The sequence below is a fragment of the Anolis carolinensis genome, chromosome 5 (assembly GCF_035594765.1).
Source record: "Anolis carolinensis isolate JA03-04 chromosome 5, rAnoCar3.1.pri, whole genome shotgun sequence".
Classification (NCBI taxonomy): domain Eukaryota; kingdom Metazoa; phylum Chordata; class Lepidosauria; order Squamata; family Dactyloidae; genus Anolis; species Anolis carolinensis.
In genome coordinates, this window is record NC_085845.1 from 102,929,079 (window position 1) to 103,217,436 (window position 288,358).

The 288,358-nt window shown below is 39.8% G+C and overlaps 4 protein-coding genes and 2 long non-coding RNA genes across 17 annotated transcripts; 3 read left to right on the top strand and 3 right to left on the bottom strand.

Annotated features, from left to right (window-relative positions):
- Positions 1 to 14,026: 14,026 nt before the first annotated feature.
- Positions 14,027 to 36,485, top strand: msantd1 (Myb/SANT DNA binding domain containing 1). Its single transcript, XM_003224149.3, has 3 exons — positions 14,027 to 14,627; positions 30,552 to 30,836; positions 36,042 to 36,485. Exons 1-3 carry the CDS (start codon positions 14,374 to 14,376, stop codon positions 36,280 to 36,282), a joined length of 780 nt encoding a protein of 259 aa, XP_003224197.1. The 5' UTR covers positions 14,027 to 14,373; the 3' UTR covers positions 36,283 to 36,485.
- On the bottom strand, positions 30,830 to 38,831 carry LOC134299358 (uncharacterized). 2 transcript variants are annotated; one of them, XR_010006551.1, is made up of 3 exons: positions 38,209 to 38,831; positions 38,029 to 38,121; positions 30,830 to 32,773 (listed from the first exon to the last, which is right to left on the bottom strand). It is a non-coding gene; the product is annotated as an uncharacterized LOC134299358 (long non-coding RNA). The 2 variants fall into 2 exon arrangements; XR_010006550.1 differs by lacking the exon at positions 30,830 to 32,773 and having other exon boundaries at positions 37,417 to 38,121.
- A 3,536-nt stretch (positions 38,832 to 42,367) lies between these two features.
- On the bottom strand, positions 42,368 to 90,497 carry hgfac (HGF activator). 2 transcript variants are annotated; one of them, XM_008115928.3, is made up of 12 exons: positions 90,310 to 90,497; positions 84,482 to 84,545; positions 75,367 to 75,489; positions 74,603 to 74,734; positions 68,194 to 68,304; positions 63,086 to 63,248; positions 58,363 to 58,448; positions 55,403 to 55,661; positions 49,802 to 49,941; positions 49,071 to 49,211; positions 46,475 to 46,623; positions 42,368 to 42,648 (listed from the first exon to the last, which is right to left on the bottom strand). In XM_008115928.3, exons 1-12 carry the CDS (start codon positions 90,376 to 90,378, stop codon positions 42,466 to 42,468), a joined length of 1,620 nt encoding a protein of 539 aa, XP_008114135.2. In that variant the 5' UTR covers positions 90,379 to 90,497; the 3' UTR covers positions 42,368 to 42,465. The 2 variants fall into 2 exon arrangements, with proteins under 2 accessions (XP_008114135.2, XP_008114136.2); XM_008115929.3 differs by lacking the exons at positions 55,403 to 55,661; positions 58,363 to 58,448.
- Positions 54,119 to 141,737, top strand: LOC103279664 (uncharacterized). 3 transcript variants are annotated; one of them, XR_010006549.1, is made up of 4 exons: positions 54,119 to 54,191; positions 87,235 to 87,334; positions 136,940 to 137,025; positions 141,603 to 141,737. It is a non-coding gene; the product is annotated as an uncharacterized LOC103279664 (long non-coding RNA). The 3 variants fall into 3 exon arrangements; XR_010006547.1 differs by lacking the exon at positions 54,119 to 54,191 and adding an exon at positions 70,074 to 70,329; XR_010006548.1 differs by lacking the exon at positions 54,119 to 54,191 and adding an exon at positions 71,524 to 71,842.
- Positions 94,271 to 197,257, bottom strand: rgs12 (regulator of G protein signaling 12). 7 transcript variants are annotated; one of them, XM_062982052.1, is made up of 18 exons: positions 197,059 to 197,253; positions 190,265 to 192,173; positions 172,842 to 172,955; positions 154,391 to 154,412; positions 141,601 to 141,770; positions 140,789 to 140,881; positions 138,702 to 138,845; positions 136,148 to 136,327; positions 131,555 to 131,708; positions 131,173 to 131,249; positions 127,307 to 127,507; positions 125,424 to 125,497; positions 124,245 to 124,371; positions 123,744 to 123,840; positions 121,990 to 122,060; positions 120,031 to 120,184; positions 112,321 to 112,950; positions 94,271 to 95,379 (listed from the first exon to the last, which is right to left on the bottom strand). In XM_062982052.1, exons 2-18 carry the CDS (start codon positions 192,113 to 192,115, stop codon positions 95,018 to 95,020), a joined length of 4,521 nt encoding a protein of 1,506 aa, XP_062838122.1. In that variant the 5' UTR covers positions 192,116 to 192,173; positions 197,059 to 197,253; the 3' UTR covers positions 94,271 to 95,017. The 7 variants fall into 7 exon arrangements, with proteins under 7 accessions (XP_062838122.1, XP_062838123.1, XP_062838126.1 ...); XM_062982053.1 differs by lacking the exon at positions 172,842 to 172,955; XM_062982056.1 differs by lacking the exon at positions 190,265 to 192,173 and having other exon boundaries at positions 197,059 to 197,242.
- A 3,096-nt stretch (positions 197,258 to 200,353) lies between these two features.
- On the top strand, positions 200,354 to 258,719 carry dok7 (docking protein 7). Of its 2 annotated transcripts, XM_008115923.3 has the most exons (12): positions 200,355 to 200,506; positions 200,624 to 200,669; positions 205,767 to 205,803; positions 209,268 to 209,498; positions 212,415 to 212,615; positions 226,341 to 226,460; positions 231,483 to 231,590; positions 233,661 to 234,529; positions 248,297 to 248,339; positions 250,326 to 250,397; positions 251,459 to 251,608; positions 252,986 to 258,719. In XM_008115923.3, exons 1-12 carry the CDS (start codon positions 200,496 to 200,498, stop codon positions 253,129 to 253,131), a joined length of 2,034 nt encoding a protein of 677 aa, XP_008114130.2. In that variant the 5' UTR covers positions 200,355 to 200,495; the 3' UTR covers positions 253,132 to 258,719. The 2 variants fall into 2 exon arrangements, with proteins under 2 accessions (XP_008114129.2, XP_008114130.2); XM_008115922.3 differs by lacking the exon at positions 205,767 to 205,803 and having other exon boundaries at positions 200,354 to 200,506.
- Positions 258,720 to 288,358: the final 29,639 nt, after the last annotated feature.

A 288,358-nucleotide genomic window follows, 5' to 3' on the forward strand; every position in this document is an offset into this window, starting at 1 on the left:
CATCAATGACAATCCATTGAGATACATCCGAGAGCCCATTACTCTCCCAAGGATGTTCCTGTTGCTCCTGGTCTATGATTGGGGATGGAGCATTTGCATGATTACATAAGTGTGACTGTGGTGATGCACTGTCCCCGTCAGGGCTATCCCCTGCGCATTGATCCAGGGTGGTCCACTGAGTGGTATCTAAGAAACTGTGGTCCTCCACAAGATGTGTTTCCTGATTGTATGTTAATGATGTAAGAATTTCAAATCTGTTGTGTAAATGCAGCTGAGCAGAGGAGTTCTGCGGAGGCTGCCTGGTCCTGCGTCTCCTTCTATGGGTGACCTCCTTCCAAGCCTGAGGGTTGTCTACCTTTGAGTTGATCTCCCCATAAGGTTCCTGATCATGGTCTTGGTGGTGTTGGTGTGATGCAGGCTGCTGATCTACAGCAGCGTGTTGTGCAGTGTCCAAGAAGAGCTCGAGTGCCTGAATGTCCTTAAGGGTCTTAATACGGTGCTCGAGCTGTTGGATCCTCTGCTCCATCAGAGTCATCTGTTTGCATTTGGAGCAGATGTAGTTGTCTAGTTTTTGTGTGAAAAAGCGGAACATGCCACAGCTGGTGCATGTGATGGGAATGTTTTGCTTTTGTTGCATCTCTTGGTGAGCGTGGTGGCCAAGTGGGATCTTTGTACAGTTAAGTAATATGCACGCACTTTATGTGCAAACTGCAACAAACCACCTCTTTGTGTATTTGTTTATGTTGCTTTGTTTCCTGTATGTACTGCAAAGGATAGTTAGTAAAGGCAAATAAAGCTTTCCCAGAAACTCAATTAACAGGGGACAATGCCTGCTGTCAATCAACTTAAGTACCTGGCTCTCTTTCAACACAACAGTCACACAACAGTTAGACTTTGACCACAGGAGCCAAGCCCACACTCAGTTTAAAATCTTAGCCAAATCTTAGCCAAATCCTACCTGAAGCCAGGGAGCAAAAATGTCCTCCTGCTGCCTCTGCTTCTGCGAGAATCAACTGCCCTTCTGGGATCAGGCTCTGGCAGAAACTCACACTGGCAAATAAAGCTTTCCCAGAAACTCAATTAACAGGGGACAATGCCTGCTGTCAATCAACTTAAGTACCTGGCTCTCTTTCAACACAACAGTCACACAACAGTTAGACTTTGACCACAGGAGCCAAGCCCACACTCAGTTTAAAATCTTAGCCAAATCTTAGCCAAATCCTACCTGAAGCCAGGGAGCAAAAATGTCCTCCTGCTGCCTCTGCTTCTGCGAGAATCAACTGCCCTTCTGGGATCAGGCTCTGGCAGAAACTCACACTGGCAAATAAAGCTTTCCCAGAAACTCAATTAACAGGGGACAATGCCTGCTGTCAATCAACTTAAGTACCTGGCTCTCTTTCAACACAACAGTCACACAACAGTTAGACTTTGACCACAGGAGCCAAGCCCACACTCAGTTTAAAATCTTAGCCAAATCTTAGCCAAATCCTACCTGAAGCCAGGGAGCAAAAATGTCCTCCTGCTGCCTCTGCTTCTGCGAGAATCAACTCATTTCAATTTTTTCTGCGGAAGTGAAGTATCTTGCATTAAAGTATCTTAATTGAAGAAATATATAATCAGAACAATAAACTTGGATTTGAAGAAAAAGAAACATTTTGGGGTAAAATAATGAAAATGGATAGGAAAGTTATAACCAATATCTATAAAAAGATATTGGAATGGGCAACAGAGACAGAAACTATTGAAGACTGTATGGTAAAGTGGGCAAGTAACATAGGAAGACCTATAACAATTGATGAATGGGAAAAAGCGTGGAATTATAGATTGAAATTAACCTATGCCGCAGATATAAAAGAAAACTGGTTCAAAATATTCTATAGAATCTACCTGACTTCCCAAAAACTATCCAAATACAGTAGAGTCTCGCTTATCCAACGTAAACGGGCCGGCAGAACGTTGGATAAGAGAATATGTTGGATAATAAGGAGGGATTAAAGAAAAGCCTATTAAACATCAAATTAGGTTATGATTTTACAAATTAAGCCCCAAAACATCATGTTATACAACAAATTTGACAGAAAAAGTTATTCAACACGCAGTAATGCTATGTAGTAATTACTGTATTTACGAATTTAGCACCAAAATATCACAATGTATTGAGAACATTGACTACAAAAATGCTTTGGATAATCCAGAATGTTGGTTAAGTGAGCGTTGGATAAGTGAGACTCTACTGTACTATAAAAACGTATCCAATAAATGTTGGAAATGTGGGGACAAAGATGGTACTTTCTTCCACTGCTGGTCGTCATGTAAAAAAGCAAAGGTTTATTGGTCCAAGATACATTAAAAAATTCAAAAAATGCTACAAATCAATATAAAAATGGACCCAAAATATTATTTATTAGGATTACTAGATATCAAGGTAGATAAAAATAAAGAAACTCTATTTAATCACTTGACTACAGCCGCAAGAATGGTGTATGCTAAGTTATGGGAAAAACAAAGACACCCCAGAAATCAACAGGTGGTACACCAAAATTCTAGAGATTATGAATATGGATAGGCTAACATATTTACTAGCAAATAATTATGGCAAGCCAAAAAAACCCAAACAAACTGGGACTCTATCAAGGACTACTTAAAGAGTGTGAATGTTAAAATTCTGATTTAAAATACAAATCTAGAAAACACATATAAAGGTGGAGGTTGGGTGTAATGTATAAGACAAATTACTATTTAAGATATAAATCGGTAAGGTCAGCAGGCTTTAGATGGAAGTCGATATATATCTACACTGGGGGGGATAAGGTGTATGGTAGAGTAGAGTCTCACTTATCCAACATAAACGGGCCGGCAGAACGTTGGATAAGCAAATAGGTTGGATAATAAGGAGAGATTAAGAAAAAGCCTATTAAACATCAAAATAGGTTATGATTTTACAAATTAAGCACCAAAATGTCATGTTATACAACAAATTTGACAGAAAAAGTAGTTCATTATACATTAATGCTATGTGGTAATTACTGTATTTACGAATTTAGCACCAAAATATCACAATGTATTGAAAACACTGACTACGAAAATGCGTTGGATAATCCAGAATGTTGGATAAGCGAGTGTTGGATAAGTGAGACTCTACTGTATATATATGTGTGTGTGTATATATATATATATATATATATATATATATATATATATAAGTCTCACTTATCCAACATAAACGAGCCGGCAGAACGTTGCATAAGTGAATATGTTGGATAATAAGGAGGGATTAAGGAAAAGCCTATTACACCTCAAATTATGTTATGATTTTACAAATTAAGTACCAAAACATCATGTATTGGAAACATTGGCTACAAAAATGCGTTGGATAATCCAGAACGTTGGATAAGCGAGTGTTGATAAGTGAGACTCTACTGTGTGTGTGTGTGTGTGTGTGTGTGTGTGTGTATATATATATATATATATATATATATACACTAGCTGTGCCCGGCCACGTGTTGCTGTGGCGAAGTCTGGTGGTCTGGGAAATAAAGTATTGAGGAATTGGTGGTAGTTAAGGTCAAGGGTAAAGGTTTTCCCCAGACATTAAGTCCAGTCGTGTCTGACTCTGGAGGTTGGTGCTCATCTCCATTTCTAAGCCGAAGAGCCGGCGTTGTCCGTAGACTCCTCCAAGGTCATGTGGGATGACTACATGGAGCAGCGTTACCTTCCCGCCGGAGCAGTACCTATTGATGCACTCACATTTGCATGTTTTCGAACTTCTGGGTTGGCAGAAGCTGGGGCTAACAGTGGGGGCTCTCTCCGCTCCCCCAATTCAAACCTGCGGCCTTTCAGTCCAGAAGTTCAGCAGCTCAGCGCTTTAACACGCTGCGCCATCAGGGGATATTATTTCCTAAAGTTTGTGAATATACAATATTTCTGATTGGTTTTTTTTGTTTGTTGGAGGCAAGTATGGATGCTGCAATTAGGAAAAATGATTAGGATGTAATGGCCTGGCTGTTTCCTCCCTGAGTGAATTTTTTGTTGGGAGGTGTTAGCTGGCCCTGATTGTTTCCTGTCTGGAATTCCCTTGTTTTCAGAGTGGTGTTGTTTGCGATATTTTATGTGCTTCTACTGTCTGTGGCCCTGAGAAAACAGGATTTGCCAGACTTTGATGATGGGAATACTTTGTTGGGAGGTGTTAGCTGGCCCTGAATGTTTCCTGTGTGGAATTCCCCTGTTTATTTACTGTCCTGGTTTTAGAGATTATATTGTTCTGCATTATTCTATCCCAGTAATTATTTCATATTAAAGAAGAATCTCACTTATCCAACATTCGCTTATACAATGTTCTGGATTATCCAACGCAATCTGCCTTTTCATAATCAATGTTTTTGTAGTCAGTGTTTTAAATTCATTGTGATATTTTAGTGGTAAATTTGTAAATACAGTACAGTAGAGTCTCACTTATCCAACATAAACGGGCCGGCAGAATGTTGGATAAGCGAATATGCTGGATAATGAGGAATTAAGGATAACCCTATTAAACATCAAATTAAGTTATGATTTTACAAATTAAGCACCAAAACATCATGTTAGACAACAAATTTGTCAGAAAAAGTAGTTCAGTACACAGTAATGCTATATAGTAATTACTGTATTTATGAATTTAGCACCAAAATATCACGATATATTGAAAGCATTGACTACAAAAATGCGTTGGATAATCCAGAACGTTGGATAAGCGAGTGTTGGATAAGTGAGACTCTTCTGTAAATACTACATAGCATTACTGCGCATGGAACTACTTTTTCTGTCAAATTTGTTGTATAATATGATGTTTTGGTGCTTAATTTGTATAACGATTACCTAATTTGATGTTTAATTGGCTTTTCCTGAATCCCTTCTTATTATCCAACATATTCACTTATCCTGCTGGCCTGTTTACGTTGGATAAGTGAGACTCTACTGTATATTGATAATCTTATATTATCTGCTCAGAACTGGATTATCTGAGGCCCCTTCTTCACAGCTGTATAAAATGCACACTGAAGTGGATTATATGGCAGTGTGGAGTCAAGATAATCCAGTGCAAAGCAGATAATATAAGATTATAAATGGGTTATATAGCTGTGTGGAAGGGCCTTGAGTCTACACTGCCATATAATCCAGTGCAAATATGATAATCTGTGGAAGAAGTCTAAGTGAGGCCTAAATCTGCCTGTCCCCTAACTGAAACCTGGCTGTCCCTTGGTTGCTAGGCAACCAAGTGGGCAGAGATTAGCCCTCTAAACTGGCAGCAATTGGATAAAAAAAATTATTGCTCTCCCTCTAATTAGGACTTTATTTTTCTTTTCTTTTTGTTGTATCAACCTTGAGGCGTGGATGATGGGTTGTGTTGTCAAATTTTGAGGTTGGGGGGCCTGTACTTTTGTTGTTTTGTGAATTGCCGTGATGCCATCACTCTTTTATATATATAGATATATATTCACACATTGTCCATATATGTAGTCTTGTGTTTCCATCCACTGTCTTGTTTTTCCTTATTTTTATTTTTATTTTTTTCTCTTTTTTCTCCTTGGTTTGCTTCTTTTTGTTTTGTTTTTCTATGGTTTAATTCACTGTGGAGAGCACGAAGTCTATGTCTGTTATTGTTTTTATATGTATTCTTTATATTTTCAATTTTATTCGTGTGTCAACTTTCCTGGAAAATCACTAATTAAAAAAAAACTGCACTCTGGCAAGCATGAAAAGCCATATTTATGTCTAATGGTCAAGCACGTGTTTACTTGCCATATGGCTACTGACCCACATTTCTCTGCATTTTTATAATACATTATTTCCAAATCGTGAATTTTGTTGCAAGGGTGTTCTCTTGGCAAATAGGATGGTGGAGGAAAATGGGCAGCGTTCTTGTTTGCTAAACAGCATTCTGGATATTTCCCCAAACCTTTCCAAAGCAGCCACAGTTAAATTTGTTTTTGTTTTTTCTTGGTGCAGCCGGAGGCGATGGCAGGGCAACGCATGCACAGAGAGACTGAAAGGGAGAACCTGCTGTCAGATAATCCTCCCCTTGATTGCCATCTGTCTCTTAGTCGCATGATTCTCCCAACTGAGTTTTTGTAAGATCCTGCCCCCCCCCCCCCCCAAAGCTTACTTTATCAGCCTTAAAAGGGATCATTGTACACAACACAGCACAGTAGCTGTTCAAAGCGGATCTTTATGGTGAGACTTGGGATGCCAGATTCCTCAGTAGAAGGTTGTGACTCCACAAGAGAGATTGTCGCTGCTGCTAATGATGCTGAATGGTGGTTAAGTGCTTTAAGTAGGAAATTTTAATTCCAACTTTCTTGTACTAAAACCTTTCAGTAAGAGGAGGGAACATTATAAAGGAATGGACACCAACCAAGAGGAGATGCGTGTGTTGCTAACTCTGAAGAAGCTTTTCGTCAACTTACTTACAAGAGCTTCTATTTGTCTTTTTCTCTCATAGCAGCCTGCGCCGGGCTGTGGCGCAGGCTGGTAAACAGCTGCTGCAATAAATCACTCTGACCATGAGGTCATGAGTTCGAGGCCAGCCCGTGGCGGGGTGAGCACCCGTCAATTAAAAATAAAAAATAGCCCCTGCTCGTTGCTGACCTAGCAACCCGAAAGATAGTTGCATCTATCAAATAGGAAATAAGGTACCACTTATAAAAGTGGGTAGGCAAGTTTAACTGATTTACAACGTTGGAATGAGGAAGTGCCATCAGAGTGGATGATGAAGCAGCTGCTCTCCCCTGTGGCCAGAATCGAACATCCCCTCAGGAGAAGGTTAAATTGCCTCTGCGTCTGTCTGTCTGTCTTTGTCTTGGTTCGATGTGTTATGGGCATTGAATGTTTGCCCTATATGTACATAATGTGATCCACCCTGAGTCCCCTTCGGGGTGAGAAGGGCGGAATATAAATACTATAAATAAATAAATGAAATAAATAGTCCTTATTGGATCTGCTAACCTCTTATTTTTAATAAAACCATATCGGTCCTCTCTTATTAACTTTGGGATTATATCTTTGAGTCTATTAGTTAGAATTTTTTAAAACATTTTATAATCTATATTGCATAATGTGATTGGTCTGTATGAGTTGAAGTTGATTTTGAAATTGTCATTATTTCTGACCCTTTCCATGTCTCTGTAATGGTTCTATTTGTCAGTATTTCATTGAATAAATTTGCTAGATTAGGAATAATTTTAGACTGGAATATTTTATAAAAATTTGAGGTAAATCCATTTGGATCAGGGGATGAATTTGGTTTGAGATTCCTAATAACTTTTATAAATTGGATGTTTACAATAAATTTTAGGCCATATTACAATACCTTAGGCCATATCACAATACCAAACCAAACAACAAGGCTTGATAAGACTTGATTGCACTCAGTGTTGTAAGTTAAAATAACAATATAGCAAATAAATATGATAAAACTGAATATAGTAAAGGCAAAGGTTTTCCCTGACGTTAAGTCCAGTCGTGTCCGACTCTGGGGGTTGGTTCTCATCTCCATTTCTAAGCTGAAGAGCCGGCATTGTCCGTAGACACCTCCAAGGTCATGTGGCCGGCATGACTGCATGGAATGTCGTTACCTTCCCGCTGGAGCGGTACCTATTGATCTACTCACGTTTGCATGTTTTCGAACTGCTAGGTTGGCAGAAGCTGGAGCTAACAGCGGGCGCTCACTCCGCTCCCCGGATTTGAACCTGGGACCTTTCGGTCAGGAAGTTCAGCAGCTCAGTGCTTTAACACACCGAGCCTCATCTCATTTCCTTACCACCCATACAATTTCTCCTGATCAGCCCCACATATGTGGTTCTCAAACGTATTGTTTTGCTTAAATACAGAGCTGTTTTATACGTTAATTTTGGGTCTTGTCCACACATAAAATATGTTGCTCTGATGTGAGATTCCCAATATATTGTTTGTTTGATATATGGACCAAGGTACAAGTCTCTTGCTGTGAGTTTTCTGGGCTGCAGAACATTGTGGTTCTGGATGTTTACAAATCTTTTGACACAGTAAACTAACAGTACTTGTCCGAAGTTTGTGAAGACTCTAACTTGGGTGGAGAATTTTGTGAAGTAATTAAGAAACTATACAAAGACAACTAGGTAGAAATACTTATTAACGGGTCTAGATCAAAAACAATTAAGATCTTATATTTGTTTTAAGGATTCTTTGGTAATTTGTGCCCAGCATGGGCACAAATGGACTAAATATGGACTAAAATTCATGAAGACCATTCTTGAGGATTAATGACTGCATAGACACATTAAATTGTGCTTAAGCCCATGGGATGGCAGGGGACAAGTACAGGTAAACTTATTGATGTGAGAACGTTCTACATGAAACTACATACAAAGTACAAAGTGTTTTGACCTTTAAAGCTCTACATGATTTGGGTCCAGGTTACTACAGGATCGCCTTCTCTCATACAATCTTCCCTGAGCACTGAGGTCCTCTGGGGGGCAGTTACTCCAACGAGTCAAAATCCAACTAGCAACCACCACCCAGAGGACCTTTTCATTGGCCGCTCCATGACTGTGGAATGACCTGCCAGTAGAGCTTTGACAGCTGGATCAGTTGTCGGAATTTAAGATACAAGTGAAGACCTTAAGTTAAATAAGTTAAAAACAATACGTTAAAAACTTGGCATTATACTAGACTGGAAGCTGACCACTTGGAGTGCCTCTGGTGTCACTGTGAGAAGGTCCTCCATTGTGCATGTGACAGGGCTCAGGTTGCATTGTAGTAAGTGGTCTGTGGTTTGCTCTTCTCCACACTTGCATGTCATGGACTCCACTTTGTAGCCCTATTTCCTAAGATTGGTTCTGCATCTTGTGGTGCCAGAGCACAGTCTGTTCAGTGACTTCAAAGTTGCCCAGTTTCAAAGTTGCCCAGGAGCGAGTTTCTCATCTGGTATCAGTCATGGATTGAGGTTCTGGGTTTTAGCCTGCCACTTTCGGAAGCTGTTGCTGAGGTGGTCCTGCAAGTATCTCTGTGGATTTTAGGAAGCTTTTTCTTGATTGAAGTCACTGACATGTTGGCTGATATCTGAACAGAGGATGGGCCGGAGATGCCAATGCCTTGGTCCTTTCATTGCTGGTTGCTACTTCCTGACGGATGTTAGGTGGTGCAATACCGCGTAACAGTATGATTTCTCCAGTGGTGTAGGGCGTTGACATTCTGTGATAATGTGGAATGTTTCATTAAGAGCCACATCCACTGTTTTAACATGGTGAGATGTATTCCAGACTGGGCATGCGTATTCAGCAGTGGAGTACCAAAGCACAAGGGCAGATGTCTTCACTGTATTGTTGTTGTTGTTATTGTTATTGTTGTTGTTGTTATTATTATTATTATTATTTGAAACACAACAAGATGAGTCCACAGCAGATACTCTGCTGGCTGTTGTATCGGATAACACGTCGGACACTTCCCAAGTGTCTAGGACTGTGTGATGTATCGGTGAACAATTCATGCAGATCCCAGTAAAGTGGCCTTCTGCAGCTGGCAGGTGGTAATTTTGTCAGCACCGGTTGTGTTTAAGTGCAGGCCATGGTCTTTAGGCACTGTACCCAGTGTGCCGATCACCACGGTGACCACCTTGACTGGCTTGTGCCAGAGTCTTGGTAGTTCGATCTTTAAATCCTCATATCATGTTAGCTTTTCCAGTTGTTTCTCCTCAATCCTGCCATCACCTGGGATTGCAACATCGACAATCCATACTTTGTTTTTTAACACGATTGTGAGGTCAGGAGTATTGTGCTCCAAAACCCTGTCTGTCTGAATTCGGAAGTCCCAGAGTAGCTTGATATGTTCATTCTTTGTAACGTTTTCTGGCTTGTGATCCCACTAGTTCTTTGTTGCAGGCAGATGGTATTTGTGGCACAAGTTCCAATGAATCATCTGAGCAACCGTGTTATGCCTCTGCTTGTAGTCTGTCTGTGCAATCTTCTTGCAGCAGCTGAGGATGTGATCTATTGTTTCATCTGCTTCCTTGCAGAGTCTACATTTGGGATCTGTCATCGACTTTTCAATTTTGGCTTCGATAGCATTGGTTCTAATGGCTTATTATTATTATTATTATTATTATTATTATTATTATTATTACAGTAAAGTAGAGTCTTGCTTATCCAACATAACCAGTCTGGCAGAATATTGGATAAGTGAAAATGTTGGATAATAAGGGGGGATTAAGGACAAGCCTATTAAACATCAAATTAGGTTATGATCTTACAAATTAAGCACCAAAACATCATGCTTTACAACACATTGACAGAAAAACCAGTTCAATACACTGTCACGTTATGTAGTAATTACTGTATTTAGGAATTTAGCACCAAAACATCACAATGTATTGAAAACATTGACTACAAAAACACTGACTACTAAAAGGCAGACTGTGTTGGATAATACAGAACGTGGATGAGCGGAGGCTGGATAAGCGAGACTCTACTGTATTATTATTATTACATATACACACTGCCTTCTGTGTATACATCTTGAAATATGTGTAGTGGTTGCCTTTCAAATACAGGCTGAATCTCTCCTCCACCATTAGCCACGAGCATTGCTTAAAAGGATATACTGTATATACTCGAGTATAAGCCCTTTTTTAAGACTGAAAAAGCCCCCCTTGGCTTATACTCGGGTGAGGGTCCTGGTTGGCTTATATTTGGGTCAGCTTATACTCGAGAATATATGGTACATTTATTATTTTTCTCTATTATTATTGGTATTATTACATTTATTATTTTTCTCTATTATTGTTGCTACTATTACATTTATTTTACTCTATTTTTGTTATTATTATTAATACATTTATTATTTCACTCTGATCTTATTATTATATTTATTATTTTACTCTATTTATTACTACATTTATTATTTCCTGTATTTATTATTATTATTATTATTATTATTATTATTATTATTATTATTATTATATGTATTATTTTACTCTATTATTATTAAAAGGATACATAAGCACATTTACATTGAAGAAGATGAGAATAATGATTTAATCAGAGCTGGACAATCTTATCTTAAATTAGAGCTTTATGTAAATATTCAAAAACATTTAACCTACCAATGCCTCAATTAATGTAATTTTATTGGTACAGTATAGTCTCACTTATCCAACGTTCTGGATTATCCAATGCATTTTTGTGGTCAATGTTTTCAATACATCGTGATATTTTGGTGCTAAATTCGTAAATACAGTAATTACTACATAGCATTACTGCATATAGAACTCCTTTTTCTGCCAAATTTGTTGTATAACCTGATGTTTTGGTGCTTAATTTGTAAAAACATAACCTAATTTGATGTTTAATATGCTTCTCCTTAATTCCTCCTTATTATCCAAGATATTCGCTTATCCAACATTCTGCCGGCCCATTTAGCTTGGATAAGTGAGACTCTACTGTATGTAGTAATGATTGTATTTAGGAATTTAGCACCAAAACATTGCAATGTATTGAAAACATTGACTACAAAAACACTGACTACTAAAAGGCAGACTGTGTTGGATAATACAGAACGTGGATGAGCGGAGGTTGGATAAGCAAGACTCTACTGTATTATTATTATTACATATACAGTAGAGTCTCACTTATCCAAGCCTCTGGATTATCCAAGCCATTTTTGTAGTCCATGTTTTCAATATATTGTGATATTTTGGGGCTAAATTCGTAAATACTGTAATTACAACATAACATTGCTGTGTATTGAACTACTTTTTCTGTCAAATTTGTTGTATAACATGATGTTTTGGTGCTTAATTTGTAAAATCATAGCCTAATTTGATGTTTAATAGGCTTTTCCTTAATCCCTCCTTATTATCCAAGATATTCGCTTATTCAAGCTTCTGTCGGCCCATTAAGCTTGGATAAGTGAGACTCTACTGTATGTAGTAATTATTGTATTTAGGAATTTAGCACCAAAACATCGCAATGTATTGAAAACATTGACTACAAAAACACTGACTACTAAAAGGCAGACTGTGTTGGATAATACAGAACGTGGATGAGCGGAGGTTGGATAAGCGAGACTCTACTGTATTATTATTATTATTACATATACACACTGCCTTCTGTGTAGCATCCATCTTGAAATATATGTAGTGGTTGCCTTTCAAGAACAGGCTGAATCTCTCTTCCGCCATTAGCCACGAGCATTGCTTAAAAGGATATACTGTATATACTCGAGTATAAGCCTAGTTTTTCAGCCCTTTTTTAAGACTGAAAAAGCCCCCCTCGGCTTATACTCGGGTGAGGGTCCTGGTTGGCTTATATTTGGGGCAGCTTATACTCGAGAATATATGGTACATTTATTATTTTACTCTATTATTATTAAAAGGATACATAAGCACATTTACATTGAAGAAGATGAGAATAATGATTTAATCAGAGCTGGACAATTTTATCTTAAATTAGAGCTTTATGTAAATATTCAAAAACATTTAACCTACCAATGCCTCAATTAATGTAATTTTATTGGTACAGTATAGTCTCACTTATCCAACACTCACTTATCCAACGCTCTGGATTATCCAATGCATTTTTGTAGTCAATGTTTTCAATACATCGTGATATTTTGGTGCTAAATTCGTAAATACAGTAATTACTACATAGCATTACTGCGTATTGAACTCCTTTTTCTGCCAAATTTGTTGTATAACATGATGTTTTGGTGCTTAATTTGTAAAAACATAACCTAATTTGATGTTTAATACGCTTCTCCTTAATTCCTCCTTATTATCCAAGATATTTGCTTATCCAACGTTCTGCCGGCCCGTTTATGTTGGATAAGTGAGACTGTACTGTATTACATTTATTACTCTACTGTATTACTATTTTTGTTATTATTATTAATGCATTTATTATTTCACTCTGATCTCATTATTAGTATTACATTTATTATTCTACTCTATTTATTATTACATGTATTATTTTCCTGTATTTATTATTATTATTATTATTATTATTATTATTATTATTATTATTACATGTATTATTTTACTCTATTATTATTAAAAGGATACATAAGCACATTTACATTGAAGAAGATGATAATAATGATTTAATCAGAGTTGGACAATCTTATCTTAAATTAGAGCTTTATGTAAATATTCAAAAATATTCTGAAATTTACTGCTCTCGGCTTATACTTGAGTCAATGTTTTCCCAGTTTTTTGTGGTAACATTAGGTGCCTCGGCTTATATTCGGGTCGGTTTATACTCAAGTATATACGGTACATTTCATGGGTCTTAAGCACAGGACCGAGCCCATCATGTTTGGGAGAACATGTTGGATAGGCTTTTGGGGAAATTAATCCAACAGTGAGTGGGATTTAGCCTTCTATGAAGAATACTGCCATGGAAAGACAGCAATGTATTTACAGTGTTGTGCCATTTCCCCCTTTTCCACCTCCAATGCAATAAATAATGTCTCAGATGGAGTCTGAAGGCAGCAGCAGGCGCGTGAATAAAAGGCTCCAAGCAGCATTCACACTGCCCAGGGCAAATATATATATATGTGGGAATATGAACCCACAAAAGGCAAACCTATGCCTCCGGGGAACTTGCTTAGCAGCACTAAAGCTCAAATCTCTCGCATCCACCCTAGTGTAGATAGATCCATGCTCCAGGAACAGGAACATGGCACCATTTTAGGGTGTTCACTGTTTTCTGCTCTGCCAGCTGTCCTTCAGAGGTTAACAATGCTTCCACAAAGACTTTTTTAGTGACAATTGTTGCAGGAGGGCCTTTGTGTGTGCTGGGCCGGAGCCTTTGCCACCTCCTCCCGGGGAATCTGTCAAGGCGCCACTTAAAAGCCCATTCAGGCTGCACCCCCTTGCTTTGCCTCTCCCCCCTTTTTGCAGCAGATTGCCTACAAGGTAAGGAAACAGCTCAAAAGGAGCAAAAAAACTTAAAAGCGGCTTCTCAAAGGCGGCATAGATCATTTTTGTTGTTGTTTTTGTTCAACCTAAAGTGTTTAAAAGCTTTAATATTGATGGCCTGTCAACTTTGTCCTGATTCTTTTTGCTTTCAGTTAAAAGGTTTTTGTTGTTGTAGCTTATGCAGTTGCTCTGTTGCCATGGCAACGTGACATCCAAATGACGTTTCTCTGTTTAAAAGCTTTTAACTAAATTCCTGCCTGTCAGATGTAGGCCCCATTTTGTGCACTCAGGCTTCAAGCTGTTGCAAAGAGGTTTCATGTGTTCTGTTGTCATTCAAATCCCGGGGCTTCCCGTGCCTGCCTGGCACCGCAGAACCCTAAAACCCCAAGTAAAATCGACATTAAGTGTTCTCTCTGAGCCAGGAAACCCTTTCAGGTCAAGCAGCCATGGCTGCAGCAGAAATCCCCAACTATCTGGTTTCTGCTCAGACTGAGAAGCACAGGAGGGCCAGGAACTGGACTGATGCAGAAATGAGGGGCTTAATGCTGGTTTGGGAAGAATTTTTTGATGAGCTGAAAAAAACTAAAAGGAATGCCAAAGTTTATGAGAAAATGGCCAACAAACTCTTTGAAATGACGGGAGAAATTCGCCACGGAGAAGAAATTAAGATTAAAATCACAAACATGACTTTCCAGTACAGGTAAGCGCCGGTTAATTCCTTTTATTTGGAAAGAGATGTCTTGAAACTGCTCAGGCTCTTCTTGCCTTGTCTGAAACGGCTGTGCAAAGGGAAGCCATAGATGAAAGACTGAAGGCTGTTTGTGAGGCTCTTAAAAATCCCTCTCAGCACTCTCAGCATGTTGTCGTTCTTCTTCGTGTTTACCATCCTGATTTAAAATGCTAGCATAACCTTTGCGATGATTAATCCTTCTGTGTCGTATGAAAGTGTGTTTTGTGTGCATATAGAAATGTATATATACAGATATGATATATAAAAATCTTATTTGATTTGCACTTGCAAGGAAAGCTCACTGCAGTACAGGTTAATCTTCAACTAGTCCTTTCTGTGTGAAAACTACATACGTGAAAATGAAATAATTTTCAATGCAATGTCTACATTTTTGCCTTTGCAGAGTGAGGGAGTTACACTTCAGAGGACTAAAATAACTGTGTGCATCACCACTGAGTGACACACATTGCTATAATTGTGCCCAGCGTTAGCAAACGAACAACTGCATTTCCAGAAGGAAAAAACTGCACAGGGTAAATAATGCTGCTCTAACTGGTGGAGGAAACAAAGGTATCCAAAGATGGGTTAATAGATGATAGTTAGTGTCCATCAAAACTGAAAGTTGGCTTAGGAAACTGAAATATTTGCGGCTATAGCATGATGGTGTTGAAAGCAGTTTCTTTGTGAGACATGAGCTAATAGGTCTGCTTTTAGCTGTTTGTTGTCCTGAAACATGCAGTACGTAATATGAATCTATCATTCATGTGTCTCAAATGTGTGATCCTGATTTTTAGTTTTTATTGCACAAATTAGTAATGACAAAACACATTTGGATCTGTGTGAGTCTGTTATTTTATTTTATTTTAGATCATCATCCCTGCATGTAAATCTCAGGATATTTATTAAAGCGAAATGTCGATACAGCTCTGCAAGCCTTTTAAAATCCTATTTTTCATTTTCTTTTCTGGTTTGATCTTTTCAAGATGTCCTTTTAAGTTGGGAGTCGTATTTTGAATGGAACAGCTAATACTCTCAGAATGATGCAATTGCACTTAATTTTCATCTTGGTGGAAAGCACTCGTTTGTTTTACATATGTGCACAGTGAAATAGAAAAAAGATATGTACAGTACTTACAAGACGGGTAATGAGAATATTTAATCCGAAGGCCTTGGAATGGTTTCAAATACACACACAGAGAGATACACATACATACACTTTTAAAAAGGAATATGCAAACTTCTATGGCGAACTTCTATGGGGTGATGGCGACAGGGGACAGGGAAAAGGCAGAACTACTTAATGCCTTCTTTGCCTCGGTCTTCTCAGAAAAAGAAAGCCATCTTCAACCTCAGCAACACGGAATGGACGAAGGATTGGGGGAAATCCAACCCCAAATAGGGAAACAAGTTGTCCAGGAACACTTGGCCTCTCTAAACGAATTCAAGTCCCCAGGGCCAGATCAGCTACACCCAAGAGTACTGAAGGAACTAGCGGAAGTTATTTCAGAACCACTGGCAATTATCTTCGAGAGTTCTTGGAGAACTGGAGAAGTCCCAGCAGATTGGAGGAGGGCTATTGTGGTCCCTATCTTCAAGAAGGGAAAAAAGAACGACCCAAACAATTACCGTCCGGTCAGCCTCACATCAATACCAGGCAAAATTCTGGAAAAGATCATTAAGGAAGTGGTCTGCGAACACTTAGAAACAAATGCGGTCATTGCTAATAGTCAACACGGATTTACCAAAAACAAGTCATGCCAGACTAATCTGATCTCTTTTTTCGATAGAGTTACAAGTTGGGTCGATACAGGGAATGCTGTGGATGTAGCGTACCTGGATTTCAGTAAGGCCTTCGACAAAGTCCCCCACGACCTTCTGGCAAACAAACTAGTAAAATGTGGGCTAGACAAAACTATGGTTAGGTGGATCTGTAATTGGCTAAGCGAACGAACCCAAAGGGTGCTCACCAATGCGTCGTCTTCATCATGGAAAGAAGTGACAAGTGGAGTGCCGCAGGGCTCCGTCCTGGGCCCGGTTCTGTTCAACATCTTTATTAACGACTTAGACGAAGGGTTAGAAGGCACGATCATCAAGTTTGCAGACGACACAAAACTGGGAGGGATAGCTAACACTCCAGAAGACAGGAGCAGAATTCAAAACGATCTTGACAGACTAGAGAGATGGGCCAAAACTAACAAAATGAAGTTCAACAGGGACAAATGCAAGATACTTCACTTCGGCAGAAAAAATGGAAATCAAAGATACAGAATGGGGGACGCCTGGCTTGACAGCAGTGTGTGCGAAAAAGACCTTGGAGTCCTCGTGGACAACAAGTTAAACATGAGCCAACAATGTGATGCGGCTGCTAAAAAAGCCAATGGGATTCTGGCCTGCATCAATAGGGGAATAGCGTCTAGATCCAGGGAAGTTATGCTCCCCCTCTATTCTGCCTTGGTCAAACCACACCTGGAATACTGTGTCCAATTTTGGGCACCACAGTTGAAGGGAGATGTTGACAAGCTGGAAAGTGTCCAGAGGAGGGCGACTAAAATGATTAAGGGTCTGGAGAACAAGCCCTATGAGGAGCGGCTTAAAGAGCTGGGCATGTTTAGCCTGCAGAAGAGAAGGCTGAGAGGAGACATGATAGCCATGTACAAATACGTGAAGGGAAGTCATAGGGAAGAGGGAGCAAGCTTGTTTTCTGCTGCCCTGCAGACTAGGACACGGAACAATGGCTTCAAACTACAGGAAAGGAGATTCCACCTGAACATCAGGAAGAACTTCCTCACTGTGAGAGCTGTTCGACAGTGGAACTCTCTCCCCGGGGCCATGGTGGAGGCTCCTTCCTTGGAGGCTTTTAAGCAGAGGCTGGATGGCCATCTGTCGGGGGTGCTTTGAATGCGATTTCCTGCTTCTTAGCAGGGGGTTGGACTAGATGGCCCATGTGGTCTCTTCCAACTCTACTATTCTATGATTCTATGATTCTATGATTCTACTACGTCCAACAGCTTGAAAATACAATTGAGGCAGGTTCAAGATCTATGCTAAGAATGTCACTGATTCTGTAGTTTGAAACTTACAAATTGATTCCTGGTGCTTTTACTTCTCTGTCTTAATTCCCTCCATGTATCCACTCCCTGTGTTTGGGACATGACCTCCCCCTTAGAGACATCCCCTGTGTATTTTGCCTGCATGTTCACATATTCCAAGACGGCAATCAGTTTACACTTGATGCACATATAACTACTCACATCCTCGGGCAAGAACACAAACATAGCATATCTCTTGCAGGTGACTACATGAGCTCCCTCACTATCCATTTTTAGCAATTTTAAATCAAGAACAGAACTCTGAGCCCTCTCAAACTCTCCCTCTAAATACCCACATAAAACACCCCTGTTTGCTGAATTCTTAGATGATGATGATGATGATGATAAAAAATATTTATTTGTATCCTGCTTTTCTCCCTAAATGGGACTCAAAGTGACTTACAACATGATATAAAAAACAATACAATACAACATACATATGTAAAACAATAATCCATAAAATGAGAAATAAATAAACATATTTAAAAACATTTATCTAATACAGTTAATACAGGCAACTCAACAAGACAAATGATAAACTTAGCACGACTCAATAAAAGTTAGTCTTCCTGTCATTACAGCTAAGTGTCTTCTTTAAAAGATCAGGAAAGTTTTTAGCTGCTTTTAAAAAGATGTCAGGGAAGGGGCTGTTTTAACCTCCTTGGGGAGGGAGTTCCAGGGGGTTGGGGCGGCCACTGAGAAGTCCTTCTCTCTCGTCGCTGCCAACCATATTTGCGATGGTGGTAGCAACGAAAGAAGGGCCTCACTAGAAGATCTTAATGTTCAGGCAGGCTGGTATGAGGAGATGCAGTCAGATAGATAAGTAGGACCTAAACAGTTTAGGGCTTTAAAGGTCAAAACCAGCACCTTGAATGAGACCTGGAAAGGAATTGGCAGCCAGTGCAGGTGCTTTAGCAGGGGGGAAATATGCTACCTGGGCCCAGTACCTGTCAATAAATTGGCTGCAGATCTCTGAACTACTGTAATGGGTCCCATGTAGAGCCTGTTACAGTAGTCTAAATGGGATAGAACCAAGGCATGGACCACCATGGCCAAGTCCGGTTTCTCAAGGTACAGTCACAGCTGGTGCACAAGTTTAATTGTGCAAAGGCCCTCCTGGCCACCACCAACACCTGGGCCTCCAGGCTTAGTAATTAGTCCAGAAGGACCTCCAAACTGTGGACTTGAGTTTTCAGGGGGAGTGTAACCCTGTCCAACTCAGGTGTTACAATCCAGGCAGCGAGAGCACTGAAAACCAACACTGAGACCAATAATCTTTTAATATCTTTATTAAAGCTAATAGTAATCCAAAAATGAATTGGTGGAAAAGTTGAGCAAGCAATAGCCCTTTAAGAAAAGGTATAAGATAGTCCAGAAATGTCAAGTAATATGTCCCGTATTAGAGTCCAAAGCCCAGATACCGAAACACACTCAAACCGAATCAGTGTTTGAGTGGGGAATCAATTCGACAAGCAAGGAACACAAACAGGGTTCAAATGTTCATGAATAGTTCTTAGAAGTAAGGCAGGAACTTGAGAACGCAGAAATAAAACTTGGTTCAGGAAACAACAGGGAAGTAGACTCAATCCGGGTCTACTCGTGAGTAACAGCGGTTGCTGGCTGCCCGAGTCAAGAGGCTGGGAACTTGAGGCGATGAATCTTCTTACAGTTGAGCAACGTTGACACCGCAGGGAAACTACTGTGAGCAAAGCTTTTATTGAAGTGCAGAGTCTTCCCCCCAAGGGGGCCTTCCTCTCCAAAGTTCCCAAGGGAAAGGCTTCTATCAAGAGTCTCCACGCTCAGCCAAGCAGGCGCTTCTCCTCAGCGATTGTTTCTGAGATCTTTGCTCGTTTAGATACCGTCTCCTGTTGAAGGAGTGAGCTTAGGACATCTGGTGAGCTTAGGACATCTGACGAGGGAGTAGAGTTATCCTCCGCACTTTCCCTTTCAATTAGAGCTGGCTGTGTACTGTCAACAATCGGCAGCTGCAAATTCATCGGGTCAAGCTGACTCGGAGAAATATCAACATGTTCTTCATCCTGGTCAAAGGCAAACCCAGGATCAGGTACAGGGGCCAAAGGTAGCTGGGATCTAACATCAGGTTGCTACCCTATGCCCTGATCTGCCTTACAACTTATCAGGAGGACCTCCATCTTGTCTGGATTCAATTTCAATTTCCTTAATTTCCATAATTTCCTTCTTGGGAGGAAGGTGGGACATGTGACCCAATCCACATTCCCATCTTCCTCCCCTGATCCCCTGAGCTCTCCTCTTGACATTATGCTGGGAGGAGGGTGAGAGAGACGGTGGCTGAGTGTGCTCCGGAGGACTCTCAGCTGCCGCGTAATTTCCTCAAGCCATCCTCTTGGCATAAGGATGGGGTCGGTCATACTGTCCTTATGCTGGGAGGAGGGTGAGACAAATGGTGGCATTAGGATGTGGCAGGACACCGTATCCTTATGCCAAGAGGGCCTGGGGTAAGCTGTGGTGCAGACTGGTGAGCAACCTGCTGCAATAAATCACTCTGGCCATGAGGTCATGAGTTCGAGGCCAGCCCGTGGTGGGGTGAGCACCTGTCAATTAAAAAAAAAGCCCCTGCTCGTTGCTGACCTAGCAACCCGAAAGATAGTTGCATCTATCAAGTAGGGAATAAGGTACCACTTATAAAGTGGGGAGGCAAATTTAACTAATTTACAATGTGGAATGAGGAAGTACCGTCACAGTGGATGATGAAGTCGCTGCTCCCCCCTGTGGCCAGAATCAAACATCCCCTCAGGAGAAGGTTAAATTGCCTCTGCGTTTGTGTCTGTCTTGGTTCTATGTGTATATGGGCATTGAATGTTTGCCCTATATGTATATAATGTGATCCTCCCTGAGTCCCCTTCGGGGTGAGAAGGGCGGAATATAATACTGTAAATAAATAAATAAATAAATAAATTAAAAAGCGCCCGGGGGGAACATCCAGCCCCCGGGCCTTAGTTTGCCCATGCCTGCACTACACTCATTCAAAACACCCGTTTGCCTCATTCCTGTACGCCAAGCTCCAAGAACTCGTACTGCATCTATTGCTATGTATAAATTATCACACCTCTGTATAAATTATCTTACTTTTGTTCATAGCAATAAATTAGGCTAAAACAAATAACTTACAATATTTTCAGGCCACACTGTCAGGTATAAACACCGTGTGCTGTTTGCAGATGATTATCTAGAGAAGTACCAGTTTGGAGAAGGATGGCCAATGAAGTCCCATAAAGCCTTTAATGTTTGAAACTAAAGACTTCCACACAGCTGAATAAAATCCCACCTTTTCTGGTTTGACCTGGAATATATGGCAGTGCGGATACAGATAACCCAGTTCAAAACAGATATTGTGGATTTTTTCCCTTGATATTCTGGGATATAGGGATGTGTGGAAGGGCCCTGAGAAGAGTAGTTACAGAATATCCATCACATTTAGATTCAAATATGGATGAGGTGGTTCTAATTTTAATTTGCCCAAGGCTAATTAACATTTGGAAAGTGATTTGGCAGGAAGTGTGACTTGCCCAAGGTCACCCAGAGGGTTTCCATTGCTGAACAGTACTTTGAACCTTGGTCTCTATTATTATTTATTTATTTTATTTACAGCATTTATATTCCGCCCTTCTCACCCCGAAGGGGACTCAGGGCGGATCACATTACACATATAGGCAAACATTCAATGCCTTTTAACATAGAACAAAGACAGACAAACATAGGCTCCGAGCAGGCCTTGAACTCATGACCTCCTGGTCAGAGTGATTCATTGCAGCTGCTCTCCAGCCTGCGCCACAGCCCGAGCCCAGGACGCAAATCACTGTGTCACACTTTCATTCATAAATAGGATCATAACTTTATTACAGGAACCTCAGTGGCCTAGGGGATAAAAGCCTTGTGACTTGAAGGTTGGGTTGCTGACCTGAAGGCTGCCAGGTTCGAATCCAACCCGGGGAGAGTGCGGATGAGCTCCCTCTATCAGCTCCAGCTCCATGCGGGGACATGAGAGAAGCCTCCCATAAGGATGGTAAAACATCAAAAAAAATCCGGGCATCCCCTGGGCAACGTCCTTGCCAGACGGCCAATTCTCTCACTCCAGAAGCAACTCCAGTTGCTCCTGACACGAAAAAAACTTTATTAATTATACAAGTATCTACACTACACAATTACAATGCAATGTCATGCATTTGCCATGGCTGCTTTCTATGGGATCTGTGAATGTATAATTAGGGATCCCTGGCAAAGACTTTTCAGAACCGCGTGCAGTTACAAATAGCAGGACGGAAACTTAACAGTTAAAATAGTATCACCATTCTATAATTTTGTATCAAAGAGGCACCCATTCTTCACACAATGTATAATGCTTGAAAAGGGAAGTAGATCAAGTCAATGAATCTAGAAAGATCTATTCCTTGGAAGAGATTGAATACCAGTAACACGTACCCGAGGGTTGAAATGGATCTTATAGCACATTTGTGATTAACTTAGGGCCCTTCCACACAGCCATATAACCCAGAATATCAAGGCAGAAAATCCCACAATGCCTGCTTTGAACTGGATTATTTGAGTCAACACTGCCATATATTCTAGTTCAAAGCAGATAATGTGGGACTTTATTCAGCTGTGTGGAAGGGGCCTTAGAGGACAAAGTTGGTAGCATTAGCTATCATAGAGTAAGTTTATTTTCCCATATACAGACAAAATCCCTGTTCTCCCTAAGCATGCTTCTTTTTTTCTTTTCACTTATAAATGTTAGCTATAAACACTATTAAGCATGCATATTTTTTAAAAAAGTAGATGATAACCTGGACCTTTTGTAATGCTTTTTAAGATTTGTTCTGTTTAATTTTCCAACTAAAATGTGTTAATAATTGAAAACGGAAGCAATGAATGCAAAAGAAGAAAAGCAATTAGTATGGAGAACCATCAAGCAACTATGACTGAAAGCTCTTTCAGATTTATGTTCTTTAATCTGTTTTAAAAATAGAACTAAAAAATGAACATGAGTACATGCATAAAAGATCTCCAGATGTTTTCACGGTTCATTTTTAGACACTGGAATCTTTTAGTTAAAACCTACCGGTAATTTTGAATGGGTAGCCTGAATTTTTGTATGTTTGTGCGATGGCTAGGAAGGAGGCTCTGGGTCAGGTTCTGCTGGAATTTGTGGAGAACAAGGGAGAATGGTGGTCCAGTTTCAGGGTTAAATTTGATTCTTTAGAATCATAGGCTGATAATAATAATAATAATAATAATAATAATAATAATAATAATAATAATAATAATGCTGCAATTAAGGCCAAGATCGAAAAATCAGCTGATGACCCAAAATGCAGACTGTGCAAGGAAACCGACAAAACCATTGATCATATCCTCAGCTGCTGTAAGAAAATCGCACAGACAGACTACAAACAGAGGCACAACTATGTGGCCCAAATGATTCATTGGAACTTATGCCCCAAGTACCGCCTCCCAGCAGTAAAGAACTGGTGAGATAACAAACCTGCAAAAGTACTGGAAAATGAGCACACAAAGATACTGTGGGACTTCCGAATCCAGACTGACAAAGTTCTGGAACACAACACACCAGACATCACAGTTGTGGAAAAGAAAAAGGTTTGGATCATTGATGTTGCCATTCCAGGTGACAGTCGCATTGACGAAAAACAACAGGAAAAATTCAGCTGTTATCAGGACCTCAAGATTGAACTTCAAAGACTCTGGCAGAAACCAGTGCAGGTGGTCCCGGTGGTGATGGGCACACTGGGTGCTGTGCCAAAAGATCTCAGCCGGCATTTGGAAACAATAGACATTGACAAAATTATGATCTGTCAACTGCAAAAGCCCATCCTACTGGGATCTGCACGCATCATCCGAAAATACATCACACAGTCCTAGACACTTGGGAAGTGTTCGACTTGTGATTTTGTGAAACGAAATCCAGCATATCTATCTTGTTTGCTGTGTCATACAATAAAATAATAATAATAATAATAATAATAATAATAATAATAATAATAATTCTTTATGCGTAGCCCGCCCTATCCCCCCGAGGGGACTTAGGGTGGCTTCCAACTTAATAAAGGCAAACATTCAATGCCTGAATAAAACAGACATAAAAATATAAACAACAAACAATAAAATACATTACACAAGTTAAAACAAGTAATGTAAATAATAACAATTAATTCACAATTAAAAGCCAGGTAAGATAGCATATCAAATCTGTTTCCTCTTCCATTCCATTTAACAATGTTATAAGCTCTATTCCTTCTTCTCGTCATATTTATTTATCATCATCATCATCATCATCATCATTTAATTACTTATTAATCGCCCTCCATCCAAGATGCTCTAGGCGATTTACAAGATAAAATTGTAAAGGATAAAAATACATGCATACAAATATTGATAAAATTAACATAGATTAAAAGCTCTAGTAAAGAGCCAGGTCTTAAGTGCTAGGGTAAAAGGTCCTAACTTTATTTATTTACTACATTTATATCCCGCCTTTCTCACCCCGAAGGGGACACAGAGTGGCTTACAAATAATATTTACATACAGTGTCATATGCTTGAGAGCATAGAAATGTTTTAAGTTGCTTTTTAAAAGCAAGTAAGGAGGGGGCCATTTTGATCTCCTTGGGGAGCGCATTCCAAAGATGGGGGATGACCACTGAGAAGGCCCCCTCTCCCATTCCCACCTGCCGTACTTGAGACGGGGATGGGACTGAGAATAGGGCCACCTTGGCAGATTATAGAGCTCATGCAGGTTTGTACGAGGAGATGCAGTTTTCTAGATAGCCTGGGCATTTAGGGCTTTATAGGTAATAATCTGCACATTGTATTTAGCCCGGAAGCAGACCAGCCATTGGAGCTGGCGTAACATGGGAGTTGTTCACTCCCTGAATGGCACTCCAGTTAGTAGTCTGGATGCCAATCTCTGGACCAGTTGAAGCTTCCAAACTATATTCAAAGACAGCCCCATGCAGAGAGCATTATAGTAGTCCAAGCAGAATGTGACTGCCCCGTGAATAACCATGGCCAGATCTGGCATCTCAAGGCACGGGCCCAGTTGGCACACAAGTTTTAATTGTGCTCCTGGCCACTGCCAACACCTGGGGCTCCAGGGTCAACAATGAGTCCAGGATCACCCCCAGACTGCACACCTGAGTCTTCAAGGGGAGTATGACCCTATCCAACACAGGCTGAAATCCCATACCCTGATCTGCCTTTCCTCTGACCAGGAGTACCTCTGTCTTGTCTGGATTGTTTCAACTTATTAGCCCTCATCCAGTCCATTACTGATGACAGGCTGAATGAGGACCAGGACGGCATCCTTGGCATTGGGTGGAAAGTAATAGAGTTGGGTGTCGTCCACATAAATCTGATACCAAACCCCAAAACTCCAGATGATCTCTGCCAGAGGTTTAATGTAAACGTTAAACAGCATGGGGGACAGAATTGAACCCTCAGGGACCCCACAGGCCACTGGCCAGAGAGCTGAACAGGAGTCCCCCAGCACCACCATCTGGGTCCAATCCTCCAGGAAGGACTGGAGCCACTGTAGTACAGTGCCCCCTAATCCCATCCCAGAGAGCCGGCACAGAAGAATACCATGGCTGATGGTATTGAAAGCCATTGAGAGGTCCAGAAGAACCAACACACACACTGTCTAGTTCTCTTCGTAGATCATCCACCAAGGCGACCAATGCCATCTCAGTTCCATAGCCAGGCCTGAAACCAAATTGAAATGGATCTAGATAATTGGTTTCATCTAAGAAAATTTGGAGTTGTGAGGCCACCACTTTCTCTAGAACCTTGTCCAGAAAAGGGAAATTTGATACTGGCTGAAATTTGTTCAGTTGAGTGGGGTTCAGTGCTGGTTTTTTTAAATAACGGTCTTACTACTGCCTCCTTGAAAATATTTGGCATTATGCCTTGACTCAAGGAAGTGTTTACCAGCACCTTCATCCACCCTGCCAGCCCCCCCCTCCCCCGGCCAGTTTAATAAGCCAGGATGGGCAAGGATCCAGAGAACAAGCTCTGCTATCACAAACCTGTCTTGCTTGAGGCTGGAGTACGCACTCTTTTTATCACACCAAGCCTAGTGAAAGAGCTTTGAGAAAGCACAATGTACATGGGCTTTATTGCAGCTGCAGGGATGTAACTCATCATAATCTGTGCTTCTTTCCTCTTTTGTTTCTGTTTTGGAGCTCTGAAAGTTCAGAGGTGTTCAACTGTGCACCATTTATACACACATTGAAATTATTAATTAAAACGTACAATTTAAATACTTTCCTTTTGTGTTTAGTCTGCAAGTGGGAGGTGTAATGAGGCAAAACCATGCATGAGTGGGAAGTTCTGCAAAAAGTTATTGCTTTGTCAGAAAAGGAAACATTACATCAAGAGGGAAAATTTATATTAGAAACTTGGTGCGGCAAACTTTCTTCATTTTTAATTTTTTTTAAAAAGGAAACAATCAAGGAAAATTCAGAAGAAAAGTTAACATTTTGCTTTGAAGCCAGCAGAAGGACAGCCAACATCACACCCAGAATAGATGTCACAGCCCACCAAACTCACTGCTGCCATGGGTTCATAGTACTGTGTCTGAATGTGTTTGAAAAAGTCTGAAGATGGAAAAATGTCATTTTCATAAAAGTACATCTTGAAGCCTGGTATTTGATGGGTTCAGAAGGATATCATGCAGTGGCTTGTTTTTCATTTATGTCTAAGGATCCTGCAACATAGTTTACAGCTTAGAATCAGAGAATTGGAAGAGACTACAAGGCCCATCCAGTCCAACCTTCCACCATGATTGCAAGGTGCATTCTAGAACAGCTTGAGTCCACTGAAAGCTAATTTTTGCACATATATACACAAATAAAGCACAGTATATAATAAATTATTCTGCTTTAATATAAGGTGCTTAAATAAATTAGCTGCCATACAGTTGGCCCTTCATATCCACAGATTCTGTATTCACAGATTGATTCCATCATCCGCTGCTTAAAAAATCTGAAAAGCAAATCTTGATTTTAGTTTTATTTAATGGATAGTGGATACCATTTTATTGTACATGATGTACATGAACATCCATGGTGCATATGGCTCTTAGAAGCCATTTTTTCAGCCCTGTAGATTCCCTAGACTAATTCAGGATATATATATATATATACACACACACAATATATATATATACACTGCTTAACATCAAAATACAGTTTCAATTTTTCAGATTTGATTATTCTCTCTAGGAATTTTTTATGTCCTCTAGTGTGACTCTATTGCCAACATCTGCTGTAGAATGGTGCTGTAAGACCTAGAGCAGTGGTTCTCAACCTGTGCGTCCCCAGGTGTTTTGGCCTACAACTCCCATAAATTCCAGCCAGTTTACCAGCTGTTAGGATTTCTGGGAATTGAAGGCCAAAATATCTGGAGACCCACAGGTTGAGAACCACTGGCCTAGAGATTCCTAAAAAGGGGTTATCCCAGGTGAAAAAAAGGATGATATTATTTGCAGTTTTCTCACTTTTGTGGGGATCCAGTGCCCCTAATTTTTCAAAACAAGAGGTAGACTCATAATTATTCTGACACTGTTCAGGACAATACGAGCTTGCGTATTGTTTGAATGCTAGGACCAATAGTTCTTAAAATTTGTTTCACATCAATGCAATCCAATTGGTCCTATATTTGCAAAAAAAAAATTAAATTGGAAAGTCAACCTCCAGTTTTATGTATTGTTTTTCTCAGAACAGTATCATAAGTATGTGTTCTAAAGCCAAAAAATCCAAACATACAAAATCATAAAATTGGAAGTTTTTGTTTAGAAAAAGTACCCTGAGTAGTTAGTTGATGAAAATGTAACTTTATTTTGTTCCCAGTAGATAACATACCATAGAAGTAGCATGGTCTAATTGTTTGAGCATTGGACTACGAATCTGGAGATCAGGGTTCAAATCCCTACTCAGTCATGGAATCCATTGGGAGTCAGGCTCTCTCAGCCTCAGAGTAAAGCAAAGGCATCTATCTCTGAACAAATTATGCCCCGAAAAATCTAATGATATGTTTATTACAAGTCAATGGGTTTATTATAAGTCAATGGCAAAAAAAACCCATTATTTCAGAAGATATATATCAGTGTGAGTCACTACTTGCCCATGGCATTTTGTGTAGCCTCCAGAGCTCCCACTAGCACCACCAAATTTAACAGTGGCACTGCAGTAAGAAGAGCTTTTTTACTTTTGAAACCACACCTTCCAACATCTGAAAACTAAGGGTTTATCACACAAAGCAGGCAAATCACAATTACAGCAGGACAACAGTGTTTTTGCCATGTATGTACCACATGGCTTTGCTTCTTTCTCACCACTCTCCCAATGAGAAACATCCATTAATCACCTCCTTTTGTAAAAGACAAGCCTTCCCATTGTCTCCAACTTGTAGGAAAGGAACAATTCAGGATAATCTTTTGCTTGGCTCCAGTCCTCTGGCACCTCAACTGTTCTCTAAGAGTTATCAAAATTGATAGCAGGTTGATGTTCTGTGATTATATCTATGCCGTCACACCCAGGCACCTTTTAAAGCTTTAAGATGTGCTTCTTCCTTTGCCTAGGTGAACTGCGGGGGCCTTACTTAGAAGCTCTGGAAATCCCAGTAACCAAAGGCACTTCAAGTTGAACAATCAAACAAAATTTTATTTTCACAAAGTCCATGGCAGACTTGGCACACATAGTTAAGGTTGCAAATATAAACAGTAAACTTATAAAACCTTGCAGATGCTCCTTTCTTGCTTTTCCCCTTTAGTTGCTGGTTTAACTTCCTCTAAAGGCAAAGAGATCCTGAGATCCTCTTTACCCTAGCCCTGAGCTATCAGAAAGAGCAGGTCTTTAACTATCTAACCTCAAAGCTAGTTTTTGAGGGGAAGTAGGTAGAACAACTTCCAGTGGCAGAGAAATCCTGAGATATTCTCTGCCCCAGTGCTAAGCTACTATTTTTAGAAAGAGCAAGTCTTTCCCTATTTATGCTCAGCACTGGTTTTAAAGGCAGGTCAGTACTTACGATGGCTTTGTCAGAGTTGGCCTGGCTTGGCCACACAAGCACATCTAAGTTCTTTCTTCTTCAGTCTAGAAGGCAAGAGGCTTCTCAAAATGGAGCCTTCTTTCCCCAGGAAAAGGGGCGGTCTCCAGAACAATAAGATACATTTGCAGGCTGCAAGCTGCAAAGCTTTGCAAACAGGCTACAAACTCTGCTAATGGTTGACTATCAGAGTGCTGCAGAATCTGCAGCAACCCTGGAACAAATGCAAACAGGTGCTATTTTCTGCAACTATGAAAAAATGCAAACCAAACCTCTGGGGAATGGAACAATGTCATCAAGTTCCTTACATTTATGTTGACTATGGACCTTATACACACCTTGGAAAACAGCTGTAAATTAGTCAACCCTTAGTTTAAGAAAGCTGGTTGAGGACTTGATACATACTAGATTCATACCCTCCCTATCAGATGCCTTTTCTCTCCTTCCTGTATTTAAAAAAAATATACTTTGACTCATCACATGCCAGAGGGATGACTCCTCCCAATCTGCCTGATATCCCCTTACATGACTGTCTTCCCTTTTTTGGGGTGATCGTGCACGACCATGCAAGTTTGTAATCTTTGTTGAAATGGCGAACGGTAAAAACATCTTTTTTGTACTTTCAGAGCTGATCAGTTCCCTGTGATCTGTTTGACCACTTCTGGCAAAATGCACATTCCATAATCTGTATTATTATTATTATTATTATTATTATTATTATTATTATTATTATCATCATCGTCATCATCATCACCACCACCAGAAATTACATCACTTCTGGCAAGGCAAACCTCACAATCTGTTAAACCACTTCTTTCAAAAGCAAACCCCACAATTTGTTCAACCACTTCTGTCAAGGCAAACTCCACAATCTGTTAACTTAGGGTTAATACTGCTGAAGATGTACCATCATGTGTGAAAAACTGTGCCTCTGACATGTGCAGCATGAAGACAAGTGAAGATAATATCCAAACTATTTTACAAAAGATACTGTCTGAAGATCATTTGCCTATGAGTGCCTATGGGTTACTTTCCAAAGGGACCTTGTGTCATATGATGGGACCTTTAGGCACCAGTAAGCTAAGGGTGTCAGACAGAATGATGAACTCCAAACTGTTTTCCTTCTTATTTTAGAAGTTTCCTTTATTTTTATATACTCTGTGCAGGTTGAGCATCCCTTTTCCAGAATTCCTAAATTTGAAATACTTCAACTACTCCAAAATCCAAAATTGTCCACATGAGTGCTGAGATGGCAACATCTTTGCTTGCTGAAGGTTCAGTGTACGCACATTTTGTTTCATGCACAAAATTATTACATATATTGCGTATTAAATTACCTCCAGGCTATGTGTATAACATACATATGAAACATGATATCTTGTTATGTATATGCAAGTACTCCAAAATCTGGGGGGAAATACAACTGAAAGACAGAAGATTTCAGGTCCCAAAGAGACATTAAATCTGTAGCAGGATTTTTGAAAACTGTTTGAAATGATTGAAATTAGTACAGCATATATAAAAAGACCAATATTTTATTGGTCAATCAAAATGCACAAAACATACCAAGATTTTCAAGCTCCAGTAAAGGTATAGCCCTTTTGTGATTTTTAAATTTTGCTTTATTTTTGTGTATGGTCAACACGCCTGTTCCTGAATATGTTTACTGAATATCTGTTTTCATATATGATTTGTTTCTTTTATCGCAGGAAATTAAAATGCATGACCGATAGTGAAACCCTTGCACCTGATTGGCCTTATTTTAAAACAATTGACAGAATACTATCTAAAGTATCAGAGCACAATGATGTGAAAATGCATGATACTCAGCAACCTGGTCCTTCAGCATCACAAACTGAGGCATCACAGTCACCATCTGCCAAGTCTACGCCTCTCTATTTGCCATATAACCAGTTCACATATGAAGGGAGAGAAGAATTTTTCGAAGATGAGCATTCGGAGAGCTCATCCAGCTTGCTCTCATATAAGTTAAGGTAACATTATATTTTACTATACTAGCTTGTGTTAGTGTATGCATTTGGCCCTTTATAGTGTATAATATAAACTACAAATGTCTCATTGTTGAAGAATCAATTAATTTAGGGACTTCAGGGAATCCTTTCTATTTTCTTCAGCTGTGAATAACTTACATCAAAAGTTAAAGTGCAATTATCAGTATAAATAAAAAGTTGCAATCTGAACAATTATACATTTTCTGAGCTTCTAGAACTGTTTCCATTTACAGCAGGTTCCCAACCTCTTTTTTACCAGGGACCATTTTGACAAGGGACCACTCTCCAACATTAATACCAAGAGGATTACGAAAACGTTTTTGGTCAACTTTAGATTTGGTTTGGTTATTTGGGGTGCTGATGCCGAAAATTGCATTGAATAGACCACATCACTTCTAGTATCTAATACAGAACATATGCCATTCAGTAGTTGCCATCTGCTCGCTCACAGAAAATCATGTAATAATCATGTAATAATCTATCCAACACAATTTTCCGAATCAGCACCCCAAATAACCCAGGAACAGGGCTAAAAACAAAGAAACCAAGAAAAAAATATTTTTGGTTGGGCTGTGTTATTATCCGTAGTAGTAACGGTGAGGTCACAGACCATATTTTAGTTCTTGCAGACCACTGGTGGTCCATGGACCACAGGTTGGGAACCACTGATTTACAGGGAGACGTAAGGCCGAGTTCCTATTCTTTGGTTTGGCTAAGTATTTGAATCCACAAAGAAGTGCCTCAGACTTATTTTTAAGTCTGCTCTCTCATCCATTTTGTATTGTATCCATTACATTATATGGTGATGAATTGTCTTCAATAAATCCACAGAAATATCCTTGGTGTTATCGAGCCATGGTAAACCTTTGCCCAAAGATTTATAGTCAATCAAGGGCTTAGGAATAAATATATGACTTTTCCCTTTTTAAAAGAAGACCCTTTCCTGATTTGTACAAGTTCAAAACATCAGAAGATCAAGATTAAACTAGCAGCAGCCATTTATTTATTTATTACAATATTTATATCCCGCCCTTCTCACCCAATAAGGGACTCAGGGCGGCTTACAATAAAACACATATATAAAATTGTACAATACATTGTGAATCAATTAAAAAGTTATTAAACCCATGAACCCCTAAAGTATATACAGTAGAGTCCCACTTAGCCAAGCCTCGCTTATCCAAGCCTCTGGATTATCCAAGCCATTTTTGTAGTCAATGTTTTCAATATATCGTGATGTTTTGGTGCTAAATTCGTAAATACAGTAATTACAACATAACATTACTGCGCATTGAACTACTTTTTCTGTCAAAGTTGTTGTACAACAGGATGTTTTGGTCCTTAATTTGTAAAATCATAACCTAATTTGATGTTTAATAGGCTTTTCCTTAATCCCTCCTTATTATCCAAGATATTCACTTATCCAAGCTTCTGCCGGCCCGTTTAGCTTGGATAAGTGAGACTCTACTGTAATATCCAACCCTTCAATAAATTGTATCTATTCTTCATGACTGTCTATATAACTTGTATCTTTCTGTATATTGTATCTATTTCATATATATATAATGTATAAACTTATTTACTAAAATATAACCAGATAAGCCCAAAGACATTCACCTCCCCATTGAGAGACTTTCTGGACAGGAAGGGTCAAATTCATAGGGTAAACATAGGAACCCCCGGTGGCACTATGGATTAAAACCTTGTGCTGGCAGGACTGCTGGCCAAAAGGTCAGCAGCTTGAATCCGGGGAGAGGGGCGAGCTCTCATCTGCCAGCCCCAGCTTGCCATGCAAGGACATGAGAGAAGCCTCCTGCATGATAGTAAAACATCAAACATCCGCGCGTCTCCTGAGCAGCATCCTTGCAAACGGCCAATTCTCTCGCACCAGAAGCGACTTGCAGTTTTTCAAGTCGTTCCTGACATGAAAAAAATGGGATCACCATAAGTAAACAGGCAGCTTGAATGCATGCACAAATGCACACAAACACACAATGAAATTTCTTGGAGATGGAACTCAAGTCTAAACTCTGAATTCATTAATGTTTTGTATACACTTTATATACATAGCCTGAAAATAATTTATACTTAACAGTTTAAAAATAATTTTGGGCATGAAACAAGGTGTGTGTACATTAAACTCTAAAGAAAGAAAGATGTCAGTATCTCAGCCACTGATGTGGGCAATTTTGGATTTTTGAGTATTTTAGAGTATGTCAGTTCTTTGACAATTTGGAGATTTTAGTGATGGCACTATCAGCCAGTCCTTGCGTAGCTGGATGACAAGTCAATTTGTAATAAGATTTTACTTATTTTTTATCACACATCCACGTCTAGAAAGTCAATTTGGAATGTATACCATAAGCTGTGTGAGTGAACAAGGAGTACTGTATATACCGTGTTTCCCCGAAAATAAGGCAGTGTCTTATATTAATTTTTGCTCCCAAAGATGTGCTAGGTCTTATTTTCAGGGGATGTCTTATTTTTCCATGAAGAAGAATTCACATTTATTGTTGAACAAAAAAAATGAACATTTATTATATACTGTGCAGTAGTTGTCATCACAAACCAGCATAACCAGACAAACTGTGAATACTATCAAGAATTTGTTACTAGCAATATTTCCATATACAACACTCTATGGTATATACATATACCGATCCTGCATGCTCTGGTGTTCTGTTCATTGGGCATGCTTCCAAACAAAAACTTTGCTAGGTCTTACTTTCAGGGGAGGCCTTATATTTAGCAATTCAGCAAAACCTCTACTAGGTCTTATTTTCTGGGGATGTCTTATTTTAGGGGAAACAGGGTATCAGGCATGGGCAAACTTTTTTGTCTTGGGTTGTTGTATGTTTTCCGGGCTGTATGGCCATGTTCTAGAAGTATTCTCTCCTGACATTTCGCCCACATCTATGGCAGGCATCCTCAGAGGTTGTGAGGTATGGAAAAACTAAGCAAGGAATGTTTATATATATATCTGTGGGAAGTCCAGGGTGAGGGAAGAACTCTTGCCAGCGTAAATGTTAGGGTGATTAACTGGAGCATTTACGCTGGAATAGCATTGAACTATGATCAAAGGAGGGGCAGATAATCTCTATCGTCCTTTCCTTGCCCAAATGGCTATGATGAGGTCTCCATTCTGGCAGGACCTTTTGGAGTAGTTCTAGGAGCTTCAGGTTCATTCAGATGCTTTTGGGAGCTTTGAGTCAGGGATCTATTTTAAAGGCCAATGAGTGGCTGGAGGGTCAACTAGGGATCTCAGTTTCTTTTAATTGTTTCCATTTTGGTGGCAATTGTGCTATGTTGTTAGGTCTATGTCGGGTTCTCTTTTCCCAGTTGTGCTATGGGTCAGTCTTCCACCAGAAAAAGCACCAAGACACATGCTGGTAGATTCCAACAGGTTTTATTGTACAGAACACCAGAACCTTCTCTTTGGCCCATTTATATAGGGTAATTGAGGTTTTATGGCTGGCCCGTTTTATGGCTGGCATCTGTTCTTTGTCAGCCAACAAGAGATGTCAAAGATTGGAGATCATGACAGTCTACCAATTTATTTATGCATTCTGTATCAAAAGCATTGCATAAATTAGTATGAAACTGATAAAAATAGAAGGAGCACAAGCGGCTAAATATCTTTTGACCAAAAACGGGCAACAGCGACCGCATCTGTAGCCTCAAACAATTCTTCCTCTGTACATGAGGCAGGACATTGCAGACAAGCACATAGATGAAGAGTTGTCTGTTCTGCTCCATGGTCTACCAATATGAAGGTATGCTTTTGGTGCACTAAAACCAGAGGTTAGAAGGGTCAATAGGAAAATGTCCAAGGTGGAGCAAGTCATATGTCTAGTGCATATGTTGGTATTGAATGCCTATAATTTCACATGTATTATTATTATTATTATTATTATTATTATTATTATATTGTATGACACAGAAAACAAGATAGATATGCTGGATTTCGTATCACAAAATCACAAGTCGAACACTTCCCAAGCGTCTAGGATTATGTGATGTATTTTCGGATGATGCGCGCAGATCCCAGTAGGGTGGCCTTTTGCAGTTATAATTATTATTTATTTATGCAATTATTATTGCAATTATTATTATTATTATTATTATTACTACTACTACTACTACTACTATGCTTATTTATAACCTGCTTTCTCTCTCTACAAAAGAGACTCAAAGTGGCTTACAGAAACATATCCTCAGCATCTCATGTTCCACATTTGGAAAACAATATTGCATATATAATTATTGCTGAAATACAATAATATGCCATATGAGATAACAAGATCAGTTTAAATTGAATAGGAAAATATTTTGGGGAAATATCAAGGTAATGATTAAAGATAAAATGACAGCAAATTGAACTTTAATAAAAAATGATCAAATTGTGGTTATGTGTTAATTTAAAATAAATTTGCTTATTTTTACCAGAAATTGAAATGTGAAATGCAATTATGTAGAAACAAGAAGTATAACACAGTAGTTTGATAGTTGCCTTTGCTTGAAGGGGGGTGAAGTCAGTTGTGCTTTTAATTTTATTAATATTTTTTGAAAAGGAAGCTAGTATTTGTTAATTTCAGTTGGCAGGTGAGGGAAAGGTTTTTTTTTTATCGTGTCAGAAGTGACTTGAGAACATACTGCAAGTTGCTTCTGGTGTGAGAAAATTGGCCGTCTACAGAGACGTTGCCCAGGGGATGCCTGGATGTATTACTGGGAGGCTTCTCTGATGTCCCCACAAGCTAGAGCTGATAGACGGCACCCCGTCTCACGGATTTGAACTGGCAGTCTTCAGGTCAGCAATCCAACCTTCAGGTCAGCAATTCACAAGGGTTTAACTCATTGCTCCACCACAGCTCCCAGGGAAAAGGAATGGAGTGAGAATAATACAGGGCCATTTTGTGTTTTATTCTTTTGTTTTGCTCTTTTTTAGTGTCTCTGTCTTTTATTTATTTGATTTAAGTTACTTGTTTGAAAATCTAATAAAATTATTTTTAAAAACCAGAGTTTGGCATCTGGGCCAAACCATGACCTAAGAGGGCAATGGGTGACATGCACAGAATTTTGATAAAACCTTGTTATCCAGGTGATTTGAAAACCCTACCCAAGACATGCTTTGCCTTCTGAAAATAGCATCCAAACCCATGATTTAATACTGAAATATTTACATTTCAGAACTGAAGAGAGACCAGTAAAGAAAAGGAAAATGCAAAGCTGTAGCTTTCAAAAAAAGAAGCTAAAGTTAATGGAAGCCATGCTAGAGGAACAAAAGAAGCTGAGCAGGGCTATGGAAGAAACCTGCCGAGAAGTGAGAAGGATTCTGGATCAACAGAACATTATCCAAGTCCAGAGTCTTCAGTTACAAGAGAGAATGATGAATTTATTGGAGAAAATGATCTCTAAAGCCAATGTTTAATTGCTTTCGAAATGCTCCTGAAGAAACTACATTTATCTATTTTACAGAAAATACTGCATACCTATGTTTGCCAGTTCCTTCTAGTTAAATTAAAATTGTATTGTGAATATATTTAAATGAAAAATCTAATCAATATAGGATGTGAGCCATCTAGACAATTGGTTATTTGTCGAAATAAAATCTAGGCTTACTTTGTGAATTTATTTCCCAGGTTCTGGTCAGCTGAAAAATCAATTCTGTTTGTGTGCTTAAAGATGAGCACATGATTATTCTGGGATTTAGTCAAGGAAGAAAGACTTTTCACCCAACCCCAAGCAGGACATGCTGTTTTAAAATGTGTATTTCATGTTATAGCTGTCATTCAGAAATTTAAAGAAAACATTGGGGTTGTCTACACAGATAAAAAAACTTCCATTCATTTCCTTTCCAGTGTTGTAGGAACTCAAGACGTATGACTGGCTTCACAGTGAAAGATCATCCAACAAATGACTCCCTCAGGCAGGAATCAGCCAGGCTTTGGAGCTGCAAGGCTTTTCAGTGTTAATCGAGGTGATTAATTGCAACGTTCACACTTGCCTCCAATAGACAAGAGTTCTTTCTCCCACCCTGGACCTTCCACAGATATATAAACCTGCCTAGTTTCCAATAGACCTCACAACCTCTTGAGGATGCCTGTCATAGATGTTGGTGAAACGTCAGGAAAGATTGCTTCTGAAACATGGCCATACAGCCTGGAAAATTCACAGCAACCCAGATCATCTTAGAATTTTTAAATATTACCTTTTCTTCCACAGTTTCAGGAAAACCTGGATCTGAGTAGCCTAACTGGAAGACCTTACAGTTTGGTAGGTGGCTACTAGCTTAGTGAGCTTGGTGTGTGCCATTTTTATTTTATTTTTTATATTCAGTGCATATTACCAAAGACAAACGGGGCATCTGCGTGGGATCTTCCATGCCTAACTTCAGAACTAACCTGGTATGGAAGATCTCAAATGAGTGTACCTTGTGCCCACATTCCTTTACTTCAGTGAATTCCTGCTGTGAACTTTGCCCACCTCCCACTTCTTAAGGTCTGAGATTTTTTGCTCACCAGAGTGTACATTACAATTTATTAAATACTAAAATATACACCAGTCATTGCTAATGCTTTTTATTAAAAATACCAATTGTTGGCTTTATGATTTGAGGAGTGGTCCAATTAGATAGGGGAAGAAAAATATCCACAATTTTTTTTGTTGACAATTCAGTGTTAATGTTTTTTTTACAGTATTATTTTCTGATGCATAGGCAACCCATCAGCACAAGTGCCTTGTGGAGTTGTAAACTTTAAATCAGTACAGGCATCGAATTCCATTTGTGTGACTGGGGCCCTGGCGAAGATGCTTTGGAAGCCAGAAAATAGGTGGGGGTGTCAGAGTCCTCTCCTTTTTTCTCTCCCCCCCCCCCCCCACATAGTATAGTGTCTAAGGACCTCATCAGATGGCGGTCCATAAACTTGGGCACAGCTAGCATTGGGGCAGCTAGCATTGGCCCAGCCCAAAACAAGACAAAATATGACAGTTAAAACCAATATAAGTAAGTAAAAACAATATCAGCATAACATTCAGATATAATAGACAAATTAAAAACACAAAATACAAAAACACCGTAATGACCAGATAGGGAAGGTAGTAAAAACGAACATAACCATCTATGGATAAAATGGGGGCAATCAGGTCAAAAAGTGCATGATTTCAAGAACGTTACCCAGATGGAGCCAGGAAGAAGCCTGTCAGAAGTAGCCCTACATCTTGTGATGGGCTCTGTCGGACTCTGTCCTGGCTGCGTCTCAGGAGCATCCTAGAATGGAGGAAAAGCCCCATGTGACGAGGTCATAAATTGAGGAAAGTCATAGTACCACTCTATTCTGTTATGATCAGACCTCACCTGGAATACTGTATCCAATCCTGGTCAGAACAATTCAAGAAGGATATTGACAAGCTGGAACATGTCCAGAGAAGGACGACCAAAACGATCAAAGGTTTGGACGTCTAACCCTATGAAGTGTGTATCCTGGAGAAATAAAAGCTGAGAGGAGACATGTCAGCCATGTTCAAATATTGGAAAGGATGTCACATTGAGAGGGTGGGTCAAAATGTTTTTTCTACTATTCTAGAGACTAGGACATGGAGCAATATATACACATTACAAGAAAAGAGATTCCACTTAAACATTAGAAAGAACTTCCTGATTGTAAGAGCTGTTTGGCAGTAGAATATACAGCTTCAAAGGGCTTTAGAGTGTCCTTCTCTGGATGCTTTTGTTGTGTTTTCCTGCTTGTGTTTTTCTTGTGTTTCCACTTGGAAACTAATGTCCTCACTGCGGGAGAATATGCGGGTCAAGAATCGGTCTCTTCAGCCACATAAGAACCCACCCCCAAGATGGAAGACAATCGTCCTCGAGCTACGAGGGATCGCCTAAGTAAGTAAGCTTGGTGGGGGTTGGATTTCTGCCATTTTGAAAGTTTTCAAAACCCAGTTCTCTTTCTTTTGGAAGATCAAATCCCCCCCCCCCCCTGCCCATTTCTGAGTGCACAGAAGCTTTCCTGACAAAACCATATGATCTACACAGATAATGGAATAGTAGCATATGATGAAATATGTTCTACTTCACAGTCTTTAGTTGCTCTTTTGGAAGCTTCAGTAAAAATAACTCAATTTCAAATGTATTCTAATCTTAAAACATATTGCATCAACAACTGAATCAGCTTGCAGTATTTCTTGTCTTTATTACATATGACAAAAATTTCCAGCTTGTGTTTCAAATTCCCAAATGTATTTTGGCACTTTTAGACATTTTAGCTAATCTTGTTAAAATACAATTTTCCCATTCCAGAGGTTAGCTAGAGCTTGAAGAGAATTGCCTGTCAAAGTGACAGGATCCCCAAGAGCTATCAAGAATAAACAGATCAGTGCGAAATACATAGTTGCAATTCACAATGCATATCTGTGTTAAGGTAAAGGTAAAGGTTTCCCCTGATGTTAAGCCAGTTGTGTCTGACTCTGGGGGCTGGTGCTCATCTCCATTTCTAAGCCGAAGAGCTTAGGTCCTAGGTCATGTGGCCGGCATTGACTGCATGGAGCGCTGTTACCTTCCCGCCGGAGCGGTACCTATTGATCTACTCACATTTGCATGTTTTCGAACAGCTAGGTTGGCAGGAGCTGGGGCTAACAGCGGGCGCTCATTCCACTCCCGGGATTTGAACCTGGGACCTTTCGATCTGCAAGTTCAGCAGCTCAGCACTTTAACACACTCTGCCACCACCTATCTGTGTTAGGCTTATGCAATCCTGGTAAACCTTGGCCCATTTCGTGTCCCAGCTTTCAGTGGGGGTCCCGATCCAGTTTTTGGGAGCCTCCCAAGATAGAGAGGGCAGATATTTTCACTCTGGGGGGGCTGAAAGATTAGTTTTCTATAGCCCCATTATGGGGGGGGGGGCTTCTCAGGTTTCCCTTCCTGTCATTTTAGGCATTTAACCTGTTTACTCTAGAGGAGTGGCACTCAGCTGCAGGCAGGCATGCATTTTAAGGAGGCTTCTTACCTGCTTATATGCTCTAGAGGAGAGGCGCTTGGATGCAGGCAGCCACACACGTTTTCTGGGCCTGCATGCTACACACGGACTCTCCAAGGCAAGGAGGCAAGTTCTGTTTCTTACTCTAGATGAAGTGCTTAGCTGCAGGCAGGCGCGTGCACTTTCTGGACTTACATACCAAACACGAACTCTTTCAAAAGCAAGGAGGCTGCTCACGAAAAGCAGGCAAGGAGCCGGGATCAGCTCCGCTTGCTTTTGTGTTGAGCTGATTTTCGTACTGGGAGGAGACTTCCCGTTATGTGTTCCCGAAGGTAACAAAAGTAATAAAAGAATGAATGTAACTAAAATGGATCTGTGCACAACTCTAATGCGGTTTTCTATGGGCAATGTCCCTGCATGTAGAACTCTGCTTCTACATTCCTCACCTGAATATGGACTTACGCATGGAACAAAAATGTGGAAGACATACAGTTGGAAGACAAAATGGATGCTCTCAAGGAAATCACATGCGAAAACGAAGCCATATTTTTTTAAAGTAAAGGCGAAAAGGCTCTCTGAGAAGACTCCCCCTTCTCATCAGTTACATCGTTACTGCGATAAGATGCACTTGTCTCCAGATAACAATTAATTTCAGCTAACAGTTAATAATAATAATAATAAAACTTTATTTATACCCCGCCACCATCTCCCCGTGGGGACTCGGGGCGGCTTACATGGGGCAGAGGCCCAAACAACATAAGGACAAAATATAAGCAACATAATACAATCACAATATAAAACAGATAAAACAGTAATGCAATATATCAATTAAAACAATAATACAGGATAAAAAATTACATTAAAAACACATAAAAGGTAAGTTATCAAACACTACTCCAATTCCAATCCACTTTGAAAATTCAGATACCTCATGATGTGAAATACTTATTACTTACAGTGAATAACACCAGTAAGGCATAATTGCATGAACATATTATAATCTCCAATAATAATCTCAAACATTGGACCATGGTAGCGCAGTGGTTAACACTACTAGCTGCAGAATTTCTACTGACCAGAGGGTTAGTGTGAAGGCACGCTGGGGGAAATGGCTGTCTATAGGTCTGGCTACCCAAGCGGTGTTCGGTTTACCCTTTAATTATACTTCAAACCCCAAAGTAAACACTCTTGCAGCTGGTTAAAGATAACCAAAAATATGTTTATTAAACACAAGAAATAGTCCTTTTACTGTATTAGAAATAATATGAGGTAAAATCGCTGAAATTATAAAGAAATAAAACTATATTGATAGAGAATGAAGACTATAAACACTATAAAGGATAAGCACACAAGCTATGAGGAAACTATAAGGTAAGGACTATAGGGTACGTACAAGGCTATGATAAGCACTATCTATAATGCTATGAGGTAAACTATGAGGTAAGTACAAGGCTATGATGAGCACTGTCTATAATGACTATGAGGTGAACTATAAGCTATGCTCTTGGTAAGTACTTATGTACTTGAAGTATGCTATCGAAGCTATAGGTAAATACTTGCTATGAAATAACTATAAGGTGATAAGCTATAAGGTAAGTACATATATGAGGTAAACTATCAGCTTTCCTATCTTTGAGGTAAATACCTAAACAATGACCTATGTGGTAAGTACCAGCTATGGTGAACTATCTATAATGACTATGAGGTGAACTATATATAAGGTAAGTACATAAGCTATGAGGTAAACTATCAACTTTGCTATCTTTGAGGTAAGTACCTAAACTATGACCTATGTGGTAAGTACGTGATTTATGTTGCCTATTTGAATTTGCCAGGTCAAAGAACCCAGACCAAATTATAAGACCTACCTCTAAGAGGTTTTTCTCTGGAATGCCAAATGGAGGGAAAAGGGCCTCTAGAGATTAGCTCCCAGGCTGAACCATCTCATCCAAACCTACAGGGGAGTTCCAAGCTCCACCCCCAAAATGAGAGCCAATGGAACAGTCCTCCCAAGAACAGCAACCAGGAAGCAAGAGAGGGAAAGCCAAGTAGGACAGCATAGTCAGCATTTGAAGCTGCAAGTCGGGGTGAGCTCCCGGCTGTCAGCCTAGCTTCTGCCTACCTAGCAGTTTGAAAGCATGTAATGTGATTAGATCAATAGGTACCGCCTCGGCAGGGAGGTAAAAGGGTGCCCCATGCAGACATAACAGCAACAGTGAGAGAAAGTCTATGGACAACAGGCTCCTCGGCATAGAAAAACGGAACAAGAGCACCTCCCCGTGGCTGGAGTTGAGCATCGCCTTCACCTCTGTCTTTGCATCGTATATTGTTTGTTCACTGTGTAAAAGGGCATTGAATGTTTGCCTTATATATGTAAACTGTATTCCGCTCCCCTATGGGGAGATAAAGCAGAGTTATTTATATATTAAGTGTATTATTAACATGGCAGGTCCTAAACATAGAATCCTGACACAGGATGAACATTGGCATCAGGTAAACACATCAAATGTGAAATTAACAGCAAGACATAGATGATATTTTTAAAGAGCATGTTGCTTTTTAATAAGAACTTTTAGCATTATAAACAGTGATTGTTGACATTACTTTATAGTGTTAGCAAAACATAAAATCAGTCAAGAGCTACTTGTCTTCCTTAGAGCAGGGCTTATCTTCTCATTTATCCAGTCCACATAATTGGTGACTTTTGTATAAACCCCAGGCTTTCCAGCTTTGCCACAGCCATCACCCCAACTAATAATACCATACAGGTAAGAAATTCCATCCTTTGCACAAGCAAGTGGTCCTCCAGAATCTCCCTGTTCCAAAAATATAGAAACAATGTGAAATTTAGCAGCAATTATTGTATTTGAGATTTTCAATAAAATTGTGAAAAAATTGCTTGGTTACATATATCCTGCACATAAGGGATTTTGCAGGGTGGAAATTCAGCCATCTTCCACTAGGTGGAGACTTCCCACTTAAAGGTATCTTGTCAATAAAATAAATTTTCGCAGTGGGGTTTGATTTTTTATTAAATTTACAAAAAAATACAATTAAATCCCCCAATTAGAAATTAAAAGACAAAATAATACACATGCTAAAATAGCCAGAACAATACTAAAACAATGCCCAAGACAATTAAATATACAATTGACATCTCTCCATCCTCCACGCAAGGCAAGGCTGCCTGTATTTTCATTTTTTACATTCCATCTAAATATTCACCTCCAGGTTTGCCTTTCATGGTAATCTAGATTGATTTTACTGTATTTCAACAAACTCCGAGTTATAAACATCTGACTTACAAACAATTCACATTTACAAACAGGGGTGAGACAACAGGAAGTGAGAGAAATCTACTCCTAGAATGGGAAATTCACTCCTGGAAGAATTATCATGGGGAAAAGGTGTCTCAATTCAAGCTTTATCCAATCCTTGTTTCCACAACAAGCCAAATCTTTCAAAATCCAATTCTCACAGGGATAGAAAGTGAAATGAAATCTTTTGAAGAGGAACACAGACAGTAAAATAAACACCACAGAGGTGTTAACCCTTCCCTATGCTATCCAATGCCAAGAAATATATATATATATTTCATCAATCTGTTATCAAAAATTATACACCCAAATTATGAATTATGACATTTTATATGACGCTATATGTCCCCATTGGGGATTTTTGCCTTTTCTGCAAAAAGAACTAAGAGGTGGTGATTTCAAAAATGTTGTAAGCTCAAGAGTTCATTTATAAACAAAGTAATCAAATTTAGCACATAAATAAAAAACTGGAAAAAAACTTGCCTGAAAATAAAGAGGTTCCTAATCTTAGACTTCCACCTACCCATCCTCTTAATCAATCCCATTGGCAAGCCTCAATAATAACAACAACAACAACAACAACAACAACAACTTTATTTTTGTACCCCACCTCCATCTTCCCCAAGGGACTTGGAGCGGCTTACATATGGCACAAGGTGCCTAAAACAAAGCATAAAATAAACACACAGTACCATACAAAATAAAACCACGAACTTGTATAGCGCCAATTTGAACTCAGAACAGTGCCCAATAACCTATAGTGTCATCTCCTTCAGCTGCCTTAGCAGCTGTTTCCATTCCAGATGAATGCCCCCAAACTCCTCTGTAGGTAAGCCCAATGCAAATCTGAATACTGCCATGAATTGGGTGAGTGGTGCAAAATGGTAGTAGTAGTAGTAGTAGTAATAATAACAACAACAACTTTATTTCTAGATCGCCCTCTCTCCCCAGAGGACTCAGCGTGGTTAACATACATACATATAAACAGTATGTATTCAGTGCCACAACTGCTTCACTAATATCAAAAGTATAAAATGACAATGACATACGGTACTAATTATAATAAAAATTCCAAATTAGAAAAAACAAATTTAAACGTGACACTCAGTAAAAACATTATTGCACAGAGCGAATGTATACCTAGACCAATTTAAATGACCAAGTTGCTGAGAATATTCAGTATTTCTTGTAGTTTCACTTAAACCATAGCTGCTATGGGGTGGCAGTTATATCCTCCTTCTCTCTGTAGGAGGATAGATGTAGGTGCATAGATGTGCCTTTAGCTGTTTCTTAAAGGAGAGGAGGGTGACGGCCATTTTTTTAGGTAGTGAATTCCAGAGGCGGGGGGGGGGATCACGGAGATGACCCGCTCTCTCGTTCCCACCAGCTGCGCTTGTGATGGGGGTGGGACTGAGAGAAGAGCCTCCTCTGCTGACTGAAGTGCCCGAGATGGTCTATACAGGGAGATGTGATTTGACAAATAGTCTGGGCCTGAGCAGTAAGGCTGTGTCTGGTCCCATGCAATCCAAAAACTTAACAGTTCTGACATGGCATGATTCCCTCTTTTTTTGTCTTGCCACTTGCACAAATGCATCACAGCCCTCATGTTCCCTTTTCGCATACTTGATCCTTATAGTGAATTATCAGGGCAAGTCTGAATCTGGAGCTCTGCCACCTGGCCAATTATATCACTGTGATCGAGGTGACCCCTCTCAGGACTTTGTAAAAGATAATTCAAAAATCAAGGCTCTATGTCCTATATTTCATATATTTATAGCAGAAGGTAACTGAGAAATTTTACTGGAGTTTACTGTGATTTACTAAAATCCAGGGACAAAGGGTGTTTGACCTTTTAGCTTGAGGCAAGAGATAACAATTCTCCTAATCCTTTCCTGAACCAGTGACTCACAAACAAAAGGACTCCCTTTTTGTTTAGAGTTGAGGCATATATCCAGGCAAAAGGGTTAGCAAAGGAAAAAAGCCAATTTTAAACCACACGCTTTACAATATTGCCCTTATTTCTCAAAATTTTGAAATGTATTTTTCGGCTTCTCTGTATCACCTTTGACACACATTTTCATTATTGTTTCTTATTGCCAATGTTATTTCCTTGTGCAATGTATTTCCCTCCATGTATGTATATATCAAATTGAAGCAAAGTGACCTCGCTGTGAACTCTGGCCAAACATGCCTCGACCTGGGTCACTAGCTTGCCCCAAGCTCATGCTAATAGAACTGTCTCAAACCAATGCCATCTTCCTCTCCTTGGATTCTGAATATCATTATCTACAGTGCACAATGGATTTCCCCAGACCTCGGAGGACATTAATGTCAGGCCACCTGGGAGAAAACCCTTTGGACGTTTTGAAAACTATTCATCTTAAAAAGACTCATCTTCCTGGAAGGCAGAGGCGAGGCTTGACAAAGCCACCCTTTTCCTCGGACCTTGAGTCACAGATATAATCCCATCACGGATCCTGTTTCCACAAGAGATACAAACCAGCAGGGGTCAGACTCCCATTCATGGAACTGGCCAAATCAATCAATGGATCCACAAGCATTGTTGAGTCACCTATAATCTTGTGTACTTTTTTTCTATACTGTTGCCACACCTCCACCCCCCCATTGGACAGCGAGGGAGTGAGGTCACAGATGGGGCTCATGCCCTCATTGGAGGAGGCTCCTAGTGGCTCCCCCTCTGCTCTAACGTCAGAGCCAATCAACACAGAGCTGGCCGGTGGGCAGGAGGCAGGAAGTTCAAAACTAGAACTGTATAAAAGTGCATGCTTTGCTATGTTATGGATCTCAGTCTATTTTTGGCGAACTATCGTAGGCTGGTATCACTTTCAGCTGAAACTAAATAAAATTCTTCGGTGGCTTCTGCTTCAACCTGGTGAGTTATATTCTGGAAATTATTGGCTTCTATTCTCACCAGGTGCAACCCACAGCTTGGATCTCACTCTTCAATGCTGCTCTAAATTGCTCTATAACATCACCAGAGATCCTGGCTAGTTAGTTATCACCCCCAGGTCTTGCTGGATGAAAGAGAGTTGGGGGGGGGGGGTGATCCTACAGACTCAGCCTCCAGTATGGATGTTGACGCTACCCTCATCCCCTTCCAAAGAGATGATAGCTTAGCCCTGCCTATAACAAGGTGATTATATGTCAACTTTAGCCCTTGAAGGGGGTGCAGTGGTTTCTGCTCCCCATTCCCAGAGGAGAAGTGAGGGTGACTGTCACTGGCCTCCTCTTGGTTGCTGCCTGGTCTTCTCACCCCCCTCCCCACCACCACCTATGGTGCTGGCTCCCACTGTCCCTCAGTTACCTGGCAGGCATCTGTTTTGCCCTCAAGGAAACCAGCACAGAACATATTTTCACTAATATCAGCTCCATAAACTTCATAATTTTGACACTTGTAATCGGGGATTATTTGGACAGAGGTTTCTTGAAGTACATGAGAGTAGCTAGATGAATCTGTTGAAACAAAACATGTAATAAAAAAAAATCAGTTTGGTTATAACAGGATTGATTTACCTGACAACCAAAGAGTATAATATGAAAAGCCCAGCCTGTCCACTTTTCTAAAAACGTGGTTGTCCCACTGTGCTTTTGATTAATCAGTTCCCCAGTTAATTTTGGCCCCAGCTTTGACCCAAGATCTATTCCCTGCACTTTCCTATACTATGTTTACTATATCAGGCTAGTGGTTGTTTGGTCAATGGTTGGTTTATACTGTGTTATGATGTCGTTTGTTTTGTATTGCTTTATGATGTTTTACAAATTTTATTGTGCTATTTTTAACTATGCGGATTGGGCTTGTCCCCATGTAAGCCGCCCCGAGTCCCTTTGGGGAGATGTAAGTGGGATTTTAAAATAAAGTTGTTATTATTATTATTATTTGAAACACAACAAGGTGAGTCCACAGCAGACACTGCTGGCTGTTAAATTGGATCACACGTCGGACACTTCCCAAGTGTCTAGGACTATGTGATGTATCGGTGAATAATGCGAGCAGATCCCAGTAAGGTGGCCTTCTGCAGCTGGCAGATGGTAATTTTGTCAGCACCAATTGTGTTTAAGTGCAGGCCAAGGCCTTTAGGCACTGCACCCAGTGTGCCGCTCACCATTGGGACCACCTTGACTGGCTTGTGCCAGAGTCTTTGTAGTTCGATCTTTAAATCCTCATATCGTGTCAACTTTTCCAGTTGTTTCTCCTCAATCCTGCCGTCACCTGGGATTGCGACATCGACAATCCATACTTTGTCTTTTACCACAATCGTGAAGTCTGGAGTATTGTGCTCCAAAACCCTGTCTGTCTGAATTCGGAAGTCCCAGAGTAGCTTGACATGCTCATTCTCTGTAACCTTTTTCCGGCTTGTGATCCCACCAGTTCTTTGTCGCAGGCAGATGGCATTTGTGGCACAAGTTCCAATGAATCATTTGAGCAACGGTGTTATGCCTCTGCTTGTAGTCTGTGCGATCTTCTTGCAACAGCTGAAGACATGATCTATTGTTTCATCTGCTTCCTTGTTGAGCCTACATTTGGGATCTGTTGTCGACTTTTCAATTTTGGCTTTAATGGCATTGGTTCTAATGGCTTGTTCTTGGGCTGCCAGAATCAGGCCCTCCGTCTCCTTTTTCAAAGTTCCATTTGTGAGCCACAGCCATGTTTTTTCTTTGTCAATTTGACTCTCAATTTTTCCTAGGAACTGTCCGTGGAGAGCCTTCTTTTGCCAATTTTCTCTTCTGCTCTGGGTTGTGTTTTTACGGTATTTACTCTTTGTGATAATAATAATAATAATAATAATAATAATAATAATAATAATAATAATAATAATAATAATAATAATCCCTTTCACACAGCCATTTAATCCAGATCAGAATGTGGATTTAAGTGGATTTAACCTACACAGGCAACACACAAAAGGGGTAAAAGTTGTCAGATCTCTAAAATCACATACTGATATGGATTAAGTGCCTCCCTCAAAACTCATGAGTTTATTTTGCTTTTGGGCTTACCTCCTGGCAAACAGTGTGAAAAGACATGTATGCCTTAATGGGTCTCTAGCTAAGACTTTCAGTTGAATTTGAGATCACAACCAACTAATGCTTTTGCCTTATTAGACATTTTACTTACTAGCCACTTTATCTCATTCCTTTCTTTGTTCTTTACTGGATTTCCTTTTTATATTTGCTATGCCTATTTGTATTTTTGTCTCATATATTCCAATAAGTTACTTGTGGTATCCAAAACAAAACAAATAATTAAAAAGTCACACTGAATGTCTGTTATACACTGTTTGGCACTCCTCTTTTTAAAAATCATACAACATTTTTAGTCTCAATCATCCCAAGTGAAAGCAGCATAAAAAGAAGTGGTTTTACTCTGTAGATGATTACATTGGAAGTCCTGGAATTGAATCAGGGACCAGATGGCTTGTCTTGAACTTGTTCTAGGACAGTGGTTCTCAACCTGGGGTCCCCAGATGTTTTTGTCCTACAATTACTAGAAATTCCAGCCAGTTTACCAGCTGCTAGGAGTTCTGGGAGCTGAAGGCCAAAAACATCTAGGGATCCCAGGTTGAGAACCATTGTTCTAGGAACTGCAGTATCTATAGCTTGACAACTGCAAAGACGGCAGTTTTTTTTCCTCCAACTGTCCCAGCAGGAATGTGCATGCATTGATCAGTGGAGAGCTTTGAGTGTGTGCATTAAAGGGTTACTGTAGATGTGCCCCGAGAAGTGATAGACATATTACCTCTCCCTTAGCAGGAGATACAATGGAGATTTAAGATATTAATCAGCAATATAAAGACACAATAGCTCATTATGATTGCTCGAATGTCCAGTTAGACTATATGTTTATGTCTCTCATTAGTTTCACAATAACAAATATAACAAAAAAACATTGTCTAACTTACTTTCATGCAAGTGTCCCCATCCAGCAATTTGACATTTATAATGATCTGGGAATGACATTCCTTTTTCCGGGAGGCAGATCGGTTGGACAAATTGGGACTTAACTGCACAACGCTGTTTGGACTTCTTTAGTTTAATTAAAGCTGAGAGATTGAGAGACAGAGACAGAAAGACAGCTATATCAGGACTGGGGAAATTCCAGTGGCAAATCATACAAACCCTTGGACCCTTCTTTTGTGAGTACTGATGTCATAAATACTTTTTAAACATTAACATTTCTTTTATTCCATTCACAATGAGACAGGGTATATCAGACTCTTTACAGAGAAATAAGTAGACTTGCAGACTCTATAGAACTACATTGGTTACATAAACAAAGGGGATATTACGTTGTACTAAACACTGACACAAATATACACTTTCATCTATCATGCGTACATTGCCATCCCTTCTTCCTTATCTTGGAGAAGAGAAACAAACTTATGACAGATTGCTTTCCCTGCAAATCTGCCATTCTGCGATACACCATCTTCTCCATCTCCTAGAGCAGTGATGGCGAATCTATGACACACATGTCAGCACTGACACATCTAGCCATTTTTGCTGACACACGGTGGTCACCTCTTGGGTTGTTAAGTGTTTTCTGGCCAAATTTGGTGCCAGAAAGGTGCTGTAGTGTAAAGTCCATAACCGACAATTCCCAGTTTGAATAAGAAATAAGAAAAATGCTCACCAATATCATTTTCAGTTGGCTTGTACACTGTGTAGTCAGGATGCATGATATATCTCTCCACATCAAATTCTTGAGTGACATCTGTTGTTTTATTTAAAAAATGTTGTCCCAAAACAACTCGAATGGTTGATTTCAGTGGGCTGAGAAAAAAGAAAAGCAACATTCTCTTATCTTCTCATTAATACTTAACTAGTAGTCAGCAACAGCTAGGAATTCTATGCTACTGTGTATGTATACATGTGTACAATTCCTCCAGCTGGGTGAGCAAACTAGTGTAGGAGGGACAGAGCATACTTGCTTGACTTTATAACCTCCCCAAATACAGTAGAGTCTCATTTATCCAAGCTAAACGGGCCGGCAGAAGCTTGGATAAGCGAATATCTTGGATAATAAGGAAGGATTAAGGAAAAGCCTATTAAACATCAAATTAGGTTATGGTTTTACAAATTAAGCACCAAAACATCATGTTTTACAACAAATTTGACAGAAAAAGCAGTTCAATATGCAGTAATGTTATGTTGTAATTACTGTATTTACGAATTTAGCACCAAAATATCACGATATCTTGAACACATTGACTACAAAAATGGCTTGGACAATCCAGAAACTTGGATAAGCGAGGCTTGGATAAGTGAGACTCTACTGTACTTTACCAGCAGACACAAAACACCCTCTGCAAAGTCAGCTTAGTGGTGTAATGCTAGAAAAAACGTTGACCATTTCCACTACCTAGGCAGCCACCTCGCCACAAAAGTTCCACAAAATGCCAAAATATACCATCTGAGCTCTGCAAGTGCAGCATTTTGTCAAATGATGCAGAGTGTGTTCGAGGACTGCGACATTTGTAAGGATGCCAAGATGCTTATTCTTCAAACTCTATTGTATGTCTGTGAAATATAGACTACCTACAAAGGGGAATCTGTTGGGAATCTATGAACGGTTAGACTCAAAAATAACCCTCTCTTGGGGTGATTCCACCAAAATATAGCAAAGTGCCAGAAGTATATTTCACAAGCAGCAGAAACTTACGTGTGGTGAGTTGGGATAAGCTTCTGTTGCTCAGGATGGCATAGGATTGCAGAGCCAAAAATATAATTTCAAAAGTATTTATTGAAGTAAAAGAAATGCATTCTGGATAGGAAAATTCTTGGAGCTAACTAACTTTCCAAATCTCATGTTATTAGGAAGGCAAAAGGTAAAGATATCAAAAAAAATTATATGCATGCAGCTACATCTTGCCTGGAGAATGCCAAGATGCGTCCTCACAGAAGGAGACAAAAGGAAGAAGGGAAGAGAAAATGGAGGCCAACCATATGGTCGTAGCCTAGGCCCAATCAAAATGGCAATAGAGAGGAAGTTACAGCATACCTCAAAGAGGACCATTATATCTTAGGGACCGCCTCATTCCTTTTTTCCATCAGTGGTCACCTCGATCCTCCCAGGAAAATCTCCTATATGTACCCGGCCCTAGGGAGGTACACCTGGAAGCTACAAGGCGTAGAGCCTTTTCGATCTATGCTCCAATTCTGTGGAACTCAATGCCTCCATATGTTAGAGCAATGTCAGAGATGCGACCTTTTGTAAAAGCACTCAAGACTTGGCTGTTTGGTTGTGCATTTAAGTAAATCAGATCTAATTTGCCAAATAGTCACTGTTGAATGTTTTTAGGCTGAATGTTTTTTGTGTTGAATGTTTTTTATATTGTGGAATGATATTTTAAATTGTAAGTTGCTCGGAGCACTCTGGTGGAGAGGGACTAATTAAGAAATAAAGTGAAGTGAAGTGAAGTGAAGTGAAGTGAAGATCGGGGAAGAGATAGTAGCAACCAGAAAGAGAGGAGTAGAGACAGAAAGCTCCTTCTAGGAAGGCATCCATAGGAATAGAGTAAGGAATCCCTCATTCTAATCTTGCTTTCTTAGTCTAGCTACTCATTGGGGATTGGAGACTTGTGGAGTCCAGGATGACACCCAACACTCTCGACTTCTGGAAAGATTCCATCAGAGTTGCCATTGACAAATCCTGCAAATCTCTTGGGAAGACAAACTGACAAACATCAGTGTTCTAAGAAAAGCAAAGACCACCAGCACTGAAGTGATGATTCTCTGCCATCAGCTTCGCTGGACTGGCTACTTTGGCCAAACGTCTGATCACCTCCTTCCAAAGTAGTTACTTTATTCTCAACTTAAGAATGGAAAACAGAATGTCGATGGACAGCAAAAGAGATTTAAAGATGGGCCTAAAGCTAATCTTAAAAAATCGGGTATAACTGGGAAGCCCTGGTCTCCAAGCACTCTATTGGAGATCAGCTGTTATCAACAGTGCTATGGATTTTGAAGAGGCATGAATAGAGGGTGTAAGGGAGAAATATGCCAAGAGGAAAGCACACCAAGCAAACCCTTGTTATGACCACTTTCTGTCTGGAAATCTATGTCCTCATTATGAAAGACTATGGTGATCCAGAATAGGCCTTTACAGTCACTTATGGACCCATTGCAAAGATCCATCCTTGGAAGACAATCGAACTTGGCCACAATGGTCACCTATGATGATGACTAAGGAAGTTGAGCAAACAGGCTACATATTTGCCCAGCCTGCTTGGCATTCCTCTTGTCCATGGAAGGAGAAGAACCTCTTCCTCAACAGTGGGGAAGGGGGCAACTGTGATGGAACCAGGATCCTGTTCTTGGGTGTTCTGTCATATGCTGGGCCTATAACTGTTGTCTTTTTGTATAGGACGTATACTTTAAGCCCAGCGGGAAGCCAGGGTGCCTAAAGAGAGATTGTTGAGGATTTCCCTGAAAAATATGGCCTTTTGAGTCTTTAATGAAATAACAAAGTCTTTACTGATGAACAAATAATGAATCTTCAAGGAGTCAAATAACAATTCAAGGTTTCCTTAATAAACTGTTGGCCCTTTCAGTCTTGTCCCCAGGGGACAGGCAATTGGCTTTGGATAACCTCTCCCAGGCTGTCTAATATCTGGGCTTAGCTGATGTGGGACCCACTACCGACTCCAAATGCGTCTGGGTATCGAGTGGACCTACCAGCCAAGGCTTGCAGATGTTTCAGCTGGGATTCCGTGGATCTGTGATGCTGTTCTCTCTTTCAGTCTTTAGAAACTTAGGGCTGTTTCCCTCAGCAGCTGAGAGGCTGTAAGCTCTCAGTCAGAGCTTTTGGGACTTTCCCCTGGAATTTCTGTTTCCTCAAATGTTCTATATTCCCGGATGTTCTATATCCCCGGATGTTCTTTATCCCTGGATGTTCTTGGGATATGAAGCTTTTCTATGGGACGAGCTGGTCTACATCCTATAGCTTAGCTTCCTTAAGAGAGACTGACTTAAAAATGCCTCCTTCCCTCCCAGAGCCCTGAACAAGGGGCGGAACCAAACTGATGATGACAGGCGGCCTGTCCTATGATTGCAAACATTTGCAGCAAGAAAATAAAGTCAGAGCTTCTGGTACAGCCGTACCAACACATTGGGACTCCCTGAAAACCTTGTGGACCACCAAACGTGCCACCAAACAAACTACAAAGACAAGTATCCACTGTTATTGTAATGCAGATTTTTTTTGAATATCATTAAACCTATATTTATTATGTTTAGATAAATTGGTCAGTGTAAGAAGCCATGTAATAAAAACTGAGAAAATACTGGAATTTGGTAAGTGACATACCAGGTTGTGAACATCCCACTCTCATCACCCACAGGAGAACACAAAACATCAGAGACATCTTGATTAATTCAGATTTAGATTCCAAACAATACATTACGAAATCCAACTTGATAGGTAATTTCGCTTGTCACAATTGCTCCCTATGTCCACAATTCATACGAGCAAAGTTCTTTTAAGAATCACCACACTACATTTTAATATAAAATGAACCATTTTGTTACTTGCTTCACTTGGGGGGTAATTTATGCCATTATGTGTCCCTGCTCACTAATGTACATAGGCCAAATGGGCAAGGAAGCCAAACTCTGCATTATATAAAAGCAAGATCAGGAAACATTCTATTGATTCGATTTTCTATAAGCATTTTGAAGATTTAAATCACTTTCCTAAATCACTCCGGGTCCAGATTTTAGAAGTCGTCACACCTTCCAAGTGCTCTGAGTTCCAGAGGAAGCTCCTACAATGTGAATCGTTTTGGATTTTCACGCTCCAAACAGAACATCCGAAAGGGTTGAACAATACTAACTCTAATGATTGTTTCTTGTAAAAATTGGAAGTACTCCTTTAAATGTGATTCATGAGTAACAGCAATTACATTACTTTGCAACCACCTGACCAATGTGCTTCCCATATTAACAGTGAGTTTACTCAGCTTCATACGCGCATTGGAATAAAACTGCTTGTAGAGTATGAATGTTAAGAAATAGATCTTTCTGTGAGTATAATTTTTACATTATCTTTACTATGTATCTTGTATGTGTCATGCAACTATGTGTATTTTAAATAACCTTTAGCCGCTATATATGTTCCCTATAAGATCCATATAAAAAAAAACTCAGAAAAACAACACAGATAATAGTTTTAATTCCACCTGATACAGACTCTCTTGAGTTGAAACCGGTTGTGGTTTTGGAGTCTACCATTCATAGTAAAGAAATAAGAACAATTATATAAGAAGAGGAGTCAATTTGTGTATTTGGAGCTTACTATTTCCCAGTTAAGAACAATTATTGTCTACCAAAAGAGAAGTCAATTAATCTTTTGAGAGAAAAATATTCTTTTACTGTGAATGTAACAGTCCTTTGTTTTACTGTATAGCAATGTTTTTTGTTTTTGTATTCATATTGATACATTGAACTAAATACAGTAGAGTCTCACTTATCCAACATAAACGGGCCGGCAGAATGTTGGATAAGCGAATATGTTGGATAATAAGGAGGGATTAAGGAAAAGCCTATTAAACATCAAATGAGGTTATGATTTTACAAATTAAGCACCAAAATATCGTGTTAGACAACAAATTTGGCAGAAAAAGTAGTTCAATACGCAGTAATGCTATGTAGTAATTACTGTACAGTATTTATGAATTTAGCACCAAAATATCATGATGTATTGAAAACATTGACTACAAAAATGCGTTGGATAATCCAGAATGTTGGATAAGCAAGTGTTGGATAAGTGAGACCCTACTGTATAGGTTTAATGACATTCAAAAAAATCTGAATTACTATAATAGTGGATAATTGTCTTTGTAGTTTGAGGCAACCCATTTTCTTTTATGATGCCAACAAGCTCCCAAACTTTTTTTTCTCAGAAAAGGGTGCTCAGGAAAAACTGGAGGGGTCAAGGCCTGCAAAAAACAAAACAAACCCCCCCAAAACCCAGGCTTGGAGACAGTACACTATGCCAACTTCTGCTCTACAATCAGGATGGGGATGTGGTGCAAATGAAAAACAGCGCATGGCATTTTCCTTTTATTAGCCCATCAGATTTTGTATTTTAAAAATCTAGTCTACTTTTGTAAGAGAACAGTGGCAAGGAGTACTTTTGCATAATTTCGTTCAGTGCTCCATCTTTCCTAAGCGACAAAAACAAAATCTTGAGGCACCCCAAGTTGATTTCATACAGTACCAAACATGGCTTTACCTACTAGCGAAACAATGTGCAGATGTCAGCACCCAGCAAGAACGAATAAGGCTTCCAGCGCAGAACTCTTGGCCAATATATATAGCAGCCAGCCATGGATGGGAGCCTGGCAGAGCAGAAGAACCGCCTACAATCCTAGGTCTTAGGAAACTTCGCTTCTTATGTCTCTTTCCACATGAATTCCTGACAACAGCAAACTCCTCTAATATTTCTGGTGATGGTGGTGGTGCTGGTGCTGGTGGCCGTCTTCCCCACCTCTCTAGATGAGAAAGAGAAATTTACTCTCTGGTCTACCATATTTCCCCTCCTTACTTGCTGCATGTTTACTCTGTTTACTTTAAATTGCATAGAACATTACTGCAAAATGAAGAGCTCTTTTCTGATTGTGGCATCATCAGGGGACAGATCATGGCTTAGATCCTGGATTGGGAGACATATCACAATTGGATAGCAATGTTATTTCTTTTGTCGAACTCCCCCCTTTCCTTTGCTGCAGCCCCCATTTTCCCTAGAATCATAGAATCGTAGAGTTGGAAGAAACCTCACGGGCCATCCAGTCCAACCCCATGCAAGAAGCAGGAAAATCTCATTCAAAGCACCCCCGACAGATGGCCATCCAGCCTCTGCTTGAAGCCATTGTTCCGCGTCCTAGTCTCCAGGGCAGCAGAAAACAAACTTGCTCCCTCCTCCCTATGACTTCCCCTCACATATTTGTATATGGCTATCATGTCTCTTCTCAGCCTTCTCTTCTGCAGGCTAAACATACCCAGCTCTTTAATTTGTTTGTTCTCCAGACCCTTGATCATTTTAGTTGCCCTCCTCTGGACGCTTTCCAACTTGTCAACATCTCCCTTCAATTGCGGTGCCCAGAATTGGACACAGTATTCAGGTGTGGCCTGACCAAGGCTACACCTAGCCATTTCCTTGTTGGTACAGAGTGACGGTGGTGGTCATAGGGGAATGTCAGAGAAGCTTTCAGCTACTTCTGCAGAAATGGACCTTCAGTAGTGGCCTAATCCCAATGGATCTCTGTACTCTGGGTGGTCCTACATGGATGATGTTTTTTCATTGTGTGTCCAACTATAGCAGTAGTTTTCAGCCTGTGGGTCCCCAGATTTTTTGGCCTTCAACTCTGAGAAATCTTAACAGCTGGTAAACTAGCTGAGAGTTGTAGGCCAAAACTCCTGGGGATTCACAGGTTGAGAACCACTGAACTACAGGAAGATGGATGGCCAGTTTTCTGCCTTGACCCATGAATTACACTGGCAAGTTTTTTGCAGCAGAGAAATTGGATGTGGCCTTCTGTTGACTAATGTAGTGACTTCTGTTGACTAATGTAGTGAGCTATTACAGCACAGGAAAAAATAACACAGTATATCATAGTTTCAGGCCAGTTTTCATTGTTTGTTCCATCTGGTGGCATTAAAGCACAGTGGACTGGTGGGAGCAATCTGTCCCAGGTGCAAACAAGGATATTTAAAAACAAACACTACATTCCTTTCTTCAAAGCCCCCCAGTGTGCCTACGATTGGCATTGCCATATGCCTTAGTGAGATCAACTACTACGGCTGTTGTTGGCTGTGAAATGGTCAGGAATGGCCTTGCCCATTTTTTTTTCGTGTCAGGAGCGACTTGAGAAATTGCAAGTCGCTTCTGGAGTGAGAGAATTGGCCGTCTTCAAGGACGTTGCCCAGGGGACGCCCGGATGTTTTTGATATTTTACCATCCTTGTGGGAAGCTTCTCTCATGTCCCCGCATGGAACTGGAGCTGATAGAGGGAGCTCATCCGCGCTCTCCCTGGGTGGGATTCGAACCTGGCAGCCTTCAGGTCAGCAACCCAACCTTCAAGTCACAAGGCTTTAACCCACTACGCTACCAGGGGCTCCGCTGAGCAAACCCATGAGAGGCTCTGAGCAAAGAAGGTGACGTGGCAGTGGCAATAATATGGACAAATGGCCTGGCCTGAGGAGGATCTGGCTCACATGGGCCTTTTAGCTACAGCCACAAGGAAACTCAAATAGACCTGTCAGCCATGCTCTAATCACTACTCCCATCATTATTGTTGGTCCACCACTGATTGTCCTGCCCCTGTGCATTGAACAAAGTTTATATACTCTAAACCAGGGGTTCTTAAGCTGGGGTCCCTAGATGCTTTTGGCCTTCAACTCCCAGAAATCCCAAGAGCTGGTAAAGTGGCTAGGATTTTTGGGAGTTGTAGGCCAAAAACATCTGGGAACCCAGGTTGAGAACCACTGCTCTAAACCATCAGAAAGCAAAGGTGTCACATCTCAGCCACTTATATGGGAGTATTTCGAATTTGAGAATTTTGGATAAGGAATGGTAAATCTGTATTATTTTCAACTTCTCACTGATCCAAGACTGAAGCCACATTACAAAGTCAAAACAGACACAAATATAAATAAAACATACAAGAAATTAGTATTACAATGTGAGCAATCATTGATGTTTAACAAAACATCTGTTAAAAATTAATAAGACAAAATTAGATAAAAGCCAGAGCAGTACATTATTTAAAATTCTTCTATTAACAACAGTTAGTTCGCCAAAGCCTGTATCCCTAAAATATTTGCCCAGGACACCAAAGCAGTGCCACCCCCTCCATAGAATTGCCACTTCCCTCTGAAGATTTTTTGGCCAGAGCAGACGGCGGAAAACTCAACTTTTATGTGATAAGACACAGTATAGAGGGCACCTTTGCTCCTATAAGGTGGCAATGCATGCAGTGAAGAAAATGTTTTTCTCTGCATGCATTGTGTCTGCAGATTCATGGCCAGCTGAACAACTCTTTCACTTCACATTGAGGGGCCAATTCTTCATAACCTCGTGTTTTTTTTAAACTTGTGCTTCTTCTTGACACTTGCTGACCCCCTTCCTTTCCTCCTGTTAATGCCAATAGGATAGTTTAAATTGAAATTCCACAGGCAAGAAGTATTACTTACCACATGATGTGATGTTGCAGTATTCCCAAGATACTGTGTTGTCTTTGATGAAATAACACCAAGGTTTCTCATCATCATCTAGATTTCTAAAGCAATGAAGATGACATAGCTTCTTAAAATAGACAAAAACTCATCGTTGTTACTAAAATACTTATCTTATTTGTCCTATGGTAAGCAGTGCACTGTTTGGGTTTTCTTCACTTTTAAACAACAGTATTGGCAAAAGTCTTTTTGTGGAAGACCTCTTCATTTTGTCTGTTTCTCAGTGTGTGTAAGAATCACAGAATCAGAGAGTTGGAAAGGGTCCCATAGGCCATTTGGTTCAACTCCCGGCCCAATGCAGAGCATCCCTTGTAGGTAGCTGTCCAGCCTTTTAAAAGGGATACCTAGAGAAGGAGACCCCACTAGCTCTCTAGACAAGGGGCCCCATTGTTAAATGGCTCTCACGGACAAGACGTTACTTTTAATATTCAGTCAAAATCAACCTTCCTGTGACTCAAATTCATTTGACCTGTTCTCACCTTCTGGGACAACAGAGAATAAGTTAGGACACTCATCTCTGTAACAGCTCTTTAGATATTTAAATAAGGGCAATAATATCATCCTTTAGACCAGTGGTTCCCAACCTTTTTTTGACCAAGGAGCACTTTGACAAGGGATCACTCTCCAACATTAGTATCAAAAGGGTTATGAATCAATTTTTGGTTAACTTTAGATTGGGTTTGGTTATCTGGGGGGCTGATTCAGAAAATTGCATTGGATAGACCACATTAGCTCTAGTTTCTGATACAGAACATATGCCACACAGTAGTCACCATCTGCTCACCCACAGAAAATGATATTTACAGTAATAATCTATAACTGATGTGGTTATCCAATGTAATTTTCTGAATCAGCACCCCAAATAACCCCAGGAACAGGCCTAAAAACGAATACACCAAGGCGCCTCTGCTTCCAGGCTCCACATGGAACGGCTCCGCTCAGTGGGAGGGAGGGAGGAGGAGAAGCAGCAGTCAGGAGGTTTGTTGTCAGGCATTTTGTGGGTAGTCAGCCTATCCCCTTCCGACATCCCCATTGCCTTGGCACTATAAGAGGGTTTCACAAGACCAGTCATTCTTGTTGCAACAGTGTGGTGAGGCTGCGGACCATATTTTAGTTCTGGAGGACCACTGGTGGTCCACGGACCACAGGTTGGGGACCATTGCTTTAGGCTTTTCTTCCACAGGTTTTTTTTTTTCGTGTCAGGAGCAACCGGAGTTGCTTCTGGAGTGAGAGAATTGGCCGTCTGCAAGGACGTAGCCCAGGGGATGCCCGGGTGTTTTGATGTTTTACCATCCTTGTGGGAGACTTCTCTCATGTCACTGCATGGAGCTGGAGCTGATAGAGGGAGCTCATCTGCGCTCTCCCTCGGTGGGATTCAAACCTGGCAGCCTTCAGGTCAGCAACCCAACCTTCAAGTCACAAGGCTTTTATCCCCTAGGCCACCGGAGGCATAGGTTGAACGTATGCCACTCTCTCAAACTTTCCTCAATGTTTTGTTTTCCAAACCTTAAATCATTCTTCTTGCACTTCTCTGAACCTACTTCTGAACCTGTCTTCTTACACAGTCAGTCAAAGAGAATTGAATGCCTTTGAAGGACCAACTTTCCCTTCCCAATATACAAAAGACTTCCAAATTAGAGTACATTTTGCTTTTCTTTCTTTCCTTTGGCTGTTTGAAGTTTATTAAACTGGGTTGTCACAGATGCCCCTTTAAATCTTCTCAAAACCCTGTAATGTCCAGCTGGGGCAGCTACTAATCAATTAAAAATTTCTGAGATGCCTTTCTCTTGTTTCCTTGGAAAAAAGCCCAGGAAGGCTATTTCTGGAGTCTTTGTAAAGTGCTTGTTAGTGATATTATTTATTACAGAAAAGACTGTATCCCAGAATTGAGATGCATTACTACAATGCCACCATAAATGTTGAAAGGAGTCTTTAATTTTAGAGTCTTGTCAACAAAGAGGGGAAAAGTTGGGTGTAAGCATGACAGGTGCACCATGGTAAAGTGCCATTTATGTAAAGTTTCTAATATATTTCTCCCTTTTTGCAGCAAGCACACTTTGAAAAGAGAACTTCCCCAGCATATGCTCCCATTTTTCCTTATCTAGGCAGATAACTCTGGGTTCTTCCACACAGCCATATAATCCAGAATATCAAGGCAGAAAATCCCACAATATCTGCTTTGAACAGGATTATCTGACTCCACACTGCTATATATACCAATTCAAAGCAGATAATGTGGGATTTTATTCAGCTGTGTGGAAGGAGCCTCAGGCCCCTTCTACGCTGCCATATAAAATCCAGATTATCTGCTTTGAACTAGATTATCTAGACTCATATAATCCAATTCAAAGCAGATAATGTGGATTATCTGTTTTGATAATCTGGGTTATATAGCAGTTTAGAAGGGGCCTCTGTCTCCCATGTCCTTCTGAGATCATCTAGGGGGCCCATATCAAAATAAACTAAGCTAATACTAAAGACTGGAGCCAAATTCCTTAGCCATTGTGACTAAAAACATTTCTATTTGACTATTGGATTATGACCTGTTGGGATCACAATTTAATGGGGATTATGCTCTGTTAGGATCATAACCTATTGAGTAGCAGAGTTTCAGAGGTGTTCCTTTAGTTATTGGGTTATGGAAGATCACTGGGCACATAAATATCTTGTTCCTATTTGACGCTCTCAGTAGACAAAGATTCAAGAAGACTTGTTAAAATGATTGTTTTATTCATAGCTTTAAATATACAGGTACATTTCTTGTCAGGTTAAATGTTTCAGTTTGTAACTTTAACTTGTAGTCTTTAACAGCCTCTTCAAAACTATATTGCTCTGTACAGCTCTCTTTCATAACAGTCTACTTCCAAGGGACTCATGCCTCAACTGTCTTCTAACTCCTAACACTGGCTTCTGCACTCAAACAGACTCAAGCCTCAACTGTCATTCTTCAACTGTCATCCTTTTAAAACTGAATTCTAATCAGTCACTGAACTAATCACATGGTCTGCCTCCCACTTCAAGTACATAGAGCGAAGAAAACTGCAAACCAAAGAACCCTATACTTCAGGAAAAAACCATATACTTCAGGAAATAAACCAACATATTATAAAAGCAAACAAAACATATAGAGGAGACTTGAGATGGTTGCTATTTCCAACAATTTCATTTGAATAGACTTCTACAAAGCCTGTTTTTAATACAGTAGAATCTCACTTATCCAAGCCTCGCTTATCCAAGTTTCTGGATCATCCAAGCCATTTTTGTAGTCAATGTTTTCAATATATCGTGATATTTTGGTGCTAAATTCGTAAATACAGTAATTACAACATAACATTACCGCGTATTGAACTGCTTTTTCTGTAAAAAATTGTTGTAAAACATGATGTTTGGGTGCTTAATTTGTAAAATCATAACCTAATTTGATGTTTAATAGGCTTTTCCTTAATCCCTCCTTATTATCCAAGATATTCACTTATCCAAGCTTCTGCCAGCCCGTTTAGCTTGGATAAGTGAGACTCTACTGTATGTGATTACTTGATTAAATTTCCAGCCCAATACCACATAATTCAATTTATATCTGAACCCTTAAGCTGATTCTTCCCCAGATCTCATGGAAGTGGTTGGCCATTGATATAAAAATTTCCCAATTTACGCAATCATACTCTAGAAAATATTTTTACACCGAATTGTTTTTGTTCTCCGAATGACAACATAATGGAATTTCTTTTGAAACACCAGGCAGTAGAGGATTCCATCTGAACAATCCTCCGCCACATAAAGCCCCATTTGTTTCTTTAAATGTTGTGATTTTTATTATCCAGGAATTTAATTAATGTGTCAATTTCACTTATACGTCTGTGTGTATGGTAGCATTGCCAAGTCAAAGGGTTCTGTTGTTTTGTTATGCCAGGTAGTACAATGTGTCCCTCCATCAAAAACGTAAGATCTCGCTCATTTTTAAAAAAGGAATCTACCATATTTCCATATTTCATTTCAATCTAGGAAAAAGATTCAAACTTCAAACCTCATAACACCAAATTTCAAATACTGTAGTAAGACTTTTATAAATCATGTAACTGTGGCTGTGCACTCAGTCCTGACAATAAGAAGTGTGTTCCTTGCTTTTGCTGTCTATACCAACTACTTGCAAGTGAGACTTTGATTTGGAGAGACAGGCTAGGCATTGCACCTGAAAGGATAATTTGGAGCAGTCTCAGAGAAAGGCAATGACGATTATATGCGACATGGAAGCCAAAACATATGAAGAAATGTTGAAGGAGATGGGCATATTCAGCTTGTTGAAGAGATGACTGAGGAGTGATTGCTCTCTTTAAATATGTTAAGGGTTTTTACAGAGGGGAGGAAGCAGGCCTACTGTCTGCTGCCCCAGAGGATTGATCGGGACTAATGGTTTGAAGTTAGTTTTGATTGAACAAAACATCCAGCACTATGATTCTATGAAGCTGGCTTCCTTTTCTGGCCCAAACAGGATGAACTGGACAAAACGGGATTTCAAATCTTGCATAACATATTTATTTTCTTTGAAATGTAATATAGAATAGATGTCAAAAACACTGAACAAATAATGATACTACCAGCAGAACATATTTCTTACGCTACTCTATGAACACATTTAGCAACATCTACTATCCCCTGGTTATTCTGCCAGGCTTTTTCTTACCGGCAATATGAATGTGCTCCCAGTCCCAGCTGCACAGGATTGTCAGCAAAGTCAGCATTAAGCAAATCTGAATTCCATGGCAGACAATTATTTCCAGAAACTGTCTTCTTCACAATGCCCCTGTAATTTAATCCATTGCCTGATTGGCAGTGTTGGCTAGGAACTAGATACAAACACAAGAGAGTTAAATGCCAAAGAAACATCGGTCAGTGTACAATCAATCACATTTTATTGATTACCCATCGGCCGTATCAAAACATTTAGCACATAGACATACATATAACATACAACCTGCGGTACAAAAGAAGTTAAAATAAACAAGCTGTTAACAAGATCCCGTTCAGGATTTTTTTTTTTTGGCATTAAGATATAATGAAGTTTATTTCCCAAAAAAAGAAAAAGAAACCCAGAATTGAAGTACAGTAGAGTCTCACTTATCCAACATAAACAGGCCGGCAGAACGTTAGATAAGCGAATATGTTGGATAATAAGGACAGATTAAGGACAAGCCTATTAAACATCAAATTAGGTTATGATTTCACAAATTAAGCACCAAAACATCATGTTATACAACAAATTTGACAGAAAAAGTAGTTCAATATGCAGTAATGCTATGTAGTAATTACTGTATTTACGAATTTAGCACCAAAATATCACGATGTATTGAAAACATTGACTACAAAAATGTGTTGGATAATCCAGAACGTTGGATAAGTGAGACTCTACTGTACATCGGTCAGTGGTTCCCAACCTCTTTTATCCAGGGCCCACTTGATCAGGGCACACTTTGACCAGGGACCACTCTCCAACATCTGTACCACAAAGGTTATGAATCAGTTTTTGGTCAACTTTAAATTCGGTTTGGTTATTTGGGGTGCTGATGCAGAAAATTGCATTGGATAGACCACATCAGCTCTAGTTTCTGATATAGAACAAATGCCATCCAGTAGTCGCCATCTGCTCACCCACAGAAAACTATATTTAATAATCTAGAGCTGATGTGGTTTATCCAATGCAACGGTCAGCTCTGTGGAAAGGAGTGGAAATAAATAAACAAATAAAGAGGAAGGAGGTTCGTGGCCCGAATTTTAGTTCTCGTGGCTCACTGTTGCCCACAGGTTACGAACCATTGCTTTATGGACATGTAAAGGGTGTCTTCACAAAATTGTCCAGTAGCAGTATGTTTTCTGTGTTGTCGAAGGCTTTCATGGCCGGGATCACAGGGTTGTTGTATGTCTTTCGGGCTGTGTGGCCATGTTCCAGAAGTATTCTCTCCATACCTCACAACCTCTGAGGATGCCTGCCATAGATGTGGGTGAAACGTCAGGAGAGAATACTTCTGGAACATGGCCACACAGCCCGAAAGACATACAACAACAGTATGTTTTCTGTTGATATTTCTGCTTAAGTGGACATCCATGAGGGGAGAGTCCACTTATTACTGATCTGTGTTGAAAGGCCTCAGAAAGAAACCAAGCTGCTTCCTTGGAAACAATTGAAGTTCTCTTATGGGCAGCTTCTCCACATCCCAATGAGATCCTACTCCCATTCTCATCCGCCTACCCAGCTTCCTGTCTTGCTTCAATTCTCACCGTTACTTTCCCTTCTACCTTTAACATTCATTTACTAGACTTCATGCAGTACATTTACTAAACCTGATGCTATTGAGGGGATCCCATCACATGTTTATTGGGTTCTTTCCCTTCCTGGCTCATATAATGTAAAGTATATGTGTGTGTGGTCAATTGAGCAAAAAAGGAAAGTTCCAAATGCATCTTTACAGCAAGTGATTTCTGCTGAAAAAATTGTCCCTGCACCCCACTGTACTGGATGATTATCAGCCTTCTCATTTTCATACAAGCTAAGGGAGAGTGGTTCCTGGATTAAATTGGATTATCTAGATCCATTTCAGTCTGGCTTCCAGACATGTTTATGGGACAGAAATAACTTTGATTGCCTGGATGGGTGATCTGTGTTGAAGCTGGATGGAGAAAAGTTTCCCTGGGTCTAGGCTGAAAAGACTTATCTTCCTATATCTCTGCCTGTCTTTTAAGATGTTCAGATTTTCTTGGTCCTACCATATTTACCGCCATATCTGGTGACTATGCAAAACCAGGGTTTCTCAATGCTTCCTCCCAACCTGTGAAATTCTCTCATGCGGGAGGCTAACCTACAACCTCATCAAATTGGGCTATTTTTGGTGACATATGCCGGTTCAGCCGTAGTTTAGCCACGGAGCCAGAGCAACTAAAATTTTGGAAATACACAGTTTAATGTGATGGATTCAGCTTTCACTATGAAATGCAAATGGTTATTCATAGAATCATAGAATAGTAGAGTTGGAAGAGACCTCATGGGCCATCCAGTCCAACCCCCTGCCAAGAAGCAGGAAATGGCATTCAAAGCACCCCCGACAGATGGCCATCCAGCCTCTGCTTAAAAGCCTCCAAAGAAGGAACCTCCACCACAGTTATTTCCACTGCTATTTTATTCATGAGAATGGATAAACTAGAATGTTCTTCTTCACCAGTTATATGTACAGTGACTTAGTCTTTCTATATGTCTTAATAGACCACAAGCTGAAGATAAGTTAACAGTGTGACACAGCAGCTAAAACAGCCAATGCCATTCTGGGTAGCATCAACAGGATTATAGTGTCTAGACCAGTGGTTCTCAACCTGGGGTCCCCAGATGTTTTTGGCCTTCAACTTCCAGAAATCCTAACAGCTGGTAAACTGGCTGGGATTTCTGGGAGTTGTAGGCCAAAAATATCTGGGGACCCCAGGCTGAGAATCACTAGTCTAGACTGAAGGTAACATTAATCACATTCTGTTCTGCTTTGGTCGGACTTCCTCTAGTACATTGTGTCCAGTTTTGGGCACCACAATTCAAACAGGCTATTGATGATCTGGAACGTATCCAGAGAAGGGTGATCAAATTGATGAAATGTCTGGAAGCCAAGCCCTGTGAGGATCAGCTTCAGGGATTGGGTATATTTAGCTTGAAGAAGCGATAATTGAGAGGGGACATGACAGCCATACTTATATACAGTAGAGTCTCACTTATCCAACACTCGCTTATCCAACATTCTGGACTATCCAATGCATTTTTGTAGTCAATGTTTTCAATACATCATGATATTTTGGTGCTAAATTCGTAAATACAGTAATTACAACATAGCATTACTATGTATTGAACTACTTTTTCTGTCAAATTTGTTGTATAACATGATGTTTTGGTGTTTAATTTGTAAAATCATAACCTAATTTGATGTTTAATAGGCTTTTCTTTAATCTCTTCTTATTATCCAACATATTCGCTTATCCAACATTCTGCCCGCCCATTTACGTTGGATAAGCGAGACTCTACTGTATTTGAAAGGATGTCACATTGAGGAAGGAACAAGCTTGTTTTCTGAACTTCCTGATGGTAAGAGCTGTTCGGCAGTTGAATATGCTGGAGTGTGGTGACGCAATGGCTGGATAGCCATCTATGAGAGTACTTTCCCTGCATTGTTTATGCATGGCTTGGGACTGGATTAGATCAGTGGTTTCCAACTTTTATTTGACCAGGGATCACTTGACTGGGGACCACTTTGATCAGGGACCACTCTCCAACATTAGTACCAAAAGGGTTATGAATCAGTTTTTGGTCAACTTTAGATCACAAGTGGTGGACTTGCAAAGAAGCAACAAAGTTTTGGATGAAGATTCATGAAGAATCACAAAAGATTTTAAAAAGAACATTTATAAGAAAACCAGAGTATTATCTATTAGGATTTACAGATTTAGACTTACAATTGACGGAACAAGAAGATAAACTTTTTACTTATATTACAACTTCCGCTAGAATTGTTTTCGCTAGAGAATGGAAACAGCAATCAGCCCCACCAATTGAGAAGTGGGTGGAAAAGAGAAATAAAGGACATGGACGAATTGACTTTTTTGTTGAAGAAAAATACAGGCAAGATAATGAAAAGAACAAATTGGGATGATCTTCAAGACTATCTGGATAATTTGAGAAAATGAAGATTACGGGAGACAATTTTGCTATTTTTTTTCTTAGCAAGAAAAAATATTACTGAATAATAAGAAAATATTATCCAAGAAGATGGAATGGAAGTCTTTTTTTCTCCTCTTTTTTTTTTTAGTGTGTGTCGGTATATTTTTGTAGAATGTAACCTTTTACCTTTCTCTCTTTTCCCTGCTTTTCTATACCTTGGTTGTTCTCACTCTTTCGGTGTAATATAAAAAATTTAATAAATTTCTTTTTAAAAAAACCCTTTAGATTCAGTTTGGTTATTTGGGGTGCTGATTCAGAAAACTGCATTGGATAGACCACATCAGCTCTAGTTTCTGATACAGAACATATGCCATCCAGCAAACACCATCTGCTTGCCCACAGAAAACCACATTTCATAATCTAGAGCTGATGTGGTCTATCCAACTCAATTTTCTGAATCAGCACCCCAAATAACCCCAGGAACAGGCCCTGGCACCAATTTCCTCCGTATGTCTCACAGACCTTATTTTAGGTCTCAGGGCCCACCAGTGGGCCATGGCCCACAGGTTGGGAACCATTGGATTAGTTGGACCTTGTGATCTCTTCAGATTCTTTGATTCTATGATTGTATGCGAAACTGCCGTGCCTGCATACGATTCCCTCTGGCCATGAGTACCCAACAGAATTTAAATAATTAGGACCTAATGTGGTGTAGTGGTTTAAGAACCAGACCCAACTCTGGAAGACCTGGATTTGAATCCCTGCCATGTTATGGCAACCCTTGAATTACTCACACACTTTCAGCCTCAGAGAATAGCAATAGCAAACTCTTTCTGACCACATCCTTCCTAGGAAACCCATTTTAGATTTGCCTTAGGATTACCATATGTTGGAAACAAATTTTAAAGCACACAACACCAATGATAACGTTAATGAATTCAAAAACAACAACAGAAAGTTATACTCCTTCACAAATAATCACAGAAGGGAGATGGATGCAATTGTGCCCTTAGCTAAAAAAGAACAAGAACAATAATTTCACAAGAGATAACACATCAACCAGTCTTCTTTCTTTAAACCGTATGCAAAGAACTTGATGTACTCACTAATATTGCAGTATTTTCCCACAAAAGGATCTCTGCACCCACAGACAGTCCTGTTAGTGAAGGCAGTTCTCCTGCAAGAGCCCCCCTGGAGGCATGGGTTGATGGCACAATCTAGATGGACAAATCCAAACACATCAATGTAATGGATAGCTAAGGAGGCATGTATGTTTCTGGTAAATATTTAGATTACAGATAAAAGGATAATTCATGCAGGTTTTTGTTTCAAGAGTTGATAGCATCAATATGTTTTTATTTTTTCATGCCAATTGTCATACTGAGCTGTTTATTTCTAAATATGTACAAAATACTTGTCTTGCATACTTGTACAAAGTAATACTCATATTATTATCAGCATAAGAGCAGGAGAACCACAGAGTGTCTCCTACATCATGGACCTTATTGCACACCCAGAGGCAGTCCACCGGCGAGGCCACTTAAGCAGCCGCTGGTGGCGCAATCATTCCGGGGGTGCAGTGAGGCCCCCCGGGAAGATGGTGCCACCCCCTGCCTCCTTCTGCGGGCCTTGTGGGCCTTCTTTGGGCCGCCCGGCCCACCAGAAGGGCCGACACGGGCTCCAGAAGGCCCACCCGGCACACCGGAAGGGCCCACGTGGGCTCCAGAAGGCCCGCGTGGCCCATCGGAAGGGCCGACGCGGGCTCCGGAAGGCCCAGCACAGGCTCCGGAAGCCCGTGTCAGCCCTTCCAGTGGGCCGAGCGGGCCTTCCGGAGCCCATGCTGGGCCTTCTGGAGCCCTTATCAGACACTCTGGAGCCCGCGTCGGCCCTTCCGGTAGGCCGGGCGGGCCTTCTGGAGCCCGCGTCGGCCATTCCAGTGGGCCGGACAGGCCTTCTGGAAGCCGTCATTGGAAGCAAGGCAAGTGGGGTTTATTTGTCTGTGGAATAATGTCCAGGGTGGGAGAAAGAGCTCTTGTCTGTTGGGGGGCAGGTGTGGATGTTGTAATTAATCACCTTGATTAGCATTTAATGACCCCATGGCTCCAAGGCCTGGCTTCCTCTTGCCTGGGAGAATCTTTTTTTGGGAAGTGTTAGCTGTCCCTGATTGCTTCCTGTCTGGATTTATTTAGGATTTTCCTTAATCCCTCCTTATTGTTCAACATTTTTGCTTATCCAATGCTTTTATTTTTGGGTTTTTTTTGGGGGGGGGGGGGCGCCAAAATTTCTGTTCGCCTATACTTGAAAATTACCTTGGACCTGCTCTGTGCACACCCCACCCCGGTGCCATTTCACCATCATACTGGGAAAGTGTTGCTCAACCAGGGCAGAGCCTTCAAGTGTTGATGAGGAAGTGTCGTAGAATGCTTCTATGGTGGTTGGAAGTTGAGGGACATCATGTGATAGGTCAGTGATTCTCAACCTGTGGTCCCCAGATGTTTTTGACCTACAACTCCCAGAAATCCCAGCCAGTTTACCAGCTGTTAGACTTTCTGGGAGGTGAAGGCCAAAAATGTCTAGGGACCACAGGTTGAGAACCACTGTGATAGGCTGTGTGCCCATCCATCTCTCAACTGGCTGGCAAGCATCCTAGGGTGCTTAATTTGGTACGTATACTGAGGTTCATAGTCTAGATAGCCTTGGAACAGGCCTCAAGGCTGGAAATGCTGGTAATGATATGAAAAACCTAGTTCCAGGACTTGATGAACGTATTAAACTGTCTTGTATTATGGATACCTGGCAACATCAACATCATTAGTAACAACTTAATTTATACTTTATTTATCTGTCCCATAACCAGGCCTGAAACCAGACTTAAATGGATCTAGATCAGTGTTTCTCAAACTCTGCTGCTCCAGGTGTTTTGGACTTCAGCTCTCAGAAATCCCAGCCAGTTTACCAGCTGTTAGGAATTGTGGGAAGTCACCTGGAGGAGCTGAGTTTTTTTTTTTTTTGAGAAACACTAATCTAGATAATCCACTTCACCCAGGAACCCTTGGAGTTGAGAAGACACCGCATGCTCCAGTAACTTGCCTGGAAATTTGAGATTGGTCTGTAGTTGTCAAGTACAGTTGGGTCTAGGGAAGGTTTCTTTAAAAGAGGTCTTATCACAGCCCCCAGATGAAGCAGGACTGCAGGGACTGAGCCTTTCTCAGCTCTTTCTGCCTGGGATTGTGAAATAGCAGGTAAGGCCTGGGGTGGTGAGGGGGTAGAGCTATTGTAGCTTATTATAATTCAATCCACCATTTAGGTGATTCTAAATGAGACAGATTCTCTAGATCCAATTCAATCTGACTTTAGACCGGATTATGGGACAGAGACAGCTTTGGTCACCTTGGTGGGTGACTTATGTCAACAATGGACTGTCCAATGTTCCAGTTAGCAAGTGACCCAGGAACAAGGTGGTTTGAGACCCAAAGCTGTTAAATAGCCAGTTCGGTCTACGTCAGTAACAGATTTTCAATGAGATGATGGTAAAACAAGAGGGTGATCATCAGCCAGACCAGGAGTTGCTCCTGGGTCTGTGATTCAGATAAACAAAACCAGCAAGGAGCAAAAACAGAGTTGTAAATCATAGCCAATTCAAGTTCAACAAAATCCGTGCCACAGTCTCTGGCTCCTCAGATGCAGAGAAACCACTATCAAAAGCTGCAGATTCCTGGTAATCTGTCTCTTCCTCTCTCTCTGAATCTACAGTCAGGACACATATTAGAGGAGTATGCTGGTTTTGCTACACCTCTCAGAAGCCTTCAATACCTGTTGTATCCTTCTGAGCCATCTCTCTGGGATGCTACCTGCAGGCACTGTTTTAAAGGGACTCTGGTGCTTTTTGGAGATGAAAGCTCAGAAGGTGGGGCATGGAGATTTTTTAAAATTCCAAAGCAGGTCTACAGTATTCCAGAGGTCTCTGTTTTGACCCCCATGAGATTCAACATCTACATAAAACCACTGTTTTATCCAAAGTATGCTGATGATCCCCGGTGGCGAAGTGTGTTAAAGCGCTGAGCTGCTGAACTTGCGGACCGAAAGGTCCCAGGTTCAAATCCCGGGAGCGGAATGAGCGCCCGCTGTTAGCCCCAGCTCCTGCCAACCTAGCAGTTCAAAAACATGCAAATGTGAGTAGATCAATAGGTACCGCTCCGTCAGGAAGGTAACGGCGCTCCATGTAGTCATACCGGCCACATGACCTAGAGATGTCTGTGGACAACTCCGGCTCTTCGGCTTAGAAATGGAGATGAGCACCAACCCCTAGAGTCGGTCACGACTGGACTTAACGTCAGGGGAAACCTTTACCTTTACTATGCTGATGATACTTGATTCTATCTTTCTTTGTCATCTAATTCTGAGGAAGGTGTCTCATTACTAAATTAGTGTCTTCTGTGAACAGAGGATTTTTTATCGTGTCAGAAGTGACTTGAGAACATACTACAAGTCTCTTCTGATGTAAGAGAATTGGCCGTCTACAGAGATGTTGACCAGGGGATGGCTGGATGTGTTAGCTGGGAGGTTTCTCTCATGTCTCCACAAGCTATAGCTGACAGATGGGAGCTCACCCTGTCTCACGGATTCAAACCTGCAACCTTTAGGTCAGCAACCCAACCTTCAGATCAGCAGTCAGCCAGCACAAGAATTTGATGAGGGAAAACCTTAATCCAGATAAGACAGAGGTGCTTGGTGCTTCTGGTCCGTCGAAGGCAGGTCAGTAATATGAATTCAATTTTTTTGGACAGGGTACGCTCTCCCTGAAATATCAGGTTTGTAGTTTGAGCATATTCTTGGACACAGTTTGAGCATATTCTTGGACACGGATCTGAGCCTGGAGGCCCAGGACTTGGCTGCAGCCAGGAGTGAATGAGTACAGTTAAAGCTAGTGTGCCAGCTGTACTAATTCCTTGAGATGTCAGATTTGTCCATGTGACACATGCCTTGATTGCATCCATTAGGATTACTGTAACGCATTCTATGTGGGGCTGCTTCAGAAACCGCTGTAGGATCAAATTACTGCAACGAGACTACTGACCAGATCTGGTTCCAGGGAACAAATAATTTCCCTGTTGAAACAGCTTTACCAGTTTATTTACAGCCACAATTAACTGTGCTCATTATGACCTATACAGTCCTATATGGCTTGGGTCCAGACTATCTGAAAGACCACATTTCCTAATATGAGCCTGCCTGCGTTTTTAAGATCCGCAGGGGAATATCTTAGTCCCATAACCCTAAGAAGCATCTTAGTGAGGACATGGAAGAGAGCCTTCTTCATAGTTACATCCAGACCATGGAATACCCTTTCATAGAAGGCTAGGCTGGTAACTCTTCTCCTCTCTTTCTGCCAGCAGATGAAGACCTTGTTGTTAACCCAAGTGTATGATTGTTTATTATCCACGGCAAAAAGTATTTTAGTGTGATGTGCTGTATTTTTTTCCCACAATTACTGCTGTATTTCAACTGCTTTTTGAAATTGTTTCAAGTTATTTTAATATGATTATTTAATCATTTTAAAACTATGATTTGCTTTAACTTATATTGTGAGCTGGAGCTCCCGGTGGTGTAGCAGATTAAACCACTGAGCGGCTGAACTTGCTGACTGAAACGTCGGTGGTTCAAATTTGGGGAGCGGGGTGAGCTCCCGCTGTTAGCCCCAGCTTCTGCCAACCTAGCAGTTCAAAAACATGCAAATGTGAGTAGATCAATAGGTACTGCTCTGGTGGGACAGTAATGGCGCTGCATGCAGTCATGCCAGTCACATGACCTTGGAGGTGTCTACGGACAACACCGGCTCTTCGGCTTAGAAATGAAGATGAGCACCAACCTCCAGAGTCGAACACTACTGCACTTACCACTTCATCACATTTACTAAATTCCACCGAGTCTGACACTTAAAATCCAGTAACCCACTGTGTTCATCACATTAGGTTGGGTTCAAGTATAGGACAGAACATGCTTTCCATATTTTAAGCGTGAAGGCCAGCATTCTTTTCAAACGTTTCAGTAGGTGGTAGGGAAGTGGATTTTTGGGGAATGATCCAGATGAATGGCCAATTCAGTAAATGAGACGTTTCCCCAATTTGTGGGAGGAGCCAAGATATCCGTGTTAGGGAAAGTTAGGGAAAGTTTATTATGCCATGTCTCCATGCTGTGCAGTCCTGGAAGTTATAGTTTCCCAAGGTCCATGCCTTTCTCTGGGTGCATTTACATTATGGAATGAATGCTCTTGGACCTCACTTTAAATAACCATAGTTCCATACTACGTGGTCCTGGGAGTTATACCCTGTTTCCCCTAAAATACGACATCCTCAGAAAATAAGACCTAGTAGAGGTTTTGCTGAATTGCTAAATATAAGGCCTCCCCCGAAAGTAAGACCTAGCACCGTTTGTGTTTGGAAGCATGCCTGCCAAACAGAACACCAGAGCATGCAGGTTTGGTAAATGTACATACCATATATTGTTGTACATGGAAATAATGGTAGTAACAAGAAATTCTTGATAGGATTCACAGTTTGTCTGGTTATGCTGGTTTGTGATGACAACTACTGTACAGTATATAATAAATGTTCATTTTTTTGTTCAACAATAAATGTGAATTCTTCTTCATGGAAAACTAAGACATCCCCTGAAAATAAGACCTAGAGCATCTTTGGGAGCAAAAATTAATATAAGACACTGTCTTATTTTCGGGGAAACATGGTAGTTTCCCAAGGTCCATACCCTTCTCTGGATGCATCTGTACTGGAGAATACATGCCGATCCATTTTAAATGCCATTGTTGTTGTTGTTATGCCATGTCTCCATGTGGTGCAGTCCTGGAAGTCATAGTTTTCCAAGGTCCATACCCTTCTCTTGGAGCATTTATAATGTGGAATAAATGCCCTTGCACCCAACTTTAAATGCCATGGCTCCATATGATGGAGTCCTCCTGGGAGTTACAGTTTCCCAAGGTCCATATCCTTCTCCTGGTGCTTCTACACTGTGGAATGAATGCAGTTGTACCTTACTTTAAATGCCATGTCTCCATGAGATGGTCCTGGGAACTGCCGTTTCCCAAGGTCCACACCCTTCTCTGTGGGGGAGTGGAGAGAGTGAGAGAGTCCATCTCTGCTTTCCCTCCCTCTTTCCTTCCTTGATGCAGAGGCTAGGAATTGAAGACACCTAACAGCGGACATTTCAAAGACAGGAAGTTTGGGGGAGGGATGGTGGGCTGGGCCAAATCTCTACAGTGTGATGGCAAATGAACTGAAAGAATACTGAGTACAATTGAGTCACACTGTTTAGATTTAACAGTGTGATGAAGGTAGGGAGTATGACTGAGCTCTACTCTGCCAAACACTTCCCTGCTTCAATGTGATGAAGTGGTTAATGTCAGGGGGAAACCTTTAACTTTACCTATATTGTGAATCAGCTTGGATTCCACAGGCAGCATAGAAATTGAATTGCATAAAACAAAATAAATATACATACCTGTGTACTGTTCACGTTGGCACTCAACTAGGCTGTTAATGCAAGTGCAGTGTTGCACTGTCCCTTGATAGATCCTTGCCCAGGTTTTCCCGCTCTCAAAATATTCATAGAGAGTTTCATCAAAACATTTGGCTGAAATTCCAAGAAGCATAAAAACACATTATTCCTTATTCTGAAACTATTCTGGATTTTTTGGGGTGTGTGTGTGTGCAAATGGCCTGCCTTCACCTGCTGCTTAAATTTAGTGATAACCACCAAGTTTCCAATGGTTCATGGCCAGAATTCAGTGACAACAACAATTCACCCAGGTGTCAGAGTGGAAAATGGCACATTCCCAACCCAGAGAGATCTGATGGGCAGTGGATCATCTCCCTTTGAGAAGCGATCTTCGAGCTCTGCTACTACCATTGTTCTTCCAGGAAAAATATATAGGCTTCATAATTCTACACAATTTGGGAAATTGGGAGTGCAACACAGTCACATTTTGATTTCGAAGATAAAAATTTTAAAACTGGGCGAATACAACAGGCAGTGAAAAAGGCAGCCAAAAGTTATTTCCAAAACTCATGTTTAAAAAGTCTGAGTGCTCTTCCCACGGCCTACAAAGCTGTTGGCATACTAAGGCTGTGATAGATGGTTTTGAAGAGTGGTTTTGGCAGTGTCTTCCCCGAGTGAGTGGCAGGCTTTGTTTGCCCACACAGTCTCAGACAGCAGTTGTGTTCGTTTTTCTTCATGTCAAATTTACTAAAAAGAATAGCACTTACCCACTTCACAGTTTCCCCCCGTGAATGCTGCAGGGCAAATGCAAGTAGGAGAACATCTGTCGCATGGAGTCAAACATGTTCCTCCATTTCTGCAAGGGTGACTTCGGCAAAGATCTGAAAAATCTAAAGAACGCATTATTTTAGCATCACATCCCAACATTGTCATTTCCAGGGTCTGAGGTCTTCCCCATGATGAAGACGCCAGTCCCAGAAGACCAGGCACTAAATATGTCCAGATACAATTTTGGGGTTCGTCTAGTTTAGGACTATCATGCAGGGTTGGATGCAAGTTTGAGGGCTTTGAACTACCACATCAAATAATAGGTGAGCCTTAAGAGCTTGAACTTATGAGCTAGGATTACAATGGAGCCAGAAAAGAATCCCAAGATTTTCTCTTCTGCCCACTTGGCTTAAAAACTCCTTCCCTTCTATCATCTAACATCCACATCTAAAAATAACTTTCATCCTTCTCTTTAAACTACAGACAGTCTGCATTACTAGATCCCTGCCTCATTCACTGACACTAGCCTGAACAAGGACCGTATCACATTAGGGTGAATTGGGCAGCATGTGCTGGTTTGTCTATCCTTTTACAGTGGTGCCCGCTAACTCCCATCCTGGAAGCACTGCAACTTCCAGCAGGGCTCCATCATAAAAGGGAAGCCGAAGTGGCACATACTGCCATGGTGGCAACACCGGAAGCTTCCTGTGTAGCCTTTGATCAATGGGTGTTGCACCCCAAGGCAGCGTGAACACTCGAAACTAGACAGAGACCAATAAACAGATAATATCTTTATTAAAGCAAATATAAATTCAGGAATGCATAAGCAGAAAGGATGAGTGGGAAATAGTCCTTTGTGATGAAGTATGAATAAGTCCAAAAAGATGAAGGAAAATGTCCAATATTATAGTCCAAAGTCCAAAACCGAAACACGCTCAAACTGTTGGGAAGTTTGAGCGGGGAACAACAAGAAAGCAAGGCTGAATAACAAAGTCTCCAGTCATTAGGAGATCGTGGATAACAAAGCAGAAACAAGATGAAGCGAAGATCAAACTTGATTCAAAATCAAGGCAAGTGAATTTACTCCGGTTTAAATTGGGAGTCGCGGCTCGTCTTGGCCGCCAGAAACAGGAGGGTTAGCTTGGTGAAATCAGGGAACTGGAGTCGGTGAAGTGTTCTCAAGAAAACGCTACGTTGACACCGCAAATTGTCTGTAGTACAAGGCACTTTTATGGAATGAAGATCAGATCCCAATGAAGGGAGACCAAACTCCCCAAAAGTTCCCAAGGGAATCTTCTTATCCACAATCCCCTCAAGATGCCAAGTGGTTACTCCTTCTAATCAATTGTTTTTCTGATCTCTGCCGATGCAAAAACTCCTTTCGGTTGAAGGGCACATTCTCTGGGGAAGTCTGAACATCTGGATCAACCACGGGAGTAACATCTCCAGTATCTCTCCCAATTACTATCAACAGTCGGCAGCTGTAACTGAAAGGAGCTGGGAGAACTGGGCAAAAGGTCAGAATAAGCTTCATCCTGGTCAAAGTTAATTTCTGGATCAGGTTCAGAAGCCAAAGGTGGCTGGGGTATGACAATGGGTGGAAGTCAGGTGGTGCACGCATCCCCTCATAGGATGGGGAAACCAGTGAACTAGGCAATGTAGGGCATGGGGCGATGGGTTCCCCACGTTCCCAGGTGGGCACCGCCAGAATTGCCTTGATCCATGGCAACTCCGGCGACACATTTGATGAGGTTGTTGCATTTCTATTTAAAGAAAACAGGGATGAGACTGCTGGGATCTGAGCAAGGTATAAATGTGAGTGTGGGGCAAAGTGCCACATTTAATGCAATGTGGAGATAATGGGAATATCTAGCTGGAAGGAGCTTTGCCTGGAAAGAAAACATAGCTGAAGACATGTGAAGGCATTGTAGGGGTTGGAAAGGATAAAGGACCACCAAACAAGGGTTGGGACTTCCTGTGGCCTTTGGGTTACATTTTCCCAATTCTTGATTTAAGATGCATCTACTTTGTAGAATAAATGCAGTTTGACACAACTTTTAACTGCTGTGGCTCTATGCTATGGAATTATGGGAGCTGTACTCTTATAAGGTCTTTGACCTTCTCCTACAAATACTGCTGGTGCTTCACCAAACTACAAATCCCAGGATTCTGTAGCATTGAGCCATGGCAGTTAAAATGATGTCAAATTGTCTCCTTGTGGAGAGAAAGCAGGGTATAAACATAGTAATAGTAATAATAATAATAATAATAATAATAATAATAATAATAATAATAATAATATAAAAATTAAAAACCAATACAATACAAACTAGAGCTGACAGCTGGCACAACAAAACATTGCCTGGAAAGTTCATTGACAAAATTGAAGGAAAAGCTGATAAGGAGAAGACCTGGCTATGGCTCACGAATGGGACACGGAAGAAGGAGACAGAATGCCTGATCCTTGCAGCCCAGGAGCAAGCCATCAGAACAAATGCAATTAAGGCCAAGATTGAAAAATCAGCTGATGACCCAAAATGCAGACTCTGCAAGGAAGCTGACGAAACCATTGATCATATCCTCAGCTGCTGTAAGAAAATCGCACAGACAGACTACAAACAGAGGCACAACTATGTGGCCCAAATGATTCATTGGAACTTATGCCTCAAGTACCAGCTCCCAGCAGAAAAGAACTGGTGGGATCACAAACCTGCAAAAGTATTGGAAAATAAGCATGCAAAGATACTGTGGGACTTCCAAATCCAGACTAACAAAGTTCAGACATCACAGTTGTGGAAAAGAAAAAGGTTTGGATCATTGATGTTGCCATCCCAGATGACAGTCGCATTGACGAAAAACAACGGGGAAAACTCAGCCGCTATCAGGACCTCAAGATTGAACTTCAAAGACTCTGACAGAAACCAGTACAGGTGGTCCCGGTGGTGATTGGCACATTGGGTGCCGTGCCAGAAGATCTCAGCCGGCATTTGGAAACAATAGACATTGACAAAATCACGATCTGCCAACTGCAAAAGGCCACCCTACTGGGATCTGCGCGCATCATCCGAAAATACATCACACAGTCCTAGACACTTGGGAAGTGTTCGACTTGTGATTTTGTGATACGAAATCCAGCATATCTCTCTTGTTTGCTGTGTCATACAATAAAATAATAATAATAATAATAATAATAATAATAATAATAATAATAATAATAATAATAAACTTTAGTTATACCCCGCCACCATCTTCCATAGGGACTCGGGGTGGCTTACAAAATAACAGACCGTGGTGCCAAATAACACATAAAATGTGATGCAACAACATATAAAATCAATATCACATTAGATAAAACCGAACACATAAAATTAACTAAAGCAACCTCTATTAAATAGAGTCAGTAAAATATACTAGCCATTATTAAAAGATCCATACAACGATTTAGTATCTCAACTGTATTCCCCTTAGAATAGAAAATGTGCTAAAATAATTGGCAATTAGTCTGGCAACTTTCTTAAACATTGTTAAAAGCCTGCTGAAAAAAAACAAGTTTTTAGCTCTTTTCTAAAGTAGTGCAATGTGGGGGATTGCCTAAGTTCCCAGAGGAGGGAGTTCCAGTGCCGGGGAGCCACTATCGAAAAGGCCCTCTCCCTCAGCCCCGAAGAAGGGCTGGACCAGATCTTAGAGCCCGCACTGGCTCATAGGAGGAGATGCAGTCACAAAGGTAGGCTGGATCCCAACCATATAGGGCTTTGTAGGCAATAACCTGTACTTTGAATTGTGACCGAAAACTTATCAGAAGCCAGTGAAGCGGTTTCAATAAGAGCATCTCCTAGGATGGAAAGGATTTGTAGAGAGATCACATAACTCCACTTCAATGTTCCATTTTTTGAAACAAGATACAATGAGTTAGGATTTCCAGTGGTATAAGAGTCAGATAACAGAATTCATATCTCGTCTCTTTCAGTCTTGTATCCTTATGCATTATTTTCTTACTTGCATCTGAAATATGAATTGATTTGTTGTTTTCTTCAGTATTCTCTTTTTGTTGCTTCCTATTTTCCTGAATTTGGAGATACTTAATTAATGTTTGCTACATCCATTAATTGCTAGAAAAGCCTATGCCTATTATGTCATTTGTGTTATTTGCCTCATTTGAGAAAACACATTGGGTAAGCAATTCAGTAGCTACGACAAAGTGAGTGACCATGTGGAATAAAAGGAGGAGTTATCGAGTTTGGCTTATTGGGGATTTTCATCTGTTCCTCACAAAAACAGCCTCAGAAAATGAGTGTTGTTAATTGCAAATACTGAAATTTGGAATCCCCTCTTAAATCTATTTCAAATTTTTACAATTGTTCTTTAGGAAAAAGCCCATGTCTTGAAGCAGAGATCTGTACGTGACAGTTCCTAATATACACTCACCCCCAAAATCAATATTGTCTGATTCATTCCAAAATTGTGCCAAAGTTTTGTCATTGTTTCGTAATGGTTTTCCAACCCATTCTGCCCATTTTCCAACAGCTTCCCCAGCTAAGTAATGGATGTCTCAAACCAAGTTTATGAGTGTCTCAAAATGTTGGAGTTCTAGTGTGAGACACTCATTAGTCAGTTGTGAGGCTATTGCAAAACATAGCGTTTTTGTTGTTGGTTTTTTTTGTAAACAAAACTGCAAAATTCTGAAACAGGTTAGGAACAAATAATACACTGTTGATCTTTCAGAGTTTGATAGAAGCCATGGTTCGAGACACTCATTATCCAGTTTTGAGTCTATTGCAAAACTTGCTTGCTTTTGCTGCGAGATATGCAAAACAGTTGCAAAACTCAGGAGGAGATTCCAAATTTCCAGAAATAGAAACAACTAAGTGGGAGAAAAGGCAGAGAAACTGCTGGAGAACCCATGGAGAGGTTTTTTGTTTTTTTTTTTTTTTTGCATTGGAACAACAAATGTCTCTGAAGGAAAAGACCATGATGAACTTGAACAGGTCTATAGATATGTCTTTATTGATGCTTTTATGGATGAGACAATCAAGATCACATGTAAACTGTAAAATGTGTCTTCATTTTGTTTTGCAAAGTACTCTTTTGTTATGGCTACCGAAGTAGCTTTAATACATATAAAGGATTTTCTACTCATCTATATATATAAAAGGGTAATGAAATTTCGGCCTAGGACAAAACAACAAAACTACACATCCCAGAAACACTAAACTTGGCAGTACAACCCCTCATCCATGCCTCTACATTCATACAACAAAAAGAAAAGAAAAATACAGTCCTAATTAGAGGGAGAGGAATAATTGCTTTCATCCAATTGCTGCCAGTTAGAAGGCTAAGCTCCGCCCACTTGGTCTCCTAGCAACCCACTCACCCCAGGGGACAGGCAGAGTTAGGCCTCACGTAGGCCTCTTCCACACTACCTATAAAATATAGATTATCTGATTTCCCATACCACCATACTTCGCCACAGCAACGCGTGGCTGGGCACAGCTAGTTGTTCTATATTTATTTATGAAATATTTTTATCCCTTTGTCACAGGTATCAGGGTAGTGCACAATATGTATACAGTGAAGTGAAAATATGTATATATGTGTGTGACTGGGGTGTCCACTTACACAGACAGGCTCCCACTTCCACAAATACAGTAAAGTCTCACTTATCCAACATTCGCTTATCCAACGCTCTGGATTATCCAACGCAGTCTGCCTTTTAGTAGTCAATGTTTTTGTAGTCAATGTTTTCAATACATTGTGATGTTTTGGTACTAAATTCGTAAATACAGTAATTACTACGTAGCATTACTGCGTATTGAACTACCTTTTCTGTCAAATTTGTTGTAAAACATGATGTTTTGGTGCTTAATTTGTAAAATCATAACCTAATTTGATGTTTAATAGGCTTTTCCTTAACCCCTCCATATTATACAACATATTTGCTTATCCAACATTCTGCCGACCCGTTTATGTTGGATAAGTGAGACTCTAATGTAGCTATAGCTCCCACTACTCAGGAGACACCAATGGCTCTCCCTCCAATGACATTACAGGTTATGTCCAAGAGCCTGCCAATGTCATCCACAAACACCCTACTGCCCACCACCCAAGTGAAGGCTTTCATACGGGAACAATTTCATTCTATATTTTCTGTTTTTCCTCCACCACAGACATCCCAGTGTTTCTTACTCCCTCCATTGGTGTAGAATTTGCATGACCCTGGCCACTGCCTCTCCCATAACCCTTTCCTATTATTTTCTATGGCATACAGCAAACAGAGGAATTGATCAGCAACCGAACATACTAGAGAGGTTTGGGGAGAATTCACCATGATGTATAGGAGTTGTAGGTACTGCGATGTATAGTCCACCTGCAATCTAAGAGGACTCTGAACTCCACCATTGACGGACCTGGAACTAACATGGCACACAAAACCCCCTTGACTAACAAAAAATACTGCAGGTCTTTGGAGGGATTTATAGGAGTTGTAGTTCACCTACATCCAGAGAGCACTGTGAACCCAAACAATGATGGATCTGGACCACATTTGGCATGCATACCCGATATGCCAAAATTTAAATACTGGTGGGTTTTGAGGGGAATTGGCCTGGACATTTTGCAGTTGTAGGTACTGGGATTTGTAGTTCACCTGCAATCAATAAGCATTCTGAACTCCACCAAAGATGTAATTGGACCAAACTTGGCACCGAGCTCCCATGACCAGCAAAAAATAATGGAGGTCTTTGGAGGAAATTCACCTTGATTTGGGGGAGCGCACTGTGAACCCAAACACCCATGGATCTGGAGCAAACTTGACACACATACCTGATATGCTGAAATTTGATTACTGGAGGGGTCTGGGGGCAACTGACCTTCCTTACTGGGAGCTGTAGTTCATCCACAACCAGAGAAACTGTGACCTCCACCAATGATCGACCTGGACCAAACTTTGCACACAGAACCCCCGTGACTAACTCAGCCTACTGGAGGGGTTTGAGGTGACTGACTCACTATAGTGGGAGTTGTAGTTCATCTTACAGTCAAAGAGCTCAATGAACCCCACCGATGATGCATCTAGCGTAAACTTGCCCAACATAACAAACTTTAAGTACTGATGGAGTCCAACTGGCATGATGTCAGTTGTAGTTAATCCACAACCGTATGCATTTCGTACAATTAAAATATTGACTTTTTCAGATAACCCAGGCAACGCTGGGTGACCCAAGCTAGTAAAATATATACATATCAGCATCATCTGATCAATGGTGCAAACAAGTATCTTTTTTTTTTTTGCAGAAAACTTCTTTCTAAAATGTTAAGAATTGTAAATAAGGGAATAATGGAAAAATTACCCCTATTTATATACTTCTACTTAGTGGGAAAATTGGATTGAGCCCTTTGTTTGATTATATTTAATTCTTTCTTATGCACTGTTTTTTCTCTGTTATTGGCCCCACATCTCATATGCTCATCCGAAGAAACCTATAGCATTTATGTTAAATGTATTATAATGATACTATTTAAATTAATGTTAACAGATACATCAGTATGATAGGACAAAAGAAGCTGAAAACAGTCTTTTTCTATAAGTCCATTAAAAATCCCAGATAAATTATCAAAATTGCATTTTTAAAGATAACTAAACATCTAAGGCATTCAACACTTCAGAAAGGAAGCATTCAAATATAATTTGAAACTGCTTTTTCCCAGATCATCCATCTCATAGCAATAGAATGAGTCTATAGATTAAATGAACAATAACGTCATGAGGGGATAGGATTACTGGATTATTTTGAAAGCTAAAGGCATCTTCACATAAGGCAAATATGCCAAGGGGATGCATTATTTGTTGATGTAGTTCTCAGGTTTTCAAGACAAAATGCAAACAATGCATTAGTTGCCTCAGACTATTTTTTAGCAATTTTTGGCACCAGACACAATATTTTATTCTTTCAACCCACAGAAACAGCTAACAACAATAACAAAAACTGGAGTGAGCGGATATATTGAGCGGAGAATGATCAACAATATTCCAGTAAAACCAAAACTATATTTCTACATTTTTATAACTCATATTTTTTCAGACGAGTCTCAAAGCACCCTAAGAAATGGAAGAGAAGCAGGGAACAAAATCATTTGGTGGGATTAATAATTTACTTTTTTGATTGCTGCAAAATGTGGAATCCTTTATTGAGCATACAATGACCCAAATATCTGCAAACTCCATCTTTTACGTGATGCGGCTCTCCTTCAACATGTCCTTTTGCATATTGTTGGAGAGCAGCAGGATTAAAGCAAACGGCATTAGCTCTGTGCTCTGAAGCTCTATGCTTTGCAAGGCCTGTGCTGAGGTGTCATGGCTCCTTTAGAAGTTTTGCCATAATTGCCAACATGGAGCATACGGATGTTGCGTATGGGACATAGAGATACAGAGTTTCAAAGACAGACCATTTGTCCAGACATCTTGGAAGTGGAGATTCGGCAGTGGAGGAAGTTATAAAGGACTGCTTATACCCGAGACTGATAACATTGGGGAAATTAGGCCTTTTCCAGGATAGGCATGAAAACAAAGAATTGTAATGTCATGATTAATGAAGAAATGAACCTTCAGGATGTTTACTGGAGTGCAGCCTGATATTGGTCAATGAATGCTGAAAACGTTTCCAATTCCAAAACCTTTATAAATCTTGGAACTATGGTCAATAGGGGTGTACGAATCTGTTCTGTTTTCGTTTCGAATTTTGCGTGCCCTCCGTTCTGTTTTCAGGAAGATTCTGGGAGATTAGGAGGAAAAGAACGTTCGGATTCCTAATTCGGAACCCCGAGTTCCATTTCTGTTTCAGATTATAAATTATAACAAGAAAACTCCCTACTAGGTTTGTCTTAAGGTAAGTCAGAAATGGCTCATAGGTGCACGATAACAACAATCCACAGCTTCCTTTTGCAGCCCTGTCATACTCTTCTCATATATTTTTTCATCTTTTTTTCTTACCGGAGGAGGGGGGAGTATTAATTTTAAAAAGGGATTGAAAAGCCACAAAATGCTTTTTGACTGTGGGCAGTAGGAACACTCCACCTTGAAGCCTCCATAGTTGTCACATATTAAAGTATCTTTGGTACCTCTGGAATGATGAGTGTTATTCTTGGCTTCTCTTGTTTCCTGTCCAAACCTTCTGCTCTCCTCCTTTAAAAACAATAAAGAGAATGTTCACATTTTACGAAGTATTTCGCAAAGGCAAAATTCATATTTGGAGAAGACAGCTAGAGCTGACTTTGCTAGTGGGCATAACGACAACAACGACAGCAACAACTTTATTTCTTAGACCCTTCTCCTTGTTACTCGAGGTATAATTATATACAGTACTAGCTGTGCCTGGCCACGCGTTGCTGTGGCGAAGTCTGGTGGTATGGGAAATAAAGTATTGAGGAATTGGTGGTAGTTAAGGTAAAGGGTAAACGTTTTCCCCTGACATTAAGTCCAGTCATGTCTGACTCAGGGGGGTTGGTGCTCATCTCCATTTCTAAGCCGAAGAGCCAGCGTTGTCCGTAGACTCCTCCAAGGTCATGTGGGATGACTGCATGGAGCAGCGTTACCTTCCCACCGGAGCAGTACCTATTGATGTATTCACATTTGCATGTTTTTGAACTTCTGGGTTGGCAGAAGCTGGGGCTAACAGTGGGGGCTCTCTCCGCTCCCCCAATTCAAACCTGCGGCCTTTTGGTCCAGAAGTTCAGCAGCTCAGTGCTTTAACACGCTGCGCCATCAGGGGATATTATTTCCACCTGAACATCAGGAAGAACTTCCTCACTGTGAGAGCTGTTCGACAGTGGAACTCTCTCCCCGGGGCCGTGGTGGAGGCTCCTTCCTTGGAGGCTTTTAAGCAGAGGCTGGATGGCCATCTGTCGGGGGTGCTTTGAATGCGATTTCCTGCTTCTTGGCAGGGGGTTGGACTAGATGGCCCATGTGGTCTCTTCCAACTCTACTATTCTATGATTCTATGATTCTATGATTCCTAAAGGTTGTGAATATACAATATTTCTGATTGTTTTTTTTTTTTTGTCTGTTGGAGGCAAGTATGAATGCTGCAATTAGGAAAAATGATTAGGATGTAATGGCCTTGCAGCTTTAAAGCCTAGCTGTTTCCTCCCTGAGTGAATTTTTTGTTGGGAGGTGTTAGCTGGCCCTGATTGTTTCCTGTCTGGAATTCCCTTGTTTTCAGAGTGGTGTTGTTTACGATATTTTATGTGCTTCTACTGTCTGTGGCCCTGAGAAAACAGAGGATTTGCCAGACTTTGATGATGGGAATACTTTGTTGGGAGGTGTTAGCTGGCCCTGATTGTTTCCTGTGTTGAATTCCCCTGTTTTCAGAGTGTTGTTCTTTATTTAGTGTTCTGATTTTAGAGATTGTATTGTTCTGCATTATTCTTTCCCAGTAATTATTTCATATTAAAGTAGAATCTCACTTATCCAACATTCGCTTATACAATGTTCTGGATTATCCAATGCAGCCTGCCTTTTCATAATCAATGTTTTTGTAGTCAGTGTTTTAAATTCATTGTGATATTTTAGTGGTAAATTTGTAAATACAGTACAGTAGAGTCTCACTTATCCAACATAAACGGGCTGGCAGAATGTTGGATAAGCGAATATGTTGGATAATAAGGAGGCATTAAGGAAAAGCCTATTAAACATCAAATTAGGTTATGATTTTACAAATGAAGCACCAAAACATCATGTTAGACAACAAATTTGGCAGAAAAAGTAGTTCTATACGCAGTAATGCTATGTAGTAATTACTGTATTTATGAATTTAGCACAAAAATATCACGATATATTGAAAACATTGACTCCAAGAATGAGTTGGATAATCCAGAATGTTGGATAAGCGAGTGTTGGATAAGTGAGAGACTACTGTAATTACTACATAGCATTACTGCGCATGGAACTACTTCTGTCAAATTTATTGTATAATATGATGTTTTCGTGCTTAATTTGTATAACGATTACCTAATTTGATGTTTAATCAGCTTTTCCTGAATCCCTTCTTATTATCCAACATATTCACTTATCCTGCCGGCCTGTTTATGTTGAATAAGTGAGACTCTACTGTATATTGATAATTTTATATTATCTGCTTAGAACTGGATTATATGATGCCCCTTCTTCACAGCTGTATAAAATGCACATTGAAGTGGATTATATGGTAGTGTGGAGTCAAGATAATCCAGTACAAAGCAGATAATATAAGATTATAAATGGGTTATATAGCTGTGTGGAAGGGCCTTGAGTCTATACTGCCATATAATCCAGTGCAAATTAGATAATCTGCGGAAGAAGCCTAAGTGAGGCCTAAGTCTGCCTGTCCCCTAACTGAACCCTGGCTGTCCCTTGGCTGAGTTGGTTGCTAGGAGACAAAGTGGACAGAGATTAGCTCTCTAAACTGGCAGCAATTGGATAAAAACAATTATTGCTCTCCCTCTAATTAGGACTTAATTTTTCTTTTCTTTTTGTTGTATCAACCTAGAGGCATGGATGATGGGTTGTGTTGTCAAATTTCGAGGTTGGGGGGCCTATAGTTTTGTTGTGTTGTGGGTCGCCGTGATGCCATCACTCATTTATATATATAGATATATAATTATATATAAAGTATATACACAGTATAATTAACTTAGTATTAATCCTTCTCTTTGTGGAACACATACAATATAATTTAACAAAGAGAGAGAGTGAGAACGAGTGAGAGAGTGCACACACTTGTCTACATGAGTCGCAAACTCCAGAATCGCTGTGTAATGGACTTCTGTCTCTCCTCTTAATGTCCTAATGCACAGCACACTCTTATCAGTATCCTGGCCTTTTGTTTGTTTGACAGATCTTTTGTATGCTGATGATGCAATGCTCTGGTCTTTGACAAGTGCTGGTCTCAAAACAACTCTTGCTACCGAAATGATTTGTTCTCGATTACTTCTTAGGTAAGTCAAAGCTAAATTCATTGTACTATCTAATAACAAATTTGGGATATATCATTGCACAATCACTTCACTTTGACCACATTTCACTTTGATTTCAGGGGCAATGGAAGGGCATTTTTGCTTTAAAATGGCTGAGAAAATTTTTTATTATTCTTAAATTTAAAAACCCACCGGCATTCTCCGATTAAATATTCTGACATTTGCAGTCCTAGAAGAAAGATTCAGGATAATCTCTAATAGTCATATGTATTCGGGGTAAACCTTGATCCGTTTTGTATCCTGGCTTTTGGTGGGGGCCCCAATCCATTTCAACTGGGCCTCCCGAAATTGGGAGGGCAGATATTTGTTCTTCGGCATCAGTGCCAAAAGTTCAGTTTTTTTCGGCCCATTATTGGGCGGGGGGCTTCACCTGTAGGCCCCAAACACCCAGGCCTATTGGGGCAGGCTTTAGGCCTACGTGCCCGGGCCTTACAGACTCTGCAGCCAAGTGCCGAGTAAGGAGCTCTCCTTACTCGGCGCTTGGCTGCAGAGTCTGCAGCAGACCTTGCAAGGCCCTAGCGCATAGGCCCAAAGCCTGCACCCATAGGCCCAAAGCATCTGAGCTTATGGGTGCAGGCTTTGGTCCTATGGGCCTAGGCCTCACAGGGTCTGCTGCAGACTCTGCAGCCGGGCACCAAGGAAGGAGCACTCCTTACTCTGCGCTCAGCTGCAGAGTCTGCAGCAGACCCTACGAGGCCTACGAGTGCAGGCTTTGGGCCTACGCCTGGGCCTTGCAGGGCCTGCAGCCGAGTGTCAAATAAGGAGTGTTCCTTACTCAGTGGTCCTTACAATGTGCCCTGCAAGGTTTGGGCACATAGGCCCAAAGCCTGAACCCATAAGCCCAAAGCGCCAGGTTGCCTGCAGCCGAGCACCGAGTAAGGAGAGCTCCTTACTTGTTGCTCGGCTGCAGGCCCTGCCAAACCCCATGCTTTGCGCCTACGTCAATCCGAAAAGCAGGCTTGGAGCCTGTACCCACTCCCACCTGCCTTTCATATCAAGTTGATTTTTGTTCCAGGAGGGGCCTTCCCTTTCCCATGCCATCTGAATGGACAGTATGAAAGGGAAACACGAGTCAAACAGATGAGACAAATTTCAGGCCCATGTACCTGTTATGTATTGGAAGTGGAAACATTTGGACATATTTTACTAAGCTTTTGTTGAGACACCCAGGGGTGGTTTGAACTGGAAACTAGTGCCATCTCAATCACTACATTTAATATTACCTTAAGTCATAGTTTACACATAGATCATACACTCAGCAGAAAACAGGCTTCTTTTGCCAAACAAACGGCAGCTATTTTACTTATTGACACAAAGACATAGTATGACACAGCAAACGAGATCTATATGCTGGATTTCGTATCACAAAATCACAAGTCGAACACTTTCCAAGTTTTTAGGACTGTGTGATGTATTTTCGGATGATGCGTGCAGATCCCAGTAGGGTGGCCTTTTGCAGCTGGCAGATCGTTATATTACATTATTATTATTATTATTATTATTATTATTATTATTATTATTATTATTATTATTGTATGACACAGCAAACAAGAAAGATATGCTGGATTTCGTATCACAAAATCTCAAGTCGAACACTTCCCAAGCGTTTAGGACTGTGTGATGTATTTTCGGATGATGCGTGCAGATCCCAATAGGGTGGCCTTTTGCAGTTGGCAGATTGTAATTTTGTCAATGTCTATTGTTTCCTATTATTATTATTATTATTATTATTATTATTATTATTATTATTATTATTATTATTATTATTCAATATACCCTGTTTTTTCTCTCCACAAAGGAGACACAAAACGGCTGAAAGAGACTGAATTGCTAAGAGCTGCTATTAGAGTCACAGCAACAATCTTCAGATTTTAGAGCACTCATGTTTTTAAAAGCCTCCTTGTACAGCTCCGGCTGTTTTCCCATTACATATAATTTTTTAATGCAAAAAGGCCATGCTGATGTGAAGGCTGGCAGCCTTAAAGCTGTGTGTGTGCGTAGGGGGTAGGGGCGGGGAGCTGCCATGTTATATCCATAACACTACTTACTATATGCTTGGATTAAATTAGAATCTTGAGATTCTAATGACAAGGAAAGTATTCAGATCTATAGGAGGAAGAAAGCATGCCACTTAACATATTAGGTTGCTATTTTAATAAGGCAGTGTCTTTGTTTTCAACATACAATTAACTTCCCTTGTTCTTGAAATGAAAATATTTTTCAGTTAGCTGCTCAAAATCATAGAATAGTAGTGTTGGAAGGGACTCTATTTCCTTTCTAGTTTGTTTATTTATTTTATTTACAGCAACTGGATTGCATGAGGCAGCAACTGGATTGCATGTCAGATATAGGTCTCATGAAAGGCATCAAGTGTTAGCTGTTTAGTATGTTGTTACGATATTTGTGCTACTGGGAAAAGAAAGAGCTGCTTGTGGGATTTTCTGTCTCAAGCATCAAAATAATTTGACTGACTTTAGCTGCTGTGTCCCTTTGGAGATGAGGTATAATGTGTTGCTTTGTCTGAGATAGGCCGCGGTAGCGCAGTGGGTTAAACCCTTGTGCCGGCTGAACTGCTGATCTGAAGGTTGGTGGTTCAAATCTGCGAGATGGAGTGAGCTCCTGTCTGTCAGCCCTAGCTTCCCATGTGAGGACATGAGAGAAGCCTCTCTCATGTCATGGTAACATATCCGGGCATCCCCTGGACTACCTTTCTGTAGAAGGCAGGCAACAGAGTATTATGGTCATTTCCAACTAGACTATTCACCTTCCTTTAATAGTTTTTGAATCTATGATCTGTTCCTTGCCAGACTTTTTTCTAGGTTTTAGTAAGTCACTGCCAAAATATTTTTAGAGTCCAACACTAAATACATTTGTTAGAACCTATTACCCCTGAACTCAGTGGAACAAATAACAAGAAAATGAAAAGTCACACTTACCGCTCTACTAGTAGCAAAGCTCGAAGCCAAAATAAGAGCAACAATCATGGAACAAGTGCACAGTTTCATCCTTTTCCCTTTTATTTCTTTTCCCTTTTTTCTCTTAGTATCCTACCCCACTCTGTAATTATTCTGGAACCTTAGCTGTTCTGGTATCTATAGCAGAAGTAGAACTTTAAATCAATATTGGCTTTAAGCTAACTCCCTTAATTTCAGAGTATATTTAACCTTTTGAAGTAATCATTACTTCTACCAACGTTAATAATTAACATGTTCACATGTTTAGTAAATGCTAGTTTCAGGCATATTATGGGCAAAATGTTAGACAATCCAGTGCAGGATGTATGTAATGTATATCACTTACTTGAAAGCATGCCCCATTAAACATACGAGTAAACACAGAATCATAAAATCATAGAGTTATAAGAGACCATATAAGCCATCCAGTCCAACATCTTGCCATGCAGAAAAAGCACAATCAAAATATTCCCAACATATGGCCATCCAGCTTGTTTAAAAGCCTCAGAAGAAGGAGCTTCCACCAAATTCAAAGGCAGAGAGTTCCACTGCTGAACAGCTCTAACAGTCAGGAAGTTCTTCTTAATGTTCAGGTGAAATCTCCTTTCCTGTAATTTGAACCCATAGCTCTGAGTCCTAGTCTCCAGGGCAGTAGAAAACAAGTCTGTTCCCTCTTAAACATTGTGTGTGTGTGTGTGTGTGTGTGTGTTATGCATAGTTAAGAGTAGGCTAAAAAATACCCTATCCAGGCATTATTGAAATTTTTACTTTGTTCTTATTCGAGTTAATATTTGGTCAGATTTTCATTTGTGTTTATGTGTTGTTCAACTCCAAGATAAATACAATCCCACATATCTAGTACGTTGAAAGAAAATAAAAACATATCCCGCCAACTACTTGTAAGGAATCTAGATTGGCATTTAGACACCCAGATCTTTCAATAGAATTCACAACTGATTTGAAGACAGTGTTGCTCTCATTGCTACCACTACCATTACCAGAAATGGAGCCCCCGATGGCATAGTGGACTAAAGCAGGTTGGGTTGCTGACCTGAAAGCTGCCAGGTTCGAATCCCACCCGAGGAGAGTGCGGATGAGCTCCCTCTATCAGCTCCAGCTCCATGAGGGGACATGAGAGAAGCCTCCCACAAGGATGGTAAAAACATCAAAACATTGAGGCGTCCCCTGGGTAATGTCCTTGCAGACGGCCAATTCTCTCACTCCAGAAGTGACTCAAGTTACCAGAAAGCAAACCATCCAGTAACCAACGGATTTCTACATTTGATAGGACTCTTCAAAAGTTTTCTGCATATCTCAGAGGATTTTGTGAGATTAACCCACCACGGGGTTTCCGTGTCTTCGTTATCCTCTGAGCCTGAGAGAGCATGACTTGCCCAAAGATCACCCGGTGGGTTTCCACGGCTGGGCATGAATTTGAACTCCAGAGCAAGAATCCACTTCTCAAACCATTATACCAGGCTTGCTTTCTCAGTAAAGAATCTTTACGTCTTGTGTCCACTATATTTTAATCATTGTTCTGTGTATTTTAATCGTAGGTATTTTGTAGAAATACGTTTTAATATGTATATTTTATATAATGATTATGTGTTTTTAACTATGTTGTAACCCACCTTGAGCCATGAGGAGAGGCATGTAAAATAACAACAACAACAGGAAAAACTCAGCCGCTATCAGAACCTCAAGATTGAACTTCAAAGACTGGCAGAAACCAGTACAGGTGGTCCCGGTAGTGATCGGCACATTGGGTGCCGTGCCAAAAGATCTCAGCCGGCATTTGGAAACCCTAGACATTGACAAAATTACAATCTGTCAACTGCAAAAGGCCACCCTACTGGGATCTGCACGCATCATCCGAAAATGCATCACACAGTCCTAAACGCTTGGGAAGTGTTCGACTTGTGATTTTGTGATACGAAATCCAGCATATCTATCTTGTTTGCTGTGTCATACTATGTCGTTGTGTCAATAATAATAATAATAATAATAATAATAATAATAATAATAATAATAATAATAATTTCTACATCTTGTCTGGGTATTTTACTTACTGATAAGGAAAATGGACCAAACTTTACTGTACTAAGCTCACTGATCTATACAGCCACTTGTCTAGGATAATGTTCCCATTGCACGGCAGTTATTCTGAACAGGGGTCACGGGGTCCATTGATCTTATGCCAATTCCACAATCATCGTATTCTGTGGAGATGTGGTTTTCCTCTCACACTTGTCTTCCATAACTCTTCAATCCCACAAACAACATCTCTTCTAAGGCATCCTAAGGTAGCCTTAGGTTTAGGCCCTTTTGGGTGCCGTGCCAAAAGATCTCAGCCGGCATTTGGAAACCCTAGACATTGACAAAATTACGATCTGTCAACTGCAAAAGGCCACCCTACTGAGATCTGTGCGCATCATCCGAAAATGCATCACACAGTCCCAAACGCTTGGGAAGTGTTCGACTTGTGATTTTGTGATACGAAATCCAGCATATCTATCTTGTTTGCTGTGTCATACTATGTCGTTGTGTCAATAATAATAATAATAATAAATAATAATAATTTTCTACATCTTGTCTGGGTATTTTACTTACTGATAAGGAAAATGGACCAAACTTTACTGTACTAAGCTCACTGATCTATACAGCCACTTGTCTAGGATAATGTTCCCATTGCACGGCAGTTATTCTGAACAGGGGTCACGGGGTCCATTGATCTTATGCCAATTCCACAATTATCTTATTCTGTGGAGATGTGGTTTTCCTCTCACACTTGTGTTCCATAACTCTTCAATCCCACAAACAACATCTCTTCTAAGGCATCCTAAGGTAGCCTTAGGTTTAGGCCCTGAAATCTTGATAACAAGAGGTGGAAGTATAAGGCACCATATTTTATCATAGGAAAGGCATGAGCGACATGATCTTGCTGGTGGTATTTATAGACTGAAAATATATCTCAGAAAAGGTCTAGGTGTTTCTCAACAGCCGAGTTCCAAGTCAGCTGCAGAAGGAACATAATGCTGTCAACACGTAAGCAGTATATCTGCTGTTGCCATGTACTGGTGTGTGTATTTGTGTTCGAAAATGGGGGAAGAGAAGAACCTAGGGTGCATAAACAGATGAAGCCTCCTTTTCCTTCCCCTTGGAGCTAAGAGTAGCTGCATGTTCATCATCTAAACAGCCATCCCCTCCATCAACTTCAATAAGCAGTGGGAACAGCCCTTCCTGGGGCATGACATTTTCTGGGAGAGATTTTGGATGGTGCACACTGCACAGAGGTGAAATGTACCTTATATGCCCTATTGAAACAGAAATACTGGCAGTCCCCGAGTTACAAACATCTGACTTACAAATGACTCCTAGTTACAAACAACAGCAAGTGCTCCACCGCTAGGAAAGGGAAATTCACTCCTGGAAGAATTATCATGGGAAAAGGTGTCTTAATTGAAGATTCATCCCCAATCCAATCCTCGTTTCTACAACAAGCCACATTTCTCAAAATCCAATTTTCACAGGGACAGAAAGTGGGGTGAAATCTTCTGAACAGGTACACAGATGGCAAAACAAATGTCACAGGTGTGTTAACTCTTCCCAATGCTATCCAAAGCTTGGAATTACACTGAAAAAATGTACCTGTTCCGACTTACAAAAAAATCAACTTAAGAACAAACCTAAAGAACCTATCTTGTTCATAACCTAGGAGCTGCCTGTATACATGTAAGCCACATTTACATTTGAGGACGACATTAAGAAGATGCTGCTGGTGGGCCAACATGGACATACTGGCTATTGTCTGAAACAAATCAGATAGCTACATATGTAAAGAGGGCAAACAATGGGAAGTAAAAGTAATAGACACCAAAGACCTTTTCAAAACAACACAAGATTTGTTTGTAGCCTGGCTGAAGTAATACACCGACCAAGGAAATAAATGAATAAGCAAGGGTTTTAATGTGCAAAATTGTGTCAGTGGAAAATGAGGATTAAAAAGAGATGCTATTTCCTCCCCAAAAAGATAATCAGATAACACGTGAATTAGGGTAGTTATAATCCATTACAGTAAACATCAAAAACATCAGTTGGATATCATTTTTATTAGGCTCCACGGAACTGTTAGAAAATAGCTTTGTATGATTCTTGTTGAAGACGTATGTTATTTTAAACAAAAATTCAGGCTGTTAACAAGAAACTGCAGAACAGGGTAGCAATGACTGAGGCACAACAGAAAGATCATCAGGATAGGCCACATGGTAATGTCTGAAATGTGAGTGTAATTTCAAAACTACAGTAGAGATTTGGCTGTCACAATTCATGTATGGTTTGTCTATTAGAAGGGCTTTGTGTTACAAGTTTGTATTGGCCCCACAATGACACTTGGTTTCTTGATAGAAGTCTGCTATGGAGGAAACAACCAGAATTGTTCTGCTGTTGTGGCAAGAGAAATTTTCTGTTGCTTATTCACACCAAGATCACCAACTATAAAAGTGTAAGATGTGCAAATCATGTCAGATACATTTTGTAATTTTCCCTTCAATAATTTCAAATAAGCCAAATGCTGAAGCCTTCAACCAGCCTTGAACTGAAGCTGCTTGAAGGTAATGGATGTGGCAAGTGCTCCAGTGTTTATTATATGCTGAAGAAAAAGAAAACTGTAGGAATCAGCCACAGAAAACCTTCAAACAAATGTTGCTTTACATTGGTTGTCATCATCCTTATTCTTCTCACTCTTAACACCAACGAGAGACGGAAGATCCGATGACCTGCAAACTCCTGTCCGCAATCTTCCCTGACAAGATTTCAGCTCTGTGATGCATCCTTCAAAGCTGAGATTGACCTTGGATTCATTACAAGTCCCTCCCAGGCCATCCTCTCTCCCAACATCATCCACATCTATTATGTGATTTGCAGGGAGTTCATTTCTGAAAATTTTCTTCTTAACTCCACCAGGATTAAAGTCACTACTATTGTTTTTAGAGCTTTGCTCATAAATGTTTCCTCCAGTTACTTGCACATCTCTTTTTTGTTTGAGGATCACACCTAGAATGAACAGAAAACAGAAGGGTAGGGCGAATAATGTGCATTATGTTTTGGTTGATGTACATCCAGTTCCACAATTAGGCTAGATCAATTTGTGTAACAAATAATAGATTCATATATTTAAGATTATTCTTTAGAACTTTAACACCATAATTGTATTTTTCATTGTATTTATGTACATACTGCCTTATGTACAACTCCTGGGTACATTTACATGCATTACTAACCCCCCCTTTTTATAGTCGCAATAGTACAAAATTCTTGCTCAAAAATATACCATTACTATAATTAAAATCAAACATTACAGTAGGAAGTTATCAGTAGTTAAATACACATTTCACAATAACCATAAGGACTTCATCACACGGGGAGATACACACTCACTTCTGGTGGGGCTCTGTTGATCAACTGAGGCACAAGTATCCTATGAAGCTGTGCCCACAACATGGAAGACTTCCCATGTTCCATAATGAATAAAGGGGCCAGTGCGGGCAGAAGCCATGTGGCAATGCTTCTCCCCATATGATGGGGGAAGCGTTGCTGTGGGAGAGGCAGGGTGCAGGGCTCCTGGATTGCCCCGCTGCTCTACTGATTTGTGTGACTTCATCAATGCAATAAGGTCATAAGTCTCATTCAAGGTTGCTTTCAACAGCAAGACAATGGTGATGGTAGGTTAAATACTCAAACCCCTCTATAATAAAAACTGCCCAATCGAAGATGCTTCATTGCAAGGTAAATTTAAGGATGAAAGGTTCTGGAATTCCTTAATTATTATTGCATTCCTCTTAATTATTATTGCATTCCTCTGTGTAATTGTGAAAAAATCCCCAAATCACAACTCTACCTAATTCTGTGTAAACATGCTTGAGGGTGTATTAGAACAGGTCTCCACCTTTGCTCAACCAGATTTCTGATGCCAAACACTTTTGACCCAAGGCACATATAAATTGTTGTAGGTGTTATAAGCATTCAGTTCTCTGAAATGTCAGGGCTAATATCTGAGGCCAGGTGGTTCTCTGCAACGTTGCATGGCGTGGATGGCAAAGAACAAGAGGAAGACCAAATTGGTTTCACTCAACTGGTTCTGGTAATGTGGGTGAGGACACTCTAGTTAAAGAGGCATAGAATTAACGGAAAACCCAGCTAGCAAGATAATATGACAACTTAGAAGCATGGGGCAAAACCAAAAACAAAACATGATTGGCTGGCCAGTGCCAAAATGTGTCTAGTACCCTGTTTCCCCGAAAATAAGACATCCCCAAAAAATAAGACCTAGTAGAGGTTTTGCTAAATTGCTAAATATAAGACCTCCCCCGAAAGTAAGACCTAGCAAAGTTTGTGTTTGGAAACATGCCCGCCAAACAGAACACCAGCGCATGCAGGATTGGTAAATGTACGAACCATAGATTGTTGTACATGTAAATAATGGTAGCAACAAGAAATTCTTGATAGGATTCACAGTTTGTCTGGTTATGCTGGTTTGTGATGACAACTACTGGCCAGTATATAATAAATGTTATTTTTTTGTTCAACCATAAATGTGAATTCTTCTTCATGGAAAAATAAGACATCCCCTGAAAATAAGACCTAGCGCATCTTTGGGAACAAAAATTAATATAAGACACTGTCATATTTTTGGGGAAACAGGGTAGCTGCATCACTTGCTGGCATTTCTGATAGGTTTCAGACCTCATAAAGACCTGGCAACAGTCCTCATGATCTCCAACTTGTGGAAAGCTCATTACTTACCCTTCGAGTAATCTCTCCCACCCCAAGTAACCACTTCTTTGGCTCCAAATGGTTCAGCTGGTTCAACCGTATGTGCCTACCACCTTTTCCTCCAAGCCCCTGCTTTTGCTCCTGGTTGCTTCATGCACCCTCTTTGTACAGGAATAGCACACAAACGTATTTTTGCATCAAAATTAGTGAGATGGGTGCCCTCCTTTTAAAGATACCTCTCATACAAAATGAAACTTTCTTCTCTTTCAGTGCTGCTCACGCTGAAATATCTCTCTCCATTTTGAGGCCTAGAGATGCCTGAGATTCTTTGAAACTTGGCAAAACTGATAAATACAACATTGACAAACTGTTGGGAGTCAGAATAAAGACAGTCCTTTGAATGGACATTTCTGGTTGAATAGAATGCCTTTTTTCCTTAAAAGAAACCACTTCTCCAAATAGTTTACCCCTAAACCGGGACGATTACCTGCAAATATAATTCTCCTCCCCCAACACACATCATCAACACATACCTAACTCCCAACTAACACATAAAAACATTTCTTCGATTTCCAGATTTTCCAAACCTCACACATTCTACATGTCTGGATTGCTTCTAATATGTGCATTCACTGCATACAGCTGTATATTTCATTGCACACATTGCAATTTAGCCCCAACTTTGCCCCCTCAGCGGCTCCCCCATCTTCCTGCCTTTCCCAGCCCTTTCTCGCTTAGTTTTGTATAACTTCTCTATTACCCTCCTACTCCCAGCTCTGCCCTTGTGCCTTATTAAGCTTGCCAAGCTTCCTCCTAGTGGCTTTGTTCTTCTTTTTCTTTTATTTCACTTTTGGGCTGGTTCATTGGAAAGCAGCAGAGGTCTAAACACAGCAAGGACCAAGTACAGAGAGCACAATAATCCCAAATAAACAGTTCGAGGGGAGGTCACAGGGGCTTACATGTCTTTACACTAATGCTCAGAGCATGGGAAATAAGCAAGACGAACTCCAACTCCTAGCACAGCACCACACATACGATGTCATAGGCATCACTGAAACCTGGTGGGATGACTCCCATCACTGGAATTTAACCATTGAGGGCTATAACCTCTTTCACAGAAATAGAACAAAGGGGAGAGGAGGGGGAGTAGCTTTATATGTCAAAAACAGTTACGTTGCAGAAGAAATGCAAGACTGTAATCCGGGAAACCAGCTTGAAAGCATCTGGATAAGAATCAAGGGAACCGGGACTCAAAAAGATCTTGTCGTGGGTGTCTACTACAGACCTCCGAGTCAGGATGAAGGACTTGATGAAGCCTTCTGTCAACAGCTGACCAAACAGGCACAAAGAAGAGATATAGTAGTCATGGGCGATTTCAATTATCCCGATATCTGCTGGAAAACAAACTCAGCCAAGAGTACAAAGTCCAACAAATTCATCACTTGCCTTGCAGATAATTTTATGGTCCAGAAGGTAGAAGAGGCAACAAGGGGATCAGCAACTCTTGATCTAATCTTAACAAATGTGGAAGACCTGATCAATACAGTTGAAGTGGTTGGATCCTTAGGGGCAAGTGACCATGTGCTCCTGCAGTTTGCAATACAAAGGAATGCTGAAACTAAGACAAGTCAAACACGCATTCTGGACTTTAAGAAAGCTGACTTCCAAAAAATGAAGGAATTACTGAGCGGCATTCCATGGACGCCGATATTAAAAAACAAGGGAGTTAAGGATGGATGGGAGTTTTTCAAAAGTGAAATACTCAAGGCGCAAATGCAAACAGTGCCAACAAAGAAGAAAAATAAGACAAGTGCAAAGAAGCCAGAATGGATGTCCAAAGAACTTCTAACTGAGCTAAAGCTCAAAAGTGACATGCACAAGAAGTGGAAAAGGGGAGAAATCACCAAAGAAGAATTCAAACGTATAGCCAACACCTGTAGGGAAAAGGTTCGCAAGGCTAAAGTGCAAAATGAGCTCAGGCTTGCCAGGGACATAAAAAACAACAAAAAAGGCTTTTTTGCTTACGTTGGTAGAAAAAGGAAGAAAAAGGAGGCGATAGGGCCATTGCAAGGAGAAGATGGGGTGATGGCGACAGGGGACAGGGAAAAGGCAGAACTACTTAATGCCTTCTTTGCCTCGGTCTTCTCACAAAAAGAAAGCCATCTTCAACCTCAGCAACACGGAATGGACGAAGGATTGGGGGAAATCCAACCCCAAATAGGGAAACAAGTTGTCCAGGAACACTTGGCCTCTCTAAACGAATTCAAGTCCCCAGGGCCAGATCAGCTACACCCAAGAGTACTGAAGGAACTAGCGGAAGTTATTTCAGAACCACTGGCAATTATCTTCGAGAGTTCTTGGAGAACGGGAGAAGTCCCAACAGATTGGAGGAGGGCGAATGTGGTCCCTATCTTCAAGAAGGGAAAAAAGAACGACCCAAACAATTACCGTCCGGTCAGCCTCACATCAATACCAGGCAAGATTCTGGAAAAGATCATTAAGGAAGTGGTCTGCAAACACTTAGAAACAAATGCGGTCATTGCTAATAGTCAACACGGATTTACCAAAAACAAGTCATGCCAGACTAATCTGATCTCTTTTTTCGATAGAGTTACGAGTTGGGTCGATACAGGGAATGCTGTGGATGTAGCGTACCTGAATTTCAGTAAGGCCTTCGACAAAGTCCCCCACGACCTTCTGGCAAACAAACTAGTAAAATGTGGGCTAGACAAAACTACGGTTAGGTGGATCTGTAATTGGCTAAGCGAACGAACCCAAAGGGTGCTCACCAATGCATCGTCTTCATCATGGAAAGAAGTGACAAGTGGAGTGCTGCAGGGCTCCGTCCTGGGCCCGGTTCTGTTCAACATCTTTATTAACGACTTAGACGAAGGGTTAGAAGGCACGATCATCAAGTTTGCAGACGACACAAAACTGGGAGGGAGAGCCAACACTCCAGAAGACAGGAGCAGAATTCAAAACGATCTTGACAGACTAGAGAGATGGGCCAAAACTAACAAAATGAAGTTCAACAGGGACAAATGCAAGATACTTCACTTTGGCAGAAAAAATGGAAATCAAAGATACAGAATGGGGGACGCCTGGTTTGACAGCAGTGTGTGCGAAAAAGACCTTGGAGTCCTCGTGGACAACAAGTTAAACATGAGCCAACAATGTGATGCGGCTGCTAAAAAAGCCAATGGGATTCTGTCCTGCATCAATAGGGGAATAGCGTCTAGATCCAGGGAAGTTATGCTCCCCCTCTATTCTGCCTTGGTCAGACCACACCTGGAATACTGTGTCCAATTTTGGGCACCACAGTTGAAGGGAGATGTTGACAAGCTGGAAAGCGTCCAGAGGAGGGCGACTAAAATGATTAAGGGTCTGGAGAACAAGCCCTATGAGGAGCGTCTTAAAGAACTGGGCATGTTTAGCCTGCAGAAGAGAAGGCTGAGAGGAGACATGATAGCCATGTACAAATACGTGAAGGGAAGTCATAGGGAAGAGGGAGCAAGCTTGTTTTCTGCTGCCCTGCAGACTAGGACACGGAACAATGGCTTCAAACTACAGGAAAGGAGATTCCACCTGAACATCAGGAAGAACTTCCTCACTGTGAGGGCTGTTCGGCAGTGGAACTCTCTCCCCGGGGCCGTGGTGGAGGCTCCTTCTTTGGAGGCTTTTAAGCAGAGGCTGGATGGCCATCTGTCGGGGGTGCTTTGAATGCGATTTCCTGCTTCTTAGCAGGGGGTTGGACTGGATGGCCCATGTGGTCTCTTCCAACTCTACTATTCTATGATTCTATGATTCTATGATTCTGACCCACAGAGGCATTTTGGCAAGTTTTCACATAGGCTGGAGATGTGCTGCTTTCCAGACACCCATGTGGATTACAATTAAAATTTTAAAAACAGTCATTTGGGGGAAGAGGCAGTGAGCTTTGCTGAGCATCATGTGAACCCACTGCAGTACCAATAAGGTGGAAAACCAAGTAATTGAAATCTTCCCTTACTGCACTATGTAGCACCATTTTAGTTCCTGGGTTATAAATGGCATTTCTTAATTGGTTTTATCATAAAAACACAGATTTTTTTTTTATTAAACTGAAAAACTTTGTTTTTGTGGGACATCCTGCAGCACATTTTGCTATGGTTTTTCAATGAACATCTCATCGAATATCAACCAATTCAACATTGTTTGTAGCAGCCACAAAAACGAAGTTTCTGGAGTATAACAACTACAGTAGAGTGTCACTTATCCAAGCTAAACGGGCCAGAAGAAGCTTGGATAAGCGAATATCTTGGATAATAAGGACGGATTAAGGAAAAGCCTATTAAACATCAAATTAGGTTATGATTTTACAAATTAAACACCAAAGCATCATGTTATACAACAAATTTGACAGAAAAAGCAGTTCAATACGCAGTAATGTTATGTTGTAATTACTGTATTTACGAAGTTAGCACCAAAATATCACGATATATTGAAAACATTGACTACAAAAATGGCTTGGATAATCCAGGAACTTGGATAAACGAGGCTTGGATAAGTGAGACTCTACTGTACTTTCAAAGTAACTATCCTACAATTAAACAGGAAATAATACTTTCAAGCCAGGAATTTTTTTTCAAATTTTGTTACATAGTGTTATAGAAATTTAGCAAACTAAAAAAAAGGTTCGGGTCTCACAGGCTCTTGTCTGATGTGCTCATTTTTATATATAGGAATGTGCATAGGAATCCAGTTGATCTACTAAAGTGCTGCTTTTCCCAAGAGTATAAATTCACTATTTTATGCCATGCAAACAGCTGCATCAATCCTGCTAGCGGTTTGTAGCAAATTATAATCTGAATTAATGGAAGTATAGACTAACCAGTTTTCATTCTAGACATAATGTTACAGTATATTTTGTACCATATACAAAATACGCCCCTGGTGGCACAGTGGTTTAAACCTTTGTGCCGGCAGGACTGATGACTTGAAGGTTGGGTTGCTGGCCTAAAGGTTGCTGGTTCAAATCCAACCCAGGGAGAGCGCAGATGAGCTCCCTCTATCAGCTCCAGCTTCATGCAGGGACATGAGAGAAGCCTTCCACAAGGATGGTAACCAAAAACATCTGGGTCTCCCCTGGGCAACATCTTTGCAGACAGCCAATTCTCTCACCAGAAGCGACTTGCAGTTTAAGTCGCTCCTGACACACAAAAAAATCATCACCCACATCATAACTTCCTCTCAAAAATTGGGGCTCCATACGGGGACGCGAGAGAAGCCCCCCACAAGGATGGTAAAACATCAAACATCTGGGCATCCCCTGGGCAACGTCCAATTCCCTCACACCAGAAGCGACTTGCAGTTTAAGTTGCTCCTGACACAAAAAAACCCATAGAAATTCAAAGGTATATGCTCTTCTTCCTCTTCAGTTCTGTCTTGATTATTTCAGTTCTGCATAAGGTCATTCTTTAGTTTAGGACTCATTATCAGAACATACAACATTCTAGTTGTCAAAGTGTATGAGAGGTAATTTTGGTCATTTATGTATATATAAGGGCAGTAAATGAATCACCATCTTCAGTCAAAAACTATTTTAGCCTGGGCATAATTTAATCCACAGCAGGTGCAACATGGACACATAGAAGATTTTTATAGGATCTTTACAGCTTGTCCTTACTTCTCCACCTACATACATGTAGGCAGTGTGAAATGAGCCTAGGACTCTGGAGCATATACTATGTATATATATATAAATATAGAGGGGGGGGGGGGGGAAGAGAGGAAGAGAGAAAAGTGAGAGGTAAGAAGGGAGTAGATGAGAACAGTGGAAATATAGGCAGGCCGCACACACTGCTTGTAAAGGCAGTGGGGACAATAAGCAGACTCTCTTGAAGTTATTGACATTCTGCATAAATGGGCTCTGCTCTTGCAGAGAACTAGATTGCGCTCGGTATAGTTTGGCAAAAATGGTGCCGTAATCAATTTTACATTAGTTACAACAACTACTAACTAAAGTTCTAAGATCATATCATCCACTCATGTTTATGTGCTATGATGAGTATTAACAGATAAATGTTAATATAACAACAACAATAATATTCTTTTATTCATTACTTTGATAAGCATGACATCTATCCCATAGTCCGCATCATCAATAGCACCCAGCCCAGGTCAAAACCTTACAGCATCCGACTAGTTACTTTTCTCCCGGATGAAGAGGAGCCATTGGTCCTTTGAATTTTTTTCATCTTGGATTCTAAAATGCTAGAACAAGTAAAGCCCTGTCCTGTTCAAAGCAAAGCATAATAGAAATTGGGTGAGGGTCTAACTTTCCTGCTCATGGTGGTAACATTTGACTGACAGAATTTTTTAAGCCTTTCCTCAAAGATGCATGGCAGCAACAAGATCCAGCAAAAGGATTATCTCCCTACCCTGCAGGAAAATTGGGAGTATAATTTAAGTGGTTAATAGATCATACAATGTGCTATAGAAGAGATTAAGAAATGATTGTTTAAAATGTGGAAAGGGATATTAGAGGTTTCTGGGAAATATTTTATATAAGGGATTTAAATATAATGGTGTTGGACCCAATCTTTGTTGTGTATATGTATTTCAATAGTGTTGTGTTTTATCTATATGTTTTAACTGTCTTGTACCCCTCCTCAAGCCATGAAAAGAGGCAGGCAACAATTATTATTATTATTATTATTATTATTATTATTATTATTATTATTATTATTATTATTATTATTATTATTATTGAGAGATTGTATAGCTGGAAGAGACGTGTAAAAGGATATAAATAAGAGAATAACTTACTATTACCCAAGAAGAAATAAACATTGAAGTTTAAATTAAATGGTGAATGGGGAGTTCTTTTTCAAACACCCTATATATCCCACTTTCCCCCAGTCTGCAAGAACTGTAGAAGTAAAAGTATCTGTAGACATGTACTACAACAGCATCTGTCAGCATTCTGTACATGTAGCCTCTGGGGTACTCCTCTGTTATGCTGTTCCTGTTTATGATGGAGTAATAGATTTAAGTGTACAACTCCCATTTCAAAAAGAAATGCAAAAAAGTAAACTTTTTTGCATCAGTTATTAACTCTAGTTCAAGATATATTTTAATGACAGCTTATAAAAAGAGAGATGAAGTACAGGTTTTGCTGGGAACCCTTAATTATCCTCAATTATCGTGAGAACTACGATAAGCAGGTATAAGTTTCGAATGTAGAGCTAAGATTGACAGTTTTCTCCTTGTAATATCAACATTAGGGATGGGGTCAAATTCAAGGTGCAGGTACTTGAGCAATTAAAAAAAAGGGAAATGAGATTAATGTAGTCCACCATATGGTAGTCCATCCCTTCCATATCTTTGCACCATACTCCTCTCCTCTACCAGCTATTGTCTCCTACTCCTTGCCACCAAAACATTATCTTGCGGAAGTTGGAGCAAACAGAAAATGGAGGAGAGTTCTAGCAGTGAACCCTGTGGGCTTTTTTCCTGATAGGAAATGACAGTCTGAGATGGCATTAATAACATTTGTAGCTCCAGAAGAAAACAATGCTTAGTATGTCAGCACTTACCTCCTCTGTAGGGTAGCTGTAGGATTGCACCCACACATAAATCTCCAAGTCCTCCACTATGCTCTCTTGAACATGAAACTGTTCATGTTATGGCTAGTATAAGAATTCGTCATGCCATCTCTGGTTGGTCACTTGCTTTTTCTAAAACTTTTTTCTGACATAAAACAAACTTCTGTAGGCATGCTTTCTCATTGTTATGGAATGTGGGATAGGTTGAATCATAAAGTTGGGACAGACCACAAGGGCCTGCAATGCCAACCCCCCTGCCATGCAGGAAAATATTAAAGCACTCCCAATAGAACCCGTCTATTCCCTGTTTCAAAACTTCAAGAGAAGGATAATAATAATATAATAATATATTTAATAATATATTTAATAATATAATAATATATTATATTATTAAAACTGATATACAAATATTATATTATAAAACTGAGGGCGGGGGCCAGGTAAATGACCTTGGAGGGCTGCATCCGGCCCCCGGGCCTTAGTTTGGGGACCCCTGCTTTAGAGCATCAGAAAGCAAGTTTTTGCCCTCCTCAATGTAACATCCTTTCAAATATTTATAAACGGCTATGAGGTCCCCTTTCAGTCTTTCTTTCTCCAAGCTAAGTACATCCTAAGGCACTCCTCATAAGACTCGGATTCCAGACCTATTACCATTTTGGTTGCCTTTCTCTGGACATATTAGAGTTTGTCAATATCCTTCTTGAGACTGCCTAGGTAGTCGTTGCTTGGGTTCTCTTTTCCCCCCATATGTGAAGATGTGGATTTATTTTCCTCTGATCTGCAGGAACTTCTTCTGTTCTCCAGGAATTCTCAAAGATGATTGTCAGTGGTTCTGAAATTAGTTCTGCCAATGCTTTTAATACCCTTGGATGAAATTCATTTGGCCCTGGAGACTTGAATTCATTTGGATTAGCCAGGTATTTCTGTACTGTGATGCATTTCCCCCTACTGCATCCTCTGCTTCCTCCCCAAATTGGGCACTATTAACCTATTGAGAAAAAACTGAGGCAAAGAAAGTGTTGAGTATTTTTGCCTTTTCTCTGTCCTGTTAGCATTTTGCCTTCATCTGTATGCAGTGCCCCTGCTATTTCCTTGTTCTTGCTTTAGCTATGACCGTAACAAAAGGGGGGGGGGGGCTTTTATGGGTTTTAATCTCTCCAGCAAGACTGATCTTATTCTGTATTTTGGTTTTTCTAACTTTCTTTGTATCTATGATGGTTATTTGTTTAAATTTCCCTTTGATAATTTCTCCAGTTTTCCATTTCTTGTACATATTCCTTTTAAATCTGAGCTCAGTTGAAAGGTCCTTAGACATTCATTCCAGTTTCTTTAGATATCTCCTATTTTTCCTCCTCACTGGAATTGCACCTCCAATACCTCCCTTTTCAGAAACTCATCCATCATAAAGTTCTTTCTCTTTTTAGTATTCCTAGTCATGGGGTCACACTGTTTTTCTGTAAGTTTACTGAAATCAACTTTCTTAAAGTCTAGAATACATATCTGATTATGCTTGACTTCTCCTTTCTGCTGTATAACAAACTCTAGAAGAACATGGTCGCACCTGCCTTAAGGAACCCATCATTTCCATCCCATGTTATATGAACTCTACTTTAATGGCCTTCAAACAACCAAAAATCCACCCCCCCCCCCAAGTCTCTGGAATGAACAGCCAAAATTCTTCCATGAGCCATGTACATGCACACAACTTAATACTTATTCTCTGTAGGCCATGATCTGACCCTCCCAGTGATATGTCTTCTCAAACTTTCTTATAGAACTCTGCACCCAAGATTACATGTACTGGTAATCAAGTACAGAGTAAGAATTCCATGTGTAGAATGAAAGAGTTTCCCTAGAAGCACTCTCAGGATTCACAGTTACATTAGCTAACTATTACAAGAGTGTTAGGATAAGGATTTGTGTTTATTGTGTCTTTGTATACTTGTCTTTTGTCTTTTACTGTTAATATGGTCAGAGGACTAATCAATAAATCTATCTAGTGCTACAGTGTGGGGATAAAAGCAAAGTCTGGCTATGGAAACACAGTAAAACAAAGACCGAGGACATCTTCCACAGAGATCCACTGGAGTTCTCCCAAGATCTCGAGATGATGCCACTGGCTGCCCTTTTTGATAAATATACAAATTTAAAAGTAAAAATGTAGGGAAAAAAGAAGTGTAGATGAGTCCTCTATACTACTTTAAAAAATCAAAATGAGTTGCAGATCTGGACATTATCTGCGTATTGATATTAATCTGCTTGAAATCATCTCATTCCACATTCATTAAGCAATTTGGGAGACAGCATAGACTTAAGCAAATCCTACAAGTGAGCTTCCACACAGAAAGATACTGTTAAAGCTTTCAAGCAAGGTAGGAGCATAGAAGTGAAGAAATCTTGCTAAGTTACTTGTTCCCAACTAGATAATTTATGAACCCATGCGAGAGTTCTCACCTACATAACAAAATAAGACAAATGCTTGTTATTTGCTCAGAATGTCTCTTCGCAGAAGTAGACTTTTTTCTTAGAAAGCAAACCACAAAGCACACAGGATCACATGCTGATCAATTATAACTAAAACAACCCAGTGATTGCCTCTGTTTTTTCAAGGTCCAGCCAGTAAGGCAGAAATTCCTACAGTTGTGTAACTAATTTCTACAAAAACATTACTCTTGCAAATATGAAAACTGTCTCAGAAGTAACAAACTATCTTAAATGTGAAAAAAAATGCCCGTTTTTCCCCCTTTCCTGTCAGGAGCAACTTGAGAAACTGCAAGACGTTTCTGGTGTGAGAGAATTGGCCGTCTGCAAAGATGCTGCCCAGGGGACGCCCGGATGTTTGATGTTTTGCCATACTTGTGGGAGGCTTCTCTCATGTCCCCGTATGGAGCTGGAGCTGACAGAGAGAGCTCATCCACACTCTCCCCGGGCTGTGATAGAACTTGTTTGAAATCACATTCAAAGAGTTTCAGAAACTTATATCCCAATTTATTATTTCCGATATTTCTACCCCGCCCTTCTCCCCAAGGGGACTCAGGCTTGTCCCTACTGTCTTGGTATTCCTTTGAAGAGAAGTGCCAAAGAACACCACCACTACCATTTTCCTACCATAAATGGTCAGAATTTGGCTTTTTAGAATCGGTAGTAATAACTCACAGTACATCTATCCATGTGCAGAGTTCATCCCAATGTACGGCCTATAAAATACAATAGCTCTGTATCTTGAATTTGTGCTCCAGTTGGTGGAATTTGGAATTCCTGCCTAAAATAATGTACATTCCACAAGTCTGAAATCATTCCTTTCCTGATATAAATGTTAGGAACCTTAAAAATCTTATATGTGATTTCATGACAAAACAGAGAAAGCTTTCAGTAGAGATAAAAGGAGAAACAAAATTACATGGGAATGGGTTGTGCAGATTAACAGAATCAATCACTACTGATCATGAATTTTACATTTCTTTCATGAGCAATGATCCAGTGTAAAGAAACTAACAGAAACTGTTTTCACTGAAATTAATGTGGATGCTATTTTAGCCAAGGGAGCACTCTGTGTATTCATAGTATGTGTGTTATAGATTAAAAATTATGTAGAACTATTAAGAAGTATAGAATGAAAGTACAGGCAGTCCCCAAGTTACAAACATATGACGAACATATAACTTTTAGTTATATGTAATTATATGTAACAACAGGAAATGAGAGAAATCTACCTCTATTTAGGAAGAGAAATTCACTCCTGAAAGAGTTATCATGGGAGAATGGTGTCTCAACTGAAGCTTTCTCTCCAATCCTTGTTTCCACAAAAAGCCTGTTTTTTCAAAATCCAATGATCACAGGGACAGAAAATGAGATGAAATCTTCTAAATAGACAGTAAAACAAACACCATGGGGTGTTAATCCTTCCCTATGCTATCCAATATGTGTGTGTGTGTGTGTGTATGGCTGGAGTTACAGTGAAAAAATGTACCTGTTCTGACGAACACACAAAGTCAACTTCAGAACCAACCTACAGAACCCATCTTGTTCTAACTTGGGGACTGCCTGTATTACATTAATTACTGCACATAAAAACTTTCAGATAAAAAGAGAAAGCTCTATAAGAAAAGAATTTATTACCTAGGGCAGGAGAAGCTGGGATACAAAACATAAGCACAAACTATATTAAGTTAGCTAATTGAACAAATGTAAAAGATAGAAATAACAAAAGCTTCAGAGCAGTCTATGAAGGAGGTACAGCATGCACTAAATGCAAGTCAGTTTGAAGATTTAAGTGCAAATAGTCACATATGGATTCCCGTTTAAAACAAAACAGAGCTAATTTGTTATTAACTCTCATTAACTACTCTCACTCCCCTCCACACCCCTTTTCTCTTCAATATAGATACATACAAATGTACATAGGTGTGGCTACAAAAATACACTTCATTTTTCATCATCCAGGCATTATTAATTACAATATAATTTAAAGTTTGATTTCAATATTTTTCATAGTGGCAGCTATCAAACATTTTAAAAAGCAAAATCCTTTCCTGGTATTTCAGAGTAGCAGGACAGAAGAGTTTGGCAACTGTTTATCATCATGGAACAATTAGGCATGTGCAAATAATTATGTACAGGTAAGAAACTGGAAAAAATAACAGTTAAATATCGTGTGCTTGCATCATAATGTAATTTATGACAGCACTTGATACCGGAATAATAAAAGATAATCCAGTCCTTGGGATGCATGTCATTGCACAGGTGCCCCCAAATGCACAAATGTCTTCAGGGAATGAGAATATAGATTTGTCTACATACACCAATTCATGAAGGCACAGCTTTGCAGGCAACTGAACTCACAAGTTAAGAATGAAGATAAATCAGACAATATTTGGATTTGAGGCTGGAATCCTGTTTGTTCTACCAGTGTGGTTGTGCCAATTGCAGAAGCAAATGTAGCAGTGGCATATAAAGAAGATGTGGATGAAAGAAGAACAGGTTGTTATGTAACTGTGTTTCTTTGAATGATCATCTATGAAATTTGCACATATGGGTCTTCTGTGCATGCACAGACAGTTTGGAATTCTCTAGAACAGTGGTTCCCAACCTTTTTTTCACCAGGGTCTACTTAACCAGGGACCACTTTGTCCAGGGACCACTCTTCAACATTAGTACCAAAAGGGTTACGAATCAGTTTTTGGTCAACTTTAGATTCAGTTTGGTTATTTGGGGTGCTCATTCAGAAAATTGCCTGGATAGATCACATCAGCTCTAGTTTCAGATACAGAACATATGCCATCCAGTAGTCGCCATCTGCTCCCCCACAGAAAGATAAAGGTTTCCCCTGACTTTCAGTCCAGTCATGTCTGATTCTGGGGGTTGGTGCTCATCTCCATTTCTAAGCCGAAGAGCTGGCGTTGTCCGTAGACACCTCCAAGGTCATGTGGCCAGCATGACTGCATGGAGCGCCCCCACAGAAAACCATATGTAATAATCTAGAGCTGATGTGGTCTATCCAATGCAATTTTCTGAATCAGCAACCGAAATAACCCTAGGAACAGGCCTAAAACAAAGACACCAAGGCGCCCCTGCTTTCAGGCACCACATGGAACAACTCCACTCATGGGGAGGGAAGAAAAGAAGCAGCAGCAGTCAGGATTCTTGTTGTCACACCTTTCATGGGTAGTCATCCTCTCTCCTCCCGGCATTCCCATTGCCTTGGCACTATAAGAGGGTTTCGCGAGACCAGTTGCTCTCATTGCAACAGTATAGTAATGGACCATACAGTGTTCCCTCACTTATCACTGGGGTTAGGTTCCAGGACCACCCGCAATAAGTGAAAATCTGCGAAGTAGGGGCACTATATTTATTGTAATATTTATACATTATTTTAGTAGTTATACACTATTTTAAGTCTTTATCAACCAATTTTGTATTGATAAATCGCCTCCTTCTCCTCCTGTTGCCACTTGGGCACATTTTCTCTCCCTTTGGCTTCTCCTTCCTCCCTTCCTTAGGCTGTAAATTATAATTTTTTATTATTTATAATAGTATTTTAGAGTTTATTGAAAAACTGCGAATCCGCGAAAAGTGAACCGCAAAGTAGTGAGAGAACACTGTATTTTAGTTCTTCGGGAACATTGGTGGTCCACGGACCACAGGTTGGGAACCATTGCTTTAGAAACTCTAAAATGAAACATTCCCTGAGATGATATATAGCCAGTGGGACAGGCTAGCACCTCAGTTCCTTTTGTTGCTGCATTAGCAGCAGCAGCTTAGGAATCTCTCTTAGCTCTTTTCACTATTGCTGTTTTTCTGACTCTTGGATTATTTTTTAACTACCACTTTGCCTGCTATTTGGACTTGTTTATTTCTCCTTCTGACTGGACTGCCCTGTCTATTCTTCTGCATGATGTCTTGGACTTGGTTACCGCTCGGCTTACTGGCTTGACTCTTCTTCTGTTTCACCGTACAGTAACTGTACAGGCTAGTAAAAAATCAAAACATCCGGGCGTCCCCTGGGCAACGTCCTTGCAGACGGCCAATTCTCTCACTCCAGAAGCGACTCAAGTTGCTCCTGACATGAACTTACCATGTCAGTTTGCCCTCACCACTTTCTTTTAAAAAGTGTGCATCTTGTGGTGGGAAGCTCCCAGATATGGATGGCCATTCAATATGCTTACTGTCTCTTGTTGTTAAGTCCTACCTGTTGTTAAGTTCACCCACCCAGCCCAAAAAGCGACAAACCTCCTATCCCCACCCTGGAGGGTCAGGTGTGCTTGAGGTGAGAGAGCCCACAGCCCTTAACGCTGCTGCCACCATCAGCTGCTGTCGAGAGCATGCTCCCTACACGTAGAGACTTGAGACCGAGGTCCCAGGGGCAATCCCACTTGCAGAGATCTCCCTCCTCCAAGCACCAATACACTACAGACAACCTTCACCATAAGGGAGATCTTGGAGTTCTCGCTCTCGAAGTCCATCTCAAACTTCCTCCTGTTTCCTCTGCAGGAGCCCTGACCGGGTTAGTGTGCTCTCTGTCACGGTACTACAGCCGCTGTCTAAAGCTGACCAGATCATGCTTCCAACGGCCACCACCTCTACATGTGACGAAGTGGCACATTGCTACCCAACACCTCTCAATTGTGTCAGTATCCATATGTGCGATTTCACAGATACTATGAAGAAGAAAAAAGACCAATATTTTCTAAGCCATCTCTCCTACAGTGCTTTGATCTGAAGATATCCCTTGGTGGTCAATCATTTGGAATAAGCAGGCCAGTGCTCACAGTTGCCACCTCTCTGTGTGAATGGAGAGGAAAGTTCAAGTGCATCATTACATGAGTATATTGTACACCTTTAATACTGGCAGCATAGCCTGACAAGCAATATCTCATATCTCCAATTTATCATGACCATGGGGCATGCAAATTTATAGATTATTGCTTGAGATGGCTTACCCTGCATTTCCTTGCAGCACATACAGCACAGTGTGCACTTTTCCTGTGCCTCTCTAAAAGCACAGTCAAGACATGATCTAAAGACAGAGCTTAGTTATACTTTTTATATGTAAAATGTACAGTGTAAATAGATGTAACAATTATTGAAACAAATGTAATAGTAAATCACATCAAAGACAATTAAAATTTAGAAATACCTGTTTTGCATTTCTCATAAGTAGTTTTTTTCTGATTATCTGTCAGTAAAACTGGAGGTGGATACCTGGCTTCTGCAAGAGTGCTTTTGTCTGAAGTGGGTGATGATAATGGTGGTGATGGTGATGAAGGTGGCAGTAATGTACTATTCGGGCTGTTAATGTCCCCCTCGGCTACCAGTGTCAAGTCTGCTACGTTCTCATCCTCAACAGTTTCTACACCTTCTTTTTGCAGTTCTTTAGACTGCCTTTTCCATATGGGGGCATCCTGCAATGGCAGAACTGGAGACAAAGGTGGACTGAAAGGTGTGCTGAAAGTCTTCTGGCTGAGTGATTTTGCTAGCACAGGTGGTTTCTGTTTACTTTCTGAAATATTAATTTTTGTGGCTGAGACTTCGCTACAGTTTTTCATGAAGCCCACTTTTCCACCAAGTTGTGTGTGTCTGTCCCTGACCTCAGGAGGTTCACTTCTTTTGCTGCAGCCTTTAGTTCCTTCAGGTATAAACGAAGAAGAGCCTGCTCCAGAGGAAGGTAAATGAAGAAATTCAGGTAAAACCAGGTCTTCTCTTCTCAGCACCCCCCGCTGGTCATCTGCTCTGTTACTTTGTACTTTGGAGATGAGGTCAAAGAATTCTATTGCAAGAAACCAGGAAAAGACAATTTAGCCAATGTTGCAAACTGCTGCCACAAAGTTAATGACAATGTTCTTTGGATAACAACTCTCCCTACCCCCAAGTTAATCCAACAATAGTGGAAAAGAGTAATATGATTCCACACATTTGTTAGCATTCTGAGCTGAAACTCCCTCATAGTACCGGTTATTTCAAAAAGATTGACCCAATATGAAATTGCTATATTTCTGCAACCATTAACCAGCCTGAATGGAACTCTTACCACTTGAAAGGATGAGGCTTGGGCTTTCAAATTATTACTGCCAGATGTCTTTCACAGTGCAAACAGCCCTTAACCTCAGTCATTTGCAAAATGGTGAGCCCACAACATAAGGCCCAATGCGATATTCTCCATTTGTAGGTTATTTTTTTTAAGAATTGTTTCTGGCTCAAAATGGTTAGTGAAACTTGATAATGTGATCACCCATTAAGCTGTTCACAACTTTTTATATAATTGTAACATGTTGCCATCATGAAATATTTGCTTTGAAATTGGGTACTCCATTGGGTACATTGTAAATTACATAAATAAATACAAAAAAGAGGAATAACTCTTATTCTAAAAATTCAAAATATTCAAATAGCCTCTGGCTGTTAATTTCTTCCCTTCACACATTTTTATCTTCTGGCTACCACTTGAATTTTATAAAAAGATACTATTGATCCCTGTTTGTAATTACATAAGACAAGAAAGGGATAACTCCTTTTCAGAGACTACTAAAATAGTCACTTGATAGCCAGAACACACCCAATGGCCCAGTATAGAAAAAAGTTGCATAAAACTGAGAAAGAACATAAAGAAAAGAAAAAGTCAAGCAGTGATGCTGGAACTCAAAAACATTCACCATGACAAAAGAATAACTCCAAAGTAGAACATTTTTGCTCCAAATCTGGATGCACAGACTTGTGATTGAATGTATGTATTGCATTCAACCATGCATGGTGCTCAGCATTTTAAAAAATAATTCAAGAGAACACACTAAGCAAGACTTCTTTAGCCAGGCCTCAGACCTTACTGGTGTATGCCTTTTGATCCCAACCTCAGTTCTTTTGTGTGTGTGCTAAGTGTAGTGGATGCTCTAAAAGGCTGTGCATGTAAAACACTTAGAGACTGTTCAATCGTATGTGGTCTTCCCCACAACCTTCTTTTCTCTTCCTCTATCATCTTAAAGACCTCAGGAAGGAGAAGGAGTATTGAGCAGGAGTGGGATGGGAACTATATGACATAATGTGCTTGGCAGGAATAGGATATAATGTCCATTTTTTTTTCCAGGACCGACTTCCCTGTCAGAAACATTGAGATCCTCGGGGGGAAACAAATTCCAATTTCTGCTTTTGTTGTGAATGCTACTCAATCCCCCATATCAGGGACCCTCACTTGTGATGATTCCTAGCATACAGCCATCTCCAGTACGCTAGGAATCCTCACATTCATCTCAGGCAGAGCTCCCATGGCACAGCACTTCAAAGGCATGGACGTGGGTTCCTATAGTGTAGGGGCACTATAAGGTAGAGGTAAAGGTTTCCCCTGACGTTAAGTCCAGTCATGTCTGACGCTGGGGGTTGGTCCTCATCTCCATTTCTAAGCCGAAGAGCCGGCGTTGTTCGTAGACACCTCCAAGGTCATGTGGCCGGCATGACTGCATGGAAAGCTGTTACCTTCCCGCTGGAGTGGTACCTATTGATCCACTCACATTGGCATGTTTTTGAACTGCTAGGTTGGCAGAAGCTGGAGCTAACAGCGGGCGCTCACTCCGCTCCCCGGATTTGAACCTGGGACCTTTCGGTCTGCAAGTTCAGCAGCTCAGTGCTTTAACATACTTCGCCACTGGGGCTCCTAAGGGGCACTATAGTGGCATACTTAACGAGCATTAAGATTCTGGCTTGAATCCCACTGCTAGCACTAACGAAAATGAAAGATCCCCCCCCTCTATCCCAGCTGTCACTGCTCTGGTCTTGGAGAAATGAAGCAGGAATACCTACTGGACTGATTTCCCTTCTTTATTGCTACTCCTTTTTCCTTCTCTGTTGTATCCTGTAAGCCTGAGGGCAAATTCACAATTTGTAAGCTGCTTCGAGAGTCTTTGTGACTAAAGAGATGCGTATAAATACTCTAAATAAATAAAACAAGTAATAAACTAATGTTGATTCATTGAGTGAACTTTTAAATGACGAATCAGCATATAACTCAACCCCACTGATTCAATGAGTATGCTCCGGTTAGGACTAACAATAGGATTTAGCAACACAGTTTGTGAATTGCTTTCTCTTTGGGGTGTTAAAAGGCAACTTTCCAACAAGGATGGTCCCATCTTCCATTGTATGGGCAGCAGCAATACAATGAGGCTTCATGCTCAAGTAGGATCCCATTTACTTTGGATGCATCTACACTGAAGAATTAATCTGGTTTGAAATCTCTTTAATTGGCTCAGTGCTATGGAATCCTGAGACCTGTAATTTGGTGAGGCACCAGAACCATTTAAAATTGTAACTCCCATTACTCCATAACCTGGAGCAATAGTAGTTAAAGTGGTGTGTGACTGCATTTATTCTACAGTGTAGATGTACCATTAGAAATTAGCAAGAGTTCTCCTACAAGCAAGGTAATGACAGCCTCCTCTGAACTCACAAGGTGAACACACCTTGCTACTGCTGCTGTGATGAATTAGGAAATAAGTTAGGTGGCAAAGGGCTGACAGTAACACTTCTAGGAAAATAATCAGCAGATCCAATCAATAAAACGGATATGGGAGAGGGGAATATGAAGAAAGGTGAAAGATACCTTGTGTAGTGTGAATTTTTGGCACTCAGGGTATGTTTTGTTCCTTCTGACTGGTTTTGGCACTTTGTGAAAAGACACTACTCAGACATTTCCAGTGGGAGGCTACCTTGATGGCTGAAATATGGGACATACTGCTGAGATCTGTGCTGTTTCATTGTGACACGAGTGGGAGAATGGTTAATATCAGTATCAATGAAATAGTGTGGGAGAAGTAAGAATAATCTCTTACTCCTGGATTAGTAAACAGCCAAGCATCTGTTAAATTATGTTTTAATATGAGGTCTTTGAAGGAAGGAAATGAATTAATGCTTTTCATTTTACTTGTTTGTTTCTATCTAATACAGGATCTCTAGTCATATTCTCCTGGATTTTTTTTCTCTAACTTAATAAGCACATTCCAGAGGAATTCACATTGCTCTGTATTTTGCTGAAGTACAACTACCTCCCCCCCCCCTTTTTTTTCCCTTTAACAAGTAAAACGTTTCCCCTACAGTTGGTCAATCTATCTCCAACTGTAAAGGGAAAAGAAGAGTCAAACAAAATGGCACAATATTTAGCTTTTGATGTTCCTGAGGCCAAATATTGTTGGCTATATAATTTACTATTGATATATTGCCCCTTCCTTTGACGTATTTCTTGTAGAAAATCTATTAGCTTCATTCTTTTTTGTGTAGCAAAACTGTTTCAGAACTGGTCCCCAGCCCTTCACATTAATAAGTCTCCCATTTATGAAAAAATGCTTCATCTTTTAGTGTACATTCTGTATGACTTTTTGTAAAACAGTGCAATGACAATTACTGGAATTTTAAACAAGCACAACATACAAACACTGTGTTTTTACAGTCTGCCAGGAGCAGGTCCCACTATGGGGTCTACACTGGCTGATAATTGCAGGAGAAACATAACTGTAGATATAATAGATTCATCTAGAATCTGAGTCCAAATTTAACAGATAGGAATATATTTTAAAACATATTTCCTAAATTGTGAAACTCAAATCATGAATGTATAATCAAATTCAACACACTCTTTTAACGTTACCTGTTAGCCACTTGGCCAGGTATGATTTCAAAGGCATTGTAAAGTAAAATAATAATTTTAACAAAATGTTATTTAGCTGAAATAGAAATCTGTCATAGCCATCTCTCGTTTTCAGTTTTAGCAATGTCTTGTGATAATCTGTCCATAGTTCTCTTTGCTTCATTTCTTGAATGAAGGCTGATAAAGACATTTTTAACTCTTATTTTCTCTCTGGGGTCAGTTTCTGGAAAGCCTTATGGAAAGGTACCTCTATCTATTTGAAGTGCCTTGGCCGTCTTCAAAAAAAGCTATCAGAATGGTACAACTACATTGCTTTTCTTTGCTTCCTTCTTTGTTGTGCATTTAGAAGGGATGTTTACTGGCAGTGAATGCACATACGTTGCTTAAAGCAATATGAAACACTGTTTTGAGAGATTCCTGTATGGTCTGAACTAGACTAGATGTTGCGCATATGCTGGTTTAGGGCAGTATCATGGCAATCCTGCCACCTCACAAGATATGGAACAACTTCCCTTGAAATTTCAATGCGTTGTGAATTTAAAATTTGAGTGGGGTTGCCATGGATGCTTTACAGGGAGTGGGTGCTAGTGTTGATATGTTCTTTTAGTTAACATTGCTGTAAACTGTCTTCTGTTTTGCTGCTAGGGAGGCCGAGGTTTCCAGTTAAATTACAATGATATTAAAAAAGGTAAAGGTTTTCCCCTGACGTTAAGTCAGTCGTGACTTCCCGCTGGAGAGGTACCTATTAATCTACTCACATTTGCATGTTTCCGAACTGCTAGGTTGGCAGGAGCTGGGGCTAACAGCGGGCGCTCATTCCACTCCCGGGATTTGAACCAGGGACCTTTTGGTCCGCAAGTTCAGCAGCTCAGCACTTTAACACACTGGGCCACCAGAGGCCCCTACAATGATATTACATTAGTATAAATAGCTATGGCATAGATAGGATCATAGATTGCTGTTCAGGTCTTCTTTTTATATTACTGTATTCTACATGAAGTATACCTAAAACTGCTAGGGTCCATATCCAACACCCTAAAAGGGATCCACAGAGCCGCCTATTTTCCTGCTCCTCTTTTTTAATCCTCAGGTATCATGCTAACAGGACTTTAGCCTTCTCCTATTTTCCCACCTCCCTGCCACCATTTCATAAATCTTAGTAGCAGAGCCTTGCAGGGTCCATTTCTATTTTCCAGCTATCCCATTTCCCTGACCTTTTCTAAATTTCAGGAACATTTGCAGTAGAGATTTACATCTCTCCTATTTTCCTGCTTCTTCTTCCAGTCTCAAGGATCTTATCAGCAGAGATTCACACAGCCCATGCTGAATGCACACTGTCCAGATCTGTACCGAATGCCCCATACGGTCTCCTGTCTCCCGTCTGCCCTGTTATATTTAAACCCCAGGAATCTTATCCAAAGTATCTTTCAAAGTCATATTCCACCCTCCCATTAAAATATATATCTAAGTTTTAGATTCATGATTTAGCAAAACTGCCCCAAGGAGGTCTGAATAGGGCTTGGGGAGAGTTTAACTTAGTTGTTACATAATAAATCTTTACTGAATTCATTTTCTGCAATAGTGTCTGTTCTCATTTAAGATTTGACAAGGAAGACTGCTCATGTTTTACCATGCTGAACTCACCTGGTCAACTCAGCTACCTGTCTTGGTTAGTGGTTACTCTAAGACCCAAATACCTGATCCAAGGAGGAATATCGAGAGTAAAGGGGCAAAATAAGAGAAAAGGCCCAATGGATAAGGAGTCTATTACACTTCTCTTTAAAATCATAAAAAAATTGATTTGGAACTGTGTACCTCCAATCTGTTGTAAACAAATCATACTACATCAAAATTTGAAACATCTACCATGGTTTCCTTATAAAGCCTTTCTTTTGCTTTTAGTGCACTGCCCACTCCTAGTCTAGACAAAAGCTGGCATTGAAATTTGAAAACCAAACAAGCCTATTACATTTTGAGTTGTCTAGCATGATATCCCACTTAATATGGCTGCCACAAAAGGCAAAAATACTTATGTGCAGACACCATATTTTAGTAATACTAACACTCCACATTGGATGATAGAGGCACAAGACTTCTATGAAAGTGGAAATAAATAAATAATCTGAAATAACACCTCGCAAAGAACCTTTAGCTCCCCCAGCATGATTCTATTGTCAACTTCTGCCAGAAATTTACCAGATTCCTAGAGAAAACGATTAAATCAAATCCACAATAAATCAAACTTGCTAATGTGGAGGGCTGACTGATTAAGTTAGGCTACAATCCTGATCACAATTACAAAGGAGTAACTTGCATTATACACAAATAAAATAAACATTCAGCTGGGGCCGACTGACTAAAAGGTGCACACCCATATGAACCATATACAGAAAATGCACCTCTGATTATTATTTATTTCCACAGGGAAAAACAAATAATTTATTCAGTTGGAAAAATCAAATTTCAGAACATTTTCCAAAACTAGTTTTTCAAAACCCGTCTTCAAGTTATTTCTAACTTATTGTGATTTTATTATGGGGTTTTCTTGTCAAGATGTGTTCAGAGAGGGTTTATCATTGTCTTTCTCTGAGACTGAAAGAGTTTGATTGTGCCTTGCCTAGTGTCAACCATTAGATTTCCATGCCTAACTGGGGATTTTAAATCTTGCCTCCCAGAGTTCTAGTCCAATGCTCACAACATTGGCTCACAGAACTAGATATTCTTCCCAAATGAGTGGTTTCTCTTGAGGCAACATCTCAGGGGTAAAAATCACTCTGAAAAACATTTATTGAGCAAGTACAATAGCAACACACTCTTGCAGCATATGTACAAAACATATTGTCATATCTCATACTAAATGTAAAGGGTTTGCATAATCCAAAGAGTTTTGTTGCCAAAGGGAACACAAAAGAAAAAATAATATGGTGTCATCAATAACAATTTAAAGAAGTGAATGCATTCTGGTGAATTGAAAAAGAAATGTTCAAACCCTCAAAACATCAAATGATGTACTTTTTCTTTTTCACTTGTATTCCAAATACATTTGTCCATAAATTGCAGATAATTCCAAAATGGATTAAAGCTAATAGCAAATGTAATCACAGTATGAGCAGCATCCCCCCCCCTCCCAAAAAAGAGAGAGTTAAACATGAATCATAGATTTGGTGTGAAATCTAATACTACTGCATAGATTTTTTTTTTTTTAGAAAAAAGACATACCCTCTGCTTCGTCCAAATTAATTTTCTGACACATTTTTCCCCCAGTCTGTGCAATATTGTCTTCTCTTTTTGCTAGACGGACATCCCTAGAGCTTTTTCCACTTTCTCCTTTTACTTTAATAGAATTAGACTTTCCTAGAGCTCTTCCCTCTCCCTGTATTAGAAGGAAAGGTAAAGGGCTGCTTATTGAATGAAATAAATGATTTATAAATAACATTTGCTTTGTGTATTCAACTATAATTACACTAATGTTTTGAACAAGTTATACATAACAAAACAGATGAACATCTACATACCAACATGGACACACAGAACATCTGACAGGGCCTAATTATATACTTCACACAAAACTGAATATAATTTCCCCCCAGAAATATTTCTCACAAAAACTGTAATTTTACACACAGCACTGATAGGGGTGTACTGAGACCTACATGAAGCCTTTTCCCTCTAATCATTTTCCAACCATGTGGGCACAAGGCATGTGCTGCATCCCCTGGCAATGCTCCACTCAGGATTATGACCTTTTGTATGTTTTCATGCAGGAAACGTCATATAACACATAATTTATACTTAATCCGTATAAGGATAATTTCAGGGTTTGCGTGGTTTCTGGGCTGTATGGTCATGTTCCAGCAGCATTTTCTCCTGACTTTTCACCTGCATCTGTGACTGGCATGTTCAGAAGCTCTGGCCAGGAATGCCTTCGATAATGCAGTGATAATTTTAATTTTATCTGTTTTGTAAATTTTCAACATATTTTAAGGGCATATCTCACCATTGATATATGTAGCATTTTAATGATTTATATAGTATTGTAATGGTGTATTTTATATTGTATTAAATAATTTGATTTTCATGTATTTATTTGTTTGCTTTATATGTGAAAGAACAATGGTCAAAGCACTGAATAAAAAAATATTAAGCCATTGCTACAATGTCTCTCTATGTTTTCAATTGTATATTTTGCTCTATCCCTTCATGGCTTGTTTATCCATTGCCTTATGGCTTGTTGACTGTAATAAAGACATACTGTACTTGCTGCTTAGTCCTGTGAGATAAATATCTAGGGCATAATCATCCATCAAGAAAGATATATAGACGGGTATTGAAGGCATCAGGCCAAAGAGCCCACATATGTAAACATTACTATAGGAGAAGTGTGGTCCACACTGATATAGGATATTCATAGAGACAAACAAATGCTTTTCAATTTTTCCCAATGTAGAAGCCAAGACAATTAAACTGAGACTTTGGTCATATCCTGAGAAGCCATCACTTGCAAGAAAAGAGAATAATGCTTGTTAAGGTAGTAGGAAAAGAGAAAAACCGCAGGTGGGTGGATTAAATCAGGGAAGCAATAGATCTGCAAAACCTAAGCAGGATAGTTAATGATTGGGTGACTTGGAGGTCTTTCATTCAAAGGAATGCCATAAGTAGTTACCGTGTTTCCCCGAAAATAAGACAGTGTCTTATATTATTTTTTGCTCCCAAAGATGCACTAGGTCTTATTTTCAGGGGATGTCTTATTTTTCCATGAAGAAGAATTCACATTTATTGTTGAACAAAAAAATGAACATTTATTATATACTGTACAGTAGTTTTCATCACAAACCAACATAACCAAACCAGACAAACTGTGACTCCTGTCAAGAATTTCTTGTTATTACCATTATTTCCATGTACAACTCATATGTACATTTACCAATCCTGCATGCTCTGGTGTTTTGTTTGGAGGGTGCCGAGCATGCTTCCAAGCAAAAACTTTGCTAGGTCTTACTTTCGGGGGAGGCCTTATATTTAGCAATTCAGCAAAACCTCTGCTAGGTCTTATTTTTTGGGGATGTCTTATTTTCAGGGAAACAGGGTAGCAACAAATTGAAATTTTGGGTTAGTTGATTCATTACATTTCCAATTTAGAAAACATGATGGAGTGACAAATGATTTCAGAAAACTTACTGTGGGTGCTTGATTTCCTGTGTTAGAAGTTATAGGTGTGCTGTATTTTAAAGATGTACCCTTTCCTTGGTCTGTAAATGACAGAAATAAATTATATTTACTATAACCTGTTGTTTCTTCACTATTACCTGTTGTATATGTACAAGAATGAAAACACACACATTAGAAGCTTACTATACTCCAACCTTCCTGTGTTTAGTGGAAAGGTTAGAAGGGTTTGTCTATAGACATTCAGATGCATGTATGTATGATGATTATTATTATTTATGCCCCACCTTTCTCTCCATGAGAACTCAAGGTGGCTAACATCTATCCACACTGGACAGTTTAAAAAGAGCAATACAATAGTTAAAAAACATTTAAATAGTAACAGTGTGGTAAAAACAGAATTAAAACACAGAAAATATACTAAAATGGCCTTTAAAACTCAATCCCAGCAACCTCCACATGACCAGGAACACTGCTTCTCCCACATCTTTTCCTAGTGACTAAAAGCATCTCTGACTCATCTGGACTATATTTCAGTTTCCAGTTTAAATTCAGCCCACTGAGGTTTCTAAATACTAATTCAGGGTTTCAACCCCCTTCTTGGTAAATGATGGGAAAATATATTTTATACTGTTTTTCCTATTGTTGTTATAGAGATCTCCTGGACACAACTCACAACTGTTTCATTTATCATGAGAGACATGATGGAATGTAGCCCATGATCTACTGCAAGAAGGGGGAACAGTAATAATCAGTACCACATTTTGGAATCTGCCTTCCAACAGACGGTTGGATTGAAAACAATGAAAACTATGTCCTTCAGTTCGATTTGGCAAAACGCTTTAGATTGATATTACCATCAGTTATAACAACAGCTTCTGAGAGGTTCAGCAAAAACAATTGTAGGTTGTCAAAGAGAGTATCTAATGCAGCCCCAACACATGTCAGGAATCAGACTGCTATGGATCTAGAAAACCCATGTCATAACACGTAATCTGGAATTTGCCAGATTGAAACAATTGAAACAGGTACAATAAGTTCTGTTCACCATTGTCAGTGGTGAAGAATGCTGGGAATTGAAGCCATACTTTGCTCACCTCTGATTTAGCCAGCATATAAAAATAAAATAAAATAGAAGCTTAAAAATGTATGTTCTTATAGAACAGTGGTTCCCAACCTTTGGGCCTCCAGGTGTTTTGGACTTCAGCTCCCACAGTTCCTAACAGCTAGTAAAATGGCTGGGATTTCTGGGAGTTGAAGTCCAAAACACCTGGAGGCCCAAAGGTTGAGAACCATTGTTATAGAAATTTTTTTATAGAAATACGACAAACCCCCATAACTAGGTTAAGTTAAAATATAGAACTTAGTTTTGAACAACCTGACAAAATATCTAAGATGTAACCTTCCAATCGTTCTGGCTCAAATAGGGACAATTTTAAAATCTAGAATATAACAAATGGTCTTCAACTGTCTCCAAACCTATTTTCAACTATAAGATTATCTCTGGGACACAAATTACCTGAGTTTTCTATTATAGAACACCATACATTCTGAACCCAATCTTAATCTTTAAACTATTACCACTCAGAAATAAAGAAAACAATTCATTAACATTCAGAAAACATCTCAAAGATCAAGTGTTTTACAAAGTGCCATTATCGGTGCAAAATGCCATGCATTAGCCCTGATTGAACGCTTGTTATTTCCTTTTGCTACTTTATCTCTAGGATAAAGTGAATAAAATTAATAAAATTTGTGCTGCTTACCTTTCCCCTTTTTGGGTAGCCTTTCATCTAAGATAACTCTCTGTCCATCAAGATTGGAGATGGGAACACCAAGGTCTAATGGTTCCTGCTCGCCATTCTGTGATCAAGTTTTGACATGCCAGGAAAATATAAACATTTTCAGAACAATGTGATTTATTGACTTATTATTAACAATTATTATTTGACAAAGAATTTGTACATCCCTTAAAAATAAGAAGCTGCAACCTATTGCTATTACAATTCTATAAGATCTTATCCAGCAGCTTAATGAACAACATTATATAACTCTCGATGGGATAGCAAAGAGACTGCAGGTGCATCTGTACTGTGGAATTAATGCAGTTTGACCTCTTTAACTGCCATGTTTTAATGCTATGGAAAACCGGGTTTAAAAAATAAAAATGCAACACTACAAAGACACTACAACGATCACCACACATATTGTATACTTCTTTTACAGATAAAGCTAAAAATCTTTACTTATTTTAAGGAATTACTTACTAGCCTTGCCACAAGATTATTAAGGTTTAAGCCGTATTTTGCAACCACTGGTCGTAGGACTTCTGTTACTGGTTTGGTAGGTTTGGCCTTTAAGCCAACAGATCTATTGATCGGAATAAGATCAAGCCTAAATGATTTCAAAAGAAAGGTTTGCCATTAAAAACCGTTCAGAACATAAAAGGGAGTACTGTTTAGGAATGTGCGTAAATGAAACAGACTGTGAAGATTTCAGCAATGCATTACTTCATTTCTATGCAACTATGCTAAGAAGAACATCATGTTTACAAATTCATCAGTCTACAGGTATTAGAACGCAAGGTACACACAACACATACACACACAAATAACCACAACCTAAGCAATGGCCGCCATGGTTTGGCATGGCTTGTCAGGGGAAAAATACCATCTCACAGATTAGGATCAGTCAAAATGTCACAAAGAGTGTGTAAATTTCTAAGTTCTGAAATACTCAAAAGCCTACATCACTTTTGTGGCACTTTGTTTCATCCAGTACATGAATTGGCCAAGTGCAAACAATTATTATCTCTGAAAGGCTTCTGATTCTGAATTACAAGGTAAAGATGGATCTGTATCCACATATTGTGCATCGGTGGATGCCACCACCCACACCTTGAAAATATCCCACAGATCCAAAAAGCAAACTATGATTCTGAAATTTTATATAAGGGATGTTATTTTATTATGCCATTGTATATGATGGGGCACAAGTATGCACAGATTTTAGTATCCACAGGGGAGGGAATTATGGAACCAAACCCTAGATTAGTGGTTCTCAACCTCCGGGTCCCCAAGTGTTTTGGCTTACAACTCCCAAAAATCCCAGCCAGTTTACCAGCTGTTGGGATCTCTGGGAGCTGAAGACCAAAACATCTGAGGACCCACAGGTTGAGAACCACTGCCTTAAACGATAACAAAAATCCTTAACACAAATGCAAGTGGGCACTTCCTTTACTTTAATAATAGGTACTTGTCTTTATTGCTAACTACTGTACAATGCAATGAATGAAGGCCTCCTTGAAAAACTCTGTATGTGCATTATTGCTTCTGTATTTTCAAGGTATTATTGTCCTATAATGAAGGCCATCTGTTTTATTACACAGTGGGAAACTAATGTAACAATGCACTAATAAAACCAAAGAATATGGATTTTTTTCTTACCGAAATAATGTTCTTTTTTCTAAACGAAGAGCTCGAGATTCTAAAATGCTGCTGTCCTGATGCAATACTAGAGGCTACAAACATGGATGAAACAAAATAACATGTTAATCTGAAATTCTATTGAGTAATATCTAATAGTATAAACATTGAAGCTTTTGGCAAATTTGGTGGAAAGAGAAGAAGGGAGAGTGTATGAATATAGAAAACTGAGTATTTTAAATTGTTGATTATATTTATTTATTGCTAGTTTACAAAACCCTCACAGGGGTTCATGTTTATAAGATATTTAACCCTTCTATACAGGGTGTTTGAAAAAGAACTCCCTATTCACCATTTAATTTAAATGGTGAATAGGGAGTTCTTTTTTCAAACACACTGTATTTCTCAGCGTAAAGATGGGCAATGAAGAAAATGTACAAGCAGATTCAGAAGTTTTGTGTTTTCATGGACTAGATGCATGCAGTTAGTTATTATTAAAAGGAAATGTTATAGGTCTTAGGATGGGGAGAAAAACACACCAGGAACATGGTAAGATAATATGGTAATTTATAGCTCTAATCCATTTGCATTTTACCAGCTGGGTTGCTGTCATTGGCTAAGAAGGGAAGGTCCACTAGGAAGATGAAATACCATATACCAAGAAGAACATAATGGCAAAGAGGAGACCAACTTAGTTCCTCCCATTGGAACTGATGTTTGTACTGTGTTGATTAGGTTGAGCACTTGACATGAGGGGCTTTCTAATCTTTAGATATTGTCTTTAGGTCTGGCTGCTTACTGTCTGGGGAATCCTGTATTGGGAGGTGTTTGCTGGCTCTGAGCATTTCATGTCTGGAATTTCCGTTTTGTGCATTTCAGGGCTTCAACTCCCACAATCTCTAACAGCTCAAATTATATGATACATATATGTTAAATTATATGTGTGTGTGTGTGTGTATACATATACTATCCCAGACAGAAAACATGGGCCAACTTGGGCCCTCCAGGTGTTTTGGACTTTAACTCCCACTATTCCTAGCCTACTGTTTGTTAGGAATTGTGGGAATTGAAGTCCAAAACACCTGGAGGGCCCAAGTTTGCCCATGCCTGTTGTAACCCCTAGCATGTCACCCAACATGAAAAGTTTGGACTGTATTCTGTTCTAGCTGCATTCTTGGGCAGAAGAGGCTGCAGGCCTAGGAAAAGGACAACTCCCAGCTGTCAAAGAGGTCTTAAGATGCAGCCTTCAAAGTTGATAGCTAACTTATGTTCTGCAAAGGTCAAGGTGGGAGAGAGTGGGCTGTTTTAGGCAAGGCTTAACCAGAGGCGCAGTGGAGAATCTCTTCCCAAATGTCTTCCCTTGGCAATTTGAATTGGGAGTTCTGCTATTCACCATGATCCTGGCCACAGACTGAGCTAAAAGTGGGGCCTAATGGCATCCGTTCTAGTGTGTGCCCTAGCCATAACCTGACTCCATGGCTGGGCCTCACTTGGCGCCAACAGGGATAGTCAGCTCGTTACGGATGGTTGGTGTATTTTTTCTTTTCTGACGCACGGGGTAGGGGGGGGGTGAGACTTTCGCGCATGCATTGTTACTTAATCTTGGTTTTGGGGGAGTTTATGTTCATTTCTGTTTACTTGTTTAGGTTTTTGAGTGGAGGTCATACCTTGGATGTGTTGGTGTACTGTGGCCAAATTTGGTGGCATTTGCGCCATTGGGTTTTTTGTCAACTCGGTCCTACAAACTGACAGTACATTTTGATATATATAGATGGTCAACTTCTGACAGAAATATATGACAAAGCGGCACCTAGGATATCCCGAGAGAGGGCTGTCCTAAAAACTGGGGGCGGGGGAGGTCATATTGTAATATGTAATCATAACACACATAAAAGTTTAAGTACCTTATCTCCGCCAACCAAAAATAGGTCAACTGCTGCTATATTAATGCCTTGTTTTTCACAAAAGCCAGATAACATTTCTTTGATTGACACTCCTGCTTTAAGAGTCATTGTATAGGATGAGCCATCTGGAAGGTTAATATTGCAGCATTTGGAAGACTTTCCTTTTCCAGTTGCAGATCCAGGTGCCCTGAAAGAATCAATCTTTCAAGAAACAAAACAGAAGAATATGTTTGATATGGAAATGAACAATGAAAATCAAACACCAAAGCATAGAAAAGGTATTGGCAAATAACAGTGCAAGACAACTACCTCTATATATTCTGTAAAATAATACATGATGTTGAATTGTTCTTGATAAACCTTCTGATAGAATAATTAAGGACATGCATTTTTACAACTATCTGTGATCTTACACTCCATCTAAATGCGTTGGATTGTTTCAACTCTTCTCCTTGCTTTATTGGAGGTAGTGGAGAGGATGGCTCCCACCTTTTCCATGCATTCAACTGTATTCAGGATAGAAATACACACATCACCAGCATTTGTGGTCTGTATCTTTTTTACACTTCGGCCATGGGCCACAGCAAGCGTAAGTGGGCAGGCACCTAAGAAGCTCATCATGTTGTCGAAGGCTTTCATGGCCGGGATCACAGGGTTGTTGTATGTCTTTCGGGCTGTGTGGCCATGTTCCAGAAGTATTCTCTCCTGACGTTTCGCCCGCACAAGAGGGATCCTCTCTCTTCTGCAGGAGTCTACCGGATACCATGCAGCTGTGGACAAGTATACATAGGGACCACCAAACACAGCGCCCAAACAAGAGTTAAAGAACATGAAAAGCACTGCAGACTAATTCAACCAGAGAAATCAGCCATAGCAGAGTATTTGATGAACCAGCCTGGACACAGGATATTATTTGAGAACACAGAAATGCTGGACCATTCCAACAACTATCATGTCAGACTACACAGAGAAGCCACTGAAATCCAAAAGCATGTGGACAACTTCAACAGAAAGGAAGAAACCATGAAAATGAACAAAATCTGGCTACCAGTATTACAAAACTCCAAAATCAAAACAGTAGATGGGAACCAACACTCTGAGGGCTTGACTGAACAAAGGATGCCCCCAGGCAAGAGACAAAACATTTCCAATGCCAATTAGGGTGATTAACTGAAACATTAATGCTGGCTCCCAGTGACAAAGGACTCTTGCCACACCCTGGACTCTACACAGATATATATTCTTTCCTTTCCTTACTTAGTTTATCCATACCTCACAACCTCTGAGGATGCCTGCCATAGATGTGGGCGAAACGTCAGGAGAGAATACTTCTGGAACATGGCCACACAGCCCGAAAGACATACAACAACCCTAAACTCATCATGCTTTCGGTAACTACTAATATGATACTTCAATCATCCAAAGGATCTGCCATGATAATAAGGAATAAGTATACACATACAACATGTGGTTTCTACAATGCAGAACGCATCTACAGCATTCCTGACACAAGAACTTCCAACCTCTACATAACTACTTGGCACCCTAAATAGTCATTGGTACATCTAGGAGGGATTATATTACAAAAATATCAAAATCAATGACTGCCAATTAGTTTCTGGGCAAAGTACAAGGAGAAGATAGGCTAGTTCTATCTCTTCTGAGCTTCCAGTGGGGCAACTAAAGTGATACTGAGTGCATTTACCATTTACAAAATGCACATTATTTCAAGGAACATCCAGCCTGAGATATTATAACACACCAGCAAGGCATAACTTCTAAATTTTGTAGCTGAAAAGCAACATTCTTTTATAAGGATTCTAATTTATTATTATTTTAGACAGTATGTCAGATATGATGAGACAAAGGAACAAACTTAGGAACATTACTGAAGCATTGCACCATATGATATTGGTTACTATTGGATGATTGAGCTTCAGGATGAACTTCTTACAGCTACAAGATCCATTCCAGTAGAGGAAATATGTGAATACATTGCATGTTCTACTCCCAAGAAACCACAATAAAACGGCCAAAAATTTTAACACCAATGAAGCAGAAAATGGAGGCTACAAACAGGAATTGGTTAAAGGCAAGAAAAACCAAAGCTGCAGTTACTTTCCCATTTGCAAGTTATATTGCTCCAGTAGGAAATGAATCTGTCATTAATATTATTATTACACAGACCTGTAAAACTGAGGGTCACAAAAACCTTTTTATTAAAATGTATGCTGATTTTATAAGAATTTGCCATTTTAAAGCCAAAAATGACCTCAGATTTCCTCCATCATGTCTTTTTATACAGCTTGCTTTGACTTTTCTATGTTTCAAGATATGACCGAAAGAAATTAATATCAAATTAATAATGAAATTTGTGAAATAAATGCACGAGGTACATTTTAATTCTTTCTTGAATTTGGTATACAAAAACACAGCAAAACAGCTACAAATATTGGTTGTTTCTTTTTACCACAGGCCTTATTTACTTTTTATTTTTATCTTTTACATTTTTTATTTTTAAATTTTGTATAATTTCTTCTCCTTTTTAAGTGTTCCTTTTTAACTCTTTAATTTCTCCTTATTTTTTACCTTTTTATTTTTACCTTTTTCTCCTCTATTATCAATATTTAATATTTATTTTGTTATTTATTTTAATCTTTCTTTTTAATTTCGTAATCTTTTTACTTCTTGAGATATCACTTGTATAAGAGGCATTTCAGTGGATTCTCTTAAATGGATTCTGATGTTATAAGTCTCCAGGTTTTCTGTCAACTCTCATTTACTTCTCCAATGTAGGAACACATAATAGATCAGAATTATTTGAAGAACATTTCCAAGCTATATTTTTCCAGAGCTATGTGCATGAGGAATTATAAAAATTAGACATTGTATTTACCATGAAGGTTCCTTTCTGGGATGACTGGGTTTCACCCCCATGCTCAGTTGAGCCATCAAGAACCCAACAGTTTTTTCAATTCTGCCTAACCAAGCAGTCATGTTTGTCCTTCTCTGACAAACTTAAAAAGCAAGGATGTTCGTAAGGATAATTACCAAGCAGAAAAATAGGAAAGATAAGCAATGATACATCATTTTGAAAACAGCAGCCGAAAAGTAAGTCGCCCAGTTGACCACTCCTCAGTGGGTCACTGAAGACTAGCATAAACAAGAATTAAAAAGCTCAGAGGCGATGACTCCAAAGTGAAGAAGAAAATTGCAGTAGCAATGATATCTCTCCCAAAAAGTTCAAACTACCATTTTGAAAACAGCAGCCATTTGAAAACTAGAGCTCTGAGCTTTTAATTGTTGTTTGTGTTCATTTTCAGTGACCTGCTGAGAAGCGGTCAACTGGGCGGCTTGTTTTTCCCACTGATGCCATCCCTCAATCTACTTTTCAGCCATTGCTGGGACCAAAATATGTTATTTCTATTCTTTTTTTTTTAAGGAGAGCAAAGCACAACAGTTTTCAACATGACATTTGCAGTTTAAGAGGAAAGCTATCATTGCTCTCTGGGGGGAGAGCCTCAGAGTAAAGAGGGGAAGACACAGCTCCACCGTGTCTCCTGTAATATCACTTGGGAACCCCTTCCCACAACACCAACTACTGCTCTGAGGTCTCAGAGTAAAGAGGGGACAACCGGGAAGAAACAGCTCCATCATGTTGAGAAATTTGAACTTAGGGGGGGGATGGAAAAAAAAAACCAATTTTCTCTCAAGCCTTAATTTTTCTATGCTTACCAAGGAATGTTTTTAAATTTATCTTTGGATTTTTTGATTTATACACAGGGAGTGGGATTGATGTTGTTTAGGTACACTGCATTTGCTTCTTCACAGTCACATTTTTTTCAGTTCAGAAATGCAAGCCTTACCATTTCAAGACTCGCAGCTGATGACAAAGAGTCTTGAGATTCATGTCTGTAGGATAATCCGTTGGGCTGTGTAGAATCTGTAAGGAAATTATAACTTATAAACTTTGCTAATTAATTCAAAACACAACAATAGAATCTTATTAGAAAATCAAATCACTATGTACAAGAATGATCAAATATAAAATGAATGAATATCACATATTAACCCTAATACATGTCTAAGAATAATTCAAATACCATTATTTTATATTTGAAAATTGGGGGTGCTATAATTCTCAAAACAATACAGGGCTATGAGCAACATTTTTCTAATGTAGCTATGACTTTGCAGATTTTCAGACTTCTTCTCTTGCCATGTAATTAACTGGATTTTTAAACTCACCAGTAGAACAACCACCATTCTCCTTTTTTTTCTGTGATCTCCCCAAACTCTTGCTTCTGGACCAGGAAAAGAAGGCCCCCCTTTTCTTTCTCTCGGAGTCTTCCTCTCCAGATTCTTCATTTAAAGATCGGCCAGACTTGGATTTTCCACCCAACTACCATCAAAATATAATTCTTAAAATTTATTTATAAACATCATATTAATTTAATTAGAGAGCCACCAAACCTTTCTAAAATTGATTTCTAGTTGCCCTATATACAACTAATTTTCTTCCCTACATATCATGTATTCTGTAATATTTTAATATTACCTGTAAAGATAATGCTAACTATATAACAAACTGGAGATAAAAGTGTAAATATGACATCAATTAGGACTTAACATCATATTAAAATATATCTGCTAAAAAGAAATAAGAAATAAACTGTTCCTACTAGTTAAAACCAAGTTCAGCATCATCAAAGAAAAAGCATTCCAAAATAAACATGTATTTTACCCACTGGCATAAAAACAATAACGACGGATCTAACTATGTCTCATTAGGCAACGAGTTCCATAATACGACAGCTGCTACTAAGAAGGCCTTCTTCTGTATATACCTCTCTAGTTTGTTTCCAATTTTTACAGAAAACAGAGGAAAAACTCTGCAAAAATTTTAAAAACATGGGCAGGCTCATAAGGAATAATATGATATTTTAAACAGCTTGGTCCCAGGGAATATAGTACTTTATAGGTAATAACCAGAACTGGAGCTAGCGAAGGTATTTTAACAAGGGGGTCACATGTTCTCTTATATTGGTTCCAATGAACAACAAAGGCATCATCTACATTGCTATATAACACTGTTTGAACTGCATTATATAGTCAGTGTAGGCTCATATAACTAAGATTGAACTACAGTAGAGTTTTGGTTATGTGAGATAAAGGGGCAGGCCCGATCTCAGATAACCGAACTGCTTGGAAAACAGGGGGCCCCTATTATCCCTCCCGGCAATCTGGTTTAGGGAAGCGCCCCATGATCGCTGCTGCCTAGCAACGTTCGCGAGGTGCTTCCCAAGGGGCGAGGGCTCGCCGAGGGACGTCCCTCGGTGAGCCCTCGGCCCTTGGGAAGCACCCCACGAGCGTTGCTGCCTAGCAGCGATTGAGGGCGCTTCCTCCTCCCTCTCCTTCTCTCGAGCTCCCTTCCTTGGACTGCCCCAGGAAGGAACTCAAGAGAAGGAGAGGGAGAGGGAGGGGTACCCCTGGCAGTGCCTCGAATAATACGAAGTCTCGGATAACTTGAACTCGGTTAATCGGAACTCTACTGTATGTAGGCTCATATAATAAAGGCTGAACAGAGGCGTCAGATCTCAACCCTGTCAAGTCATCCCAATGTTCAGCACAATCCCTGCGTGTCCATTTTCCAGTCTACCAAGGCAACAAACACAGTGTTGTGTAGAAGTGGCCCCATATAATTCAGTTCTAAGCAGATAATATAAGATTATAAATATAATATCTAAAATTACTGTGGTATAATAATACAGAACAATGTAATCTCTAAAATCAGGACAGTAAATAAAGAGCAACACTCTGAAAACAGGGGAATTCCAGAAAGGAAACAACCAGGGCCAGCTAACACCTCACAACAAAGGTTTCCTCCAGGCAGCAAGCAGCCAGGCTTTGAAGATGCAAGGCCATTAAATGCTAATCAAGGTTACTAATTCAACCTGGCCAACGAAGAATTCCACAAGGTAGAAAGCAGCCAGGATTGCAAGTAGCAAGGCTATTCAGTGCTGTTCAACCTGGCCAGCCAAGATTTCCCCTAGATAGAAAACCTTCAGGTTTTGAAGCCACGAGGCTACTCCGTCCCATTCAACCTGTCCAAGGAAGGATACCCTTATATAGAAAGCGGCCAGGCTTTGAAGCAGCAAGGCTATTAAGTGCAAATCAAATTGGCCAAAAAAACCATTCCCCCATAATGCAAGTACCCAGCCTGCCAAGCAGCAAGCCTATTCCATTGTATTCCAGCTCACCAAACAAGGATTTGCATAAGAAGAAAGCAGCCTGCAAGGCTATTCATTGCTATTCCAACTGGTCTACAAATGATTCCCATAAGCCACAGCAATACGTGGCCGGGCACAATTAGTTTGTACATAAAGCTATGAGGTCACTTGCGCTCAACAGGATGGCAACAGGAAATGTCACTTTCAAGTTGAGTAAACATTTATCAGCAGTGGCCAAAGATTCAAACAGTTTATGAATCAAATGTGAGATTAGCAAGGCCAATGACTAAGATGGTATAGGAGGGATCACTTGGAGGACAAAGATGTGTCACACTTTCAAGAAACTTTTTGATTACAGGATGTCACAAAAAAGAATTTAAGTCAGATTATGCTGGTTTGAAAGCCACTTTGACTGTCAAATAAACTTTCAAATATTAGTAGGTTAGTCCTTTTTGGGGAAGATGTAAAAGAAAATGCATGATAGTAGACAATCCTGGTGGAGAGTTAGGTTCTGATCTAAATGTCACGAAAAAACACTTCAACTTATATTTCTAGGAACATTTAGTACAATACTTTCTAGCAGCAGACAAACTTAGGAAAAAATCGTAATACAATGCTTCAGGCTATGAGATGAATTATCATGAGATCTGAGAGGAATACCTGACCTTAAGAATGAGACAGAAAGTCCTCTGATGAAGAAGCATATGCTGGCCCTTGGAAGGATCTAAAGCTAGCAAATCATGGTTTTTTCGGGCCATGGGGAGGGGGGATAGAATAGAATCCTAGAATTGGAAGAGACCACAACGTTTCCACAACATTTATCCAGTCCAACTTCTTCCCACAATCAAAGCAACAAATGGCCATCCATCTAGCTTCTGCTGAAAAACTTCCAGAGAAGGAGATTTCATCACACAGCATATTTCACTGTCAAACAGCAATCACAATCAGGAAGTTGTTCCTAATGTTTAGGTGGAACCTCTTTGCCTCCAGTTTGAATCCATTGCTGTGTCCTAGTCTCTAGAGTAGCAGAAAACAACCCTCTTCAATGTGACCTCCTTTCAAATATTTAGACATGACTATCATGTCCCCTCTCAGTCTTCTTTTATCGAAGCTAAACATATCCCATTCCCTAAGCCACTCCTCATAAGGTTTGGCTTCTTCCAAACCTTTGATCATTTTGGTCATCTTTCTCTGGTTACATTCTAGCTTGTCAATAATGCTTTGGAACTCTGGTGCGAGGAACTGGGCATAGTACTCCAGGTAAGGTCTGACCAAAGTAGAATAGAGCAGGACTATGATTTCCCTTGATCTAGACACTGTACTCCTAATTATGCAGCTTAGAATCACATTGGCCTTTCTAGCTGTTGCATCACACTGTTGAATCATGTTCCACTTATGGCCAACCAAGACTGTTAGATCCCTTTCACATGTACTAGACAGGTGTCACTCATCCAATGTCTGTGTACTTCATGTCTATTGCAATACTTGTTTTCAACTTTTTGTGAGTATGGCATTCCTTTCTAAGTGCTTACCGATTTTGGTCAGGCTAACTGGGCGGTAACTGTTCAGGTTTCAATTTTTCTCCTTCTGAAGATGGGGCAATTGCTGAAACTTCTGTTCTCCAGGAATTTCCAATGACGATTGCTATTAGTTCTGAAATTATTTCTGTCAATTATTTTAATACTCTTGAATCCTGTTTATCTGGCCCCGGAAACTTGAATTCATGGATCTTCCTTTACTGCCTCTTTACCTATTCAATGTTGCATTTCCCCTACTGACACATGTGTGGCTAGTTTTTTAGATTTTGACTTTCAGAATTCCTGATCACTGGACAAACTGGCTAGGACTTCTGGGAGTTGGAGTTCCAAACACATGGAGGGCCAGAAGTTTGAAACCTCTGCTCTATTACAGCCTTTGCCTCATTATCCCCAAGTTAAGCACTCTTAACATTTTGGGGGGACACTGAGACAATGAAGTTGTTGAGCAATTCTATCTTGTCTCTGGTGCACTGTTAGCATATTTTTCACCATCACCTGTGTATAGTGGCCTTATCATTTTTTTGCTCTTCCTTTTGCTACGGACATAACTAATAAAGCCCTTCTTATTGTTTTTAATCTCTTTAGCACACGTGAACTCAATTTGCAGTTTGGTTTTTTAAACTTTATCCCTACATCTGCTGACTATTTGTTTGAATTCCTCTTTGGTGATTTCTCCTTTTTCCATTTCTTGTATACAGTATATACCTTCTAAATCTTAGCTCAATTGAAAGTTCTTTAGACATCCATTCTGGTCTCTTAAGACAGTTCCTCTTTTTGTTTCTCAATGATGAACTTTGCTAACCACAGTTATCAAGCTCAAAGGCAGAGGTCAACTAACCACACAATATGGGCGTAATGCCTAAATAACACATACATGAAAAGGCTGGCCCTTAAGAGCTACAATTGTCCAGAATTTTGCAGAACCAAGATACTGAATATCTTTAATACAGCATGTTAAATCAAAAGACTGTCTGTGAATTCATTGTTTTCTTCAAGTGGAAGTTATCATTCAACAAAATTGTAGTCAATAGTTATGTTTTCAGGAGGTACATGATTGCATTAGAGAGACTAACCTTTTTTGGTGTTGAAGCAGTAGACCACTCAGAACCCAGACTGTGTTTAGAGGTAGGGCTACTGGAAACAAATTGTGGATCAGGTACAGGACGGCCTTCAACTTCTGCTAAAATACATTCTTGGTATACTGGAGATTTCAGAAAACGTGTATAGCTGTCAAACTTCATCAAGTTGAAAATCTGGGATTATGAACACATTAACATTTTAGATAGGAGTGAAATTTTGTTAGTATGATTTTGTTAGTGCATCTCAGATAATTATTTGACTTAATTTTTTAAAAAAACACAAAAAACATAGGTTTTTTGTGAAATACCATCAGAAAAACAGCCCATGCACAAGAAATAAAACTAATATAATTAAAAATTTATCTGAGAAGGTTGAATTCAAATACGACCTCAGCATTTCGAATTAAAACCATTTTTATGCTAAATAATCTTCAAATTCTTTAAATGTGCTCAGCATGGTATCACTCAACTATTTCAATGGGAGACTTAATGCTATTTTTTGAGATTAAAGGTGTTTAACTTTGGCTGAATCTCACCACTTCAAAAGAATGGATACAAAAAATAAAGAATTACAAGTATCCGTGTTATCTATTTCTTGTGGTTTTAATAGTATGGCAAAAAAGCAAAAGCAAGTCCACAGATCTGGTTAGCTCTGTGAGAAGTGAATGCGGTGAGAAAAATCAGGAAATCTTTGGCAGGGAGGGGACTACGTATATAGATATTTGTGACTTGTTTGAGGCTTCCTCCCCCCAACTTTGTCTTACAATTTTCATTTTCTTTGCTTAGGCTGAAGATTTAGCAGATACAGCCTGCTGTTATGTTTGAAGATCCCCTGCTGTTGGCAGAAGTGGACTTGAGCTTTAGCTGCTGGGGTATGTAATTCATCCAGCTGTAAAGATCTAAACTCTACAGCTGGGTATCCAATTGCATTTAAGTTCAACGTGAAGGCTCTGTTCCTCAGAACAAAGGACAAGGCAACAGAAAATTATGAAGGAAGAGAAAAGAACTCAAGGAAGGAGGTAGATTTGTTTGAAGACTCTAACACCAAAAACTGTCCTGGTCAGCTCTGAGAGTGATGACTAGGGATTGCTGGAAGGGCCAATGGTGAAATTGGAGATCAGCAGCTCCCAGCAGCCCCAGCCTAGTGTAGTTATTGCAGAAGAGGAGCCTTCAGCAGTAATAATAAATAAATAATAATAACTCTATATTCTGCCCAGTCTCCCCAGGGGGAGCAGATTCCAACATACAAAGAGGCAAAGATTCAATGTATTAATAAAACAAACATGTACCGACAAAATAATCCAGAATAGTCCCACATATGAAAAGAACATTAGAAGTTAACATCATTAAATTAAACAAAATGTAATCAAACAAAATTATATAATAACATAAAACCTGAAACATCCACATTGATTTATAGAAGCCAACCAAAGTTCACAAAGTAATATGAGTTGATTGTGTGGCTGGTGATGACAGCTGGGCCAACATGTACTAACAGAGCCCAAATACAACAATACTTCCCAACCAGAGCAAGCGGAAGTTAGTACCTTAGGGGAGGCTGATGAAAGGTTAAATGCACTGTCCCTTTTAGAATGCAGACAACAGTGAGCAGGGGCCCGCACGTCTGCACAACTAACAGAAGAACACAGGATAAAAGGCTCTCAAGGCTTTAGTCTTGTCGAGGTTTGTGGTGTGAACCTGGACTTTGATGTTCTTTGGATTATTGGCTTCATTAATTCTAGATTGTATTATTGTATTTTGGTTTCTAGCTTGTACTCCTGACTCTGCTGTTTTCAGACTGTAGGCTTTGTTGAACTTGCACTGGAATTTTATTTTGTGTTTGTTCCCTAATGAACTCTGAAAGTCTTTTGGTGTGACCATGGCAATTTAGATCGAGGACTTAGGCTTTATCTCACTCTTAACAGCTTGTATGTATGCCTCCTAAAATTACTAACATTTTAAAATCCAGAACTGATTATTGGGTAGGACACAGCTCTGGGAAAATGTACTTTGGACATAGCTGCCAAAAGCCATTCTCTATGTACCTCTTCCCTCAGAGTATTGCCATCTGTGAGCCAATACTCTTTCTAGGGCAAAGGTGTCCCAAGAGCCTTGTGCCAGTACTACAAGCAAAATATTTTTTTTATTTATTCTGGCATTTTTACAAATTTAAACATTTTATCAAGATAATTTTAGTCTGTTTTCAATGTTAATTTTTGACCTCTTGTTTTGTATTCATTTTATGCAATACACAACCCTGAAGTACGGTATGATCAAAAGTATTATACAGTTCTCCATTTTGTTTCAAAGTGGACAGCCTGCTGGAAGCAGAGGGTGAAGTACAAAGAGGACCAAATTTCTGCGTGTGGTGCCAAGCACAAGTAGAAGAGTACATGCACATGTACATGTCTAGAGTTATGGTCAGCACCTCACCTTCACTGTTATATCTCATTTTATGAATAAGTCTGACAAAAAGCCAAAGGTGGTCCCCATAAACTCTTTGAAAATCATCTCACATTCATACTACATATTTACATTCAAAAATTACCTGAAGCTGTTGATCTTTAAACATATCTGGGTGCGGTGCATTGAGAACATCATCTGCTAGCTGTGCCTGACTATCAATATTAACGGGGGTTGTTGCTTTGCTACATAAAAACTTATTAAAAATCTCTCGAGCTCTGAAAGAAAGCTGCAAAACACATATTATTATTCACAGTGTAAAACGAGACAAAACGGTAAGTTATTGAGGCTGCAAGATCAAATTAGATATACCTTATGTATGTAAATTTCCTATTTTAATATAAGCAGGAAAGCATCAGGATCACAGTGCAAAGAAGTGTGGAATGGGGGTAACTTTACATGGGTCTAGTAAAACTGCCTCTGGCATTTATAATTACCTTTAGAACAAAGTCAATGATGACTTTTTTTGGAGTAAAACAATGGTTGAAATGGGAGACATTTCACTATTGCTACAGCTGTGGTGGTAGAGAATTTTAAAAATAAACATCATGTACTATGGATGGAGGAAAGAAACCTAGCCACTAAATGCCAAGCTGGCCTCCTCCCATTGGCAGGTAACCCATTTTTATTTTTACATGCTTTAATACAAAAAGTTTTCAAAGAATGGGTTAGGGGGTGCTGCATTGTTTTAAAGTGTAATTATAGATTACACCCAACAATAAGCACGCAGGGACATCCAGTGGCCATTAAAGAAGTCTAATGTGCTGTAAAATCATGGAAGTGTTGTGTCATGCCAAAGCTCAGTCTCCATGTCTGGCAATGAAATGCCGTGGTACAAATGGGCACTAGTACTCTATATTTACTACTATAACCTTTAAATGTAACACTCAAACAGTTTACAATACAGAATTCCATATATTACAAAGACAAATTAAACATCTGCTCTAATATTCTCATCTAAAATCAGCAAAATTGAGTATTAGCCTCCTGGTTCATTTAAACAGCTACATTTACTGTTACATCTTCAGATACTGTGCAAAAATAAGTTATTTCAACAAAAATTTTCTATTATGCATAAATCTATTATTACTACAGTTAAAAAAGAATAGAATATCGGAATTACAATTGTTTGATTGAATGTATATTTATTCTATACTCAGGTGCCAGTCACATCCGTGGAAAGGGGTGGCTTATTTGGTCATCTTTCCTCAGATGTGTCCTTAATGAGGTTTGGAGCCAGTGCAAGAGGGGGAACCTCGAGAAGGATTTGCCCTCATGGCTAGGTTGATAGCATTCCTATCTAAACCGCTGAAACATTACATTTGGAGTCTATGGGATTCCTACCCTTAATAACAAAACAGAGGGCAGAACTTGCTCCTTTGGATAAAGCCTGACAACGGGGAAAATATCCTCTAGTTTTGCTCCACAGGCATCTATTGTAGAGCATAGTGACCATGTTTTTAGGAATTCTTAACTTGTTGGAATGCACAAAGATCTTTGTTGGGTAGAAAGTGAAGGCGCACTTCTTACTGCATTCATATTTCTCATCTTTAGAAGAGTTTCCTTCACAACATGGCAACTGTGCAGAATAAAGGTGGAAGGATTCCTGTTCATCCTGCCCTGATTCCAAACTGCCCTGATTTCCTATCTCTGATGTTTCTCCCCCTCTATATATACATTTCATCCATTTTCCTAGATGTACTCCATTATGTGCCTAATTCATGGAAAGGTCTATTTGGTTTCTTGGTCAGTCTGTTCTGGATGAGGGCAAAGCTAGGAGGATCATTTTACACTACTCCTCTTCTGCCTCCTTCTCTTCTGCTATAAAAGCAGTGGTAGTTAAATGTCAACTTTTCACTTTGCAAATATATTTGTGGTTTGCTAAAAGAAACAAGTATGGTGGGCAGCAAAGAGTATTTTTAGAATATAAAAATCTCACTTAAGGTGAGCAGAATATCATATACTGATTTTCATATACTTGCAATTCCACCTGTCACTCTGCACACTTCAGGTCAAACAAAATAACCCTAAATTGAGAAGAATAAGAATAAGATACCCAATCTATGTACAATACTGAAAAATTCTCCCCACAAAAACAAGAACCTACCCATGTATTTTTAACATAAATATGTGCATATACAGCACACATAACATATCACCACATAGCCTTACCTCTTTTTTGTCATGAGCAGATATGTGGTGAAAATATTCACAGGCTTGCCAAAATAAAATATTTTCTTCACTAAATTCCTTTCGTAGAAACTCCTAGGCGGAAAAAAAAGTCTGAAGTTACATTTTGAAAGTATTCACACCAAGACAGCCAAATAATAATTGCAGCTCTAGGGCCCAAGATAGCCAAATAATAATTGCAGCTCAAGGGCCCTCTGCATTGGTCAGTCTCTCTCTCTAGTTTTAAGAGATTCTTCTCTAGAGGAGAAGAATGTCATATTGGAAGAATGTCAGTTCTAAACATGGTTCAAGAGCACAAACATTTACTAGAATTCTAGAATCAAAGTTGGAAGAAACCACAAGGGCCATACAATCCAACCCCATCCTGACATGTCATATGCAATCAAAGTGTTCTCAACAGATGTCCATTCAGTCTCTGTTTAAAAACCTCCAAAGAAGGAGACTCCATAAAACTTCGAGTCAGCAGCATATTCCACCGTCAAACACTTCTTACCATCAGAACGTTTTCCATAATGTTTAGGTGGAATCCTCATTTTACATGTCTACAGGATATTCCTTACATGTTCATCTTCTTTCAATTTTTGAGCAGATACATGCTGTAATCTATGTCCTACTCATTGAATGGACATATATCAATACTGCTACTCATTTGTTGAAATTATGATAATGTATTTTGGAGTCTCTTGATTTCAATGGAGGAAATTTTGAAATGAGTTGAATTCTCTTGTTGAAATAAAGAGAACTTCCCGGTTAATTTTAGCTGGATGGTGTTAAACCTTTTTTGCATTACTTACAGAGAAATATCGAACCCCAACCGGATCCTGAAGAAGCCGTTCAAATGAAACAGCCCAGCTTGCAACTCTTCTTTCACGATGCCGGCGGCAGCTCTGAACACTTGGGAGGCTGGCATTGCTGCTGAGGCTGTTATCACTGACACAGTCTTTCAAATCAGTGGTATTTAGTTCTGTTGAAGAAAGGAAGAACAAATTAACCCACCAACAGAATTACAAACTTTTCTGGAAAAATATATTTAAAAAACAGAATCATAGAAATACATAAACGTTAGAAAAATGAGTTCCTTTTAAACAGTCTATGGCTGTAATGTAAATTTCAGTACACAATAAAATTTGTCCTTTTATTTAATGTATTGTATGCATGTTTTATATGTTCTTTACAAAGAGCATATATGTGTCAGCCTCAGTCACATATAAATATATCAATATCCATTAATGAAGCTATAGAACGCCAGGATGGATACATACAACTTTAATAAATATTCATTGGTTCATACTGAATGGTTTTTGAATACTAACACACATTGCAATTTCAAATAAAAATTATTAAGAGTTCTAATAGTTTTGAAATCTTATGTGCCCTGTCCTACAATAATTCTGAATAGATTAACATTTCCACCAAGTACAAAACAAATTGCTCCTGCCTTCTCTATATTTTAGCATCTAAAATACAATTGGAATAACAATGTGTGATGCACTTTCAAAAGCCAATAGAATTAATGAGGATAATTTAATAGATGTACATAGTTCAGTTTAAAAGAATTTTGTCCACATATTACACCACATATTTACACCTTTCTTTATAATAGTCACACATAATATTATGCAAGAACTACAAGAGTAAGTAAACTCATATAGGTATCTTTGCTTCTCTATGGATAAACAGACTGAGTATTTTCAGATTTGGGATTGTACTTTGCCAAATTAACAACAGATTAACCTGGGTGATCTATTTGATGACTTTTTGAATTACAAGGTAAGTTTGCCCAAATGCCATCTTTCCAGCATATAAGTGAAAAAAGGGGAAATGCTGAATTAAGCCTCCCTCCTCCAAACTGGCCTACAAACAGACCCTCTTATAATTGTCTCAGTAGCGGTAATGGACCAGAGTCTCAAGACTGTTTGTTTACCTGTAGAGAACATGTTACCTATTCAGCTGAAATTCTCATGCAATTGAAGCTATCATTGCATGCTATGAGTCACTGCTTCTTAAACTGTGGGTCCTGACCTCAAATGGGGTTCCCTTAGCGCCATGTTGGGTTATCAAAAAATTCTGCACTCCATCTAGTGGCTGTTTTAGACATTTACACCAATTTATTAGCAGCAACATGCCGTGTTTACAGTGGACTCTGCAGAAAATGCTTCAACAGTACTTCATAAAAAGGGAAACCAGCCTCTTTAGCAAGTCTTGCAAATGCTGATTTGATATAAGCTAAATATTTGCTTTTTATACCTATTTTACATAACCATGTAACCTTGGTATCCTAAAAATTTCCCCGGCCAAAAAGGGTCCCCGAGTGGAAAGGTTTAAGAAGCCTTGTTATAAGTAACCAACTCACATCGAATTCCATATAGATTGCGTGATAGAATAACGATGTTTAAAGGTTATCTAGTCCAGGGCTTTTAATTTTTCTCCATTTATGGCTCCTTTCCATCCAAGGAACTTTAAAAACCAAACATTAATGATAAAAAACCAGCATTTGCAAGGCTTGCTAAACAGGCTGATATTCTTTTTTTGTGGAGTACAGCTGAAGTATTTTCTGCAGAGTCCACCTTTTACTGTTGTCAATTTTTGTGACCCTGTTTGGGGTTCGGGCCCACAGTTTAAGAAGCCCTGATTTAATCCAGCTTACTATCACTGATAAAGCATTTAAAACCATTTTCCCTTTTCGCTAATTCAGTCACTCCACTGGTTGCCAATTAGTTTTTGGGCGAAGTACTGTACAAAGTCTTGGTTGTGACCTTTAAAGTCCTATATGGTTTGGGTCAAGTTTACCTACAAGATCACCTTCTCCTGTAGAATCTGTCTCTTAGGACACTTAGGTCCTCTGAGGGACGCTTCCTCCAACCAGTCAGAACCTGAATGGAGACCGTCACCCAGAGGACCTTTTCATTGGCTACCCCATGATGTGGAACAACTAGCCAGAAGAGCTCTGACAGCTAAATCAGTTGTCAGAATTGAATACATAGTTCAAAACCTTTCTCTTTCAGTAGGCCTATGTGATGTCTCAGGGACCTTTGGCCCATGACCCCGCAACCATCATAGATCAAACTGAAGAGGATTTGGGCTTTTTTCCATCTCAGCAAGATTCTGCTCCTTTCCAGATGTCCCCTGTTGACATTTTCGTGCCAGAGCCAATTAGGGACGCCCTTGAAACAGAGCCTGTTTCTCCAGAAAGCTTGGTGTTTGATAGGAAGGCTTTTCTCAAAACACATAGCTCCCAAAAGCAGTTTTTAAGGTGAAGCGCGAGATTAGCGGAGAGAGACGATTGTGACTAAACCGTTTCCCTTGGGAAGTTTTGGGGAGGCAGGCATCTGGTACGATGTTGAAACAGCTCCATTCTCTGGGAAGATTTGGGGAGTCAAACACCTGCTTGGGGGGAGCTCTTAAACTTCCATAAAAGTTCTGCACTGATCTTTCCCTATTGCGGTGTCAACGTGACTATTCATAGAAGAACATTGTCTCTTGTTCCTGAGCTTCCAAGCGGCCCTCTGGTGCGCTTACTCACGAGTAGACTGGGAATTGCGTTCCATTCCTTGCCAAGTTTGGACTGCGTTTCAGATCCACCACGAAATACCTTGCCTAGCCTTGAATCCTTGTTCTGGACTTTACTTCAAGAATCTCCCTGTGAAACCTTGCTCTTTCCCCACTCAAACTTCCAAAGAGTTTGAGTGTGTTTCGGTTATTTGGATTATAGACTTTGGACTCTAATACTGGACATATAACTTCATTTTATTGGACTAATTTTGATCTTCTCTAGAAGGTCAACTGCTGGACTATATATTCTGCTTATTTTTGTTTAGAACTTTTATTGCTTTAATAAAGATATTAGATTGTTTATTGGCCTCTGTGTTGGTTTCCAGTGTTCGCGCTGCTTAGGGGTGTTACAGCCTACACAATCAATTTTAACTTGTGAATTTTAAACTGCATTTTACCTGTATTTGTTATATGTATTTTAATAGTGCTTTGTTCTACCTTGCTGTTTTGACTACGCTGCATCCTGTCACGACCCAGGCGGCAGAGGCACCAATAACCATACACAGAGGCCAGAATCTAACTAATATCTTTATTGAAGGAATATATATAAAGTTAATAAAAACAAGTATAGAAAATAGTCCAGAATTAGACCCTTCAGGAAAGGTCAGAATTAGTCCCAAAAAGCAATGTCCAATAAGAAATATTAAGGTCCAAAGTTGTAATCCAATAACCGAAACACTCACTTTGCCAAGCAAAGTGAGGGGAGATGACAAGGTCCGTTAGTCCATAAAACTTGAGCGTGGCTAGGAAATAACTTGATACTTGAAACAAGGCTTGAACGTGGAACAAGGTAACTAAGAACAAGAACAAGGTCCGTGGAATAACTTGGTAAAATCCGTGAAACAAGGCAAGGATTAGTCCTGGGAAACAAGGCAAAGTCCGTAGGTAAACAAAGGCTGGGAAGCAAGGCGAAGGCTGGAAAGCAAGGCAAGGCTTGAGCTGAAGCGAGGCTTGAATCGGAGCGCGCTGTCCAGACACAACTCGCTCCGTAGGCTGACGAATTGACTCCGCGAAGTTGCTACGCGGGCAAAACACCTATATAGAGTCCAACTTTCTCACCAAAGCGGTTCTCTGGGAATCAGAAACGAAAGCTAAACTCTGAGACCAGATGTTAAACTCCTTAAAGATTCTCACGAGAACCAATGTTAATTGGGTACATTCTTAGCTGCTATCCTCGCACTCCTGCGCGCAGCTGAATCCAAACTTCTCTGTTGTTTACAAAACTCCCGGCGCAAGAACACGGGAGAAGTAGGCTCTGGGGTTGTTTGACATACTTCTGGGGCACAACTTTCTTGCAGGTGCAAGGTTTCCAGATCTGCCTGGGAAGGATCTGGCTGAGAGGAATCCAGTTCAGACTGGGAAGGTAAAAAACCCAAGTTTTCATCTTCATCAGGGATTACAATGTCCTGAGCAGGACTACAAGGCCCATGGTTCATCACACTATCCCCCTCCTCAGGGCCCCTCCCAAACTGGGGTCCTCTCCCCGAGGTGCGAGGTCGCGGTTTGGTGGGATAGGTCAGATGGAAGCGACGGGTTAGATCAGGAGCATGGACTGTGGAGGCGTCTTCCCAAGAGCGTTCCTCAGGGCCAAAACCCACCCAGTCAATGAGATATTGTAGGCGGCGGCGATGAAAGCGAGAATCCAAAATGTCCTCAACCTCGAACTCCTCCTCCCCATTCATCAAAACAGGAGGGGGGGCCGGTTGGTCTGTATCTGGACGCACACCATCCGCCGGAAGGAGCAGGGAACGGTGAAACACTGGGTGAATGCGCATTGAACGCGGAAGTTGGAGTTTGAAAGTCACGGGGTTTAATTGCGCCACCACTGGATAGGGGCCAATGAAGCGGGCATCTAACTTCCGGCATGGGCGGTGGGAGGGCAGAAAGCGAGTGGACAGAAAAACCCGATCTCCTACCTTGATTTCGGGGCCCGGCTGGCGGTGTTTGTCAGCGTGGCGTTTATAGTCCTCCTTGGCTTGGTCCAGTTGCTGGAGCAAAAGTTGTTGCACCGCTGTGAGTTCCTGCAGCCAATCCTCTGCTGCGGGAACTTCTGAAGTTTCAATGACAGGGGGAAAGAAACGTGGATGGAAACCGTAGTTTGCAAAGAACGGCGTTTCTTTTGTAGAAGCTTGAACTCCATTATTGTAGGCAAACTCAGACAGTGGTAACAGAGAAGCCCAATTGTCCTGTTGGTAGTTTACATAACAGCGAAGATACTGCTCCAAAGTGGCATTGGTGCGCTCCGTTTGCCCATCTGTTTGGGGATGATGAGCTGAAGATAAGCGAGAGTCTATGCCCAGTAGTTTTTGTAGTGCCTTCCAAAAACGAGAGGTGAATTGAGATCCACGGTCTGTGACTAAACTCTTGGGCAATCCATGTAGTCTGAAAACATGCTGAAGAAATAGATCCGCAGTTTCTTTGGCCGTGGGGAGGCCTTCGCAGGGAATGAAATGGGCTAACTTGGTGAATAGGTCCACCACCACTAAGATCGTGGTGAATCCACAGGAAGGTGGTAGGTCAGTGATGAAATCCGCGGAAATTATTTCCCATGGGCGAGATGGGGTAGGAAGGGGGTGCAAAAGCCCTGAGGGCTTCTCCCTTCGTATCTTGGAGCGCTGGCATACTGGGCAGGTGTTGACATATTTTTCCACATCCTTGCGGATCTTGGGCCACCAGAAATCCCTTAGGATCAGATGCATGGTTTTAAATAGTCCGAAATGCCCTGCTGGTTTGCAGTCATGACACAGACGAAGCGCTTTTTCCCTGCCCGGTCCGGGTGGGATATAAACATGATTTCTATAGCAGAGCAGCCCATCTTTAAGCGAAAAGGGAAAATGCAGACCTTGGCGAAGTTGGTCCTGCGCCCAGGCATCTGCTTGCTGACTAGCCCTGATTTCTTGAGCACAGATGGGTCCTGGAGTAGGGGAAGTCGAACCAATGGGGCTGGAATTGGTGTTCCCCACTGTGAGCGTGGCAAAGTTCTCAGGTTGTAGCAGTTGGGATTCAAAGGTCTCCTTGCGTCCTGCAGCGTATTCCGGTTTACGTGACAGGGCGTCTGCTTGCTTGGTTTGAGCTGGGGTCACATAATGGATCTGGAAGTTGAAACGTTCAAAGAATAAAGCCCAACGTTGCTGCCTCTGATTTAGTTTGCGGGCAGTTCTTAGATGTTCTAGATTACGATGATCAGTGTGGACTTCAATGGGGAATTTGGCCCCTTCTAGCCAATGTCTCCAAGTTTCAAAGGCTGCCTTTATGGCCAGTAGTTCTTTTTCCCAAATGGTGTAATTCCTCTCTGGTGTGGTTAGTTGACGAGAATAAAAGGCACAGGGATGGAGGTGATCTCCCACCGGTTGTAAGAGTACAGCCCCAATAGCCACATCAGAGGCGTCCGCTTGCACCACAAAAGGGGTTCCAGGATTTGGGTGCTGTAGAATTGGCTGGGAGGTGAATAGTTTCTTCAGTTGCTGGAACCCTTTCTCTGCTTGATCAGTCCAGCGGAAAGGCTGCTTTCCACGGATGCAGCTAGTGATGGGGTCGGACCAGCGGGCAAAATCTGGAATGAACTTGCGGTAGTAGTTCGCGAACCCCAAGAAACGCTGCACCTCTTTCTTGTTAGTTGGCGCCCGCCATTCCAATACTGCTGAAACTTTGGCTGGATCCATGGAAAGCCCTAGAGGCGAGATGCGGTAGCCAAGGAAATCTACCTCTTGTAGATCAAAAGCGCATTTTTCTAGCTTGGCATAAAGTCCATGATCCCGCAGTCGTTGCAACACCATTTTGACGTGGTTCTCATGTTCTGATTGTGATCTGGAAAACACCAAAAAATCGTCCAGGTAGATTATCAAGAATCTGTCTAGATAGTCCTGAAAATATCGTTGACAAAATGCTGGAACGTTGCGGGAGCTCCGCATAAACCGAAATTCATAACTCGGGACTCGAATAATCCGAATTTAGTCTGGAAGGCGGTCTTCCACTCGTCCCCTTCTCTGATGCGAACTAGATTATAAGCCCCCCGAAGATCCAGCTTGGTGTAGACCTTGGCTCCTCGAAGTCGGTCCAGTAGATCCGAGATTAAGGGCAGGGGATAGCTGTTCCGCTTGGTGATATTGTTCAATGCTCTGTAGTCCACCACCAAGCGTAATTCCCCTGACTTCTTCTTCACAAACATCACTGGGGAGGCGGCTGGGGATTGAGAGGGTCTGATGAACCCCTTGCGAAGGTTTGTCTCTAAGAATTCCCTGAGAGCTTCTTGCTCTGGTTCAGTCAGGGAGTAGAGATGCCCTCGCGGGATCGGGGCCCCCTCCACCAAGTCAATGGCACAGTCATAAGGTCTATGTGGGGGTAATTTTTCGGCTTCTTTCTCATTGAATACATCCCAATACTCGGAGTACTTCTTTGGCAAGGTGATGATGGGCTCGGAGTCTGTGGCATGGCATACCTTGGCTACGAGGCAATGGTTTTGGCAGTACGGTGAAGCAAACTGCAGTTCTCTGTTGGACCAGGAGATGCTAGGGTCGTGGAGTGTCAGCCATGGAATTCCCAAAATCACAGGGAAATGGGGAACTTCGGTAACAAAGAAGGAAATCTCTTCCATATGTTCCCTTATCCACATCCTGGTGGGTTCCGACCACTGGCTTACGGGGCCCGTCTTGAGGGGACGGCCGTCTATGGCTTGCACCACACGGGCATTCTTGAAATCATGATATTGTAATCCCAGAGAGTCGGCATACTCTCTATCGATGAAATTGTTGGTAGCTCCAGAGTCTATCATGGCGTGGATCATGACGGGTCCCCTTTTTGCTGACCATAATGTGACCACGAGAAGGAACAGGACCCCGGTTGGCGGCTCTTGGATGGATTTTTTGACCGGGTTGGCGAGCCTCTCTACACCCGGTCGTTGGCTTCCCCCGCCGGCTGTGTGCCAGTCGGCTCAGACGCCTTCGACTCCGTGGAGGACGCCGCCGCAAGACGGGCGGCAGGCTTCCCTTTGGCTGGGCACTCTCTGGCGAAGTGGCCCCCGTTCCCGCAGTACCAGCAGAGGTTCAAGCGTTGACGACGGGCCTTCTCGGCGGCATCTAGTCTGGGACGTACATTGCCCAACTGCATCGGCACCTCCTCGCCTCCTCTGGGGTATGGGGTTGGCGGCGGAGGTCTCCACACCGGACGTGGCTGAACACTGGCGGGAGCGGGGGGTTTTGCCCCGGCTCTACCGCCCTGGCCTCGAACCCATTGTTTCCTGTTGGCAATCATGACTTCAGCCCGTAAACATTGATCAATGAGTGCCTCGAGGGAATGGGGAGGATCCACCTTGGAGATTTCTTCCAGCATTTCAATGTTGAGACCCTCCCGAAATTGTCCTCTGAGGGCTACATCGTTCCAGCCGGTGTTGTGGGCCAGCACGCGGAACTCGGCTATGTACTGAGACATGGGTCTGTCTCCTTGAAGGAGGCGCCGGAGTTTGTGACCGGCTGCCTCCAAATTGTCCTCGATTCCCCAGGTCTCCTTAAGGTGATCCAAGAAGCGTTGTGCTGAACTTAGGTGGGGGGAGGCTTGATCAAACAGGGCCGTCGCCCAGCTAGCCGCTGGTCCGTCCAGAAGACTGTAGACCCACGCCACCTTGATGTCTTCTTGGGGAAACTCGGCATCACGGGCCTCTAGATAAGCTTGACATTGGCGGCGGAAAACATGAACCTTAGCAGCTTCTCCAGAAAACTTGGTAGGCAACGCCATGGCCGGGAGGCGAACTCCGCGCTCCCTCAACCCTTTTATTTCTCCATCCTGCGCGTTGAGTCTGTCACGGATGCGGTCCACTTCGTCCTTGCTGATGGTGTAGCTGAGCGGCTGTCCAGCCGGCGCGGCTCCGGTAGACATCCTGGCCTCGGTTAGTTGGTGCTTATGGGCGGCGGAGTCAAACTGTCACGACCCAGGCGGCAGAGGCACCAATAACCATACACAGAGGCCAGAATCTAACTAATATCTTTATTGAAGGAATATATATAAAGTTAATAAAAACAAGTATAGAAAATAGTCCAGAATTAGACCCTTCAGGAAAGGTCAGAATTAGTCCCAAAAAGCAATGTCCAATAAGAAATATTAAGGTCCAAAGTTGTAATCCAATAACCGAAACACTCACTTTGCCAAGCAAAGTGAGGGGAGATGACAAGGTCCGTTAGTCCATAAAACTTGAGCGTGGCTAGGAAATAACTTGATACTTGAAACAAGGCTTGAACGTGGAACAAGGTAACTAAGAACAAGAACAAGGTCCGTGGAATAACTTGGTAAAATCCGTGAAACAAGGCAAGGATTAGTCCTGGGAAACAAGGCAAAGTCCGTAGGTAAACAAAGGCTGGGAAGCAAGGCGAAGGCTGGAAAGCAAGGCAAGGCTTGAGCTGAAGCGAGGCTTGAATCGGAGCGCGCTGTCCAGACACAACTCGCTCCGTAGGCTGACGAATTGACTCCGCGAAGTTGCTACGCGGGCAAAACACCTATATAGAGTCCAACTTTCTCACCAAAGCGGTTCTCTGGGAATCAGAAACGAAAGCTAAACTCTGAGACCAGATGTTAAACTCCTTAAAGATTCTCACGAGAACCAATGTTAATTGGGTACATTCTTAGCTGCTATCCTCGCACTCCTGCGCGCAGCTGAATCCAAACTTCTCTGTTGTTTACAAAACTCCCGGCGCAAGAACACGGGAGAAGTAGGCTCTGGGGTTGTTTGACATACTTCTGGGGCACAACTTTCTTGCAGGTGCAAGGTTTCCAGATCTGCCTGGGAAGGATCTGGCTGAGAGGAATCCAGTTCAGACTGGGAAGGTAAAAAACCCAAGTTTTCATCTTCATCAGGGATTACAATGTCCTGAGCAGGACTACAAGGCCCATGGTTCATCACACATCCCACCTCAAACCAAAAGAAGTGGGTAATAAATAAATAAATAAATATTATTATTAAGTGAGAGCGTGGACAAAACCAAGGAAATGCCATGCTAGTGCAATAAAACAATCTGCATAAAGATAATATGGTTATTATGCAGTGTTGTGCAGAAAATGTTGAGGTGAGTTTTTAAAGAGGACACTTTACAAATGCTCAAAGGTAATTCTTAGTTTGTATGTTACAGAGCTAGTCCTGATATAAAATGTTTGCCAGATCATTTAAACAAAAATAGGATCTGGAGAAGATAACTCTTAAAAGTGATAGATAGACTTACTAGTTGACTGTATTCAAATATCTACTACAGAAATATGTCCATGTATGATACTTCTGTCATGTTGACAGATCTTCTTTATACAAAGAATAAAAAACAGCTTGCCAGAGTTTACCTCTACTACCAACCTATGTACACGCACACATACACAAACACACATGCAGCCAGTATGTTGTGACATCTGACTCTAATGGTCAAATCAGAGGAATGAAGGTTGTGTGCATGTCTTCCAAATCACCACCCTGTATCTAGACCTCCATTCTCCATGCTAGGAAGGTGGGCAAAGTACAAGGTTGAGTGGCATAGGGATTAGGAAATGCATCCAGATCAATTGTTCACTTCTAATGTTTTATTTCATTATCTTTGGTCATACATGTACTTGAGCCCTAATGGAGGAGGGAGAAAAGACAACTGTACTGTGCTTTTAATGGGTTAAGTAACTGGAGCACAAGTGAATCTCTATGACTTTAAATGTAGGGCTCCTAACTTGCTAAACATGTAGCATAGATTTTATTTGTATTTACATTTTAGAGAAACTAGAAGCTTTTTACACATTATAACCATTATTCTAATTCCCAGAAAACAAATAATCTCCATCGTGTAATAGAGGAACAATGCCTTTATTTATATACTCCTATTTTATAGATACGTCAAAACATCTCAGGATAGATTTCTCCTATTGTTACCTTTGAATAAAAACAATAAAGGGTTCTTGATTAAATGCCTGGTTTTTTTAATTTCCAATGTAAAGGATGTTACTGAAACTATTTAAGAAATGTATAGATACAACTGTACTATCAACATAAAATTTCATACTATTTGTTTTATACAATGACACATCAATACAATGCTATTGAAAATGCCTATATTTCTAAAAAAATCATCAACATCACAGAAAACATTACCTGGATAGAGCTGGTAAGAGCCACTGTGGTGCCATTTAACCAAATACTTCAAACCATTCACTGAAGGCCATTTTTCTGTTTCCATAGTTAATGCAGGATCATTCTCCTAGAGTATGCTTGGTTGATACTCTCTGAACCGCATGAGATGTTGTTCGAGTGTAACCCCTCCAATTGCATTACGGCTATTTCTTTAAATGTCTCTTTAACAAATTATGTATTTTTGAGTTCAATGCTTATTTCTCCTTATAGCAACAAAAGAACCCCTCAACATACTTAACACAAAGCATTATAAAATGCAACATAAATAATTTAAAGAAATGCCCTCTAACTGCTGTTGCTGAAGGAACATGAATTATTCACACTGCACAGGAATGCAAGTACAGCTGCTATTTTCAGGCAGCAAAGAAAGGAAACAAAACTTGAAGATTAATGCTGCTCAAAATACTTTTCCTGTTAATCAACATGAAGAATCTACCATGGGTTTGCAGCCCTGGGCTTTCTTCTACTTGCATTCAAACACACTAGCTCTGTGTTTGCTCTCAATACTACAGAAAACGAAGAAGCTGGTCTGGTTCTTTTAACTGAGAGAGAGCATTTTAGCATTTAGGAGTCTGGTTACAGAGCTCTAGGGAATGTATGTCCGCAAAAGTGATCTATTTTGATTTAAGGGGTCCTCTTTCATAAATGGAAAACAATTTTGGGGTCTTCTAAACCCTTAACATGGTTTTGTTGCTGAAGCACTCGTAATTTTGAAACTGTGTTGCTCATGTGGTATTTATAACAAATGTATACTCACACCCATCAACCAAATAAATGCCAAGACAAGATTTTTGAGAGATCAATCAGAATCAAAAGGCGAAAGGACGACTTTGTCCTTGGTCTATTTATTATGTTGAATCCAATAAAAAGAAGTTCCCGTCCCATGCACTTATGGGCTAAAATAAAGAGGCAAGCAATTAAATGGAGCGGACTGACTAAGTGTAGGATGGATCTACACTGCCTATAGTACAGTTTCAGAATGCAGATTAATGGTATTAAATTGGATTATTTGGAAGTGTAGACTCAAATAATCCAGTTCAATACCACTTTGAGTCACCTTTGTGAACAGAAAAAGCAGGGCATAAATAAACATAATATAAATAAATATAATTATTTTAATTTGCATTCCAAAACTGGATTATATGGCAGCGTAGTTCCCGCCATAGAGGCAAGGCCAGGGACTGGGAGAGCAGTCTTTTCCGATTATCACTACGGCAATTAACGTTATGGTCCATGATTAACATTCGGGGGGGGGGGGACGGACGGACGGACTATAAAACCAAATTTACAAATATGTGGCATTATTTTTCGTTTATTCATTTATATGTATAGTATAAAATCTAAAATGAGATAAAATGATATAACAATATTCTTTGAATGTGAGTAAATAGTGAACAATTTAGCAACAAAAGCCAATCATCAAAAATATGAAAATCTAAAATTAATTCCCAGAAGATTTTACACTCAGAATCTGTCAGGAATACCCTGAGATGACTCACTCAGTGCTAACAACTGTTTTATTCTGTGAAGACTAACATGTCATTTTAAATACCATATGGGCTACTAAGGAAGATGGCATCTTTGAAAAGCATTGCAGTTTTATAAAGATTTGTGTTATTTATAGAGTTGAGTATATAGATTTGCAATAGTTGGCATGGTACAGAGATCTGAGCGTTAGACCCAAAGGCAAGGCACACACTCTCCGCCTCAGAAGGAAGGCAGTAAGAAACTTCTTTTGCATAAATCGTGCCAAGAAAAATCTTTGATTGGATTGCCTTAAGTTAGATGGAAATAACAATAATATTAACTGGTAATTGTACTGCTAGTTTTATCGTCACAGCAATTAATTAAGAAATAGTAAATGCTCCCTAGAATCTTTAACTTACCTCCATCAGACACAGCAACAGACTGTAAAAAAGGAAGAAATAATAATAATCAGACATAAGAACACATTGAAATATTATAAAATGATCTTGTCTGAAAATGAAATAGAACTTTAAACTAGTAACATTACTTATACTTATATATTTTATTGATAGAATCTACATTTAGAAAATCTGATACAGTTCAGAAATGTTTAAAAAACAGATTTTAGAAAGCCTGTCAGTGTATAAAATGCCAACACATTTTTTCTCATGCTTGGACAGATTGCATGAAAAGTGCACTACAAATAACAAAACGGAAAGCAAGATAAGTGAATTGCAATTCTAAATATTACCACTGCAGTAGCATGCTTACAAGTCACTTGCAAAACTGCTTTTCAAAAGGGATACAATTCCAAAAAACCCTTTTCTGTTTCAAATTTTGTATTTACTTTTTATTTATCAGCATTATCAGCATCAGAAGCCTAATGTAAACGATCTCCAAGTTCCTCAACGAATCAAAATGAAAGTCTTCTGTACTATCTCTATTTATAGCTTCTCAAAGGGAGATGATTCTAGGGAACATATAATTTCCCTGTTGAAACAACTTCAGTGGCAACTAGTTTAGTTCTGGTATAATTCAAAGTGCTGGTTATGATGCATAAAGCCCTAGATAGTTTAAGTTTAGTATCTGAAAATATCTGTTTATGATCCTGCTCAAATCTTAAGACCCTAAACCAGGCACAAGTAAACTTCAGTTTGAACTAATTCCCATAATTCCTAACAGCATACCTGGCTGTTAGGAATTCTGTGACTTGAAGTCCAAAACACTTGGAGGGCCGAAGTGTTCCATGCCTGCCCTAAAAGAAGGGATTTCTTTTAGTCTCAACATTGTTGGAGCCCATTTGGTGAGGACACAATAGAAGTCCTTTTTGATGGCTGCTCCCAGGTTCTGGAGTATTCTTTACTCTTTCATAAGAGACTTACAATGCATCTGCATTATAGAATGAATGCAGTTTGACATCACTTTAACTGCCATGGTTCAATGTAATGGAATCCTGGGAGTTGTGGTTTTACAAAGAAACACCCCGCCCAATAACTCCCTTTTGTTTCTTGGAAATCTTTAGCATATCAATACAGCAAGTTTTACTCCACTACTGGAGATGCCACTCTTCATCCAGCCATAGAAAATTTCAGAAGAGATTGCCTATCACCTTCCAGAAACTGGAGATTGCAATTGGCTACATGTGTATTGCTATTGCCCCCAGTCTCCTTATTTCTTAAATCCCAATGATGATGGGAATAAATCGCCATCACAGATTTGTTTGTAAGTAGAAATAGTTCATTTTTATCCAATGAATCATCCAGCCTTATACCCAAAGTTTCGTAGATTCATTCTTGGTGTAGAGGAGAAATAAATCCCATAATTGTGTTTTCCTCACCACTAATTTATTGGCATGACTCTTTCTATATGAAAGAGTCATGCTGTTTTAGCTTTATGTAAAACATGTGTATGAGAAAGAGGCCAGTTTGTATTAAATCAAGGTCAAACACTAGCGGAAGGGAGATTTTCAAATACTGTACTGTAATAGACCCACTGATCTGCCCTTTTATTGTCACTATTGTCATTTATAACACTTTATTGACTATGTCAATTATGTAACTATCTCCTCCCGATTTGACACATTCACCTTTCGGCCCAGACTTGTGTTTGATATACCTGTTTTAACATTTTATCTTGTAAGATTGTCCTTTTGATTGTTTTACCGATATTGTTGATTTATTGTTGTAAATTTGTGTTTTTGTTTTGATTTTATATTGTGATGTTGGGCAAGACCCCATGTGAGCCGCCCCGAGTCCCATCGGGGAGATGGGGCGGGGTACAAGAATAAATTATTATTATTATATTACTATACTGTATTTCATCAGAAAATTTTATGTATTAAAGGTCTTTGTTAATCACTTTATTTGTTTACTTGCCCTAGAAAACACAAAATTCACTTTGGAATTTTGATATTTTCCCATTTTAAAGCCATCACAAAGACAATGATGAAATCATCATTCCCAGTACAGTACACTCAACTCAGCTTTGCAGTCATGATCTCCTCCAGCACCCCTGGAGGGGTTGCTCGATACGTTTCTCCAGCATCATAATTGCTGCCAGCTGCAACAAATCACTCTGACCAAGAGGTCATGAGTTCGAGGCCAGCCCGGAGCCTGCATTTGTCTTTGTCTTTGTTCTGTTAAGGCATTGAATGTTTGCCTTATATGTGTAATGTGATCCTCCCTGAGTCCCCTTCGAGGTGAGAAGGGTGGAATATAAATACTGTAAATAAATAAATAAATCACAACGTGATTATTTCTGATGCAGCCTGCACTAATTCTCATGTAATCTAATTCATTTTAATTCAAGGTAGTTAAGTATGAACTGGATTATTATAGTGTGTTTGTTTTATGTCCGAGTAGATACAGAGATGAGGGTTGTGGTGGGGCTACTCATTCAAAGGGGTCATTTTGGTCACTGCTTGCTGGTGGAAAAGGACAATGTGGGCCCAAAAAGTGGCCTTTGCTGGTGTTCTTTAAATCAGAGACACCACCCATCACCGGCAGCTGGTGCCAATTAGGGGTGATGCTCCTAACTGAGGCTGTTATTCTCTAATATTTTAAGAGTTAGCGGATTCTGCACACACCCACTTTTTCTCTCACATGCACCCACACATTGCACTGCAGGCATAATCGTGCCGCAATTTGTCTCGGTTTCTCCTGTGCAATTGTTTGCTCTTTCTATCTTCTCTATCATGGGGGTTTGAGCCTCGACAGAGGCTGCAGATATTCCCAAAAAAAAAAAATTAAATCTGAAGGTGGCCAGTATGGTGGTTTACAATCTAATTAAAAAGTTCCAAGAAAGGCAATTTGCCTTAATTCCTTTTGGCTAAAGAGATAGTTTGGAGAGTGTGGATTCAGATTTACACATAGAGCCACTACTTTGGCCACTCCTGTTACCCCGGTGGAGTAGTGGGTTAAAGCCTCATGACTTGAAGGTTGGGCTGCTGATCTGCAAGCTGCCAGGTTCGAATCCCACCCGGGAGAGTGCGGATGAGCTCCCTCTATCAGCTCCAGCTCCATGCGGGGACATGAGAGAAGCCTCCCACAAGGATGGTAAAAACATCAAAAACATCCGGGCGTCCCCTGGGCAACGTCCTTGCAGACGGCCAATTCTCTCACTCCAGAAGCGACTTGGAGTTTCTCAAGTACCTTGGTATGTGGTTGGGTGAGATCTAAGCTTCCTTTTATTGCAGACATGACCCTCCTAAGGATTGGGAGAAGGATCACCCTATGCATTTTACTCAGAGGTGAATCCCACTTTTATCAATGGAGCTTACTTGCATGTGAATTTGCTTAGCCAGTGCAATGGGTTTAACTATGTTGCACTATCTATCATATACCATGTAGCTGTGGACAAGTCTACATAGGGATCACCAAACGCAGCATTGCCCAAACACGAATCAAGGAACATGAAAGGTACTGCAGACTAATTCATCCAGAGACGTCAGCCATAGCAAAACACTTGATGAGCCAATCTGGAAACAGCATTTTATTTGAGAACACAGAAAAGCTAGACCATTCTAACAACCACCATGTCAGACTACACAGAGAAGCCACTGAAATCCACAAGCATGTTGACAATTTCAACAGAAAGGAGGAAACCATAAAAATGAACAAAATCTGGCTATCAGTATTTAAAACTCTAAAATCAGGACAGTAAATAAAGAACAGCACCCAGAAAACAGAGGAATTCCAGATATGAAACAATCAGGGCCAGCTAATACCTTCCAACAAAAGATTCCCCCAGGCAGGAAGCAGACAGGCTTTGAAGGTGCAAACCATTCAATGATAATCAAGGTGATCATTCACACATGCCTCAAGCAGACAGGACTTCGTTCTCCCATCCTGGACACCCCACAGATATATAAACTACACTAGCCTAGTTTACAACAGAACTCACAACCTCTGAGGATGCCTGCCACAGAGGTGGGTGAAATGTCAGGATAGAATGCTTCTGGAAAACAGCCATACAGCCCGGAAAACCCACAGCAACCCTATGTGTAAACTATCTGGCCTTTTCAAGAGGAAGGATGTAGAACTGGAGGATTGGTATGGCTACATTAAATGTTTATTGATAATTTTCAGTCTAAGATACACATTCCTTTTACTGAATTTAATTCCAGGATAGTATTTAATGGTACTTAAGCAAAGCCCAGGAGGAAGTTGGGCCACATACTAGATATGTCTCAGGCTCTGAATTTGGTGACCCTTTGGTTTTCCATCTTGGTAATCCCACCCTCCACCCCAACATATGTAACTGGCAGCAGCCTCCAGTGCTGTTTAGAACAGGGCATCACCTAAAAGATGATAGGAAGGCAGTACACAACACTACAAAACTTATGCTATGGGCTTACTGCCCCTTCAGAAGATTCAATCACTGTGCTTTGCATCAGATGAAGTCTCAAGATAAATTATAATCAAATAATCTTTATATTATGAAGGCATACATGACAGATGTATCAGCTAAAAATATCTGCAAAAAAGCTTTTTGATGAGCAAAACTTTTTAACACTATTATGATGTTTATTTATACACCACTTTTTCTCTCCACTATTGACCTCATCAGATGGAGTGAAATGAGCATCCTAGGCTTTCACCCCATCTGGGGGACAGAGGCCAATACTGGACATCAAACGACATGTGTGACTTCTCATGCAGGCCCTGCCCCCAATCGAGGTGGAAGTGTCACTGGGAGGCTTCCCGTGTTTTGCCAGAATGGAGTCTCCTTAAGAGGGTGACATTTTGTGATGGGGAAAGTGTCACGAGAGGGAGCTGGGTGACAGGTTTGTCCCACTGCTCTCTTTTTCCTTGCCGGAAGCCAGGCAAAGCATTGACTGGCCTTCCTGATAAGGACGAAATAAGACTCAAAGCAGCTTAACATTAAAACATGTGAAAAAAATAGTTGGAAGCTGCTGATCAGGCTCTAGGACCATACCAAGGATGTGAACACCAATGACCAAAGAACACAAAACTGCAGTAATGCGGACTGATATCTCCAGGTCAAAAACACTTTGATTAAAGTCATATGAGAAAGTTAAAACACTTCCTAGTCTTCTTTACATGATTTTGAGATAAAACAGAAGGGAAATTTCTGCAAAGATATCAAAATCAATACTTTAATTGTATTGAGATATGTTTTAAATTATGTTTGGTTTTAATCTCTGTTGGATCGGGCTTGTCCCCATATAAGCAGCCCCAAGTCCCTTCGGGGAGATGGAGGCAGGATATAAAAATAAAGTTGTTGTTGTTGTTTTTGTTGTTGTTGTTGTTATATCATCATCATCATCATCATCATCATCATCATCATCATCATCATAAGGGGAAAACCTTGTTACGAACAGAGAATGGCCATACATTTTGAGTTCTTAGTATTCATGACAGACAATACCTGGAAGATACTAATCAGATGAAATTCAGTTGTGGCTTATTCTGCCTGAATTAAAATGAATTATTTTACAATTAATTTTTCTGATGAAGATAAGTATTTAAAAAGGGAGATTAAAATATTATGCATTCATTATGTAAATTAAATGTTTACTGATCAGCAGTTTCTTCTGTTACTTTGCCATATAATGTCACCTAGACATATCATACATATAATAAGCAGAAGTGGCGGTAAAATGGTTCTGCCAGCTGGCTGCTCAGATAGTTTAGATTCTTTTTCTTGGGTACAGTTCGGTGCACTTTTACCAGGGGCACTGCTAGTGATGAAGAGTAAGCTGTCAGAAATGCAATTTTCTCTTATCATAAGTGAACTTGAACAAGAAAGGAACTGTCAAATATATGAGTAACTGGGATCTATTCTACTCTCTAAAACTGATAAAGGAAATAAAATTCAATCGATTCCATTTTTGGAACACTTTTTCAGTTGCTTTTTTAACAAGAACATTCCTGTATTTCCATATGAACCAAAACACAAAACAAAGTGCAATAGGGATCCTAGGTATGAATTCTACCTTGGAAATTAATTCTATACAAGCTTGACTTTGTCTTGACACAAGAGTTAACAGAAATGTTGGGGGGAGGGGAACCCTATTAATGATATATACTGGTCTGCTTTTCTAATTTATTCATTATTCAGCAAAGGCATGATTTGGATTTTGTGTCTTTCTCTGACCTTAAACCAGTATTCCATCTATGCATTTTAGATTTTACTTTTCCAGCTCTACTAGGTCCTAATAACAAATACTTTCAGAAGAAATTGATACTGCAGCAGGGTGTTGCAAGCATTCTGTACAGGTCAGGGGTCCCCAAACTAAGGCCCGGGGGCCGGATGCGGCCCTCCGAGGTCATTTACCTGGCCCCCGCCCTCGGTTTTATAATATAATATATTGTATATACATATAATATTGATAATAATATTATAATGTAATACAACACTAATAGTATCACCATATAATAATATTAATTATATATTCTATATTACATATAAAATTACTAATAATATTACAGTATAGTGGTATAGTTCAATAAAGTAATATATAATGCTAATATTGTGCTATGCTAATAATATAATATATTGTATGTACGTATAATTTGTAAGGCACTCTGAGTCCCCTTTGGGGTGAGAAGGGTGTGATACAAATGTAGTAAATTAATGCAGTAAATAAATAAATAATAAATAAATACATTTTAGACTTAGGCTCGCCCAAAGTCTGAAATGACTTGAAGGCACACAACAACAACAACAACAACAACAACAACAACAACCCTAATTAACTTGACTACCTCATTGGCCAGAAGCAGGAGCACACTTCCCATTGAAATCCTGATAAATGTATGTTGGTTAAAATTGTTTTTATTTTTAAATATTGCATTGTTCTTTCATTGTTCTTGTTGTTGTTTTTGCACTACAAATAAGACATGTGCAGTGTGCATCAGAATTTGTATTTTTTTTTTCAAATGATAATCCGGCCCCTCAACAGTCTGAAGGATTGTGGACTGGCCCTCGGCTTAAAAAGTTTGAGGACCCCTGGTACAGGTACTTTTCAACTCCCTCTTGGAGCAGCAATATGTGTGCAACCTGAACATATATTGGGGGGTGGGATTCTGGGGCTCTTTTGATCAGCACAATATGAAGCACTTTCTTATGTGTGTCTGCATCCTGGTCACAATTTTTTTAATGTAACTTTTTGCAAAACAACCACAATGGGAGTTTATGAGGCATATATCCCACATTTTCACTGAAATTTAGTGAAATTCAAGACACACTCTAAAAGGAATTATATATAACAGGAAGACATTATACATATTTAAAATATATAGATATACAAATACAAATATCTTGATTATCAAATGAATGCACAGATGTCTTCTGTTTTCCACACAATTCTAATTTCTGTCCCATATTCTACTAATGACTATTATTGGTTTAGTTTAGAACAACAGCTCTTTTCACTTCTGTTTTATCTACTGGTATGAAAACAACTGCTGAGAAAATAAAAACAGTAAGATGAGACACACTTTCTTATGGCATTGAAGAAGTAGCTATAAGACATTTGTTTCAAAGGAAAGCCAACTCAGAAAATCGTTAAGCATTTTAACTGATTAAATACAAAGGCACATGCATTAAACTGCAGCAAATATTCCGTCAACCCACATGCCTGTAGAAGTTCAATTTTCATTTTGAAAAATATTTTGTGAAGTAAACAGTAATGATAAAAGTTGATGAACAGAAATGAAATTTATAAAACTACTCCTATAATTTTTGTCACTGAGTAATCATATACATTCCACAATATGCATGTTCTTTTTAATATAAATAAATATCTAGTTACAAAGAAAGGTTTAAGAACAGATAATATGAAAGAATTTAATCTTTAGCTTTAAATTCTGGTTTCCAATCAAGAATACATTAAGAATGCCTGCTGTGATTTATTTTTTTTTCCTTTTTAAAAATCATGTTGCTTACCTGTTCATCATAAGAAAAAGCAGTTATTTTTGCCAGAATAATCTTTCCCAAATTCATCTTTATTTTAAATGGAAGCTCATTTCCTAAACACAGTGGCTTCTTGAGAGCTAAAATACACCATCCAGTACTGTGCACCGCCTGAACAAAATGCCCATAAAAAGTTTAAAGGCATTTCACATGTTCTATTTTACTCCCTTTATGTTACCAATAGCAACCAGCCACTGCAAAATTCAGTTCATCATGGATCAGATTGTACCTCATTTATCTCACAAAAAAACGCTAGTTTAGGGAAACACAGCTGTGGTATCTAACAATTCCTCTCTGTAAGAAGTAACATAAAATATTTTATTCAATTTTCAATTGTTCTGTGCAGAACTGTTACAATCAGTAGGAGTATGTGTTCACCATTATTCTGCAAGAGGGCAAAATGTGTGTGAAAGTAGGTTCTAGTCCCAACAGTTGCAAATATATGTTTTAAAGTATATGGTGGCAATGCTCGCTGAATCTTATAAGCTGCTGAACTGGACTGGAGCAAATGTTGTATTTTTTAAATTTTAAAAATAAGTTACAATACCGGAGCAATTCTGTGCATGTCAACTCAAAAGAAAGATTTAGAGATTAGAGAAAACAGCAGAAACAACATCTAATACACAATGTAGGCCTGAGACTCCAACACTGTCCTCTTTTTTCCCTGTGTGATTTTAAAAATGTTTTGTCTGATGAAGAGGCTGGTAGAGCCTTGAAAGCTTGCATGAAATGTGGCATGCATTTTGGTTGATTAATAAAGGTATTGCTTTTTTGTGGATTTTGCTTTGTTTTGAATATTACAGGGGTTGCTTCCGGTTAAATATATAAAGGCTAGCAGTCAAAACAAAACAGTTTAGATTAAACGTAAATCTGTCCTACTTTCATAAAACATATGTTACCAGATATCAAACATTTAAAATTTATGTTTTGTGTTAAAACAAATGTGGGTTTTCTACTCCACCTCTTAGCAGATGCTTAAACATTATTTGTCTTATCCTTGTCAAACTGTGTATAGTCAGGGTTCTTAGAATTTACTATTATGGACATCTGAATTAGCAAATTGCAAAGACTAGACTTATCTCTCAGTGAGACCAATACTGATTCAGGTCCCTGAAGAATTCAAGTGTTGTGAAATTACTGTAGGAGAATAGGTTGCCACTTTGCTAGTTTAGAACTATTTATTCACATCATCAAATTAATCAAACACACATACACACACTATCCACTTGAGGAGTAAGGCTTCTCAATCTAGGTACATAAAATGTTGTCTTCATACCATGTAAAGATTTCAGGCACATACTAAACTCTTGTATGTGTTATTAACTGGTATCATTATACATCTATACAGCTACATATCAAAGAGTCATATGTTATATCCTCTTCTAAACATATGGTATCAATAGCCTAGTCATAATCAGAATTACATAGTATGATAGTTATCTTAGGAAAAGCACACTAGTCAGCTCTTATATAGAGCAACTAGCTGTGCCCAGCCACGCGTTGCTGTGGCGAAGTATGGTGGTATGGGAAATAAAGTATTGAGGAATTGGTGGTAGTTAAGGTAAAGGGTAAACGTTTTCCCCTGACATTAAGTCCAGTCATGTCTGACTCAGGGGGTTGGTGCTCATCTCCATTTCTAAGCCAAAGAGCCGGCGTTGTCCGTAGACTCCTCCAAGGTCATGTGGGATGACTGCATGGAGCGGCGTTACCTTCCCACCGGAGCAGTACCTATTGATGCACTCACATTTGCATGTTTTTGAACTTCTGGGTTGGCAGAAGCTGGGGCTAACAGTGGGGGCTCTCTCCGCTCCCCCAATTCAAACCTATGGCCTTTCGGTCCAGAGGTTCAGCAGCTCAGCGCTTTAACACGCTGCACCATCAGGGGATATTATTTCCTAAAGGTTGTGAATATACAATATTTCTGATTTTTTTTTGTCTGTTGGAGGCAAGTATGAATGTTGCAATTAGGAAAAATGATTAGGATGTAATGGCCTTGCAGCTTTAAAGCCTGGCTGTTTCCTCTCTGAGTGAATTTTTTGTTGGGAGGTGTTAGCTGGCACTGATTGTTTCCTGTCTGGAATTCCCTTGTTTTCAGAGTGGTGTTGTTTGCGATATTTTATGTGCTTCTACTCTCTGTGGCCCAGACAAAACAGAGGATTTGCCAGACTTTGATGATGGGAATACTTTGTTGGGAGGTGTTAGCTGGCCCTGATTGTTTCCTGTGTGGAATTCCCCTGTTTTCAGAGTGTTGTTCTTTATTTAGTGTTCTGATTTTAGAGATTGTATTGTTCTGTTTTATTATACCACATTAATTTTTATATATTCTGATTTTAGTGTTTTTGAATACTTGGAGCCAGATTGTATTCATTTTCAAGGTTGACCGCAACACAATAATAATAATTATTATTATTATTATGCTGCCTTCCAGCGGAGGGGAGACCTCTCGGTTGGGAGGCAGCATGAATCCGGAGGAGTTTGCACCCCTCCGGATCCATGCTGCCTTCCAGCGGAGGGGAGACCTCTCGGTTGGGAAGCAGCATGAATCCGGAGGAGTTTGCAGCCCCTCCGAATGCATGCTGCCTTCCAACAGAGGGGAGACCTCCATTGAGTGGGTGAAGGGGGAGGGCCGCAAAAGCCCTCCCCGTTCACCCACCTGCCCGCCCGTGCCTCGGCTCCTTCGTCACGCCGGTCCCGGCAACACTGGTGCCCAGCGTGGCGAAGGAGTCGGACGTGCGTGTTGCTAGGTAGAAAGCAAGCTACCTAGCAACACACATGGGGCGCTCGCCCCTTGGGAGGTGACCTCTGCGTGTTGCTAGGTAGCTTACTATCTACCTAGCAACATGCAGGGGCCACCTCCCAAGGGGCGAGCGCCCCGTGCATGTTGCTAGGTAGCTTGCTATCTACCTAGCAACACGCCAGCGAGCAGGTGAACGGGGAGGGCCGCAAAAGCCTTTGCGGCCCTCCCCGTTCACCTGCTCGGATTGCACGGAGGCTCGAACGAGCAGGGCTCGAATGAGCGGGGTTTTACTGTATATAGATAGATAGATGCATACTGCTGATAGAAGTACTCAGATATCAGATGCTCTGAGCTGGTCTAACACTCCTCCTGTTGTACTCATCTATCTGTCAAGATTATATTTCATTAGTCTTTTTAGCAAATTATGAATTGGGTTTATTGGTACACACGTAACATTGACATAGTCTTGCAGGACTAGCTACCGACCATCAAGCAAGACCCAGAAGGATCAAGTACACCTGATCAGTTTCTAGTTTTTTTCTGTCAATGACTGGATTCTCTGTTATGGTAACTTGTTTATACAGTCTGCCACATTTGCACGTATAACTTTTGCGGATATGATTTCAGTAATATGTGTTTTTTGGGAAATTTCTAGGTCTTCCAGCACAACTCTACAGTCAACTTTCATCTGAGATTGACATAGAATCACACTGGGTAGAAACTAGAGATTAATTGCTCTCATAGAACCACCATCCAGTTCAAGTTTTACCATTCAGGAATACACAATCAACAATAGTCCATCAAGCCTGCAAACCACTACTTCTATTCCCCTCAGCAGGGAATCCCCTAATACCATCACATGTCTCCTCTAGCAACTGGCAAGGGGCATTCCACACACTGAAATTATTCAAGTCACCTGCACATTCTCTGAGGACTGGCACTATTGCTTTTGGTTCTGTATCCCATCATCACTGATAAGATAGAGAGCTTTGAATTAATTCTTTAGCTCCAAACAGAATGATCTCTGGTCTTTCTACATTTATATGTCACATTCCTCCAAATATCTACGTCCTACATTTGGTAGCTGTTTCCTCAGAGGTATCATCCAGGACAGTCTGCTCATGTTCCCTAATATGCTGAAGAGTAGATACATAGGTCTCAAACTGCTGGAACTTGTCTTCCAACAGGGATACCAACTTGCACTTACTACAGGTATAGCTACCACCTCCTTTGGCAAGAACACAAACGTAATATTGTTCCAGTTGACTTCAGCATTTCTCTCACCATCCATATTCAGTAGCATTCAGTCACCAGAAACAGAACTCCAGGCCATCCTCTCAAAATTTCCTCACTAAATCCCCCCTCAAATGCCTAGTTTTTTTCTGTCGGCTGAGCTCTAGAGACTGGGGCTGCAGCTATATAGAGATCTAATGTCTATTACAAAATTGGAAGCCACTCTTGAGTCCTCCTCGGGCTGAGAAATGCAGATTAGAAATAAAATAAATAAATACTTCTCCCAAACAACTGATTCATTTTCTCTGAGCAGATGCCTTATTCTCCTGAGACCATGTGTTCAGGCCAATGATTTGGTGGTACACTCCATAGAACACAGCAATGAGACTACAATCACACATCCACTCAGATCACATAAAAATTAGCCTTAATCAAACAGACACAAAGCTCGCCAAAACACCTTAGAACATTAAACAGTGATGTCCACATAGGCAAGCAGTCTCTTCCCAAACAAATAGCCATACCCCAATGGACACAGCAGGCTTAACCTAACATACTCTATCAAAAGACACTCTAAAGCAGGCTCATGCAACCTGCAAACAATTTAAAACATTGAAAAAATGTACCTCAATTGCCCAGTTCTCAAGAGCGAACTTTTATAGATGGCAATGGAATGGAATGGAATAATCAGAGTATGTTATGTCTACAAATATCAGGGTATTATCCATCATTTGCATTATAATTGCAAACAGTTCAGCCAGAAGGCCTACTAGGCAATTTTAAAAGACCCTTTGAATAGGGTGGCCCATAATTAAGATTCTTATGTGAGGATTTTTTTGCTTATTTCTGGTGGCAGATATCACAAAAATTATGTAGAATTTTTTTTGCACATTTGTTATAGTTAATGTTAGTGTATTTTATGTGGAGTCTAGAACTAGCCCTCTTCTTCCAATGTGGCACAGGGAAGCCAAAATGTTGCTCTAGGGCTTGAGATGTTTGATCTGATGACACAAAATCATTTTATGTGGTCTATTTCACCATAGTAAAGCCCTTGCTGGTATAATAATAATAATAATAATAATAATAATAATAATAATAATAATAATAATAATAATAATAAATCTTTATTTATATACCGCTCTATCTCCCCGAAGGGACTCAGAGCGGTTTCCAACATCAGTGCGAAACAATATACAATAACTTAACACAGCGAAATAAACACATTGTTAAAACAAGACAAAGACAATTCAGTTAAAATAAGCAATCACTGTCAGAACCTTCAATTGAGGGGGCAGGCATCATTACTCAAGGCAAGGTTGACACGGTCCGTTTTTAGGGATAGGTAACTATACAACATATCTTAGGGCCAAGAGGTAGGCAGTGTACCAGAGTAGTCTGATTTGACTGATGAAACTAATCTTATTCAAAAACCTGCCAAAACCACCAGGTTTTTAATTCCTTACAGAAAGTGGGTAAAGTGGGGGGCTGCCTGATCTCTTTAGGGAGAGTGTTCCAGAGCCGGGAGGCCACTACCGAGAAGGCTCGCTCCCTTGTCCCCACCAGACGTGCTTAGGATGGCAGTGGGAGCGAAAAGAGGGCCTCCCCGGCAGATCTCAAGGCCCGTACCGGTTCATAGGGGGAGATGCGATCAGGAACTGTTTTCCCTGTTAGTCTGTGTATAATTCCATCATTAGTACCTAAAAACTAATTTCAAAGATCAAATTCCAAGCATAATCCAAACCAAGGTGTTTATTCAGATTTGTTTACAGTGGAAGAAAACCACCAGCAACAAAAATGTGGAGAGAACTAAAATCGTGTTGGTGTCTTGCATCCTACTAGCACTCCCTGCATATCTGAGCCTCAAGGGGCTGCTAATGCAGAGGACCTCACAAGTGATCAAGAAGTAAAAGTAAGTTAAACACCAAGCCAGGTATCCAAGCCCAGGTGAGAAGATCCAAACACTTCCAATAGAGGTCTGCCACAATAGAGGTCTGTAAAGGAAATGCTTCCACAACCCTGCAATTAGCAAAAGATTAAGGTACTGAATCAGGTATTGAGAAATGGGTATAAGCTGCTAGTGAGGAGAGAAATTATTTATTTAAAAAATGAAGCAGTGACTTTGTCATAATTACCCAAAAGTAAAAGGGTAATTGACCTAGAATCTATGTAGAATTAAATAAATACAATACTTTAAAAATATTCCACAAAGAATTAAGTATAGTTTGGCCCAATAGCAGGAAATCAAATGAATGTTTCTTTACTTGGCTGTATATTCCTTCTTGTAGCAGAATACGTACATAGTATTCCTCCTTCTAACTTTCCACTATCTGTATTTCAGCTTGTCTCTGCCTATCCCTCTTCATCCCACCACCACTTCAAGAGGAATATTTAACTCAGCTGCTTTTAGCTTAGACATGCTGAGATACTGATTTTTCCTCCCCCTTTCTCTTCCTACCCATTTTCCTCTTCTGTATTTGAACCTTCTCTGATTCCCTTCCCCTCCCAGCATAGCAGCTGCGCAATTATGACTCACAAAGACATCCTGATATCCCTTCACCCCAGCTGGCATCAGATGCTGAGCCTTTGAGAAATGGCAGTGCTGGGACGGGATATAGTGGAGAAGGCTTGCCCAAGAGCAGAAAAGAAGTATCCATTGCTGGGAAACACACAGGCAGAGATGTCAATCTTTGCTGGCTTCAATCTTAGATGCACTGAGGAGTGATTATCAGAGCTTCCATGCATTTTTCCTTTTTAGGATTTTCTTAGTGATTTTTTTTTTACTAAGAACAACATTTGTCCAGAAAATAATGGGTTTTAATGTAAAAAGTGTTTTCTTTTAAACAGTTGCAAATTTTACCAAAAAAAGTTCCATAATTTACAATGGTTGAACCATTTTGGATGAGGTATAACACGGACTATAACTGTGAATATTCTTTACATCTCTACACACAACTTAATGTGCAATTCTTGGATCAACAGCTGTCTACCTTCAGGAACAGAATTCTATTGTTTCATGTAATCAGCAGACTACAGTTAGCAAGATTACACTACACAAAGCACTTGGCTGTTCTAGCAGGACATTTTTTTAGGCATAAACCAGGTCAGGACAGAAATACAATGTTACAACCATGGGCCTGTTCTAATAAAGAAAACTGTAGCTGTGACAGTTTGGAAAAGCACCGTAATTTATGGTGCCAGTGCATCCCATCTAATACCAGATCACTGGCAAGAAAGAATGATGATGGAAACATGAAACATACTTTGATTTATCATATGCATATGAATATAACAGTAAGGTCAAAATTGAGCATTGTATAACTGCTGAATTGCTGCTTCTGCCAGTGGAAATGGGCAGGGCCTATGAAACTCTCTGGTGCCGTTTTTGTTACCATGGGGTGTTCCCACGACCAATCTGACTGCCATGTTTTTAACTGGACTTTCTGAACATGGTACAATACCCAATACATTATAGAAGTCTGCTTCCAAACGGACAGATCCAGGAGCACTCCCAAATGGCAAACACAGTCTTTACGGTAGTATGTAGCCCCATTCAGACCTGGTTGATACACCCCCAACCCTAGGTTAGGACCCTTAATGGCAAGCACCTCTGGTCTCTGAAGGAGCATAATACAGGTTTCAAGGGTTTCTGCAGTTGTTTCTGCTTTCTCTTGTTCACTAGTACAGTAATGGGATAGTTTTCTTTTGTGCTTGCATTGTTTTCCTCTATCAGCCAACTTTCCCAATACTGTTTTGGGCAGATATTTTTACCTGGTTTAGTCGGGATTGATTAAGTTGTGGTAAAAGAAAAAGTTCTGGCCCAGTCTGAACCCTCTCTGCTCCCTTCCTGTCTGTTCTTTGACGGGGGAGGACGTGCTGCAACATGTGTCCCTCACCATCCTTTTCTTAGATCAGTTTAGAAGGGATCAGGCTATTGCTGCTCAGTAACATATTTCTTTAAATGTTCCTCTTGATGAGGATTCTAGACCTATTTTTTCTGCTTGCAATTTACTTTTTCACACTCAGCATCCCAAGATCGGCACTTTTGCTGTGAATAGAATAAAGGCTTTAAAAGTCCTGGAATTCCAATAATAATCTCTCACGATCCATCTCATGTAACAAGGAAAACTATAGACGAAAGGGAAGGACAATCTTAATTCTAGTGTCTGAAGAATACAGACAACCCCGTTTCAAAGATTTTTGCTTAATATATTGCGAAACGTAGACAGGCTGTTTACAAATTCACACATCTAGCTGTTAACTAATGACAGTGTATATCAATTAAATTCTCAGTAATCAAACCATATTGTCAATAACAATTTTCTTAAAGCTACAAAGTGATGTAATAAAATTAGTCTTTAAGTTTCAAAGAAAGAACTAAGAAACATTGAACAGCAACACTTTTGAGTGTTAAGGTGACAGAACAGAGTGAAAATGTTCTGAATATATGGCTGTAAAAGGTGAAGCAGAATGTTCACACAGAAGTAAGTATGATTTCGTTCACTAAATATTATGCAGTAAGTAAAAGTCACTTTTGATAAAACGCAGGCTTTCTAATAAACTTGACTGCTAATCAATGAAAATAAATACAATTCTAAATGGGTTTTTTTTCTTTTAGCAGGATAAAAATCAGTGTATCTATTATTAAGATATTTTAATTGGCTTTAAATCTGCATTCGTTCTTTATTACATTCATTTCAAAAAATAAAAGCAAACAAATGTTGAAGCCTTAGATTTGGTTTGAGTCAGAAAGGGAGGTGTTAGCTAAAACAATAGGAAATAAACATAAGTAAAACACATAGGAAAATATGAAACACTCACTAAAATCAATCTTATAAAATATTAAAATATTAAAATACAAATATATTAAAATTCAGTATAATATAAATTTGTATGGGAAAGCAATTTGTTGCCAACTAACTCAATAACTAAAATATGAGTGTCACTTAATAAACTGAGGAATTTCTACCAGAGAAAATTCCGATTTCTTTATTTCAGTAGTTTAGATTTTTTCATAAGTAAACACTGCTGCCCTTCAAACCTCTTTCTTAATTGTTATACTTGCTTAGAAAAACAGGGTATACTTACGTGACTGATGTTGCCTTTTTTATCCATGTGTAAATCCTATGGAATTCATGTCCCATTTTAACTAAATTTTTCTAACAAATAACCGACACAGACACATATTCTCATCTTCTGTCCAGCAGAATGAAAGCTGAAGTGTCTCTTTGGTGATTCACCCAGATTAAAAACTAGTTTCTGTATCAACTCAGAAAAGAACTGCAACTGCTACCCAGAGTTTTAAAATGCTAATGTGTCCATCTGCATAACAATGAACCATCTACAGAGATAGCACATTAGCAGTCTATGGATTCAATGTGAAATGCGTATAGGATTGTCAAATGGCTTTCAAAATCCTTATTTTGAGACAGCATTGTAAACAGCCTGTTGCTATTTTCTCTGTTTCTCAGCATGTAGCTGCATGTTCCTTCAAGATTAGAATCATATGCAAGCCTATTATATTCTTTGCTCTATCCTACTTGTCTGTTCCTTGCTCCTTTGAATATCTTTACAAGATTCTTTTTCCTGGTAGAACAGGATTCTCATAAATTTCAACACCACACCCACTTATTTTACTCACTGAGCTATATAGTACCTCTCCTATGTCATATAGGAGTCAAATGCCAACACACACTTTAAAAATGTCTAAAACCCTGTCTCTGGGATCCATCAAACTATGAGTAATAACAATTGCTCATATATGTTGCCCAAGAAACCGCCTGTTCTTTCCTTCTTTGAAAATCATAGATTGCAAATAATATATGCTGGCCAACAGTCACCTGTGAAGACTGTAATGGAACACTTCACCTTACAAAATCTACCTATTTTAGAAAGTAAGCAAAGAAAAGCTCACAGGTTGCATGGGGCTCCCAATGCAAACCAAAGCCCCCATTTTACACATATCCCATAGTAAACCCTAGCCTAAGAAACTGGAGTGATTTTCTATGTAAACCTAACTCTACCTTCACAGATAGTTATTTCTTGTTTTTGAAAAAAAGGCATGCTAAAATCTAAACAGGATTGGGGAAATGATTTTCGAGGAGCAAATCACATACGTCATATGCCTATCTTTATGTGTCTTAGTAACGTGCAGAACTGAACATTTTAAAAGAAAGGTAAGGCTTTCTGCCTTGCAGATTACTATCATATCTCAAAAGATGTCAAGGTAAATTTTGTAACACAAAATCAAAAGGTAGACATGTTTAGTACCAGAACAAACACCAGGTATGTCTAACAATAGCTCATATGCATCCAATTAAATAATATGTTTATGTTTGTTTTCGGTCAAGAAAACTTCTATTTTCACAAGGCTCAACAGATTAAGCATCAAAATCAATAAGGTTATCATTGCTCATTCACATGTTTTCACAGAAAATAATAAAAGTTTAGTGTTGCAAAATTACCTCAAGATTATCAAGCGAACGAGTAATGCTGAATCTCTTCTGTCGTCCAAATGATCTTCGAGTGGAACGCTGAGTAAATTGTACTAATCCAGAAGCAGCTCCAAACTTCATCCACTAAATAAGCAATGACATAAGTATTTAATATATGTGTTCATTTTCATAGACCAAGATTTATTTGTTTCTGATATCTTTGTTAACAGCATTTGTTTTCAGAAAGCAGACTTCATTACACCCTGCTGTTGAACTACGTATGTATGTCACCAATTAAAAAAATAAAATTCTTTTTGATTTTTATTAAATTTTCACAATATATCAATAATAATAATAATAATAATAATAATAATAATAATAATAATAATAGCACTTTATTTATAATCCGCCCTCTCTCCCTGAAGGAACTCGGGGCTGTTTCGAAAGAATATCAAAAATAGCAAACATTCAATGCCTAAAACAGACAAACAGCAATCAAGACATAAACATGAATTAAAATGAACTACATTGACTTACTGAACTTAATCGAAATTAACCAAGGATTAAACTAAATAAACATAATATAACATAAGGAGTCATACCAATTAAAACACAATACATTAAAAGCATAAAATAGTATATAACAACACAGAAATCAAGCTATGTGTGTGTGTGTGTCAATATGTATGTATGTTGGTTTGTACATTTGTACCACAAATGCTCTTACATAGCATAATGGATTTGGTCCAAATTTGGCACATATAGCCTTCATTATCCAATGTAAAATAATTAAGGGGGTCGAATAAAAACATGTCACCTCTTTCAGGCCCGGAGTTGAGGAAAAGAACAAAATAGATTGGCTGTGGCTAGGTGAAGGATTCACTGTTGCTAGATGAAGTGGTTGTCTATGATGTCACCTTTTTCCTCCCTTCCCTCTTCCCTTGCTTTCCTTTCCTTTCTCTTCCTTCCTTTCTCCTCTTTTATTCCATTCCTTTCTCTTCCCTATTTTCTTTTTCTTTCTTTTTCTCCTCACATAGTCTCTTCCTTCCATCTTTCCTTCTCACCCTTTTCTTCCTTCCCCCTTCCTTTCCTCTTTCTCTCCTTTCTTCCTTCCTTCTCCCTTCCCTTCCTATGTATATCACCTATCAGTGACCAAGCTACTTCACTCCCTGTAATTCACTTTGACAGCACTGGTGCCTTTATTGCCATGTTTAGGTGAAGGGAGGGTAAGGAAGGGAGAGGGAGGGCAAGGAATGAAAAAAAAGGGGGGGAAGAATGGAAAACTGGCAGTCAGTTGGAATGAAACCTTTTCTGCTATTCTATCCAATGTTACCACAACTAGGTTTAGCAAATTCAACACAATCTTTTTCATAAATATAACTTACATTAAAATTGTGGAAAATATTTTATTAGTGTTTACTCAAGTATAATGGGGCATCAAACATGCACAAACATGCACATTACAAAAAAAAGGATTTGCAGTCGGAAAGGATTTGAAGTTACCAGCTTCACACAGTAACCAACTGACCTTATTCACAAGCCCTTCAAAACTAAAGGGGAGGTTATGGAGGCCTCGTTACAAGGGACTGAGCCTTAAGGATGGGTGGGCAAGAGATCCCGAGGCCTGCCTGAGAAGGAGGATGCATGGTTGAGCCCCGATCTAGAGCAGTGGTTCTCAACCTGGGGTCCCCAGATGTTTTTGGCATACAACTCCCAGAAATCCCAGCCAGTTTACCAGCTGTTAGGATTTCTGGGAGTTGAAGGCCAAAAACATCTGGGGACCCCTGGTTGAGAACTACTGGTCTAGAGGGAGGTGGCAGGGGCAATGCTTATTGCTCCTTTGGTCAGAGAAACTTGAAAGCCCTGCAGCCCCACTGCGGTTAAGAGGCAGGAACAACCGGGTGCTCTTTCTTCTCCTTCAGGTGCCATGGAGCCCCGAGGCCACCACTAGGAACAGCCTATTAGCTCCTGCCTCCCCACCCAGGCTCTGGGGCTCCAGGTCCCTCCGGGCCTTTTCATGCATGTGGGTTTACATATGCGATCCTAATTCTCCATCAAATCTAATGCGCACCTCAATTTTGGTGATGTAATATAGCTAAAAAAAGGTAAGTGTAATGAAACTATAGAAGTCCCAGCTCCTCTTGTTAAGCTGCCCACCCGCAGTTTGAGAATAGTCACTTAAGGTGAAGCTTAAGGAGGCCCTTCCTGGTTTGGATTAATAAGTATGCCCACCCCTTTGTGCCCGGGAAAAGAGAGCCATCTTTAGGATTATTAGCACCAGGGAATATTGGAAGCAAGAAGTGTCTGTAGTTGATCCCAGTGAGATCCAGGCATGGATAAGCCATTTCATGCCAATAACTAACTAGCTAACTAATTTGGGAACTCATCCGGCTATACTAGCCTATCTCTGGTCGGTGATAGTTTGTGGAATTTCCAGCGTCTTCAGTGAGGTGCCAGGCCTCAAAGGGAAGGAACTTGCTCTCTCTACCTCTGACCTGACCACCTTGCGCATTGGGCACCTCAGAGGCCCCTCTACCAGAGAAAGTGAGCAAGGGAAACTTTCGTCTGTCCTTCCTCTCCAGAATCATCCACAACAAGCAACTTCAAGAACAACCAGTTACTTTCAAACTTTAAGTATAGACTTTGTTGTGGGGAAATCAAGATAGTGCCTGGGTGGAGAGAGGCCTAAAACCAATTAATAAATCATCATCATTTCTTGAAAGCAATAGAGTGGACATTGATTGATTCTGTGGGGTTCTTTGCTCAAACAGGAAGGTAATCCAGCATCTCCCAAGCTGATAGAAAGTTGGAACATGTTAAAGCTGAAGATATTTAAAGCAGTTTTAGTGCAACAGCACAGTAAGAATTAGACTCTTTAAATGTTAATGGCTTAGGCTCATCATACAAAAGATAGAGGGTATGGAACTGTTAAAACTTTGCGACATGATAATTGTGTTTTTGCAAGAAACTCATTTGAAACAAGGAATTAAAAGAATATTTAAACATTCTTACTTTGAAAAACAGTTTAGTTCAAAATAGAAATAAAAGTTATTGGCTGTTTAAATAAGGAAGGAAGATTGATATTTATATAAGGGAAAAAACAGGAAGAACAGTGACACTCAGATCATATTCTTCAGAAACGCAACCTTTATTAAAGGAATGTTAAGGAAATATAGACATTTGCAGAGGGACCTAAATTATTGGTGTTAGTGTTTTGGATTTCTGATTTTTCCCTGGATTTCTGAATACCTGTGGTTGCATGCAAATACATAATGAAATATCTTAGAAATGGGACCCAAGTCTAAATACAAACTTCATTTAAGTTACATATACACTTTTAATATTTTTAATAATTTTATGCATGAAACAAAGTTTGTGTATGTTGAACCACTATTTGTTCAACATACACAAGAAAATAATATTAAACGTCTTCCAAATCTGAAAAACGTCCAAAATTTGGATTTTTCTGACTCACCGGATTTGGAAAAACCTCAAATTTTCCAGAAAAAGTGACATCTTCCAAATCTGAAAAAACTTCCAAAATTCAGATTTTTCTGACCCGCTGGTTTTGGGAGAACCTCAAATTTTCCAGAAAAAGTGACATCTTTCAAATCTGAAAAACTTCCAAAATTTTGATTTTTCTGACTCGCCAGGTTTGGAAAAACCTCAAATTTTCCAGAAAAAGTGACTACATTTAAGTCATATCCCAAGTGATAATTTTCTGACTAGGAAATACCAGAGAAAACGAAACACTTTGATTTCCTTTTTTAAAAAAAATAGTGGATATACTAAATGTAAACGTACTCTTGCATGTGTATGTTTTCACATTGCTGGCTGACATTAATTTCATAGGGATTTCTTAGGCAAGGAATACTGAAAGGTGGTTTACCGCTGGGATTTGCTGGTGGTCTTCCATCAAAGTACTAACCAGGGCTGAGCCTGTTTAGCTTTTAATAACAGAAAAGGTATGGTGTCTCTAGTACAGGCATCCTCAAACTGCAGCCCTTCAGGTGTTTGGGCCTCCAACTCTCACAAGCTCTAACCAGCTTGTTCGATGGTCAGGAATTCTGGGAGTTGGAAGCCCAAAGAGCTGGAGGGCCGCAGTTTGAGGATGCCTGTTCTAGGGTATTTTAGGCTAGGTTTACTTTAGGAAGCAGGAATACCCTTTAAGGTATTAAAGCATTCCCTTAAGAGAGCAATCACCAATTCCATTTATGTGCCTTAGTTTTGTTGCTGCTTTTCAAATGACAAGAAAGCAACAGCAAATAAAAAGAAAATGTTGAAAGAAATGAGATTCCAAAGACTGTTTTTAGAGGAGACATATTTTTTCAAAGCAGGCATTTATATAAATGACTCAAAACAGAACACATTTAATTAAACATGCAGAGGTGCATATAAGCATAACTGATCAGATATAAATTGATGATCTAGTCGTGATAGCCATAGAACTAGCACTAATGTCAAAGGAAAATGTCTAACAAAAGGAGTTTTGCATTTACACTGGCAAGATATTCAAAAGGCATATAGATTCTTAAGCTGAAAATATAGCATCCCACTTGCTGTCCTCTATGATATGAACAGCATTCCACAGCAGCACTTGCATGATTTCACCACTATTCAAAACTTTCCTTTCCCCATGAATATTTTTGAATTAGCTATATCAATACTTAACTACACCCTTCCGCAACCTGAAGTCCAGATGTGTTAGGCTTCCACCCACACTTCATTGGCTGTTCTGGCTTTGGAATGATGGAAATTTATTTATTTATTTAATTTATATACCGCTCTTCTCCCCCAGGGGGACCCAGAGCGGTCTTACACAATGGCAGAATTAGAAATGATAATCTAATACATTTGAGAGTACATCAGGATGGAAAAGGATAGCTTACTATAATTATCTCTGAATACACATAACTGAAATAAACCGAAAAGTATACCAGAGTTCACAAAAGGTTATGATTGTAAGTATTTTTGGAGGTGTTATAAAATTCTTTGTTGATCAAATAAAAAGATATGTTTATGCTAGGTTCTGAATTAAGAATTATGAAGCTCTCCCAAATGGAAGGAAAGAATGTTAAAGAGGATTTGTAGGCAAATGCAACAGGAAGAGGGAGACACAAAACTTTCTATATTGTTTTCAAACTTAATATCACTTGGAACTCCAACAGAAGAATGGGTTTATATCAATGAAAGTTAATGAAAAAATAAATAACAGTTGGTTGCAAAGCTATGGCACATTTTTCTCCCCATCCCTTCTTTCTTTTTATGGTACAAGAAAGTAACATACCTTAAAAAAAAAAGCACCACAATGGATTTTGTTACTGAAATCAGGGGGGGGGGATAATTGCTTATTTATAAATAGAAAGGGTGCAATAAACTAAATAGATGTAATTGCTTCAGTGTTGAACACTGACTCTGGAGACCAGAGTCTGAATCTTCACTCAGCCATGGAAATCCACTGGGTGATCTTGGGCAAGTTACACTCTCTCGGCTGATGATAATTCACTCCCATTCTTCATGACCCATCCAGTTTCTTAAGGGGTCATATCAATGAATTGAAAGGGGATATTAAAGAATGAAGAATCCCCACTAATAAGAAAATAAAATAAGAATGCCTACCTAATAACCAATATTGTTTTATATTCACCAGTTGATCAGGTGGAGGGACTGCTAAAGGCATCCACTTTGTCTTCTCTATTGCTCCAATGCCAAAGTCATATCAACCCACTGGAGCCTGAAATTCGCATCCTTATATGAGTGAAATTCACATCCTTGTAGTAAATCAATTGCCGCATTACACTGAGGCATATGAGAAAATGCATCTGCCCCAAAAGGGAGTGAGTTTCAAAGTCAATGTTACTTGTACCCTTGTGTATGTTCTTCTCCATCACCATGTGCATGGATATATAGTTTCACTCTTGTCTTTATCTGAGTTTCCATGAATTCAGATTGCCTCTGTTCCTGTATCAAGCAAATTTCCATAACATAGGTGGGGTCAGCTGATTTAAAACTAGAGCCACTGGCGCGCAGAGGCCAGTGCTTAATCAATCAGGGATGTTACTCTGGCCAGTATATTGCTAGGCAGATTTCTCTCCCCACAAGGGCACTGCCTCTAAATCCTGCCAACTATGCCAAATGTTTTGCCAAAGGCAAAAGTTCTTTTTTTGGATTCAAAGGCAATATGTACTTGAGCATCAAACAAAGAAATATGAACCTAGCAAGTCTCTCTTCCTCAACCAGCTGTCTGGAACCCCTAGCAACAGTGAAGAATGCCCTGTATCTACAGCACCTTCCTGGTATCATCAGCCTGCAATCAGATTCAATTTTAAGCGGAATTGCCAGAGTATATATAGATGTCCCAAATAACGAAATACAGTACTATGTTTTACTCAGTTGTGCTATCGCCCAGGAGTGTAAATAGTAAATGTTTTCCACCATTTAGTTAGTGAAATTAAAACATGATAGATAACCAAGTGAATAGATAGCAAAGAAGAAGCTTAAAGAAGCTCAAGGATTAACTTATAAAGTCTTTAGGTGAATACATAAAACAATAGTAACACATCAAACCTATATCTTCAATATACAAATGTCTTCCACAATATTCCTCCTACAAGTAATCATATAAACTATAATTTTGGTTATAATGTGAAGGATTGCCAGTTTTATCTACGGGGACTCTTTCAATTACGAAATTCTGCCACTTAGGGTCAGACAATTGAGGCATGCGACAGAAAGTGTGCAGAGGCCTCACCTGAATATTGAGGCTATTTTTTATCTACCTCTTATGGCGTTACTCATTTGCCAATCTGATATCCAGTAATCTATTACTGAATTTAACAAAGCAGAATGTTAAGACAACTTGATATATTTTTCTAACCAGACACTAAAGGTGAATGTTGTTTAAAAAGAAATTACTTTTGAGTATCAATAGAACATATCTGTACTGCCTACACAATGTCAGGAACATAACCACTATGTGTGTATATTTACTTTAAGAAAAAGTTTTGCCTAGCATTTCCATACTGAAAACAGGAAAGATCTCATATCTTTTTAAATAGTTGTAATAAAGAGGGATTTTCAGCTAATGTTGCATGTCAGGCAACCACACAACAAGCAACACCTTATGAAATCCCTTGGTTTTTGCTTATATCTTCTAAAAATATAGAAAACGTGTAACAGGGACATTTTCTAGAAAATTTCTTAATGTTCTAAATAATGTGATTTAGCACATTTGGTTTAATTATTCACACACATTGAAAACTTTATGTAATTAACTATTTTATTGGAATATTTATAATAATTCACGCAGAATAACATACACTTCTTGCATATTTAACCAAAAAAAGAGGAAATCTGAAAGAATAGTTTTTAAGGACACAGAAACTCCCCCCAACTTGCCTGGGCTGTTTCCTTCCCTTGATCATTCCTAACACCAACAAGGGGAGAGAGTCTCCAAAAGATGCAAAGGGAAAGAGAAGGCAGAAAATTAATAAGAGACAGAGAAAAAAGAAATAGCTAACAATAGAATTATTTTGAATAAAGTAGGAGAAAAAGATTTGCACTGCTGATGAAATAAACTTACCTGAAGCTGGCAAATTATAACAAATTCAAAAAGGTAGCCTTTACCCAAAAAAGATATAAACACCACTGGAAAACGAATGGACACCTTTTAAGTATGTTTTCTTTTTATCTGTGACTTCCTCTTATTGTACATACCTGTGTTGTGCTTTTCTTGCTGTATGCCAATAAAAGGTGTGTGTGAGTGAATGGGCATCTAATTGAACAGGTTAAACTCTATAAATATCTGGAAGTTATTTTCCAGGCCACTGGTTCCTGGAAAGCCCAAGTGTCTTACGTGAAAGCAAATGCAGAGTAGCTACAATTCACTTATCTCATTCTTTTTCACTGCATGGCCAGCATGAACTCTTAGCAATCCACATTTATAATGCTAAGACCTTACCACAAATGTTATATGGAGCACAAGTGTGTGCATTTAGCTCCACTGTGGTCTTATAATTTGTCCAGGCAAATTTTAAAAATGCATTTTTAGCCTCCCAAACTGTGTGCCTGGTATACTTCTACAGTTAGAGATTGATCAAATCTCTGTTGAGTCTTAGATTTGGATGCACAACTTAAACTTCTGGTTTAAAATTATTTTGATGCCTAAAGATCTGGCCCCACTGACCCTTAGTGATACATTCTAATCAAGGTCAAGAAAGTCAGTTGATGAGAAAGTCCTAAAACTTGGAAAATGACATCCAAACTACGGGCGACACAAAAGTCAAAGAAAATACTTGACAGCATATCTAGGCCATTTTCCAAGTTTTTAAAAATGGTGGGTTTATTTTCCTGCAGAGTACCTAAACTATATATATTAAGTTAAGTTTGTCTTTATTTGCTTTAAATTACAATATTGATATCATCAATACAAAGTTTATGGTATAGTATGGGGTACAGTATTATTTAGGCCTATTTTAAGAGTACCTCTCAAGCAAGCAGAAACTACATTTATCTACTTTCATGGGTGCCAATTAACTTAAAGAGTCTGCTGTATATACATGAATGAAAGCAAGCGTGTAGGATATATATATATATATATATATATATATATATATATATATGTATATATATGTATGGCTGGTGTTCAAAATTACTTGAGATGCAAGAGCACTGTTAGCAAAGCTGCAAAATTCAATATCTAATTGCTCTCTTTTGAAAAACTGTCCTTTTTAAAATAAAACTTTTTATAAAGTAAGATCAGCAACAGCTGAAATTTCGTTTAATGCCATACAATTTAATGTAACATTTTAATTGTAGGGTTTGTTCTATTTTTAACTGGCAGCATCTAGAATAACTCTAATATTGGGTTGCTATGAATTAATCTCTGAAACTGAACTGCATGTTCTAAGGAACAAGTGCTAGCTGCTGAAAATAGCAGTCCTGTTTTCATATACACCCATTCCTCTGCAGTGTCTAGCACAACTTATCCATGCCCTAGCTAATTATACTGTCTGTTCCCAAAGCTCTGCTTCAACTCCTTAAGTGCAAAATGGGTTGCATTCGGATTTAGGCAGGTGCAACGAAGCTAGCAGAAGCAGATTTGCCTGTCTTGTTCCTGTTCTGAAACTGTCTCACATGGAACAGTTAGGAGTCACATCTGAATAGAATAAGCTAAGATGTAGGTGGAGATCCTGGAAAATCAGTAATTTAGCAGAGCTATACTTGTAAAAAGTACCGCACTCGGTTTTTGGTAATCACTCCCCTCCATATCATCCTCTTCAATTAAAGCCATTCAGTAATTTCTTTAGAGCTCTGAAACCTTTTCAGTGTATGGTAGGAACACAAGGGCAGGAAATTCCATTACTACAAGCCCAGTGGTATGCATCTTAAGTTTGTACAAAACCAACAGACATAGAAATATAGGGATGTTCTAATTCCCATATCAGATGGGGACTACAAAACAGTATGTTTGTTTTTGACAGCAGTCCTATCTTACTGGGACTGCCATCCTGATTGGACACTTTTCTTATATTGATTCTAACAATACTTATTCGAGTAACACACCAAATTATTTCATAAGATTAGTTTAACATATGTAGGCTTCAATCCTACATTACTTCTATGTAGCATGAATATCTACTTCATGCTAGCACAGTGAAGCCCTATAGAATAGTAGCACTGAGAATCACGTGTCCATGAATGTGCCATATCCTGCAAAATGCAACACATAATGAGCAATGGCTAGGTCCTCTTTTTATCTCCTAATACTGGAGCACATGCTTGTCTCAGAGAAACAATATACCATATTGGTTATACAGGCTGAGATAGGAATGTCTTGGTTGTCTCCTTCAGCAGCTGCAGCCATACCTACTACCCCATCAACAGAGTATGACTATTCATCTTTTTCAGTACATTTATTCCTATTTGGACCCTGGCTGTAAACTACTGCATTACAAGATTCCTCCATGCAATGTGACACCAGGAAAAAGAGATCACTTCATTCTGTATGAGTGCTGTGCTGTAAGGGTCACAAGGTGCAAGCATGGGTTTTACTTTACTGAATGTATTCTGATTATGGAATGCAGCCACATATCTTCTATTGCTTCATCCATATAGGAGTCAGAAAGGTTCCCGTAGCTGAATACACCGTTCATGATCAATGCCAAAGGTCTGCTAATTGGTGGCAGTAAACAATATGCTAGGATCAACATGATGCTCACAGCTTTTGGCTGTTGCAGGTTACAGGTGATCTTGCTGAGTAGCCTAAGGAACTGGGCTGGCCACTGGGAGATTTTCTGGCATGGGGGTGTGGTTCTGGTGATTGCTCCTTTACTGTGCCATGCATGACTTCAGTGTACTCTTTCTGTTCCAGGCAATATGGGTCATGTGCTCACTCCATGCAGGAGGGCTAGAGCACTTGCTGAGATTCCATTCAATGCTGTTTACAGGGTTAGTGGCTTGTGAATCAAGCATATTATTTGGCAGTTAAGGATTGGATTCTGGAACCTCACTGAACAATCAGAGGCTATATACAGTCCAAGACTGTTGGAAATGTCAACCTTCTTCGAGCCTTCTGGAGTAATGATCCTGTTGCTTACTGTTCCTATATGTATGTTCTGGTATACACCTTCTTTTACTCTATGGTTCCTAAGATGTTATAGATGGGACACCCTCTCCTTTTGACTATGTGACACATTGATAGCTGGTTTTGTTGTAAGAGATGTCCCAGTTGCATACCACAGAGAATTATCTCAAACATATCTGAAACTGAACTAATAAGTTTTTGAACCTGTGTATACTGAACACATGAAGGTTGTGAGTAAGCCAAATGTTATTTTATCAAAGTCTACTTCATTGTTGTCTCTTGAGTGCATGGTATAAAACAAGTTGTTTTATGGGATATATATATATATATATATATATATATATATATATATATATAGGAACTGAAAAACACTTCTAAAGCTCTGCTGTTTTTATGCACTGGTAAATCTCAGTTTCCCTAACATATCAGAGATAATAGGTTATCCAGTCTAACAACTGAAACCACTGCATTGCATAATTATATCTGGTTGTATACCACAAGAGAAAATTCTACTCTAATGGGTTTTTGGCTCTTCTCTGAAAGGTCATGCTTTTCTAAAAAGTTATGATCTCCAAAAGGTGTTTTTCAAAAAGGTTATAAATGCCATTTTCCAAAATGACAGCAGCTGGTATTGTCTAAGCCTGTGCTATGCTTCAGAGCACATCTCCCTGTGTTGCCATGGCAGCTCCCTTTTAAAGTATTTGATATTATTTTTTTCAAATATGTAAAATGTAACCCTAACAGTGGAAAGAAACAAAAAACTTACAAGAAAAGATAGATACAAAAAGAAAGGCTAAGAAAGACCACGATAAAAGTGATGCCTATATCTTCAACCAGAAGGGGGAACTCTATTTTCTGAGTTCCCGTACCTGCTTAAACTTTCACCCTTGGTTACCTGCCAAAGGACCATAATTGCACACCACTAATTGCACACCACTAATATTCTTCACACTGGCAACGAAGGTCCGCATAGTTGAAGCAATGGTATTCCCTGTAGTAACCTATGGATGCAAGAGCTGGACCATAATGAAGGCTGAGCGAAGGAAGATAGACGCTTTTGAACTGTGGTGTTGGAGGAAAATTCTGAGAGTGCCTTGGACCGCAAGATGATTAAACCAGTCCATACTCCAGGAAATAACACCCAACTGCTCACTGGAGGGAAGGCTATTAGAGGCAAAGTAGAAACATAATGAGAAAAAAGGAAAGCTTGGAGAGTACAATGATGCTGGGGAAAATGAAAGGAAACAGAGGGACGATCAAGGGCAAGATAGATGGATGATATCCTTGAAGTGACCTGAAGGAGCTGGGGGTGGCGAGGGCTGACAGGGAGCTCTGGCGTGGGTTGGTCCACGAGGTCAGGAAGAGTCGGAAGTGACTGAAAAAATAAACAATATTCTTCAAGGATCTACACAGAGCCTGAAATGGAAACATATTTCTATAGAAAACATTCCTGCGCATTTTACCCATTATCTCTTCCTTTTTCTCCCTTACTAAAAAACCCCCAACACTCATTAACCCCCCCCCCAATTTTTTCCCAGAAACTTCTCCATATGAACCACTTGTTTCTTCTTTTTCCATTTCATTCTTCAAATCTCTGTCTCTGTCTACAGTCATATCATTCATCAATGTAACAGCCAGTCTATATTTCTTAAAATATCAATAGAGTTTTAATGTCTACAATTAACACGCCATTTCTAGGCTGCTTTGAGTATCCTGATGACACTCAGCACTACTGACCTGGATGTGATTGTACTTTCCCTGAAGATGTATAATTTGAGAGATTCTTATATGCATTTTTGCCACTGGAGATTCCACAGCTTACAGTGTTTGAGGTCAGCCTAGAATGATCTCCTAGCTATGGACTTTTCTATTCAACGATAATATAGCCATAGTAATCCATGAACTGATTATTTCCTGATTAGACTACCATTGTTAGCCCACCAAGTTTGGTAATATTTGGGTCATTCCCTGATTTTTAGGAATTTATTTTCTTTCTACAAATAACATCTTTTAAAGTTCCCAAAAAGGTATCCTCTGCTGCCCCCGCTCTGTAACTTTTCCAGGAGCAGCAGCAGGGCACGATTCCTTCCTGCCAAATGTCAAAGATGCACTTCCACAACACGGAACTTACTCTAACACTTTCTTTACTAATAAAAACCAAAAGCAATTTCTTCCAAAGCTTTTTCATTTCTTGTTCTCATAACACAGTGGAAGAGGCCAGCAGCCCACCATCTGCAAGCAAGCAGCATGTCGCCTCATAAGAAAATCATTTCTGTGTGATCCACTGGAAAAAAAAACAAAATGTATTGTTTAGGAAGAAATATGTTTGGAGTATATTATATTAAGTTTTAGTGGTTCAGAGCAGGTCATCAGCTTCACACATTCAGAAAGGCAAGACAGTGGCAACCCCCAAAAGGGGCAATGGAGGGGCTCAGGGACAAGGGGAGAAGGATGACTTCATGTCAGACAGGCAGGCAGTTGACAATGGAAGAAGATGGGAACTCAGCCTGCTGGCTGTGGCTGGATGCAGCCGAATTATTATTATTATTAAATGAAATTAAAAGGGCAGAGAGATTGCAAATGATAGGACTGGTAGAGGAAAACTGGTAGAACTTGAGTTGGTGGTGTTTTTTGCTGGTACAATTCTTATGAATAGTACAAATAATAATAACAATAATATTTTATGTCCTGAGGAAGGTGAGAGTTAGAGAGGGATGACGGGTTCTCTTGGCTTGGCAAAGCTTCCACAAAAGCTGAATAGTTTTACTGTTATTAGGCAGCATCATCCAAATTATTATTATTAAATGAAATTAAGAGAGCAAAGAGATTGCAAAGGATAGGATTGTTAAAGGAAGGCTGGTAGAATTTGGGTTGGTGGTATTTTTTGCTGATACAATTCTTATGAATAGTACAATAACAATCTTTTATGTCCTGATGGAGGCTGGTGTTAGAAAGAGACAATGGGTTCTGTTGGCTTGGCAAAGCTTCTACAGAAGGTCAATAGTTTTATTATTATTAGGAGGCAACAGCCAGATTATTATTATCAAATGAAATTAAGAAGGCAGAGAGAACAGAGAGAAATATAATAAAACAACAAAGATAACTCGTGATGAGATTGCAAAGGAAAGGAATTAGTATTTGTGGTAAGTTTAGATAGCTAGGTAGTTTTCTGAGAATGGGGCTTTGCTGTTTGCTGGAATTGTTATTAATAACAATAGTCTTTTAAAAGTACTTTCTGAAAGGGAGGAGGGAAGAGAGGAAAGAGAAGAAGCTAAAGGCCGCTTTAGTAAAGCTCAGAGCCACGCTAAAAGGAAAACACACCCACACACAAGTTCCCATACACCGCGCACCTACCCACCCGTACTTTCCAGCTCCCAGTCCCTAAATAAAAAAATCAAGAAAAGAATCTAGGAAAACCTAAAAATAAAATTAGATTCAATGAGCCAAGCCAAAAGCTAAAGCTGTGGGCGAACAGCAAGGCAATTTGACTGCGCAGCAATCGAAGCACCTCTCTCCTACAGCCAGGATGCAACTGAGCAACGGAGGCCCTCGTCCCATTAAATAGACACAGCTTGCAAAGGACACATCATGGCTTTCTTCTATTCTGATTGGCCCAAAAGGCAGGGTTCACAGGGAAACCCCGTGAAATCACATGGCTGCCTCTCTGTGCGCTGCATGATCCTGGACAGGAAGGTAGCCACGACTAACAGCCATGTGGTCCATCTAGGTTGAAAAAAACATGGTGGAAGAGCCCTTGCTGTCCAAACAAGCCACAGCCAAACAGTCGAAATGAATCTGTGCACAAGCCTAGAAGGCATGCCTGAGGGACTAAATGATAATCTATATTATATTTACAAATAAGTGCAGCTTTTTCAATGTTATATAATTTATTTATAATTGAAACAAACCCTTCCATGAACATAGTTTCAATTTATCTTAAACTATTTAATATTATTTTAATTATTTTAATCTCTTTTGATCAATTGTTCAAGATGCTGCCCTTTTAATTTTAACATATGAATATTATTTTAAATTTGTTAGATTGGTTTTAAAGAATGTCACCTTGATAAAAGATAAGATATAAGATAAATATTTTAATTAATAAATGAAGAAAAATTAAAATAGAAGACAAGCTACCAATCTGAGCATAAATCAGAATCCAATAGTAACAGTTGAAATGGCCAGCTTTTGTGCTGCAGTGCTCGCTTGTTGGCAAAAAATTACATTATTAATTTAAAGGAATTATCTGTATTTGATAATATTTATTTTTTGTATAAATTTGTTATTGATATTGTTTGTTCGGTTCTACTTGTTTTGTCTGATCTGTTGTTCGTAATAAATTTATTATTATTGAGCATTAATAAATACTGAGAATGGTATCTTACCTACAGTATCTTAAGATATTTTAGCTTTAAGAAGTGGCAGTTTTACAACTCTCAATGTAGGTCATAGGATTTAATAGATACAATGTGGTGAAGTTCTGACATAACTGCATAACCAAAGAACAATGGAAACAAAGTGTAATCATGTTAGCCATCTTCTCTTCACCAAGCTGAACGTCCGTCCCCAACTTCTTCAACCTTCCCTCATGTTTTGTTCTCTATAGCACTATTTTGTCCTTTTCTAAATGTGCTCCAATCTGTCTATAGCCTTAAAATGAGGTGTCCACAATTGAACGCAATACTCCAAGTGAAGTTCAACTAGTGCAGAATATAGTGGGATCATTATTTTTCTTAACTTGGAAAAAATGCTTCTAGCAATGCAGGCTTAAATAACACCTCTTTGTTGCACAGTCACACTGCTGGCTCATGTTCGACCAATGATAATGAATAATCCCAAAATAATTTTGGCATCTAGTACTCCTGAGCCATGTTTATTTATTATTTATTTATTATTTTATTACAGCATTTATATCCCACCCTTCTCACCCGCTCATCCTATACCCGCTCATTTGGTTTTTGTAGCCTAAATACACAATTAGTCTCTACTGAATTTCATTTTATTAATGTCTCCCCAATTTTTAAATTTATCAATGTCATTTTGAATTATTTTACTATCTTCTAGGGTTTCCTCGCATTCAAGATTTTATTGTTATGACACAAACCAGTCACAATACACAATATGAATAAAGTTATATATCCAATGATTTCAACTAAAGAATAACATTGAACCCAATGAGAGGCTAGAAAATCTCCAGGAACTTCCATGTTTTACAAATGCTTAGGGAAGATCAAGATGCAAACGAAAATCATTACCACAACCACTAGAGTGGGGATGGGAAAAGCGCTTGAAGCTCCCTGAAACCTTTTGCCTCATCTTTTAAAAAATCAACAGACTTTTCAAAATGCCTTTAAACATTGCAAAACATAACAGTATATCCCCCCATCCTATCCGCACATAACTGCAAGAGCTAAGCCCTTCCTCATATTGGAACCTTCCTCATATTGGGTCAAAAACAAAACAAGAAATGTTATGAAATCAGCTACTGTAATGCTGGCACATCAGATAGGGATGATAGGTGTGTGAAAAACTGCCTTGTTCATTCTGCAGCTGCCCAACCATGCACTGGAATCTACTATCTATAAACTTGTAAGTCAACCTCATGTGTAAGCTAAAAGTAGCTTTTTGGGCCCAAATTGTGGGTTTTGATATGCATACATCAAAAGTAAAACTTTGGGTCTCAGCATGGGGCAACTAGTATCCACTCCAGAAAAGGGTAAATGACAGTACTGCCTCAAGGGGACATCCATTCTTTGTGACCACCACAGGCACCACCATTTGTTCATCCAGGTGTAGAAAAACCTTTTACCACTCTACGTAGAGAAGGGGATGGTTTGTTTTATGATAAAAGGTTCCTGTGCACTATTAAGTCTGATCAAAAAAAGGAGTCACCCCCTTCTCTAAGTTGTCAAAAGCTTAGTCAGCTCCAGGAGAACATGAAAGAAACTGTGACTCCCACTATTCTCTCCATTGTAGCACTGCTTCTGGCCTTTCTGGGAGCTCTTTGGCATTATTTTGTCTTGGCATAGAGCAGAGGGGGTTGGTGCCTGCTTTATGGTATGCTTTTTCTGGACAGACCCTCTGGTATCCTCGATGGTGGAGAAGAGGAGGAGGTAGACATGCAGTCTGGTTGCAGACAACCAAGTGTGGGTGGGTGGTCAGTGAAGAAGAGCCAGAAAAGGCAGGCATAAGACAAGAAACTAGCCACATCTCTACCTGTCATAAACGGATACAACAGAAGCAATAAGTAAAGAAACACAGCAATGCCAAGAGATATTCAACCGGAGAGGCAACCAGTTTTTCATCATTTGTCTGCCTTCTCTGGCTCCTCTTCACCACTCACCCAATTGCCTGTCCTTAGATGTCCGCAGTTAGCCCACTTGACTAAGGTGATATGCATGCTGGCTGTGGCCAACTCAGTGTTGAGCAGATGGGCAGCAAAGAGTCCATCCAGAGAAAGGTTATCCTAAAAGAAGCATGGATTCCCTTTGCTCTTCTGCAAGATGTGTAGTGCAAAGTACTGTAGTGAAGAAGTGCCACTGCAAGACTTGTGTATAAGTTATCCCAAATTTTTAGGCTGATTTGGGGATATATTTTTATATTCAGTTGTACATGGCAATTAAAATGCCTGCAAACCTTTCCCCCATTTCATCTTAAGACTCTGAGCATACAAATAGCATCCCTTGACCATTTGCAATTTTCTCCAAAAGTCCACCAGCTCTTTCTTGTAACATCTTTCCCAATGAAGGAATCTGGATATTTGAAGTTTGCCCACTGTTATTTCTTAAAATTAACGTAATACAGATAATACGGTTTTTTAAAAATTTTGAAGTATTTTCTAACACACATATTATATAAACATTCTTACCTTTTTATCTTCTCTGGTCTTTTTGCTACCACTGTGAGATTCAAACATGTTTTGCATATGAAACTCTTTTTTAGAGAATTTATTCTTTTGTGATATTAGATGAGGCTGACCAAAGCCACCATTAACTCTGTATCTGTCAGCAGGAATTTTACTCATTGGAGGGGGAAGAGTTCCACAATTAACACTCGACCAGCCATCTGTAGAATCTGTGTATGATTCTTGGTCACTTACACAACCATGCTGCCAATCTTTCAGTACATGAACTGGCAAATATCTTTGAGTGGAAATATCCACAGAATTCTTCTTGCATGGTGTAACTGAGCTTTTGGGAGAAATTAATGGAACTTCAATGTGAGCTGAAGAAGCTAGGAATTTACTTAGATGTTGAGATTTATCATTCTGTAACATTGCTTCAAATGCAGAATTTCCTTCTTGTTCATGATCAACATTCCAGGACAAAACCGCTTGACCTCTATCTACTGGATTGTCCTGCAGGCTACTAGGAACATATTTGCTTGAGTTAGCTCCTAGATCAACCACCAAAACTCTGTTACTTTTCTCTTCTTGGTTAAAATTTCCAATACCACTGTCACTATTGCTGCTCATACTGTTATTTTGATGAACATCTCCGTCTCCATCCAAAAAGGCTCTTGCCCGCACTCCCTCTATGAATTCTCCCATATCCCTGTACAATACAGAGATAAACTGAAGGACAGGTAGAGATGACATTGGAAATTCGAGACAACCATTTGTGTCTGGATCTGCTGTGCATTCCAATCTGAAACGTCGTGCGATGCCCTGGTGAATTTTATGTTGAAATAGTTCTGGATCCACCATAAATACATGACATGATGTTCTCAAAACAGTTTCCTCCTCCTGAGCCAAACTTGCATCATCAATAGTCTGCATAGTGACGAGTCCAAAAAACCTTCTATCATCAGGGCATGTAGCACTAAATGCTAGCTTCTCTGCAGGGTACTCCGCAATCACACTAGATTTGTTATTACAGAGTTGAATACAGTCATGCATAATCTTCATCACTACCAACAAATGAATTTTTTGTTCTGCCCGAAGACGTCGCATACATCCACGAATAGCTTGCAAACTATCATATTCCAGATTTGAACTTGAATAAGGAAGTTCAATTGATCCTAGGTAACCTACAACCATGGCCACATTTAAAATGCTTGCATCTAGTCCAAAATACTCCTGGTTTTCCAGTCCATTTCTAAATTCTGAATCATTATGTAAGGCTTTGGGCAATTCCTCATGATAAAAATAATTCAGGTTATTGATTCTATGTTCAGATTCTGTTTCTAATTTATCCACTGCTATTTCATTCACTGGTATTTGCTTTCTTATTGAGGTCTGCAAATTATCAGCACAAATATTCGATTTTTCAAATATCATGTTGAAAATCCCACCAGACTGCATTTCCTCAACAACTTTCTCTGCTCTATTTATACCCAATCCTTTTGAGTCAAGTTTTGGTTTATGCAGCCCTTTTCCATCATACAATTCAACTTCTTCATCACTTGAACAAAAGTCCATGTGGCCAACCCCTTCAGCAATGACCATGTGTAAAACCCCAGAGCATTTGCCTATTAACTTCACCACATCTTCATGGGATGCTTTCTTCACATTAATATCATTTATTGCCAATATTTTATCTCCTGCTTTAAGTCCCACAAAATCAGCAGGACTTCCTTTTAAAACACAGCTAAGAATACAGGGAGCTTGTCCGGAAATTGTAAACCCATATCCTGCTCTCCCTCTTGCAACTTCAACATTTCTTATGCTGGAGCCTTGCATATGCATCCGGCATTTCACTTTTTCTCCTGGCCTCTGCATCCTGGCATTTGATGGAACAAGAAGTCTATGTAATCCAGTATAAATGTTTCATATGATGCTGGAGGGGAAAAGAGGGAAAAAATGGTTATTTAAATATACTCACCATTCATTTTTTAAATTGTTGTTGCAATTACTGTTTACATATACAATGATTAGGCATGGGGGATTGACCCAGGCTATCTATATGCAAAAATATCTCTCAGCACAAGCACAAATTGTTAGTTTCTGAAAAGAAAAACATGACTTCCATGAGTACTTGGTATTTGCCAGGTGCACTATCAGTAGGAAAGTATCGCCTTCAAACAGTTTAAATATATATTTTTCTTTACACGATTTGCAATATACAGTGTAAGTGTGGCAGCACAAAAAACACGAGAATCTATATCTATCTATGCAACATAAATAAATACAATGTTTTTGAAAGACTGAAGACTGTTTATGGATTTATTTTGAACAGTACAAAATCTAATGATATAATCTGTGACTAGGATTATTTAGTTAGATCAGTAATTGTAGAATGTTTTTCTTTTCTTTTCATACAGTCAGGATTGGGTTCTGACAGAATCACACTTGGTATTAGTTATATATCTTTCTCTTGAATGCATATTGCTTTTGAGATAATTTAGATTGTGTCAAAATTAATAAAAAATCTAATCCAACACATAAATGCAAACTACAACATACTATTTATTCCACCACATTTGTGGGTTTGGCTTTTTCAGATTTGACTATTTACAAATTTGATTACAACGTTCAAGGAATAACTTACTGTGATTCTATGGTTAACTTCTTGTTCACTGGAGGAGCTAGAGATTTCGAGAAAGAACACCTCTCTAAGTTCTCCAGTGCAATTCTATAGTTAGCTTCCAGTGGAATTTAACCACAGAATCATGCTGGAAAACCTAGAACTTCCCAGAGATGCATTCTCTCAGGTAAAAATAGCAAAAACAAATAAGATAATAATAATAATAATAATAATAATAATAAACATTATTTATACCCCGCCACCATCTCCCCAACGGGGACTCGGGGCGGCTTACATGGGGCCATGCCCAGAACAATACAATATAACAGAATATAAAAATAACAACAAATCATAACACAATGAACAATACAATAAATGATAATATGCATTACAACGCAAAATCAGAAGAACAATAAAAACAAGGGCGGGCCACGTGAACACTAAGTTAAAACTTGGGGTGAGAAAAGAAATAAGAATAAAAACCACAAAGAACAGGGTCATAAAATAGTGGTGCAATCTGGAGGATAGATATTGGAGGAGAGCAACAGAGAGGATGTATGTAGTAATTACTCTCCAAAAGATAGGCAATTGTAGGTTACAAAGTTAAAAGTTTCTACTAACTTTGCTTTTACAAATGAAAAGATAAAGTCTTCATTCTTAACTCACCCTATTTTGATAGGGGAGGAAAAAATATGGCTGGAAATTAGAGAAAAATTAAAAAGACCAGAAGAAAGGAAACACTGAGAAGGCAGGAACTTTATATAAACAAAGACCCCAAGAAGAGACCAGGGTCACGTGGTTTACTTGGAAAGTATTGATGACTATGCACTTGAAAGGATAGTAAGATTAAATGTGGTGGTTTAGATGAGAAAAATAAATAGAAGGATTGGGCATGCAAGAAATCCTATTCTATAATGCTGGAATTTTCCAACACTGAGATCAATTAACAAATGATTTTCAGCAAGGATAAATGAAAGATGCATTAACGTAGGAAAAATGCAGAGCATCACTATAGGATGGATCAATGTCTTGTTACTCTAACATAGTTTAGTCAAACTTCTGCTAGAATACTGGACAATGTTGAAGAAGAACACTGAAAAGTTGGAATGTGATCTGAGGAGGGCAACCAAGATGTTTAAGGATCCAGGTATGTTCAGTTTGGAGTAGAAGTGATTGGGAGATGAGACAATGTTACCTTTAAATATCTAAAGGAATTTTATTTAGAACACTGCTAATCAAATGCCCATGGATTGGTGCCAGTCCCTTAGCCATTTGCAGTTGGTTTCAAGAGTTTCCAAGCCCAGGTGCTTTGAATGCAATTTCCTGCTTCTTGGCAGGGGGTTGGACTGGATGGCCCTTGAGGTCTCTTCCAACTGTATGATTCTATGAGAGACTCTATTTTTCAAAACATAATCTGATCAGAGCTCACTTCCAAATAATTTCCTGTACTTAAAATGACCCCCCCCCCCCCACTCCCAAACATGGCAAAAACCGCAGGACATTTCTGGGGAGACACAAAAATGGCTTTGTGGATCACACTTGGACAGCATGGATTTATGTTAGTTGACCACATAAGTTTGTGTGTGTATGTGTGTGTGTGTGTGTGTGGATATTCTATAAAAATCCAGAGAATCTAGGTTTTTGCAACACAGCTGCAGAATGAAATAAGATCTGTGGAGTTTCTGGTTCAGTCCATTAGTATGAATATTATCTATGATTTGAACAGATCATGAGGCTCCATGCCCTAGAGCCATGTTTTCATGCCACTGATGCGCATAAAAGAACAGATAATGTGTTTTTATGCATCAGTTTAAGGAGAAAGATAAAATGTTTTATTTGATGTGAGTTGAGCATTTATTTTGTTTAAAAACCCCCACATCATTACATGGAAATCAAGAAGACCCATTTTTTATTTCATATATGTGACTTTTATCCAAACACAACCTTTGATGTCACCTGCAAGTAGGTCTGTAGTTTCTTTCTCTCAAGCAACTCTCAAGCAATACATAACACTGTGGATTCCTAAGAGAGCTTCAAAAGACATCTGGTTTTTTATTGTGGCAATCCAAAGTCATTGTTTACCCTTTGCTCCCTGCTTTGGAGGCAGCAATAGGGTACAGTCCCTAGAAAACCTGCGCAGAACCCCTTGGGAGGCAGGTGAACCTGCTGGTAGGAAAGGTAAAGTTTCTAACTTCTCTGGATCCAACTGTTGAAAAATATCAAAACATTGAGCTGTGAAAAACTAGCCTGAGTCAGTTCTGCAGGCATATTAACTAGCCTGAGTCTGCCATCTCCAGCCCAACTGCTTTACAGCTTCCAGACTCCATCCAAGCAGATACAAATGTTTCCCAGAGTTCATCTTAAATGTACACAGAGTTACAAACATCCAACTTACAAATGACTCCTAGTTAAGAATGAGAGAGAGATAACAGAAAGTGAGAGAAATCAACCCCTTGGAAGAGAAAATTCATTCTTGAAAGAGTTATCAGGAGAGATAACTCCTGAGGCTTTATTTATTTATTTATTTATTTATGCCTTTCCCCCGATGTGATCTATCCAATACAATTTACTGAATCACACCCCAAATAACCCCAGGAATAGGCCTAAAAACGAAGCCACCAAGAAAAAAAATTGGTTGGGCTGTGTTACTATCTGTAGTAGTAATGGTGAGCTGCGGACCACATATTAGTTCTTGGGGACGACAGGTTGGGAACCACTGCTTTAGGTGAAGAGTGTCCTGAATGCTTGAGGACACCAACTAAATCTTAACGCTTTCCCTAGTGTATATATAGGAACCCGATGTCTCAGGTAATCTGTACCAATACCATGAAGGGCTTTAAAAGTCACAACCAGCACTCTGAATTGGGCCCGGAAACAGATTGGGAGCAAGAGTAGCTGTTTCAACAGCGGGGTAGTATGTTCTCTTATATCCACTCCTGTTTACAGCCTAGCTCCAGATCTTTGAATAAATTGAAGTTTCCGAACCATTTTCAAAGGCAGCCCCACGTAGAGCGCATTACAGCAGTCCAGACAGAATGTAATCAAGGCATATATCACGGTGGCCAAATCAGATTTTTCCAGGAATGGTTGCAGTTGGTGCACCAGTTTAAGCTTTTTCATCAATCCTTGTTTCTGAGTTGCTGTGAGTTTTCCGGGCTGTATGGCCATGTTCCAGAAGCATTCTCTCTTGACATTTCACCTACATTTATGGCAGGCATCCTCAGCGATTGTGAGGGGAATTCCAGGCATGAAACAATCAGGGCAAGCTAACACCTCCAAACAAAGGATTCCCCAGGCAGGAATCAGCCAGGCCTTAAAGCTACATGGCTTTTCAATGCTAATCAAGGTGATTAATTACAACATTCACACTTGCCTCCACAGGCAAGAGTCCTTTCTCCCACCCTGGATCTTCCACAAATATATAAACCTCCCTTGCCTAGTTTCCAACAGACCTCACAACCTCTGAGGATGCCTGCCATAGATGTGGGCAAAACATCAGGAGAGAATGCTTCTGGAACATGGCCATACAGCCCGGAAAACTCACAGCAACCCAGTGAATCTGGCCATGAAAGCCTCTGACAACACAATCCTTGTTTCCACAACAAGCCACATTTTTCAAAATCCAGTTATCACAGGGACAGAAAGTGAGGTGAAATCTTCTGAACAGTGGCACAGACAACCAAACTAACTTCCCTATGCTATCCAAAGCTAAAAGATATATATGTTTGGCTGGAGTTACACAGAACCTATCTTGTTGGTAACTTGGGGACTGCCTGTTCATACAAATTGAAACAACTTTAACTGACAAGTCTCAATGCTAGGAATCCTGGAAACTGTAACTTTGGCAGAGAACGCTCTGGGCCTTGCAAAACTGCAACTCCCAAGCTGCCATAGCATTTGAGCGACAACAGTTTACAAAATTGATGTCAAACTACATTAATTCCAGCGTGTATATGCACTCTCGCTCTAAGAGCAAGGAGAGTGCCTCCAGGTAAGGGAAGGTCAGGCATGCCTAGGAAACTGGGGGCTTTTTATGGTCCAGAGGCAGCGGCCTCCTCCTTCTCCTCTGCCCTTCAGGCTCATGTTTGCCGACAGCGCTCCCTCGCCCGCCATAGTTCTGCAGAGTCCCAGGCCCAACTCCCGAACAGGCCCAGAGCAGGCAGACGGAGGAACAACGGCGGCGGCGGCGCCTCCTTACCTGCGGGGTTGGAAGGCCGCACAGGCAGCCCCTCTCCCAAACAAACAAGGCGAACTCTTGGCCCGCCCGGGTTGCCAGGGAGACGCCCGCGAGGACGCCCGCGAGCCCGGCCTTCGCCGCCGCCTCGTCAGACACTGGCTGAGCGGAGCCGTCAATCAACGCTCCCTAGCGGGCCTGACCAGCCGCCGTGGCGGGCATCGCAGAATGCAGGCGGCTATATTGGGAAGGACTACAGTTCCCGCCATGCCTTTTCCCAGAGAAGCCCGCGGAGAACGCTGGGAAATAACTGTTTCAAATAAAGGTTCAAAGCTGTTTATTTTTCTCTCTCTACGCCCGCCGCATCTTATTATCCCAGGGCCGTTCTACACAGCCATATAACCCAGAACATCAAGGCAGAAAATCCCACAAAAGATCTACTTTGAACTGGGATGTCTGAGTTCACACAGCCATATATTCCAGTTCAAAGCAGACAATGAGGGATTTTATTCAGCTGTGTGGAAGGGGCCTGGATGAAATATTCATTATAAAACGAGAGCAAAATGTGCTGAAGGATAATAATAATAAGAATAATACTTTATTTTTAGACCGCCATCTTTCCCGAGGCTCAAGGCAGTTCACATACATTTAGAAGGCAAACATTCAATGTCACAATTGAAGTTTTTGCAATCTAATACACTTTATGATAGAACCAATTAGGAAACCAATTAGGAAACTAACAAAATGAAGTTCAATAGGGACAAATGCAAGATACTGTACTCCATTTAGGCAGAAAAAATGAAATGCAAAGATAGAGAATGAGGGATGCCTGGCTTGACAGCAGTGTGTGCGAAAAAGACCTTGGAGTCCTTGTGGACAACAAGTTAAACATGAGCCTACAATGCGATGCGGCAGAAAAAACGCCAATGGGATTTTGGCCTTCATAAATAGGAGTATAGTATCTAGATCCAGGGAAGTCATGCTACCCCTCTATTCTGCCTTGGTCGGACCACACATGGAACCACACTGTGTTCAATTCTGGGCACCGCAATTGAAGGGAGATGTTGACAAGCTGGAAAATGTCCAGAGGAGAGCGACTAAAATGATCAAGGGTCTGGAGAACAAGCCCTATGAGGAGTGGCTTAAAGAACTGGGCATGTTTAGCCTACAGAAGAGAAGGCTGAGAGGAGACATGATAGCCATGTATAAATATGTGAGGGGAAGTCATAGGGAGGAGGGAGCAAACTTGTTTCCTGCTGCCCTGGAGACTGGGAAACGGAACAGTGGCTTCAAACTACAGAAAAGGAGATTCCACCTGAACATTAGGAAGAACTTCCTTACTGTGAGAGCTGTTCAGCAGTGAAACTCTCTGCTGAGTGTGGTGGAGGCTTCTTCTTTGGAGGCTTTTAAGAAGAGGCTGGATGGCCACCTGTCGGGGGTGCTTTGAATGAGATTTTCCTGCTTCTTGGCAGGGGGTTGGACTGGATGGCCCATGAGGTCTCTTCCAATTCTGATTATATGACATTTATAACCTAGGAACAAAAATCGTGTTACAAAGTGTTATCAAGACCCCTTCCATACAGCTGTATAAAATCCACATTGAACTAGATTACATGGACTCTGATCATCCAATTCAAAGCAGATATTGTGGATTATCTGCCTTGACATTCTGGGTTATCTGGCTATGTGGAATGGGCCCAAATCTCCCCTAGTCGGAAGAAAAAGGAAGAGGGGTGACCAAGAAGGCAGCCAAGCTCTAGGGCAGGGGTCCCCAAACTTTTTAAACAGGGAGCAGTTCACGATCCTTCGGACCATTGGAGGGCCGGATTTTTGTTGGCCACCAAGCAATAATAATAATAATAATAAATAATAACAACAACAATAATAAAGAGGATTGGAAGAGAGCCTTTGGGCCATTGAGTCCAATCCCCTTCTGCCTTTGTGCACTGAAAGCACAAGCAAAGCACCCCTGACAGATGGCCACCCAAACTCAATGTTAATAATACAGTAATAATAATAAAGAGGGTTGGAAGAGACCCCTTGGGCCATTTAGTCCAACCCCCTTCTGCCTCTGTGCACCAAAAGCACAAGCAAAGCATCCCTGACAGATGGCCACCCAGCCTCAATGTTAATCATAATAATACAGGGTTTTGGAACACAATACTCCTGACCTCACAATCGTGTTAAAAAACGAAGTATGGATTGTCGATGTTGCAATCCCAGGTGACAACAGGATTGAGGAAAAACAACTGGAAAAGCTGACACGATATGAGGATTTAAAGATCGAATTACAAAAACACTGGCACAAGCCAGTCAAGGTGGTCCCAGTGGTGATCGGCACACTGGGTGCAGTGCCCAAAGACCTTGGCCTGCACTTAAACACAATCGGCGCTGACAAAATTACCATCTGCCAGCTGCAGAAGGCCACCTTACTGCGATCTGCAAGCATTATTCACCGATAGATCACACAGTCCTAGACACTTGGGAAGTGTGATCCAGTACAGAGTGTCTGCTGTGGACTCATCTTGTTGTGTTTCAAATAATAATAATAATGGTTGTTGTATGTATTCCGGGCTGTATGGCCACGTTCTAGAAGTACATACAACAACCCTGTGATCCCGGCCATGAAAGCCTTCAACAACACATAATATCGTGTTTCCCCGAAAATAAAACAGTGTCTTATATTAATTTTTGCTCCCAAAGATGTGCTAGGTCTTATTTTCAGGGGATGTCTTATTTTTCCATGAAGAAGAATTCACATTTATTGATCAACAAAAAAAATGAACATTTATTATATACTGTACAGTAGTTGTCATCACAAGCCAGCATAACCAGACAAACTGTGAATCCTATCAAGAATTTCTTGTTACTACCATTATTTCCATGTACAACAGGTATGTACATTTACCAATCCTGAATGCCCAGGCACTGGGCATGCTTCCAAACAAAAACTTTGCTAGGTCTTACTTTTGGGGGAGGCCTTATATTTAGCAATTCAGCAAAACTTCTACTAGGTCTTATTTTTCGAGGATGTCTTATTTTCGGGGAAACAGGGTAATAAGGGTTGTAAGAGAAGAAGAGACCCCTTGGGTCATTTAGCCCAACCCCCTTCTGCCCTTGTGCCATGGGGCCAGATAAATGGCTTCGATGGGTCGCATCCGGCCCCAAGGTCTTAATTTGTCTCCATCCAGCCCAGGGAAGAAAAGGAAACAGCCTCCGCCACTCTTCACGCAGGTCTGAGTCCTCAGGGTCCTGGAAGGGAGGGGGGGAGAAGGGGTCTGACCACGCCCCTTCTTGGCCCCGCCCCCTCCTCCCTCGGGGCCCCGCCCGCTCGGCCAGCAGTGACCCAATAAAGTTATTTTGAAAGTGACCCTGCCGGCGCGCCACCCGCAGCTGTCGGAAATCATGACTGAAGATGACGGATTCCGCGGTAGTGGTGGAGGGCCAGCTCAAGTGGAGAGATGGAAAAAAGGTCCGGGGCGCCCACCTTTCCCGGGGATGGGGCAGGAGGGTCCCTTCTCTCTCCCCCCCCCCCCCCGCTTTCCCTTTGCCCCCTCCAACGCCTCTCTCTCTCTCTCTCTCTCCACAGTGGAAGACGCGGTGGGCGGTGCTGCGCAAGCCTTCGCCGGTCGCGGGTGAGTCTCGGCGCGCGAGGGGAAAGCAAGGAGGGGGGAGGGGGGCTTCTCTTGGAGGAGACAAAGCGGGGGCAGATAAGGGCCTGGCGACTCTGTGGGGAAAGGGCGCGCCAATGCTCTCCCCACTTATCCTTCTCCTCCTCCTTCAGGTCAGGAGGGGAACTCAGTGAGGAGACCCTTCCCCAGCCCTTGCGCTGCCCTTGTCGGTCTCGCGCCGGTTTCTCGCCCCCTCTTCAGTTTTATGAGCCTGGCCCGCAGGCGGGGAATAAGGGCTAAATTTAGAAGGAGGGCCTTGAGGGGAGGGGAGGGGAGGGGGAGGAGAGGGCCCGCGTGGCCATTGGGAAAGGCGGGGCAGGAGCAGCATTGGGACGCATGTCCCGGATACTAAAGCCTGGGTTTAATGTCCAAGCAAGTGCTTCTTAGGGCCCATCCAAACAGCTGGATACAATCCACATTGAACTGGGTTATATGACAATGTGGACTGAGGCCCCTTTCTCACAGCTGTATACAATCCACATTGAACTGGGTTATATGACAGTAAAGGTAAAGGGCTGTGGCGCAGGCTGTTGAGCAGCTGCAATAAATCACTCTGACCATGAGGTCATGAGTTCGAGGCCAGCCCGTGGCGGGGTGAGCACCCGTCAATTAAAAATAAAAAATAGCCCCTGCTCGTTGCTGACCTGGCAACCCGAAAGATAGTTGCATCTATCAAGTAGGAAATAAGGTACCACTTATAAAAGTGGGGAGGCAAGTTTAACTAATTTACAACTTTGGAATGAGGAAGTGCCGTCAGAGTGGATGATGAAGCAGCTGCTCCCCCCTGTGGCCAGAATCGAACATCCCCTCAGGAGAAGGTTAAATTGCCTCTGTGTCTGTCTGTCTCGGTCTCTATTTGATGTGTTTATGGGCATTGAATGTTTGCCCTATATGTATATAATGTGATCCGCCCTGAGTCCCCTTCGGGGTGAGAAGGGCGGAATATAAATACTGTAAATAAATAAATTAATTAAGGGTTTTCCCCTGACGTTAAGTCCAGTCATGTCTGACTCTGGGGGTTGGTGCTCATCTCCATTTCTAAGCTGAAGAGCCGGCATTGTCTGTAGACACCTCCAAGGTCATGTGGCCGGCATGACTGCATGGAGCGCCGTTACCAGGCCCGTAGCCAGGATTTTGTTTTGGGAGGGACTGGGATTTTGGTTGGGGGGAGGGGCTGAGCCTGAGCGGGAGAGGGTCTACCCTAGCAAACCTTTTGTATCATTATCCCAATACCCCCATGCATATGGGATATATTGAGCATGGTGATCAGATCATGATATGAATAAACATAACAGTTTAAATAATAAATCTAAGGTCTTTTTCACCCTGAGAATTTGGGGGGGGGGCTGGAGCCCCTCAAGCCCCCCCCCCCGGCTACATGCCTGGCCGTTACTTTCCCAGTACCTATTGATCTACTCACATTGGCATGTTTTCGAACTGCTAGGTTGGCAGAAGCTGGAGCTAACAGCGAGCGCTCATTCTGCTGCCGGGATTTGAACCTGCGACCTTTCGGTCTGCAAGTTCAGCAGCTCAGTGCTTCAACACACTTTGCCACCGGGGCTCCATATGATAGAATAGATTCAAATAATCCAGTTCAAAGCAGCTATTGTGGATTATTTCAAGGCCTATAAAGCTCTAAACAGTTCCGGCCCAGCTTACTTGTCTGAACGTATCTCCTGCTACAACCCACCTCGTAGTTTAAGATCTTCGGGTGAGACCCTGCTCTCGATCCCACCACCACCTTTGCAAACGCAAACTCAGTGGTGGCCCACCGTCTGTGGAACGCCCTCCCTAATGAGATCAGGCAGGCTCTCTCACTCCTTTCGTAAACATCTCAAAACTTGGCTATGGGACCAGGCCTTTGAGCAACAGAAGCAGCACTAACTGTAAAAGGAAATTAAGATGAATAATGGACAGGCCTGGACCATGATTTGGAATGCGCCCTGTATGTATATTTATATGGATATTAACTAATGCTATCTTAACTGTAATTGTTTTTATATCTTATGTTTTATTATATGGGTTTGTATATCTGTGGAAAGTTTGGGTTGGGAGAAAAAACTCTTGTCTGTTGGAGGCAAGTGTGAATGTTGCAACTGATCACTTTGCCTAGCATTTAATGGCCTTGCAGCTTCAAAGCCTGACTGCTTCTTGCCTGAAGGAATCCTTTGTTTCGAGGTGTTAGCTGGCCCTGATTGTTTCATGTTTGGAATTCCCCTGTTTTCAGGGTGTTGCTCTTTATTTTAGTAAAGGTAAAGGCTTCCCCCTGACATTGAGTCTAGTTGTGTCCAACTCTGGGGGTTGGTGCTCATCTCCATTTCTAAACGGAAGAGCCGGCGTTGTCTGAAACATCTCCAAGGTCATGTGGCCAGTATGTTTGCATGAAGAGATGTTACCTTTCTGCCTACTCACATTTGTATTTTTTGAAGTGCTAGGTTGGCAGAAACTGGAGCTAACTGTGGGAACTCACTCCGCTCCCTGGATTTGAACCAGCAACTTTTTGGTCAGCAAGTTCAGCAGCTCAGCGGTTTAATCTGCTGCGCCATTGAGGGCTCTGATCTTTATTTACTGTCCTGATTTTAGAGGTTTTTTTTTAATACTGACAGCCAGAAAGAACAGATGAGTTCTTTCTCCCAATCTAGACATTCTACAGATATAAAAACCCCATTTGCCTAGTTTCCAGCAGACCTCACACCTCTGAGGATGCCTGCCAGAGATGTGGGTGAAACATCAGGAGAGAATACTTCTGGAACATGGCCATAAAACCTGGCAAACTCATAGCAGCCCCCAGCGCTTCTTCAACATTTTCCACCCGTGACCCCTTTCAGCACAAGAAAAGTTTATGTTGTATAGGTCTACAGGCACTCCCCAAGTTACAGACACCTGACTTAACAAACAACTCTTACTTAAGAACAGGGGCTGAGATAATAGGTAATGAGAGAAATCTTATCTTTAGGAAGGGAAATTCACTTCGGGAAGAGTTATTATCATGGGGGAAAGGGTCTCCACGGAAGCTTTCTCACCAAGCATTGTTTCCACAACAAGCCACATTTTTCAAATTATCAAAGGGAAAGAAACTGAGGTGAAATCTTCTGAACGGGGGCACAGACAGCAAAAGAAACACCTTACCATATGCTTTTCAAAGCTCTCTCTCTCTCCCCCCCCCCCCCCCTCTATATATATGGCTGAAGTTACACTTTAAAAATGTCCCTGTTCTGACTTACATGCAAATTCAACTTAAGAACAAACTTACAGAACCAATCTTGTAACTTGGGGAGTGCCTGTATACTGGTAAATTAGATATAAGAATCAAGCATTTACTGGTAATAAATCCGTATTTGCAAGGCTTGCTAAATAGGCTAGTTTTCCTCTTTATGGCCCTTTCCACATAGCTGTATAAAATCCACATTGAACTGGATTATATGGCATTGTGGACTCAGATAACCCAGTTCAAAGCAGATAATGTGGATTATCTACCTTGATATTCTGGGTTATATGGCTGTGTGGAAGGGCCCTTTGAAGCACAGCAGAAGCACCACCTGTAGAATCCACTAAACACTGCACAACAGATTTGTGTCAGTGTCTGCAACAGCAACTAGGTGACCTTCAGAAAACTTTCCCTGTTGCCAATTTTGGGGGACCCCTACATTGAGGGCCCACAGTTTAGGACACAGTGATCTAGTTTACATCTTTAAACTGTGGGTCCTGACCCTTAGGGGTCACAAAAACAATTGGCAACAGTAAAAGATTTCCAAATGCTGTCTAGTGATACTAGATTAGCTGGCCTCTACAGTGCTTGTAGATGCATATCTTCCCATTTGGTTTCAACAGGAAGGGATTAGTTTTAAAGGAAAGGTGGAAAACAACCAAATAATAAGATAAAATGGTGTAGAAACAGTTTTTTCTCTTTCTTCTTCCCTGCTGGATTGCAGAAAGCCCAAGGGCTTTAATATTACAGCTCTCGGATAAGATAAAGGTTAGAATTGCTTTGTAAAAATTATTGTTTGAGTTGGAGATTACATTAATCTTCTAAATGGAGTGCTAACATGTGGTTAATTTTTACTAAATCGTACTTTTCTTTATTCTGCATGTAGATACAAGAAAGATAGAGGTATTCTTTTGTACTATTTATCTCAACTAGACAGTTGTAAATTCATTCAAATAGTTCAGAGACATCTTGGAAATGTAACTGTCTTTAGGTGCTTTTTATGGACATGTGTTAAAGTTTAACTATAGAGGGCTGAAGTTCATGCTTCAAGAAAAGTTATTCTTATTTTAGGGTACCTCTAGAAAGGGAAAAATGTTTCTGGTTGTCTTGAGAGTTTTCAGTTTTGTAAAAATGGTATTTGTTTATCCAAGACTTGCAAAAAGAATTAAACTCATAAAGAATCCAATTAAACACTTTTTTGAGCCTGTTTGAAAAATTATTCCTTTGAAGAGAACCATCTTCTCTGATTTTGTGGCATCTGTTTGATCTCATTCAGTGGAATGTGAAGATGCTGATTTGTATTGGAAGCCAGTCTGGTTTCTTTTGAAGATCAGTAGAACACTTATTTATTTTCATTATCATTTAGAAGAAGAAATTTAAAGATATATGGCAATCTTGTTTTGGATCAGTATATGAGATGGAGACAACTTTTGTCATCCTGGCAGAGCAAAAGGGATAATAATGTGTGCCACTTACATAATTCTAAAACACTGTCCACCCCTCATAAACATCTCTAAACATGGGGTGCATCTTAGAATCGTGGGTGCCTATATATAATTAAAGTTTTTTTTTCTGTTGGTGGTACTGAAGTTAATGTGCATCTTACAATTGATGGTGTCTTAGAATCAAATATAGTATTAGTGGCTTTAAGACCCATTTGATCTGAAATGTATTTGTTGTCTATTTAATAGTTTTCCAACATATCTATTATACATTGTCTTAACTGTAATAGCCTTTCAATTTATACTATAACCTGCCTTGGGTTTGTACTGGGACATCATATAACACAATAATGCATTAAATAAATAATAAAATATGTTTATATTCTTCTGGATTGCCTACATGGATTGAAGGTTGGAATCTGCATTGGATTCAGGAAAGTTCCAGAAGGTAATGTTGGAAGACTTGCTCTTTCCTTATGAAACTAGCTTATTGGGTTGCAGAAAGTTCCATTTTGTCTCCCATGTTTTTCAGCATCTATACGAAACCACTGCATCAAATCATCTTGAGATTTTGTACAATGGTTCCTCTAGTCTGCTGATGACACCCATTTTCTTTCATAGGGTGTGGCAGAGCCCTCCATAAATGCCTCTTTGTGATCGATAAGAGACTGGATCAGGATAATTCTAAATCCACCAAATATTAAACCGGTGGTGTTTGGATGTGTTGATTTGGTTGTGGGTCATATGGTGTGTGTATTTGGTTGTGGGTCATATGGTGTATGAGAAACAGTCATGTTCCCTTTGAGACTAGTCTGTCAGATACAGCTCGAGAATTTGTTATGTCCATGGTAAGCATAGGCTTACCCCAATTGGTCTCAGAACCAACAGATTCAGCAGCTCACACTCTTAATGCCATTTTCAATTCTGAATATATAAATCTGTTAGCAAACATGGCTAATATCTCAACATTATCAAGGATAGATAATTTCTTGGTCAAAGTTACTATCATAGCTACTACTTGTCCCTGCATGAGTGGTGGATGTATTGAGATGGGCCTCCCTCAAAGGCTAATGGATCCATTAGGCTCCCAGAAAGCCTTAGGGGTTTTTATGTCTGTCATCATCAACAATTATGTTGAAACCCTGGCCAATAAATGAATTCAAGAGTTGACTAGAGTGGTTGATGCAATTGCTCTCCTACCTGTTATTTTTCAGGCTCCTTGGTACACAGAAGGAGCTGAAATGGGAGGCATAGAGACTGGAGTGTAGATAGAAAAAAACCTAACATATCCAGCAAGAGAACAGATTATGAATACATCTCTTGGGGGGGGGGGTTATTTTATCTAAAGAAACTGAGATATGACCTCTTCAAAAAAAGTCCTCCCTGTATCTCCTGATAGACCAGTATCAAATCTCCCTTTTCTGGAAGAGTGGTTGAGAGGACAGTTGCCTCCCAACTCAAGGCAGTCGTGGATGATACAAGTTGTCTAGACCAGCGGTTCCCAAACGTTTTTGGTCATGGAACCCATCAGAAGACACTTACTTCCTGTGGAATTGTGATTCTATCTTTAATTTGTGCAATTTGAATATATTCTAAATTCAAATACATCTTCAAATATTCTATACGACATCTAGTTTTTGAGTAAATTTTCTCTTGATATTTTATTAATAATATCCCAAATGTCTTTTATCTCAAAAACTGGATAAGAAAAAAAGTGAAATCAATGTGAAAAATTGACCACGTATGAATCACTTTTGCCATAAAATGTTCAAATGTGTAGCTAAAAATTTCATACGTGATAGCAATAGTTGTAATACAAAATAGTTATTATAGAGCCTGTAAACCAGTGGTTCTCAACCTGTGGGTTCTCAGGTGTTTTGGCCTACAACTCTCATAAATCTCAGCCAGTTTACCAGCTATTAGGATTTCTGGGAGCTGAAGCTCAAAACATCCGCAGGTTGAAAATCACTGCTGTAAACCAAATGGTTTTATTTTAAAATATATTTTAAAATTAAATTTTAAAACATATTTTGATTTTTTTTGGCGGAAGTCCTAAGATGCTTTTGGAGAATCCTAGAGCTCTGTGTGACACAGTTGGGAACCGCTGATCTACAGTATACTCATTTCAAACCAGCTTCAAAAGGATGTGGAGTTGAGATCACTATGGTCACCTTACCAGATGCTCTTTGCCTGAGCATTGAAAGGGAGTGTGTCCCTGTTCAGTAGTAAATTTCTGGAATGCCTTGAGGGGATTGGGAATTGGAGACATTGTGCTTTAGTAGTTCCAGTCCTGTGTGTAGATTCCAGATGGTGGGGTTTGGGGACAGCTGCTCCTCAAAAAACAAAAAACTGTCATGTGGCATACCACAAGGTGCCATTCTAAATCCAATGCTGATCACCATCCACATGAAATCACTGAGAGCTGTCACTGTTTTTCATTTAAAACCATAGTCATTGCATTGTTACTGACTCCGACTCAATCTAAAGTTGCTTCTAACTATGTCGGAGTCCTGGACTGGAGTCCAGTGAAATTCTAAAATAGTTTCCAGATTGTGATCTTGGAAACTTTAAATGTCTTGAGTCTAGGGTACCATGGGGAGGCACAGCTCCACATATGTTTCTAGTTGCTTATGATCATCTAGAGCAGTGGTTCTCAACCTATGGGTCCCCAGGTTATTTGTAAAAATCAGGAATTACTATCACATATACATTTATTTTCATTTGTATGTCATGTTTCTTGATTATAGTATTTCACCTTGGAATTCTTGCCCCAGGAAGATTCACACAGCATCTGTATTTTTATTTTTTAAAACCTGGCATTAAAAAATCCTTCCAGACCTTTATAAATCTAACTGTTTAATGCTGTTTGAATTTGTTGATTTATGTTTCCAATTTTTAATATTTGTTTTTATGCCCCGAGAGCTTTGAAAGTTGGAGATCTGTATTTATAAAATATTATTCTGCAGTTATGCTTTAACTGCTTCTATTGTAAACTTCTTCAATAGCAATTTTATAGTAAGATGACCTATACATTTAAAGTATTAAAATTCAATGTTCACTAGAGTGCTTCTGTAAGTGAGTATGTGAAAGGAGGGTCAGTTTTTTGAAATGTCGACAATGGGGAAAAAAAGGCATCAGATGATTCCCCCCCCCCCCCCCCCACTTTCTCTGAAGAAAAATAGTACTTCTCAGAATAAGTACAGGCTGTCTCCAAATAAAGAACAAGATAGATTACATAGGTTTGTTCTTAAGTTGAATTTATATGTAAGTCAAACAGGTACATTTTAAAGTATGTATGTATATATATACATGTGTGTGTGTGTGTGTGTGTGCATATATATATATACACACATATATAATTTTAGCTTTTGATAGAATAGGAAAGAGCTAACACCCCTGTGGCTTTTATTTTGCTGACTGTGCCTCTGTTTTGAAGATTTCACCTCACTTCCTGTCTCAGTGATAATTGGATTTAAAATAATGTGGCTTGTTGTGGAAACAAGGATAGGCGAGAAAGCTTCAGTGGAGATACCATTTTCCAATAATAACACTTTCAGGAATGAATTTCCCTTTTGAGGGGTAGATTTCTCCCACTTCAGTTGTCTCACCCCTTATGAGTCGTTTGTAAGAAACACGGAGATTGCCTGTAGTTAGTTTTTATCTTAACCTGCACATTCAAGTTGATAATGCGCTATTTTAAATAGTGTCATATTGCCCTTTTATCCTTGAGGTAGATGTCTGTGATGATATTTGCTATTTCCTGAATAATCTAGAATATCTGTAATTACCATATTCCTTCTTTTTCTTGTGCTGTGCTTACTTACAATATGTCATTGTCTTAGCGGCAGGGGATGTTTAAAAAACCCAGCAGTATATTTGCACTATGCTTGATTATAAGTTTCCATCTTTCAGATTGCTTACTCATGCTGGTGTACAAGGAGAAGTATGAGCGACTAAAGGGGTTGAAGGAGCGGAGCAGTGTAACACTGGAAGACATTTGTGGCTTGGAACCTGGACTCTGTTATGAGGGTCTGACTCACACACTTGCCATTATCTGCTTGACTCAAGTTGTGATGCTGGGCTTTGAGAACAAAGAAACTATGCATGCCTGGGATGTACGCATCCGCTACTGCCTCGGTGAAGGTAATCTCTTCTTCTCAGTTCATTGTTACATAAACACCAATTCTCTTGAGTGGTGAGAACTTTCAAGGGCATAACACGTCACAGAAGACATATTGGTGTTTTGCAACATTGACATTTATTTACAAAGTACACAGACATGTGGAGGCTCATACCTAGCTTAATGATCAAAATCTAGTGCTTCCACTAGATTTGGAGCATAATACTTAGGTGAACAGGGTGTACCCTAGAGCAAAAGCTCAATTCTGATTTGGTCCTTGTATGTCTTGCAGTTACCCCTGTGTCTTCAAGCTATCTATTTACCTTTGGCACCACTATGGATTTCACAAAATTTTCTTAGGCATGAAATATTCAGAGGAGTTTTTGCCAGTATCTTCCTCTGAAATTCACAGATATTGCTTGCTTAATCAACCTCAATTATGAAAGGGGAGAAAAAGAAGCAGCTATTGAGTAGGGGTTAGAAGAATTTGGGAATGCAGTTACAGAAAATAAAAATCTCACTATCCTGAACATTTTAAAAATTCTCCACTTCATCATTCCAAGTTTTTGATCAAGGAGAATTGAATTATGTCACATTTTTACAATCACATTGTCATATTTATAAAATCTGTCTGATAGATACTTTTGTACACTTTTCTGAGATCAGTAAAATCACCAAATGATTTAACAAGTACAGTAGAGTCTCGCTTATCCAACGTAAACGGGCCGGCAGAACGTTGGATAAGCGAATATGTTGGATAATGAGAGATTAAGGAAAAGCCTATTAAACATTAAATTAGGTTATGATTTTACAAATTAAGCACCAAAACATCATGTTATACAACAAATTTGAAAGAAAAAGTAGTTCTTTTTTTAAAAAAAAATTTTTATTGTTGTTTTGTCATTTTATCCCACTCCCAACTACAAAAAGTAGTTCAATACACAGTAATGCTATGTAGTAATTACTGTATTTACAAATTTAGCACCAAAATATTATGATGTATTGAAAACATTGACTACAAAAATGCGTTGGATAATCCAGAACGTTGGATAAGCAAGTGTTGGATAAGTGAGACTCTACTGTAAGTGGAATTTTGAAATGTTAGAATTCACACTAAAAGAGGAGATCTGAATGCAACCAAGTTTTTAATATGTATATATTGACTCATAGATTCATAGAATTTGGAAGACAGCCCCAAGGTTCATTCAGTCCAACCACCAGCCATGCAGGAATATGCAAACAAAGTACTCCTGATAGATGACATAAAGTATCTGTAAAACCTTTCGTAGAAGTAGATGCAACCACAATCCTAAACAGCATATTGTACTGTTGAACAGCTCCTACTGTTAGGAAGTTCTTTTAAATATTCTTGTGGAATATCTCATTACTCTGTGTCTCAGACTCTGAAGCAGGGAGAAACAAGTTTACGCCCTCCTCAATATGAGATCCTTTTAAATATTTAAATGTGGCTATCATGTCACATCTTAACCTCTTCTCCGTGCTAAACATACCCACTTCCCTAAGCCAGTCTTCGTAGGCCATGGTTTTTGGACCTTTTACTATTTTGGTTTTCCCCCTCTGCATATGTTCCAGCTTGTTAATATCCTTTTTGTCATTCTTGTTATAATTTCTAGCACTTTCATCCAGAATTTTTCAGCTGGAGAGAAATAGAGCCACCTGTGAATATAGAAGTTGGGATTGCTTCAAGTCTCCCAATAGCTTGAAGATTTACAAGGAGTAAGATCCGAATGGATTAAGACCCTGATCCCTGTGGGATGCCAAAAGAGCAGTGTCATTCCCATTTTCATCCAGTCTGCACTCGGCTAAACACTGATTTCCGCCATATTCTAACATTCTTTGTTAGATTGTAGGAAGTATCTAATTGCCATCTATGTAGTCCAGATAGAAGCCTCTTTGTTATAAAGTTGGAGGATATGCACAATTAATCAAGCATATAATTGTTTTTGGGGTTCCATATTAGCAAAATAAATGTTTTATGATGCTATGAATTTGATAGCACTTCAAGCATGAATTTGGTGGTCAAAGCATACAAAATATGTTCTGTCCTGGCAAAAGTCCATTTATATTTCTATCCCTTTTCAAAAAATGCTTTAAATTTACAAAGCCTTAACTCAGAGTACCACTGTAGTTGATGGATCAGATCTCCTGTCATGAATAAAACTATACCTTGAGATTATAATAGGAAGCCTTTGCTTCATACACATATCCAACTTGCCCACTTTGGTTTCTGTCCAAGTGCATTGACTAATCTTATTTTCACCCCATCTTCGTATCATAAAGCAGGTTATGCTATGGCCTTAACATTCGTAGCCTAGTGCTTTCCCTTATGTCAAATGCTTTCAGCCAAAATTGTTGGAAGGTATGTTGAGTTCTCTGCCAAAATAGCAAAGAAGACTCAGAGCCAGCTGTTGCTTCATACTGTGGTAGGCTGCACCTGTTTAGGATACCAGCCAACCATGTTATCTATCAGGATGATCCATTCCATGTCTTTTCTTGACAGCTTTTCAATTCTCCACCTTGTTGTCACTGAGTCACCAATCTGTGGTCTGTGACTATTCTAAGACTCACCCTCTGGTTCTGTTTTAATTGTGTGGGTTTTTTTTGGTTTTTTTTTTGGTTTTTTGAAAAAGTGGTTTTAAAAAAAATATTTCTGCAAAACCTTATGCTTTTAGGTCTGCTGATATGTCCCACTTGCTCATGGGTTATGCTATTTTGGCTCCACAAGACTTTACTGTAGGAGAATGAATTGCTTTAAACTGGAAGCTGTTAAAGATAAATTTAATCTTGACAGAGACTGGAAATTCTTTGGCAGATTGTAACTTGGTAACCACATTAGATCCCTCCTTGTTTTTTTTAAAAAAAAACTTAATTCAGTTCCTTGTCACTTCAGTTTTCCATCTCTGCTTTCCCTCTGAAAGTTCACAGGTTTCATGTTGTGGTTGCACCAGGAACTAAACTGGAAAGTGGTCCAGCAACTCTTCACTTCTGCAATGATATTCTAGTACTAGTAAAGGACAACCCACCTACTATTATGGGGCAGTGGAAACTCTCAGATCTGCGACGGTATGGAGCTGTTCCTAATGGATTTGTCTTTGAAGGTGGAACTCGATGTGGCTTCTGTAAGTTTTCTGTTTCACTATTTGATTATAGAAGGGATTCAAACAATGCAAAACTATAAATGGCTTTCTAAACTGTTTATACATTTGGAATTGACATGTAGGGAAAAGCCCAGATGCTGTATTGAAGTCTTTCACATGTCTAGGGAGTTGTTACCATTTTCACTAGCTGTGTTAATTTTGGGCAGGGAAACAGGTTTAAAAGTACCCTGAAACGCAAGGCCTCTGAACCAAAAATAGTCTAAAACTAATCTCACTCTTTCTATTATGGTAAGACTTACTTAATGAGGGAGAAAAATTGAGATGTCCAGATATAGTAGTGTAGTAGTAGGAGCCCCGGTGGTGAAGTGTGTTAAAGCACTGAGCTGCTGAACTTGCAGACTGAAAGGTCCCAGGTTCAAATCCCGGGAGTGGAGTGAGCACCCGCTGTTGCTCCAGCTTCTGCCAACCTAGCAGTTCGAAAACATGCCAATGTGAGTAGATCAATAGGTACCGCTCCGGCAGGAAGGTAACGGCGCTCCATGCAGTCATGCCACATGACCTTGGAGGTGTCTATGGACAACGCCAACTCTTCGGCTTAGAAATGGAGATGAGCACCAACCCGCAGAGTCAGACATGACTGGACTTAATGTCAGGGGAAAATCTTTACCTTTACCTTAGTAGTAATAAATATAAATTCTGAGCTTATTCTACCCCACATTAACCGTTTATAAAACTGTTAGTTAAAAACAAGTGGCAAGAAAATTTCCCTAAACTTGAGTTAGATTTGCTCAGATTAATCTGAGCTATTTTCGTTTGTTATGATATTTGTATCCCATTCCCTGTTGTGGAATCTCAGCGCAAGATGTAATTAAAACTATATAAACTATATAATACAGTTTAAAAAACCAGAAGGATTGAAGTGTTTTAAATAAATCACCAGGTTAAAATAGCAGAAAGGCTAAAACATTTAAAGCCATGTACATATACACTTTAGAAAATAACAACATTCAACCATAGAGGCTTAAAAAGGATTAAACCAGTCTGTTTTAATTATGAATTTTAAACTGGCAACTTGTGTTTTAATAATAATAATAATAATAATAATAATAATAATAATAATTTTATTTCTTACCCACCTCTCCTCATGGCTTGAGATGCCTTACAACTGCTAAAAACATAATAATCTAAAATATTCTATAAAATACTCATTTTAAATGTGTATTTTATACATATTAAAATACACAAAACAAAAATTTGTGATTAAAACTGGCTGGATAGTCCTGCTGGAAGAGATAGGTCTTCAGATGCTTTTTAAAATTCTAACAGCTCATTCAGCTCTTGGATCTCTTCCAGCAGGTCGTTCCACAGCCTTGTGGCAGCTGATGAAAAGGTATGGGTTCTGGCAGGCTGGAGTAGATGGCCCTCAAAGGACCAAAGTGTTTGGGGTGGATTATTCCGTGTATTTTATAAAAAAATATGTTCTAATATGTGTGTTTTATAGAATGTTTAAGGTTATGCTTTTTAACCTATGTTGTAACTCACCTCATGCCTCAAGGAGAGGCAGGTAAGAAATAAAATAATAATAATAATAATAATAATAGCCATATATTCACAGCTCCAACCATACTCCAAGGAGGAAACGTTCAAAATATGGCATATTCGAGCAGAAAGATGCTTTTCCATGTTCCTGCATTACACATTTTTACATTAGTTAGACTCAGGGCCCTTCAACAGATCTCAGATCTTGGGCAGACATACATTGGGAGAATCACACCTTCAGGTTTTGGGTTATCAAGTCTTTTTGAATTCAGACTGGAAGTGAATTAGCAGGCAGTGCAGCAATTGATATGGCTGCTCTATATTATATTTTAGGAGCTCCCGGTGGTGCAGCGGGTTAAACCACTGAACTGCTGAATTTCCAGACCGAAAGGTCGGCGGTTCAAATCTGGGGAGCGAAATGAGCTCTCGCTGTCAGCTCCAGCTTCTGCCAATCTAGGAGTTTGAAAACATGTAAACAAGAGTAGATGAATAGGTACCGCTCCGATGGGAAGGTAAACGGTGCTCCATGCAGTCATGCCAGCCACATGACCTTGGAGGTATAATTGGGCTTAGAAATGGAGATGAGCACCAACCCCCAGAGTTGGACAGGATTAGACTTAACGTTGGGAAAACCTTTACCTTATATTATATTACAACCAGCAGTCTTGCTGCTTTATTTCTGTAGTTTCCAAGTCATCTTAAAACAAATAGAATGAATTATACTAGTATAATTAGGAAGTTATCAGAACTGCTGTGACTAAGTTATTCCTATCTGCTCCAGAGTTGACAGCGCTGGTGCCAAGCACTCCAAGACATGGAGCCCATTTAGGAATAGGAAATTAATGAGATTTTTCTCTAGCTTGGCTTAGGGGTTGAAATAATCTATATTCAAAATATGTATTTATGAAACTCATATTTCTCAATTAGAAAAAAATATTATCTAATTATTAAAATCAATATTACATACATCACCAATTAGTATTTAGAATAATGTTAGCTGCTTTTTATATCTCCTAAAGTGACTGCACATGATCATGTGTTCAAATATGCATCACTTATAAACTTTGATCATTTTGGTTATTAGGATTCCTAAATCCCTTTCACATGTACTGTTTTCGAGCTATGCATCACCCATCCTATATCGGTGCATTTCATTCTTTCTGCTTACGTGTGTACTGTTCATTTCTCCCTGTTGAAATTCATATTATTAGTTTTGGCCCAGCTCTCTTATCTGTTAAGGTCATTTTGGATTCTGAACCTGTCCTTTGAAATATTAGCTATCCCTCCCAATTTAATGTTATTTACAAATCGCTAAACAATGCCTTCTATTCCATCATTCAAGTTATAAAGGTGTTGAATAGCACTGGGCCCAGAATTGTTCTTTTCTTTATCTTTTTTCTCCTCCTCTTCCTTCACTTGCTGGTGATGTCACTGTTAACTGGGGGGGGGGGGGCTATCAGCTCCACACCTTTCTTCACAGCGAGGGCAGAGAATTCTACAGTGCTTTTTTCACTTCATGAGAGAAGAGAGGATGGGTCATTGTTATTGTGAGAGTTTCCCCTTCCCCGGTGACTTCTCTCTCTCCCCTACTTCTCTGCACGCCCCCCCCCCCACCCAAAGCACCTTCCCAGCCCTCCCTCATCTGTTTTATTTTATATTTGTGCGTGTATGGTGTTGTTCTCTATGTCAGGGCTGACTATGGCTTTAAATATACAGGAGAAATAGAAGGACAATATGAAAGCCTGGAGAATAAAAAAGCTATAAAATATGAAATATGCAATAGTTGGTCACTCAGTGTTCTTGCTCATGTGGAGAATCTCCATACACCGTCTGTATATTAGCAAAGTGAAGGCAAAACTGTGAATGCTGCTTATTTGGCCTGATACTGATTGCTCAAGAAAGCTGAACTTTGAAAACAAGATAATTTTGCAGCCCCACAATTTATCAGATTACATACTGAAATTCTCCTATACAATTTTTCTGAATCATAGAATCATAGAATCATAGAATCATAGAATAGTAGAGTTGGAAGAGACCACATGGGCCATCTAGTCCAACCCCCTGCTAAGAAGCAGGAAATTGCATTCAAAGCACCCCCGACAGATGGCCATCCAGCCTCTGCTTAAAAGCCTCCAAGGAAGGAGCCTCCACCACGGCCCCGGGGAGAGAGTTCCACTGTCGAACAGCTCTCACAGTGAGGAAGTTCTTCCTGATGTTCAGGTGGAATCTCCTTTCCTGTAGTTTGAAGCCATTGTTCCGTGTCCTAGTCTGCAGGGCAGCAGAAAACAAGCTTGCTCCCTCCTCCCTATGACTTCCCCTCACGTATTTGTACATGGCTATCATGTCTCCTCTCAGCCTTCTCTTCTGCAGGCTAAACATGCCCAGCTCTTTAAGCCGCTCCTCATAGGGCTTGTTCTCCAGACCCTTAATCATTTTAGTCGCCCTCCTCTGGACGCTTTCCAGCTTGTCAACATCTCCCTTCAACTGTGGTGCCTTCAACATCTCCCTTCAACTGTGGTGAGACAGTATTCCAGGTGTGGTCTGACCAAGGCAGAATAGAGGGGGAGCATAACTTCCCTGGATCTAGACGCTATTCCCCTATTGATGCAGGCCAGAATCCCGTTGGCTTTTTTAGCAGCCGCATCACATTGTTGGCTCATGTTTAACTTGTTGTCCACGAGGACTCCAAGGTCTTTTTCGCACACACTGCTGTCAAGCCAGGCATCCCCCATTCTGTATCTTTGATTTCCATTTTTTCTGCCGAAGTGAAGTATCTTGCATTTGTCCCTGTTGAACTTCATTTTGTTAGTTTTGGCCCATCTCTCTAGTCTGTCAAGATCGTTTTGAATTCTGCTCCTGTCTTCTGGAGTGTTAGCTATCCCTCCCAGTTTTGTGTCGTCTGCAAACTTGATGATCGTGCCTTCTAACCCTTCGTCTAAGTCGTTAATAAAGATGTTGAACAGAACCGGGCCCAGGACGGAGCCCTGCGGCACTCCACTTGTCACTTCTTTCCATGATGAAGACGACGCATTGGTGAGCACCCTTTGGGTTCGTTCGCTTAGCCAATTACAGATCCACCTAACCGTAGTTTTGTCTAGCCCACATTTTACTAGTTTGTTTGCCAGAAGGTCGTGGGGGACTTTGTCGAAGGCCTTACTGAAATCCAGGTAGGCTACATCCACAGCATTCCCTGTATCGACCCAACTCGTAACTCTATCGAAAAAAGAGATCAGATTAGTCTGGCATGACTTGTTTTTGGTAAATCCGTGTTGACTATTAGCAATGACCGCATTTGTTTCTAAGTGTTCGCAGACCACTTCCTTAATGATCTTTTCCAGAATTTTGCCTGGTATTGATGTGAGGCTGACCGGACGGTAATTGTTTGGGTCGTTCTTTTTTCCCTTCTTGAAGATAGGGACCACATTCGCCCTCCTCCAATCTGCTGGGACTTCTCCCGTTCTCCAAGAACTCTCGAAGATAATTGCCAGTGGTTCTGAAATAACTTCCGCTAGTTCCTTCAGTACTCTTGGGTGTAGCTGATCTGGCCCTGGGGACTTGAATTCGTTTAGAGAGGCCAAGTGTTCCTGGACAACTTGTTTCCCTATTTGGGGTTGGATTTCCCCCAATCCTTCGTCCATTCCGTGTTGCTGAGGTTGAAGATGGCTTTCTTTTTCTGAGAAGACCGAGGCAAAGAAGGCATTAAGTAGTTCTGCCTTTTCCCTGTCCCCTGTCGCCATCACCCCATCTTCTCCTTGCAATGGCCCTATCGCCTCCTTTTTCTTCCTTTTTCTACCAACGTAAGCAAAAAAACCTTTTTTGTTGTTTTTTATGTCCCTGGCAAGCCTGAGCTCATTTTGCGCTTTAGCCTTGCGAACCTTTTCCCTACAGGTGTTGGCTATACGTTTGAATTCTTCTTTGGTGATTTCTCCCCTTTTCCACTTCTTGTGCATGTCACTTTTGAGCTTTAGCTCAGTTAGAAGTTCTTTGGACATCCATTCTGGCTTCTTTGCACTTGTCTTATTTTTCTTCTTTGTTGGCACTGTTTGCATTTGCGCCTTGAGTATTTCACTTTTGAAAAACTCCCATCCATCCTTAACTCCCTTGTTTTTTAATATCAGTGTCCATGGAATGCCGCTCAGTAATTCCTTCATTTTTTGGAAGTCAGCTCTCTTAAAGTCCAGAATGCGTGTTTGACTTGTCTTAGTTTCAGCATTCCTTTGTATTGCAAACTGCAGGAGCACATGGTCACTTGCCCCTAAGGATCCAACCACTTCAACTGTATTGATCAGGTCTTCCACATTTGTTAAGATTAGATCAAGAGTTGCTGATCCCCTTGTTGCCTCTTCTACCTTCTGGACCATAAAATTATCTGCAAGGCAAGTGAGGAATTTGTTGGACTTTGTACTCTTGGCTGAGTTTGTTTTCCAGCAGATATCGGGATAATTGAAATCGCCCATGACTACTATATCTCTTCTTTGTGCCTGTTTGGTCAGCTGTTGACAGAAGGCGTCATCAAGTCCTATCTTTCTTGGTTTAGCTGCCCAGATGAAACGTGGGCAGAAAAAAAGCAGTAGAATAAGCATACTTTAGTATAGTACATACAATTTTTTTTTGAAATAATCTTTATTATAGAATTTCCAAATAACACATGTCATCTAAGGGGAAAGGTGGGAGGAGAGGTAGGTTATGGGGCAGGGAATTAAGGGAGGGGGGGGGAAGGGGTGGGTAGTGCGTGGGGAGACCAGACCTATGGGGAGGGAAAGGGAAAGTAATAGGTAAAGGGCCCTAGAATGGGGTGGGGAAGGGAAGGGGGGTAGACCTCCGCTCTACTATCTTCTGTTAGTCATCCTGATTAATTCATCTTCTTAGCTCTTCTTCTACATAATCTTCAAAGAGTGTCCAGTCCGTTTCTTTCATTCTTCCTCCTGTATTTTTTTTAATCAAAAAGGTTAACTTATCCATGTTCTTAATATCCATGACTTTGTTTAGCCACATCTCTCTCGTAGGGGTTTCTGCATTCTTCCAATATTTGGCAATTACCAGTCTCGCAGCCGTTATTAAATAAGTATAAATTTTATCTAAATTCTCCTTGTTTTTCGCTTCAACTTTATTCTCGTTTTCGAAGATATTGTATAGCCCTAATAAGTAGTATTCAGGTTTGTATTCCAAATTTATTTTCAAAATTTTCCTACTTTCCACATTAATTATAGACCAGAACTTTTTAACTTTTTTACAACTCCACCACATGTGGAAGTAAGACCCCACCTGCTCTTTACACCTCCAACATTTGTTATCTATATTGTTATACATTAAGGCAATTTTTTTAGGTGTCAGGTACCACCTATGAATAATTTTAATCCAGTTTTCCTTGAGGTCAGTGGCCCGGCAATATTTAATTTTCTTATTCCAAATCGCCTCCCATTCGTTTATTAGAATTGGCCTGTTTATATCTCTTGACCATTTTAGCATTGATTCCTTTGTTACTTCCTTTTCCGTAGACCACTCCACTAATTTATTGTATAAAATAGTTAATACCTTTTTCTCTCTATGTAAAATAATATCCCAAAACTCATCTGATGGACTAAAACCTTGTTTTTTATCAGCCCTAAAACAATCTCTTAATTGATAATAATGTAGCCATGATATATTCTTATATTTGATTTGAATTTCTTCTAACTTCTTTATCTCTGGTAATCCATTCCTATTTGACCAGTTTAACACCTCCTTATACGTTGGCCAGGATATCCACCCTAATTCTCGTCTCTGATATGCTTCTAGCGGCGAGAGCCACAGCGGAGTCTTTTCATAGAAAAATCTTTTATACTTAATCCAAGTTTTTAGTAGCGCCGATCTCACAAAATGATTACCAAAATTCCTTTCAATTTTATGTTTACCATACCATAAATACCCATGCCAGCCCCTTCTTAAATTGTAGCCTTCTAATGATAAAATTTTCGCTTTTTTTAAGTTCGCCCAATCCCTAATCCAATCTAAAGCACAGGCCTCGTGGTATAATTTGAGGTCTGGCAAATCAAGTCCCCCTCTTTCTTTGGGGGTTAGCATCGTCGAGAACTTAATCCTAGGTCTTTTGTTGTTCCACACAAATTTTCTTATGTCTTTATTCCAATTGTTAAATATTTGATTGTTCCTTATTATGGGGATATTCCTGAATAAGTACAACATCTTTGGAAGGACTGACATTTTTACTGTCGCTATTCTGCCTAACAGAGATATTTTTAAATTTTTCCATTCCTCCAGATCTTTTTTTATTTCTTTCCATTTCCTCACGTAATTAAGTTCCAGCAAACGATTATTTTTTGTCGCAATCCAGATACCTAAATATTTAATTTTGTTTGCAAATTGGAGTCCCGTTTCTTTCTTTATTGTTTCCAAATCCAGTGGTGTCAGATTCTTTGTCAACATTACTGATTTGTCTTTATTAATTTTGAACCCTGCCAATTTTCCAAATTCTTCGATTTTATTTAGCCAAATTCTTATATTATCCCTAGGGTTTTCTATTATGCAGATTACATCATCCGCGAATGCTCTGGCTTTTATTTCCTGACTATCTACTTTAATTCCTACTAGCTTGCTATCTTCCCTTATGGAACGCAATAAGATTTCTAGGGTCAATATAAAAATCAACGGCGAGAGTGGACATCCCTGTCTGGCTCCTCTATTGATATTGAACTTTCCCGACGTTTGACCATTTACTCTGATGGTAGCTTCTTGCTGAGTATATATGGCATTTATAGTATTTTGAAACTGTGCCCCCATATCTAATTCTCGTAATAGCAATTTTATAAAATCCCAATTCAACTGGTCAAAAGCTTTCTCGGCATCAAGTGCGAGAAAGCCTACTGTCTTTTGGTGATTATACTCATAATATTCGATTGCGTCAATTATTATCCTGATGTTATCTTTTGTGCTACGGTTTGGTAAAAAGCCTGATTGGTCGTCTGCGATCCAATTATTTAAAAATTTTGATAATCTTTTTGCCATAATTTTTGTGAAAAGTTTGTAATCCGTGTTTAGCAACGCTATTGGTCGATCATTTTTAACATCACTTTGGTCTTTCCCTTCCTTATGAATCATTATTATCTCCGCTTCACTCCACGTTTTTGGGATAGTACTTTCTGTTAAGACCAAATTCATTATTTGCACCAAATGTGCAATAACCTCCTCCTGCTCAATTTTGTAAAACCCAGCTATAAACCCGTCTAATCCAGGCGCTTTATTTGCTTCTGTTTCTTTTATCGCTTCTTTCACTTCTTCGGGTGTTATTGCTTTATTTAAGTCTAATCGTTGCTCATCTGTTATCTTTTGCAATTTTTGCTTACATAAATATTTTACTATTTCCTCCTGGCTGATCCCTTCCTTTTCGTACAGTTGCTCATAATACTTTTTGAATTCTTCCTTTATTTCCTCATCGGTATACACTGTTCTCCCTTGCGAATTTATTTTTAATACTTGTTGACTATATCTTTTCTTCCTTAATATTCTAGCAAGCCACTTTCCAGGCTTGTTAGCGTTTTCAAATGAATATTGCTTTGCCCACTTTATCTGGTTTGCTAAGTTATCTAATTCGAGGTTTTTTTTCTGGTTCCTTAGAATGGTCAACTGCTGGTTTATTTTATTGTTACCCGGATTCGCTTTAAGTGCTTTTTCCTTTTGCTCTATTTGAATTTGTAATCTTTTTAAATTCTCCTTTCTCATTCTCGTTTTTAACTTCCTTTGCTGAATAAAGAACCCTCTGGCCACTGCCTTATAGGCATCCCATATAATTAGTGGGTCAGACTCTTGAATATTATTAAATTTAAAATATTCTTTCGTCATTTGCCTAATTTTAACAATGTCCTCTTCTCTTTTAATTAAATTATCATTTAATCTCCATTTCAAATTTATTTTCTTCTTATTGACTTCCATTAACATAGCACCGTGATCAGATAAATCTCTGGCCAGAATTTCTACCTTATTTATTTTAGTGGTTAATAATTTAGACACCCAAATCATGTCGATTCTTGACCACGAATTGTGACGGCTTGAATAGAATGTATAATCTAATTGGGTGGGGTTTCTCAATCTCCACGAATCGTGGAGATCATATTCATTCTTTAGATCTATAAAGTTCTGTGGTAACATGTTATTTGTTATGGTCTTTTTATATGCTTTTTTATCTCTATTTTTTTCCAATATACCATTGAAGTCCCCCATTATAATAATGTGATTAAAATCACTGTCCCTAATATGGTTTCTTAAATTTTTGACAAACTTCCTTTTTGGCCCGTTAGGTGCATAAATATTACAAATTAAAATTGTTTCTGAGTTTGATTCAATTTTCGCTGCTACTATTCTACCCTCATTATCTTTAAATTCTAAAGATGGATTTAATTTATTGTTGATATACAGGGCCACTCCCTTTTTCTTCTTCTCCCGATCTAAAGAATGGTATAACTTTCCCAGGTTGTCGTTAATCAAATATTTGGCATGACTTTGTTTGATGTGCACTTCTTGTAAAGCAATTACATCAAAGTTATTCTTTTTTAGATAATTATATACCCTTTTTCTCTTTGTGGGCGCGTTCAGACCGTTGATATTGTTTGAGAAAACCTTTATTGATTGGTTAAAATCATTCATTTGTCGCTGTCTCCTCTTCTACTTCCTCCGCGCTGTCCGATAAGTCCCCAGTCTCTTTGTCCTTTGAAAACTGGATCAGTAGCTCCTCAGCTTCTTTAGGAGAGTCGAATCTTCTTTTTTTTGTGTCCTTGGGGTTTTTTTCCTTTTCTGCAGATTCCAGTTGTTTCTTTTGGGATAGATCTTTCTTCAATTTTCGGTAAAACTCGTCTGCTTTCTCTTCAGAAGTAATCCAATTTTTTTCACCATTGTAGGTCACCATAATCCCCTCGTATTTCTCCCACCGAAATTTTATTTGCAGTCTCTTTAGTTCGTCCGTAAGAAAGAAGTAGTTCCTGCGTCTGTTTAATATAGATAGTGGAAACTCTTTTAATACTGCAACTCTTCTGTCTTTGTGGAAAATTGGATTGCTTTTATTGTTTCTCAGTAATTCGTCTCTATAGTTTTTTCTTGCGAAATGAACGATTACATCCCTAGCCACTTTATTTTTTTTTGCATAATTCGTGTTTATTCTATATGCTCTATCTATCTGAGCACTAGTTTCCTGTTCGCTGCTGTTCATAGTTTTTGCTACTAGTCTAATTATGGTGCTTCTAATATTCTCCTTAGCCTCTTCCTGGACATTCCTAAATCTCAGTTGGAATTCCGTTTCGTTTAATTCCATTTTTTCCTGTAGTTTTTCTAATTTACTATTCTTAGCTTCAATCCCTTCTACTCTCCTTTGTAGTTTACTTCGTGTTCTTTCCTCTTTTACTTTCTCATCTCTCAGTTCAAGAATGTCCTTTGAGTTTTTTTGCACCTCACTTTTGATTGTGCACATCTCCTCTCTCAACTCTTTTTTTAACTCAGTCAGTTCTTCTTGAAATAATTTTTGTTGCAAGTCTTGTTTACTGGCAATGACTTGAATATCCTTTTGTAGCAGGTCTTGTTTCTTCGAGACCCGTTGGATCTCTCTCAAAAGATCTTTCAAGTTTACTTCATCCGGGGCCGAGATCGAGTTCCTTCTTTGACCTGTTTTCAGCTCTTTCCAGTCTTTATCCAGCTTTCCCTTAAAGGTTGCCATACTCCTCTCTTACGTACTATTATTTGTTCCTTACTATGTTGTTATGTTGTTATATTATAATTATGAATCAAACTCTCCGCCAGTATATGGCTCAGGTGCTCTGGGTCCAATCCGTCTCACTTTCACTCATACAGTTTCCAGGTCTCCACGACCTCCGACTGTCTCAGACTATATCCTTGGTACCACACTATATATATTGGTTGCTTCCTCAGGCTCAGGTTTCAATACCAAGAAGCTCCTCTTCTCTTGCTTAAATGCCTGTTTTACTCACTTCCCTGCAATGAAGACACGGCCTGGGGTATACTCAATAATATAATAATACAGTACTAAAAAAAGAAAACACCGTAGAGACCATACACCCTTTCTTCAGGTACTGCTCCTCCCGGAACCAAGCTTCCCCTTATTATTGGGTCGCTCCCCGCCTCTGTTGTCAATATGTCAATATACTCCGTAACTCCAACCTGACTCCACCAGGGGCCTGTTATCCGGGGTACCCTTATTTTACTTACACAGCCCCTCTTCTCTACGAATTAAAGTTCCTGCGATGGTCTGCTGGAGTCTTTACTAGTCTTTACTGGTCATGAACAGCTTTGAACGTGTTTGTTTCCCACCGGAAGATCGACAGCGTCCCTCTGCGTAGTTCCTCCTCGTAGTGTGTGTCGCTTAAGGCTTTCCCTCCGTGTTCCTTCCGTTCTCTTCAGCAGTTTCTCGCCAGGGCTGTAGGCTCCCCCGCAGCTCTCGCGAGCCTCCGCTTATCTCCTGAGGGCTGCCGCAGACACAACAACTTGCTCCAAGGTCAGTGGATTTCCAATCTCACCCTCTTCCTCGGGCCCGTTCGAAAAAAGGAGATTATATTATAACGCTGCCTTTCTCTTTAGAATCTGCCGTCCATAAGCCACCTCCAAGCACGCTTACACAGTCTCTTTTTTTCGTGTCCCGGTCCGTCTCTTCCCAGTTCTAACACTTCCCGGACCCCATCCTAACGCTTAAATCCCAACTGGATATATGCTATATTACAAGAGGACTATACGGTGGATGCAGGGTACGTCTTCCTCATAATCTCATAATCTCATAATCTCATAAACTCTGGACACAATACTCTTATAGCCTACTCGTTACAGCCAAATTCCTCCACAGCCGATAGTGAGCCCAATCAATGTTTGAACTTACATTTCTATCTCCGGCTTCCCCATGCCAGGAGTCTCGTTGCACTGAAACAATTTATTCCTTCTTGATGCGAGCGCGGCATACAGCTTGTAGAGAGGTGATCCTCTCTAGCGCACGAGCCGCTCCATGCTTGTCCAAGTCCTCCGGACCCACTCAATCCACCACCCTTGAGGGGTGGCTGATTTTTGGGGCCATCGGTGGACAAAGCGGACTTTGCTATCCCTCACCGTATCGATCCGCGGGGAGGGTTGAGCCAAGGGCTCAGATTGGACGCGATCTCGTGTGTACCATCAGGAGCCCCGATGGTGCACGTCTGTCGCCATTCAGCGCTCACCGGAAGTCATAGTACATACAATTTTAGATGATTTTTGAGAATGAAAGCTTTCTTAAAATTGACTTTGGCCTCATTTCTTGAATATACATATAAAAAAAGAAATATAGAAGTATGCATATTGATGGAATGCTGGCATTTTTTTATACAAAGCAATTAATTCAAAGATAGGAGCCTCCGGTGGCCAAGAGGATAAAAGCCTCGTGACTTGAAGGTTGGGTTGCTGACCTGAAAGCTGCCAGGTTCGAATCCCACCCAGGGAGAGCATGGATGAGCTTCCTCTATCAGCTCCAGCTCCATGCGGGGACATTAGAGAAGCCTCCCACAAGGATGGTAAAAACATCAAAAACATCCAGGCATCCCTTGGGCAATGTCCTTGCAGATGGCCAATTCTCTCACTCCAAAAGCAACTCCGGTTGCTCCTGACACACACACAAAAAATAATAATTCAAAGATGTTTCATTGAAGACCAGGCCTTTCCCTTTTGGCTTCCAAGCCTTGGTAAATGTCTGAAACAGTGCTTTAAATATTTGATTTTTTATATGTTTAACTATTTACCAGGACAAAGTCCTATAATCTGTTATGCTTTACCAAAGGAGCAATCCATGAAAATATTATGCTAGTACACATAAGAAAGTGCTTCCCTAACACCTCCCTGCCCCATTGTAAGATTTAGCCTCAGCATCAAAGCAGTAGTTTTAAATATCAATACTGTTATGATATTTCTAGGATCAGAAAATAATACACAGTCTAAGAACCTCTTCAAGGTATCACAAGATGCATGCAGTTGTATATAATTAAGATATTTGTGAAGCAATACTCAAACCAGCATAGCATCTAAATTGCTCCACATGTTTTCCCTGATGTTGTATTTGCCAGGAACTAGTATATTTGCTGTTGTATGCCCTTTGATTTCCTTGTACACCTTTGTGAATGCTTTTCACTGAGCATAAATTTGTTATCCTGTACTTTTTTTTTCAAGAAAACTCATAAATATTTTGATTTCTTGCAGGGGCTGGTGTTTTTTTCCTGTCTTGCACGGAAGGAGAGAAGATCAGTTTTCTTTTTGACTGCATTGTTCATGGCATCTCTCCAATGAAAGGCTCTTTTGGCTTACGTCCTGTTCTACCAGGTTAATACAAGAAACATAGAATAACTACTTGAAGTGAGAGGTCATCTGGAATATACATTTTGCTGTACTTGGAACGATAGGTTCCAGGTACAAGGACTTGAAAGTACAAAATGAGTTGTACATTTTGCCATGCCCCTTTCCCTTTGTTCTAAATATCATATTTTTCTACTTTGTTTTCCCTTGAATTATCTAGCTATATAGAACAGGGGTCCCCAAACTAAGGCCCGGGGGCCCCCGCCCTCAGTTTTATAATATAATATTTTTATATCATTTTAAATAATATAATATATTGTATATACATATAATATTGATAATATTATAATGTTATACAATATAATACTAATAATACCATATAATAATATTAATTATACGATATATATTACATATAATATTACAGTATAGTGGTATAGTTCAATATAGTAATATATAATGCTAATATTGTGCTATGCTAATAATATAATATATTGTATGTACATACAGCTGCTCTGATTCCCTTTCGGGGTGAGAAGGGCGGGATATAAATGTAATAAATAAATGTAGTAAATGAATAAATAAATAAATAAATAAATATAGACTTAGGCTCTCCCAAAGTCTGAAATGACTTGAAGGCACACAACAACAACAATCCTAATTAACTTGACTATCTCATTGGCCAGAAGCAGGCCCACACTTCCCATTGAAATCCTGATAGGTTTATGTTGGTTACAATTATTTTCATGGTTGCTGTTGTTGTTTTGCACTACAAATAAGACATGTGCAGTGTGCATAGGAATTTGTTCGTTTTTTTCTTCCAAATGATAATTCGGCTCCTCCACAGTCTGAAGGATTGTGAACCGGCCCTCTGCTTTAAAAGTTTGAGGACCCCTGATATAGAAAAATGCTAAATAGAAAGAGATTTGGGGGACCTGTACCTTACCCATTTTCAAACTAATCTGAAAAGTGGTGGTAACTTGTGAAGCTGTCTTTTGGATACATATCTTCACGTGATGAGGGAAATTTAGTGTTTCATAAAGACAGGGACAATTCGGTCAAGACTGAATTTTATCAAGAGTGTATATTCCCATTAGGGACTTCCAGAGCAGACGATTTAAACTATACTAACATAATTCATTGTCTTCAGGAACTCCCAACAACAGAAAAAGAATGCATAGTTCCAATGGTAAAGCTGGTGGAAAAGCTCCAGAAGGGAAATTAGAAGGGACGAGACAACATTGGCAAAGGATCTATTAGAGGCATAGCAGTGGTGCTTTAGTTAAATTTATTTATTTATTTATTTATTTACAGTATTTATATTCCGCCCTTCTCACCCCGAAGGGGACTCAGGGCGGATCACATTATATACATATAGGGCAAATATTCAGTGCCCATAAACACATCGAACCGAGACAGAGACAGAATTAATTAACTGAATTATTTGAATCTATACTGTCATATGGAGCCCGGGTGGCAGTGTGTTGAAGCACTGAGCTGCTGAACTTGCAGACCGAAAGGTTGCAGGTTCAAATCCCGGGAGCAGAATGAGCGTCCGCTGTTAGCTCCAGCTTCTGGCAGCCTAGCAGTTCGAAAACATGCAAATGTGAGTAGATCAATAGGTACCGCTCCGGTGGGAAGGTAACGGCCAGGCATGTAGCTGGGGGGGGGGGCTTGAGGGGCTCCAGCCCCCCCCCCCCCCAAATTCTCAGGGTAGTCCGCGAAAAGGCCTTAGATTTATTATTTAAACTGTCATGTTTATTCATATCATGATCTGATCACCATGCTCAATATATCCCATATGCATGGGGGTATTGGGATAATGATACAAAAGGTTTGCTAGGGTAGACTCTCTCCCGCTCAGACTCAGCCCCCCCCCCCAACCAAAATCCCAGCCCCACCCGAAATAAAATCCTGGCTACGGGCCTGGTAACGGCGCTCCAGGCAGTCATGCCAGCCACATGACCTTGGAGGTGTCTACAGACAACGCAGGCTCTTCAGCTTAGAAATGGAGATGAGCACCAACCCCCAGAGTCAGACATGACTGGACTTAACGTCAGGGGAAAACCTTTATTTATTTATTTACAGTATTTATATTCTGCCCTTCTCACCCCGAAGGCGACTCAGGGCAAATCACATTATACACACATAGGGCAAACATTCAATGCCCATAAACACATCAAACAGAGACCGAGACAGACAGACGCAGAGGCAAGTTAACCTTCTCCTGAGGGGATGTTCGATTCTGGCCACAGGGGGGAGCAGCTGCTTCATCATCCACTCTGACGGCACTTCCTCATTCCAACGTTGTAAATTAGTTAAACTTGCCTCCCCACTTTTATAAGTGGTACCTTATTTCCTACTTGATAGATGCAACTATCTTTCGGGTTGCTAGGTCAGCAACGAGCAGGGGCTATATTTTATTTTTAATTGACGGGTGCTCACCCCGCCAAGGGCTGGCCTCGAACTTATGACCTCATGGTCAGAGTGATTTATTGCAGCAGCTGCTTACCATCCTGCGCCACAGCTCAGCCCCTTATTCTGCAAAGAAGGTAACAATAAACCAATCTGAGTTGTCTTTTACATTGAAAAACCCAAATGGAAGCAAGAGATCTTGCTGGGATGTGAGACTCATGGGTTGAAAGGCACTCAATTAGAGCAAAAAGCAAGTAGGAAAAGTACTGTGTCTAATGATGCAACTTAGCTGAAGGATAATCAGGGAACACATTATATGACCAAAACAAAATAAAAAAAATACAGTGGAAGCACAATACTGAAGAACTGTACAAAAATGTGAAAGAATGACATTCCTTCAAAGTAGGATCTTTTGAAAAAGAACCTGTCATTTTATATGAACTGAAGTGGAAGCTGCTTTCAAATCACTTGTAAAAAAATTAATCCGCAGGAATGAATGGAATATAAATATGGAATCCATTCAAATTCTAATAAGAAATCTGGTAAATATGATAGAAGAGAGTCAATGTGGTGTAGAGGTTTGAATATTGGTCTCAGGCACTAGGTGACCAGAGTTGGAATCCTTGTCTTCATCTTTCAGTTTCCTGGGTTTCCCCATTGTTTCTTCTATCTGTTTTTTTTTTAACAGAAATAGTCCATTAAAGAAAACAAAATAGCTGTATGATGCCTTTTGATGTGGACAGTAGGTCTTTCTGTCTGGAACCACCTACAGTTAATCTCTTAAACTTGAAAAAAGTCATAGAATACTGGAACACCCACAGTTTGAAGTATTTTAAGAAATCTCCAGATATTCATTAAAATCTAGATTAAAAGGTACATATCCTATGAAATCAAATAAGGACAAGATTTAAAGTAAGGTAATTTCCATTTCACCTCCCACTTACTGCCAAATGCAGAAAGCAGAATCCAAATGTAGCTGTTTAAATGTCTTTCAGAAAGTATGGTAAGAATTGCTACCAGTTTTTTCTGTAGCTGAAGTTGTTTATTAGAAATGGGACAAATAGGAGGATTATCTATGGGTAAAGTGATTTTTCTAGAAATAGCAGACAGGCCTTCCAATGAGATGCATAGTTAATGAAATGCTGGGAGATATGAATGACGTGGGCACTCCCATGTTTTTCAGGATAAGATCAAGGCCATTCCATAACAGTGAACCAATGGATTCTCATCTTAATTCAATCAGATTACAAGACAGAATTAAATACCCTAGCCTAGGAAGGACAGTTTTAGTCCACCAGTGTTTTGTGCTCATCCAACAGATTACAAATTGCTTTCCAAAGGAGCATTTGATTTTTTTCCCCCAAGGAGGAATTGGATTCTGTTCACAGTACTGTACTGCTTTCAAACAGGATGACAGCATTTCATTTGTCTTTGACCCAAGAAGTGTGGACACATTTATTCCTCCCAAATGCTTCAGAATGGACAAGGTAATCATCATCCTTCCTCAACTTAGACAGAGGAGGGAAAATTGAATCATTACTGCTGTAAGAACATTTATTTTTGTATTGTCCTACCTCCTTTTTTGGTTAAGGAAAAGAACTCTACCAGATTTATCAAAATGTCACCCCGATATTTTTGCCTACAAAAGGGCCTCAGAATTACATTGTTTCATTTGAAAAGAGGGTTCATCTCTCTATTAAACCAGACTGTTTCTTCAATTATTTGATTAATCTCACCTCCACTTTAACTTGCTTACCCCAACTTTTGCAATATTCGTTTATTCCATTTCTTCTTTCACTGTGTCTAGCTTTTCCCAGTTCATGCCTTTTCACATTCCATGTTTTTATAATGTGTATTGTGCAGCTTCTGACTTTTCCTTCACCTCAGAGCACATCAATAACTAACTGAATTCGGCTTAAGTCCAGTTGCATCAGTAGTGCAGTGGTATTTGTAGTTGGCCTCTACTCTTTCCCAGTAATTCACAGAGTTTCTTCTGACCTGAGTGTGTTAACTTCTGACACTATCACATTTCATTTTGGATTGTCTCATCATAGCATTTTTATGGTAAAATATAATAAGCAGAGATTACCCATTCTTTTGTTGGGTGCAGTTCTAACGAATGTGGTGCTATGGTGCTACTGCCATTGTCTCTCAGAGACATTTTGCCAGCGTGTCACATGCACACACCTCTATTGCCCATTAGCTGTTGCGCACATTTAGTTTGATTCCTCAGCAAAAACCTGTCTGACATGCAGACATGTCACACATAGATTTGGTCAGCATAAGTAGGAGTCTTCTTGATGGGAAATAATAACAAAAAGCCAACCCAGCTGTATTAGTAGGAGAGTAAAATATTACAGTGTTTAGTTTTAATTATTATCACCTTTTTTTTCCTTCTCAAGAACAGAGACCTTGATTCTCTTGTCATGGAATTCTTTCTTGGAGGGTCTGTTAACATTTTCTCTTAATTTTCTGGCCATTTAATTCAGTATTGCAAAACAGACATTCTGCATGACATGTTTGAGATCACAGAATCAGATCATAAACAAAGTTTGTACAAGTGGCCTAGTTTCATTATGAAAGGGAAAGATTAGTTATAGTCAAATCTCAATTATAATTTCATATCATTTTTTAAAGATCCCAGTGCAAACCCTGCGTGCATGGAAGAGAGGGTGGCCCATGAAGCTTTGCAGTTAGAGAAGCGCCTCAGTCTTCTGTCCCATGCAAGTTACCATGGCAGTGGAGGTAAGAACATATACAATGTAAGGACATCAATTGTTTTTTCATGTGGCTTCTGTCATAATTTGTATTCTTTCAATTCAATAATCTTTCTACACCATATCTGGGAGAGGGAGACAGTATCCTTGAAGGCAGGAGTTAAACAGGAAAGTTAACCTCAACTTTTTATAGAGACAATTGGACAAAAAAATTACAGGAACTTAACAGGGCATGGAAAATAAACATGAAGAACTTGAGTCTTAATACATCAAAGCAAATATGTAATCGGCGTCACTGAAATATGGTGGGATGAGTCTAATGATTGGAATGTAGTAACAGAGGGGTACAATTTATTTCTGAGAAACTGGCCAAAACAGAAAAGAGTAGTAGAAGGATTGTATATCAAGCATGTTTAATACTCATAAGGAGGTTCATGACATAAACCCTGGAAGTCAGGTTGAGAGTATCTGGGTAAAAATTAAGGGATAGAGAAAGAACAGGAGATCTACTGCAGACCTCCAAGAAAGACTGAGGATTTGGATGTTTCCTTACAGGAACTGATGGCCATACATTCATAAAGGAGAGATGTAGTAATAATGGGAGATTTCAACTATCTTGATATTTTTTGGAAGACAAACCCTGCCAAGAATATCAGGTCCAACAAAGTCCTTGCTTGTATTCCAGACAATTTCATTAACCACAAGGAGGAAGAGGCAAAAAGGGGATCAGCAATTTTAGAGTTGATCCTAACCAACGTTGATGACCTGGAAAATGGGGTGGAAGTTATGAATTTCTTAGGTATAAGTGACCATGTTCTTCTAGAGTTTTACAATGGAAAGAGGAAGTCAAGCACAGTCAGACATGCATTCTAGAATTTTAAAAAACTGACCAGTAAAGCTAAGGAAAATCTGAGTGTGATCCTATGGTCAGGAATACTAAAAGAGAAAGGAATTAATATTGGATGGGACGATTGAAAATTGAGAGGCACAATTTCAATCAGTTCCAGTGAAGGGACAAAATAGGTGTTGTCTAAAGAAACCAGAATGGATGTCTAAAGAACATTCAGCTGAGTCCAGATTTATAAGTGACATGGACAAGAAATGGAGAAAGAATGCTTACCAATGGCTCCTCTTCATCCTGGAGAGAACTGAGTGTCACAGGGTTCTGTCCTGGACCCAGTGCTGGTCAACATCCTTATCAATGACTTGGATGATGGAATAGAAGGCATGCTTCTCAAATTTGCAGATTATGCCAAATTGGGAGGAATAACTAATACTCCAGAGGACAGGATTCAAAATTAGAAATCTGGGCCAAAACTAACAAAATGAATTTCAACAGAGAGAAATGTAAGTTCAGGTATGTGTCGAGAGAAGGGTGGCCAAAATGATCAAATATCTAGAATCAAGCAAACTGAGAAAATTGAAAAGGCTTTATGAGAAAGAAGAACATAAAAAGTCTCACAGACAAGGAAGTCAAGGTCACAGAAGTGACTTCATGTTTTGAGGTCTTTAAATCAGAGAAGGGTCTCTAGAAATTCAGGTCTGGCAATGTCGCATAACAGTAGAGATCTCAAACCTTGTTTCCAGTTCATGTCATTGTCCAAAATCTTGGGAGTTTGGATGCATAGTATAAGAAGTTTTTATAGTCTGGCTTTTGGATTCATGTTCATGTTTTGGTCCTTGTTTCTTTGGATTTACGCTCAGGTTGGATTTTGAGATTTCTGTACCTTGTTTATGAGCTAGCTTTGAACCGTTTGGATTATTACCTTTGGATTGTTTTCCTATTGCCGGTTTGATTGGGTTTACTACTTGTTTGACTATTTTTCCTCATTGCATCTTGTATTTTGCCTTTCTTATTTCCTATGGTGATTTTTCCTTTTTATATGTGTTTTTATCAATAAACTGTTTTACTATTAGTGTTGAGGGCAAGGTGAATTCTGGCTGGGGTCCAACAAGGTTGGACTAGATGACCTTTCTGCCTCTTCCAATTCTATCATTCTATATCTGTGTGGCAAGTCTTTGAATTATCTAATGAGGGATAGTGTAACAATGCAATGTGACCCTTTTATTTCAACCATTTGTCTTCCTTTCTTTCTAGGTGAAGATAGAAGTTTATCAAGTTCATCTTCAGACACAAGCCGTTCTGATACTAGCATTGGAAGCAGGTTAACTATTTGGCCTGACCAGTCTTCGGCCAGTACTTCTCAAGAGAGTCATGGAATAGCTGCAGTAAAATGTAGTCACCTTGGGGAAGAAAAATCCCACTCAGAAGTTATCCGCAGTATCACCAAGCCAACTTCTAAACTTCTTCGCTCTAGACAGCTACAAGAAATAGGCCGCCAAAGTTCTTCTGACAGTGGGATAGCTACTGGGAGTCACTCTTCCTACTCTGGAAGTTTCTCCTCCTATGCTGAGAGTTTGGACATTTGCCATGGGGATGAATTTGGGTCGTTGTTGAGCCTGCCACTGAACCTTTCTTCAGAGCAGAATGTGTGCACTTGTCTGCATAGTGACCAGCAGAAAAGCCCTGGGTTGGAGTACCAGGTTCCCAGCTCCCTCAGGCACACCTATGACACACCCAGGAGTTTGTTGCAGATACCTGCTAAAGATGTACAGTGTTCAGGTCCCAACTTCTCCCAATCAAAGGACCAGACACCTCAAGAAATAGATGACCTGAATCTTTTGGTACCACATCTGGAAGCACAAACCGCTCCTGGATGCAGCAGAGAAAAGGGCATGCAGGCAACCTTCCGCGTAGAAAGTACAAAAGACTCATTCTCTGATGAAAGCATGGACTTCATTTTACGTCAGCCACACCTAAGACAGCAAGGACAGGTGTTAGACTCTAGAAACACTGAGGGGACTTCAGTTGGTGGGGTCTCCAGCAGCATAAGTGAAATATGGTGCTCCCTTGCAGGGACATCACGAGCGGTCTTTTCATCTTGCCCAATCTGTGGTGGGCTAAAGGTAAATAATTGCATTGAGCATGTATTATCTTACTTGTAGGATTTTTGCATTTTAATTACTGTCAGGAGGAAACATATGCATACAGTTTATTATATTTTTGCATTGATATCCAAGGTCATGCACCTGATGATGCAGCTAGAATCCATAAAAAATGATCCTAAACAAAACTTGTGAATTTTAAAGGTACTAGAAGACTGTTTGTTGTCTTTGAAGGCAGCATAGGTTGGGTTCCTACCCAGATTTGTTTTGTTTTAACATGGTGTGTCAAGTGTGACTTCAGACCGTGTGCTAGGACCACTCCCAGATAAGAGGAGCTATTACATCCTTTGTGTTTGGCTGGCTAACCAATTCCCAATCTATCTAACACTTTACTAACTTTCTTGTGAGAATATTATGGAGATCCTTGTCAAATGCCTTGCTGAAATGTATATATGCTACACCTACAGCGTTCCCTTCATTTACCAAGTTTGTAAATCTGTAAAAAAAACTAGTATGATATGACTTGTTTTTAAGAAACTCAGGTTGATGTTTAATGAGCAAAGCATTTCTAAGTGCTTACGGATCTTCTGTTTAATGATCTGCTCTAGAGTCTTTTCTGGTATTGATGTAAAGTTGATTGGGTGATAATTGTGTGGGTCCTCTTCCTCACTTGCTCTTAGCCTTTGAAGGGCTTCCATGAGCAACCAACATCCCCCCCCCCCAATTGCCATGGCTGTCAGACATGATACCGTAGCAGCCCCCCCATCCCTATGATTCGTTTTATTTTTAAATATTCTATTACTGTATTTATTCATTTGTAAGACACATAAATTGTAAGATGCATCCTAATTTCAGTGTCACCACCTCCAACAAAAATATATAAGATACACCTGTGATTCTAAGATGCACTCCATTTTTAGAGATGTTTACTAGCTTTGCCTGGCCACGCATTGCTGTGGCTTATGGGAATCATTTGTTGGCCAGGTGAAATAGCAGTGCTTTGGGCCTTGCAGCCTCGAAGCCTGGCTGTTTTCTTCTTATGGGAATCCTTGTTTGGTGAGCTGGAATGCAATGGAATAGGGTTGCTGCTAGGAAGCCTGGGAATTTGTGTTCTAGGGGAATGGTTTTTTGGGCTGCTAGAATTGCAACCCAAAAAACCATTCCCCCCAGAACACAATAGCCTCACTGCTTCATAGCCTGGCTGCTTGCTACCTAGGGGAATCTTTGGTTGATCAGTTTCAATAGTACAGAGTAGTATCGCTTCAATACCTGCTAGGAGACAAAGGGGGCGGGGCCTAAAGGCAGCAGAGCCTACCCTTCTGACTGGCAGGGGGAGAAAGGCTCTTTCTCATCCTCTGTAATTTGGACTATTTTTCTAAGTTTTTTATTGAAAGACACAGATTGGGTGATTATGTCTTTTGTGGCCAAATTTGGTGTGTTTTGGTTCAGTGGTTTTGTTGTTTACTCCATAGTAAAACATCACATTACATTTATATATATATAGAAGATATAGGAAAAAAATGTGTCTTAGAATGGAAGGAATACAGAATTTGGTGTCTCTGTTACCACTGTAGACCCATTTATAGTACACAGGTATAGTGTCATAGGGCACCTTAACTGCTATCACTGTATCCTATAGAATCTTGGGATGGGTATTTTGTGTTGGTTTCTGAGCCATATGAGGATTAAGCACATTTCACATATTGTAATTGCTTGCAACCTGTCCTCTTATGCTTTCCCTTGGTATTTCATTTCCACTCCTCCCTGTGTACATGCTGGGATCCTAAAAGTTAGATAGAGCATCACTTCCAATCAAAATGTTTACCAAAAATGATCCCGTGTCCTCCAGTGCATGCCTAGCCATGTCCTAAGTATTGAGGTGATGTATCTTCTGTATAAGTAACAAAAGCAGTTGCAGTTAAATCACAAGAGGACTTAAGTTGTCCTTTTTTACTTTACAATGGTAATTACATTATGGCCTTACCATTGTTCCAAAGAAATCTGCTGGAAAAGGGGGAACACTAGACTTCCCATGAGATGTTCATTTTTTGCAGTGGGAGGGAAAACATCTTCCTTGCAATCTGGACTTGGGACTTGGGGGATGGGTTGTTTATCTACTTTTATTTCCTTTATCTTTTCTCTAATTGGTAGGTTTTCTTTATTTAGGTATAACATTGCTTGGGTGAGCTGCTCCCCCTGCTGACTGCTATTACAATAGTCATCCAGCCTTTGCAAATAGGAGGAATAATGTACAACATGTTTTTCATTCCACTGTTGAAAATAAAGATACACATGCAAAGTAACAGCATATGCATGGTATCTTTTCTTGAATTTAGCTATATACAGGTAGTCCCCAAGTTATGAGCAAGATAGGTTCTGTAGGTTTGTTTTTAAGTTGAATTTGCATGTGTAACACTAGCCATATATAATATACTAGCTGTGCCCGGCCACGCGTTGCTGTGGCGAAACATGGTGGTATGGGAAATAAAGTATTGAGGAATTGGTGGTAGTTAAGGTAAAGGGTAAAGTTTTTCCCCTGACATTAAGTCCAGTCGTGTCTGACTCTGGGGGTTGGTGCTCATTTCCATTTCTAAGCCGAAGAGCCGCCGTTGTCCGTAGACTCCTCCAAGGTCATGTGGGATGACTACATGGAGCGGCGTTACCTTCCCGCCGGAGCGGTACCTATTGATGCACTCACATTTGCATGTTTTTGAACTTCTGGGTTGGCAGAAGGTGGAGCTAACAGTGGGGGCTCTCTCCGCTCCCCCAATTCAAACCTGCGGCCTTTCAGTCCAGAAGTTCAGCAGCTCAGCGCTTTAACACGCTGCGCCATCAGGGGATATTATTTCCTAAAGGTTGTGAATATACAGTATTTCTGAATGGTTTTTTTTGTTTGTTGGAGGCAAGTATGAATGCTGCAATTAGGAAAAATGATTAGGATGTAATGGCCATGCAGCTTTAAAGCCTGGCTGTTTCCTCCCTGAGTGACTTTTTTGTTGGGAGGTGTTAGCTGGCCCTGATTGTTTCCTGTCTGGAATTCCCTTGTTTTCAGAGTGGTGTTGTTTGCGATATTTTATGTGCTTCTACTGTCTGTGGCCCTGAGAAAACAGAGGATTTTCCAGACTTTGATGATGGGAATACTTTATTGGGAGGTGTTAGCTGGCCCTGATTGTTTCCTGTCTGGAATTCCCTTGTTTTCAGAGTGGTGTTGTTTGCGATATTTTATGTGCTTCTACTGTCTGTGGCCCTGAGAAAACAGAGGATTTGCCAGACTTTGATGATGGGAATACTTTGTTGGGAGGTGTTAGCTGGCCCTGATTGTTTCCTGTGTGGAATTCCCCTGTATTTACTGTCCTGGTTTTAGAGATTATATTGTTCTGCATTATTCTATCCCAGTAATTATTTCATATTAAAGAAGAATCTCACTTATCCAACATTCGCTTATGTTCTGGATTATCCAACGCAGTCTGCCTTTTCATAATCAATGTTTTTGTAGTCAGTGTTTTAAATTCATTGTGATATTTTAGTGCTAAATTTGTAAATACAGTACAGTAGAGTCTCACTTATCCAACATAAACGGACCGGCAGAATGTTGGATAAGCGAATATGTTGGATAATAAGGAGGGATTAAGGATAAGCCTATTAAACATCAAATTAAGTTATGATTTCACAAATTAAGGACCAAAACATCATGTTAGACAACAAATTTGGAAGAAAAAGTAGTTCAATACACAGTAATTCTATGTAGAAATTACTGGATTTATGAATTTAGCACCAAAATATCACGATATATTGAAAGCATTGACTACAAAAATGCGTTGGATAATCCAGAATGTTGGATAAGCGAGTGTTGGATAAGTGAGACTCTACTGTAAATACTACATAGCATTACTGCGCATGGAACTACTTTTTCTGTCAAATTTGTTGTATAATATGATGTTTTGGTGCTTAATTTGTATAACGATTACCTAATTTGATGTTTAATTGGCTTTTCCTGAATCCCTTCTTATTATCCAACATATTCACTTATCCTGCTGGCCTATTTACGTTGGATAAGTGAGACTCTACTGCAGGGGTCCCCAAACTAAGGCCCGGGGGCCGGATGCGGCCCTCCGAGGTCATTTACCTGGCCCCCGCCCTCAGTTTTATAATATATAATAATATATAATAATAATATTTTAATGTAATACAATATAACACTAATAATAATAATATTATTTATATATAATATAATAGTATTAATTATATATTCTATATTACATATAATATTACTAATAATATTACAGTATAGTGGTATAGGTCAATATAGTAATATATAATGCTAATATTGTGCTATGCTAATAATATAATATATTGTATGTACATATAATTTGTAAGCCACTCTGAGTCCCTGTTGGGGTGAGAAGGGTGTGATACAAATGTAGTAAATAAATGCAGTAAATAATAAATAAATAAATACATTTTAGACTTAGGCTTGCCCAAAGTCTGAAATGACTTGAAGGCACACAACAACAACAACAACAACAACAACAACAACCCTAATTAACTTGACTATTTCATTGGCCAGAAGCAGGAGCACACTTCCCATTGAAATCCTGATAAATGTATGTTGGTTAAAATTGTTTTTATTTTTAAATAATGTATTGTTCTTTCATTGTTCTTGTTGTTGTTGTTGTTTTTGCACTACAAATAAGCCATGTGCAGTGTGCATCGGAATTTGTTTGTATATTTTTTTTCAAATGATAATCCGGCCCCTCAACAGTCCGAAGGATTGTGGACCGGCCCTCGGCTTCAAAAGTTTGGGGACCCCTGCTCTACTGTATATTTCTAATCTTATATTATCTGCTCAGAACTGGATTATATGAGGCTCCTTCTTCACAGCTGTATAAAATGCACACTGAAGTGGATTATATGGTAGTGCGGAGTCAAGATAATCCAGTGCAAAGCAGATAATATAAGATTATAAATGGGTTATATCGCTGTGTGGAAGGGCCTTGAGTCTACACTGCCATATAATCCAGTTCAAATTAGATAATCTGTGGAAGAAGCCTAAGTGAGGCCTAAATCTGCCTGTCCCCTAACTGAAACCTGGCTGTCCCATGGTTGCTAGGCAACCAAGTGGGCAGAGATTAGCCCTCTAAACTGGCAGCAATTGGATAAAAAAATTTATTGCTCTCCCTCTAATTAGGACTTTATTTTTCTTTTCTTTTTGTTGTATCAACCTTGAGGCGTGGATGATGGGTTGTGTTGTCAAATTTTGAGGTTGGGGGGCCTGTACTTTTGTTGTTTTGTGAATTGCCGTGATGCCATCACTCTTTTATATATATACTAGCTGTGCCCGGCCACGCGTTGCTGTGGCGAAGAATGGTGGTATGGGAAATAAAGTATTGAGGAATTGGTGGTAGTTAAGGTAAAGGGTAAACGTTTTCCCCTGACGTTAAGTCCAGTCATGTCTGATTCTGGGGGTTGGTGCTCATCTCCATTTCTAAGCCGAAGAGCCGGCGTTGTCCGTAGACTCCTCCAAGGTCATGTGGGATGACTGCATGGAGCAGCGTTACCTTCCCACCGGAGCAGTACCTATTGATGCACTCACATTTACATGTTTTTGAACTTCTGGGTTGGCAGAAGCTGGGGCTAACAGTGGGGGCTCTGTCAGTTCCCCCAATTCAAACCTGCGGCCTTTCGGTCCAGAAGTTCAGCAGCTCAGCGCTTTAACATGCTGTGCCATCAGGGGACATTATTTCCTAAAGGTTGTGAATATACAATATTTCTGATTGTTTTTTTTTTGTCTGTTGGAGGCAAGTATGAATGCTGCAATTAGGAAAAATGATTAGGATGTAATGGCCTTGCAGATTTAAAGCCTAGCTGTTTCCTCCCTGAGTGATTTTTTTGTTGGGAGGTGTTAGCTGGCCCTGATTGTTTCCTGTCTGGAATTACCTTGTTTTCAGAGTGGTGTTGTTTGCGATATTTTATATGCTTCTACTGTCTGTGGCCCTGAGAAAACAGAGGATTGGCCAGACTTTGATGATGGGAATCCTTTGTTGGGAGGTGTTAGCTGGCCCTGATTGTTTTCTGTGTGGAATTCCCCTATTTTCAGAGTGTTGTTCTTTATTTAGTGTTCTGATTTTAGAGATTGTATTGTTCTGTTTTATTATACCACATTAATTTTTATATATTCTGATTTTAGTGTTTTTGAATACTTGGAGCCAGATTGTATTCATTTTCACGGTTGACCGCAACACAATAATAATAATAATAATAATAATAATAATAATAATAATAATAATAGTAAGGATAGTAATGATAGTAATAATAATGACTTTGGTAATACATAGTGCTTCACTGCCTTCTCAGCTTCCTTTCTGGAAGAATCCTTTCTTGGGAGGTGTTAGCTGGCCCTGATTGTTTCCTTTGTGGAATTTCCAATTTCCTTGCTTTATTTACTTTCTTTATTTCTTTATTTCTTTATTACTGTCCTGGTTTTAGAGATTATATTCTTCTGCATTATTCTATCCTAGAAATTATTTCATATCAAAGTAGAATCTCACTTATCCAACATTCGATTATACAATGTTCTGGATTATCCAACACAGTCTGCCTTTTCATAATCAGTTTTTGTAGTCAGTGTTTCAAATTCATTGTGATATTTTACTGGTAAATTTGTAAATACAGTACAGTAGAGTCTCACTTATCCAACATAAGTGGGCTGGCAAAATGTTGGATAACCGAATATGTTGGATAATAAGGAGGCATTAAGGAAAAGCCTATTAAATATCAAATTAGGTTATGATTTTACAAATGAAACACCAAAACATCATGTTAGACAACAAATTTGGCAGAAAAAGTAGTTCAATACGCAGTAATGCTATGTAGTAATTACTGTATTTATGAATTTAGCAATATATCATGATATATTGAAAACATTGACTACAAAAATGCGTTGGATAATCCAGAACATTGGATAAGCGAGTGTTGGATAAGTGAGACTCTACTGTAATTACTACATAGCATTACTGCGCATGGAACTACCTTTTCTGTCAAATTTGTTGTATAATATGATGTTTTGATGCTTAATTTGTATAACGATTACCTAATTTGATGTTTAATCAGCTTTTCCTGAATCCCTTCTTATTATCCAATATATTTACTTATCCTGCCGGCCTGTTTATGTTGGATAAGTGAGAGTCTACTGTATATTGATCATCTTATATTATCTGCTTAGAACTGGATTATATGAGGCCCCTTCTTCACAGTTGTATAAAATGCACACTGAAGTGGATTATATGGAAGTGTGGAGTCAAGATAATCCAGTGCAAAGCAGATAATATAAGATTATAAATGGGTTATATAGCTGTGTGGAAGGGCCTTGAGTCTACACTGCCATATAATCCAGTGCAAATTAGATAATCTGTGGAAGAAGTCTAAGTGAGGCCTAAATCTGACTGTCCCCTAACTGAAACCTGGCTGTCCCTTGGCTGGTTGCTAGGCAACGAAGTGGGCAGAGATTAGCCCTCTAAACTGGCAGCAATTGGATAAAAACAATTATTGCTCTCCCTCTAATTAGGACTTTATTTTTCTTTTCTTTTTGTTGTATCAACCTAGAGGCGTGGATGATGGGTTGTGTTGTCAAATTTCGAGGTTGGGGGGCCTGTAGTTTTGTTGTTTTGTCCACTGCCCTGATGCCATCACTCTTTTATATATATATATATATATATATATATATATAGAGAGAGAGAGAGAGAGAGAGAGAGAGAGAGAGAGAGAGAGAGAGAGAGAGAGATAGCTTTGGATAGCAAAGGGTGGTGTTTGTTTTGCTGTTTGTGATCCTGTTCAGAAGATTTCACCTCACTTTCTGTCCCTGTGATAATTGGATTTTGAAAAATGTGGCTTGTTGTGGAAACAAGGATTGGTGATAAATCTTCAGTGGAAAAACCTTTTTCTCTTGATAACTCTTTCAAGAACTGAATTTCCCTTCCAAGGGGTAGATTTTTTCACTTCCTGTTGTTTCATCCAATTCTTAACTATGAGTCATTGTAAGTCAGTTGTTTGTCACTTGGGGACTACCTGTATCTTCTTTTCTAGGATTGAGGAACAAAACTTCCAAATCCAAGAATGAAACTCCAAGGCAGAGCTAGTACTTCTTGGTAGATGTTTAAGTACTGCCTGTTCTAATCTTTGAACAGAGCAAGCAAGTAAAAAAATAATATATCAGTCTCAGCACTTCACAATTGGATCTTTCCATTCCTAGAATGTAACTTGTGTAAGGATTCAGACCTAGAATCTATTTATAATAAAAGAGCTAAATGCTAAAATATGATGAGTGATCATAAAAAATGTTCCTGTTAAGATGAAAATACAGCAAAAGCAGTCTGTACATTCTGTCTTTTTCTTATTCACGCCACAGACAAACTTCAGCACCTTTCTCCTTAGAAATTAAAAAGAAATCTGTGTAGTGAGACATTTCTGAGAACAATTTCATCTTTGTTTTTTTTTTGTTTTTTTCATTTTGCCGTCTCATTATACATCCTCAATTTATATCTGAGAAAATCAGAGACTTTTCCGGGCATCTTTTTCAACTTGGTCAAAGCAGACAGAAAAACACTTTTAAAATGTGTAAGCCATTTAGGCATTTAAAAAAAAAGTTTCAGAGTTGATTTTTTCCCCCCACCTTGCTCTGTACTTAGATTGGGACATGTAGACTGGAAAACAGACTGAAGTAATGAACTTGTTACCACAAAGGCTTCTTATCCAACCTCCTAGGATAAAATATCATGGATATCTGGATATTTATGTTTTGCAACCTTTTCTCCCTCTGATTAAAATGTGTCAATTCCCCTTGCTTTTGCGCTCCACAAAATGTAGGAAAACTTCATGTCTATATCATTCTCTGTATGAATACTCAACACAAACATTTTACTCATGTCTACAAACCTCTTCATCTGCCCACAATCACTTCCCACGCACATTGTTAGAAAGAAAAACTGGGCGCACTGTCCTATTCATTCCCTGTCCTATTATCTTCAGCAGCTACAGGTTACCACCTCAGTCTTCTGGTTGGCAACTTTGTTTTACAAAGAAATTTAATCCAAGGAGAAACATTGTAAGCCTTTACAAGATCGCCTGACATTCTTTAAATAATTTATTTCAATGTGAAGTTTTGAGAGTCATCAAAGTACAAGAGATTCTCTTAGAAATAATTTCAGTTTAGTAGCTTTTTATCTTGTCCTTCAAATACAATGTAGAAAAGGTACAGGGAAAGCATTCAATGTATTTTGGGGAAAACAGACCTAAGAAACTACTCCCCATACTCTTCTGCTGTCATTCAGAAAAGACAACCAGAAAACAGAAATGACAAGACCCACAGTTATGCATGTGCCCATACATAATCGTGAGAAGCATTTAAAAAGAAGATATACTTGTGAGTGTAAAAATGGTTGCAGAGATAGGAAACTTGCACATTGAGATGAAGGCTTTTCAATGCTTTATCTCCATTTCACAACAAAATTTGACTGACTTGCCGAATTCTGCACAAATGTAGCCTATGCCCCATTTTGGATAGTCAGAACACATTGTATTGATTATACTGTATGAACATGAATCACACTCAAACTTTAACATGGTTGAGGGAAATAAATATTTTGCCTTAACTATTCAAACGTTACACTTGTATTACCACAAGCTGCACTGTGTTGACATCCATGTCCAGCTCTGCTAGGCTATGTGCCAGATGCTTTGTACTAAAGCCAGTGTTGGAATCATACAGGAATCTCTGAATGTTATTTAGTGTTATCTAGCACTCTCCACGTAGACTCCCGTTGGGGAGATGGTGGCGGGATATAAATAAAGTTTTATTATTTTATTATTATTATTATTAGACTATGCAAACTAGAGCTGCTGGGACTTGCAGTCCAACAAGCTCTAGAGTGCCACATGATTTCCACCCCTGTACTTTTAAAACTGAGAATTGTGATAAAATTTAGGAGTCTTTGAGGGAAGGAGGTACATGGATTCACAGTTAATCCGAAATTCATCCTCCATGTGTTTTTGATTTTACTTAAAGCCTTGGCTGCTTTAATAAATGATCAGAGATTCTGGGAGCAGAAGTCCAAAACAACTGAAGGACCAAATGCTGGGAATCACATTGCTAAAGCAAGGGTCCTCAACATTTTTAAGCAGAGGTTCACAGCAATGAATTCCTGGGCACAGTACACAAATCTTATTTGTAGTACAAAACGAAGGAACAATGCAACATTTAAAACAATTTTAGAACAATTTTAACCAACATAAATTTACTAGTATTTCAATGGGAAGTGTGGACCTGCTTTTGGCTGATGAGAGAGTTAAGTTCATTAGGGATGTTGCTGTTGTTGTGTGTTGTCAAGTCGTTTCAGACTTAAGGCAACCCTAAATCTAAAGTTTAGGGTGGGTGGCAGGTAAATGACTTTGGAGGGCCGCATTCAGCATGTGGGCCTTAGTTTGGGGGGCCCTGTGCTAGAGGAATTAGACTGATGGAATTGGAAGAGACCACAACGACCTTCCAGTCCAACAACCTGCCATGCAGACACGCATAATCAAAGCACCTTGGAGAGCGTTTGGAGGGTGAGGAATGGAAGGCATCACACAAGGAAGGAGGGGATAAGAAACTGTTCTTCTCCTGCTCATAACAGTTATAGTAAGTATCCTGAAGGAGGAGCTAGCACTGAAGAAATCTATGTATTGAGTTTGTACTTGTCATTAAGCAGCAGGAGGGGGCAACATAGGACACATTTGTAACTCCTGTCACCAATCAGCCGCCCATTTGTACATCTGGGTAGCATGCAGCAAATCACAATATTCTTTCAAAATAAAATGCTTTCAAGGCTACTTGCTCAGCAGTTAGTTAAAATTAAGGCATTTTGGAAAACTGCAGGTTGTTTTGCTGCCACCGTGTTGGTGGAATTTAACAGTGCAGGAGAAAAATTGGTCATGAGAGAGTGCAACAGGGATAGAGGGGACCATTGTATCCCCACTACGTTATGCAGTGGGTGGGGGATTCAGGAAGAACAAAATTACAAAGGAATCTTTTAATGCACATTCTGCCTTTTCTAGATCGCTATGAAATCTTCAAATTTTAATCTGGAAGACCACCTTACAATATATAGGATAGCAGGGGCAGAAAGATAGTTGTTCTTTTCGGTAGCCTGAAATTTCTGACCAAGCAAAGTCTGAAAAGACCTTACTGGAAGTCTCTCTATTCTGACTGTTGCCCTGAACTAAAAAAAAAATATCATTTTATGGTTTGGGGGATACTCTGGCATTTTTGCTGCAAATATCACTTGAGATCCTTTGTTATTAAACTGTCATTCATGATTTCATTGTGTACATTCTTTGAATTTATAGCTCATCTGCAACTTCTGTGTCAAAAATGTTACTGTACATACTGTGTACATATTGTCAAGAAGAAGACAATATCTCTTAACATGTGACTGGCTTCAGAATTCTGTGCGTGGCTACTCTGACATAAGCCCCTTGCAACCAAAACTTATGTTTCATTCTAACTGGCTACCCCTCCCCAAACATCAGAACATATTCAGGGAAATGTTTCATCTATACAAATGTTTACTTCTAGCAACAGTTCTATTTGCTTCAACTGTTATTTTCTCAATTCCGTTTCTATAATATGAATCAGTTGTAATGCAGCTTTCTAGCTCATGCCTATGGAAAAGTAATACAGTAGAGTCTCACTTATCCAACATAAACGGGCAGGCAGAACATTGGATAAGCGAATACGTTGGATAACAAGGAGAGATTAAGGAGAAGCCTATTAAACATCAAATTAGGTTATGATTTTACAAATTAAGCACCAAAACATCATGTTATACAACCAATTTTAAAGAAAAAGTAGGTCAATACACAGTAATGCTATGTAGTAATTACAGTATTTATGAATTTAGCACCAAAATATCACGATGTATTGAAAATATTGTCTACAAAAATGCATTGGATAATCCAGAATGTTGGATAAGCGAATGTTGGATAAGTGAGACTCTACTGTATATACTTTGCTAGAGTTTCTTCCAGTCTCCTTGAAAACATGGTAGTTTGCTCCAGAAGTGACTACAGTTGCCAACTTAATATATTAATGCCAATTTCACCAATTTGTAACTCTCCATAATCTCAAAATATAGCAGAATTTTGTGTTGCCAGCAGCCTTTTTACCCTTAACTCTGAGTCTTGCACCAAGAGATTCTCTTCCAGATAAATAAATATGCATGTTTGGTATTTCCCTTTAAGAGTATTTTGCCTGCAACACTGGGCATATTTCGCAGCTTTTGTTTTTAAAGTACAGTATTGTGCTAGAGGGGAGTGTAGATACTTATCTCTATATTAATTAAACAAGCTTTTGCTTTGATCTGCTGATATGCTTTAATCAGTTTTGCATTATTTCATTTGTTATTTGGGCATTGTTTTCATGATCCTCTGTAGCAGCTTCAGTTGGTTTATCATTGTGGTTATTTTCAGAACTTACTGTTGCCATACAATGTGTTTCCCCTGTTTTATAAAAATGCACGTGCAAGTAGGTAAAATGCATGATGAACTGCCTGTCATTCTTGGGTCTCTCACTCCACATTAAAAACACTTCCAAGACCATATAGCATGCTTCTTCAGACACTGGCTGAGTTTGCTTCATTCCACCTACCCCTTCTTCCTACTTGGGAAAGGACAGAGCCAGTGGCTGAACAAGTGGCCTTTCCAAAAACCAACCAATTTCTTTTGCCCTCTGCTTGCTGTATTGTTCAAGAGTAGAAGCAGACAAAGCAAATGTATGGCTTTCCCAAGTCCTTGGAGGAACAGCTCTCATGAAGGACTACTTCTTGGCCAAGTATCTTTCTCCATGCAGTACAGGGCATGTGGCCCAATGCTTTCTTTGCATGGAGAAGAGGACAGACAACAAGTCTTGGGTGAGTGAAGATGATTTGAAGAAGGAGCCAGATCCTCCAGTATCGGCCAGCATGCCAGACTGGCCTGAGGAAAGACTGGCCTTCAGAATCCATTGCTTTTCTATGGTAATAGATGAGCAGAGCACATCCTAGCCTTGTAATCAATGTCCATTGTAAATATTCAATAATAACTGAGGCATGAGATTAAAGTATCACTTGCACTTGTCTGGGTGAATATGTGCCATATTTATAAGATGTATGGATCAGTATGAATATGATCACAGTGACTTAGTCATTGCGTAATAATTATTTTTTAATGTGGAACATCCATTTTGGTGAATTCTGTACCATTTATGGTACATAATTCTGAATTTGCAAGGACATAGAAAAATAGCTTGTCATGTGCATTTTCTACATATAACTCTGTAACAAAATGTGAAAAAAATTCTGTTCCTAGTTTGAAAGTGTTATTTCCTGTTTAACTGCGTGGTACTTACTTTGAAAGTAGTTGGTATACTCCAGAAACTTCTTTTTTGTGGCTGATACAAACTATGTTGAATTGCCTGAGACTCTATGAGATGTTCATTGAAAAGCTATCGCAAAATGTGCTGCAGGATGTCCCGCAAAAACAAGTTTTTCGCAGCTTAATAAATACTTTCCATGTTTTTATGAGAGAACCATTTCAGAAATGACTTTTATAACCCAGGAACAAAAATTATGTTTCATAGTATAATTTTTAGAGATAGAATACAGCTTAATGGTTTATTGGAAGAAGATATATTTGTAATGCAGACTTTTCAGTGTTTTAGGTTTATAAGAAATTGATTCATTCTAATATTGTTTTCATATTTTTGTCGATTTTTCAAAGGAAACTTCAGTTTTATCATCTGAGGTCTTGTCATCTAACCCAGGTAAGAACATTTAATCTAGCTGTTGAAAATTCCTAATTTTAGTAGTCGATTTTTAAAAAAATGCAAATTAAGGTTCAGTTCACCAGATTGTAATGTTTGTTCATGTACTTAAAAAGACACCAAAAACCTATCATCTTAAGGTGTTTCAGTACTTAAGATCCTAAAATGGGGCTGTCAAACTCATTTTCACTGAGGGCCACATCAGCCTTTTGGTTGCCTTCAAAAGGACATTTGTAATTGTAAGACTGTATAAATGTGACTATGTTGCCCTGGCATTGAAAGTGTCACAGGCCTCATAAAATGACGTGGTGGACTGAATTCAGCCCACAGGTCTTGCGTTTAACACGTATGTCTTAAAACTAGCTTATATATCCTGTGTTGCCTGGGTTAGGTATTTTGTAATGCTGCTTAATAGAAATAATCATTGTTTGGTTTTGGATTTTATAAATGGCTCCATTCAAAAATATATAACCATATAATGGGACCATTTATAAAATTATACAGCGGATAAGGTGCAACTTCCATTAGTCAAAAACCTGGTCAGGCTGCAACTCCTATCAGGTTCAGATATGGCTGGCTATAACTCCCATTTCCCCCAGATCTGGTGAGGTGGAATTCCCATCAGCCCCAAATCTGTTTGGTGTTGAACTCCTACTAGCTCTAGATCTGGGTAGATAAGTCGAAGGTCTGCTCTTAACTAGTCAGACATGTCAGCCTTTTTGTTGGGCTGTAACTTCCACCATCCACAGGCTATGTAGAGAAGGGGTAAAGATATTGGGAGATGCAGGCTGGCAAGTAGAGTGAGCTGTCTGGTTGATTAGGATTGGGTAGGATTCACACAGCTCTTTAAATGTGGGTAGATTTGAACTCAGTCATCCTCTATCATGCCCCCTTAACCTCACCAGTATTTTAAGTTGAATCATGAAGGATATGTATGCCAAGTGTGGTCCAGACCCATTGTTGATGGCCATGACATAGCTCTCTGGATGAACTACACATCCCATCGTCCTCTGTCAACTCCCCCTAAACCCTACCAGAATTTTAAGTTGTATCCAGATGGGTATGTGTACCATATTTGATACAGAGTATTTTAAGTTGAACTTTTTTTCTTTTTGAAATTATTTTATTAATTATTTGACACAAAGAATCTAATATACAATTAGAAAATATACATTCAAAAATAATGGGATGTTTATAGATCTGTATTCAAACTTGTGTTAAATATGTATGACATACTCTACCATCACTCAAATTCAAAACATTTTCAAAGCAAAATTATCAGCTACTTCTCCCCCTCCATATCATATGCAGAAATTGTAATGTTAATTTTGAAAAAAGAAACTCCTTGCAAGGCAGGGAATATATCTTCATGATCGAGAGAATTTCAGAATATGTCTAAACACATCATGCTTACATATCGCATTAATAAAAAAATAACCCCATAAGAATGGGAACAGACAATAAAATATTTTCTTGTGGTTTGAGCTTTTTGACTGTTTTACACACACCAGTACAGATAACTATAACTATAAAAACCGAGTTTGCATATGTTGAAAGATGTTTAAAATCATAGTCAAATGTTTCATTAGCATTATTCCAACATATTTAACCTTTTCAGGAATCACTTATTTCTAATTTTGTGACATTCCAGCTTGTCCAAATAGCAATACGTATTTCTTTTTCTTTAAATATTTCTTCCCTTTCCGTCTTCTTGTTTTTCCTTTCGTTCCCCTTCCCTTCCCTTCTTTTCCTTGACAACCACACATAATACCTTTTCTGAACACAAACTTAACGTTCACATCTCAAGAGTTCTACCATAATACATGTACTATAGAAAAGAAAGTCACACCAAATAGTTCCAAAAGATTCTTCATCATGACATAGATAGATAGATAGATAGATAGATAGATAGATAGATAGATAGATAGATTATAAAATTATTCTTCAAGAATGGATCATGTATATGGAAATCTGTGTATTTTATAGGGCCTAAAGGAAGCTATGAATTGATGATACCACTTACAGAGTCTGGCTCTCCACCTGATCCTGAAGAAGCTGGTGAGTAAACTGACTTGTTAAAGAGTATTTGGTGAAGTGGTAATTTCATTAAAACAAGAAGATAATGGTTGTATGTATGGATAGACCCATTTCAGAAGGGGAAAAATACTCTGTGTGAGAAGTTTATTTCACCTGGAGACATAGAAAGTGCCCAAGTGTGAATATTTATGAATATTTAAGAAGGCCATCAGCAGAATTGCAAAGAACACTGTTGTCGAGGAAATGTCTTTTCCCTTGATTATCCTACTGGTAATTAGAAATTTTATCTTCCTTTGTCCTAACACATTTTTTAAAAATACATATACCAAGCTCTTCTTCCTTCTAGATTTGTATTCATAGATCATTTCACTGTTACTAGTTTTGAGAAGCCTTGCACCTGATAACAGAATAAATCATAAATGAGATCAAATGAATTTAATCTGCAGATTTTCAGAAATGTAGAAAGCATAATGGTGACAAGTAATGATCAAGATTTTGGCTGCTAGGGAGAGAAATTTATCGTTTCCTCTCCCCTTCGGTTTTTAGAATAATTCATTCTTTAAAGCCACTTCTTGCTCTTGGGTCAAATCTTATACAGTACTTGGCGCAAATGGAGAAAAGGGTTAAATGTAAGGAAAGATATTAAATTCCACTCCAGAGCTGCTTCCCACAGTTATATTGATGCCATTTATATTTTGATTTTTTTTTTGCAGGCTCAGTCTCACTCCCAAGAAGAGTCTGGGGACTTTGTAAAATACAGTGTCTCCCACATAGGCCCCTTCTACACTGCCATATAAAATCCAGATTATCTGCTTTGAACTGGATTATATGGCAGTGTAGAAGGGGCCATTGTTTAATATTGCCCTTGCTTATGGAGCTCTTGAATACTCAGACCGACACCTTCTTTTCTGTTCAGATGAATAAGGCAGCCCTTTCAGACATGAGAGGTTAATGAGAACGTGGATTCAAATTTCCCATCTTGTCTTAACATGAAGAAAAGGTTTCATGTCCGTGTTATATTTCTTCATTTTTTTCAAAGTTATTGCTTTTTAAAAGGCAGTTTCTCTCTCTTCTTTTGGTAGGAGCAGTAGGTTATTCAGCAGATCCACCCACGTCTGATCGACTGGGCAATGAGATGGCTACATATGTTAATATTCCTACCAGCCCAACATCAAAGAAACAGCTTCATTACATGGAATTGGAACTCCAGGAACCTAGTACAAGCATAAGAGGTAGCAATGTTTCACAGTGAAACAAACCTGTTTTTTGAACAACTTTTACACTACTATTTTTTGGTTGAAATATGGAGTTAAAAGACTTATTTTGAGGTATGGGCAATTTCAGTCCCATGAGGCCTTCAAAACCCAAATAGTTTGAAAGGTCTTGTGAATGAGGTTAGTTGAGAATTGTGTGGGGCTGGCAAGTTTGCCAGACTTGGCCTGATGGAAGGGCATGGCTTCTCAAACAGCCTGACATACTATGTCTGCTCTACTGGGTGCAGGCATGTAGCCGGGGTGCCTGAAGCCCCCCCCCCCCCCGAAATTCTCAGGGTGGTCCGCGAGAAGGCCTTACATTTATTATTTAAACTGTTATGTTTATTCATATCATGATCTGATCACCATGCTCAATATATCCCATATGCATGGGGGTATTGGGATAACGATACAAAAGGTTTGCTCTCTCACCCAGACTCAGCCCCCCCCCCCCCCCCCCGAACCAAAATCCTGGCTACCCTACTGACTGGGTGCATTACATTCAAGGGCAAATCCAATTTCTATAATTTGCACCTTCAAAACTGAGGTGTGCATTACATTTGATGGTGCATTATACTCAAATCAATAGAGTAATTTCTTTAATATCAAACTTTGCACATTGAAGCCTAAGAAGAGGAGGGCAAAAGAATATAAGATGTAAGAGGACTGGTTAGTTGTTACCAAAGAGTGCAATTATTTTTTTTCTTAGTGAAGAGATAGCAGCACTATAGTATTATATAATCCATTGGGGAAATGTTGAAGTGGGAAGAAATAGCTATACTTTATCCTTTCCCCATTTCAGAAACCCACCATACTCTGAGGTTTTAACAAGACTTCAAGATTTATGCCTAGGGAAGGAGAGATAAATATGACGGGGGGCAACATGCCCTCCACTGTCCTCCAATAAGAATTCCTGAAATTTTGCTTCAGTCCCTAACTTTCTAGTATTACGGGAACTTAGAACTGCAATTAAAAAAACAGTTTCGGCATCCTAAGAAAAGGGGATGGCCAAATTGCAGAGGAAAATATACACAGAAAATATAGAAGCAACAATCACCTCACTCTTTGCACTGTTAGAAATTTGGAAACTGAAGGAAGATGTCATTATTTTGGAGGCCAGTCTTCCAACCTCCTGCAGTCTTAAGCAAGCACTCCTGTTCCAAGTTGGAGATGTTGTGTTGTGGTTGGAGTCTGAACAAGCAATTTCTAGAAATGGTTTTCCAGTATGAAAAGATGCTCAACTTTAGTTTTGGACAGTGTTGCAAGCAGTAAGGTGAATATTACATCAATTTTATGTTGCCTGAAAATATTTTGACTAGGTTTCACACATCTCAATGATCTGTTTTCCCATCACAGGGAGTGAATCAACCAAATATGCACAGATTGATATTACAGCAATGGAGACAGCACATAAAGTGGGAACACAACATGCTCAGTTTCGAGAAGAACGCCTACAAGAGCTTGAACAAAAGAAGAAAGGCAGCCAGTCATCTTCATCTTAGAAGAAACAGTGCATTAACCCTGTTTGTACATGTTTTATGAAGTTATTAATTTAACTAAACACTGCCGTTGTTTTTCAGAACTGCACCAGATTCATTCCAATTTATTGATTTCTGCTTTGAAAACTGGTAGCATGGTTTGTGTGTGTTGTCTGAATATTAAAAACTGGTTGTAAACATATGTAATAGATCACATACTTTGTATTTTTATCTGATTAAATCATGTATCAACTGCACATGATTTTTAAACAAGCATTTAATTTAAAGGAATTTGAATGAGATGTAAATGTAGCTAAGTATACAGATGTTTTGCTTTATACAGCATGTGTATTGACAAAATACCGTGCTTTGTTAAGAGATAAGATGGCTTTTCGTGTCAGTTTTCAAAAGTGAAAGCTATTATTACTACTACAGTCATTCCTCCACATTTGTGGGTTTGACTTTTGTGGATTTGATTTTTCACAGGTTTGATTAATATGTACTCTCTAGAAATGTCAGTGGAAGTTGATCACTAAAGTCAAGCCACAGTGCCTTGAGATTTCTAGAGAGGCGTTATCTCAGGTTAAGAAACATTGTTGTTTTAATTTGTGGTTTTCCCACCCCTGCACCCCTAATTCCAGGGAATGTGGAGGGCCCACTGTATTATGATTGACTTTATTTATATCCTATTTTTTCAGAAAAATGGGACTGAAGGCATCTTACGAATTTAGATAAAGTAGTTAAAACATACAAAATATCAGCATTAAAATAGAATTGAACTACTAACAACATTTAAAAACAATTTACAATTCAAAAGCTTAAAATGATAAAAACTAAGGGAAACTAGCAAAAATTGTATGTGTACTATATTTATGTGTTATGGATTAGATCAGGGGTTCTCAACCTTTTTAAACAAAGGGGCAGTTCACAGTCCCTCAGAATGTTGGGGGGGGGGGGGGGGCAGACAAGTTTGAAAAAGACATGAAGCAATTCCTATGCGTGGACTGTACATATCTTATTTGTAGTGCAAAAAAAATGAAAGAACAATACTATATTTAAAATGAAGAACAGTTTTATCCAACATAAACATACCAGTATTTCAATGGGAAGTGTGGGCCTGCCTTTGACTGTTGAGAGAGTCAAATTAATTACTATTGTTGTTGTTGTGTGCCATCAAGTTGTTTCAGACTTAGGGCAACCCTAAGTTTAGAGTTTAGGCTGGAGGTGAGTAAATGACCTTGGAGGGCCACATCCGGCCTGCGAGCCTTAGTTTGGGGACCTCTGGGTTAGATGAAGAATGCATAGGACAACCATAATGTTTGGAGATGTATAGGACAACTATGTTTCTTTAATCCAGTTTTTGTAAGCAGTGGGTTAAGACAGTGTCGATGTTCTCCTTGCAGAGCCCCATTTGATCCAAACAAATGCAACTCCAGTAATAGAAAAAGCCTCTTCTCTGCAGCCTTGAATGGCTCCTTCTGAATTGTTCTGGAGGATCCTCCAAACATCTGGATTTTTTTTTAATTGTGTCAGAAGCGACTTGAGAACATACTGCAAGTCTCTTCTAGTGTGAGAGAATTGGCCGTCTACAGAGACGTTGCCCATGGGACGCCCGGATGTATTACCATCCTGCTGGGTGACTTGTCTCATGTCCCCGCAAGCTAGAGCTTACAAACAAGAGCTCATCCCATCTCGTGGATTCAAACCGGCAACGTTCAGGTCAGCAGTCCAACCAGCACAAGGGTTTAACCCATTGCGCCACCATGGCTCCTTTGCCTCTGGAATTGATAGGGAAGAGGTACAGTGCCTGGCAGGGAAACAACAAAGAACAAATATCAGCTTCTCTTTCTCTGTTAGTGGAGGTGACCTACAGGATAAAAGCCACTCTGCAGAATCTATTAGAATCTGACCGGCAATGTTACTATGATAATGAATATAATCACTGATCTGTTTCTGCTTACCTATGGGAGAAACGGCACTATTGCTAGGGTACATTCACAGCTTACATAATTTTTAAAAATTCAAAGTTTTTCAATTTTTAATATAAGCGACAGTGTACTACTATACCATTGTATATAATAGGACTGGGTTATTTTGGTATCCATGCCGTGTATGCATATATCACACAACAGCAGCTTTTATTGGCACACACAAGCAGAATCACAGTGGAGAAATGTCTATACAACAAAAGGAGGTCATGGATAAAAAAGAAACAGGATTAAAAATTACAAAAATCTCAAGTATAAAACTTGCAATAGTCTCACAAAAGAATGCATCAATTGTTAAGGAGAGATGGAATTTTATTACACTCTTGCCATTGGGAACACTCCAGAAAACTGGAATTCCTGTATTCCAATGTATCGTTGAAGGCTTTCATGACCAGAATCACTAGGTTGCTGTGAGTTTTCCAGGCTGTATGGCCATGTTCTAGAAGCATTCTCTCCTGATGTTTTACACACATCTATGGCAGGCATCCTCAGAGGTTGTGAGGTCTGTTGGAAACTAGGCAAGTGGGTTTTATATATCTGTAGAATGTCCAGGGTGGGAGAATGAGCTCTTGTTTCTTTGTGGCAAGTGTGAATGTTGCAATTGATCACCTTGATTAGCATTGAATAGCCTTGCAGCTTCAACGCTTGGCTGCTTCCTGCCTGGGGGAATCCTTTGTTGGGAGGTGATAAGCTGGCCTTGATTTTTTGTTGTCTGGAATTCCCCTGTTTTTGAGTGTTGTTCCAACAAACTTCACAACCTCTGAGGATGCTTGCCATAGATGTGGGGGAAAGATCAGGAGAGAATGCTTCTGGAACATGGCCATACAGCCCAGAAAACTCACAGCAATTCCTCTATTTCATCTGTACCGTATCACGTACAGAAACCAAGTCACATGAACAAACCCTTTTAGAACATCCCATATTGTTGTATCTCCCATCCAAATGAGTGGATGGCAACGCTACCTTTTGTAGTAGCCAAAACTCTTATTTGGGTGGGATTAATCAAAATGCGAATATCCTGGAACCAGAACATTCCTGGAATCACACTGCAGCGGATACCAAGGGCCCACTCCTCTTTTTCCCACCCCAAGCCTCTGCCTTAAGTATTGCTGTGAATCTTGGTCTGAGTCACAGTACAAGTTAAGCCAAAAAACACATCATCACTCTGAATGTTTGAGTGTGATTTACTGCTGTTCTTTGCCAGTTTATGTTGTAAATAAAAGCAGTGTTAGGTCAAGAATATGCAGGGCACCAAACATCATCAAATGAAATTAAATTTGTGCTGTTAATTTGCCAGCCAAGGGCACCATGGATGAACCAAGTAATAATTTGTAATTTACATACAAATCAGTTGAAAGTGTATTTTGTTTCATCTTTTTTACTGCTTTGCTTGGACTTTTGAATAACGGCGTGTATAGTGATCTCATCTCTTAACAACAAAGTTGTTATATCAATTTTCTAGGGTGGTGGTTTCTTTTTTACACAAATCGTTTTTTTCTACAAAAGCAGCATCTTTTCTTTTTTTGGTGTTGAAAGCAATTGGTCCCTCTGAATTCAGTGATGTCATATAAAATAAATGAATCTTACAGACTATCAAATCTAGTTTACTCTTTTACTCTGTAGAAGGGGAGACATACATTACACAGTCCAACAAAATATTCCTTTTTGGTGTCTTGGTTTTTAGACCTATTCCTGGAGTTATTTGGGGCACTGATTCAGAAATTGGCATTGGACAGACCGCACCAGCTCTAGGTTCATAGATATGGTTATCATGATTTTCTATGGGCGAGCAGATAGTAACTGTGTCTCAAAAACTAGAGCTGATAGGAGGAAAATTTTTGGTATACCTAGAAACAACTGACATTTTAGGCACCAAAATATGTATTGGCCAGTGTAACTCATTTATGTTGATGATAGTATTTTCTTCCTTTACTTCATTATGCATGTAATATTAATTTTGGTTCAGCACTTGAGAAATGGAAGAGATAATATATGCAAAATTAATATCTCCTCAAGAAAATATGGACTTGCATTTATACTTTGCCGTAAAATTGGTTCCAAAAATAACAATGGAAAAGAATTACTATTATTTTTTGTAATATTCAATAGAATTTTATAATTATTTTAAAAATTGAAACATAACATGGAATTAGTGATATTTCTTTCTTTTTTCATTCATTCTTTCTTTACCAAAGCCTAATAAACTAAAGTCACTGTCTTCTATTAACCATTTCAACATTTTCCATAGCTTTAAAGTCATAAAAATCAGCATTATCATTTTAGGGAAATATATTTTAAGATAGTCTATGTTCTTTGCCCATGCTTTGTGTTTCTTGCAGCATATTGTTTTCTATTTCAAAGGCTTACTGGAAATCAAATCAGCATTTTGGCTTCCTGTATTGAACTATTGAAGAAATGATCATCTGGAAATGTATTGCATTTTTATTTTCATATTAAAATGTGGACACATTTCTTTTAAAAATGCAACGTTTATTGTTTTTCATATCTAATGGTTGACCTAATATACATTAAATTATAGACAGACCTCTGATGAAAAAGACTATTTAAACATTTTATACATGTTTTAAATGTGTTTTTGAGTGCTGATTCTGAAAAACATTATAAAAATGTAATCTGCACAATTCTTTCACAATTTTTATTACAGATTTCAGTGTTTGTTTTGCTCAATCATGTACAATAAATTTGCAGTTAACTGGCCCCATGGCGATAGGTAGATGCTGGATGAATGTAGTTTCTGTTTCTTTGAGAGTTACTATCAAAAACAGGCCTAATTCTATACCCCATACTATATCGTAACATACACTTTGTATTGACTTGATATTAATGTTGAAATACAATAATTAAAAGCAATTAAAGATAAAGACAAATTTAATGCAATGTAACCCCATTTTACTACATTATAAAACAGCTTTGTGAATAGAGTGTGTTATTTTTAGTTAATTTTTATAGCTAGTTGCTTGAGTTCCAGTTAACTGTCTCCTGTATTGCGATGCCTTTGAAAAATCCTGCAAATCTCTTGGGAAGGCAGGCAAAGAAACATCCACATTCTGAAAGAAGCATTGAAGTGATGATCCTTAGTTGACTGGCTATGTTGTTCAAATGCCCGGTCACTGTTTCCCAAAGCAGTTACTTTACTCTTAGTTCAAGAATGGAGAGCAGAATGTCAGTGGACAGCAAAAGAGATTTACAGACTGGCTTAAAACTAACCTTAAAAATATGGAACTGGTAAGCCCTGGCACTTGAACGTTCAAACTGGAGGTCAGCTGTTACCAACAGGGCTATGGGTTTTGAAGAGGGAGAAATAGAGAAATGCGACAAGGAAGGAGCATCAAGCCAACTCTCATGACCACCTTCCATCTGGAAATGTATGCCTTCAATAAGAAAGACCATGCATATCCAGAAAAGGTCTCCACAGTCACTTGCAGACCCACCCCCAAGACTCTACCCTTAGAAAACTATCATACTCAGCCACAAGTGATTGCCGATGATGACAACAACATGGAAACCTCAAAGCAAATTGTGAAAAAAATGGTCGTTTTTGTATGTAAAATGCTAAATTTCTATAAAATCAGCATACATATAAAATTATTTTATTATCCACAATTTTGCATGCCTGTGTTATTGCTGTAATTATTGTTGTACTAGATTTCTCAGCATTCCTCCATTGACCACTTTTAGGATTGCTGTGCGGTTGCAGTTCAGTACACTCCGGAGGGCCAAACAATCCACACTCCTGCTGTAAACAGATGGGTTGACTGACTTGGAAAGATGGTTTAGGCTGTAGTCCTTCACACAGGGCTGTAGCCCGGGTATGTGTGTGTGTGTGTGTATTAGGGGTTCAAATGCCCCCTCAAAATTTCAGGTTTAAAAAAAAAACCTGGTTTACTCATGAATTTTTGTGCTGGTACGGCTGTACCAGAACCTTCAACTTTACTTTCTTGCTGCAAATGTTTGCAATCATAGGACAGGCCATCTGTCAATCATAATTAAGTTTGGTTCCGCCCCTTGTTCAGGGCTCTGGGAGGGAAGGAGCCATTTTTAAGTTAGTCTCACTTAGGAAGCTAAGCTATAGGACGTAGGCCAGCTCGTCCTGTAGAAAAGCTTCATATTTCAAGAACATCAGGGGATATAGAACATCCAGAGATATAGAACATCCGGTGAAGACATTAGACAAAGAACATCTGAGGAAACAGAAATCCCAGGGGAAAAGTCCCAAAAGCTCTGGCTGAGAGCTTACAGCCTCACAGCTCCTGAGGGAAACAGCCCAAAGTTTCTAAAGACTCAAAAAGAGAACAGCATCACAGATCCATGGAACCCCAGCTGAAACATCTGCATCCTTGGCTGGTAGGTCCACTCGATACCCAGACGCACTTGGAGTCGGCAGTGGGTCCCACATCAGCTAAGCCCATATTGATAGACAGCCTGGGAGAGGTTATAAGAGGGTTTTCACAGTTATTCAAAGCCAATCGCCTGTCCCTTGGGGACAAGACTAAAAGGGCCAACAGTTTATTAAGGAAACCTTGAAGTATTATTTGACTCCTGGAAGATTTATTATTTGTTCATCAATAAAGACCTTGTTATTTCATTAAAGACTCAAAAGGCCATCCTTTCAGGGAAATCCTCAACAACCTTTCTTTAGGTGCCCTGGCTTCCTACTGGGCATAAAGTATACGTCCTATACCCAAGACAATCAGTTACAGGCCCAGCGCGTGACAGAACAATTTTAACTGATTAACCAAAGCCTCATGAGTGTCCAGTGAAGTTTATCTGTCTTGAGTGTCCACTGAAGTTTATCAATGGAGCCTGATTTCTAAATTATGTCATGATTCGCTTTAAAAAGTTTCACCCCTGGCTGTGGTCCTGCCTTCACATATGTACTTACTTAGGAGTAAGGCCCACTGACTTCAATGGGACATCTCATATACTATCCCTTTTTATTGTTAGAGATGGTGAAGTGTCCGCATAGATAAATTGTACTCCCTGTTAAAGTTTAAACAAAGGGAGTTAAAGATGAAATTGGAGCACTGACATTGGTAAGAAATCCCAGCCTGACTTTGAGATCTACAGGCAACCTTCCTGTATTGTTTTAGATACAGCTTAAATTAAACTAAAGGCATGGCCTCTTCTAAAACCAGACGATAATTGCTGCCTTTAAGGCAGCGACTGGCAGGCGTGACTGGCGGGGACGAGTGACAGGTCCTTCTCGGTGGTGGTCCCACGGCTATGGAACTCCCTCCCCAGGGAGATCAGATCAGCCCCCTCCCTCTTGATCTTCCACAAGAAAGTGAAGACATTAGACAAAGAACTTCTAACTGAGCTAAAGCTCAAAAGTGACATGCACAAGAAGTGGAAAAGGGGAGAAATCACCAAAGAAGAATTCAAACATATAGCCAACACCTGTAGGGAAAAGGTTCGCAAGGCTAAAGTGCTAAATGAGCTCAGGCTTCCCAGGGACATAAAAAACAACAAAAAGGCTTTTTTGCTTACATTGGTAGAAAAAGGAAGAAAAAGGAGGGCCACTGCAAGGAGAAGATGGAGTGATGGCGACAGGGGATAGGGAAAAGGCAGAACTGCTTAATGCCTTCTTTGCCTCGGTCTTCTCACAAAAAGAAAGCCACCTTCAACCTCAGCAACATGGAATGGACGAAGGATTGAGGGAAATCCAACCCCAAATAGGGAAACAGGTTGTCCAGGAACACCTGGCCACTCTAAACGAATTCAAGTCCCCAGGGCCAGATCAGCTACATCCAAGAGTATTGAAGGAACTAGCGGAAGTTATTTCAGAACCACTGGCAATTATCTTCGAGAGTTCTTGGAGAACGGGAGAAGTCCCAGCAGATTGGAGGAGGGCGAATGTGGTCCCTATCTTCAAGAAGGGAAAAAAGAACAACCCAAACAATTACCGTCTAGTCAGCCTCACGTCGATACCAGGCAAGATTCTGGAAAAGATCATTAAGGAAGTGGTCTGCGAACACTTAGACACAAATGCGGTCATTGCTAATAGTCAACACGGATTTACCAAAAACAAGTCATGCCAGACTAATCTGATCTCTTTTTTCGATAGAGTTATGAGTTGGGTAGATACAGGGAATGCTGTGGATGTAGCCTACCTGGATTTCAGTAAGGCCTTCGACAAAGTCCCCCACGACCTTCTGGCAAACAAACTAGTAAAATGTGGGCTAGACAAAACTACGGTTAGGTGGATCTGTAATTGGCTAAGCGAACGAACCCAAAGGGTGCTCACCAATGCATCGTCTTCATCTTGGAAAGAAGTCACGAGTGGAGTGCCGCAGGGCTCCGTCCTGGGCCCGGTTCTGTTCAACATCTTTATTAACGACTTAGACGAAGGGTTAGAAGGCACAATCATCAAGTTTGCAGACGACATAAAACTGGGAGGGATAGCCAACACTCCAGAAGACAGGAGCAGAATTCAAAACGATCTTGACAGACTAGATGGGCCAAAACTAACAAAATGAAGTTCAACAGGGACAAATGCAAGATACTTCACTTCGGCAGAAAAAATGGAAATCAAAGATACAGAATGGGGGATGCCTGGTTTGACAGCAGTGTGTGCGAAAAAGACCTTGGAGTCCTCGTGGACAACAAGTTAAACATGAGCCAACAATGTGATGCGGCAGCTAAAAAAGCCAACGGGATTCTGGCCTGCATAAATAGGGGTATAGCGTCTAGATCCAGGGAAGTCATGCTCCCCCTCTATTCTGCCTTGGTCAGACCACACCTGGAATACTGTGTCCAATTTTGGGCACCGCAGTTGAAGGGAGATGTTGACAAGCTGGAAAGCGTCCAGAGGATGGCGACTAAAATGATTAAGGGTCTGGAGAACAAGCCCTATGAGGAGCGGCTTAAAGAGCTGGGCATGTTTAGCCTGCAGAAGAGAAGGCTGAGAGGAGACGTGATAGCCATGTACAAATACGTGAAGGGAAGCCATAGGGAGGAGGGAGCAAGCTTGTTTTCTGCTGCCCTGGAGACTAGGACACGGAACAATGGCTTCAAACTACAGGAAAGGAGATTCCACCTGAATATCAGGAAGAACTTCCTCACAGTGAGGGCTGTTCGACAGTGGAACTCTCTCCCCCGGACTGTGGTGGAGGCTCCTTCTTTGGAGGCTTTTAAGCAGAGACTGGATGGCCATCTGTCGGGGGTGCTTTGAATGCGATTTCCTGCTTCTTAGCAGGGGGTTGGACTGGATGGCACATGAGGTCTCTTCCAACTCTACTATTCTATGATTCTATGACATGGCTCTTCGACCAAGCTTTTGAAAATCTGGTGCAGCAATAGACACGAAAGACTCGGAATTTGACCAATGGAACGGCCCGGACCTTGCTCTTGGATTATGTGATGCTGATGGTTTTAATTGTGTTTTATTGTAAATTAATGTGTATTTAAATGACTTTTCTGTAATTCTTTGTAATTGTTTAAACAGCATTGAATTATTGCCATGTTGTAAGCCGCCCTGAGTCCCCCCCCCCCCCCGGGGTGAGAAGGGCAGGGTAAAAATATAGTTAATAAATAATAAATAAATAGATGATGCACAAGAGATTGATCTAGCTGAAGAAAATACAGAAAGTGACATTCTGATTTCTAGGAGAGATTCTTTGCTGAAGAAATAGGCCCAGAGAAGGCTTGACAGAAGGACAGGGTAAAGGCTAGATGGCAGGAGTGGGAGAAGGCAAAAAAGCATTACTTAGTCCCATCTGTAGGTTCTCAATGTTCCTGCTTTCCTCCTCAGGATGACTCATGGTTTTGTTTTTTTTAAAGAAAAGGATGGTTATCACTGAAATTTTCAGTTCATTACTTTTCTCTTTCACTTGGCAGTGCACATTTTAACACAACTACAATCCTTTCAGCAGTGACCTGTGAGAGAATGGGACTTTTCATTTCCCAAATTGCATTGCTTCAAATCCACACTTTATACATTTTGGTTTTTGCTTGCTTGCATTCTTCACATGGTGTTCCCATGTCTTGACAGCTCAAGCTTCTTCTGGCATATGGGCTTAGTTTGCATTGGATTCAATCTAATGATTTCATTTCCAGGACAACATATTAGAAGGCGGTGGTAGTAATGCAAAATTATGCCATATTGTCTGTAAGCTTTTTTCCCCAAAATAATTTTTATTAAACATTTACTATGAGAATGGGAAGTGGTGGGACATGGGAAGGAAAAGGAAAAACTTGGGGATAATAGATTAGTTATTGGTTAGGTATGGTTAGGCTCCATGCAGTCATGCCGGCCACATGACCTTGTAGGTGTCTACGGACAACGCCGGCTCTTCGGCTTAGAAATGGAGATGAGCACCAACCCCCAGAGTCAGTCACGACTGGACTTAACGTCAGGGGAAAACCTTTACCTAATTATTTATTTATCATGTCAGAAATGAATTGAGAATACAGTTATCTATATATATATATAAAAGGGTAATGGAATCATGGCACCGGACAAAACAACTAAACTAAATGCCCCACAACCTTGAAAATTGACAGCATAACCTCTCATCCATGCCTCTACGTTCATACAACAAAAAGAAAAGAAAAATTAAGTCCTGGCCACAGCAACACGTGGCCGGGCACAGCTAGTAATATATATAAAGACCATAAACAAAGTTAAAAACTTGGCATTGTATTAAATTTCCTTTGACCAGAAGCTGGTCACTTGTGTCACTGTAAAAAGGTTCTCCATTGTACATGTGGCAGGGCTCAGACTGCATTGTAGTAAGTGGTCTGTGGTTTGCTCTTCTCCACACTCATATGTCATAGACTCCACTTTGTAGTCCCATTTCTTAAGATTGGCTCTGCATCTTGTGGTGCCAGAGAGCAGTTTGTTCAACACCTTTCAAGTCATCCAGTCTTCTGTGAGCCCAGGGGGGAGTTTCTCATCTGGTATCAGCCACTGATTGAGGTTCTAGATTTTAGCCTGCCACTTTTGGACTCTTGCTTGCTGAGGTGATCTATCTCCGTAGATCTTAGGAAGCTGTTTCTTGATTTAAGGCGTTGGCATGCTGACTGATATCCAAACAGAGAGTGGGCCAGATATGTCAATGCATTGGTTCTTTCATTGCTGGCTGCTACTTCTTAACGGATGTGAAGTAGGGCAATGCTGGGTAAACATCATAATTTCTCCAGTGGTAGGGCGTAGATATCCTGTGATAATGCGGCATGTCTCATTAAGAGCCACATCTACCTTTTTAACATGGTGACATGTATTTCACACTGGATATGTGTATTCAGCAGCAGAGTAGCAAAGCGCAAGGACAGATGTCTCCACTGTATCTGGTTGTGATCCCCCGGTTTGTGCCAATCAGCTTTCATATGGTATTATTTCTAGCACCCACTTTTTGCTTGATATTCAATCAGTGGGTGCTAGAAATAACACATGAATGCTGAACACATGAATGTCATGAGTAGACCAAATATGTTATTTTTATCAAAGTTTACTTCATTTGTCTCTTGAGTATAAAACACTTTGTTTTATGGGAGAGTATATATTTTTGGACACTGAAAAACACTTTTGAAGCACTGCTTGTTGCACTCTAGCACTGAAACACTTTTTCACCCAGCACCACACCAGAGTCCAATAAGTCTATCTGAAAATGTTTATTAAAAGAAAGCAGAATTAGAGGGGGAAAGGCAAGCCCAAAAGGGTCAGTAGAAAGTACAAAATAGCAGTAATTCAAAAATGTCAAAGTATATAAAGACAAGACAACCAAAATCCACAGCGATTCTTCATGCATAATCCATAAATATGAAAACAGGAACTTTTCCAAGGTAAAACCTTTCAGTTAACAAAAGCATGAACCAGAACAGGAAACTTGAGAATATTTTAATCAAAGACTTGAGAGCAGAGAGAGGAGAGCTACTGTGTTTCCCCGAAAATAAGACTGTGTCTTATATTAATTTTTGCTCCCAAAGATGCTCTAGGTCTTATTTTCAGGGGATGTCTTATTTTTCCATGAAGAAGAATTCACATTTATTGTTGAACAAAAAAAATTGAACATTTATTATATATTGTACAGTAGTTGTCATCACAAACCAGCATAACCAGACAAACTGTGAACCCTATCAAGAATTTCTTGTTACTACCATTATTTCCATGTACAACACTATGTTACGTACATTTACCGATCCTGCATGCTCTGGTGTTCTGTTTGGCGGGCATGCTTCCAAACAAAAACTTTGCTAGGTCTTACTTTTGGAGGAGGTCTTATATTTAGCAGTTCAGCACTAGGTCTTATTTTCTGGGGATGTCTTATTTTAGGGGAAACAGGGTATTCCTTATGGTAAAATTGTCTCCTCTCAGAGGCTTGAAACCCACACCACTTAATTTAAGCCTGTCCAGGCACCCATGAAATCATGCTGGAGACACCTGGCCTTGAAGGTCTTATCTCGCGTTCTCTGAAAATCTTGTTTGTCTATTTTTCACTCCTTGTGCTCTCAGGCCTAATCTAGTTTCCCGAGAACACACTTCATCGGCCCAAGGTCTTTTCTCAAGGGAACTGTAACTTTCATTATCCCCTGTTGCCTGGGAACTGGAACTTTCATTTTTCCTTGTTGCCTGGGAATGAGCACAGGAATACAAGACATCAGTCTCATCTGCTTGTAAGTCTCTCAGATCACTCACAGACTTTTCACTTTGAAACTCATCATCCCCCTCATTCTCTGACTTGTCATCAGAAAAATCCTCTGCCACTTGCTGAGCTACAATACTGCTGTTTTTATGCACTGGCAAAATATCTGTTTTCCTAACAAATCAGAGATAACAGGGTATTCAGTCTAACAACTGAAACTATTGCCTTGCATAATTATATCTGGTTGTATATCACAAGAGAAGATTCTACTCTAAAGGTTTTTTTTGGCTATTCTCTAAAAGTCATGCTTTTCTAAAACGTTATGATCTCCAAAAGGTGTTTGAATGCCAGAATTCTAGCCTTCTTTTATATCAGTCTGTCTCTTTCTCTCACTCTCTCTTTATATATTGTCTGTAAGCTTAGATTAGATGTGATTCTTAGTGCTGCCATAGCAATGTTTTGCATGCAAGGATCCATGAGAGATCTTGCTTCTGGGGATATTTTCATTTTACTATGATTATCTGAATTTGTGACAGCTGTATTCCCCATGCCTTCTTTCATGTATGCCCAGGACAGTATCCTCAGTGCAAAGATCCATGGGAGGTATATCTCTTAATCCTGATTATTTCTGTAGATGCTTTTTGTCTACTGATCCTTGTATGTGAGACAATGCTGCTATGCTTGAAATATACACATATCTGATTGTGTAAACTTGCTAGTTTGCAGATAAATATTGAGGAAAGAAAAAGCCCAAGTGAAGCTCTGAGGACACCATCATATTCTCATCTTAAATTCACAAGCTCTCATTGTGGTAAGCTTTGAGGTGAATGTTGAATTAAGGTCAAATTAACTTCTTTGATCCAAGCCCATTCCGGTTTGAGGCTGGGGAGGTTCAGCCATTAATAAAAGAAATCGTTCAAGATGATTATTTATTAAAGCATGTAAATGATGGGGGAGAATGGCACCAACAAACTGATGGCTAAAATATAATCACAGGTGAGGTATTAAGTCTGCCCTTGAAAAAGGAGTCATGTGGCTCTGAATCCGAGTGGATAAAGAACAAAACAATCCCATGTAACCCAAGAGGAACATACATAGTTCACAAATAACCCAGGTTAGTCCCAGAATGGCTAGTTAAACTAGGGAAACTTCTCGGTTTGCATACCCCACTGCTTCCATTCTATGGCCATCTGAGTGCTTTTAAATTTATTGGCACTAACAGTGATTGTGTCAAGCCCAATGTAAATTAATGTAATGATTGAAAACAGACACTCAGGAGATAAGTGTTGGATAGAAATTACATTGGAGAGGAATATCAGATAGGGTTCAGTAGAGGTCACTTCTGAATCTCTTCATTAGATTGCGTCCAGACTTGGTCATTCTAAGAGCTGAACCACTGAAATCAATGTATTAGAGTAGTTTAAGCTTTATTAAAGAAGTGACACATTGATAAATGTAGAAGTAGAACAATGTCAAACACATAAGGAGAAACCAAAATGCAGAAAGCTGTATTGAATCATATTTCTATCTATAAGTTTATATAGTGGTGCTTACATGTACTCCAAAATAAATTGTATTAGGCTAACTTGCTGAACTTTAGACTTTATCAGAGCTGGGGAAAGCAGGGGAAGTGGGGGGAAGCAGGGGAAATTGTATTCTTTGTGTGTAGAATCGTCTTCTTTGCATGGGAGAAATTTTAGTGGGGCAAAAATTAGGTTGCACTGTAGAAGCACATTTTTACTTTGATGATCTTAGATCATTTTAAAAAAATCTGAATAGTGGTGCCTTATTAAGAGATGCAAAGCAGGAGAAGCATATCTGGATCCATAATTCTTCAGATCTTATGTGGGTTAAATACTGAGATAAGTGAGGATTATACTCCCACAGATCCCCTTGGTGTCTTTCCATCAACCTCATTGTACATTTGTGTAGGAAATATGTACATGAGATTTAAAAAGTGTCATTCTTGTAAGGCATGGGGGTGTGATCTCTACTGTGAACAGTACCACATTTAAATGCTTTTTCTGTGCTGGGTCATGAGTGGGATGTCCCTCTGGAGATCTGGTGTCAGTAAGTTGTCAACATAAGGAGAAAATGAAGAAGTGCTCTCTAAAGCAGAACTCCTCTTTGCTTAGTGGAGCAGTAAAGAGATTTGACCAGTCTAGAGACTAGGCAGATTTAACTGCCAGAAAGATGCTCCCAGTTGCAGTTCTCTGCTTGCTTATGGCATGGATCACTTGCAGTTCAAGTGTGAGGAACCTTCTACACATGCATCAAAACCCAAGAGAAAGCGGGTTAAAGAGGGGTGGCAGCTAAACAATATTGTGCCTGGTCTGTTTCTGAGTGCTCAGATTAGGAGGAAAGGGATATTGGGAGAGATTCAGAGGAAACAGAGGAGGATAAAAGTGGCCTAGAAAGAGTTGTTTTGGAATCTTCTCCTGCTAGCAATTCCCATGGGACTGGAGATAGCGAGATCCATCCCCAAGAGAACTGGCCATAACTGTAGACTGTTTATGTTTATCCAGGTCAAAGAGATTGGAACTAAAGCGAAACCCACATTTCTCAGAGAATACAAGATAAGGAGCAGAGAAACAGGTGCGAGAGGCATGAGATCATGGGAGGTTTTGAGGCTTTTAAAAGTGGTTCTTGTTGGTACAATCTTTGTGAAAGCAACACTACATTCAGGTGAAGAGTTCTCTGTTTCATGGGCTTGGAATTCATGTATTCAAGTTTATAGGCTGTACCTGTTTCTTGGTCTTGAGGCATAGTTAGCCTGCTTTGGTTTCATGTTACCTTGTCTTTGCATATCATGGTGGACTTACCTTGGAGATTTTCTTTGTATGGATTTTTGGACTCTGTATTTTGTGGAAACAACATTTTGAACTTTGGTTTTCTTTTTATATTTGCTTGCTTTTCATATATTCTGCTTTTATTATGATCTGCTTTTAATAAACTCTTTCTTATTGGATTACAGTAGAGTCCCACTTAATAATAATAATAATAATAATAATAATAATAATAATAATAATAATAATAATAATTAGATGAAAAACAACAGGAAAAACTCAGCCGCTATCAGGACCTCAAGATTGAACTTCAAAGACTCTGGCAGAAACCAGTGCAGGTGGTCCCGGTGGTGATGGGCACACTGGGTGCCGTGCCAAAAGATCTCAGCCAGCATTTGGAAATAATAGACATTGACAAAATCACCATCTGCCAACTGCAAAAGGCCACCCTACTGGGATCTGCACACATCATCAGAAAATACATCACACAGTCCTAGACACTTGGGAAGTGTTCGACTTGTGGTTTTGCGAAACGAAATCCAGCATATCTATCTTGTTTGCTGTGCCATACAACGTCGTAGTGTTGATGATAATAATAATAATAATAATAATTTTATTCTTATACCCCGGCCCATCTCCCCGAAGGGACTCGGGGCGGCTTACATGGGGCCTTGCCCAACACAATGTAACAACAACAACAGTACAATAAAACAAATATCCCAACAATAAAACACCAGCAACAATCCAACACTTATCCAACACTCGCTTATCCAACGTTCTGGATTATCCAATGCATTTTTGTAGTGAATGTTTTCGATATATTGTGATGTAATGTTGGTGGGCAGGAAAAGAGATTTAAAGATGGGTTTAAAGCCAACCTTAAAAACTGTGGCATAGACACTGAGAACTGGGAAGCCCTGGCCCTTGAGTGCTCTAATTGGAGGTCAGCTGTGACCAGCAGTGCTGCGGAGATTGAAGAGGCACAAATGGGCTTAAGGGAGAAACGTGCCAAGAGGAAGGAGCGTCAAGCTAACCCTGACTGGGACTGCCTTCTACCTGGAAACCGATGTACTCACTGTGGGAGAACATGCAGGTCAAGAATAGGTCTCTTCAGCCACCTACGGACCCACCCCCAAGACCTCACAACTGGAAGACCATCGTCCTTGGCCTACGACGGATCGCCTAAAGCAAAAAATAAAATAAAATCTGGAAAGTGTGCAAGATCTGTTCCACCCCAGAACCCCTCAATCCTTTGTTTAGGATACTATGGAAATATGTCATCCGGATCCAGGACCTCCAGGTTTTGTCAAAGAAAATTTTATAATATTACCATACAACAAAAAGTACAAGGTAGGGTGGGTGGGATAATGCTCAGGCATGAAGTACTAAATATCAAGAAAGTCTCCTTTTCAATAGTCCAATACCCGACTAGAGTACTATGGTTGAACCAAGTCTGTGACGGCGCGAGTGGCGCCATCTATATGTCAAACTGTAAGTTGCAAGATTTGAATTGTTGCATCATGCCTGATTTTGCTTTACCCTGTAAATGTAGTTGGGTTGATTGGTTATTTATAGCTGTCAATCAATGTTGTTTGCATCAGTTATATTGCTCCCTCAGCTCAATTGTTTGACTCCACCCTTTCCTGGAGTGGGTCAGTGTTTCCTTTTTTCATTCCACCATCAAGCTTTCTACCAGATGGACGTGAAAGAGAGACTTGGCTCTAAAAGCCCTTGATTAAGTTACCTCTCAGCACCAATTCTGAGGTTCTTACCCTTGAGACTTCATGTTCAGGGCCAACCTGAATGACGTTGAGGAGTCTCAAGCGCCTTCAAATCAGTCCTTTGGCAACAGAGGAAGACTATGTCTTCAAACATAGGCCATTTGGACTGAGGCTGAAGTTTGCTCCGGCATTCACAGCCATTGAGAAAGAGGGACCTGGAAAAGCTTCTCAGCTACAGAGCTCCTTGGACTTAAAACAACCAAAGACTGTAATGTATATTTCCCTTTATGTGATGCCTCATGGGCCTTGTAGTCCTGCTCCCAGTGCCATCGTGGCTAATGAAGACGAAAACATGGGGTTTTCGCCGGCTCAGCAAGAGCCGGAATCTTTCCAGATGCCTGATGTTGATGTTTTTGCCCAAGAACCCATTAAAACAGACCTTGAGCAGCTCTCACCCCCTTTTGCTAGGAGACAGTCCTATACTGCAGACAGGGGAGTGAAAGAACAGGTTCACAGGAGTTTGAGACTTGCAGCTAATCAAGACACTGATTAGCCATGTTTCCCCTGGGAAAATCTAGGGAGTCTCACATCTGGAGAAAGCTGGGTTTCGTTTCCTGTTCTCTAGGGAAAGAGAACGCTGGACACCTGCTTGGCAGGGAAACGGGGCCCAGATATAGGTGCCTGGCACGGTAGGTTCCGTGCAGAGTCAACAGAGCAGCTTCAGGAGTGATTTCGTGTTTCCAGCCTTGTGTGGACTTCGCAAAGTCCGCAACCCCAGTCTCCTTGCTTTGCCTAGCCAAGTATCCAAGTATTCAAGTATTGCCTTGCCTTGTTCCTAGCCACGGACCTTGTTCATGGAATCAAGTTTTGTATCAGCCTTGTTGTGAATTTACCTCGGACTTCGAAAGACTCTGGACGTTTCGGTTTATTGGATTCTTCTTTGGACTCTAATATCATTTATTGAACAAAGTATTTCTGGACTATATTTGACCTTATTTGATAGGTCTGCCTCTGGACTATATTTCCTACTTGTTTTTATTATTCGTATATATTTCCTTAATAAAGATATTAGATAGATATTGGCCTCCGTTCTTGGTGCTCCGTTGCCACGGGCGTGACACTTTACCCCTTTGAAACTTCCAGCTTATTGGGATAACCTTTTGTGAACAATAAAACCAGTTTTTGAGTTATCTACAGTGTTTTGGTCCTTGGGAGTTCCAGTTTCCCTAAAGGAGGGCAAGAAGCAATCCCCTGGGGAAAGATGTCATGGCCATGCCTCTTTTGCTAAGAGTTATAGCCCCAGGCGCGACGGCACAAAGTCAATGAGTTTAAACCAGTGGTATAAATCCATTGGCTGGCTCTCTCCCCACCTCAAATGCTACAGGGTACCACGAAGGCATATGAGTGCCAAGTCATCCATCCAGCTTTCCCATTTGATATACTTTGCACTTTGGCCCAGATCCTTGTTTTACTCTCCTGCTTTTAATATCTTATGCTATATGTTGATTACTATGATGGTTTTATTGATATTGATGTTTTATTGTTGGTATAATTGTTTTATCATTTTATTGTTGTATGTTTTCGGGCTTGGTCCCCATGTAAGCCGCTCCGAGTCCCCATTGGGAAGATGGGGCGGGGTATAAAAATAAAGTTATTATTATTATTATTATTATTATTATTATTATTATAGGTGGAAGGCGCCAATATTTTGCTCCTCACAGTGCCCCAATATCCCTACGTGACAAGTCATGCAGCCTTCTTCTTAAACCTGCTTACTCCTGTTCCACTTGCCCCTGCATCAGTTCCAATCCAAGGACTGTCAATATGAAAGCCCTGACTCTCTCAGGTTTGAGATGTGAACTTCCCTGTTCCTTAAGATGTGAGGAAAAAGTTCTTTCCCTTCATCACATGTATAGAGCCAAGCATTGCACACCTTCAACAGCTGCTCTCAAGTCACAATACCTAGCATTATAGGAAGTACACTACTTGCATGATATTATGTCAGTTATTTTATGTTTGCTCCTTCTGTAGCAAGTTGGCAAGCATATGCCCTTCAGAAAACATCAAAAGACAGGAGTGATTGTTTTGGCTTGGCCCTGGTATACCTTTATCTCCAAATGTGTCTGTCACTATGAAGTTGGTGACTTGAATGTCTCCGGAACAGCCTTGTCACATGAAAGGAAAAGCGACTGTCACATCGTGGCTTACTGGAAAGTAGGTCACACTGGCTGAACTCAGTAAATCTGAACGTCTTGGTTAGCGTACTTAGGACTGCATCCAAAACAGTCTGGTTTTTCTGCCAAAGAAGTCTTAAACGTGTCAAAAGCTATGCAAATCTTGTAATGTTTAATGCCATAACGAAGTCAGGAGCTGTGTATCTATACCATGCACTGTGTGGCACAATATTTATGTGTCTGTATACCATCACCACTGTCCCTGCACCCACATTTATTCTTTCTCATACAAAAATAGCCCAGTCTTTAAAAGTTTAACTCCCAAAAATAGTATGCCAATGCTCAACACCCCTCTATTTCTTGCCACTAGAAATAACAATCGAAACATTATCCTGAAGCTAAGGAGTTTAGCTGTTTCTGACCTCCATTGCATGCAGCTCAGCCATTTTGCAAATTGCTGATTTGTTTACAAGACATCAGCCCTCTGCAAAGCTTATTAGAACCTGAGCTCCCCGAGTAGGAGGAGAAGAGTACTTTGTAATTATAATTTTTTTTTTATCAGATTGACTACAAAGTCCATATAGAATTACAAGTTGGTGGGGGTGGGGAGGAGAAGCTATTCCAAACTTGATATTTCACCTTGTAACTTCTTCAGTTCAGTTTGTCACTCATCTGTGTATTCCTTTTCTCTCCATCACATCTACACATACATTTTATTCACTGTTTCAAGCAGAAATTACTCAAAGACAAATAAAGAGTTGTTCTTTTCATGGCATTTACTCTATTCTTATTTGATAAGTGTTAAGGATTTCCTTGTGTGTTAAGGAAAACTACCCACCAATACAGTAGTATTTTTATTTATTAATTTATTATATTTATACCCTGAATTCCTCTCCAGGGGAACTCAAGGCAGCTAACAAGATAATAAAAGAATAGGTAAAGAGGCAGTGCAGGAATATCTGGCTAATCTGGCTAATGAATTCAAGTTTCCAGGGTTAGATGAATTATATACAGGGCTAGTAAAAGAACTGGAAGAAGTAATTTCCAAGCGGATAGCAATAATCTTGTCCAATTCCTGAAGAACAGGAAAAGTTCCAGCAGACTGGAGGAGGGCAAATAAATGCAATAAATAAGATATGATGGAGCTGTGTCTAGCTGCCTGCCTGCCTCCCACTCAGTAACCAGTGGAATGGCAGTTGATGGACAAGACATGATAAAGCTGTGTCTGGCTAAATGGCAAGCGGAATTTGATGTTCCTTCATGGCAGGGATTGGTCTGGATAGGTTTCGCGGTCTCTTCCACATAGATTCTATGGTTCTATGAAATGCTTTACTGATAAGGTAAATGTAAAGGTTTCCCCTGACGTTAAGTCCAGTCATGTCTGACTCTGGGGGTTGGTGCTCATCTCCATTTCTAAGCCGAAGAGCCGGCGTTGTCCGTAGACACCTCCAAGGTCATGTGGCCAGCATGACTGCATGGAGCGCCGTTACCTTCCTGCTGGAGCGGTACCTATTGATCTACTCACATTTGCATGTTTTCGAACTGCTAGGTTGGCAGGAGCTTGAGCTAACAGCGGGCTCTCAAGCTGCTCCCGGGATTTGAACCTGGGACCTTTTGGTCTGCAAGTTCAGCAGCTCAGCGCTTTAACACACTTCACCACCGGGGCTCCTACACTTTACTGGTACCCAGATAAAATAATGCTGTTGCATTTGTACCATCTATTAAATATTTGACTATATCAAAAAAGGATATCAGATCAGTTTTTCAGGATTTGATTTGAATGAATTAATGTTTGCTCCTTCTGCATCATAGTTTTTAGTGGGGAAAAGAGAACATATATGACCTCATCAGAAGGGGCTATGGAAGCATCCTAGGATACTTCTCTACCAATTCAGTGATGGATGGGCATGCCGCCCATTCCACAGTATCACTGGACTTCCGGCAGAGACCTACTCAAATTGGAATGGTGCTTCCTGCCCAACACGGGAGCCTGCCCATGTTGTGCTGGCTTAGGCGACACTTCCCACATGTGACGAGGAAAGCGTTACCACTAGGAAATGGTGCTTGGGATGACGGGTTTGCCCTGCTGCCCCAAGCAGGATGCTTGGAGGAGCAGAGTTTGAGAAATACTGCCTTTAGGTATTTAAAGATGACTCTCACAGTCTTTTAAATCTAGATCTTAATGAAGGATATTGTTAGATCCCAGCTACCTCTGGCCCCTGTACCTGACCCTGGGTTAGCTTTCGACCAGGATGAAGAATATGTTGATATTTCTCCGAGTCAGCTTGACCCGATGAATTTGCAGCTGCCGATTGTTGACAGTACACAGCCAGCTCTAATTGAAAGGGAAAGTGCGGAGGATAACTCTACTCCCTCGCCCTTGGTCGGCTTCTCTTCCTTTTTCCTTCCATTTTCCCCAGCATCACGATCTTCTCCAAGCTTTCCTGTCTTCTCATGATGTGACCAAAATACTTCAACTTTGCCTCTAATATCCTTCCCTCCAGTGAGCAGCCGGGCATTATTTCCTGGAGGATGGACTGGTTGGATCTTCTTGCGGTCCAAGGCACTCTTAGGATTTTCCTCCAGCACCAGAGTTCAAAAGCATCTATCTTCCTTCGCTCAGCCTTCCTTATGGTCCAGCTCTCGCATCCATAGGTTACTATGGGGAATACCATAGCTTTGACTATGCGGACCTTCGTTGCCAGTGTGATGTCTCTGCTTTTCAGTATTTTATCGAGGTTGGCCATTGCTCTCCTCCTTTGCTTTAATAAAGATATTAGAAGATTATAGGTCTCAGTGTTGGTTTTCAGTGCTCTCGCTGCCTGGATTGTAACAGTTATAAGGACAAACCATGCAATTGCCTAAAATGATGGGAAGGGAAACCCAGGGAGCCCCCTTTCCCATTGCTGCCAATGGGTCAGAGATAGCCATATTTTTCAGCTGCAGTCCAAAAACACCATCTGGCTGCGCACCTGTTTTCAGGAGGCACGTGAAAACAGATATTGGGCGGGGGGGGGGGGGTCTACCAGTATCCGGCTAGCAGAAATGGATCAAGGTTCAGCCAAAATGCGCAAACCTACTCGCTATTACTTTTGTTATGTACTCTAGTGTGGCAGGAGGGTGGACTAAATGGCTTTTGCAGCTATTTCTGATTCTATTATTCATTTAGAGGACACTGATTCACAAGTGGATAGCAACAAGTATAAGTGAATCAAGGGTGGAGAATTCTTAATCAGAAATGTTTTGAGGGCATACGTTGCATGCAACTATTTTCCGCACAATTGAATCACTGCATCCTTTCTGCTTCCCCTTCTCCCAATAACTAAGCATTTTCAAATCCAGGAACAGAGATTCCAAGTTCAGTCTGAGAAACCCTCAGTTTCAATTATCAGGTATCTAAGAAGCCCATTGTTCTCTGTACCCATCTTACTTTAATTGAGTAATTAAAGGGATGAGTAAAAAAGGAAAAAGAGGAGGGGGAGGACAAAAACAGAATGGAGAGGTGGGAGAAGCAGAGAGAGAGAGAGAGAGAGAGAATCAGGAGAGTATGTGATTAATTATCTAAATGCATAGCACTGGATGAACAAAATAAGATTACAAATGGATTTGTTATAAAATGACAAGGGGTGGGAAATGGAGGAATCTGGTGATGTCATTGAAACTGATTTATTTTAGCATGACCTGTCATGGATATCTTTCCACATCTTCAGATGAAGTGCATTTTATCTGTAGCAGGCAGTTTGGCCCAGTGTAAATCTGCCTCTGAGCAGCCCTAGATTCAGCACATTCATGCCATTGTCTAAGACAGGGATTCTCAACCAGAGGCCACTTGGATAGTCCAAGGGAGCCACAGGTGAAAATCACATAAAGGGGGGCCACGACACAAGATTAGGGGGCCACAGAGAGAAGATAGAAGTGAAGAAAACAGAAAAAAAACCCTGAGAAGTGAAGAAAAAGAAAACAGAGAAGGAAAGTGAACAGAGAAATGACTGTGCTTCCCAAGCATAGTCACTTGCCAATTGCCAAGCACACTCTGTGACAACAATGAATATCCTCCTTCCTTTGCCCTCCTTTTGCACTCCCAGAAACACTCATAGAATTACAGAGCAATATAGTCAAAATATGAAAACACCTTTTTTGGATCAAGAGTATCTCAAAGTTTTGGAAACTTTTGAGATACTCTTGATCCAAAAAAGGTGTTTTCATATCTCAAAAGTTTCCACAGCTTTGAGATAAAACAAAATGGTTTTTATAGTAATAGTAATAATAATAATAATAATAATAATAATAATAATAATAATAATAATTTTATTTTTATACCCCGCCCCATCTCCCCGAAGGGACTCGGGGCGGCTTACATGGGGCCAAGCCCAGACATCAGACAATATAAAAACAAAGCAATAAAACAAGTCAATCGACAATAAAACAAATCATAAAAGATCACATACAATAAATATAATGATAAAATCTTGGGTTGGCTCCAAAAGAAACTGGGGCAAAAGTGCAAGTTCATGGCATTTCCAACATTGTATTTGGTAGAATCAGCTTTCAGTTGTGTGAATTATTTACTCAGTTTAATGCGGAATCTAACAGGGAATCCTAACTCAGTTTAACATGGAGCCTAATGCAGAATCCTAACATGGAATTGCCTTAAAATAATAAACAGAAGTGATCTTTGGTTATTCCTCATGACAATAGAACTGTATATAAAAAAGCTTGTTTCTTGTCATCAATCACAATAAATATGTACTTAAAATACATATTTTATTTAATTAAGGTATTTTGTGTACATTACAAAAAATATAATAAAACATGTTCTATTTACTAAAGTTGTGCTTTTGGGATAAACCTTGCCCTGTTTTGTGCCCTGGCTTTCGTTGGGGCCCCCGATCCATTTTGTGGGAGCCTCCCAAAATCAGGAGGGTTTTTTTGGTTTGGGGCCCCAAAAATTGGACCATTATGGAAGGGCTTCCCACCCATTGGCTCCTCTTACCAGTGCGCACTTTTAGGAGGCTTCCATTTTTCTTACCTGGCACATGCTGTTTCTACATTAGAGTAAGAGGCATTCAGCTGAAGGCTCTGGCAGGCACGCGTCTGCACGTCACACCACACACACACTCTCCTTGGAAAGAGAGTGCATGTGTGACGTGATGTATAGACAGGACTGGAAAGCACATACACATGCTAGTGCCTGCAGCCAAGCACCTCTTACTTTAGCTCAGCTGCAGGTGCTCTCTGGGCCTGCCTGCAATGCTCCAACCATGTTTTATGTGTATAGAAGCACTTTCCAGGGCACTGTGGGATGAAATCCCTAGCCTAGTCTTCTCCTGGGCCAGAAAGTTCTCCTGTTTTTGGGGATGTGACAGAAGACATGGCTGGGCTAGCACAGCGGGTAAATTGCCAGCTATAGAAGATCCTGCCAACTGGAAGGTTGGAAGTTCAAGCCCAGGTTGGGTGAGCTTCCACCATCAGGCCAGCTTCTGTTCACCTAGCAGTTTGAAAACAACAATGTAAGTAGATAGATAGGTACCGCTTTGGCGGGGAGGTAAAAGGCAGCCTAAAAAACACGATGGCAAAAATCCAACTAAGAAAGGCGTCCATGGACGATAGGCTCCTTGCTGTGGAAAATGAAACAACAGCACCTCCCCATGGCCTAGTCAAGCACAGCTGGATGCCAGAGATGAAAAAGGGAAACCTTGCCTCTGTGCACTGTCTGTCTTTGTCACTTGTATAACGACATTGAATGTTTGCCATATATGTACCTGTAATCAGTTCTGAGTCCCCTCGGGGAGATAGAGTGGAATATAAATAAAATATATTACAGTAGAGTCTCGCTTATCCAATCTTTACTTATCCAACGTCCTGTATTATCCAATGCAATCTGCCTCTCGCCTGGATCCACAGCTGTTTTTCTAGGCAGCAACACGCAGCGGGTCGACATGCTCAATAACAACACAAGTGCAGCCACACTGTCAAACAAATAGCAGACTTGTAAAACATGATGTTTTGGTGCTTAATTTGAAAAATCATGACGTAATTTGATCATAGAATCATAGAATAGTAGAGTTGGAAGAGACCTCATGGGCCATCTAGTCCAACCCCCTGCCAAGAAGCAGGAAATCGCATTCAAAGCACCCCCGACAGATGGACATCCAGCCTCTGTTTAAAAGCCTCCAAAGAAGGAGCCTTTGATGTTTGATAGGCTTTTTCTCAATTCCTCCTTATTATCCAACATTTTCGCTTATCTAAAGTTCTGCTGGCCCGTTTATGTTGGATAAGTGAGACTCTACTGTATTAAGGTTGTGAAGGGGCCTACAAACGACTAAGGTTCTTTCAGGCAGGGGGAATCTTTTTATCCCACCCGCTGCCCCAAATTTGTAAAGAATAACAATGACTGCCACAAATTTGGAAAGATGCAACCACCAAAGACTCAGGGAGGAGACCTTTTATTTTTACTTCTTTCTTCTTCTTCACTTTAGATGGTAGTGTAACTTGGTTCAGAATATATGCGACAGAGGCTTAGATGTTGGAACAACAATAACAAGTTTATTCAGGCACATAGCTTAGTGGTTACAATGTTGTTTCTCACGTAGAGGTATTCTTATTAACAGTTACAATTCTAGAATGAGATGAGTCAAACTCTCTAAAGTGTCACTTCTTTTACCTAAGGTAGTTAAACCCTATTCCTCTGCCACTTTTATACCACAGTCACCCCTGTGATATGCTATCACAGATTCTCTGTACCTTACCAGGACACAGATTATATTAAATAAGTCACCAAACTTATTTTAAACTGACTCAAAATGTACAATTGAGTCCCCTTGATCCCATGAACCTAGGATCAATCTTCCCTGTGCCTCATCAGAGCACAGACTGACCCTCTTTTTCAAACTCTGTACTTCTTCAACTAAATGGCAGTTGGCTCCTCCTACTTCTCCATGGCAACCAGCCTCTGAGTGCTGAGATGCAACAATACTTACCCTTTTAAAACACAAACACACAATTAAGCATAACATCTGTAAACCAAAAATTCATACTTCATTACAAAGGTACTTGCCCTTATGAATGCTAACGGGTGTATTTCACTAAAACTGTACTTTTCCTGCTATCTGATGTGTTGGAATACTAATTATTTTATTTCAGTGTGCCAGGGATTGGCACTCAATTTGTTGCTATTTGGTAGAATTATTTTTCCTTTCCAGTGGATCATTGTCAGCCCAGGGGCCACCACTTTGAGCAGCACTGCAGTAAATAAAGCATATTTCAAAATTTATCATTAAATGTGGAATTTTGCAAGTCAGGTGAAGTCACTAGAAAAAAATTACCACACTGAGCTCTGAATGTACCCAGCTAGTTAACTGACTAGTACATTTTGAGTCTAAATATAAATGCATCCGCACTCTATTGCATTGAGCCATGGCAGTTAGTGCTGTCAAACTTCAATCATTTTACAGTGTAGATGTGCCTTGAGCCTATGGAAGCCAACATTTAGATACTCACTTGGCCATGGAAACCCACCAGGTGACTTCTCTCAGCCTCAGAAGGAGGCAAAGTCCCCTTTGAAGAAATCGCCCCTAGAAAACCTCATGATATATTTGCCATGATTCAGAAACAACTTAAAGGCAACAACAAAGCCTGAAGCAGTATAGATGCTCAGCAGAGATGGCTTGTTGTAAGAGATCGATAATGGAAGTGAATGGCAGGTCTTACTCATATATTTTATTTTGTTTATCAATGTCTGTGGCAGAACCTTAGTATTGCTATTGTCATTGAAATTCTGACTGAGTTCCCTGAAATCCAGACCAAAAGGTCCTCTGAAGTCCAAAGAGCCTAAGAAGACGTTTGCTTGGTTAAAGCTGTTGCATTGATTTGGCCCACTCATACAGAAGCAAAAGGAAGAACCCCCTCTAACTACATTTTGCTTTCTTTTATTCTTAGGATTTCCCTTTTATTCTTATTATTCCCCTTATTGCCCTATCTTTGATCTACCAACTACATTCTTACAGTTTTAGTACAAACCAAACCATTAATGCAGATGCATGATGGAGAACAATACTGACCCTTCAGGTGTATATGCACAGCTATATAGTTGTGAGGAAAGGATCAAAGTGAAATAGAGTACAAAAATAGCAACTATGTCATTAACACAGTGAATAATGATATGGTTATAAAAACTGATCATAAACCTCTAAAGAGCTGGATTAGAATAAACATCGGAACAACAAATATACAAAGCTACAAGCCTTTTAATTGCCTCTGAAGTGTTAAAATGTTACATTCTCCTTTCAGGAAAAGCAAGAAAATTATACCTTTGGGAACAGTATGTAGTTTCAGAGCAATGGCACTACCTTAGGCACTTACATGGTAACACAGTACACAAACACATTCATAGCCCATGTGTAAGCAGCTCCTATATACCAAACCTTTTCCAATGTATGTCAAGTACCAATTAGTTCAGGAAATAGGGTTCTCAGAAAAATGGAGACACTTTTTTTGTGATAACAGAGTTGCGAGCTTTACCAAGGGCATTGTCAGGTCTAATAAACAGTAACTGCACAATACAATAGGTAATACAATATTACACTGGTTTTCATCCAATATGTTTATATGCAGCCTCAGCCACTCTGTGGGCCTTTCCCCTTATTGCTCCTTAGATCCAAATGCCTCCTAATCCATGAGGATGGTAGTGAGAGTCGGTTGGCAATACTACTTTTGCTTGCAGCTGTATAATAAATCTGTCAGACTTATTTCTTAGCAAATGAGAGCTTTCCCCATAGGCCTATTTCAATGCAAGCAGTATTACATATTCAAAGTATAGCAGCACTAATCATCCATATACACACATATATACATAGGAGTCTAGTGTCTAGATCCAGGGAAGTCATGCTATCCCTCTATTCTGTCTTGGTCAGACCACACCTGGAATCACACTGTGTTCAGTTCTGAGCACTGAAGTTGAAGGGAGATGTTGACAAGCTGGAATGTGTCCAGAGGATGGCGACTAAAATGATCAAGGGTCTGGAGAACAAGCCCCATGAGGAGCAGCTTAAAGAACTGGGCAAGTTCAGCCTGCAGAAGAGATGGCTGAGGGGTGACACAATAACCATGTGAGGGGAAGGCATAGGGAGGAGGGAGCAAGCTTGTTTTCTGCTGCCCTGGAGACTAGGACATGGAACAATGGCTCAAATTACAGGAAAGGAGTTTCCACCTAAACATTAGGAAGAACTTCCACACTGTGAGAACTGATCAGCAGTGGAACTCTCTGCGGAGTGTGGTTGGAGGCTTTTAAATAGAGGCAGGATGGCCATCTGTTGGGGTGCTTTGAATTCAATTTTCCTGCGTCTTGGCAGGGGGTTGGACTGGATGGCCCATGAGGTCTCTTCCAACTCTATGATTCCATGATTCTAAGTACACAAATGGGAAAAAAATGACAAATACAAATACAACATGCCTCAAATGTCAGCTCTTGAAAGCTATAGGACTCAAGCAGGCTCACACAGGCAGTTCCGTGGAAACGCTTTATTGAGGACCTTCTTTACAAGATGAAAACAAAGCTAGAACTGACCTATTCCCGCCAAACCCTGAGTATATCTACCTCCTACCTTTCCCCCTCCCCACATTCACACGTATCTGTTATATAGTCCTTTCCCAGGCTTGAGAAACCAGAGCTGACCATAAAACCCATCCCTGGCCAGATGGCTCTTATCATTTAGATTATCTGCCACCTACCCTCATTGCTCTGGCAGGATGTGGAGAGTACAGTTGCTATAAATGCTGGGCTTTCACATCCTGACATCAAATAAACATGGCAGGACTCATGCTCTTATAATATCCTGAGATGTAGTGTTTAATGTTTTATCTTATGCACTTGTGAAAAGGAATCACTTGATATATTCCATCAATTTCAACAATGTTCACATTCGATTAACTTGAGCCGAGGACATTTACTTTATCACTGTTCCCCTGCATAATGGATCTCGTAATCTTCATGATGTTGTATCACTGTAAACCTTCTACAGGACTAACTTTCCTGATAGCAGAATCTATTGTTTTAATACTTCAGAGATAATTAAATATCCTAGTGGTCCTATTAGCTTAAGTAAATTAATTAATTATGCTAAGCCCATTCTTTGAAGGCGTGCCACCAGTGTTCGAATTTTGTATCACTCTGATCGCCCACACCTAACAATGTAACTCACCACTTAGTTGCTTCAGTGAGTCCACATGATGCACAAGCAGATGTTCATCAGACTTGCTGCCTCCGGTCTTACTCCATGATTGCAGAACACAGGGTTTACTCTGAAGCTTGTTGGAAGCTTCTAGATGACCACACAGTGTCAGATGTGTGAACAGCTAGATTTATTTATTTATTTCCCACACTTATACAAAGGGGACTCAAGGAGACCCCACAACAGGCAGCAATTTGATGCCAAACATACAATTCCAAAAATAACAGTTGCAATTAAAACAAATTATTAAAACATCCATTATTAAAAGCATCAATTAAAATCATGCATCTAGTTGGATCTGCCTCAGTCTGCTGTCCATACTGCCAACAGGCCCACCAGCAAACAGCTATCTGCTGTCAGGTTTGCATTTCTGGTGTGGTCATATCAGGCATCAAGCAATGTGATCAAAAATGCAATATACACAAAACATATTTCAGAGAGAGCTCCTTGTTGGTGTTGAAACAGCAGTGGCCCTGATAACGTCCTTGTTCTGGCTGGCTGTGTGAACTGTTGGGAATCATCCTGGACTACTCAAGTCTAGATGTAGTTAGATAGATGATAGAGTTAGATTGAGGGAATCCTTTCCCTGTTTCCAATGCATGCCTCGAAAGGCTTTACTGTGTTTCACTCTATCCTGTTTACATCACATCCCTTACTTTGAAGTTAGTAGAAATGTGAATCTTTAGGGACACTAACTTCCCAATGTCTTTTATGGCCCCAATAAACTGGACCATGAGGTTGGAACCATTTTGGTTCAGTCTCCTCTCGCTTTGTTCTTCAAGCTAACAACACGTCCTGCCATCTCTCCTGGCAAGATGTAACTATTTAGATGTTTGTTATTTTTCCTTTCTTATCTTTCCTTAGAAACCATTCTAGAGTAGACTAGACAGCTCCCAAGCCTTTCTATTTACAACAGAGTTCTTTTTACCTCAATAAATACTTTTTGAACTTTTATTGAGACTCTGCAGTCCATTGCAATCCTAAATGGTCAAAGGCTTCTTTTTGCTCGCCCCATGTAAGTAACTGCTGCATTTGAAAGCTTTGCTTTTGTTACTCTGCTGATTTTTGGTGGAATCTCCCCCAGAGAGGGTTAAATTGAGTCTAACCACTCAGAGATTACCACAACATGAACAACCAAATGGCTTGTAGGCAGAGCCAGCCCTAGGTATTTTTCAAGTGTAGGCGAACAGAATTTTGGCACCCCACCCCAAACCAATTACTGAAAAATAAAAGCGCTGGATAAGCTAAAATGTTTGATAATAAGGAGGGATTAAGGAAAAGCCTATTAAACATCAAATTACATTAAGATTTTACAAATTAAGCACTAAAACATCATGTTTTACAACAAATCAACAGAATAAGCAGTTCAATACCTTGCGGAGGCAGGCCGCAGGAGACAGGAGTTGCCTCAATGGCGCCCCCAACAAGATGGCGCCACAGGCAACTGCCTAGTTGGCCTGGTGGTTGAACCGCCTCTGCTTGTAGGGATTGTTTTGAAACAGCTCCAGAGCCCTTTCCACCAGTTTTTTTTCCCAGTGAGCAACTGCATACGCTTTACACCGTTCTAAGTAATTGCTCGCTGCACACATTAAATACATAGAACTTCACCCCACAAGTGGGGGGAAAGTGGGAGAAAGCAGAGGGAACCATTTTTCCCTGTCTTCTGGGATGGCCAGCTATCCCTCGACTTTACCGTATTGATGCCTGCCTTTCCCCTGATTTCTCCTGCTTTTCTCCTTTTGGAGTCAGGTAATACCCAGCTCCTGAAGATGGGTTTTGGGCTGTTTCCATGTGCTACAGAAACAGAGTCCCACTGGAAATGCCCTTATGTCATGTGATGGCCTCCATGAGACTCCCATGGGATTCTGTTTCCAAGGCGCATGTAAATAGAGCCTTGAACCCATGTGATGAAGTCCTTGGGGCTTCACCACATTGAGATCTAAAAGGTGGGTGATAGCGGGGGAATTCTCCAGGCAGTGTGGTGAATCCAGTGGACAGTGAGGAAAACAGTTGCCCCAACAGTTGCCGTATGCCCCATATCGCCTGCATCAGCACTTTCCCCATCCCATGGGGAAAAACATTGCTGCCTGGCTTACCTCTGCGCTGGCCCCATTCTTATTAATGAGAATCCCCCCAGGACTCCCCCCGCTAACATGGGAAGCCCTCCATGTTCTCTGGGCAGTATCATAGGATGCTGCCAGGAAGCTGGAAGGACGGATCCCCGCTGGAAGTAGTAGTGAGTCATCTGATAGGATCCAGCAGGCTTGGTCCTCCCAGTGTCCTGACAGGGTGCTAGGATGCTGGACAAGTCTGATGAGGTCCTTAGACAATAGGTTGGAAAACAAGGATATTGATATTTTAGCCATAATAAGATTGGCAACTTTCAATGTCTATTTTTCTGGAATATCCTTCATTAATTTTTAATTTTGCTACTCCTTTTTTATACTTTGCTACTCCTTTTTTATACATTTCTCTTATAACCTCTATGAATTCTTGTCCCAATCCCAAATTCTCCATCCTTTTAAATAAAAAGTTATGATTCACTGTGTCGAATGCTTTGTATACATCCAATTTAATAAATGCTATTTTTCTTTTACTTTTCTGTGCAATAATATTAAGCAAATTCCTAATTGGATGGCTGATATTTCTCCCCTTTATAAATCCATATTGGTCTTCCCCTATCACTTTTGGTAATAAATCCTTTAGTCTATTTGCTAATATTTTTGCAAATATTTTGTAATCCTCGTTCATTAAACTAATTGGTCTATAAGAATTTACTTCTCTAGGGTTCTTCCCTGGTTTGATAATTGTTATTATTTAGGCCTTCCAAGACTCAGGTACTTCACCTCCTCTTATTATATTATTAAAAACTATTGCCAATTCCAGTATTAGTTCTTCCTTCATTTGTTTGTAAAACTCTGCTGTGTAACCATCAGCTCTGGGTGATTTTCCTTTTTTAAGTTTCCTATTACCTCATCAATTTCCTGATATGAAATAACCCTTTGTAAAAGATTTCTGTCCTCTTTATATAATTTCTGGTAGAAATCAGCAAATTTATCCCTTATACTTTTATTGTCCTTTATCAAATTATTTTTTTCATCAAATATTTCTTTCGCCCTTTGCTTTTCCTTTCTTTTTTTTAAATAGTTTGCCAAGTGCCTTACTGAATTAATATTTGCCCTTTGGAAATCGTTTTTCACCATTATTTCTTTTTTCCATATATTAAATTTATCTATCTCCTCCAACTCCCCTTCAACTTATCTATTTCTTTTGTTCTTTTTTCATACCTACTCTGAAGGTCCCTGTACTTATCTTCCATGATTATCTGTTTGATTATTGTATTTCTCTCCTGATTCATAAATTTCTTCTTGGCTATTTCATTCTTTATTAATAATCCTCTTATAAAGGCTTTTGCTGTATCCCAAATAATCCCTTCTTTTGCCATATTTCTATTAACTTGGAAGAAGTTTTTAATTTCTTTTCCCAACTCTTGTAATATTTGGTATCTATTTTTATTTCTGAAATTTCCCACCCTTGGCTTATACTTGAGTCAATGATTTCCCAGTTTTTTTTGTGTGGTAAAATTAGATGCCTCAGCTTATATTCGGGTCGGCTTATATTCGAGCATATACGGTATGTTAAATGTCAACAATGTAGAACCATGTTGTAGATGACTAACCATAATTTTTAAAAGCTTTCTGAAAGTAAGGACAGACTGGCACCAAAGCGTTATCAGCTACATTTTGAAAACAATCAAAATGACGTTAAAAAAGACCAACAGTAAGGTGTCTTCAGGACATTTTTCATCTAAAAAAAAGACTTTTACTGCTCAACTTTACTAATATATAAACAGCTGTACTTCTGTATCTATGAAAATGATTGTATCATGTTGTTTAGGCTTATGTAAACTCCTGCTCTTGCATTGCTTGTATTACAAATATGAAAGGAAGTCTCAGGGATCCCTACATGCTCATATATTGATAGAGAATTTTACTCTGCCTCAAATGATGCATTTGGCATAAGGGATTTTAATATTCCAAATCCGTTCCTTTTTCAGAGCTGCCATCACTCAAAAAGGATATTTTGAGAGACAATCAAACTAAGGTATAACTTGTCACAAAGTAGATAATCCTGCATGAAGCTCTCTGCTTCTTTCTCAGTAAGAGTGGCATTGATAGTAAATTAAATAACTGCGAATTTGCTGCCCTTCCTGATCAGGCAATTTCAGTTGCATGAGGCATTGCTAGCTAGTAAGAAGCTTGGCGTCTTAAACCAATTTGTCTCTTAATCTGCCACCCGAGAAGAGGCAGTGCAGACTGCTGAGAAGACCTTCTCAGTTGCTTGTCTTCAGCTAATGGAAAATTAAATTTACAGGCAGAGGAATTATTGCTGTATTATTCTTATTTACAATAAAGGATATCACTTTGTAACTAATGTTTTGAAAGTACATACACATACATAAAATGTTTGTGTTTTGCATTTTCATGTTTGATTGTATACAGTTCAGGTAAACAAAATTTGGTTTCTGGGCTGTATGGCCATGTTCTAGTAGCATTTTCTCCTGACGTTTCGCCTGCATCTGGATCTGCTGGTGGTAAAGCAAGTGGAGTATATATATATTTTGTAGGTGCGCTGATCCTGATACATAACGTCTATGATGCTTTGCTTGTAATAAGGTTCTTTCGGCTTTTATCCAGTTAAAAAAACCCTTTGGAATGATTTTGTTGAACTTTTCATTGTTTCTGTGGAATCACAATAACCATTGGTTTCAATCACAAGGTTTGGGACACTTGTGAGCATACGTAACAGCATCCTGTTGTACAAGGAAATGTGGGAAATGCATTTTCTGTGATTCTTCGCATCAGGGAATGTTGTCATGCACAATGTGACCATCCCCAAGAATGCCAGGTTGTTTCCGGGTATAAATTGATATTGCCCCAAGTGTCTATAAGAATATCCCGATGCAGCAAGAGGCTTGCAAGTATTTACAGCAGTGTCCGACCGTGGCAGGGAATGGCAGGTTTCTGTGGCTGTTGCTGTAACCATACACATTAGCCTAGTACAGATAGGGTCGCTCTCTCTTTCTGAGAGATCAAGTTCATAACTTAGAGGTGTTCTTGGATCCAGTGCTGCTTGGAGAAGGTAGATCTGGCCACGGTTAATAATAATAATAATAATAATAATAATAATAATAATAATAATAATAATAATAATATCATTGAAAGTGAGGGCATAAATATGCCTAATGGCCAAACAATAAAGTGTCACCAGCCAGAGGTCTATAAATATCTGGGCATACTACAGCTGACCAACATCAAGAATGAACATGTGAAAACTGTGGTCAGCAAAGAATACACACAAAGGGTCAGAAAAATTCTCAAAAGCAAGCTCAATAGAGGCAACACCACCAAGACCATAAACACCTGGGCCATACCTGTCATAAGATATACTGCTGGCATTATAAATTGGACACAGGTGGAACTGAACAATTTGGACAGAAAAACAAGAAAACTCATGACCATTCATCATTCACTGCACCCTCGCAGTAATGTTGACCAGCTCTATCTGCCTAGAAGATCAGGGGGCAGAGGACTCTTACAAGTCAAACAAGCAGTCAAAGAAGAAGAACATGCCCTGGCAGAATATGTAAAGCAAAGTGAAGAACCTGCTTTGATTGAAGTCAAAAATCAGAAACTCCTCAAAGCACAGCAGACAAAAAATCAGTACAAGAAAACCGCACTACAAACTA

Coding starts and splice junctions, on each gene's coding strand:
- dok7 (XM_008115922.3), top strand. CDS start 200,450: ATGACGGATTCCGCGGTAGTGGTGGAGGGCCAGCTCAAGTGGAGAGAT. Junction 209,499..212,414: donor CCGCTACTGCCTCGGTGAAG/GTAATCTCTTCT, acceptor TCCCTCTGAAAG/TTCACAGGTTTCATGTTGTG. Junction 251,609..252,985: donor ACCTAGTACAAGCATAAGAG/GTAGCAATGTTT, acceptor TTCCCATCACAG/GGAGTGAATCAACCAAATAT.
- msantd1 (XM_003224149.3), top strand. CDS start 14,374: ATGGCTGCAGCAGAAATCCCCAACTATCTGGTTTCTGCTCAGACTGAG. Junction 14,628..30,551: donor AACATGACTTTCCAGTACAG/GTAAGCGCCGGT, acceptor CTTTTATCGCAG/GAAATTAAAATGCATGACCG. Junction 30,837..36,041: donor TTGCTCTCATATAAGTTAAG/GTAACATTATAT, acceptor TTTACATTTCAG/AACTGAAGAGAGACCAGTAA.
- rgs12 (XM_062982052.1), bottom strand. CDS start 192,115: ATGCAGAGGCCAGGAGAAAAAGTGAAATGCCGGATGCATATGCAAGGC. Junction 127,508..131,172: donor CAGCTGCGAGTCTTGAAATG/GTAAGGCTTGCA, acceptor GTTTCTTGAAAG/ATTGATTCTTTCAGGGCACC. Junction 95,380..112,320: donor TTATGAGAAATGCAAAACAG/GTATTTCTAAAT, acceptor TGTTCATTCTAG/GTGTGATCCTCAAACAAAAA.
- hgfac (XM_008115928.3), bottom strand. CDS start 90,378: ATGAAACTGTGCACTTGTTCCATGATTGTTGCTCTTATTTTGGCTTCG. Junction 84,546..90,309: donor GCTTTGCTACTAGTAGAGCG/GTAAGTGTGACT, acceptor TTGTTTTTAAAG/GAGGAGAGCAGAAGGTTTGG. Junction 58,449..63,085: donor GGAGCACATTCATATTGCCG/GTAAGAAAAAGC, acceptor TCATTGCTTTAG/AAATCTAGATGATGATGAGA.